The 213,062-nt window shown below is 41.5% G+C and overlaps 9 protein-coding genes and 3 long non-coding RNA genes across 12 annotated transcripts; 6 read left to right on the top strand and 6 right to left on the bottom strand.

The window, feature by feature from the left end:
* Positions 1-23: 23 nt before the first annotated feature.
* On the bottom strand, positions 24-15,065 carry LOC135072191 (uncharacterized). Its single transcript, XR_010257360.1, has 3 exons — positions 15,017-15,065; positions 595-716; positions 24-70 (listed from the first exon to the last, which is right to left on the bottom strand). It is a non-coding gene; the product is annotated as an uncharacterized LOC135072191 (long non-coding RNA).
* A 42,850-nt stretch (positions 15,066-57,915) lies between these two features.
* LOC135072190 (U11/U12 small nuclear ribonucleoprotein 48 kDa protein-like) lies at positions 57,916-60,492 on the bottom strand. Its single transcript, XM_063966147.1, has 6 exons — positions 60,323-60,492; positions 60,037-60,202; positions 59,865-59,927; positions 59,466-59,607; positions 59,026-59,179; positions 57,916-58,710 (listed from the first exon to the last, which is right to left on the bottom strand). The coding sequence occupies exons 1-6, from the start codon at positions 60,434-60,436 to the stop codon at positions 57,967-57,969; spliced, it is 1,383 nt and encodes a 460-aa protein (XP_063822217.1). The 5' UTR covers positions 60,437-60,492; the 3' UTR covers positions 57,916-57,966.
* A 185-nt stretch (positions 60,493-60,677) lies between these two features.
* Positions 60,678-117,273, top strand: LOC135072096 (stalled ribosome sensor GCN1). Its single transcript, XM_063966047.1, is given in 53 exon segments — positions 60,678-60,779; positions 60,857-60,959; positions 61,473-61,668; positions 61,915-62,098; positions 62,483-62,647; positions 62,967-63,219; positions 64,692-64,870; positions 65,520-65,717; positions 66,601-66,762; positions 67,340-67,496; positions 68,076-68,408; positions 68,492-68,685; positions 68,923-69,101; positions 69,387-69,597; positions 70,166-70,389; positions 70,735-70,928; positions 70,963-71,103; positions 71,139-71,279; positions 71,314-71,454; positions 71,490-71,630; positions 71,665-71,805; positions 71,840-71,980; positions 72,015-72,155; positions 72,190-72,330; positions 72,973-73,131; positions 73,620-73,750; positions 83,085-83,221; positions 84,019-84,241; positions 84,952-85,185; positions 87,861-88,055; positions 88,831-88,959; positions 89,204-89,327; positions 90,398-90,634; positions 91,357-91,536; positions 92,132-92,421; positions 93,051-93,246; positions 95,285-95,469; positions 96,113-96,216; positions 97,337-97,562; positions 97,723-97,860; positions 98,218-98,370; positions 104,076-104,621; positions 105,129-105,400; positions 106,453-106,774; positions 107,444-107,674; positions 112,510-112,716; positions 113,226-113,471; positions 114,308-114,376; positions 114,711-115,040; positions 115,042-115,191; positions 115,518-115,634; positions 115,970-116,128; positions 117,079-117,273. Coding segments are annotated over 53 exon segments (9,891 nt in total). The 5' UTR covers positions 60,678-60,764; the 3' UTR covers positions 117,205-117,273.
* LOC135071606 (uncharacterized) lies at positions 80,327-81,100 on the top strand. Its single transcript, XR_010257300.1, has 2 exons — positions 80,327-80,596; positions 80,884-81,100. It is a non-coding gene; the product is annotated as an uncharacterized LOC135071606 (long non-coding RNA).
* Positions 117,274-117,346: 73 nt separating the features above from the next.
* On the bottom strand, positions 117,347-118,176 carry LOC135071604 (selenoprotein M-like). Its single transcript, XM_063965363.1, has 2 exons — positions 118,011-118,176; positions 117,347-117,926 (listed from the first exon to the last, which is right to left on the bottom strand). Exons 1-2 carry the CDS (start codon positions 118,098-118,100, stop codon positions 117,684-117,686), a joined length of 333 nt encoding a protein of 110 aa, XP_063821433.1. The 5' UTR covers positions 118,101-118,176; the 3' UTR covers positions 117,347-117,683.
* Positions 118,177-119,333: 1,157 nt separating this feature from the next.
* On the top strand, positions 119,334-128,212 carry LOC135071598 (caspase Dronc). Its single transcript, XM_063965358.1, has 8 exons — positions 119,334-119,637; positions 119,742-119,919; positions 120,381-120,473; positions 120,676-120,804; positions 125,190-125,371; positions 126,001-126,189; positions 126,925-126,973; positions 127,856-128,212. The coding sequence occupies exons 1-8, from the start codon at positions 119,506-119,508 to the stop codon at positions 128,125-128,127; spliced, it is 1,224 nt and encodes a 407-aa protein (XP_063821428.1). The 5' UTR covers positions 119,334-119,505; the 3' UTR covers positions 128,128-128,212.
* A 2,620-nt stretch (positions 128,213-130,832) lies between these two features.
* LOC135072095 (protein CNPPD1) lies at positions 130,833-132,978 on the bottom strand. The gene is made up of 5 exons (XM_063966045.1): positions 132,773-132,978; positions 132,246-132,342; positions 131,779-131,984; positions 131,566-131,694; positions 130,833-131,489 (listed from the first exon to the last, which is right to left on the bottom strand). Exons 1-5 carry the CDS (start codon positions 132,821-132,823, stop codon positions 130,833-130,835), a joined length of 1,140 nt encoding a protein of 379 aa, XP_063822115.1. The 5' UTR covers positions 132,824-132,978.
* A 191-nt stretch (positions 132,979-133,169) lies between these two features.
* LOC135071595 (uncharacterized) lies at positions 133,170-153,125 on the top strand. Its single transcript, XM_063965357.1, has 5 exons — positions 133,170-133,820; positions 134,661-134,900; positions 136,029-136,142; positions 150,472-150,799; positions 151,074-153,125. The coding sequence occupies exons 1-5, from the start codon at positions 133,683-133,685 to the stop codon at positions 151,328-151,330; spliced, it is 1,077 nt and encodes a 358-aa protein (XP_063821427.1). The 5' UTR covers positions 133,170-133,682; the 3' UTR covers positions 151,331-153,125.
* A 1,435-nt stretch (positions 153,126-154,560) lies between these two features.
* LOC135071593 (uncharacterized) lies at positions 154,561-158,695 on the bottom strand. The gene is made up of 6 exons (XM_063965355.1): positions 158,112-158,695; positions 157,918-158,043; positions 157,670-157,711; positions 157,526-157,593; positions 156,739-156,942; positions 154,561-156,213 (listed from the first exon to the last, which is right to left on the bottom strand). Exons 1-6 carry the CDS (start codon positions 158,446-158,448, stop codon positions 156,100-156,102), a joined length of 891 nt encoding a protein of 296 aa, XP_063821425.1. The 5' UTR covers positions 158,449-158,695; the 3' UTR covers positions 154,561-156,099.
* A 5,755-nt stretch (positions 158,696-164,450) lies between these two features.
* LOC135072094 (intermembrane lipid transfer protein Vps13D) lies at positions 164,451-196,334 on the top strand. Its single transcript, XM_063966044.1, has 27 exons — positions 164,451-164,459; positions 164,579-164,732; positions 165,281-165,462; positions 165,874-166,208; positions 166,467-166,620; positions 166,946-167,088; positions 167,709-167,883; positions 172,247-172,421; positions 173,122-173,263; positions 174,010-174,133; positions 175,574-175,713; positions 176,300-176,450; positions 177,068-177,246; positions 177,903-178,093; positions 178,182-178,496; positions 178,585-178,754; positions 179,230-179,371; positions 179,861-180,064; positions 180,714-180,885; positions 181,351-181,482; positions 182,502-182,664; positions 193,243-193,392; positions 193,483-193,647; positions 193,722-193,881; positions 194,429-194,565; positions 195,608-195,838; positions 196,311-196,334. The coding sequence occupies exons 1-27, from the start codon at positions 164,451-164,453 to the stop codon at positions 196,332-196,334; spliced, it is 4,419 nt and encodes a 1,472-aa protein (XP_063822114.1).
* Positions 190,057-192,222, bottom strand: LOC135071594 (uncharacterized). Its single transcript, XM_063965356.1, has 6 exons — positions 191,996-192,222; positions 191,804-191,913; positions 191,504-191,729; positions 191,265-191,403; positions 191,082-191,175; positions 190,057-190,999 (listed from the first exon to the last, which is right to left on the bottom strand). Exons 1-6 carry the CDS (start codon positions 192,044-192,046, stop codon positions 190,831-190,833), a joined length of 789 nt encoding a protein of 262 aa, XP_063821426.1. The 5' UTR covers positions 192,047-192,222; the 3' UTR covers positions 190,057-190,830.
* Positions 196,335-205,932: 9,598 nt separating the features above from the next.
* Positions 205,933-207,728, top strand: LOC135071596 (uncharacterized). The gene is made up of 3 exons (XR_010257296.1): positions 205,933-206,055; positions 207,120-207,222; positions 207,639-207,728. It is a non-coding gene; the product is annotated as an uncharacterized LOC135071596 (long non-coding RNA).
* The last annotated feature ends 5,334 nt before the right edge of the window (positions 207,729-213,062 follow it).

Below are 213,062 nucleotides of genomic sequence, written 5' to 3'. Positions count from 1 at the left end.
CGCCACCGGCGACGACGCCTGCGCAGCCAGCCGCGCCGCGCTCAGCGACGCGCTTAGTTGCTTCTTGAGGCTGGGGATCAATTTGTATTGCACAAATTACTAATACTCCCGTTAGCCCCTCGTGTTATGCTAAATAAGCTTGTGTTACGAGTGGGCTCACCATAATAGTCGAGCAGCGGTGGGATACGAAACCGCGTTCCTCGGATCTCGAGTCGGCCAGTCCGACCCGTTCACCGTTCGGCTATCGTGGCTATGAATTAACGGATTTTTAAAACTATATGCTATCCACAGCTAAACATAGGTCGCGTACAAAGATTCCCACAACGACATGTCCCTTTCTGCCCGCATCCAGGTCCATTCTACAAATCCCATGATTTCAGATATCTTTTTCATTGACAATTTAAGTTCACTATTTCATAACCTTGGTATTAAGGTTACATGGTACTGATGGCTTTGGAATCACATTTGGAGGGTGACTGAAACACGCAACACCATAGAACTAGGTACTTAGGTAAAATGTTATTTTGTAAGTCTAATGTAGATACATTTGACACGATTATGTAAGTATAATATTGTACAAAGTACAGCTCTTACCTTTGTATGAGCGTGTCTTTGTCACTGAGCGCGGTGCGTAGCGCGTCCAGTTCCCTGGTGACGTCACGTGCGCCCGCGCTTCTCCGCCGGGAACCAGCCAGCGAAACCTCGATGCTGGCCATCTACAAACAAAACATTAATTTAATTCTAGTTTTAGAAGAGTTAAATGATGACTCTTTTAAGAGCGTTTACGCCGTTTGGCGCAAAAACAGTACTTTTTCAACTCGTTACAATCATTAACCAGTAATACTACAAATATGTTATAGGCATAAATAGTTAGGCAATTTCGTCGTCTAAATAGTTAATTAAGAAAATATTGCGATTAGTTTAGCATTTAAGAATTCTATCAAGATAAGTCCACACAGGTTTTGTAAATTTCCACTTTAGCGTCAGTTTACAAGCTGAATTTTTTATAAAAATACTGTGAAAACGATTTAACAAACATTTATATCCTATAGCATAGATCCTTGGGCAAATAGTTATCTGAGAAAATTTTTAGATTTAAGCATTTTACAATAAGAAATCACAAATTAAAAGAACGTGAAATACCCAAAAATCTAAGTGATTTTTTCACCAATATTCTTCCTTTATTCAACACAAAAATAGCTTAATATAATAGAAGAATATCTTATCTAAAATATTTACTTTGAAATTTAAAATAATTCATTGTAATTTTTTTTCTATGAGTATTTGAAAAGTACTATAAAACGCCGCGCACGAATCGTTCAAATTCAGTCCGCCTCGAGGCGTTCCAGAGTGAGGTCACGTCGCTCGGTGCTCTGCTGACATGTGTCACGCATACGTTGATCTTTGACAGGTAGCTGGACTTTTATAGTGTATCCGCAAAATCTTGGTGGTAGATTTTGCGATCACGTGGTAATTAAAATATTTTATTGTTATTTTTCATTACAGTCTATTTTTACTACAAATTCTATTTCAGACGTAATGAAACGAAAACGAATGACGAAAATTTGGAACAGCAATGTATACCTACTAATATTATAAAGAGGAATAATACTAATAATTTATTTGCCATAAATAGGTGGTTACAGAATAGTTAATAGGAATGCTCTGCCAGCAGGGTCCCACCTAGTTGTAGGGGGAACATACACAATATATTACAGTCGGAAAATCTTTGCGGTAGGTACCTCGGATTGTAGTTAGTTGGACAGTGGTCATTTGACGGCCACTTGAATCGTCTCACCCCTAAGCTTTTGGCTACCGCCGGCGCACTAAGCCGGTTGATGCCTAATCTCGGAGGCCCGGCTGCACTGAGTCGCTGACTATACTTTTGCGTCGCGCGTTATATGGTCCTATATGGGGCTCGAGTATGGCACAGTGCTGTGTAGTCGTGGAGCATCCTACTGTTAAAAAAAGCGCAACGCATGATATCACTGAGGCACAGGCTGAGGTAATTCGTGGATACCGCATAGTATCCGCAGTCCGTCTATTCCCGGTTGTGGACACTGTGGATCCTTACTGAGGATAAATGGGAAAAAAAATATTGTCATTAGTGGCGACGTATAATAATCCTACTAATATTATAAATGCGAAAGTTTGGATGTCTGGATGTTTGTTACTCTTTCACTCAAAAACTACTGAACGGATTTTGTTGAAACTTTACAGTATTATTGTTTATAAGCCAGATTAACATAATTATAGGCTATAATTTATGACGATATGTGACAAATAAATTTCAATAAATAAATAAGACGTGTCTAAAAAGCGCAATCTATCGTCATTGGTTAAAATCTACAGCGCTGGACAAACTACTATTTTTGACGTTCGTAAATATTCATGCGGGGGAAGCCGTGAAACGCCATCTATCAACATGATATCAAACAACAGATTTTACGAACTAAGGAGTAAAACGAGGTCCACGCGTACGAATTATAAATAAAATTAATAATATTTGTATTCATCTGGTCTTACTTGACTTTTACTTTACGTATGTCATGCACGATGACATTTGCGTCAATATTTGTGTACGTCCCCACTAGGCATAATTGGGATGTATTTTTCTAATTTGTCATAAGTTGTGAGAAAGCCTGTAGCTACAACTGGGAAAGTATGTGTCACCACTGGTGACAATCGATATTATTTATGCCATTTATCCTCAGTGGCGACAAAGCTAGTGTCGACAACCGAGAATAGACGCCAGTTGCGAGGTGACCATAGGTCCCAAGGGGAAATGTACGTGTACGTGCACCACGAGAGGTGGAAACCAAAAGGTAGAGGCTTGAGGATCTAGGCCCTAGAGTGCTGAAGGGTACGCCTGGCCGTCAGCCAAATTTTACGTCGCACCATAGAGGCAGTTCTGCCTGTATTAGAGGAGTGGGTGCGACGGCATGATCGCCTCACACAAAGGGCGACCCAGGTTCTACCGGGCCATGGGTGCTTCGGGCCATTCCTCCACCGTATAGGCCGAGAGCCTGTAGATGGTTGTCAGTTAACACTGCAGTCTTGGCACGTGAGTCACCGCAGCAGACTGACACGCTCTAACAGTGCCCAGCCTAAGCGAACGAGCGGCGGTTGGAAATAACCTCTCCCTACCAATCGGGAAGAGGCGTGAGATAGATAGATAAATTGTTTATTTGTTGTAACACACTTTTTTAATGCTTTTAACACACACATTATGTATAGTTGCTATTGAAATTCAATTCAATATCAAAATAAAGTTAGTTAGTCAAGAAACACACTAGGTGACACCACTGGTATTTTGTTACACAGGTTAGTAATAATTTCAACAGTTGCAACATAACAAAAGTGACAAAACAACATAAGATAAAGATGACTAGCGTTTCAAATAGTTCCCTGCGTCAGAGTGATGTGTGCCGCAGCGATGCAAAAAGCAAAGAGCTCAGTATAAACACTACCCTCAAAAGGGCAGAACACTGATTTTCAGCTTTTGCTAGAGAACGCATGAAGCGTACAGGTACGGAATGAACCCGCTCGCTTTCGGAAACAATATCTACATTAGTATAAAATATATGATGAGACAAATAATCTTATGGTATAGTGTGCTTACTTTCTGTGAAAGTGTTCTTTCACAGAAAGAAGCAGTGGAAAGGGGGAGCGAGAGGCCTCAGCCGACACTCTGGTTATCCGCCGCCGACACCCTGGGCGCAAGAGGACAGCTAATGATCTCCAACTGTCCCTTCCTAACAGGCCTCGGTCGCTAGACATGGAGGTGTCTGGTGGCGGCTAAGGACGAATGCTACAGGCAACAGCCAATGGCGATGTCCCGCGTTCCCTCAAATCACTGATATGGATCATGGCAGAAACAGTCAGGTTTTTAGTGGGTGTAGCTGGGGCTACCCACCTTCTGGTAGGAAGAACCCCACATAACCCACTAGCTGCCCCCGCAGCTGGTGGGTATGAAATGTTATGCATTTTCCGGATAAAAAAAGAATAGTAAACAGGAAAAGTTTGTTTTGAATAGAACCGATTTAAAAAAATCTCTCACCATTAAAATTCAATTTTTTTTCTGCTGAACATAGGCTGTATAAAATATTCTCAAAATAGTAAAAAACCTTTGATAATTTACTATTTGATAAAGAATTTACGTATTTATTATTGATTAGGACTAATGTATACCATTATTTATAATTATGGAGTCGGTGTTGGAAGATTTGAAGATTTTATAGTTTCCTTGAGCTGTCACTTGACAGCCTGGCACACTTTTACGATGGTGGATCAAAGTATTTTGGTTTGACTATATAGAGCGTGAGAACACGCACACAGTCATAATTATTTTAGTGTGAATAAAACTAGCATCGAAATTACCTAAACTTGACATGCCACGCTAGACGTAAACGCTCTTAAACTACCAGCTCGATTCTAAGTTTTTTTCAAAAAAGTAAAAGTAAGTATTCATAATATGCCTAATTAATTTGTATTGCAGGTACATTTGATTGCTATACTGGGTTTATCTAACTAACTCCTTACTTTAACGTCTGTAAATTACGTTTGCAAAATTCAACTATTATATTACATTCCTCTCATTCATCTGTATAAATAGTTAGAAATGAATGTATCCTAATTAAGTTGCCAAGTAAGTATAAAACAATGGTTCTCAGATATGAAATGGTGGAAGAGTAAAATATAATTGTTTAAAATGACTAAAGTGTCTTGTATCATCCATGCGTGGTAAATTACGTATGTATGTAACCTTTTCGACGATCGACTAGTTAACAAACTTGATTATTATGTTTGATATTCAATACATCTTAAGATTAAAATACACAAATAATTAAATTAGTCAAACTCAAAAAGAATCTAAAACTAGGTCTTTTGCAGCCCACAGGATAAATGATCTGGAGTACCTTCGTAACTAACTCGTTTATCCACAAGATGTTTCGTGACCCGTGTTGTCGGTTGAACTTGTCGCGATTTGCATCTTGTAATTCTACGATTATACAAACATCCTAGTGAAATATACACAGTTCTACGACCGGTTAGGGTTGAGCTCTTTTAATGCTCATTACGAATTGAGTGCAGTTATCAGTCAAGAATTTATCTTAGCAGAAGCTATACTAACTCAATTCCTTTCTAGAGATCCCGCAACAGGTTATTGGTTTATAACTTACTAGCTTTCCGCCCGCGGCTTCGCCCGCGTGGAATTTTGTCTGTCACAGAAAAACTTTATCGCGCGCGTCCCTGTTTCAAAAACCGGGATAAAAACTATCCTATGTTCTTTCCCGGGACTCAAACTATCTTAATGCCAAATTTCATCAAAATCGGTTGCGAGGTTTAAGCGGGAAAGCGTAACAGACAGACAGACAGACAGAGTTACTTTCGCATTTATAATATTAGTTGGGATTAGGTCATACATAATTATGTATGAATAAATTACTTTAAGATCTGATATGTATAATGTGAACCTGATTCTTATAATGCATCGATTGTTTAGTTAAATATGTGGATTAGTGATTTTTGTAGTTTAGTTAAACAAGTGTTTAGTAGTTTAGTTTATCTGTCAATTCGCTGTCAAACTGACAAAGAAGCAATTGCGGTTTGACAGCTCTACTTATTAAAACACGGCTCATCCCTGATAGTAGAGTACAGTACTACAGTGTAGGTGGGCCTGAATTCGAGGAACGTTTTCCGCTCGGTAAGGGCTGGCGCCCACCGCGTAGTCACGATGCGTCTACGCCGGTATCACTGCACTCAGGGCTAATATTACCCATTTCATACGCTCAAATTGCTCAGTGGGCGTTGCAGCTAGACTTCATACAAGTATACATTTCCTTTCCTAGTATTAGTTAATTATGATGTACTTCTTGGTAGTAAAGTAGTAATGTTGATTAAAAATAACAAAGTATCACACATAATCACCTAACCTGATGTTGATGTGGTAAAGATAGAAGAAAAAACGAAAAGCTTATCCTACTTGTTTAACAAAAGTTAAAAACGTGTTAAGTTGAAATTCCAGAAGCAGTCAGGTGATAAGGTTTAAATTGGTTTTTATAGATAAAGTAATAATAAACGGTTAAGGACAACCTGCAAGCGTTGTTTACTGATGACAATCTGAGAATTACTTTAAAAGAATTTTCATAAAACCATTTATGGAGTTAGGTAGGCATACTTGTTAGTAGAAAAGCGGCTCAATTTACAATCCGCGGACAACTTATTTGTGCCGCTAGAGAAGCTCCCACAGTTTCATTTATTCCAAGTATTCCCTTCCGTTAGTTAATTAGTAATTATGATACAGGACGCATAAAACCGCGCATCCACCTGTGGGGTTAAACTTGGATGACCAGTAAGATTCTAGCTAGTTTTTACTGTCATGGTATCGTGAGTACAATTGCTTTAGTAATTTCTGAACGCCCTGTGAAAATGTGAAGGTGTACTCGTCTATCTCTGAAGCTAGTTTTACTATTAAGTAGGTAGGGTGGCAGAGGGTAATAAAGGAACATCTGCAGTAACATACATACAAACATAATTGTTATTCCTCTGACAAATTAGCCTTTTTTCCAAAGGGTTCCATTTGGCAATACGGCCTATTTATTTATTTATTTGACATTCAAACTTGTACCTAATGTTGATCTTGATCCCATTGCTAATTATTTCCTTAACCTACTTCCTTCACACGAGTCTCACTGGATCACTGACCTTAATTAGGTTGTGCGTTAATTAGTCGGCTCGCTATAGAAGCTGTGTTTGTGGCTGTGTCGTTAGCGTCAACCGCTCCACGCGCGGAAGTCGTAGACCTGCGCACGCGCACGCCTGGGTGCGCATCACGGCAGTTAACACTCCGAAATGAGCCACATTGTCGTTAATAACCACCTAGGACTTGAATTGGAAAGATCCAAATGACACTAAACTTTTTGTGTTACATAAACGGTTTAAAAATAGATTGAGCCAATCGCTTAAGTTATTTTTCTAATCATGTGTGTAGTGAGCACATCCGTCGTCCGCGATTATGTCTTTATTATATTCGTATAATTGGGTAGGTAAGCTTAGTAAAATAACTATACAATGGTTGTAGCTGTTTCTAATCTTAGGCTTGGTTGCACCATCTTACTTTAACTTTGACAAACGTCATATATCTGTCAAACTCCATACAAAAAGCACCGTTTATCGTCATAATTACTGTCAAAGTAAGATGGTGCAACCCACCCTAAATGTGTAGGTGCGTGCTCAAGCCGAGTCAAAGCTCATAGGAAATGTACCCGTACAGATGGTATCGGACTACCGCGGCGCGATCGGCGCGCGCGCATCGCGATCGCGCTGCTGCGCTGGCGGTTACGAAACAAATGGTTTACAAGAAAAAGGAGGAAAACTCTCAATACCTTTAAGATAGTTTCCTTTGCTGAAGAAATATCATCAAGGTTGACTTTTAAATGAGATAGGGACTAAATGTAAGAAGAAAAGAAGAGTAAGTAAGTTCTTAGAATTTTTTAACAAGTTTTATTAGCAATGAAAAGACGATTTAAGTCGGCTGAGGTAAAAGATTTTAATTTGTATTAATAATAAAGTATTGCAATGAGAACCACATACGAGTAAAGATATCTTACGTGCTGATAATAAATGCACAATTAAAGTAAAAAAAAGAAAAAATAATTACACGACTTCATTAAAATCAACAAAATGAATACTGTCTTTACTGAATTCAAAAGCAGTTTAACTCTCGTAGAGTCGCATCTACTGACAATAACAAACGGCTCGCCGCTCTACCCATATTATTTTCCGCTGTTCCACTCGAGTTGGTGCATTCGAGTGTTCCCGTTTCGATTGTGCGAGTAGGTACACTACTCGTTTTCCCAGCGATTGTTCTCGCTCCACTCGCCGCCCTTTTCTCACGTGGTGATACCACCAGATCACGCGAGCTGATAATCTGGAGATGATCTTGGATTGTCTCCGAGTGGTAGTTAGACATTTCTTGCGTACCCGTAATTCTTTAGAATGGTGCTATTTAGCCTTTTTAGATCATGTAGCGGTTATGTTAAGACGTAATTTTTTATCCGACTGCGCCAGTAGTAGGGTTATGTTTTTTGTGCAAATATTATTAAATTGCAATGGTATATGGCTGATAATAAAACATATTGGTTTTACAAATAAATACCTCCAAGCTCATCTCACTCACTGGGAAAAGCAGGATTAAGAATTTACTTAGACCTACTCGTATCTCTAGACACACCGGCTTCGTTGATATTTTTTTGTTGCTCTTATCTCACCAACATTATCCGCATTTAATTTAAAATTTATTCGAATTGTAATGAGAGTTCGTTTCAATTTAGATTAGCATAATTTATTCACATCTTGATTGTGTCGTTGATTGTCAACCAATTAGAATATACTAAAAATTAAGAATATTCATAAAATGCGAATTTAAATGTAAATCCACGTACAATTAGTATCCAGTCGAGAGCTCTGGAGCATTTGATAGCGACCAGTTTATTCCTGTAGCCGGGCAGACGCTTGATAGCCTGCGCTTCATAGGCCCAGGCATTCATACGAGCTGATAGTTAACCTTCCACTGGGCAGGGGTGTTGAACACCACTCTCCAAGTAGAGGATATGATATTACATTGAATATTTTTGCTTATATTCATAAGTATTTAAAACTCGGAATGACTTATGAGGTGGGAGTTGATGCATGAGGCAACACAACAGTTTCCTTTAGAGTTAGACCAAGTCTCATACAGATTTTACTTAATGTTTACTAAAATGCTTGGCTTGCAAAAGCTCTCTGCTTGCTCCTCATGGCATACATCAGTCCCACAACCAGCATGTCTCATATTGAGCACAGATTTAAAATCTCGTATGTAGGTATTTAGTTTATAAATGTGCCGACGTCTGAGTAGGGTTAACATTGCTCTCGCGTGTCCAGCCGTCAGCGCTGCGCTCGTCTAATGCGCGCAATTTGTACCCGCATTCGTTTGCAGTCGTGTAGCCGGTACCACTAATAGATATCGCCGCTATCCTGATAATTAAATAGCATTAAACTATTCCAATTATAGTTTTTTATTTGAAAATAATAAAGTTGCAAAAATACTTTGGTCGTTAAGTTAGGTATGTAGTTTGCTTTATTACGATTGAAGATGAAAGAAGTTTCAATGTTTTCGTGTTTTAAATGAAAACGAAATTGAGTCTTAAGATGTTGTTAGTTCAAAACGAGAACAAGGTGTGAATTGGGAAATAGACCTAAAAAACCAGTCCTTAGTTAATGAAAGATACTAGTTACCGACAAAATAAACTTAACTCTTAACTTGACAAACAAGGTTAATAACTTTATCTAATTGCAAATGATATCATAGTAATGAGGTTTTCTAATTTATCGCTTTCACGTCTACTTTGTGGTAGTTTCTTGCCCAAGCATTCCCAGCAGAGGTGCCGAACTGCGGCACCCCGGGTGCCCCGGGCTACGAGCGGCCATAAACTGCGGACATGAGTTATCGCCGCGGCCGCAACCTCGCGCGTAAAGCCACATTGTTGCCGGTGCATGACCCAAGGAATGTTGATTAACGCACAGATAAAATTAAAGGTGCATCTAACAGGGTTGCTCAATAAAACACATCAAGCGTTTCTAAGCGGTGCTTAAGGAACTGAAAGCTGTAACTGAAAACAACGATAAGAAAATTCCCGGCGGATGGCGTGTCTCCCAGACCGCTATGGTCTCCCAGACCGCTATGTGCGGGATGATTGCTTTCACATCACATGCATGTTATCTATAAGAACAAGTCACCTGATTGTAAGTTATTTTCATTGAGTTAACAATTTAAAAACAACTTCGAAATAATTATAAATACTAGGTACTGCGTAACGCGCAACGCGTTTGTTGTTTGCGAAAATAGTTATTAACTAAACTTTCACCTACATTACACGCTAGATAATCGCGATGCAATCGAATGTCGCGGTAAATTTTCAATAAAACAACAAACGCGACCTTGAAATTGAAACATCAACGTCTCGCTGCGCGGGCGCACACAAAAAGTGTCGTGTCGCAAATTGAATGATTGTAATCGACTCCCGCGCCGATCCGGACCGAGTTGACGCAAAAAGCGTCGCTGACGCGAGCGGGTTCGCGGAGTAATTGCACGGCGCTAGGAGACGGTTGTTAATAACTTGTAGAATAAGGTTATTTATGACCGTCATCGGAAATTAATCGCTAATCGTTAGGAATCGGTCATGTCATACGCCAGTGGCATACAGGGTGTAAGTATCTTGTATGGTGATTTTAAAACATCATTACCACTCACGTACTCTACCTAAACCTGTTTTGTGATTTTGTCATCATATTAGTTTCGTAATAAAATTGTTTTATAGAAGGCTTATAGAGAATAAATCGAGTTTAATATATTACTAATTACTTAATTGTTTGTGTAAAGTGTAGTGACATTGAAATTTCATCAAGAATTTTTATCAAGTAAATTATTATGGTGTTCATGAATATGGGACGAATTAATATGAACGAACGCCCTGTATAAATAACACACACGCTGCCTCTACAGTTTGCAATAAATCTACAGCAGATTACGCCCCACGACACATCAGTTCGATAAATCTTACAAGTGGAATAACAAGTAAATTGTCACCATCGGTTGTACGTCCGGCGCGATACGGTCGTAGGTTCGGTGCCCGGCGCGGCAATTTATCGTGGGTGCAGCACTCGGGCCGCGAAACATGGAGCTCGGGTATTTTACTGGTCGCGAGGAGGATAACTCACGCGCACGCGAGCTGTTTATATTATCAGTACCACTAGCATGAACAACTTTCGTCTTCGAATCGTTTGCGTATTCGACAAAATTCGATACTCAACCGTCGAATTACACGATAACGTGACAATTTTGATTCTCAAAATAAGTTTCGTGTAACCATTTCTCATACTAAGTTCACTTTACGACACGTTCACAAGGGCGCTGTTGTAGTTTTCGTACTAAATCTTTTGATGGCGATGCGAATACGCAAACAATTCGAACGCGAAAGTTTTTCGTGCTAGCCGTACAGATGCGTGGTTTCATTTTACTCGACTTCCCAATAAAGTGGGTTGTGTTTTCAAAATGTTCGTGGTATGTAAGAGAAAGCTTTGCTTTGGGTTGCAAATCATTATGTACAATAAGATATTGCAGACAGAACATTATCTATAACAATCACTTGTTGTAATCATGTTGCTTAAACGTAATAACAAATATTTTATTTTTATCCAATTAATCATTATATTTAATTTATATTTATAAAATGTAGTCGTACATCAATCATATCTCCGCGTAGTGTATCTAACGCCCGTATTCACAAACGATACTTGCTTAAATGAAGCAGCAAATCAAACTCACAGCGTTGAGAGCTCTGTGATTGGTTCGTGTGTCACGCTGTGCGTCCACACACACTGTGAGACCTCATAGTAATGTTTGTGAATACGGGCGTAAGTATAAGACATGATAGCATATCTGCATATCTTTACGAAGATAGTTTTTTTTTAACCAACAAAGAAGATGCTTTTCCTTAATTTAGAGAAATCTTGTAGATGCTACTAAGAACCTATGCTACACATATTCATAGATATCTGTTTCAATAAATATAAATATGCTGTTACAAAGTTGTTAACCCTTAACCACTGACGTACGTAACTTACGTACTTAACCGTGGTACGTCGGTCAAACGGTTTTTAGTTCAAAACTTTATTTTATGCAGGAATTTTTGCGTGTCCTTTTTGGTAGTTTCCTAGTGGCCAGAGATGGGTGTGCGACGGGAAAAAATAGATGGGTAGCACGACCCTAAGTAGGAGAGCTAGACCACCCGACGTATGTGGTACGTAACGTCAGTGTTAGTGTAACTTTTTCAACATCGCTTTTGTATGTTGGTCCATAGATAAAATTAATTGTTAGCAGTCTAATTTATTTACTTGGCCGTTTGTATATAAAAAACCTTATTTACGCCAAAAATTATTTCAAATGACGAAGAAATTAGCAAAAAATCCAGTGGATGAAAATTTTTCTATTAGTTGCGGTTTTCGAGGACAATCATCATGATGGTGAAAGAGCTTTAGTTCGTGGCTTTGGATTTGACTTCTTCTGAAGATTGTATACCATATTTTCATATTTCCTAGCTAGTTTGAAGCACGGCAAACTGGTGACCAGGTCATCAAACAAAGAAAGACTATAGAAAATAGCCTTCCTAAATGAACTGTATTAAAAAGTGACTTAATTTGTGAATTACTGCTATTGTGATTTTTTCCTGATTAAAACTATTATTAATCTTTAATATGGCCAAAATTGAAGTTCCTAGTGTTATCGAATATTTTTGAGTTGATTTTTAAAAAATGCCTGTCTAACTTTAATTATATCTGGAGGATTTCACCAATATCATACTATTCTATTAATGTTACTGTGTTTTTTTACTATCTCTGTTTAATATAAATATGTGTAAATAATTTAAATTCAAAATTTCACCAAAGTTACACTCTATTGATACATCAGTGCGCTTACCATGAGTTTACGTTAGGTGTGCTCTCAGATCATAGAAAGAGAATAGATATGAAGTCGCGCGTAACTACAACGAGAACCAGTGTCCCCACATTTCCCCCACCACAGCTCCCACACACACATTCAACTGTGTAAAAACAAAGCGACTGAGAGTCTACGACAACATGTGCAACCGGCTTAAAAGTGCTGTGATTGGCCAGAAGGCGTGCCTTATGGCCAATCAATGGCCGCGTGACGTGACGCACACTTTGAAAAAAGCAATTAGAGAGAAGAAAGATAAAATGGAGTCGATAAGATATCGATACTTTAAATCGCTAGGGGCAAGGCTCGAAACTGGTTTCACAAAATGCTTATGTATGAAAACCTTTTTATTATTATACGTTATTATTAACTACTATCACGCATTTACTTTTTAATTATGGCGATCTGCGTACCGCATATGTTTATCAAAAATAATGCCTATATTACGCTTTCAATTAGCTCTTATAGTAATTACATAGTTGACAGTTACTAATTACTTCTACTGTTATTATTTTTTTTTGTAAAATCTTATAATCGCAAGTAACACATCATTTTTTTATTTAAAATTACAAAATAGAAAATTATAATTTACTTCTATTTATCGATAATAGGAAACCGCATTAGAACACGAGCACAGCACTATGTTACGACCGGCACATGCGGCCGTACTGTGTATTTTCACACGACAGTGGATATCGGAAGAAATTAAATACATTGCGCAGTAGTTGAGCATGACATAAAGTGGTTGCTAACTAAATCGTCAATGTACAAGTGTGTTAGAATTTTTATCACCACTGATTTCGATATCGCAGTAACTGTTACGGCACTGAATTCGTTCGTAAAAATGTTTAGTTTTTTTTATTTATAAGCAAAATACCAATGGATTTGCAATACTTACATGTAGTAAATGACTCCATTGTACCTGTAGTTCTTCGTTTCACTTGTTTTATTGCACGTAACGACGCATTATCCAAAATATCGGAGAACATTTCCTTAGTACGACTGAATCGCGACTAACCTGGCGTCGCGGGCGATGTTCGTTTCTGGGCATATCGCGGAGACACGCGCCACGCCCCCGTTTCACATCTATTCCCTTCTATGATCTGAGGGTGTGCTCGCTAGCGACTGCGTAAAAAAATGACATTAATTGTATGACATATTGTGCAGTGCCCCTAGTGGCTACTTTCAAGAAACAACATCTTCATAGAGATTTTTGACGTACTCGCTAGCGAGCACACCTAACGTAAACTCATGGTAGGTACACAGGAGGTCTTCAAAGTTACGTACGTATGCCGTACGTACGTCAGTGTTAGTGTAACAAAATGACACGTCAGTGGTTAAGGGTTAAGGAGCTGCGATGCTCTCACTAGGAAGCAATGCAAGATTAATTGCAGGGCGGTGAGACGGGTTACCTCCACCATATCGAATAACAAATGATCGAAAATCAAAATATCGAACACGTTTCATCGAACGATCAAAATATCGAATTTACAAATGATAGAACGATAAAAAATATCGAATAATTAAAATATCGTTATTATTTTGATCGTTCGATGAAACGTGTTGGATATTTTGATTTTCGATCATTTGTTATTCGATATGGTGAAGGTAATAAGGTAACCCCGGCGCGACTATTTATTCCCCGCGGGCTCGGTCGCTGCTACAGATTAAGCGGCATTGTGGTCGCTGTCGCGCCGGTCACATTCAGCTGCCTGTAACGCGAACTGCTCGAGCCTTCTACAGAACAGGCACCTAATGATCGGGGATATCGAATCTAGAACACACATTTAGCTAGATAAATTTTTAAATGTTGGATATTTTAGTGTTCATCATCAAACTTGTATGGCTCCATTTGTTATTATAAATTACTTTGAATGACGTAAGTACAAAAATATAACTTCAAACGATGCCGCTTATCTATGTACAGATATAATGTCACCATTTATTGACATGGTCTTATTGCTGTAAAACGGCTTCTTGCAAATAAAGTAGTTAGTCTATTATTGACAGATATTAGGTCTGGTGAACAATGTATGTAACAAAACATTCAATCTAATATGCATAACGTTTCTTTCTTAACGTTTCTTCTTTCGTATAATATTGCGTTGATGTCTTCTAGCGCGTTGATGTCTTCTAGGCCTAGCGCATTGATGTCTTTTGTATCGGCGCTTCATTTGTTTAAGACAAAAACTGATATAATACACTTTATAGGTATTATTATAATTATTATAGACTTCTAGAGGGCCGAAGTTCACCGGGGGCTCTTAAAAAGTGTATTTTTACAAACGTCGGACTACGAAAAACTATGTTTATTGGTTTACCTGTTGCTATGCAATGATTTTTTTGAAATTTTCCCATGATTCTCTTAGTTAAAGTTTTGTGTAACGTTGTAAAATCACTGCGCACAGGCGCAAATGCGAGAGTCAGCGACGTTAGCGTCAGTCGCGCCCGCGCAGCCGCGGCGGCAGCACTCACCTTGGCCTCCAGGCTCTCGAGGTTGACGACCCCGCCCCCGCCCCCGCCCGTCTCCAGCGTTTGCTGAAACAAAACAACATGTTACTAACATCAATAACCCCGGAATAAACTGCAAGCATGCTGCTCAATGAAGCATACATTATTAATCGATTTTTTTTATTATCAAAAACAATTCATCAATGTATTTTCGGCTGGCTCCTTTGTAAAGTTCGACACGGAATTTGTTGTCCCAACATTGTTTTTTTTTCGAGTTTCAAGTGAATTATAATATCATTCGTAATTAGTACTTGTACTTAGTAGCATAATTTATCTGACTATAAAAAAAAACATTAAAGTAAAATTATAACAATGTAATAATGGGACTACTGAATCTATAATTTAAGTTAACAAAAAGCTTGTAAAAAGCTAATGAAAATGATAACAAATCATATCTGTGAATACAGACTTATTAATAACGTTGCTAATCCAACTAATTAAATCTACTCTTTGCAAACTAATTACCTCTACTTTACATAAGTTGTACACTCTGCTTAATACAATTAGCTCCGTTCATTACGTTTTTGTATCTTAGTAAAAGTAATATATCACGGTTTTTATTACACTAATAAAATTATTAACTACTTGCGTAATTAATTATTTTACAAAAAGTAATTATACAAAGTTCATGGACCTGTATTTAAGTTATCTTTTTAATGTTCATGGCAAAAACTCGGGGCTATATGGTGAATAATTACAGTTGAGGCGCTACTTTGAAAATTGATGGCGATATATTCGATTCTATTTGTCTCTGTTACCCATCCTAATATGCTTGAATAAGAGAGAGACGGACAGAGCATATTTTTGAGTCATGTGCGGAGTAGACCCCTGGATAATGACCGGAGACGAGTCGTTAGATTCGGAGGTGTGGCAATGACTGCTTAATTATACGCATATGCATTTAAATTAATAGTCATATTGCATTAAGAATCAAGAAGATCAAAATGTTAATCTGAAAAAAAATATGATCACACTTTAAAAAAGTTTTTTGCATATTGCCTACGATTTTTTTTTGTACGCATGTTGCTAATGCAGCTAAATTAATACCGAAATATTCCATTCTTATATTAATAATTCATAACCGTATGCTATGTATGAATAGGTGTTTGTATTGCAAATCGTTTGGCACAAAATAATTAGCAGGTACACATGAATCGCCAACCTGAATGTTTACACTGAGTAGGTTCAAAACATTTGAAGTGATAATTAGTTGGTGCATCGTCAAATCGGGAGCGTGCGCGCGCGCAATTAAAGCTGTTATCAGCGCGCGCCGCCCGCTACGCGGCCACCAATCTTGATACCGCGAATTTGAGAAAATATAAATTGATATACGCTGCAGCTCATTGTTAGACCATATTATCTTGATGTAGTATTCGGAATACTAATTAATATAATAATTCCTCGTCTTCCCATGCAAGTTACAACATATTTTTAACACACTCAGATCCAAAAGCATCTACGCACTGTGTTAGCTTCCTCGAAGGCAGTAGTAATAACATGCGTGCATGCAGAAAATTGTATATTACGTATTATAATAACTTTCTTTAGCGTGTAGCGGTCTTAATGAAATAATTACATATTAAAGTTGATATCAACCTGTACAAGCTTTTATTTCTGACAGTTCCATATTTCGATAATGGACATATCAGCCGATAATGGCGCGGCGCAGCGAGGCGCGCGCCGATAATTTATGATAATTCCTGATAATTTTATTGCTCGTTGCGCGGTCGGCACGAGTGCCTTACCTTGTTCGTTTTCTGCTAGTGTTCTCCTCATTCAGATAATGTTATCATTATTTTTATCTAAATGTATTTTCATTTATTAAGGAAATGAATTTTGTCAGCAGATACCAGGAAGTAAATTGTTCGATTTTCTTTTTTTGTTAAGTAATCAAACCATATTTAAGTATTAAGACGTAACTTATTAAAATAATATATGTAAGGCAATACAAAAAAGTAAACTTTATTATTGGCGGCTGTAACTCGGAAACTTTTCCCGGACAGGTCAATCCCGTTAATAGCAGACATTCATTTAGGTCGTAATGTTAACACAAAGGTGATTAAATGCACAACTACTTAATATGGCCCGTCCTAGATTGAACCTAATCCTCAGTGGGCCAGCAGTATGAAGGCAAGTGGGGCGCTGGCGTAACATTACGTTGTCAATCCGCGCCTCACGAAGGGACGTGCTTCTGTCCGGTTATTGCGATAAGCTATAATTAGAACAATCGACTGCTTAATGTGTTTTCATTGTTTTGCATTTCCAAAGAAGTCATTCGAAACCTGGTAAACAATCCTTTATGTAGGGCTTTCTATCATCTCTTCATTGCAGCATTGAATGAAAGAAGAAAAAATCCTACTATTGAGAAAATCTATTGTGTCTCTATTTTCTCAACACAGTATAGCGTTATAATAATAAATAAAATTAGGATTTTGTATGTGTTTAATGTAGAAATAGTCTTTTAAATTGGTTGGATGGCCAATGAAAAACCATCGTTGTTCAAATTAGTTAGATAAGACTAAAAGTAGATTACATAGCATCTAGCAGCCCTGTGACAAGGCCGTGCGTGGTGATCCGAAAACCCAGCCGAGCGATCGCTTCTCTAATGTCGGTCGCCAACGAGCGCGCGCAAAAACTGGCTCCGATGCGCAGTCGATGGCGACGGTGAAACCAGGGAAGAGCGGAATTCACATTCTGATCTGCTGGCGAGAGCAGGAACTTCCATCGCAATTTTATTTATTTATTTATTGACAAAGATCTACCAACAACACATCTTTACACAAACAAGTAATGCATAATAATAATTTTGAGTTACAATTTACTAATTTTACAGACGGGAAATGTACTACTACTATACTACGTACTAATGTACTACGACTATATCTTTAAACTAAAACACGCAAGCTAATCTCTAATGATGCCACTATACCGGTTGGATATAGAGAAACTAAATAATCTTGGTTAGCGAGAGCAGACAAATTAAGTATGTTTAAAGTAATGAATAGGTTTGATACTTGATGTCCATAATCAAATCATTATTCAATCGGAAAACTCATGCTTTAGCTTTACTTTGAGAGCAAAGACGTAAGGGAAATTTAATCAGCATAGCCAGGTTTTATTCAAATCTTTATTCTTAGGAAACAAAGCTAAGTCGATGAATATGTCACCGTAAAATTGTGAATTCCGTCAGATTATAATCTGACGTAGTTAAATTACAATCTAACCTAACCTAACCCACTGTTAGTTTACAATCTAACGCGTTATATTATAAACTGACAGAGTTAACAATTTCACGTTGACAAATATAAATGAATACATTCAACGTAAATTACCCATTTGGTGGTGGACAACAATATATAGATCAACCTATTTTATAAAGATTAATTTATAGACCCTCCACTATAGTGGAGGAGGTCATAGTCCAGTAGTGGACGGTAAAGGGCTGTTGATAATGATGAATTATAGATGATTTTTAATAGGTACTACCTCATTCATTGACTTCTTAGCAGTTCAAAGAAGCCGCTAATAAGCTGTTACGAAATATCTGGACGTAGATTTAGATTCAATGCGCGAGCGCTTCGTGTATGTCAAACATCGGACTGAAGTAAACAGCGCAATATTTCACACGTGACTCGCGATCGGATTATACATGTTTTGTCACTGATACTTACATAACTGGACTAGATACTACATTAACCTGTTTTTTTACAAGTCGATGGTGTGATTTCACACCTTTTTTTGTTGCAAGTAGCAAATAGAGTTAAGGAAGCACAATAATATGGAATTCAATTCAGCGAAATAGGGAATGCTTCTCTGCAAGTATTTTTTAACATTCGAGTACGCAGTTAAAAAAAATCATTATAGGTAGGTACATAGTATTTTTATTGAGTTTCGACTTCATAATATAATATTGTAATTTATAGTCGATACACAGAAGCAATAAAAATACGAATTATTTACTTTAATTCGATTGAATTCGATTCTATTGTATGTTTATTACATTGTCACACGCTTATTGTGCATATGTTTATAAACAATGCGTGATCTTGGTCATTGCACCTATCACATCAACCGTAACAATTAAATCACATCATATTGACAAAATAAATAAATGACCCGTCAATATGTGCGTGCTTCATTGCGGGCCGATCACAAAGGCGCGTGCGCGATGCCACAATGGACTCCCGACAACAAATAAACAATGCGGTGTCATAACGGACACTTTGTTATTGGGTCAATCTGACGCCATTGTTGATTTTATGCTTCAGCAACACAGCCTGTAACCTGTGGACTATTTCCGGTGGGCCACGCAACATCGGCCATCGCTTGACACTCTTGTTTTTATCACATTATTTGGTTTTTATGCCAGTAATGTTTCTGAGATCACTGATAAATTTTTGTTCAGTTAAAACCGTATTTTCATTCTATATTGTAGCCATATCACTGTCACAAAAAAAGAAGGAAAGAAAATACTAAACACGAGATAAATAATAGAGTTTCAGTAAATGTTTCACTAATCATATGATTTACTAACTACAGTTGATTTATTAATTTACATAAGGTTTTAGAAACTTCGTACAAATGCTGTTTGCTTGATGTCAAATACCGAATTTTCATTTGCATTGATATGAGTCATTTATTAACACACAATGCAAGTCATCGAAACTATCGCGGCGCCTACGCAGCTACGTAGCGCCGATAACGCTGTTCATTAATAACGTATTGTTCCGTGCAATATGCATAATAATTACAGTGATTAGGGCGTTATTAGTACCTATTTATTCATTTGAGTGGAAGGTAGTAAAATGTAGAGTGGCTGGAATGGAAGGCTCGTGTTCTTCTGTAACTCTTAATTAAAATGGAATTAGTTAAAAACACGCACCTACTCTTACTATGCATAGGGAAGAGTAGTGCCTGAAGCAGATCTTGTATATTTAAATATTATTATTTCGGTATAACTTCATAGATATAATAATGCATTTTATAATGACCGAAATATCTTGTTTGTTCCACGAAATCAATTCAACTGAAACTAATGATAAAATTATCTAAGAAGATACAAGAACAAGTTATAAATTGTAGAAAAATAATTATCTCACTTGGAAACGAATTCATAATCTCTCAATACGTCAAAGTCAAAATTGCTTTATTTGGATGGATTATTTTAGACAGAATAATAATAATAAAAATAGTGCTTACAAATCGTCAACAGCGCAATGTCACGTCTCCAACAATAGGTAGCTGTCGATACGGCCTCCCAACACTTCGCTGCTAAGTTTTATTGCCGTTTATCTAATAGCAGTTCCCTCTGTACACAGATACATTTGCCGTGTGTCGCAATGGGCGTGGAGTTTTCTTACAAAATTAAACCATTACAATTAGAATTCTCATGTTACACTTATGTACGACCTTTTATACTCGAGAGGTAATGTGCAATATTTTTACTGTATAATAGTGCCTTAACTGGAAGTAAACTACTAAAAGAATTGCATATTATCTTTACCCTCACAAGATTATTCTCATAACACTTAACATATGCAGATAAAATTAATAATAGCTCACACTGTTTATCTTAACGCATTTTTAAGCAAACCGGTTTTAGTACATACGTCAACTTGCATTAAAGTCTTATAATTTGCTATTAGCCAATAAATATTGTGATGTACGTATTACAACATTATTTATTATTATAAAAAACATAATGAATAAAACAATAAATAATATTGTCCATGTAAAGGTAAATTAAAATATAATTACAAAAGAAGGCGCATTTTTAAGTAATGCAACATCCGTTGTATGTATACGTAATTCAACAATATATCAATTTACCTTCCGCATCAAACAACCGCACGCAAACTTTATTAGTTACTTTTTTGTTCTTTTACTTTTTTTTGTTGTATTTTTGCCTGAATGGCTGCTCCAAAAGTGATCAATGATTCACAATTCTTAGTTTCGTTTATTAATGAAGCAACTCATAATTATGTTATTGCAATTACAGTATTTATTTTAACAATATTTATCTAAACGAAAAAGAGTTTTAAAGGTAGGTTCCGAGCGTAATTAAATCAATATATTTAAGACTAATTGGGCAAATGAGTCATTACTACGAGTAAAATAAAAAAAAACAAGTTTCAAATTAAAAACAATCTGAAAAATACATAAAACAGTAATTTTACGTTTGAGAGTCAACTTTCGAACCGAATCGGTCTTTTTATCGGCATTTTTTGTTTTAGTGATGATTATCCTCTATATTATTTACAGTTCTATCAATTAAAATATTTATATAAAGACATTATCTGTAAAAATGAAAGTGATTAATTAGGCGTGTTTGCCATTTGTCAAAGAGGTTTCTGCGCGCGCACCGCTCGCTTTGGTCAACTCCTGCTGCGCTAATGGTTCTTTGTTACGCACATGTAATTACTGATAACTATGCCTTGCTGCAATGTTTGTTTTACTGACGCTCTTGTGCTTTGGAAATACTGTTGTTCATAAACATAAATATAATGTTGCGTATGACGTGGATATTAAACGTCAAAGCGTGGCCGTTGCGAGTTATGCGTAATTTATAACAATAATTAAGCAACAGACAAATAAATTAAGCAGTGTATTGTATAGGTATTACGAGGAAATTACGATGTAACCAATGCAATTACATATTCATATAATTTGTATTTTATATGTATAGATATAACATACAACAAAATCACTATTTTGACGACCTGACATGAGACAAACATTTCTGTGCATCTCGTATGAACTCTAATATTGGCACAATTTAATTACTAACACCGCATTTTTCTTTGTTTTAAAAAAGAGGAAAAGATTTATTTACTATTATACAAAGTAGTTAAGTAATGTTACTTATCTTCTCCTCTATTGAACATTTTTGGAATGATAATTTACAGAACGTTTCTAGACAAGCTCATAGCCCGCGGTCCACGAACACGCATATAAATCACGCGAGCATGCGGCCTGAACGTGCGCGAACGAAGAATAAATTCGCGCAGACAGCACCGCGGTAATTACACGTGGTTAGCGCAGAACAGAGCATGTACCATGCGTGAGGGCTTAAGGGCCTCACGCATGATTATAAACTCTACGAGAATAGTGATATTCGCATATTGGGTTTATAGTAAAAGTATTTTTAAATCAATACCTAAAAGTAAAAAAAATACTGAATGATTTCACCACTTTTACACACTCATGAAACAAAATGTGACATTCATGTTCAAAAGCTCTGCTTCGCCTTTGTATTTAATTTAGAATTTAACAACTCATAAATATTAATTTTAAGCGCTGTAAATATTCATCTCTATTTTCTACAAGTTAGCAACTCATAACAGCCCTAACCATCATGGTGCGCCCACGCATCGCTCTGACGCTATCTTACGCGTGTTGAAACTATAATTCCATGGTAGATATCATTTATCGCTCTGAACTAGCTTGTCGGCCAAGAACTATTTTCTGGCAAGGTATGGTATTGGTGGTGTGCCCATTAAAAGACGACGTAAGGCAGTAAATGACTTCGTTGTTTGTGATTTCAAACGCAAACGATTAATTAGTTACGGTAGGCGAATGCGACCGTTAAAACTCGAAACTGATTTGGATGTAACCGACATTTTATGAGTAGAATAGATAGAGTTATAAAGAGACGGAACGAATGTTCCTACCACCGATGTGGTAACCATCTTATGTATTTTTTTATTATTCATACGAAACCACAGTGTTGTAGCATGCACAGTGTCACTTTGAGCAATTTCTTATTACTGTTCTGTATTGTGTGTCAAGAAAGACGAGGCACCAGAGACCGAAGAGGACCAAATAAAAGCCACGCCTAGAACAGATCTAGGGTGACTTATCAATGTATAAAAGGTATAATTAATTTATGTAACTGCCAATTTCTATTGTTGTCTGACAAATTGTATGCTCTTTGAGCGGTACATAGTGATACTACTGTAACATGTCACCTATGATTCTCAATAAGGATTTTGTATTTGTATCTTAGGTTGATTCAGTCGGTAGAAGAAGTATCAGTACTCACCAGGGAGGCGGAGCGCTGCTGCTTGAGCTCGTGCTGCGCACGCGCGCGGTCCTCGCCCGCGTCCGACAGCTGCCCGGACTTGCGCCCGCTGCAACAACCACGTCATCATTATCAACATGAACATCATGAACAGTATACTTAGTTCATCGCAGCTTAAAAAATCATAAAACTCATTTATTTATGCAAACAGGCTTTTAGAAACACTTTTACACCTGCAACCTGCTGGAGGTTGAAATTTCAATCAGCAAAGTATTAAGCCAATATACCTAGTATAGTACCTACTCCTAGTGGTTTACAAAGGTTTATCACGAATCACATTACGATTAAAATAAAAGCTTAGTTTTCTGCCTGAGTTACCTAATTTGAAAATTCAAAACAGAGGAAAAAATGTTCAGAGACAGAATATTATACAAACTTTGATGGGTCATAAACACAATATTATAAGATCTTTACAGTTCGTTTATACGATGAAAGTTATTACTGTTTAGATTATTTTAATCTAGTTTTAACCAGAGCTTTCTCAAGCAGCATACTAAAGAGCATTAAATTACTTTTACTCAGTTTTACTTTCACGGAGATGTAGTGGATGTTAATAGGCGCGTGAGAGGCGCTGTAAATTACTAGGCGCTTACAGCTCGCCCGCGGCTAAACAGCCGCCTAAATATGGAAACTAGCCGCCCGTGCGCCCGCGCCGGTAGCGTAGCGCCGCGGATAATGGCAGTGCGTAATGCTGAAACGAGCCGTCACTTACTGCTTAAGTACTTCTCGTAACTTTGAAAGTTGAGTTATTTATATTTATAACCTAATTCTGTAAAATTGTTAGAAAAAGATTATAAGGGTGTAGGTTATATTTTGGAAAACAAAATATTATAATAAAAAGTTCGATCAATATGAGTTTGTTATGGCGTTACAATCTGTGATTTTTCTTTTGCAATAGGTTTTATCTCTATCTTATTTACAGTTAGCTTTTTTAATCTTAAAATACTTAAATACATATTTAACTTATAACTTCAAGTGAAGTCCACTCGCCGCTGCACACAAAAGGGAGCATTACAATCGCATTTTACGCTGATTGCTTCTAGTGTTTACCTGACACCTGAGTCGAGTCACGGTGCGCTTTCTTCATTACGTTCGCTTGGCTGATTTTACTACTAATGAACCATTTCCCAACCTCACACCTACATTCATTAGTTAATTATAATGTAGTCAATAAATTAGTAACAAAATTAAAGTCTTGTAAAGCACAAGCGCGATTTATTTTGTTTGTTTAGTAACTGATTCAACAGCACATTAATTCACTAGTTATCTTAATAACTCATTTTTGTGGCCTTGCGCCTGACTTAATTGCGCTGATTGCTAGAACAAAGGCTTAATAGCAATATGACTTTACTAACACACTTTATAGGTACTTGTTTAAAGAACAATACCGAAGGATACTGTGTAAATAACCTTGGGCACATTTTGATCAAATCTGCTTCAAATGTAGATGGACTTAGTAGACTCACATTATTATCAGGTAGGTTGTTACGTCTTTTACTTATAAAGGCAAAATAATACCTATTTAAACCAATTATGCACCTAAGATACCTAAGTGATTATTAAAAATTATCTCAAAGTAAATATCAACTCTACAGTATTATATTATCTGTGACTCTACGAAAATTAAATCTTGAAAGAAACAGTCATGCAAACCTACTATAAGTTTTTCTCTTACGTGCTTAATCATCATTAATTAAGTTGTTATAAGTCATTTGAGAATGATTCAGTATTGTATTCATTTTCCTCTAGATTATCAGAAATATCTAAATCTTTATGATCCTCTGTCTTGATACTTGTAGCAATACGATTCAAGCCAAACCTTTGAACGAAATAACGTCATTTATGCAATAACCACTTTTGTAAACATTTGTATCATGATTGTCAAACTCTACAATGCAAAACGCAACTTTTAGGTCCGGTGAAAATCTAAGCAAGTAAGTGAACCGGTAACTATCGAATTGTAAATTCCATGCCACCCACATACCTAGTCGTGTAAAGGATCACAAAAGGCTATAAAGAGTTCCATTCTCCAGAGTGTAATGTGTCCACTCCCACGCACAGATCGCTCGAGTCCGATTCTAAATGGCAATAGATCGCATTCCGATATCCAATCCGTAATTTCTAGTGAATCGGTCAGATAAACTAGAGCTAATGGACCAGTAAATTATGTTATGTATTTTAAAATACTCGTAGCTTGTGCAATTATAGCAGAGCAAGAAAAAATACAATTGATCTGTCTGCGTTCTATTCGCGATATTACTGGCCGATTCGTGCGGACTTCATCTTAAGAATCTATGCTTCTCTAATAAGCCATCTTTTTTAACAGACTTGTAAACTAGTTAAAAAAAACTGAGAAAATTTTATCTTATTTGAACATTAACAGTCACTGTATACAAAAGTTAGTCTTCTACCAAAGACTATCAAAATAATCAGCAGCTATCCCACCCACTCTCGCGATCCACTCTGCTATGGTAATTGTCAGCATTCCTCTCGCCATCGCGTGACAAGGAGAAATTTCGACTGGTCGCTTCACGAAAACAATTATTGATTCCTTTGGCTCACTTTAATTATTAGGAGAATCACAATCGGCACGCAGGGACTGATACAAATAAATATTACACGTACAAGTAGTACACCATCGTTTGTTTCAGCCCAAAGACGTCCTGCTGACTGACTGCCGGACAAAGGCAGGGACCAAGTAGTACAACAATAAGTCTTGATAGATCAAGTACAGTCAATAGCTGACAGCATCAGACAATTTGCAACATATTTCATATCACCAGCTAAATAAGAAATTCATTTGTGATGGTTGATAGGTTTTAAACTAGCTAGACGAGGAGTTGTTGTGTGCTGGCTCACCTGGCGAGCTTGCGGTGCGCGCGGCGCCCGCCGCTGATGATGGAGAGCGTGCTCATCACCGCCGACATGGTGCCGGCGCTCCACCATGGGACCTGCAAGGAAAATAGTGCTTAGTATCTTCACGTAAAGGACCCTTCACCACGATAGTCCATACTGCTGGTTTTAGTGTCACGTGGACCGTCCGGTGCGGACCCCCTCCGCACGGCCAATCTGTATGAACTTCTAGGGAGCGTTTTAGAGTAATGCGGTCCGGAGGAACCGCTCCGCTCCCTAGCAGTTCATACAGATCAGCTGTGCGGAGCGATCCGGACAGACAGTCCGTGTGACACTAAAACCAGCCTAAGGAGTAATTTTTGTTGCAGACTTTTCACCGATTTGTTTTTAAGAAATAACATAACACTACATATTAATCTCATGAGCATGTCCGCAGTGCAATAAGGAGTTAGGTATTTGCTAAAAAATCAACTTAGGTTACTGCCAGGAAGACATTAATCACATCTGGCTAAAGGCAGCTAGATGTAATCTAGCATTGTGTAATTGATCCTAGATTTGTAGATGTGAATGCGACTGCGACAAAAAGGGATGTAAATGACATATTCAAGCGAACACAGACAAATTACAGGCATAACTAGAGCGGGATAAAAACCGCAAGAATTCAGGGCTGACAGTCAGGTCGAATTTTTTTTTAATACAATATTAAAAACGCACAAAGCAGAATGGTAACAAAATGGTAGGTACGAACGAGTATATGTAAAGTCTACGTTTCACAATTTTGTTTATTCATTTTCAAAGCGATTGTAAGTTAACCTCTAAATTGTCTGTTCTAGGTTATCAGACAAAGTTAGACTAAATTATCGTAATCCACAATAGAAGTTGTGTGGCGCACTTTGTATTGTATTTGTCTCTAGGTGGCTATTTTTGTAAAACACAATAACCAAACAAATGTAATAAATAATGCTCTAAACTCAATGATAATTATTGATTTATAGTTCCTATGATTGGCAACCCTACAGCACAGCAAATGCCTTGAAAGGAGCGTGTTGAGTGAGCTGTAGGAAGTAGGGAACGGGCGGGTCTCGGGTGTCGGGCCACTTGATATTGCATCGGAATTGAAACTTATACCTCGCACTATTGAAAGTGTTTGCGAAGGCCTATTTAGATACAAACTGTATCATTTAAGATTTTTGTTTTAACTTGCGAAAGGACCTACTCGTAAAATAAACATTTCGCAATCGAGGTACCTATAGGCAAAATCCTCTTTTTTTTATTTGTAAGTAAAGATCACCGGTTTTATGTTATTGGAAAAAGGCTAATGTGAATATCGTTTACATAAACCAGATATAATATTTTATATCCACATAAACTTACGGCACCTTGCTCGGCTGACTTTTATGATAATTATTCAATTCCATTTAAATGATTTTATTTTTAAGCGCCATTTCGAACTTACCAGGTATAAACTTTCGCATAGGTTTATGTACAATGTATATGAAACAATATCATTTAATTTTTATTAAAAAAACCTACGAGTACTTTGCATGTACGTACATATATTTCATACAAATGCACCCTTAAAAGAAAACGCTAGTTTTCCTTTGCATAACAAACACGCTACGATACACCATAAAGTAATTTTTATTTGAAAAATATTGATAAGAAATGATTTAATATTGATAAGAAAATTCTTTCGTTCTTACAAAATAAACGAAACACCTTGATTTTATGATAGGTAAAAATTAATAATACTTAATATGAGTAGGTCCAGCAGGTTGGAAAGTTTAACAACTACATATTTTACAATTTAATCACCTTAACTATTATCAAAGACTCATCAATGTCATCTCCTATAATCATTATCGTTCACAAAACAGCAATAAAAATGCTAAAGTTATCCGATTGATTTTAACGAGCGCGACACGACGAGCGCGACAACTTAGCCATAATTTATAGTTTAGATCCAACCTACCGAAAAACTTTCGTAACCTAATGAGAAACTTGTTTTTTTTTCTGATGCAACATTTTTATAATAGGCCAACCAATAAAACTTTACCAATATTTAAGCTGAAATTCATAAAACACTTTTTTTCCTGATACTACGAGTATTACACAAAGCTAAACGCATAGAGCAATGATTAAATATCACTCGCTAATTTTAACCCCGGATAATTTACATTTCCAGTGGGATGCACCATCTCCAATCTCCATGTCTATCTCGACCACAATCGCCGCGGGCGCAATGCTATGTTAAATAAATACGGTTCATGCACTGGTCCTTCATTTAAATCGAATTGAAGATGGAATGGTGCAGCCTGCATGTGTTGTTTATCGCTGAAAACGCCCAACGGGGCCATAAACATATGGCAGTGTTAAGGCAGAGTGGTTTGGCATAATCGCGTTGTGCATTCCTCCGTAATCGAGCAGTCTGCGGCCCGGGCAGCCCGCAATCAGCGCCGCACGTGTCATTTCTTGATTCCGTTGAGGACTTGCACTTGGACGCATTTTGGTTATCATTTATCATCATCGATCACATCATCGTATAGTACAGTTATTTAACAACCAGGCAAGCCAATAAAGCCAAGGCAAGCAATGGCGATTAAACAGCATCTCAATGGCGTTTTGTGCAGGTGCGAATTTTTCAGTAGTAAAAGTTCTTCTGCATAAACTTCTTGAGTCATTTACTCGTTGATTTTCTACTCTTCGAGTATATCGTCACAATCCTATAAACAAAAACTACTGTCCAACTTCTTCTCACTACTGTCTTTTCTTACATACTTGTCGTAACAGAATACGCCGCGTGAGAGCAGCCTCTCGCGCATGTTACATTCAATAATGGCGCTCATCTACGCGCGTATAATCCGAGGGACAATTTAATTGAACGCAGTAATTCGCGCGCGCCGGCCACGACGCCCTCTCATGGTCACTTGTGTTTACAGGTGAATAGGGGAAGTAGACGCAGTAGGTTAATTTACAATCATTCCATACGTTTATTAAGCTAGGAAAACTTTCTGCTAAGTGCCTTTCTTAAAATCTGCTCGACTTATTTAGTCAGTATAAAAAAAAATAAAACCGACTCCAAAAAACCTACACTAAAACGTAGAAAAATAATTACTAATTACCTACTTATTTATTAGGACGAATTATTAATATTTATGTAGGTATACCATGATTGATACTTCTGGAGTCGGTGCCAAGATTATGAAACATGTAAAGTTTGCCTGCACCGACTCCAAAAGTATCAATCATGGTATACCTACATAAATATTAATAATTCGTCCTAATAAATAAGTAGGTAATTAGTAATTATATTTCTACGTTTTAGTGTAGGTTTTTTGGAGTCGGTTTTATTTTTTTTTATAAAATTTTACTTATTTCTTGCTTTTTAGTTAACTAATTATTACCTTGATGTTACCACTGAAGGTAGGCAGTACACTGGCACCAAAAAAAATTGGTTCATAATCGGCGGAGATATTGCGTATAAAAAAGTTCATCCCCAATTTTCCACCCTTGGGGGTGAAATATTTTCTTCAAATTCGCATGAAACCACCCTTTTGATAATACCTATTCAACAAAAAAATAATCGTTCAAATTGGTTTATAATCGGCGGAGATATTGCGTATAAAAAAGTTCATCCCCAATTTTCCACCCTTGGGGGTTGTTTTTTTTATTATTAAATTTAAATGGGACCACCCTTGAGGTATTACCTATACGCCGAAAAAAGATTTGTTCAAATCGGTTCATAATTGGCGGAGTTATCGCGTAACAAACATAGAAAAAAAAAAAAAAAAAAAAAAACATACGGGTCGAATTGAGAACCTCCTCCTTTTTTGAAGTCGGTTGAAAAGTACGAACCATAATGTTACACACTTGTTTAACCCGTTTGCATTGTGATCATAGAGGATGCAACTGGATTTACTAATTCTTTAAAAAATCTTCAGGAGTACAGGACTATTTTGACACATGATAAAGCAGCCAGTGGACTTACTTCACCCACGTCCATTGTGCCCCAATTGCGACCGTGTTTGCAGGAGTCTGAAGGTACTACTCACATAGTTCTACTCTAACGGTGTATGAACATGCAATTACAGATAATGTATAAGTGTATGGCAGACGGGGAGGTCTTGGCACGCGACGCACTCAGGACAGTTAAAATTACACGGCTACTTACAGGTCAGCTTGAAGTTGATTTTTAAATACATATTTTACTATTAAGTACCTACTATTTAGCAGTATACGCGAAATATTTCTGCTTTTTCTACGTTATCCAGCAATGGAGATCGAACACTTTGTATTAACCGAGTAGGTAGCATTGCGCAAGTAAAAAACTCCGTTCTTAACAAGATCATTAATTTAATAAGAACCGTTATTTATTTATTGATTTAAAATGCAAATCATCTACAATTCTATCTAATCTACAATTGTATTTAAAACGTCAGATCTTACTCATATATCCGATACACACCTATATCCGATTGTGATAAAAACAACCATAAACAATGTAAACTTGCGCTCGCGCAGCGTACGCCGTAAAACCATTAAATCAAACTGGTTTGTTCACAAAACCAGTCCACTTAACCCATAATTTAAATAGGAAGTGATCGCGATACGAATGGGAGAGCGTGTTGTTATTGTTCGACTTCCCGCCAATAACTGTGCATGAATAGTCCGCATCATTATATTTGGCAATTTCATATGATGTGAAAGATTTAGTCAAAATGGGCTCAATTTTATATCACTTGAAGTGTAAAGGTACCTATGGCAATTGGAACTTTCATCAACATGAAAAGTTTGCCCCTAAGTCCCTTTATCTTCTGGACTCTACCACACCCTACTGACAACAAAACATAGAGGCCAAGCAAAAACTTGTACAGCGCATTTACGCCATGTGTCAGCATCTTTCGGCACTATGGTGTCACAATCTTATCTATCGATTAATGTTTCCACGATGCTTCCAAAACATCCTCCGGGTCGTTTGGAAGCGGCGAGTCACGCGACGACGCGAGCCGCGTCATGTGCGCGAGATTGATGGGCGGGCGTAATTGCGGCCTCTGTCGCCGGCAGGTGGCAGGGCTGCTGCGGTCGGCTGAAGGATCGACCTAATAAGACGGTGCATGGTAGGGTTTAGAGCTCCTTAGACCTTGAAGTTATAGCATTTTGACCAACAAACGTTAACATATTTAATCCACAGCCCATCAAGACTGGAAAAAGAGTAAATAATTTTGATGCCGATTGGCAAAATTTTTATACATATCTCAGAAAAATATACTGAATTATATAATTTTAAAATATCTTAAAAGAGAAATGAATCGGAGGCATTACGTGCGTAATGTATCGAAAATCAAACCGTCATTATTGGCTGGCCAAAAGCTTTTAAAACTGTCACCCCTAATATGTACAATTGGCGGGGTCCAGGAAACCGTACGTTAGATAACAGTTAAGTAATGGGCGTCTGTTTGCAGATCGACAAATGCAGCTTACGCTTACGTGAGCGCCCGCTGTGAGATATCCGCCTCCAAGAGATAAGTGCAGAAGTTTTAAAATTGACCGCAATTTGCGTGGTCTTGAGACTGATGCTATGATTGATGACTGAGTTAAGGCATATTGCGGAGACTAGACTTTTAATATAATTTTTATAGAGTTAGATAGTTTATACCGCGTCCTAATGATATGATGTAGAGCAAGCACCGATACGGTTATTGTAGCGCATTAATGATAACTCTTTATCGACCTAAAACTTTTGTAGAGTCACAACATAAAATGTCAAACTAAAGACAGCATGGACTCATATAAGCAATAAATGAATTAATGATATCAAATAAATATTCTTATTGAATCATGGATGTGTCCTAAACTTCTTGAAATTGCAAAGTTGAAAGTGAAAATTGTGCAGCAGTCCCGTCTATCTGTACTCGCTGCTCGCTCTTCCGCGTTGCTCTCGGATTGACGTGTATTATTTTGAAACGCATTGTTTTGAAATACTGCGCCATAAACAACTCAAGCTAGTTACTTCTTACCTAAGCGCTGACAGACCCCAGAATATATGAGAGGTTTATCTTAGTGGCCTAATTATGAAAATTAACTAGTACCTGTTTACATGAAAAAAAAAAAACTTATATTTTTACATTGAAACATTAAATTAATTAATAAATCTACCGTTTTGAATAAATAACTACATTTGCGAAAGAATTGGCAGTATCAAATCTTTAATTACCTAGGTGGAGTTTACCGTCGTAGATCTGTAACCCTAGATATCTAGTGATCTTAGTACAAATTGGAATTAAATATAAAGTTAACGGGTTTTCTTTTACGATAAGCTTTTAGTAATATACACTTAACAATAACAAATCATCATTTATCATATCGATCGTATCATTGTATGCTCTTATCCAACAGAATGTCTCTGCAATGTTTAATCAGAGGCAATTTCCTGGATCGTCCCTCGCGGGGCCTCGCGGAGTCCTCCTCCGATGCTGGAGATAGCCGTCCAACAAATTGCTTCTGAGAACTACACGCCAGAATTAACAATGTTAAATTATAACTTGTTACGACGAGCATCTCATTACTGAATTAAGTAAATTGTATGCACATTGATTGAAACTTGAACATGGAACTTTTGCTGTCCACAAAAGTAAAATCTTAAAACGAGCAATGATATCCTGGCACTGTCATAGTATTAAGGATACTTCTTCACGCCCGTATTCACAAATATTACTACGAGGTCTCACAGTGCGCGTGGACGCACAGGGTGACACACGAACCAATCACAGAACTGTATTCAACGTTGTGCGTTCGATTTTCTGCTTCACATAAGCAAGTATCGTTTGTGAATACGGGCGTGAGTCTCTTTAAAAACGCAACTTGACCAAAGTATAAAATAGTTTTCTCGCTAGCAAAGTCGTTATGTTGTATCTAACTTGTTAGGTGATTGAAAAAGAAACTCGTTTACATTTTATTTTCATTCGAAGTCGATGCAAAGTTTAAATTAGTTTATAAGCAGCAAGAAATCGATTTACGATTACGAAATTATCTCTTAATCAGCAGTTTTATTAGTGGATTGCTCACACGACAGTTGGTAGAGCGAGGATTCCATGGACCATGCACGTTGTATCATTTTCTATGGCAAAACGTAACGCCTCATTTGCTCATAGATAAGTATTTATATCGTGTCAGCACTACACACTAGAAACAATATTTCTTAATTTATTTCACGTAGGCTGTTGAGAATATGCAATTAAAATGCTTATTCAAAAATCCAATCAACAATTTTCGAAACAGCTCTTCGAATACGGTTCCCTTGTCTCGTTTTCCTTTTCTCAGTTGTTAAATAAAGCCAAGTCCATAGAGAAGCTCCATTTGTTTATGCAAATGACTGGCTTGAATCCTAAACTGAGCGCCCGACCCTTATCTCTAGTTAATTGATTACGAAGATAACATCAAAGCCGTCGTTTCTCCTTCTACGACTGAAAATATTTATTGTCTTCAATAATATTCAATTATATCAAATGAAAGATTATTCACATGTTTCATACATTCATCAACTTCGCGACCATCACAACTGCCGCTCTAGCAACAATTAGTTCCGCCACTGATTAACGAAGTCTCTTACAACATAATATTATTAATGACCATTGTGAGCATTTTGCCACAATAATTGCGACACCACTGTGGTCTCGTGGAGAACCCATAAAGTCTTGAGGAGTGACCGCATTTTCCGTTAAGATTATACGCCTGGGACCAACTCTCCGTGCGACTAGACAGCGCGGGCGCATATTACGTCACACTGTGCTATGATAAAGTATATTCTTTGACATTGGTGAGACGATTTCTCTTTAGCTTTGATACTCTTACTCAATGTTATCCGATCACACCTACTGGGCTGTACTCATGAACTAAAAGAGACTAAGAGCTGAAAAGTTACGAATTCCAATATTGTTTATTCATTAATTTCTGCCACAGCTGCTTATTTTTGGTGTTTTCAAAATGATGTTACTTTTTCTTTGGTATCACCATATTTTCAAAAGTTACCAAATGCAACTAAAACGTTTAAGTTAAGATGGTATTAACGGAATTTTAACTGAGGCAAGGGATCGCTCGAGAACCGGTCTGCTGCGGCTTTTTACTCTTTTCTCACCATAACAAACCGCGCCTGCGCCGGCGCAGTTGGTGAGATTCGCCCGCAGTTCGTTGGAATTTGGTAATTCAACCTTCGAAGTTATACTACGAGTATAGTCACTTCTGTAAGTGAACTAAGTACTTAAGGAAGTAGTCTTTATAAGATCGTTGCTTCTAATACATACGTTACTTGTATTATGTAGTAACATTTTGTACAGCTTCATGGTACCGTTATCTTAAACTACTCGTATAAATTGTGAATACTAACTATGATTTCCTGCAATTACCTGCAATATAATTTCAAAGAACAACTTAAGTGCTTAATGTGTACCTATGTAACTTCCTAGTTTAATGTGTATTTCATGAACATTTTACTTTTATAGAAGAGAGGAGTAAACGTGCTCCCAGTAACACGGTCACCCATTGGGTAATCAAACTAATAATCAATCAATATGTCAAGAAAATACCCTACTCAAAAAAAACTATGCGATTGGTTGAAATTCAGATTTTTTTCCAATCAAGTTTGCATCTTGAATCATCATCGTCAAAAAATATCTTAAACAAAAAAAAATAGATCTAAGACTCTACTTCATAACTTTTGCGTCATAAAAAACAAATGAAACATATGATTCATCGATTACAGGAGATGCTGACAGATATATTAAAGAATATCATATACTCCTGAAAGCGGTTAAATTGATCTAATGATTGAAACCGCTATTAATATTATGTTAGAATCTACCTAATTTGAACCATTCGCTCAAATTAGTGACGTTTATGCGTTATTCATGAGCTCGATCGATTGCGCTAGGAGATAGTAATTGAGGAAAATTGATATTACGGTATATTTAATTCGCCGATTCATACAAGAGGCGCCGAGATTATTCATCTAAAGACATGAATTACAAAATAGCGGAAGATTGAAAAGTTTGTTTGAAAACAAAGATTGTTTTCAATGTTGAAATACATTATGTTTTGTAAAGGAAAGATAACAAAACATCAAACTTAACAAAAGATGGCTGATTATTACGTTATGATAACCCGTTACGGGAGCTCTAAGACACCGAAAATACCTACTACCTTAAGGGCTGATTTTTCAATCGTCAGTTAACTTTTAATTGAAGAATAAACTTGTCATCTTGACATATTTTCCATACTGAAACTGTCAATATGCCAAACTTATTCTTCAGATAAAAGTTATCTGGCTTTTAAAATATCAGGCCTAATATGTTTGCAGATTTGCAGTAAGTTAAAATAAAAAAATATCAAATAGTAGTTTATTCTGTACTTTGGTCCTTTCCAGGGCGCTTATACCTACGTCCCCAAGCTTATTTCCCTACCACCACTTCGGGACAACACATGAGCTGATACTGAGAAGTGGCGGAAGAAACTCAGTCCAGTCACCTTTGTCAAGCATTGGACATCACGTGATGGCCTAAGATTCGAGAGCCGGAAACAAACCCGAAAACAAATAATAATTATCTATACGAGTATACTGTGTGCTCGTAATGAATACAATAAATGTAAACTGTACAATATTTTGTTTCGAGAGCACTAATTATTGTGAAATCAATGGTACAATCGACTTGATTGAAGTTGATTGATTATTTAGTTCCAAATGGATCGCATGTTGTGATTGAGCTTGCACCGTTGTATCTGCTAACAAGTGATCACGCGTCGTGCTCTATTTAGGTTAGTTATTTCGACTTTCGACTCGGACTTGGGTTCGTTACCCTGGGGAACACAGCACTAAGTGGTAAAGAAATTAATTTGTGATGTTTAAAAAAAGGTCATTTTTTGTGACAGCTAAAGCATAGCTCTATTTATCGAGAATACTTTCGTACAATGTTCTATGCAGTCAAGCACCGTTTTCGTCACGGATGCGATGCGTCTACGCATTCGGTAGTTCCTGTGGCAGTTCTCAATAGTCCTCATCAGTATACTTTTCCGGTAGGAAGGACAGTTGTATTGCAACTTTGCAACTCTACATTTTTGTGAAAGAATCTTTGGTTCCGTATTGCGAGCCTTATGAAAATTTAATTGCGCACTTTCGTGGAAAACATTGTTAACTTAGGTAATTTGGAACTATTCGAACATAATGTAATGAAGTGTCAAAGGATGGAATGGAATTATTGGAATATTAAAAGATAACCATGACAAAAATAGCACAACCATACGCACTTAAGATTCTTGTTCAATCGAATCATATAAAGAAATGACTGGAAAATAGAAAAAGTATCTGGTTGCGATGGGAATAATGACACATGAGGCAACATTGTTGCGCTAGTTATTGAACAGCGACCTCTTCCTCTGTCGTTTGCATTTAGATCACCTCCTAGCACAGCCATTCTATTGAGATTGAGATCCAAACTTGATCTATAAGCTTTATGACTGGGCAATATTCTCTACAATTGATTGGATGAACGGACAATTTTAAGACTTGGAGATCCAATACTCATGTATAACAACGTTGTCAGGTATTCATGTAAGTCTATTTAAAATCCCTTGACTTAAAATAGACTACACTGCCTATTTTAATACCTACCTACTTAAAACAGGTAAGTATGTAAGTAATATGCGATTTTGAAATGAAGATGAAAAATAAACATTATAACATTCATTTATCTGAAAGAAATTAAAAAGTTGATGGATGAGGTATCATTGGAATTGGAGAAAAATTGGCGGAAGCGTAATTTTACAGAACCATTTAAGATGTTAGCTTCATAACTAAGTAGTAATTTTTAATCATCGCAACCACTACTTTCTAGATGGAAGACGTAAGAAAAATACAGGGCGGAGACGTAATGTAATGAAAACGTTTAAAAAGCAGATAAGAACGCAGCGGGCGGCGGGCCCTTTCGCCGCGGATCGCTGACTTATTACATGAAGCAATGGCGATTCCAGTAGTCAGCAAGTTCACCCAAGTGGATGAAATGTAAGTCATGTGCCGTGATAAGTTATGGTATTTGAAAGGTTTATCATCATCGATATAAACGGATATTGCACTATCTACTTACATAGTAAGAAGATTAATATTTGCTAAAGTCAAACTGATAAACAATTTTGAAGTTGAACTTAATTTCAGACTGACAATAGTGACTGAGTTTCTTATGCTGTATCTTCTCAGCACTGGCACATTTGTTATCCCGAAGCAGTGGTAGCGGGTTAAAAACTTTTTATGAGCTTACTTGCAAAATAATAAATGAACTTGAATTTGAACTTCATCGATACTCAAGTTACACAAAGGCGATGCCTTTACGCGATACCACCGCGACCGTTATGCGGTGATAACGCGGTGCACTGATACCAGAACAGTTCCAATTCACCGGTGCGGGTGAATCTTAATGTCCAAAATAAATATCAGATTACAGAGTCCGGTGCTTTAATCTTGTCCTACAACTGCCCGAAACGGGGTATTCGGTAATTGTTTATTTTAATGTATTAAATAATACTGCTTTTATTTCATTATGTTTGCTTCGTTTAATAGGATTGAGAAGTGTTTTTGTCAGTAAGTTTGCTGAGACCGGTAACAAACCAAATTGCTATGCCTTGAGGCTGTTATTATAGAAACTTGATTCTATAGGCCAAAATTATGGCCTACCACCTGCAGAAAAGTGGTGAATGTGATTGATTTCAAATAATGATCTACTAGAAATCAGTTTATTTTATCGCGGCTTCGTTTGTATAAAGTTCAATCTGTATAATCACAAACTTTGGCTGTTATAATTATCAGTAGCTAGAAGGAATAACATGAATATTGGAACTACAACAAGTACGCTTTAGTATTATTATATCTAGGTCTAGCATCGGACGTCATTTGGCAGAAACGAACGAAAGAAACACTTATAAATAATTAATATCATATTACAAATTGATACAGACTGTTTACATATTTTTTAATACAATGTAAGCCAAGTCCTGTCGGCCGGAGAAGCCTCTCCTCGGCAGTAACGAGGTGATTTAATACAAGTTATCAATTACACCCGGTATGAGAGCCGTTTATCCTGGCTCCAGCACCATGCAGCCGTTAACATTATTTACGCTAATCGATTAGTTACTGTCTTTAAGAGCTTGAAAAATATTGCATTTTTATGGCTAATTAATTTAATTTATTATACGTATACAATAAAATAAAGTTTCACGTCAGAATATTACTAACAGTTATAGTTCTCTGTAACAGGATTTTTTCTGAGTTGTTTAAACATTTGCATTACATTCATTTAATACAATATTTATTTTGGCAATTTTAGGTATTGGACGTTTTTAGGTAGCGGCAAACCCTCGTTACCTCAACAATAAATAACAGGTTCAACGCTTCAACGTGCAATATTTCTTGCCATTAACCCGCAGATATCCAACCAAAGTTTATATTCTAACAAAACATACAGCGAGACGTTGAAACCGCTCTTGTGGCTAAAGTGGTGGTCGGTCAAGCGCACGCGCTGACCCGTGAAACTCTAGCTCTACGATGGGAAGCGGGATAGCTCGCGCGCGCGGGGCAAAGGGCGCAGGGCTGTAATGTACGGGAAATAAGCTAAAGGGCGCATTTATTGTAAAGAGTACCGAGGGTAGAGACTTTGTGGCCTTCACAATGAATAAGAATCATTTTGTTGGAGAGGATCCTTGAAAGTCGATAAGTTCTCCTATTTTAATCAAATTACCAATGATTGGAAACATTTTCTTGCATATAATACGAGTAAAAGCTTTTGGAAAAAGCTTTATCGAAAGATAAAACTTTTAACTGCTTATAAATTCCGTCTCGACTCTCGAATTTAGGTACTATCGTTATGTTAAAAAATAATAGTTTTATTTCGTCCCATACAAGGAGGCGATGTCATCTTTTTCTACCCTTTTTCTACCCTTATTTTTCTAGACTTGCCTTGCCCCTCATTGAAGAAATGTGTAAAGTTCAAGTAAAGTGACTGGTAGTCGGGAAGTGCAGATAAGTCAAGTGCGCGCGGCGAGCCGTGACCGCAGGTGCAGGGCGGCCGGGAGCATTGTGCGCCCGCGCCGCTCCCACGACGGTACACGAACTAGCTTCGACATGTCTTATGGCTTTAAAAGCCAAGAATTGGTACCAAAATAATCCTAATCAGGTTCAAGAGATCAGGCATATCCTCCTGACTTTTCGATTGTAGAATTTATTCCAATCTTTTAGCCAATCAAAGCTTGAATTCAATCTCAACATTAGTCTGCCCTTTTCATAGGTTTCCAGGATTCTGAACAGCATGTTTTCCTCTTGATCGAGTACTTGAGACACTCAACTGGTTTCAGCAAGCAAACTGCATAACAACAAACCTCTTTTCAAAATTGGGAGTCCATAGTTGATTTGTACCACAAATTGCGTTATAATTTGAGGGCATCCCGGCGTTGATCTATGTGACATGCTTCAGTTTCTTCTTTTTTTCAAAGTCCATTCGATCATTGACCACTTGTAGGTAAGTTACCCCTGTCTATGGCCTGTGTCCCAATTACGGGCAAACCGATTTCACTTGACCAAATTGCGGTCAGTGAAAGGGTTAAATAAAATAGCCGGACAATACTGGACGTTGAATAATCTTAATATTGAAACCGCGGCCCTCTGCACCGTGAATAATCTCTAATAACAGCGGCGGGTACATAAATTAAGATCGGTAACCCTAATCCCACGATATGTGATGGAAGATGAAACCGTGAAATGTGAGGTTGGAAGAATGCAATGTTTCAAGCTAACGTTTACGTAACAAGAACATTGTTTTCTGTAGAAATCTCATTTTGCTCACTCTGGTGAAGGTAAGATTTAATAATACGCTTTAAACAAATGATCACTTTAGAGTCATTCCGTGACAGTTGTACACAAATCCTCACCTTCCATTGTTTTATTTTTACAATGCGTTTCTGAAGATCTGCAAAAACTTGATAAAGTATGCTTAACTAAGATTCAGTTCCATATTTTACTCTGGAAATAACTCTAAAACCTTATAGCAAAGAACATTCTGCATCGGCGCATCGAAGATTTAATTACACGTAACTATTTGATAATTCGCGTGAGACCGCTGCGAGGCGGCGTCCTAGTCTGTGCCTATTTCTAGAATAACTAGACAATTTAAATCTATAAGCGCACTTCTCGGAACGGGTAAACAGTAATGTCGGACGAATGCTCGCGTGATGTGGAGATTACACCGCGGGGGCAGATGCGGTAGCTCACTTGACCTTACCAAAAAAAGGATGCTCACGAGTTCACGACCTCACGATCTCTGTACGCTTATGATCCTAAATACCGTACAAATTCTTTAATAGAACTATGCATTTATCAATGTAATAATACATAGTGTGTTTGTAACAAAACATTACCTAAAACTCATAAGAGATGATAGTTTAAACTCTATTAAAGGGATTTTCATAAGACAACAAGTGATAAGATACATTTTGGACGTGATTTCTTTTATTAAAATTGCATCTGCGTAAACAGTCATACATGACTACTTAACCCGGTACTCCTGAACATTACCTGCACCAAGTTTTTTTAAGCTGTACGATAGCCGTCAATTACGTATCACTGTTTGTCAGCACTGTACAGGCGGTATCGCATCGCAAAAAGCCGAAGAACGCCATTATCCGCTCCCGATCAGACGTGACAGGCTAGCTAATGCCTCTGCGCATACGCACCCCTATTAGGTTTCGATTCAACATGGAACTACAAGAAAATAAAATGGAAACATAAAATAAAAAAAGTTTCTAACGCTCTATGATCATCTAGTGCAGTGGTTCTTAACCTTTAAGTCACGAGGGACCGTTTTACCAAATTACTGTCTTGTCAGGGACCACTTTTTTTTTCAAAATCCTATGAAAGGGGAGGTCAATTTCTCGCCCACTGTGCGCCGTTTGCATTGTGTTGACTCGACTCATCACGTCACTTGATTATTACGATGTCTTCGTGGACCACTTGGAATGCCTCCAGGGACCACCAGTGGTCCGCGGACCACCGGTTAAGAACCACTGACTAGTGACTACTACTTTTAAAAACGACTACTGCTGCGAAAATGACTACTGCTTCCCATGTTTTATACATCACCGATGTTCAGTCGCTTTGTTGCTATCACACTTATTACTAAGTATCAACTGAAATAATCAACTAGACATATTGCATAGCACCTAGAATGGTTATGTAAACAGGTTAAAGAAACTTTACGTTTTTGTTGTTACATACACAGCCGTTAATGCAGTCATTAGCACATCAATCATATTACGTATTAGTTGAGTAAATAATAGAGAAGCTTTTCTTTTCTGAAACAAAAAAGCCTAATTAATAGTATTACCCATCGATGTCTGTAGCTGGTTCTCAGATGAATTTTTCTTCAATATTTAGAGGATTGACAAAAACTACTTTTTATTTCGTTAATTATTAGATTATGCCTTACTTATACTAATACTGTGTACAACTGATATGCTTAATTTTATGTAGAGAAATAGTTTATGTCTTGTACAAAATCGGTAAAACCGAGATTTTACTAAGGGTACCGTTCACCTACATCTTACTAGAGATACCGTACGTGAATTTATTAATCTTATCCGGCATACTTTTATGAATAAAATCCGTTATAAATAAACAAGCCATGAATATTTTAAATAGGCTATTTATCGAGACCGCATCTCGTCACCGGAGTAGGAAGCTCACGGCATTAAGCCCGCCTACTTACTTTAATCAGGAGTTTTCTAGCCGTTTAAAAGTATCCGATACGCACACAAACCAATTTTATTCATGAGAACTCGCGTCGTGTCAGTGCCCACAGGCTATGATGATAAAGTATTGACCCCAAAAGCTAGTTACATTACAAAATAGAAATAATAACGAAAGAGGTGTTATACAGAGTCCTATTTCGTTAGTTCACTTACTTCAATGGCGATTCTACTGTTACAATATAGAAAATTCATTCAGCAATAAGAAAAAAGTGTCTTAAGAAAATACCTAACAATTTTACATGAATCCCTACTAATCCCTACTAATATTATAAATGCGAAAGTAACTCTGTCTGTCTGTCTGTCTGTTACGCTTTCACGCCTAAACCACTGAACTAATTTTGATGAAATTTGGCATAGAGATAGTTTTTATCCCGGTTTTTGAAACAGGGACGCGCGCGATAAAGTTTTTCTGTGACAGACAAAATTCCACGCGGGCGAAGCCGCGGGCGGTAAGCTAGTATTAAATATTATTGACTTGCTCTTGATCCGAACGACACCGTGGGAAGTAAGTGGTGCTGTGGACGGACACCACAAGGTGGGATAAATATTTTATTCACGTTCTAGAATCACCCTAAGAAGGAAGTAAACTAATACCTATAGATTATTCTGTGCCTATAGTAGAAACATGGACATGTTTTAAATAAAATTATCCAATCGTCGAGAAAAGACTAAAGCAGTTTTGTCGATCAATTAACTAGATAAATCTGTAGGTAGGTACGTGACGATTACATAACGCTTCGAGTATCACAACATAACGTAGGAAATTCATCAGCTATTCCGTTGGTAAACTGTTTTCCGCGACACGTATCCATCGCATAACATATTTGTAATTAATTGTTTATTACAACACTTTACATGGTGCAGTTTATACATCCGCCATCTAATGAGTCGGTATCCAGTTTCCATCGATTAGAGGGCGCTAGTGAGCCCTGGCGTCTAATGACGCGAGCAGCCCTAATGATGCCGCGCGTTTATGATGATGAGTTCAGCTTTAATTGTCGGCTTTAAAAGCTGTGAAATATAACGGATTTTTAAAATGGCACTCGAAGATTTGAAGCAACAACTTAATGAACACTTTCTTTAAAACGAGTTTGTAATTCCCTGTCCAAAAACATTTTAGAAACAAGAAACAAACGAGAAGTTAATTCTTAAAAGGCCTCAAAGTTTTTGTCTCTAAACAGATTGCCTGTGAAATTTATAAGAGCCTTGGTCTAGATTTTAGTGCTGAATATCGATATAAGATTTATTTCAAGAAACAAACAGAAACAGGGCAAGTGAATTTCGCACAGTATTTTAAATTTCTTCACAAAGTTATTCCTACTTTGCATAAGAATAATAAAAACTGCACCTGGCCTAACATGTCAGAGCAGTGACGCGCTCCCATGCTTTTGCTTACAAAAAGATTTGTTGCAAACAAATTACCGACATCAAAGTATCGCGTTACCGTGACGACGCTCATTAAAATGTTTCGAGTATTATAATATTTTTGAGTGGCCAAACATTTATTTGTCGAGTCCCTCGAGTTCACTCCCCTCGGGCTTTTGTTTGGCGCGAGTTAGATAAATGAGTCCCATGGATGCGGAGACCGGTAGCGCCGGAACGCATCTATTGTGATGGAACTGGTTTGGGAAATGTAAGCAAATAATTCTTATATTCTTTCATTCTAATGGACTCGTCTTTGGTGATAATTCTATAGAGCCCCTGATGACGTTATTCAAGCGAATAGGATTATGCAATAATCTGACGGGGACTGTTGCTCTTTGGATTGAGCTTTACTTTGATTAAAACTTTACAAAAGACAAGTAGTTAGGCTCTTTTATGCTTTTGTACGATATTTAAACATGTAAGCTGTCTAATGAATCTAGAAGCCAAGTTCCAGCCAAGAGATACCTATTTATCACCTACTTGTAGAGCCGCGCTTCCGGCTGTTTAATTAAGTATTTTATCCTACGAGATCATATTAATTTTATAAGTGACTGATAAAAGTCAAAAAACTAACCAAACCCAAAAAAAGATTTCAATTTTTACATTCATGTGAAAAAGTGACAACTTATTTTAACGCAAAAAATAGTAAAAAGACATTTCACCGTTTGACAAATAGTTCCATTATCAACTGTCGATAATATATTTTTTGCATCACAACAGATGTCATCGAGTCGATAGATTTTTCAATCTGTATGGAGTCAATTATATGGCCGCTTCCGTAGAACCCGGGATTACGCCGGGTTAAGGGGATCGGGACGTGACGGGCGCTTTGTGCGACTACCCCCGTAACGGCTGTCACCTGCGCCTGTGACATAACTGTAGCGTCACTGGGGCTTTTGTGACGCAAGTCATAAGCAAACTGAGTCATAAATAAATCATGGAATCAAATTGGATAAAAAGGTCAAGAAATTATTGAGTTAGTTAACAAGAAAAAGAAATCCAATCCATTGCTTAATTTGTGCCTGAATTTAAAGGTTCAAAGTTTTAGGAAGTATCTAAATGTGTGTAACTAGAAGTCTTGCAACAACGAACTGTATCTATGGAAAAATGATGGCAATGATTTTTTCGATTCTATTCTGTTGATCTGTTACACTTTCTCCGCTTTCTGTTGCGTAACATCAATCACACTGGGCGTCCGCTAACTCACGTGCTTCACACCACGCGCTCCGTTATAACGGATGCGCGCAACAATAGTTTGTTACAGTTTATTTATATCGCGACGTAAACGTCACTCACGCTGCGCGGGGGCACTCGCTTTGTGATGTGATGTACAATAACAATATCAAACATAACTGCACCGGCTTTATGATACGCAATAACTCGAGACATTAAGTTGATCGAACGCGCTATTCATTGACGAATGGGGCTTTATGATGGTGTACCGGTAATCGTAAATTCGCTACGTATTTGATCGTCAAAAAGTTTATGACTCTTACTTTTAGGAGAGGTTGTAGTGCTATAGATTATTATGTAAGCGATAAACTTTTAATTAACGACCATTGATACATACTTGCAGTTGCAGAAGTAAACATGCTGAGTATTAATTAATTAATCCAACGTAACACTTGTAGAACCACACGACAATGCCTATACGTTGAGATATTTTTTGAAAAGAATTACGTACCTACCAATGTTCTTGTGACAAGGCAGTCTATAAATTTACTCAGTTGACAGATAACCCGTTTAAAGTTTTTATTTTCTTGGAATGCGTCAAATTAAAATCTGATTTATCATCTCATGACTTATTATTATTCTGTGCTCATGGTTAATTGTGCGCACAAAACAGCCAGAGTCACGGCAGATCCAATTTCACCATTGTTTACTATTGTTTGCCAAAACAAACAAGCATAAAGCGGGCGAAACACGCAAACGTAATCGGATCTTGCGAAACGAACGCGTGCGCCGATCCGGTAATTTGTGCACCTTTCCGATGCAGAATGAATTGTTCTGCTCCTCCGTAAGAGAGCTTTTGCTTATTTTTAATATTTTCCTTCTCAAATAAGATTCAAATTGAATTAGCCTTGCCCTGGACTACTGCTTGCTGTCGCCGAACTTCCGTACAATTAAACCTAACATTATTTAGGTATGTGAACACGAACAAAACGCGAGCCCTCCTGCTACGCTATTCGGCTTATAGCAACCCACCTGTTAATCCTTACGATTTAGCAGTTTACAAAATTAAGCCCTGCACAACACTGTTACAGCTTACTTTCATTTGCAATATATACAAAGCAGAAATATGAAAATAATTATAGCGCCCTGTGTTGATAATAACAGCGGTTATTTCCTGCCCGAGGGGTGCGTCGGAAGCGCGAGGGCAGGGGGTTGTTATGAATGGGACTCGCGAGTTAATTAAGGCAAGGGTTCTAAATACCGATTATCAAGAGCTCTACTTTGAAGGGGCGGTTGTGATAGCTTATTGTGTTATATTATTTGATATTATCGAACCGATTTCAATTGATTAATTTGGTCAATAAAAAAAAAATCTTACCAAGTGCAACAGATAATGGTAAAAGTATCTAGTTAAAATGTATTAAATTAATTGTGTAATTAAATATGTAATTGCTCAGACCTCGTAAATTGTATATTGAATAATTGCATCAATAATATTTACATAATAACACATATTTGTTCGAGTTATTTTACTCCAACTGCGTAAATGTTTGTTTCGCGTCGCGACGCGTCTGACGCGTTGATATCTTTTGTTCGGCCAGAGTTCTGCGAACATTTAACAGCATGTAAATAAGTGTTTATTTATCTCAAGTGCATGTGCTTTAGCAATAAGATTATACAAGAGTGCTTACAAGATCAAAATATATTAAAAAAAGATAAACATTCATATCGCTATTTAATTGAATAAGCACTTTAATTCGTTTTCATACAAAAGTCGTCCCACTTACATACATAATTATTACCAAAAATGGGAATGTTAATGAAAGATCGTAAACGACATAATCTCTATTAATTTCGCAGTTAACTTTCTCCCAAAACGAAGTAATTAAATGTGTCCGGTTAATGAACACGAGCACAATCGAAACGAAAGCCGTAAGTTTGTTTGTTCGTTTGTAATTACGCGTTCATTTTCAATACAATTGCGGGTATCCAGACAGAGGAACAAGAACTCTAGCCATAGACAATGGGAGGCTATTGAACGGAGCCGCAATAAAAAGGTGGAATGTATGACTGAGCCGCTTTGATCTTCATTAGGTGAGTAGTCAAAGATTTTACTGATAAGTTCATTATTGAATTCTGATTTGTTTTTTCTGCAAGAATATTTCAGGGCAAGCAAAAACTATTTGATTCTAAACAAGCTGAAGCCGAAGCTAGCGATGAATCGGCATAATATGACTTTATTAATTTATTACTAAAACATACGTAGGTAAATGAAAGAATATGAAAAGAAATGAATATATTATTATTTTCAGTATTAGACATTTAGACCCTCAAAATAAATAGACCTATGCCCCTTTTCACCATCAATCCCTAATTTTAAGTGACCCCTATGTAAACAAAATTCCTGTTATTTGTTACCATAGTGGTCACTTAAAAATTAGGGATTGATGATGAAAACGGGCACTACTCTCATATCTATTAATGGTACTGTTTCACTGATTTCTTATTTGTTATTATTGCGCTAACAAACGGCGCCTAATGTAGTCTCATTCAGAAGCTAATACTGTTAATTAATATCAGTGATCAAGCTTTTCCGACTTCCGACCCTCACAAAAACAAGCAGTTTCTATGGTGTTATTGACGAGCCCAGTGTCGTACAAGCTGACACGTTATCGGCTCTTACGCATTAGGAAGACGAGCGCAAAAACTGGGAGCGATCTTGAAAAACAATACTCGCGTCGCGTGCGCCGCGCAGGCTTTCACAGATCGCACGGGATGTCTAGTGATGTGCGATGGTGTAACAAATAACGACATAAATTGTATAGATTACATTGTACTTCATATTCTTATTTGTGACTATTGCAAGAGAACAAACTTTTGTCTTGTCGATTATTAAAAATCTAAATAATTCACACTGCACTGCAATGGAAAAATAAGAACGTGGCATTAATTATTGATTTACATAAATATTTTATTATTACAAAATATTATAGTAAATCCAAACAATCATTGATTTTAATATTCCGAGAGAAACCTGGAAGTGGGAGACATTTTCCCATATCATGAAAAAAATCCTAATAAATAGTGAACTGTGTAAAATATTTGATACTACAGAGTTCAGACCACAGGTTCATACTGACTCCTGCTATAAATAAGTGCCAATATTTTATTTACGGCATAATAAACTTTGTTAAGAATGTTTTACCCAAACTAAATAAATGTTTATATAAATCATTGGAATCGATATCGATAAACATGCGAGCTAAGCTAGTTGTTAGCTCGGTTCGTGAGATGGCGGGGCCATGGGAGAAGCCGCGCTCATTGCGCCCACACACGCTAGCCCAACCAGCGCAAGCTAGTAAAACCACAGAATAAATACTGTAAAACTTAGCGTATTAACGTTATAGGATGCAATAAAGTTATTGAGTAAGTATTCATAGTATTTTATCTGATTTATTATAACAAAAAGATATTTGCTATACCTTCCCAAGTTCTCACCTTTTACCAGTTATGTCGTGTTGTGATACTATAAAACGTTAAACAACATATTTTTACTATTTATTCGTAGCGTTCGTAGCATTTATTAGTAGCCCCCTGCCTACTGTCTCTTAATACCACCTGTGTTTTTACTAACGATTTTTATATCTTTTTATAAATCGATAGAAACCTATGTTATTCTATTATCTCATACTGAAATGCATCACGTGGCTCATTATATGACTATCCACCTACAACAAACATTTATCTGAAAACTGGTTGACTCTGGGACTAGCTGCTGGTAATAGGCTACTATCATGTCATGAAAGGTCTGGCAATCACTGAGTGTCAGGCTTATACTGAATTACGAGCAGTAAATTGCCTCATTAGCCTGTCCGAAGCTGCGTCAGTCCAGCGCACAGCCACGCTGCGCGCGCGCCGCACTTTCCCTCCTCGTGCAAGTTATCTTGCATCTATTCTAAATTATACCTAGCAGGAAACAGTTTTATTGATTCGTTACATATATACTTAAAAGGTATATTACTTTGATAATTATCCAATATAACTACTTCGGAAAGTATGACTTGAAAATTGAGCAAAGCATCTATGACTCACGAACGATCAAATTTCTATTAGTTAGAAGGCAATCTTTATTAGGGCAGTTTTTAATACGAGATAATGTGATTTTGAAATCACAAACATAATGTTGTTCAAATTCATTTCAGGCACGTATGTATACAATGGTCGTCGTTACACAATGTAACATACACTTAAAACAAAATTACTACTTTATTTTCATAAACGATAGCTTGACAATGGTTTATTATGTGTCAACTTTACTGTTATGTGATTTTTATTTGGAGTCTCACAATCTGTACACAAAAGTATGTATGTATGTATGTACCTAATATCTTTATTACTTGCGCATTTTTTAGAATAATAATGAAATTCGCATGAAAAAACTCGACGAATTATTGTACATCATTTGTTATTTTATAAAAACATCCACTTATAATTACTTTTGATGTAGTTAGACGATCTTTACTAATAAATCTTACATTTTACTAGAGATAAAATAACATGAATGAATTTAAATTCTTTCACAATGTTCGGGATTCGGGAAGACACTGTCAAGAAAGTACTAAGTATAGGACAAAAATTCATGTTGAAATTATAATGGTAATATCTGTCCTTGAAGTTAAACAAAACCGGTCTGAACGTGGTTTTGGAAGAGTTATGTACGCGTGCGCAGAAATCTTGTTTGTACCTACCTACATACTGAACTACTTCTCTTATCAACTGATTTGCTAATAGGTGCAAATAAGCAGCCATCCCTACTCTTGGCTTAAAGTTAATATCAAGGAATATTCTTATGATTTTTCAGTTGCAAATAATGTAGTCATAAACTATTGATTATATTTAGTTATAATAATGAATGAGGCATACGATATACTTAGGAAAATAGGAACACAAAAAGAAGAAGGTAAGTCTCCTATAATTTTTATCGCTATTCTACAATTACGAATATCCAGTTTTTTTTCTTAGTTCTGTTGTACTGTAAACTAGTAATTGTACTATTTATCAGTAATTGCTAGTAACGGCGGTAGTCCGCGGAGCAAAGGTTAGGAAAATGTTATTACGGGCCCGGCGCAGGCGCAGTCATTATAAAAATACTCCATTTGGGATCAAGGATGGCGAATGAAACTATCAGAAGCAAAAGTAATTAATTAAAATGACTATTAAAATCTATTTCAATATTCAATAGTCATTTTAATTAACCCTCTAGGGTACTAGATGAATTGATTTACCTATTTTTTTGGGGTAGTACCTACTAGATGAATTGATGCTTTCAATCAAATAGCTAGGTATAAGAATAAGATATACAAAATTGACTGCTTATAAATACAGGCAATAGAGTCAATAAGATTTATGGTTATCAACTTAACAGTCACGCACGTAAACTGGTGATCATTAAGCAGTTAAAAAGATAAACAACGCTTATTTATGCACTCATTACTTACTAGTAAAAGAACAAGTACCTAATTATTTACTTATCGTTTAATTAGAATTTAATATGAACAGTATTAGACTAAAGCATTTTAGATTGCCAACCCTGAATATTTAAAGTAAAACTGTCATTATAATACCGTATCAGTACGAGTAATCTTCACGCCAGACTCCGGCGCACGCAGCGCGATAGAAACTCATCAAACAAAATTAATAGTAACCACCAGGTTTATTGTCTATGCGCAGTTAGTTCCACACAATGCGGGTAGCTGTGGATTCACGAAATTGGCTGTGACTGGGAGAAGAGGTGAATCATACGGTCACGCTTCGTAATATGCACAAAACACCTACCTACTTAATAGTCTAAGATCCCGCTATACAACGACCTTCACCGAGATGCTTATTTGATGAAACATATTTTATATTTAATTTAACATGTCAATAATTATAATGCTTAAGGGTTGCCTAATAAATTTCAGTCCAGGATATGATTAATTAATCATTAAAAATAGATATTTTTTTTAATATTTCATCGGTTTGACTATTAAACAAACTCCATACCAATCGAAAGTATGAAGCCCATAGAATATGCAAACGTTAGGTTGCCTATTCTTTTTCAGTCATAACTCTCGGGTTGCCAGGTATAAACAGGTAAATTGATAGAGCATTTTGCACCGGTCTGATAATTTAATAAAATGTTAATGAAAATAAAGATTATTTCATTATGAACACGGTGGTATAGGGTTGCCTGCGAAAAATCAGTCCTCAATGACGGTTGTCGAATTTTGTAAAGTGAAATTAAAACTGAAAGGTGACATTTTTCGAGTAGTTGGCAACATTTGGGAAAGACGAGTTATATGAGGCGTTTGTGTGTCTTGTCAAGAGGTATCGCTTGGGTGAAGAAATTTCTCCAGTGTTGCCATGCTTTGGGAGATTTGGTCCAAAAATGTCGAAAGTGGAAATAACGACTTCCGGTCAAAGATTTGGATGACGCCTCCTGCAAAAGGGTCGTGCAAATGATATTTGACCATTTTCATCTCGATCACCTGGCAACACTGGCAGCTACGGGGAAAAGTATTTTTTTTCGACATGGTTGTCTTTAAAGTTAAGGACGGACAGAAGGAGATATGGCAGAAAAAATCCAACAATGGGGTTTGGTCAGTTAATTTGGGTCGTAATTATGGGAAAAATCCGAAAATTCAGAAAATCAAGATGGCGACCGAGTGAGCGGCCATTTTGTAAAAAGTTTCAGATTTCTGATTTTTCAAATGCATTTTTTGGGCAGTTGGCAACATTTGGGAAAGTCGAGTTGTACAGAGCGATTACGTAGTTTGCTGAGGAGTATCGTTTGGAAAAACAACATTTTCCAGTGTTGCCATACTTATTGCATTTTTCGCTTAATCTAGACCATTTTCCGCGCCGAAACCCATTTTTACTTTTTTTCTAACTTAAACCAATCCCGTGAAACAATTCCTTAAAACCACCCAAGTCCCAAAATTTTGTTGCCCCGTAACTGCCAGTGTTGCCAGGTAATCGAGATAAAAATAGTCAAATGTCATAGCTCTATACAACTCGACTTTCCCAAATGTTGCCAACTGCCCAAAAAATGCATTTGAAAAATCAGAAATCTGAAACTTTTTACAAAATGACCGCTCACTCGGTCGCCATCTTGATTTTCTGAATTTTCGGATTTTTCCCATAATCTGGGTCGTATAACCGACCAAACCCCATTTTTGGATTTTTTCTGCCATATCTCCTTCTGTCCGTCCTCAACTTTAAAGACACCTATGTCGAAAAAAAATACTTTTCCCCGTAGCTGCCAGTGTTGCCAGGTGATCGAGATGAAAATGGTCAAATATCATTTGCACGACCCTTTTGCAGGAGGCGTCATCCAAAATTTTGACCGGAAGTCGTTATTTCCACTTTCGACATTTTTGGACCAAATCTCCCAAAGCATGGCAACACTGGAGAAATTTCTTCACCCAAGCGATACCTCTTGACAAGACACACAAACGCCTCATACAACTCGTCTTTCCCAAATGTTGCCAACTACTCGAAAAATGTCACCTTTCAGTTTTAATTTCACTTTACAAAATTCGACAACCGTCATTCAGGACTGATTTTTCGCAGGCAACCCTATACCACCGTGTTCATAATGAAATAATCTTTATTTTCATTTAAATTTGATTAAATTATCAGACCGGTGCAAAATGCTCTATCAATTTACCTGTTTATACCTGGCAACCCGAGAGTTATGACTGGAAAAGAATAGGCAACCTAACGTTTGCATATTCTATGGGCTTCATACTTTCGATTGGTATGGAGTTTGTTTAATAGTCAAACCGATGAAATATTAAAAAAAATATCTATTTTTAATTATTAATTAATCATATCCTGGACTGAAATTTATTAGGCAACCCTTAAGCAATATAATTATTGACATGTTAAATTGAATATAAAATATGTTTCATCAAATAAGCATCTCGGTGAAGGTCGTTGTATAGCGGGATCTTATACTATAACTTTCTTGTTGTATATGATATTCATACAAATATTGGAGGTAGTTCAGAAACAACTGTTGATAATTTGCGTAGGTACACACCTAACGATAATGTGACAAAAGTTAATACAAAAAAAAATTACGTTAATGATAAAAAAAAATTATAGGAACTCACAACTACCTGCAAGTTTAAATTAATAATTATGAAATTGAGTAGGTATGGGTCGTTAACGTGATCTAAAAAAAACTCCATAAAAAACTTTTAATAAAATAAATTACTTACGACAAAAACAAATAACAATAAATCCTTCCACCGCTGAACTCAAATACACATCACATCGTCACAAACACTATGTTATTGCACAAATATCCGACTGCACTTATTCAAAGGTTAACGTCTGTCTCGGCGCGAACGAAGCGCGGGGAAGCGCTCTAAAGCGACCGACCGCGACGGGGCTTGGCGCCAGACTGGACTGCGCTTAGCTGAGCGGGAGCGGCGACGGCGATGCCGCTGCTCGGTCGGTGCTACGCGCTACGAGCGAGCTCCTGCGAGGGCAAGGAGGCGGGAACTCGTGGCCGTTGGCTTTATTGCACTTTACAGTGTAGTTCAGGAGAGAGGGTGCAAATCAATAACTCCGAACTTAACGCGTGGGTAAATGAAAAACTACAGTCCACTCTGGAAATGAAAAAAATACTAAAGTATGTTGTTCCAATACAGATGGTAAAATCTTACAGTTGCAAAGATTTCAATATTGAAGAATGAACTACTCACACGGAAAATAAATGCAGACACTTGCACTTAAGTTGCTACATGCCACAGATTTCCACAATTTTATATCACAAGGAGAGCCTACATAAAAATAAAGAATCTTTTATGATTTTAGTGCATCCCCTAAGCTAAAGGTGACCCCGCGAGCGCGTGCGCCTTGTTATTTTTTCGTGAGTTGCGCCCGCGCTCATCGAGTGCTTCGGCGCTTTTTCTTCCCTTTCGCTCTCTTCAGAGTTAGGCCACAACAATGCCGAGCCGGTTTCATTCTCGTAAATTGTCACGATAATCTGGCAGATATTCGCCACGCTATGCAATGCTAAAAATACAATACCTTAGGTCTATTGAATGAAAATATTTTTTGCTACCGTCGTTATGCGTAACTAATTTTGCGCCTAGCGTTCCACAAAAATACGTAAAATAGAAACGGAGATCGAGACTACAAAAATGGTATTTGAAAAGTATTTTATATTTTTTCATTAAAAAAGTATTAGGATTTGAATCGTTTCCTTTTTTGTAATTGCAAAATGTTTATTCTCAAAATGTAGACTGGTACCTATTTCGGGGACAGTAACAAGAATCATCGATATGACGGCTATAAGTAGGTATCGCTGGTCTGTAAAATAAAATAAAAGTGGTGGCCACTGGCCGTGAAATTGGACCACGACTCATTGTTGCCTTTGAATCACACTTGCGGATGTTGGGGTAAGAACTCGCTGGCTAACAAACACCTACTTACTATTACTGGCTAGAGCTAGTAACCTTGATATAACGCGGAAATTTCGTATAATACGAATACGAAATTTTCTTTTTCTTTCGGACATAATATGTATGTAGCCATCACTTAAACCACATGAATTCGCAGTGTGCAGTTGAACGTGTGATGTTCATGGAAATATTTCATACACTCGCGTATCGTAACGTACGCCATTATCAGATGCTGCCGGAGAAATTATGGCTTCATTAGTTTCTTTTTTACGCATGGCTAAACTATGCGTTGTCTGCGTTGAGACTTGAGAACGATCTCAATCATATTAATTTTTAGATTCGAATCCATAATGGTGCTTAAAAATTAAGAATATTTAGGAAGCATGATATCAAGACGTGAGTGTGTATTTTGAAAAATGTGAGAGAATACGACTTTACAAATTAAACAATGACTCTATAATCTTATCATAAAATTGGAAGAAATTGGACGAACTTTTTGAAAACTCAATTTTAGTTATCTAGATTAAAAGCAACATTTAATCCTACGTAGATTTGGAAAACCTTATCATTAGCATTTTTATAGAAAGTCAAAATCATAATCACATCATCATACTCGTAGCTCGTAGGTAGTTAAATGTCTAACCTTGTTCGCAGAAGAAACTGCATGGATCTTCATTTCATCCACCCGTAACAGAACACGTTCGGGATACACACGTAATCGTTGCAAACTAATATTTTTTCATACATTAACATCTGTAATAGCAAATCAAACCGACGTTGGGTGTCATTCATTCCGACTTCTGCAATTACAATTGCAGGATTAGCATTAGAAAACGCTTTGTCAAAACAACGACAGCCGGACGTTCTCATCCGACGGAATCAACGATATTACTATGTAAATGCGCTACATTATGTATTGATTACATCTTTACATTAAGTGCGCTACCTATATGATACAAAGGTAATACTTACTGAGTTTAAGCTAATGGCGTTTCAGCCAAATGACGTCCACAAGTCCACAGCTGGACAAAGGCCTCCCTCAAGGACTTGCTATTAATATAAAATACGAAGTACCTAGAGTAGAGGTACTCCGAAATGTTGTTTTAGTGTTGTCTATTCCGCAAAACGCTGACTTTTTATGAATTCTGCTTTGATAGAGACAGATAAAAAGGTAATTAAGATATAAAGTTAGCGGAACAGGCACAAGCTCGACGCGGGCAGTGGGGTGCTCAAGTCGGTTTCCAGCGCACACGCATTTTAACAAGTGCTCATTTTTTAATTAGCAACACTTATTTCTGCTAGGTAAACACGTGGCGTCTACTGGAAACCTACTTTTGTTGTAACTATGGAAGACTGTAAGTTGATTTAGAAAAGAAAAAATGGCCGAAATATAAATTGCTATCGTTTTTCTCGGAAAAGAAAGTGAAAACAATTTGATAGTTAGGCTATTATTATTATTCTGTGCTTAGGCGTCTTACTTATTCGTAGGCTGCAGAGGAATGTAGTTTTTACTAAGTTAATTAGTTTTTTTAATACAGCTATTCTACCAGGCTTTTCTAACAATATAGCAAAATTTTTCTATAAGTAAATAAAGATCGTAGTAATAACACTGGGGAACAGTCATTTTGCGGCATGGTAGTTTAGAGTCAATTCTGTATGCGACTAGTGTGCTGAATACTAGAAAAATATTAGATTTGTCAAATTGACTCTAGATCTTGAGATAAATACTATTAACTATTTTTATGAAAAAAACCAAAATAAAAATACCAATCTGTATAAAAAAAAATATTTACACTAAGATCCTATTTAAGAACGATATAAAAATTAAAAATATATTTGCTTTTCGTCAAATAATAGAAAAAAAACTACAAAAAGCTTTTTCTGTAAGCTTTTATGTTATGGTTTTGGTCAGGAAAATTCCATAATTATGGCAACAGTAATCAGCCATCATCTGGCGGTCCCATTGACCGTAGATATCATTCTTCCACTATCCTGATGTTCTGGTAGAACCGTTCTGCTTATTCCTCACTGTAATCACCCAGATTATGGGAGAACGTGTCCAAATGGCTATTGTTAAAAAAAAAAAATACTCAAATTAGATCCTTATGTGTTAAATTTTTCAAACAACCAATTTTGAAAAGTCTGGTGCTCTATGACTCCCCAAATATTGTTTGATTACTAAGACAAAGCTTAGCCATGCTTCAGATTCAATTTGTGTTATGTGGTTTACAAATACAGTGTCTTAATAAGAGTACGGATTTGCGGTCAATCGAATTTATTTTTTCCGTATTCAAACGGACGTTTCAGGACGTAAATGACTTTAATTTGGCTGACTTTTGATCATTTTAGTGATTAGAAAGCTCAGTTCATATCTTTGGCTTTCCAAATTGAAGTCTTTTACGTCCAGCTTGACTCCAGTATGGCAAAGAGTCTTCAGGAGTCTTGCAGACGATATTGGACCCCCAATATTTATTATTTTATGGAAGTTTTATAAGACAGTGTGCTTGGTAGGTTTTTATCACTACCTCCGTGATCTTATTTCTTTGCTTTTGTAAGTTTAGAAGCCACAGATTAACAAAAACTGTTGGGATTGTAAACGCAAGGTTTTCATAATGAACTCATATTTTTGAGACAAAAAAGCTCTTTAAAAATTAATTTAAAAGACACAAACTGTTAATTTCAAGGTCTAGTAGCTGATTACTAAATTGTTGTAACTACAACTACACTAATACATGAGTAGAAAATAAAACTTAGTGGGTATAATCAAATTAATATAAGTTTAGGGAGGGTCGTTTAATTTTTTTCATTGATTTCTTGTGTCTCGTTTATCTCAAGAACCAGAGTCAATCCAAAGAAAGTAAATGCACACCATTTATGTCTAATACAAGTATTTACAAAATCCATTAACAAAATAGATGCCGCAGATTTTTTTATTTTTTTTGTTCCGCAGTGTAATAGACAATAGGTACCTACTATGTAGGTATTTAGAGAGTAAGTACCGGGGTAATAAACTTCATGTCATAATGTCTCATTTATCGAACAATCACCCCATGATGGCTCGGAAGAGCTCTTCAGTAAGAAAAACCATAAAAACGCAACTTTCCTTAGATCGTGTAGATAAGTCGTTTTCCATTTCTAGCTGCGCGGGCGCATAGACTGATGGTAGCGGTGATCGCTACTGTAACTTTCGCGGCGATGTCAGCGCAAGATGTTTTAGTATACCGTGTCTATTGAAAAATTAATCACTTGTAAATTACATTCACTTCTGCCTGTCTGTTCAGTCCATCGGCTTTTTACTGAGTAGTGTTGTAGCTACAACATGTGTACTGGACATGAAATAGGCTAGACTTACTATCAAGTTAAGAGGGACATTAACATTATAGAAAGAATCACTATTGAAACGAGCACCGCCTACTACTTCTGTTTGATCTTTTTGTAATAAGAAGTGACGAGCTATAAATTGATTTAATAATAGATACCTACCTATACTCAAGTGTTAAACAAATATAAATAATAATTTATTTTGTTCAATATATTAGAGTTACATTGAAGCTTATACTGGTAAATAACAATAGAGTATGAATATTATTACGAGTATTTTGATACCAGTTAATATGACGAAGCACAATGAAATAGGTATGTATATCAAGTACACCATCATAAATTATAGCGTAAGATGTTAATCTTCACAGCGCCCGCGCACATTCTGCGCGTTATGGCTTCGCAGAATACAACTGAACCGTTGCGTGAATTTAGAATTTGTTCAAAATAGTAGTGTATTCACCTGGGAATGAATACAACAAGCCAACGACCGCTACTCACAAAAAATACGCTGCTAAAAGTACATAACTAATACTAATTTCTACTTCAAATTATTTATTGTGTAAGTAGGCAAACATTTTTATATTAAACTTTCTCTTTGTAGCATTTTTTTATAATAAAATCATGTTTAATACAAAATACGAGACCACAAACTCAACTTCGTCTGATATAGGTAAATAAATTACAAAAGGAAAGGATTTTAAATTAAACGAAGATTAAATAAAAAAAAACTTTATTATAAAATAATAAATATGTTTATTACCCAGTTATTTTCTGTGTTCAGAATACTTTTTCTTATCTTTCACAGATTCATATTCGTAACTTGCATAATAGCTCTTCAATTCGTATTGTTCTTCTTTTAGTTCTCTATTAGAAGACTGTCGTTCACTTCTGTGTCTCTTTTTTTCTTCTTTTTGGTCTCTACTAGAATAATAACGGTCACTTCTGTGATTATATTGCTTTTCTTCCCTGTGTTCTCTACTAGGAGAACGTCTGCCGCTTCTGTGACTATGGCGTTCCTTCTTGTGCTCTCTACTTGAAGAATATTGTTCACTTCTGTATTTATCTGTACTACTTTTTTTATACTCGTTCTTCGAAGTATCTGCAGACCTTTCACTATCTTCATGATATCTTTTACGACTTCGATTTTCCCTTTGGTCTTCAACTTTTATATCGTATCGGTCGTCGTACCTGCTTCGATCTTTATTTAAATATCTATCTCTTTCTTCCATACCATCATTATACTTTCTATCACTATGACTTCTGTATTTACTAATAGAATCTACTTCATCATATTCAGTCTTTTTCGAAGTAGAAGGTCTATCTTCATTATATCTGCTTCGAGATTGTTCTCTGTTATGCTTTTTATGATCATTTTTATTTTGCTCACTAGCTCTGACTGAGTCCATTCTAAAAGACCTGTTTTGTTCATTTCTTTTATCATCTCGCGGCTTTTCATTTGAGGAAATTGCATCCGGTTTTTCCACCTTTACATGTGAATACACTTCCATCTGGAAAAATTTTTTTACTAATTTTAAAACAAACATATCAGCAGATGCCACTCACTGAACGCAACGTTTAGCAAGATCTATCAAAAAGCATTTCAGGTTGCCAAAAAAAGAGGCATTTACCGTATTTTATTTTAAATGAATAGCCATTTGTATTGCATAAATTAATTTTAAGCGTTAAGAGTTACATTTCAATAAATTAATTTCATGTGATCATTTAAAGGTTGAAATTTTTAGACAAACAATTACAAAATTATGTGTTAATTCAATTTGGATCCGGATGTTTCAACAGCTATTAAAACCCTTGTAGCAACGTACCTGCGTCTTGATGACGTCGCGGAGCACGTCGGAGTAGTTGGTGGTCTTGGCGGCCACGCGGTACTTGGTGCGCCGGCGCTTCATGTCGCGCAGCTCGGCCAGGATCTCCACTCGGGACTTCTGCTTCTTGCTTGTATCTTCTGCGCCTGGCTCACTGAAATCAAGTTACCCATGGAAGTTTTTGGAGACCCTGACCAGTATTAATTAATTAAAACCAAACTTAAACTTGTCATAAACGGTCTTGTCTTGTCAAAAACTGTGATTGTAAATATTTATGTTACAAGCAAGACAATATAAAGCTGTAATTAAAAATAAAACTATGAAAATTAAATGCAACATGCAAAACTGTTAAAGGTTCGAAAATAGGACTTCATAATTTGCAAGCTCATCTTACACATGCAAAAATTCTGATTGGACTAATATTACTTTACTTTGTTTACCTGAGTAAGGCCAAATCAGAAAGGTCATGGCAGAATGGGGCCGCTTGCACCACAGCATCGTTGATAGCTCGCCGCTCATCACCCATGTACGTGGACTGCAGTCGGTCCAGTGTCTGAGGCTCTATTTCTACATTGTCTGTTCCTTGGGTTAAGGAAAATTATTGTATTATTTGTAAAAGCAAAGATCATATCAGTGAAATTACTAATGTGAGACTCCAACCCCACTTTTTACCATTTAAGTTTAAATAATTTGGGCTAACAATAGTGTGTGAGGGATTAAATTATTAAAAGGATACCGGCTGCTTGCATCAAATGTAACAACAACGTAAGCTGCAAAATGAAGAAGAATTAAAACCAATCTCCAATAATATTCAGCTTTGCTGCAGGAACTTTTATTACCTTTTTTGAATGATGGGTCCGTATTTACTGCTTGGTTAATAATTTGTTGGATATTATAGTTATCTGAAAAAAGAAACATTCACATGACAGATGAAATCAATGTAAAGTTTGCTAAGGGGAAGATAAGATTTTTGATAAAACAGGTAACTAAATCACAGAGCTAGGTACTTACTTAATCGAACAAGTGTTTTGGCATTTTGATCAAGTGGGTCTGGAAGCATTTTATCTTCTTTTGAGTAACCATTATGAGCTAGACGACATTGCGCTTCGTGGCTTTCCTTACTTTCTTGTGGTATTTTATGATTGACATTATATTTACAAACAACCTTCGGACAGTCCTGCAATTTATAAAAATACAAAATAACAAAAAGAGAAGTCTATCAAATATTTATATACCTCAATTTTATTTATAAAGCTTTAAACAATAATTTTATATAAATACAAAAACAAAATATAACCTCAACCAAATTCTTTCTATCCCACTGCAAATGCTGCAATATCTCAGTAAGTTCTGTATCAAACTCGGCGATATGTGACTGTAACTGTAATAATTCCGCTTTTCTAGTTTCCATTTTATAAAATTACATTAAAATAATTCGAATTGAAATTCCGAAAAAGTAAGTAAACAAATATTATATTTTGACACTGACAGTGACCATGCAACAGTGAGTGAATGAATGAACGAATGTATTCGTAAATAGTGTTGTACGAGCATAGTATTTTAAAAGTCACATATAAATACTGAGTGATAATATTTTATAGCACTGGCAACACAACCAACAAAAAGAACTTGATTTTTGACATATATTTTTTTTAATCTGTAAAAGACGTGTTGGATGGACGTGTGGTAGAAGTGCATTTTGTAAAATCGTAAATTCTTTGAATGCATAAAACTGAAAAATGGCAGATTCTGAGGTAATAAAGGTCTTAATTTCTGTTGGAATGACCATTTATTGACTGGGCGCTCTATAACTCTCTTAAATTCTTTTCAGATACTGAAGAAATTGAAAGATATACCGTTTAGAATACAGACCGCAAGTTTGAAAGAAAGGCGTGCAGTTATTGAAGAAATACAGGATGTTTTATCAACACCAGGTAGCTGAAGTTATTAGCTGAAATGTTATTATGCTATTATTCTAAATATTTTCATATGTTTGTGCGTAAAAGCTGATATATTGGTACCGAAGGGGAGGGGGGTGTTGTCTAGCTTTATTGATCCATTACCTAGATATAACAGATTTCTAGATGCACTAGCTGTAACGATCGCTCATAGGAGCATCGAGTTCTTACTAAGGTGAGGCTATAACTTGAACCAGCTAGTACATTACAATAAAATATCAACTGCATGAAAAAGCAATTCTAACCTATAAACAGGTGTAAATATTTCGCAATATTATGTTAATATGATTAGAGCAAAATAGCATTGAGATTCATTAAACCACACACTCCATTTACATGTAGAAAAAATATTTTTAAATCTTTGTATTAAGTAAATTATTCTTAGTACACAGCAATATTATTACATACTACAGAACATAAACTAAAATATTTTTGTGTTAAAAAGTGTAAATAAGTACATACATTTACTATAATAACATCGTTACACAGGAATCACAGAGCCAGCAGTGCGTTTTGTGTGCCGCGTAGTGGTCTCGACCCTGCACCGGTATCGGGACTCTACATCCCAGTCATATGTAAAGGGCCTGCTGGCATACCTTGCTGTAAACCACCGTGAGTGGGTGCTGCGAAATTTGCTGCCACTCCTGCTCGATACATCTGAGCAGCTTCGCAATACTGCAACATCGTAAGTACAGTCAATCAGTAAATAATAAATTTTAATTTCCAAAATTCTAATATCTTAATATTTTCTGCTTAATCAGCTTAAATTCAAATATTTATTTGCATAATTAGGGATAATTTAGTACTGTGAATGAATTATTTGTACATATTATTGAGACACAATTAGCATGAAAATATATTTTGTTTGTATTTAATTAAATAAAAAAAATTGCCTGAACCAAGCATGAATATATTGAGCATATTTTTACAGTAAGAACATATGTCAGAGTGGGCTCTATGCACTGCGATGGTCAACCATAATAGTGGACGGTGCTCTGAAGGGCACTGAAGAAGATGGAGTGGACTACACCTCCCTTGTGCTGACACAAGCCAACCTGCTGGCTGTGGTCACTGCATATGGGGACAGCAAAAGGAATGACAAAGCCTATTCTATGGTAGGTTCTCTATTAGAAAATAAATTATAGCTTTTCTGTTGTATGGATGAAATCATTTTCTAGGAATTAAAATCACTGTCATTAGATTTACTTATTACTCTCACATTTTATTGACTCCACCTTGTGTGAGACACTTGTAATACAGTTCACCAGTGCTCTACCTCCCAAGTTGATTATAGAATGTTTAGTTTAGATGTGAAGATAAACTATTCAACATTAAATATTTAATAGCAAGGCAAAATCTTTCTACCTGCTATTATTTTAGAATAAGCGGGGGAGTGCAGCAATTACTTGTTTGAATGGAATGGAGTGTAGTTATTTCTACTATCACTAGACCACTATGTTTCCTAAGCAAATAGAGCACAAAATAAAACTTGTCTACAGTTGCACGCGTCATGGACCGCCATCGGCCCGGAGAAGCTGTCCAAGTGGACGGACGTGCTGATCGCGCAGCCGGCAGACGCGGGCGCGCACGTGTGCGTGGCGCTGGCTGCGCTGTGCCGCCATGCTGCAGATGAAGGCCACGAGGAAGATATCGCGAAACACAAGGTTTGTAAAGAAAATATTATTGTTAGCACACTCATAGAGCTGTGGCAAAAAAGTTTTTAAGTGGCAACCATAGACTGCAGATAAAATGCAGTGTGGATAGGCCTCTTACTTGTTGGACCCACGATTTAGTGAAGGTCGCGAGAAGAACCTAGATACAGGCAGAATAGAACCGGTCATTGTGTAAGTCCTTAAGGGAGGCCTTTGACAAGCAATGGACATCCTTTGTCTGAAACGACGATATTTGTATTGCAGATTTTTTGTTTGTTTGCATATTATGGCTTTTTATCTTCACCAATAAGACCAGTTTTTCTTGTTGCAGCCAAAAATGCTAGAGTGCTTCACAAAGAGCCTGATCAGCGTCAAAACCCGGCCGAACGCCAACTACATCCGCGGCTGCGGCGCGTTACTCCAACTCCTGGACCGGACGGAGGTGCACGAGGCGCTGCTGCCGGCTCTGCAGAAGGCCATGCTGCGGAGCCCCGAGACCATCGTGCAGGCCGTTGGCGAAGTACTGGATAACCTGCAGATATCCTTGGATGGCCCAGCTGTGGATATTGCTAAGAGCTTGATTGGTGAGCGAATAACTCAGTTATTCACACACGCGTCAATATGAGAAGGACGTGTTCTAGAGATTAGGATTTGGGATTGATGAATTTCAATAATCCGTGAGAAGATTGATCTAATGGCAGAAGATTTTGTGGGATTAAGTTCCTTGATAATACCAATTAATAGTTGCTGAGATTAATAGTCATGCCATTTGCAAACAAGAATCTGACTGCAGTTGCTCCTCAATTTATGTGAGGATGCAGTGTAGGTATTGCCTAGTAAGCTTTCAAGAAACCTATATCTTTAGAACAGACATTTGCGACATTAGCAATGACAAGCAAGCAGTTCTAGGCCTCTATTTGGGTCATTCCATAAAAATCTGTATATTTTCGACGTCATTTTGTCCGTAACTTTTTTAAGATGCTTTTGAATACTTTATTAGTGTAAATTATAGTTTATTAATTAATTATGTTATGTCTAAAAGGGCCAGTCACTTTATGCTTTATTTTAGGAGAAATTATAATTTTCAATTTTTTCATACTACATTACTCCTATTATGACTTCTAATAAAGTATAAAACTTATAACCTTAACATTTATAGATAAGTTAATATACATAATGTAGTTGTTTTGTTATTATCACTATATAAAAAACATCATTCCCTAACTAATAATTTAGTCCCAAGTGCCGTTTAAAGCTAGGGCCTGACGCTCTAGGGACTGACGATTTGGAGTAAAACTTAACACAAATGCAGATTAACTTTATATTATAAGATGCTTAATACGATGTGCCGAAAATAGCCAAAAAACCACACGTAAACACTAATTAAATTATATACAATTTCTTATTGTAATCAATAAAGCTACACAACTAGGGACTGACGAAGTGACTGGATTAACACATTTTTCCGCAACAACTGGCACGTTTGCACTAATTCAAAAAACGGCTACCGCAAAGCCAGTATGGTCTGAGGATAACTTCGTATCGTACTTTAAACTCAACTAAATGTCATTCACTCTAAATACATATTAAAGCGCAAAATTATAAAATCAGTGCGTGGCGAGGGAATGACGCTAAAAGCTGTAGACTCTTTTTCAACTAAAGAAAATCAAATTATTGTTTATTGAAACCGCAACATGTTAATAGAATTTGGTGTAATATACATTTAAATAGATTATTCGTTAATTAAAACAAAGGATAAAGTTGATGTTTTTATAAATGTGGGTCCCAAAACACAAACTTTTAGAGTACGGACATGCCTAGGGAATGACGTTTTGGGTCATTCAAAAGGAATTTAAGATGTTTTAAAAACAGTTTCAAAAAATATAAATGGGTGATGAATAAAGCACATTGCGAGCTGTTATTTAACAATTTTGGAATAAAATATTAACAAATATTTCATGTGAAATGTGGCGCGGACTAAGAGTTGACATATTTTTGTGGAATGACCCATTTATTTATTTTATTGTCTCTGAATATGACGTATGTTTCTCGGCAGCGAACCTGTGCTCAAAAGACGAGTGGGTGCGCTTGTCAGCGCAAGAAGCGCTGCGGCGGCTGGCGCGGCGCTGCGGACAGCGGGCGGCGGCGCGCGCGGCGCTGGCTCACGCCTTCGCCGAGTACCACGGCGCCGGCGGCAAGCGCGCTTCCAGCGAGGACAAGATCGCGCTGCTCAACGTGAGCCCACCCATCACTAGCTAGACTTGTAGGCGCTGCAAGCGCTGCGGCGGCTGGCGCGGCGCTGCGGACAGCGGGCGGTCGCCGAGTACCACGGCGCCGGCGGCAAGCGCGCCTCCAGCGAGGACAAGATCGCGCTGCTCAACGTGAGCCCACCCATCACTAGCTAGACTATCTTGTTTTCAGCTCCCATTGAGGCTGACTGAAGTGATAGAAATTTGCACTCACTAGGATAGTGCCACTGAAAAGTAAGGTATTGTCAATTGCGCAGTGGTGCCAACCGTTAAGTATCAAAATGATAGCCTTCAATATTTTGGAAATGAGGAGATCCGTAGGAGAACCAGAGTGACTGACATAGCCCGCAGAATCGCTAAAATCAAGTGGCAGTGGGCGGGGCACATAGCTCGAAGAGCAGATGGCCGCTGGGGCAGGAAAGTTCTTGAGTGGCGACCACGAGCCGGAAGACGTAGCGTGGGCAGGCCTCCCACCTTGTGAAGGTCGCGGGAGGTGTCTGGATGCGAGCGGCGCAGGACCGGTCTTTGTGGAAATCCTTGGGGGAGGCCTTTGTCCAGCAGTGGACGTCTTTCGGCTGAAACGACGACAATATTTTGTACTTACTTATTTTATTATTAAGATCCCTCTTTTGTAGGGCGTGGCCATCCTCAGCTCGCTGAACGTGTCGGCCGAAGACCGCGCGGCGCTGTTCGCGGAGGTGCTGGCGCAGACGGCGCGCGTGCTGGAGGGCGAGTCGCACGAGCGCACGCTGCTGGGCGCGCTGCACGCGCTGCGCGCCTGGCTGCCCGCGCTCGACGCCACGCTGCCCGACAAGCTGCTCGACATGTTCAAGGTACGCTCGGGGAGACTGGCTGGATGAAGGTCGTGATGTTTGACGCTCTTTGGGAAAGTAAGGCCTCAGCCTCGAACTTAGCGGGCAGCGGCGCGGGAGCGGCGGCGGGGCGGGAGCGGCAGGATCTTATGCGTAAAATCAAATAGACCGGTTCTCGAAAACAGCGGCGCCGGAGCGGGCAACGAGCGGGCAGCGGCGAGGGAGCAGGCAACGAGCGGGCAGCGCACTCCTTCTTTTGCCCACAATAAATCGAGCGTTAGGAATAAATTTGAATCGAAATAAAATTGTCGCCGTTGTTCAGACATTTCGTTTGCGAATAAAAACAAATATCTCGACAACACAACCCCGAACACAACACTTCGCCGCTAAAGCGCCGCGCGAGCTGCCCGCTTGTTTCGAGAACTGGTCTGCGTTGCCCGCCCCGCTCCCGCGCCGCCGCCGCTCCCGCCCCGCTGCCCGCTAAACTCGAGGCTGAGGCCTAAGGCTTGTGTGAAATTTTTCGCTCGGGAACACGGACGTAGGTAAGGAATTCCATGCATACTTAGGCCCTTTCCAGGATGCTTATACACGTCCCAAATATAGCTGGCCCTACCACCACTTCGACCATTTTGTTGACCATGTAAATTGTAAGGCCTCCCCCGCACTAGGATTTTTCGAACGTCGTCGTATCGCCAGCGCCTGCGCAGCGTCGATGCGGTACGCGCAGCGGCGCCACGACGCAAACGCTGAGCATAGCGGGATGCGTGACTTTTGAAAAAAGAAATGTGTTAACCCTGCGCCGCGGCGCCCTTGCTGCGTCGATGTTAGTGTGGGGAGGATTACTCGAATGTATCAAAAATTGGTTTTAAAAAAATGTTCTGACGTATTTAATTTCCTTTCACAGAAGAACTTATCAGCCAAGAACACGACGCAGACGGTGCGCATCGCGTACATGTCGCTGGTAGCCGCGGGCGTGCGAGCATGCGGCGTGTCGCAGCCGCAGCGCGACGGCCTGCTGCCCGCGCTGGCGCAAGCTGTCGAACGAGCTGCCCAGCAGCCATTGCAGGTGGGGATTCATTCGTTTCAGCCAAATGACGTCCACTGCTAGACAAAGGATTTCTACTAAGTCCTAGCGCCGCCCGCATCCAGGCACCTCCCGCACTCCTCACCAGATCGTCAGTGGGAGGCCTGCTTCCATTACGTCTTCCCGGCTATGGTCACTATTCGAGAACTTTTCAGTGGTAGTGGGCGGAGCACATGGCACAAGGTTTAAAAAAAGCTATGTACGAACAGGAAAGGGGCGGTTCGGCTCAATCACAAAAGCTTTTGAGCGGGAATCAATGTCGTAATCTCATAAAATTAATTCACTTCTTCATACAAAGTACCGATCAATCAATGAGGACTCTTGCCTCGCACACAAGCGCCTGCGCAGCCGCGCGCTGAAATTTCACTTAACGAAATAGACTATTTCAAGGCTACCCCTCAAAAGCGTCCTAGTGATGAAGAACGACGTGAACATTATTTTACAATAAAAAAAATTACGTATAGTAAACAGTATAACATAAAAACAACCCTCCTTCTGGCGCAGTCGGGTAAAAAGTCGCGTGAACATTTTTAAATTTGACAATGTTCTTCCTCCCCAGCACCTAGTAGTATGCGAAGGCATCGCGGCCATGCTGGCTCTAGTCTTACTGGACACGGCGCGCACGCTGCCGGGCGCGAGCACGTGGGCGGCGCTGGCGCACGCGTCCAAGCACGTGCTGCTGCACGAGCGCGCGCTGGCCGCCGCGCCCGACGACGGTAACCACCTACTCGCTTCAAACTTAGATCATTGTCACGCGATGTTTGTTCCGTTTATGTTCATCTCCCCCTTTTTCACTTGTTATTTAGGATGTCAGTTTGCAATCGCTTTCTTAAATTTTTATAGCGTAAAATTCGACGCTAATCAACATTATCCACCATCTGTTAAAAAAACAGAGCTACGGAGCTATAAATCAAATCAAATATAAAGTTTTAAACAGTTTTTTTTTATTCTAATCATCTACATCATGAGTTTATAGATTCGATTCTAATATTCCACAACTATATGGCATAAATCTTTCACGAATGCACTTGATCAAATTGTAGTTATTCTCTTCCTACGAATTAGTGATCTCAATGTCTACATAATTTATTTTTCTTCGTCGATACTTGTCTTTTGTTACGGTATTAACATCTGTGTAAATTAACTGTATTATTTTAATATACTTATTTGCCTGAATGTTATTGATGCAATCCGAATGAATGCACGATGTAGGTAATACCGCTTACTGTCGTAGCCCATTCATTATTTTTTTGTTTACACTGCCGGGTTGCACTATAACATTTACCCCTTTATAGTCCTAATACAGGTGGTGTTGCTATGCAGAACAGTATTGGAAAAGTACTCAGTAGTGGCAGAAGAGAAGAATTCTCCTGTGTATAGAGCATTTATACTAGTCTTACTATCGCCAATCAAGTCAGTCCGCGACGCGGCCTTAGAACAAGCCAGATCATTACTAGCAAATCAAGAAAGAGCCCTATTGGCTAGGTATTTAGTGTTAAAATTAAATGAAATTTTGGAGGAAGGAAAGATATTCGTTTCCAAAGAGAAATCACCCCCAGAAGAGAAGGGAACAGATGTTACAGGGAAGATGATATTAGATTGTGTTCAAGCGTTGTGTTCATATAAAGGTAAGGACTGTTTGAACCTTTTTATGTGAGATATGAATCACTTGTCTACAATCAGTTTGACTAAAGTGAACATTTCTTTTCAGATTACTCAAAGGAAGACACGGAAAGTCTGGCTCTCGACATTCTACCGTCCTGCCACCACCCTCTAGTCGTGGCGATAAGCAAACGGGCGTGGCAAAAAGTTTGCGTGTATCTACGCCTGGATCCCGAAGTACTAGTTGACACACATTCTAAGAAATTGATCAATTTATATGTGACTGGATATACTCCTACCGAGGTAAGCTACCTAGATTGTGGACTTTCTTAGTTACGTTCAACCATTTGCTTTACGAGACATGGATGTCAATGACCTTTCATACCTAGGTATGATTTCGAGATGTACCAGGAGCTCAGAAATATTTACGGTACCTAGTTTGTGCAATGCAAATACATACAATCACCAAGTTTTAACCATAAGTGTTACTTTTTTATTCCAATGATCGAACTCAAAGTACAATAAGCTTTATTTTTGCAGACGATGTCAAATCTGGTGACCACGCTAGTACGCACAAACGCGGAGGCTATAGCTGGCGACGCGCTACAGGTGGCGCTAGACGCGCTAGTGGATCCGGAACTACTGCGCGTCACGAGGGTAGAGTACTTTACCTACCTCACGCCCGACGGGGAGCTCTACGACAAGAGCTCCGTGCCTGGGTAAGTAATGTTTTTTCGGGGACTGGGAAGTCTTTAGTCTTGTCCGACCTCCCGCGTTTTCGGTTATTTGGGGGACTTTGTACGGGGTACTTTTAGTTCTCTGTATGCGTTATTCGATACAGTTTGATCAATATTGATGGACATAAAAGTACCTCGTAGATACTTCCTCGTCTGCGCAGATCTTTATTCCACACTTTCTAATAAAATATCTGTCACATGACATGTTTTTTGTAAATCTCAGATGTCACAAAACAGAGCAAAGTTGATTGTTACTTCATATTTCAGTAATGACGACAACAAAGAGATGAACCTAAAGCGCGAAAGCAAAGCGTATAGCTACAAGGAGCAGTTAGAAGAATTACAGCTGCGGCGCGAACTTGAAGAGAAGATGCGCAAGCAGGGCAAGACCAAGGAGGCGCCGCTCACCGCTAAGCAGAAGGAAGCCATCAAGGCGCAGCTCGCCAAGGAGAGCGTCATCCGACAGAAGCTCAGCGCGGTAAGATGATGTCCACATCACTTGTACAGCTACAAGGAGCAGTTACAGGAGCTGTAGCTGCAACAAGTTCTGTATTTTTAGGGAGAAATATAGGTGATGCAACGCGCCAATCATAACATCAAAACTATGATGGAGCTGGAAACATAGATTTTTTGGATAGATCTAGTTTATTCTGTAACCTATTATTTATACCGTCTGATATGGACCTCGTGAAACACTTTTAACATTAGGATCAATAACCAGTTTTTCGATATCTAGTTTAGAAACAATCAAGTGAGATCACTTATTGTTTCTACCCTGTATAATAAATTGAGTGTCATATCAATGCCATAGGCTGGTTTTAGTGTCACGCGGACTGTTAGTGCGGATCGCTCCGCACAGCCGATCTGTATGAACTGCTAGGGAGCGGAGCGGTTCCTCCGGACCGCATTACTTTCAAACGCCCCCCAGAAGTTCATACAGATTGGCCGTGCGGAGCGGGTCCGCACCGGACGGTCCGCGTGACACTAAAACCAGCCTTAGTTCTTTCATAAAATAAAATTAAAATTGACTTTCGTCTCTTTTGCAGCTAAACGCACGCGTGGTGGTAGCGGCGGAGCTGTTAGAAGCAGTGCGCGCAGGCAGCGCTTTGGCACTGGCCGCGCGCGCGCGACTTTTGGTGTGGGCTCTGATAGGCGCACTGCGCTCGCCGCTGGCTGCGCCGCGCCTGCTGTCTGCGTTGTGTGCGCTGCGCCCCGCGTTGCTGCCAAGGCATACCGTTGTGGGAGACACGGTCGCCAGGTTCACTATCAGGTATGTTAAAACACGATAACGGTGATAGGAAGTTACTGTCACCATTGCGGTCTTCAGTCATGCGTGTCTTGAAGAGTGGACGCGTCGTGGGCTGGTGGTTTCGTCGTGATAGTAGACACCAAGTTGATTACTTATGTATTGTATTCATCATAGCGTATAAAAGAGTATGAAGTCTTATCAAGTGTTCGCTAAAGAAAGTAAATTGAAAAACACCCAACTTGTTGACAAACCAGAAAGAATACAATACAGATTCATAAATCTTAATTCTTGACAAAATGAGAAAACTATCTGGTTGAATACATGAATTGCTGACCTTTAAGTCTAAAATACTCGTTTGTTTTTCAGACTACACAATCCTCAATGCGACTTAGACCCGAGCTGGGAGGAGGAGGACCTAGACAAGGGCACCATCCGCGCCATCAACCTAGTCCACTCAGTGACGGCGGGCGTCAAGGTGTCGGACGATGAGGATGCGCCGCCGCCCGAAAACTACTTCACCGCGCCCGGCTTCTGCTATGTGTTCCCGTTGCTCAAGCAAGGTACGTGGTCTACACGACCTCCGATATGACTTAGACAAGGGCACCATCCGCGCCATCAACCTAGTCCACTCAGTGACGGCGGGCGTCAAGGTGTCGGACGACGAGGACGCGCCGCCGCCAGACAACTACTTCACCGCGCCTGGCTTCTGCTATGTGTTCCCGTTGCTCAAGCAAGGTACGTGGAGTACACATCCCCCCAACGTGACTTAGACAAGGGCACCATCCGCGCCATCAACCTAGTCCACTCAGTGACGGCGGGCGTCAAGGTGTCGGACGACGAGGACGCGCCGCCGCCAGACAACTACTTCACCGCGCCTGGCTTCTGCTACGTGTTCCCGTTGCTCAAGCAAGGTACGTGGTCTACACGACCTCCGATATGACTTAGACAAGGGCACCATCCGCGCCATCAACCTAGTCCACTCAGTGACGGCGGGCGTCAAGGTGTCGGACGACGAGGACGCGCCGCCGCCAGACAACTACTTCACCGCGCCTGGCTTCTGCTATGTGTTCCCGTTGCTCAAGCAAGGTACGTGGAGTACACATCCCCCCAACGTGACTTAGACAAGGGCACCATCCGCGCCATCAACCTAGTCCACTCAGTGACGGCGGGCGTCAAGGTGTCGGACGACGAGGACGCGCCGCCGCCAGACAACTACTTCACCGCGCCTGGCTTCTGCTACGTGTTCCCGTTGCTCAAGCAAGGTACGTGGTCTACACGACCTCCAGTATGACTTAGACACGGGCACCATCCGCGCCATCAACCTGGTGCACTCGGTGACGGCGGGCGTTAAGGTGTCTGACGACGAGGACGCGCCGCCGCCCGAAAACTACTTCACCGCGCCTGGCTTCTGCTACGTGTTCCCGTTGCTTAAGCAAGGTACGTAGTCTACACGACCTCCAGTATGACTTAGACAAGGGCACCATCCGCGCCATCAACCTAGTCCACTCAGTGACGGCGGGCGTCAAGGTGTCGGACGACGAGGACGCGCCGCCGCCAGACAACTACTTCACCGCGCCCGGCTTCTGCTATGTGTTCCCGTTGCTCAAGCAAGGTACGTGGTTTACACGACCTCCAGTGTGACTTAGACAAGGGCACCATCCGCGCCATCAACCTGGTGCACTCGGTGACGGCGGGCGTTAAGGTGTCTGACGACGAGGACGCGCCGCCGCCCGAAAACTACTTCACCGCGCCTGGCTTCTGCTACGTGTTCCCGTTGCTTAAGCAAGGTACGTAGTCTACACGACCTCCAGTATGACTTAGACAAGGGCACCATCCGCGCCATCAACCTAGTCCACTCAGTGACGGCGGGCGTCAAGGTGTCGGACGACGAGGACGCGCCGCCGCCAGACAACTACTTCACCGCGCCTGGCTTCTGCTACGTGTTCCCGTTGCTTAAGCAAGGTACGTGGTCTACACGACCTCCAGTATGACTTAGACAAGGGCATAATCCGCGCCTTAATCTCTTGCATTCAGTACGGACGGGCATCAAGGCAGTTTTTAGGGTTCCGTAGCCAAATGGCAAAAAACGGAACCCTTATTAAATTTTACAGTTGGCACCACTGGCGAGTGACAGGACCTTACACTACAATGCTAACGGGTGATCGATAAAACGATAGACCCTCATTGGCTTTTCGGAGTCAATTAAATTAAATCTGCATCATTTGTCTATTTTTCATTTAATCTTATCCGGATCATGCACTGGACCTGTTGATTTCAGAAATAAAAGTTTCGTATTAGTGGCAATTTTTTTAAAAGTTATTTTGAGGATCGGTAGCTTATTTCGTACAATGAGGGCTATCGTTTTAGCGCTCACCAGTTAGCGGCACTGTAGAGTAAGGTCCTGTCACTTGCTAGTAGCGAAGACAGTGGCACCAACTGGTGAGCGCTAAAGTGGTAGGAGGACTATCGCATTTGCACTCATCAAGATGGCGCCACTGTAGAGTAAGGTCCTGTCAATCGCCAGGGGTACCAACTGTTAAGTATAAAAACGATAGCCCTCATTAACACTACGCGCTTCGTAATATAGCTGTAACTTGCTTGCAGGGCTAACGCGCACGGCGACGCGCGCCGACGAGGCCGCCATGATCAGCGGGCTGGGCGTGATCGCGCACCACGCCGCGCTGCGCGAGAGCGCCGACCCCATGCTGAGGCCCGAGCTCTTCCCCATCGACCACATGTTCCGGCTGCTGATCGACCTTATCAGTAAGTGTTTTTTTCTGACTATTTTATGGCAATTTTTTTAATTATATCACGTCAAATATCAAAGTTGCATACATTTCTCAAAGATTCAAAGATTATTTATTCACCGAGATAATGTGGGACAATAAAATATGTGGTCTTAAATTAAAAAGAGATGCAGCTTATCTCACCAGCGTAGCTGGCATGTGAATTTGTGCATAAAAAATCATTATTATAAATTACAATTATAATTTCAATTCTCAATTATTTCTTTTTGACTGCCGTATACATTGCATGGGAATCAAAACAGGCTATATGACACATTACAAATCACAGTTTTCTTGTGGCTTTAGATATTGTTTCTTCATAATCACTACCTCAGTTTACTGACGTCTACCGATAGTCTCGCTACCAGAACATTCCTCGGTAACATTTGAATGCCTTCCATCCAAAGTTCTGCTTCATTTAGGACCAAATGGTGTAGTGTATATTAATTGATGAACTTTATGTAGGTAACAGCACCGGGCGCGTGCAGACAGCGTGTACGGTGGCGCTGTTAGAGACAGCGCGTTGTGCGGCGCGTGGCGGCCTCACCACCGATGATGTGTCTTGCCTGTTGGCTGGCTTACAGAACCCGCTTGATGTAAGTGCGCGCCACTTGTCAAATTATTTCCAAATAGGGCTTTATGTATTTATTTCACTTAAATTACTTTCGCTGCAAATGAAAAATCGTCAGTTCAAAATGGAATCTGACCCACAGAAAATAAGTTTATTTTATTATTACTACTGACACGATTTTATCTTATAGACTTGCAGATTTATAGATATACTAGCGGCCGCCCGAGACTTCGTACGCGTGGATCCCGTTTTACCCCCTTAGGGACGGAATTTCGTAAAATCCTTTCTTAGCGGATGCCTACGTCATAACATCTCCCTGCATGCCAAAGGACAGTGCCAATCCATGTATGGAAGTTGGACCAAGTGCTGCCCAGAATGAAACTATAGTGCATTTTGTTCCTCAGGCCAATACTAATTTGTAAACCGGAGCGCACTGAAATCTATCCCTGGAGTTAAGAGAAAAAAAGAGTTTTGTTTGGAATTATTTACATACAAAATATCATCGATGTATACCTACTACGCATAAGATTTCGCGATTTTGGCATTAAATAACACTCGTTATGTTGAACTTAACCATACTGCATCCGTACACCTTACTTTAGTACGACTTTGACATTATTTATAAGCGATCAAGCGCTGTTGCAGTAGTTTGGTTAGTTGACCGAAATTAATTATTTCTAAAATAGAGCAAGAAGTTTTAGCTTACAATAACTTCAATAATCGATTGTAATACACCAATAAATTGATTTTTCGCAAGGATAGAGAACTAAAACTTCTTGATTCATTTTGGAAATAATGATTTCTGTCAAGTAACCAAACTATTGCAACAGCGCTAGATCGCTTATAAAGAATGTCTAAGTCGCACTAAAGTAAGGTGTACGGATGCAGTATGGTTAAGTTCAACATAGCGAGTGTTATTTAATGCCAAAATCGCGAAATCTTATGCGTAGTACGTATACATCGATGATATTTTGTATGTAAATATTTCAAAACAAAACTCTTTTTTTTCTCTTAACTCCAGTAGGCCTAAGATGCGCGCATCGACAATGACATGATATGATAAGACAATTTTCGATCACGTAGATAATTTTATCATTTTCCCTAACATGGGACCATCGATAGAAAAGTCTATCGACCGCTATCGCGTGATAACCCAATTGTTGCCATATTAAGAAAAATTTGCGTTATTATAATAATAATAATAATAATAATAATAATAATAATAATAATAAGCCCCCCATAGTCCAACCTTTCGTCCGAGCTCGACCAACTGTAGCCACGTGGGGGGCGGACACTCGCAATGAAATTACCATGCGAGTGACCAACAAGGCAAGGGCAAACCCATTAATATGGAGCTACGTTCACGTAAATTACTGAGAATGCCGCTTCCCGGGGGCGAGCGCCGGGGCGCACCTGGAGCCGACGCTGGGTGCTACAGCATGCGAACCGTCGGTGGCGAGGAGTTGAGCAGGCGGGCTCTCGCTGGGAATCAACCCGAAGTTACTACAGCCGATACAATAGACCAGCAATCTGAATGTTCATCATCTTTATCCAATACCCCATTTCAATCAGTTGCAACTAGTCCATCAGACAAATTTGCATCATATAGAAGTTCCCCAACAGATTCAACAACTAGTAGTATGCTACTGGAGGATGTTGTGCAGAAGACATCTTTAGTCGCCAATTCTGCATCCACTTCCAGAAGCTTAACAGTGCGCAGGAGATGGAATAATAATATGAACGAGTACATCCTACGCACCTATTTGCAGATTACACGATTAGAAACAGATACAAAAGGATATCTACCGACATTGCATACCCTATTTATTACTAAATTCCCTGAAATGTTTGACGTCAGTAGACAGAGAGTAGGAGATCAACGGAGGGCTATTGTGCTTAAAAAACTATTATCACAAACAAGTATCAACAAAATTTATGAAGAAGTTAGGAAAGAACTTGAAGTATCACAGACTACACAAGATTATAATGTTCAAGCAGCAAATAATAAAACAATAAGCAGTGAAACATACGCATCAATTACCAGAAGAAATACTCAAACTACTGATAACACATCACGGACTCGTATGAGATGGACAACGGAGTATAACGAGGCAATTATACGGGCATATTATAAAATCACAAAACTGGAGACAAACCAAACAGCGTATAGACAGTTACTTCACCAAAGCTTTATCGAGAAATTCCCACACCTTGCGCATCTGTCGGAGCAGAGAATTTCTGACCAAAAGCGACTTATATTAGCTAATAACTACATACAAAAACATAGACTAAACATCATAAAACAAGAAGTTGCGAAAGAACTAGAAGAGTCTGAAAATCAAACGAATGAATTTCAATCTCTATCAATAGATTACAGTCATGAAAATATCAACGCTACAGGCCTACACACACAAAGTCCAGTAACAACATCATACACTATTGATAATTCATTAAATCTCTGTCTTTCTTCACCAAATACACAGCAACAAACATACACATCACAGTCAAACCTTAATAATAGCAATATACAATTACAAACAGAAGATCAGCCTATTAATCAAAATGAAAATTCCTTAGAAACTCAATTAGTAAATCAATTACAAGAAACTTGGACAGAATATGCGCAAATGGATCCCGAAACACGACCAAAAATACCAAAACTTAAAGAAAGTAAAGAACTATACCGGCTAGTAAATTTTTTTAATACTAACATTCTGAAAAATTTTTTCGACATTGATTCTGATATTACACACATACATACACTTATATACTGTAGTGCAATAGTTATCAGCCGGCAACTAGGTTATAAAATAGACGTTAATCCACCAACTTACAAAAAAAAGTTTGATAAGCCGACGTGGCAAATTAGACTAGAAAAAGACATTGCAGTTTTGAGACAAGATATAGGTAGATTATCGCAGTACATTAATGGCAATCGATCTCGGAAGTTAGTAACAAAGGTAGAAAAAATATTAAAGAATAATTCAAAACACTCAACACACGAAAACAATAACCGCACACCACAAGATACCTTAGATACCTTAAAACAAAAACTGGCACTGAAATCACAGAGACTGGCACGATATTTAAAAGCATTGAAGAGGAAAAATGACAATAGATTATTTACAAACAACGAAAAAGGCTTTTACAGATCACTCAGTCATAACAGCTACAATATAACAGAAGATAATGCTTTACCAGCTGAAGAAGAACTTACACATTATTGGAAGGATTTATGGGAGAAGTATCAAGATCATAATGAAGATGCACAATGGGTGAAAGAAGAAGAGAAAAGATGGGATGGTATAAATGAAATGGAGTTTTTAGAGATAACTAGAGAAGACATAGAGATAATAACTGGAAAAACAAAAAATTGGAAAGCTGCTGGGCTAGACGGAATCCAAAACTTTTGGTACAAAAAAATGTTTGCTCTACACGAAGTTTTAGCAAAGCGAGTCACAAATTTGATTAAAAGCGAAGAAGAACTACCGCTGTTTGTAACTAAAGGAATCACACACCTCCTGCCAAAAGGTTCGGATACGTCTAACCCTTCACAATACAGACCCATAACATGCCTTACTACGTTGTACAAGTTAATCACGTCATGCATAACATCTAAAATCAATAGACATATCGAAGAACACAACATTCTAGCTGAAGAACAGAAAGGCTGCCGTCAAAACCACAAAGGATGTAAAGAACAATTAACAATCGACCAAGCAATACTTAAACATGCACATAAATACAATAAAGATTTACATGTAACATATATTGATTATAAAAAAGCTTTTGACAGTGTCCCTCATTCTTGGCTGATTCGTGTGCTACAAATTTATAAAATTAATCCTACAATAATAACCTTCCTGGAAGATGCCATGACTAAATGGAAAACTATGTTATCTTTATCTACAAAAAATACTAAAATTAGTACTGGTGAAATACAAATTCGTAATGGCATTTTCCAGGGAGACTCATTGAGTCCTTTGTGGTTTTGTTTGGCGTTAAACCCACTATCTGCATTATTAAATAATTCTGAGAGAGGCTATAACCTAACCAAGCAAACAAAAATAACACACTTAATGTACGTCGATGATATAAAACTATTTTCAAATTCAAATGAAGACATGAGACACCTAGTAGAATTGACAGCTAATTTTAGTGATGATATACATATGACGTTTGGGGTAGAAAAATGCAAAACGTTACACATTCAAAAAGGTAAAATAATAGCGGGAGACTATAATATACAGGAAGACTTAAATATAACAGCAATGACTACGGAGGATACCTATAAGTACTTAGGGATTAAACAAAATAGATATATTAACCATACACAAATAAAAAAAGATCTTACTGGTGAATACATACGTCGAGTTGAACTAATATGTAGGAAGCAACTTAATTCCAAAAATCTTTTCAAAGCACTAAATACATACGCGATACCGATCTTAACTTACTCGTTCGGAGTTATCAAATGGACAGCTACAGATATAACAAACTTACAAATCAAAACTAGAACAACATTAACTAAAAACAAATATTTGCACCCAAAATCAGCAATAGAACGAATGTCAATTAAAAGATACAAAGGTGGAAGAGGATTAGTAGACCTAAAAATACTGTGGCAAAGTCAAATAAACAGTCTTAGAGATTTCTTTTATACAAAATCAAATAGTCCCATTCACAAGGCAGTTATAGAATCAGACGAAAACTTGACCCCACTTAACCTCTTGGATACAGATAAGATCTATCAGACATCACAGCAAGCAGAGCAGGAAAAAATAGAGACATGGCGAAGAAAACAATTACATGGCAGACACATACACGATCTAGAGCAACCTCATGTAGACACTGAGGCTTCTAACAAATGGCTTAAAATTGGTTATTTGTTCCCTGAGACTGAAGGTTTTTTAATAAGCATTCAAGATCAGGTTATAAATACCAAAAATTACAGGAAGCACATAATAAAAGACCCCAATTCACAGGATGACCGCTGTCGAAAATGCCATAGATACCCGGAAACCATTCAACACATCATAAATGCATGCCCATTACTAACCCAAAATGATTATACACACCGGCATAACCAAATCGCTCACTATGTTCACCAGAAATTAGCTATTAAACATAAACTGATTTCCGAAAAATCTAAACCATATTACCAATATGAACCGAAGTCTGTGCTGGAGAGTCCCAGTTACAGAATGTACTTTGACCGAGCCATCTTGACAGACCGCACCATTCATTGCAATAGACCCGACATCACCTTGGTAGACAAAGTTAATAAGATTGCATTTCTAATAGATGTAGCAGTACCTAACACCCATAACATCAAAAATACTATTTCGGAAAAAATACATAAATATTCAGAATTAAAAGAAGAGATAATCAGAATTTGGAAGCTTAACAAAGTGTACATTGTGCCACTGGTGCTCTCCAGCACTGGAGTCATACCTAATCATCTGCTTAATAGCCTTAAAGTTATAGATCTCCACGAAAATTGTTATATCACGATGCAGAAAGCGGCAATACTGAACACCTGCCGTATAGTGAGGCGGTTCCTACAGGATGAACCAACTATTAATGTAACAGGTGGTATTTCATAAATCTATGGATCAGATACTTGGCTTGGCCCGTATCTGGTCTAACTCTTACCAGCATTAATGCTGAGATAAAATATATTTACATATAATAATAATTATGTTGGCCAACCTTGAAATATTTTAGCTCATTCGTTCAATCTCGTTCATTTCTGCTATTAATTCGGCTAAAACACATATCCTAAAGCAGTGAGAACGTCATTAAAAAAAAGTTATGTCAAATTTGTTGACATTACATGACTGCTTGATTGTATTGATTGTTTATTGTATCATTGTATTTGTGTTTTTAAAAGGACATTGGGAACTTTAATATGAGAAATTGCCCCACGGCGGACAAAGATGAAACGTATTTTATTTCAAAGCTTTATACTTATAGGTATATTCACTTAAAGCGCTATGTTGTGAGATATGGGAATTCTGAGATATGACGAGTCTAAGTTGAAAATATATTTGTCTAAAATGATTTGACATTTTTACATGTTATGTTGTTTGGCATTGCAGAGTAACCAATAAAAGTAAATAAAATAATATAAATAAATAAAAAATATAAATAAAATAATATAAATAAATAAAATAGTATAAATACTTAAATTAATATTAGACAACATCTCATATATTACTCCAACCCAAAATAAGTAGCTAAGGCATTTGTGTTATGGAAATCGGGAACGACGAACCACAACACACCTAAACCAGAGACAATGTGAAAAGATCGTTTTCTATATTGTCCCGGCCGGGAATCGAACCCGGGACCTCAGGGTTGGCTAGCACACCTTGAAAACCGGTGTGTGCGCCTCTCCGCCACGGAGGTCGTCAAAAATGTTACCTAAATGTAAAATAAAATAAAATATTAAAACTTCATTTTCTCAATATTCCCATATAAGAGAGAAAAAAAAATGCACGGAAATTCATTGGATATTAGTATGTATCATCTGTGATAGGTTTCGTTTGTGTCCGCTACTTTTCGAAAAGTGGGGCAAAAAGTTCCCAATGTCATTTGTTTTTTTATGTTTCCAGTCTTATTTTTAATATTTCTAAAGTACGGAAAATATCAAACGAAGAGATAACCAAGTTAAAGAAAAACAATGAAGAATTCCTAATCATACCGATAGTATTAAAGAATGAAGTCTTCAAAATTAACAGAATAACCGAAGTCCGAACTCCACTACCTATCCCATAATGCGAGGTTTACAGTAATTATTCAACGTACATGAAGCAGTCAGAAAGTTTATTGAGATTTGAGAAATAAAGTTACACACATAAGTAGCAAAGTAAGTACCTAAAGTCTAAAATATTAGCTATACTCCGCACATCTTGATTTTCATAAGTAATAACACCTAATAAAAGGAAAAATATCTTTATTCCTACAAATAAGCTTTCACCTTCTTTCCTATATTTATTTCACATAGTTCTTTCACTGTGTAATAATATTGATGATCAACATTTTGTATGTAAACTTAAAATACAAATAGGATTAAGTAAATGTTTCTATTTATGAACTGTTTATGTAATTGTAATAATATAATTGTGTTTAAATATTATTCTTTTTTTTTTTCAGACAGTGGATGAAGAAGTGTGGGATTATGAGTGATTATTTCATTCTAAAGCAGACATAAGCAAGTCTCGCTCACTGTCATGAAAATTCACAATAACAATCAGCAAAAAACTTCAAGGATACTGGCTAGGCTAACCAATTCATGGAATTCTGTTAGTGTTTGAAATTATCAATAGCTATTGTAAAACAAAAGTTTTCCAAATAAAGATTTTGTAAATAATGGTTGAATTATTTTGAAATTACACTGCAATAATGAATTTATTGCCTGGTTGGTAGCGGCCTGCGTGATGTTGTCGGTCCACCTTGTGGGTGGACGTGCCACGCTGCGTATTCCAGTACCCGGCCTCCACTCCAGAACCTTGCTGCCCCATCGGGCAACATGGAAAGCATTACAGCAGTGGACGTCCTATGGCTGAGATGATGATGAATGAATTTATTATAATGGAATAAATTGTACAAGATTATCATCCTGTCACATTAAAGCCCTTAAAAAAGTCCAAACGGAGGAATTAGATTTATAGTAATGTGGAATGTATGTATGGTATCACCGTCAAGTTATAAAATTAGTAAAATTCATTTATTCTCATTGTTATTATAGCATTTTTTTATTGATTACATATCCCACCCAATGCTAATTTCTGACAATGACCTTGCCACTGTTTGAAAATAATGTAGACATAAGAAGCTCGGTCACCACATTCCGCCCCATTTTCAATAATTTTTACAAGATTATGTACAGATGACAGTAGGTAGGTACTTAAATCAAGCTAAACACTATGAGGTATCTCACGTCATTTGCAACTTAATATTTGTCTGATGTACTGTTGTTGACTGCCTACCTAAGTAGGTAAGTAAGTAATGGTTATTTTACAAGGTAGGTAATGTAATAATTAAATGTGGGTGGGACTGTGGGAGCACTTAGATTTTGCAGTTAATGATTATAAACTGTCGCAAGATTCGCCTCACATCCATTGCAATAATTACAAAATGCTGCTTCTGATAAACTCTTGAACTAAAACTCAATCTCCACCTAGAAGTAAAAGTATCACAAAGGTTCTAGATTCCTTTCTTTGAATTTTTCTAGCCTCAAATTAATCGTAAAATGTCATTTACCATTGTAAATGATAAATAAATAGAGTTAAAGTAGCTTGCAAAAAAGTTAATCTCCTATCGTCTTGCTATCGTGGGCAAGGATCGAGGACGATAAAAACACCAAATCCTATCCTATCGTGATGTCAAAATATGATATAGTTAGCGCTTCATGTTAGGGCTTGCCAGGTTTATCACAAAAAAAAAAACAAATCTATCACTATCACATTTTGACAGATGACATGATAATTTTCGGGGTGCCATGTTAGCGCCGGTAGATAAAACGATATAGTGACGTCAAAATCGATATAACGCCGCGATAGCAGTTTATCACGGCGCGCATCTTAGCCCTACAGGGATAGATTGCAGTGCGCTTCGGTTAATACATTAGTATTGGTCTGAGGAACAAAATGCACTATGGGTTGATTCTGGGCAGCACTTGGTCCAGACCCTGGCACTATCCTTTCAGCACGATCCGTCTAGTGGTTTGGGCTATGCGTTGATAGATCACTATGTCAGTCAGTCACCTTTGAGTTTATTTAGATTTACATTTTCGCGAAACTGTACTAAGTGCGTATAATTTGTATAAAAGTTTGCCACTTGACGCATACGTCTGCGCACGGGTCTATCGTCTACCTTGTTTGCGCGTTATCAAAATCTAAAATATTTATTCAGTTTAGACCACAAGTGGCACTTATGAACATCGAAATATAGTAAATAATAAAAAAAGAAAGAAAAGGTAGCCCTTATGGGGCACTTTACGTGTCTCCTTATCTTTTTTGTTGGTTGTAATTATTGTGCGGTGAGATAGTGGCGCCCTCTTTGTCAATGTTTTGTATAATGTTATTTTTTTTTAAATTTAAATGTTGGTTGGAGAGGCACCCGCTGAAAACCAGCGATGGCTCGATTAATGCTGAGCGAGCGCCTTTTTGACACAAAAATATGCGTGTATAGTTTTAAGTCCCTTTGTTCTATTTTTTATTTTTTCTTTTTGTGTCAAATAAAGTTTTTCTTATCTTATCTTTTGGGCCCTACCATATTTTTTACACACTCCGCTTCACGCGAGTTGAGGCCCTAAGAAAGACTCGCTGTGAACATTTACTTGACTCGCGCAGGTGGTGCGCGACGCGGCGCTTCGAGCGCTGATGTGCGTCCAGGACCGGCTGCCGGGCATGCTGGCGGACGAGGCGTACGCGCTGCCGCTCACCAAGCGCCTGCTCATCGCCACCTTCGATGTCGCGCCCGACAACAAGTCAGTCTACATGCTATTGTTATTTATTCTAAGGCCCGGTCTGTGAGCACGTAGAATTTTGTCCAATGACCCCTAGCTACCCATAGTACCCATCCTTATCGCTCGCGCGTAATTATATTACTGTCGCGACTGTGCGACGGGCACCCGCAGTGAGTGTGCAAGCGTGATAGCAACATAATTACGCGCGAGCGATAAGGATGGGTAGCTTGGGGTCTTTGGACAAAATTGTACGTGCTCACAGACCAGACTATAGACATCTCCACAATTTCATACATATGTCGCACGCTGCATAGTAATTTGAATCTAGGAATATTCACCACTGAGCCTCGGACGAATGTCCAATTTAGTACAATCTGCGGCTCCGTTTCATTGGCCCTAGAGAACACCGTCGGGTTTTAGTGGGTAAGCTCCGCCCTTCTGATGGGGAAATTCCTACATATGCCTGAGTGTGAGTATTCACTATTGAGTCGAATATACCTTTATTGAAATGTTTTATTTTAATAAAGGTATATTCGACTCAACAGTGAATACACAATAGTAAAATTTTTTCGTTTCTAACTGAATAGTCCATATTACAATAATATAGACTTTTCAGCGAAAGCCCGGTCTGTGAGCACGTAGAATTTTGTCCAATGACCCCAAGCTACCCATCCTTATCGCTCGCGCGTAAGTATGTTGCTGTCGCGCTCGCACACTCACTGCGGGCGCCCGTCGCACAGTCGGACAAAATTCTACGTGCTCACAGACCAGACTATAGAAGCGAAAAATTGTGCACTTATTCAACTTATTGTATACAGAAAACTAGCCGAAGAGCTCTGGGAGAGACTACCCCTCGCGCAGCAGTGGAGCCAGGAGCCGGAGCTGGTGGAGCTGGTGCTGGATGACGTCACGCACCCCGCGGAGCCGGTGCAGCGCGCGGCGGCGCTGGCGCTGGCGCACCTCGTGGAGAGGGACCCCGACCCCGCCGCCGGCGACCTGGTGCTGCAGAAACTCATGGACCTGTACAAGGAGAAGCTGCCGGTGAGTAGACTGAGCTCTGGGAGAGACTACCCCTCGCGCAGCAGTGGAGCCAGGAGCCAAAGCTAGTGGAGCTCGTGCTGGATGACGTCACGCACCCCGCGGAGCCGGTGCAGCGCGCGGCGACCTGGTGCTGCAGAAGCTCATGGACCTGTACAAGGAGAAGCTGCCTGTGAGTACTTTCTTATTTAGAACGAGAAAGAATGGAAAAATATTTGTTTGGTACCAAAAATAAAACGAAACTTGCGACATAAAAGCAAAAAGAGTTGTACCAAAATTTTATTATTGAAACTGCAAGATGCAAGTAATCGTCAATGAAGAAGTTTCGTGATGTTGAAAACATTAGATTTCACTGAATGGGATTAAAATAAAGACCAAAACTAAAAAGCCGGTGAATTTATTTTTGAAATCCATCAAGAAATGGCTGAGAAATTAATTATTTAAATTACCTCCATATTTTCGTTAGTACTCCGAATTACTGTCGTGACTACACCGATCAAAATGGCGCGAATATTTGTTATGCGCAACTTTAGGGCCCTGTAACTTTTGTATTTGTAGAGATATTTTCATGATTCTTTCAAATTATTATTAGTTTTACTTATATTTTCAAGATTTATTAAAAAAAAATTGGAAACTTCTCCATTGACGATAGCGCGTGTGAAGTGCGGTGTATTTGGACAGTAGGCCTTACTTTAATGACAATAATTCCCCAGCTGATCCCGGCCAAGCTCGACCAGTTTGGGCACGTGGTGGAGGCAGCAGTTGACGAGTGGGGCGCGCGACGCGGCGCGGGCGTGGCGCTGGGCGCGCTGGCGCCCCGCCTCACCGCGCACGCCGCGCCCGCCGCGATCACCTTCTTCGTGCACGACGCGCTCGGCGACCGCCACGAGGCCGTGCGCTCCGTCATGTTGGACGCCGCCATGGCTGTGGTTGATCTGTACGGGAAGGTAAGCACGATGACTCATCACCTTCTTCGTGCACGACGCGCTCGGCGACCGCCACGAGGCCGTGCGTGCTGTCATGCTCGACGCCGCCATGGCTGTGGTTGATCTGTACGGGAAGGTAAGCACGATGACTCATCACCTTCTTCGTGCACGACGCGCTCGGCGACCGCCACGAGGCCGTGCGTGCTGTCATGTTGGACGCCGCCATGGCTGTGGTTGATCTGTACGGGAAGGTAAGCACGATGACTCATCACCTTCTTCGTGCACGATGCGCTCGGCGACCGCCACGAGGCCGTGCGTGCTGTCATGCTCGACGCTGCTATAGCTGTGGTTGATCTGTACGGGAAGGTAAGCACGATGACTCATCACCTTCTTCGTGCACGACGCGCTCGGCGACCGCCACGAGGCCGTGCGTGCTGTCATGTTGGACGCTGCCATGGCTGTGGTTGATCTGTACGGGAAGGTAAGCACGATGACTCATCACCTTCTTCGTGCACGACTCGCTCGGCGACCGCCACGAGGCCGTGCGTGCTGTCATGTTGGACGCTGCCATGGCTGTGGTTGATCTGTACGGGAAGGTAAGCACGATGACTCATCACCTTCTTCGTGCACGACGCGCTCGGCGACCGCCACGAGGCCGTGCGTGCTGTCATGCTCGACGCTGCTATGGCTGTGGTTGATCTGTACGGGAAGGTAAGCACGATGACTCATCACCTTCTTCGTGCACGACGCGCTCGGCGACCGCCACGAGGCCGTGCGTGCTGTCATGTTGGACGCTGCCATGGCTGTGGTTGATCTGTACGGGAAGGTAAGCACGATGACTCATCACCTTCTTCGTGCACGACGCGCTCGGCGACCGCCACGAGGCCGTGCGCGCCGTCATGCTCGACGCTGCCATGGCTGTGGTTGATCTGTACGGGAAGGTAAGCACGATGACTCATCACCTTCTTCGTGCACGACGCGCTCGGCGACCGCCACGAGGCCGTGCGTGCTGTCATGTTGGACGCTGCCATGGCTGTGGTTGATCTGTACGGGAAGGTAAGCACGATGACTCATCACCTTCTTCGTGCACGACGCGCTCGGCGACCGCCACGAGGCCGTGCGTGCTGTCATGCTCGACGCTGCTATGGCTGTGGTTGATCTGTACGGGAAGGTAAGCACGATGACTCATCACCTTCTTCGTGCACGACGCGCTCGGCGACCGCCACGAGGCCGTGCGCGCCGTCATGCTCGACGCTGCCATGGCTGTGGTTGATCTGTACGGGAAGGTAAGCACGATGACTCATCACCTTCTTCGTGCACGACGCGCTCGGCGACCGCCACGAGGCCGTGCGTGCTGTCATGTTGGACGCTGCCATGGCTGTGGTTGATCTGTACGGGAAGGTAAGCACGATGACTCATCACCTTCTTCGTGCACGACGCGCTCGGCGACCGCCACGAGGCCGTGCGCGCCGTCATGCTCGACGCTGCCATGGCTGTGGTTGATCTGTACGGGAAGGTAAGCACGATGACTCATCACCTTCTTCGTGCACGACGCGCTCGGCGACCGCCACGAGGCCGTGCGTGCCGTCATGTTCGACGCTGCCATGGCTGTGGTTGATCTGTACGGGAAGGTAAGCACGATGAAAGAAAGAAAGAAAGAAAAATATATATGTATATTTTTTTTATTTATTTATTAGGTCTACCAACATTGTTACATAACAACATGTACACTTAAAAATAACAATTATGAACAAAGTTACAATGCAACAACAATTATAGGCTGACACAACATGCAATATAGATTCAATGCAGTTTGTTCCGTTATTTAGTCCAAACATCCTTAGACTACTTACAACAATGTAATTACTTACTTATGTAGTTAAATTTGAACTAAAATGGCAGCCACTCAGCATGTGCTATGCCCTAGGTCAAGACCTAGAGTATAACGCTGGTATTCTGTGGCAGCCATATCAAGTGGGTAGACAACTAGACATTAATATTTAAGTTTTACACAAAACAAAAAATAAATAACACAATGCTCTTTAAGTTTGTGTTGCGTATGTAATGTATATGTGCATGTGTGTGTTAGTATTATTAATCCTACCTAGGTCATGTAAAAACAGCCAGATTAACCACGACGATGACTTATTTTGTTACGTTTAACTTTCCCCCTTGACAAACATGACCTTCACTAAAGCCCAGTCGCCGAGCACGTAGAATTTCGTCCAATGATCCCAAGCTACCCATCCTTATCGCTCGCGCTCGCACACTCACTGCGGCCGCCCGTCGCACAGTCACGACAGCAATGTAATTACGCGCAAACGATAAGGATAGGTAGCTTGGGGTCATTGGACGAAATTCTACGTGCTCGGCGACCGGACTATAGTCGGGTTTTTATTGGGGTCAAGTTGTAGATCCTACACAGCAGCCCTACCTCTCGTTCTTTTGTTACGATTCTTTTTGTTCTGAAATGTTCATTGGTGTAGTTAACACCGTTAACCGATGATTAAAAGACGCAACATCTTTAAATCACATCGAGAATTCAAAGTCGAATTCATTTTAACATTACACTCCTCAGATCGAATGTCGTTTTACATTTTTTAAATAAAGGTCTCCCGCTCACGTTTGTTGCGTGACGTGCGCGCGCAGCGGGTCTCCTCGCTCGTCCTCTGTCTGACACGAGTTCTTGTCTACAGGAAACCGTGAGCAGCCAGCTGCCGGTGTTCGAGAACTTCCTGGACAAGGCGCCGAAGTCGGGCCACTACGACTGCGTGCGCCAGAGCGTGGTGCTGCTGATGGGCTCGCTGGCGCGCCACCTGTCGCACAACGACGAGCGCGTGCGCCCCATCACGCTGCGCCTCATCGCCGCGCTGTCCACGCCCAGCCAGCAGGTACCGCTGCTGTGGACAATGAGGGCTATCGTTTTAGCGCTCACCAGTTAGCGCCACTGTAGAGTAAGCTCCTGTCACTTGCTAGTAGCGAAGACAGTGGCACCAACTGGTGAGCGCTAAAGTGGTAGGAGGACTATCGCATTTGCACTCATCAAGATGGCGCCACTGTAGAGTAAGGGGCTGTCAATCGCCAGGGGTGCCAACTGTTAAGTATAAAAACGATAGCCCTCATTCCTAAGTTTCGAGCATCTCTCTCACTCTCACACAATACAATCTCTTTCACGCAAAGTGAGATGCCAGCATGAGCGGCAGTGACAGGACTCGAAACTACGAAAATAGCGTCATGTTTTAATCCTGCAGACGATACGCATGCCAATTGCCAAGCCTCAACATACAGTCGACGCATGCTTAACAACACCAAACGAGCACTACTGATGCCAGTTATTCTATTACATTTGATCGATTGTCTCGTGCAAATTGAATTTCTTTATTCACGTAATCACATTTCGAAAGTCACGATAGCCGAACGGTGAAGATGTCGGACTGGCCGATTCGTGATCCGGGGAACGCGGGTTCGGTTCACGGCGCCGCTCGACTATTGTGGTGAGCACACTCGTGATACAAACATATTTAGCTTAGTACGAGGGGCTAACGGGAGTAATATAATAATCTTTAAAAAAAAGTGTAGAGAATGTATTCCAATTAGAAGTAGTCCATTGTTCTCCAACTCACAACACAACTAGGAATTTGTCATAAACCAAGTCCCACCTGGCAGGTGCAAGAGGCGGTGAGCAACTGTCTGCCGCACCTGGTGAACTCCAAGGCGCTGGAACACGAGATCAACGGCATCATGGCGCGCCTCGTCAAGCAACTGCTCACGGCAGAAAAGTACGGCGACCGGAAGGTGAGCACGCGATAACGGCTCTTATAGACAGTACACTAAAGTCTACTTCTATACAACAACAGTGAAAATATTCCGGATTATCCGTCTCGCATACACACACCGAACATTCTTCACTGTTTATCTTACCGTGGTAACTGTGAAGACGCCCCTGTCAGTTCGCCTTCAAATCGAATGTGACGTTTACGTGCATAATTTCATCTCACATTTATGTTGCTGTTAAATTACAAAGTTTATTATTTATCAGGGTGCAGCGTACGGTATCGCTGGTCTTATCAAAGGGCTTGGCATTTTGTCACTAAAATCGATGGACGTTATGGGAAAACTCACGGACGCGGTACAAGAGAAGAAAAACTACAGGTACCGTGAAGGTAAGGAAAATTACACTTCAGTTCAGATATTTTTAATGATATTGCATTTCTTGGTCTTATTAAACCAAAAAGAGGTGGAGGCGCGTCTTCGTGGATGAATCGATCTATAAATGGCAGAGAATGCCTTATAACCTTCAAAGCCTTATGTACTAAAAGTTCTGACATTAAAGACTAAAAAAATAAATATAAAATAAATACATTTCCAAGGTCGATACATTTTGTTTTTGTGTCGGAGTGTCTTTTTTAGTCCCGTAATAATACCTCACATTGCATCAGGTACATATTAGGCCCAATCTCGGTTTGTGGGGGACACTTATTTATTAATTTATTTTGCTTCAATATCATCGCACCGGCACCTCCCTCGAGCTCTTTCCCTTCATTTCCTTCGATCGCCTCACGATAACCAAATCGCGTTGATAATGTCTTTAAGCGAACAAAACAAAATGCGTACGCGGTCCGTCAATACATTTTGACACTATTCCCCAAGACACTTCAATCTGGCATTAAAAACTGAATCAATTACAAATTACCTGTAATATAAGAATTTTGGTTGCTTTGTAATTGAAAAGAGTAGTTAAATTGAGTTGACAAAATAATGACGTCATTGGCTTGTATTGTTGCCTGCCATACAAAATTTATAATTGTCGTTTTGACAGTTTTAAAAACTATAGATGAACTACACTGAACTGTCCCACCAAACTCATTGACAGGGAGGCGCCACCATCGTTCAACTTTACAGTTTCCAACATGGCAAAAATCGGAACCAGGAACCCGGTAATGACGGTGGCGCCCCCCTGTCAATGGCTGGTTTCAGATTCACACTGACGCACGCTGACCGTCAGCGCTGACAGCCGAAATGTATGAAGCGTCGGCGCCGAGCGATCAGCGTCACTCAGGAAGGTTCCCTTCAATTACATACATATTGATCTGTCAGCGCCGATGATCAGCGAGCGGTCAGCGCGATTCTAAAACCCGCCAATGTCACTGATGGGACGGTTCGTTGTAGTTGGACAATACGTCAATTATTTGGTGGTGTCGAATACCGTATTGTGAATCGTGGGGCGTTGCAGGCGCGCTGTTCGGGTTCGAGATGCTGTGCCACAAGCTGGGCCGGCTGTTCGAGCCGTACGTGGTGCACGTGCTGCCGCACCTGCTCAACTGCTTCGGCGACACGTCGCAGTACGTGCGCGCCGCCGCCGACGACACCGCCAAGCTCATCATGTCGCGGCTCAGCGCGCACGGCGTCAAGCTCGTGCTGCCCGCGCTGCTCGAGGCGCTCAACGACGACAACTGGCGCACCAAGGCCGGTGCGTATGCGCATATGCAATCATAATCATTTCAGGATCTTTTCGTGTCGACAACAAACCTACAGTGTTTGCCCAAAACTCCGCCACAAAAGTGGTGTTGTCAGCAGCACTCATCAAATCCTCCTGAGTGCAGTTGCTCGGGCACTCAGGGCACGACATCAGGTACTTCATCGACTGGGGAACAAAACCGCACCTGCACTCCCGCATTTCAGGATGATCACTGCTGAACATAGGTTCCCCCAATGGTTTCCAGATTGACCGGTTGGTAGTCCCTGACTACAAATGCATACTTTAAATTTTTGTGACTGATATGATCAGGGTGCAGATCATATCAGTCACAAAAATTTAAAACGAGACGTCTAGTGGTTTTGTGTAGAACTTTTCTCACGAAACTCATCCCTTGTGGGACAAGTTTTACCCACTAAAACGAGGAGCGACAAAATCAGGGCGTTTTCTGAATCGTGTTAATTATTGAGCGCCTCCACTCTATTAATCTACGCATTTATCTTTTGACAGATGTTACGATCATCTACAAAATTGTACTATCTATCCATTTTCAACGAGGATATTGACCAGCACTTCACCACTCTTGTGGCGGAGTTTTGGGCTGACGCTGCGTAAATTTGTTGTCGACGCGACAAGAAGAAGCATTTCACCTGTCAGGTTGAAAATTGATGATGAGGCCGAAGGTGGCAGTTATTAAGAAGACATTCTTATCACAGGTTCGATCGAGCTCCTCGGCGCGATGGCATACTGCGCGCCGAAGCAGCTGTCGTCGTGCCTGCCGTCCATCGTGCCCAAGCTCATCGAAGTGCTGAGCGACTCGCACATGCGGGTCCAGGAGGCCGGCGTGGAGGCGCTCGGCGTCATCGGCTCCGTCATCCGCAACCCTGAGATTCAGGGTGAGTGACGGATGGTTGGCTGATGTAGTGTTTGTATCTACGTACTAGATACATACAATACGCTGTCTCACGTACACAAGTGATAGGCAGTCACGTGACGTCGTTACGAGTGGGACGAGTCAGTCGTACGGCAGACGCCGGCGAGTACGGACGTGCCGCAGAGAGACGCTCGGTGTGACGGTGTGACAGAAGCACATTAAGGTATACTACAGCTGACATTAAAGCATTAAGGTGTATCTAAATCACCCCTATGTATGTTTTACGATTTTGCTTAGCTTAGGAGATAGAGTTAATTTTGTGGTTTATCCTTATCTATCACATATGGTAGGTTTCTAATTTTTTTCTCACTCTGAAAGCTTCTCTAGCGAAAGTAAGTAAAAACAAACACAAGTGCTTGCCAGATGTAAGGAATTTAAATTTTAGCTTTGAACGTCAACTCCCTGGCCACCCTGTATATTGTATCGAATAATGCACACAGGACTAAAAGTACCTTTTACAAAAGTATCCTTTGCAAATGAACGTCTTTCATCTGCGCAGGCCTATAATATATGCTCCGATACGCGACATTATTATTGATTTGCATAATTTCCTTTAGCAATCGTGCCCGTCCTCCTGCAAGCCCTTCAAGACCCGTCGAACAAGACATCGGCCTGCCTCCAGACGCTCTTAGACACGAAGTTCGTGCACTTCATCGACGCGCCGTCGCTGGCGCTAATCATGCCGGTCGTGCAGCGCGCCTTCCTGGACCGCAGCACGGAGACTCGCAAGATGGCCGCGCAGATCATCGGCAACATGTACTCGCTCACCGACCAGAAGGACCTCATGCCATACCTGCCCAGCATCATCCCCGGCCTCAAGAGCTCGCTGCTCGACCCCGTGCCCGAGGTCAGTGTCAGTCAAAATATAGTTCCACAATACTTGACTGTCCTATCGATGACATTGACATGTCCTATCGATGACATTGACAGTGGGGCGCCACCGTCAATACCGGATCGCTGGTTCCTATTTTTGCCATGTTGGAAACCATATAGTTGAACGATAGTAGCGCCCCCCTGTCATTGAGTTTGGTGGGACAGTTCAGCGTGGGTCATCTATAGCATTCGAAATACGAAAACGAGGGTCGCTCCAATAAGTTTTTTTTACATTGTAAACTTCGAAATAGCTTGCACAAACAAGCAGACTTCATGTAACCATACAAGCAATATTTTAACCATAACTATACATGGACAGAATCTAATTCTTTGCAATAGTGAGTCATGAGTGATACGTATAAACGCAATTCATTTTACCGCGATATTTTGTTCGTTTCAACTATAAAGTTAATATACCTAGCGGAATAGAGCAACAAAGGACTGAGCGAGCTACACTGTATGATAAAAAGAGCTGCGTGATGCGTGGGAATATTAACTTTATGGTTTCAACCTAATGCCGTTCACTGCAAGACAAAGGCCTTCCCCACGGATTTCCACAACGACTTAGTATTATTGTCGTAACTTGTGATTTGTCCCCCCCAGGTGCGGTCGGTGTCTGCGCGCGCGCTGGGCGCCATGGTGCGCGGCATGGGCGAGCAGAGCTTCGAGGAGCTGCTGCCGTGGCTCATGAGCACGCTCACGTCGGAGAGCAGCAGCGTGGACCGCTCGGGCGCCGCGCAGGGCCTGTCCGAGGTCGTGGCCGGCCTGGGCGTGCACAAGCTGCACACCATCATGCCGGGTACGCTCCGCTCACTAGCTAGCTGCTGCGGCGGAGAGCAGCAGCGTGGACCGCTCGGGCGCCGCGCAGGGCCTGTCCGAGGTCGTGGCCGGCCTGGGCGTGCACAAGCTGCACACCATCATGCCGGGTACGCTCCGCTCACTAGCTAGCTGCTGCGGCGGAGAGCAGCAGCGTGGACCGCTCGGGCGCCGCGCAGGGCCTGTCCGAGGTCGTGGCCGGCCTGGGCGTGCACAAGCTGCACACCATCATGCCGGGTACGCTCCGCTCACTAGCTAGCTGCTGCGGCGGAGAGCAGCAGCGTGGACCGCTCGGGCGCCGCGCAGGGCCTGTCCGAGGTCGTGGCCGGCCTGGGCGTGCACAAGCTGCACACCATCATGCCGGGTACGCTCCGCTCACTAGCTAGCTGCTGCGGCGGAGAGCAGCAGCGTGGACCGCTCACTAGCTAGCTGCTGCGGCGGAGAGCAGCAGCGTGGACCGCTCGGGCGCCGCGCAGGGCCTGTCCGAGGTCGTGGCCGGCCTGGGCGTGCACAAGCTGCACACCATCATGCCGGGTACGCTCCGCTCACTAGCTAGCTGCTGCGGCGGAGAGCAGCAGCGTGGACCGCTCACTAGCTAGCTGCTGCGGCGGAGAGCAGCAGCGTGGACCGCTCGGGCGCCGCGCAGGGCCTGTCCGAGGTCGTGGCCGGCCTGGGCGTGCACAAGCTGCACACCATCATGCCGGGTACGCTCCGCTCACTAGCTAGCTGCTGCGGCGGAGAGCAGCAGCGTGGACCGCTCACTAGCTAGCTGCTGCGGCGGAGAGCAGCAGCGTGGACCGCTCGGGCGCCGCGCAGGGCCTGTCCGAGGTCGTGGCCGGCCTGGGCGTGCACAAGCTGCACACCATCATGCCGGGTCGCTCCGCTCACTAGCTAGCTGCTGCGGCGGAGAGCAGCAGCGTGGACCGCTCGGGCGCCGCGCAGGGCCTGTCCGAGGTCGTGGCCGGCCTGGGCGTGCACAAGCTGCACACCATCATGCCGGGTCGCTCCGCTCACTAGCTAGCTGCTGCGGCGGAGAGCAGCAGCGTGGACCGCTCGGGCGCCGCGCAGGGCCTGTCCGAGGTCGTGGCCGGCCTGGGCGTGCACAAGCTGCACACCATCATGCCGGGTCGCTCCGCTCACTAGCTAGCTGCTGACGGCCTGTAGACTTATTCACGTAACAAAACTTCAACGACAAAAAATCGCCGAGTTGCGATCCTATCGAGTAATCGTTCTATCGTAATGACCCTTGTGAATACGGATTTAGAACTGTTTTTCAATGAGACGAGTTCTGAAAGTCAGCGAGATTTTGACAGTGTAAATACGTGAATTAGGCCACTGGGCGTGCACAAACTGCACACCATCATGCCGGGTACGCTAGTCATGTAAAGGCAGCAGAGGGAAGAGTTGCAACACTAGTAGATCAGTAATAAACAACTGACGAACGAATTCAATACGTCGTTTTTTGGTGATGAAACTGATTTTACTTCACGTAAATTCATAGAAGCTCATTGTAAATTATGAAATGGTCTGTATATCGTTTCAGTATTCGCCATAGGCATCGTTCCTCTTTTCAGCCAAATGAAGTCCACTGCGGGACAAAGGCCTCCCCCAATAATATGCACAACGACCGGTCTTGCGCTGCCCGCATCTAGACATCTTCCGCAAACTTCACCAGATCTTCGGTCTATCTAGTCTTCTACCCCAGCGGCCATCAGCTCTGCGAGTCTTGTACCCCGCCCACTGCCACTTGATTTTAGCAATTCTGCGGGCTATGCCATAGACACCAATGAGGGCTATCGTTTTTATACTTAACAGTTGGCACCCCTGGCGATTGACAGGACCTTACTCTACAGTGGCGCCATCTTGATGAGTGCAAATGCGATAGTCCTCCTACCACTTTAGCGCTCACAAGTTGGCGCCACTGTCTTCGCTACTAGCAAGTGACAGGACCTTACTCTACAGTGGCGCTATCTGGTGAGCGCTAAAACGATAGCCCTCATTAATTGTAACTTTCGCCGCAGATATAATCGCGACGGCCGAGCGCACGGACATCGCGCCGCACGTGAAGGACGGCTACATCATGATGTTCATCTACATGCCGGGCGCCTTCACGGACGAGTTCACGCCCTACATCGGCCAGATCATCAACCCAATCCTCAAGGCGCTCGCCGACGAGAACGAATACGTGCGCGAGACTGCGCTCAAGGTAACAACATACTACGTACAGGGTGTCCCAGAATGGGTGAATCAAACTGATAGTGGAGGTAGCTCTACAATGTACTATCCCTAAAAAATATTTAAAAAAAATTTCGAGTTCGGATTTTTTTTTTCAAATAAAGTGCTCTAAACTCGAAATCTAGTCATTATTTTCAAAAGATTGTTTATAGATAAACGAAGCGATCATGTACAATTAATATTAGTAAGAAAAAAGTACAAATAAACTCCAAACGCAGCAATTATAGCCATATACTTTTGCAAAGCTGATTTATTTTCACTTTTTCAAAAAAAAATTTTTTTTGTTTCCTTGGGCGCTTTAATTTTTTTTTCATATTTTTTTGGGTTAGTACATTAGTAGAGCTACCTCCCCTAGCAGTTTGATTCACCCATTCTGGGACACCCTGTATATTCGCATTGCCCCGCACATTCGTTCTTACTCTCTTTCCTTCTTATTAGTCATCTTCAAAGGATTAAGCCGCGTTCACACTGCTCTTGAGTGGGCAGGATGTCGAGCATGACTCGCGAGGACATGCGCCCGGTGTGGACGCAGCTTTACAAACGTTTGTAATACGAGACATGCGCAAATGAAAGGTCATAGTCACAGTGTATGTAAAATATTTGTTTAATTCCAGGCCGGTCAGCGCATCGTCACATTGTACGCAGAATCTGCGATCACATTGCTCCTACCGGAGTTGGAACGCGGGTTGTTTGATGACAACTGGCGTATCCGATACAGGTATGTCGCCGCTCATATAATTGAGAATGTTACTAGGTATGCAAAATCACTTGAAACCTATGTTACAGTTAAGCTTTTACATTTACAAATACATTAGTTTTTATTTCATTCAAAAATACCCAGTAGTTATGATTTTATAGGCATTCAAAGTTCGCTTAAATATTGAGTCCCGCCGACGGTCACGTGACCCCGTGTGACGTACATTCACAGCGTCCGCTCACTAGAAAACGGATATAAACATACTTAAATATTTTTTTTTTGTAAATACAAACTTATTATACATATTAAAACCCAGACCCATCACAGAAATTAAAATTGAACCAAACCCAAACTTGACGCGATTGTGTCGTTTTATTGCGAATTACCTTCCAGCTCCATCATTAGACCCCGATTACTATATAGAATTAAAATACTCATCAATACGAAACGAACGAGCCCAAACTCGATGCATTTAAGTCGTTTTATTATAGAGTTCCTATGGCCACCTTCCAGCTCCATCATCAGATCAGCTCCATGTCATCATAATATTGCATGGTCATCCAAATCACATGTGTTTGCGAAATTTCAGCTTAATCGGTTGCCTGGAAGTGGGTCTTAATTCAGTTTGCAAGATTCCACCCATACAAATATGAGCCAGTCGTTGTAATATGACGTCACGCGCATAAAATGGCGGGCCGGCCGCCGCCCGCACTTTTAAAATTCAATATCTTGGAAACTAATTGACGTATCGAAATAATTCTTTCACGTGTATTTTTTATTTTTAACAGAGAACACAGAAAGCTAAAAAACAAAATCAGTGAACATTCTTCATTGTCACTTAATATTCAAGCGTATTAAATGGGCAATGACCATATAATGTTTTGTTTTTTGTTTTGTTTAATGTTATTTTTTTTTTAATTTATAATGTTGGTTGGAGAGGCGCCCGCTGAAAACCAGCGTCGGGGCACGCGTGCATGCACGCGTGGCTCGATTAATGCTGAGCGGGCGCCTTTTTGGCACAAAAATAATATGCGTGTATAGTTTTAAGTCCCTTTGTACTGTTTTTTATTTTTTCCTTTTTGTGTCAAATAAAGTTTTTCTTATTCTTATTCTCTTATTCTTATATAATTTTTGTTTTCAGTTCGGTCCAACTTCTCGGAGACTTGCTTTACCGTATATCTGGAGTGTCAGGAAAGATGAGCACGGAAACAGCGTCAGAGGACGACAACTTCGGCACAGAACATTCTCACAAGGCGATCATGCGAGCGCTAGGCCCCGAGCGTAGGAACCGCGTGTTAGCTGGGCTTTATATGGGCCGCAGCGACGTGGCGCTCATGGTGCGTCAGGCCGCGCTGCACGTCTGGAAGGTACTGTACTCTATTACAGCATTACGCTGGCCTCAGAGCCACTAAAACTCGCGTTTTCATCGATGGAGAGTGAGCTATCTATACAAATCGAGTGTAGAAAACTTTTTTTTTTACTTTATTACACTATTCCTCGACTTATGCAAGCGTGTTTTTCTCGCAGGTGGTGGTGACAAACACGCCGAAGACGCTGCGCGAGATCCTGCCGACGCTGTTCAGCCTGCTGCTGGGCTGCCTGGCCTCCACCAGCTACGACAAGCGCCAGGTGGCCGCGCGCACGCTCGGCGACCTCGTGCGCAAGGTAAAGCCGGGCTTACACGAGCTACCGAAAATATAATTTCTGCAATAAGATGAAAAAAAATCTACTAAAACCCGGTCCGTGAGTACGTAGAATTTTGTCCAATGACCCCTAGCTACCCATCCTTATCGCTCGCGCGTGATTATATTGCTGTCCCGCTCACTGCGGGTGTCAGTCGCACAGTCGCGACAGCAATATAATTACGCGCGAGCGATAAGGATGGGTAGCTAGGGGTCATTGGACAAAATTCTACGTGCTCACGGACCAGACTATACAACATCCACTGGACCTTTATACTTTGTGTGTGGGCTCTTATTGACGTCATGTACGTCATGTCTTACTACTTTCGTGCCGTTTCAGCTTGGCGAGCGCGTGCTGCCCGAGATAGTACCGATCCTGGAGCGCGGGCTGAAGTCGGAGCGCGCGGACCAGCGCCAGGGCGTGTGTATTGGCCTGGGAGAGATCCTGGCTTCCACCTCGCGGGAAGCGGTCATGAGCTTCGCCGATGGCCTGGTAAGTAGACGCCACAGTAGATAAATCAAACAGTACGGAAGCTTCATACAAACGCTCGAAATCAGACTCACGCACACAGACGCACGCTTTACACGAGCTCTAAGCGAACCTCGCAGTCCATCCGTCGCGAGTGTCGCGCGCGTTGTGTTTTTAATAATAATTTTATTGCATGCGCTGTCCGCTGTATTTTTAAAAACATGCCACGAGTGTATTGCGTAGTATACGGCTGCTTGAACTCAGCATCTACAAAACCAGAACTTTCATTTTTTAAACTTCGTAATAATTCTGAATTGTAATAATTATTAAATATTACTTTTTAAATAAAGTGCTTACATCTGATTTTGTAATAGTTCTTTTTAAATTACGTAATTACGCTTTTTAAAAATTGATGTGTTCTATTTGATAAAGTAATTTGCTCCGCGCGCTTTTGTACTAAGTGATGAACTGTATTTAAAATGAGGCAATAGGTATGTGAAAGTAAGTATCCGGTATTTTATTTTATGAGAATAGATCTTCTACCGGCCTCTAATAAAGTACTTAATCAATTTATTCGATTATGTATTGGATCATTATAGAACCTAATTAACGTTTTATTTTTTTGTTAACTACTTAGTCAGTTAATTTATTCCATTAGGTATTTGATAATTAAATAACCTAAATAAACGTTTTAATAAATAAGTAAGTAAGAACCTTATTAATTTTATAAAGATTAAGAGTGCCAACCCTAACACTCAGTTGAAGTGTAGGTATTTAACTCGCCGAAAGGGCTAAGTTTCCGTACTGCTTTAGCTCATATACAGGGTGACTGGAACTGAACCCGCCATAGCTAATACGCGTATAGAGGAGGTCATTTGCTAATTATTGAACCCTACTTTCTATGACTAAAGTTTTATAGTTTAGGAGATATGTCAATTTTTATACTTTTTTCAGATTTTTCCGAAATTTGACCTAAAAACTGCTTAAATTTTTTTTCTCGCATGATTTTAACCGATTTTTTTATTTGATACTAATATCGAATAAACCTTTAGTCAAATAAAATAAATTTCAGATTTAGATAATGATTCAATAACTAGTTACGAACCGTCAAAGTTCAACAAAAGTACAAACCACGATAAAAATTCAAGTTCGATTTCGATTTAAAAAAAAACTAATGGTGATAATGGATTGCCAATGATCTTAAAAATATCTCTACCTTCTCTTCTTTCCAATGATATATCACACGTAGAAATTAGATAGTAAAATTGATTAAAAATTCAAAGTTTATGGAAGAAAATGGAGTAATAATACGAAAATTATCCATACAAAGTTTCTTCAAACATCTCATATTTTCTGCTATACTCCTTTTCATAACTATTTATGTGTGTTTTTTGAAAAATGAATTATAAAACAATAATCAAATTATGATGAAAAGAATTTAAAAAAATTCAAAGTAAATTTTGTATGGATAATTTTTGTATTATTACTCCATTTTCTTCCATAAACTTTGAATTTTTGACAAATTTCAATATCTAATTACAACGTGTGATATATCATTGGAAAGAAGAGAAGCTAGAGATATTTTTAAGATCATTGGCAATCCATTATCACCATTAATTTTTGTTTCATTCGAATTCGAAGTTTAATTTTTTATAGTGGTTTGTACTTTTGTTAGACTTTGGCGGCTCGTAACTAGCTATTAAATCATTATTTGGATCGGAAATTTATTTTATTTGAATAAAGACATACTCGATATTAATATCAAATAAAAAAAACTGTTGAAATCACGCGAGAAAAAAAGTTGAAGCAGTTTTTAGGTCAAATTTCGGAAAAATCTGAAAAAAGTATAAAAATTGACATATCTCCTAAACTATAAAACTTTAGCTATAGAAAGTAAGGTTCAATAATTAGCAAATGACCTTCTCTATACGCGTATTAGCTATGGCGGGTTCAGTTCCAGTCACCCTGTATATACTGTGTAGACGCTCTATATAGTGCCATTGTTGAGACCATATTGTGTTTATTAGAAAAATGCTAGTTGAGTCTTTGAATACATTTATTGAAGTATCTCACTTCAATAAATGTATTAATAAAATAAAAGACAAATACAATAGTTCAAATCTTAAGAGCCATTTCACAAAAATATTCCGCGCGAATTTAGGTAAAAGCTGTCAACGCAACGTCAAAAGAGTAAAAAGAACGCTGAAATGGACAAAAAAATCTTGAGCCGTGACCGTATTAAGACTTGATTTAAGTTATTAATTTTAAGGTAGAATGAGGTATTCAAACTTGATTAATTAATTTAAATTTTTAATAGAGTTTATTAAGTCTTTTATATTTCGATTTATAATGAAACACGAATAGGTATAATATGTAAAATATATATTAAGTACAAAATAAAGACAGTCACATAGTGAAAAATAAATCTGCCCCCTTACAGCTCCATCATCGGACCCTGGATAAGAAATATTCGTCAAGGCGAATCACACAAGCCCAAACTCCATATGGTTCTATTGTTTTGTTACGGAGGTGGCCATTGCATCTCCTCCAGATCCATTATCAGACAGAGCTAAGAAATAAATAAATAAATATTATTATAAGTAAACAAATAACTAAAATAATTCATCTTACTATCTTACTTTTTACTAGTCTTACTAATATTATAAATACGAAAGTTTGTGTGGATGTCTGGATGTTTGTTACACTTTCACGCAAAAACTACTGAACAGATTTTGATGAAACTTTACAGTACAGTACAGCAGTACTAGGCAGTCTGTGTTCAACTATCTCTCGGGTCGGACGTTCCTATCGCAAGACCTTTGGTTCACTCAGTTCCGATACGACTCTAGTGCTGTGTGTAATTATTTTCGTTAATACACTGAGTTTATTAATTTGTACGAGTGGATTTCATTTTGCCTGAGACCTACGCCATGAACCCTGAACCAGAAGACCCTGTCGCCAGCGACAGCGACGCTCATCCATCCCTGGCGTCGACCAGAATAACAATGTACAGGCTATAATTTATGACGATCTGTGACAAACTAAATTTCAAGCGGGTGAAGCCGCGGGCAATACTACATATTTCATACTAGCTTTTTGCCCGCGACTTCTTCTGCGATGAAGTGGAAAATGGTTCTAATAGAATTAAAATATTCTAAGAAAATTAATTTTGTTAAATGATTATATTTTTTGATATAAAATCTACACATCATTATGTTTAAATATTTGAATACTTACAAAATTATGAGATCTTTCTAAAACAAAATTAAAACACTACACCTGCCGCAGATTTCTTTGTAAACAATGTTTTTTTGTTTTTCCTTCAGGTGCTAAAATCACCAGGCTATTGTGTGCGCATACTCTGGAGTATTCCACATACAACTGGTCGTCGGAAAAGCATAGATTTCCATTAAGTCTACTCCCGCTACCATATGGAACTCCGCTAAAACTCGTGAGGGCGCCAACACTTGCTTTTGTATCGAAAATTAGTATGAGCAGCTGCGCACGCGGTTGCCCGTTGCAGGCTCTATGCAACCACACTATTTTAAACCGTGGTCCCTAAGCATGAGATGGGAAACTGCACTCTCTTGAATTCTCTTGAATTTGATGGTGTTAGGGGAATCCTAGGAATGAATACAGACTTTTCAATGGAATCTCCTCATCAATATTGCGAAATTGCGAGTTGCAATGCAATGTTACGTTTTCACTTGTTATTTTATTGTAATCTGACCTTGATTTTTCAAACACGTGTCAAAAAAAAAATTAAAATCAAAAGTACTAAGGAATATTTCATTGATATCAACTTAGAAACAAGCACAGATCACAGAAACTAAAGGGAAATGGTGACAAGGGACAAATTGGAACATATTGCTTGTGAAAGCAATGATGACAGTAGCGACGTCATTATGTAAACAGTTTATATTGCTTGCATAGTACTAAAGATTATTCGAACGTTGAATACTGATACCGCAATGGATAATGAGCAAATAATTTGATTTCTTGGTGTGTGTGAATTTCTAATACGACACTGAGTTTGGAACTCAGCGCATTACTTAGCATCTCTCTATATTTCTATCAACCAAGTTATCTCCAAAATAACATTCCACACCTTTTTAACCTAGTCAGGTAATAATTTAATTAAAATACGAAGCACGTCATCTATCAATAGGATATATGTATATTTTAGAAGTTAATAAATTATGCATAAAATATAAACACTTTAGAAGTTTAGTTAAATCGTAGAATTTCTGGAAAACAGGTACCTACTAAAATCGTACTGAAAAAAAAAAGTATTAACATGTTATCTAATTTATTTATTAAACGTCGAATTTTATCAAAGATTTTGGACTAAAGTTTTTGAAAATATTTTATAGCCTACATAGAAAAAAATTAGGATTCTAAATCGTGAAAGAAATTTTTTTCGGAGCCTATTGCCTCCAAACAAACAAACAAACAATTAAATCTTTCCTCTTTTATTAGTATAGATTTAACAACAAAACAAAACGCTTCTTTTTCTTCTTCACGAAACAAAACTCAAAGCGGATAAATAAATAAACAAATCTTTGGACAATTTCACAGCGCCATCTAGTCCAAAAGTAGGCAACCAATATGCTTGTGTTAAGGGTGCTATCATAATGGATATACTTTTTTTATAATTTATTTATTAAATTAAATACATGATACCTACATATTATACATAGTTACACCCAGATCCGTCAAAGAAATTAAAATTCATCATTTCAATTTCTGCTCGGCCGGCCGACTCGAAACAGCCTCTCGGCATAGTATCAAATGTATTTGGTCGCCGTACAAATCACCGCTTTACGACACGAACGCACGTAAACGTCACGGCGGGAAAAATGACACAGGTCCTGCCTTGACGGGCGCTCGCGCCATACTAATCGATGTCGGCTTGCGCATTGTAATTTATACTGATATTCACATCAATATTTTGACAAAGTGGTTACTAATATTTAAACAATAACTGTAGAAATTAATTCTACAATGAATATTCTTTATTTTGGGATACTTTTATTGCAGTTTATACTGTGTTTTTAAACCAAAAACCACGATCAAAATGTGACGTTAATCTTCAAATTTGCCAAATTATTTTTAGATTTTACTCAATAATGGTAATGAAATTCAAGAATCTATTTCATTAATGGACTACAAGAATATATGTCCGATGATTACTATATATTTTTAAGCTTATTATATGAGCATAAATAATAGATACAGGACTTTGAAAATGAGTCTGCGGCAATTTTTTCGTAAAATGGTTGTGGGAGATGGGGCACTGTGAATTAAGCAAAAGAGTTTTAGTAAATCCGTTTCATTAATGGTCAACAACAAGGATTGACCTATCTTTCGCAGTTATTAAATAATCTCTGGGTGTTGCTTAAGATAGTAATTCATGCTTCCAAAATCTTAGAAATTCGCACGAAAATGTAAAATGGCTCTTAACGGTAGGGGTAGCAGCGCGTTAATTTGTTTCCTGGATATCACGCGATCGTAGGTCTATTCTGATTGGCTGTCACACAGATCACGCCACAAGACGGTAGCCATCAATTCTAGTGTACGGCGCGGATAACGCGAGACAGAAGGGTGACAATGGGTTTGGTCGGCTCCAACACTAAGCACATTTATTTAACCGTTGTAGGTTTTAGTTTTGAATACGCCATCTGCTTTTTACTTCATATGGATTGATTGTGTAACTTATTGTTTTTTAGGTGCCGACGGTCCGCACGGCGCTGTGCGACCCGCTGCCCGAGGTGCGGCTGGCGGCGGCGCGCGCGTTCGACAGCCTGCACGCCACCATCGGCAACAAGGCGCTGGACGACATCCTGCCGCACATGCTGCGCTCGCTGCACGACCCCGACAAGCAGCTCGCCGACGCCACGCTCGACGGGCTCAAGCAGGTACGTGCCACGCCACCGTCGGCAACAAGGCGCTGGACGACATCCTGCCGCACATGCTGCGCTCGCTGCACGACCCCGACAAGCAGCTCGCCGACGCCACGCTCGACGGGCTCAAGCAGGTACGTGCCACGCCACCGTCGGCAACAAGGCGCTGGACGACATCCTGCCGCACATGCTGCGCTCGCTGCACGACCCCGACAAGCAGCTCGCCGACGCCACGCTCGACGGGCTCAAGCAGGTACGTGCCACGCCACCGTCGGCAACAAGGCGCTGGACGACATCCTGCCGCACATGCTGCGCTCGCTGCACGACCCCGACAAGCAGCTCGCCGACGCCACGCTCGACGGGCTCAAGCAGGTGCGTGCCACGCCACCGTCGGCAACAACGGAAGCTAGCAGATAGTGTTTTTTTCTCAGGAAATGCATGAAATTGCATATCTACTGGTTCCTCCGGGCCAGTAGGTATGTAAGCAGGGAGCTGTTAGATGGGCAGGGTCTGCTCATTATAATCTCACGACGGAACTGCGAGTTATCGTTCGGACTAAACACCCTAGACATTCTTTTACGACTCTGCTCCAGACTGTGGCTTTAAGCAAGTGACGACTGGCTTCAGGGGACCTGTTCTTCCTTCCTTCCTTCACATGCGTGTGCTGCCGCCACGGGTCCTTCTTTACCGGTCACCATACATCCCCGTGTCTAGTGGCCGAGGACCCTTATACTAGAATCACTAAGTTATTGATACTGCCTTCCACAATGACCCGATCTAAATGATATGTTACTGTTTGTTTAAAGCGTATGTTTTAAACAGTAATTCTTACATGTATGCTGTTTGTTGTCCATGCAAAATAAATCCTGCCTTTTGTAGGTGATGGCGATCAAGTCCCGCGCAGTGCTGCCATACTTGGTCCCAGTGCTAACCGGCTCGGGCTCGGGCCCGGGCGGCAACGCGGTGGACACGCGCGCTCTGTCGGCGCTGGCGGCGGCGGCGGGCGGCGCGCTGGGCCGGCACCTGCCGCGCGTGCTGCCCGCGCTGCTGACGGCGCTGGTGGCGGCGCGAGGCCGGCCTGACGAGGCCAGGGAGCTGGAGAACTGCCGCGACGCGCTGCTGCCTGTCACTGATGCTGCTGGAGTCAGGAGGTAACGTCATCAGTGCTCCCGTACTTAGTCCCAGTGCTGACGGGCTCGGGCTCGGGCCCGGGCGGCAACGCGGTGGACACGCGCGCTCTGTCGGCGCTGGCGGCGGCGGCGGGCGGCGCGCTGGGCCGGCACCTGCCGCGCGTGCTGCCCGCGCTGCTGACGGCGCTGGTGGCGGCGCGGGGCCGGCCTGACGAGGCCAGGGAGCTGGAGAACTGCCGCGACGCGCTGCTGCCTGTCACTGATGCTGCTGGAGTCAGGAGGTAACGTCATCAGTGCTCCCGTACTTAGTCCCAGTGCTGACGGGCTCGGGCCCGGGCGGCAACGCGGTGGACACTCGCGCTCTGTCGGCGCTGGCGGCGGCGGCGGGCGGCGCGCTGGGCCGGCACCTGCCGCGCGTGCTGCCCGCGCTGCTGACGGCGCTGGTGGCGGCGCGGGGCCGGCCTGACGAGGCCAGGGAGCTGGAGAACTGCCGCGACGCGCTGCTGCCTGTCACCGACGCAGCTGGAGTTAGAAGGTATAAAAATAGTGTATTGCTTTTTTACAAAGGAATTACAAAAAAACTTCTAATAAAAAGGCAGAAGGTAATGGATGGAATCAACTCGTGCTGCCTAAGGGACGATATCTACTGACCGACGCGCATCGGAGCCCACTTACACGTCCGTAAAATAAAGTATTTTCTTAACAGTTCTTGATAGTCGTAATTGTTTACAACTGATTAACTGACATTTCAATCCGGACGGATGCACGAGCATGCGTCGGCGCGAGATACGCGCGCATTCCACCGCATTTTTGCTACCTATTACTTGAGATACAAACGGGACTATTTCCACTTCTCATTCCCACCGCTTCAACATCTGTGTAGTCAGGATCTACAGCTTGACCGCCAATAAAAACTCAACCAGGAAAAGCAAAGAAAATTAAACTGTCTTGGACCCATAACGAAATTTAAAAAAAAACTAGGAGTTCAACTCCCTGTGATGCAAGTGTTTGTTTTCAAATAATTAAAAAAAGGTTTTTTATCTACAAGGAATAATGAACCTCACTTTAAACAGCATCATCGACACACTGCTAGAAACGATCCGCACGAGCGAGGAGCCGCGACGGCGCGCGGCGGCAGCCCTGCTATGCGCATTCGTGGCGCACACGCGCGCCGAGCTGGCGCCTCACGTGGCGGCGCTCCTGCGTGGACTGTTGGCGCTGTACGCCGACAAGGAGCGCGAGCTGCTGTGCATGGCGTATGAAGCGATGGCAGCGCTGACGCGTACGCTGGACGCCGAGCGTATGATCCAGCACGTGCCTGACGTGCGAACGGCTCTACGCCTAGCCGCTGCGGATCTCAAGGGCGATCTCTTGCCTGGATTCTGCATGCCCAAGGTACGATCGACTCCTGTAGGCCTAGCATGCGCGCCGTGATAAGCTTTTGTCGTGCTATTTTAGCCCATAGATTTTATCACGGCGTGTATCCTAGCCCGGCTAGCTCATATTATATCTCTTATGTAAATATTTTGGCTCATAATATTAAGACTTGTGTAAATAGTTAGAGTAGAAATAATAACGAAAAAAAGGGGGAATGTTATTGAGCTGCTTCTTACACGATCCGGCGTCAGCCCGGCAATGTACTGACCTGCCACCGGACCGGGTAGAAACCGGCGCGTCAACACATACCCCCAAAAACTAGCAATATTTAGTCGGCCGTTTGGTGTAATGGTTCGAAACGGACTACTATTCCGGAGGTAGCGGGTTCGATTCCCGCACAGTACAAACATTTGTGTGCATGAACATATTTGTTTGTATTGAACTGGGTGTTTTCTATGTATAATATGTATGTATTTACAAAAAAAAGTATTTAAGTGCCTATGTTTATATCCGTTGTCTAGTACCCATAGTACAAGCTTTGCTTAGTTTGAGACTAGAAGCGCAGTGTAAAATGTCCAAGGATATTATTATATATTTATTTAATATGGTTCAAACATCAACAAGTCGTCTATCAAGCAGACCCTACTTTCCATACAATAATTACATTAAAACTTTTCTTCCCACCAGGGCATATCCCCCCTCCTGCCGTTATTCCGCGAGTCGATCCTGAACGGGCTGCCGGAGGACAAGGAGAACGCCGCGCTCATGCTGGGCGAGATCATCAAGCTCACCTCCGCCGCCGCCATCCAGCCGTCCGTCGTTCACATCACGGGACCGCTCATCCGTATCCTGGGAGACCGGTTCAATTCCAGTGTGAAGGCCGCGGTCTTGGAGACTCTGGCTTCCTTATTATCCAAGGTAAAACATGTTCCATTATGAAGAGGAGAACGCCGCGCTCATGCTGGGCGAGATCATCAAGCTCACCTCCGCCGCCGCCATCCAGCCGTCCGTCGTTCACATCACGGGACCGCTCATCCGTATCCTGGGAGACCGGTTCAATTCCAGTGTGAAGGCCGCGGTCTTGGAGACTCTGGCTTCCTTATTATCCAAGGTAAAACATGTTCCATTATGAAGAGGAGAACGCCGCGCTCATGCTGGGCGAGATCATCAAGCTCACCTCCGCCGCCGCCATCCAGCCCTCCGTCGTTCACATCACTGGACCTCTCATCCGTATCCTGGGAGACCGGTTCAACTCCAGTGTCAAGGCCGCGGTCTTGGAGACTCTGGCTTCATTATTGTCCAAGGTAAAACATGTTCCATTATGAAGAGGAGAACGCCGCGCTCATGCTGGGCGAGATCATCAAGCTCACCTCCGCCGCCGCCATCCAGCCGTCCGTCGTTCACATCACTGGCCCGCTCATCCGTATCCTGGGAGACCGGTTCAATTCCAGTGTGAAGGCCGCGGTCTTGGAGACTCTGGCTTCCCTATTGTCCAAGGTAAAACATGTTCCATTATGAAGAGGAGAACGCCGCGCTCATGCTGGGCGAGATCATCAAGCTCACCTCCGCCGCCGCCATCCAGCCGTCCGTCGTTCACATCACTGGCCCGCTCATCCGTATCCTGGGAGACCGGTTCAATTCCAGTGTGAAGGCCGCGGTCTTGGAGACTCTGGCTTCCCTATTGTCCAAGGTAAAACATGTTCCATTATGAAGAGGAGAACGCCGCGCTCATGCTGGGCGAGATCATCAAGCTCACCTCCGCCGCCGCCATCCAGCCGTCCGTCGTGCACATCACGGGACCGCTCATCCGTATTCTTGGGGACCGGTTCAACTTCAGTGTGAAGGCCGCGGTCTTGGAGACTCTGGCTTCCCTATTGTCCAAGGTAAAACATGTTCCATTATGAAGTAAGCTTGAGATTTTTAGCTTATTTTTTTTTTTGTTGTGTTTATTAGTGTATCTTATTTTGATATCTCAATACAAACAAAAGTTACTCGGTGTAGTGATGTCCCAACATTGCGGAACACTCTCCCCTGGGCTACATATTTACGTAGCCAAGTATCCGTGTAAACTTCGGTGCTTTTTAAGGTTCCGTAGCCAAATGGCAAAAAAACGGAACCTTTATAGATTCGTCATGTCTGTCTGTCCGTCCGTATGTCACAGCCATTTTTTTCCGAAACTATAAGAGCTATACTGTTGAAACTTGGTAAGTAGATGTATTCTGTTAACCGCATTAGGATTTTGATGCAAAAATAAAAAAATAATAATAAATATTGGGGGCTCCCCATACTTAGACCTGAAACTCAAAAATTTTTTTTTCATCAAACACATACGTGTGGGGTATCCATGAATAGGTCTTCAAAAATGATATCGAGGTTTCTAAAATATTTTTTTTCTAAACCGAATAGTTTGCGTGACAGACGCTTCCAAAGTGGAAAAAAGTTGGCCCCACCCCCCTCTAACTTCTAAAAATAAGAAAATGAAAAATCTAAAAAGAACATATGATGTACTATCGGGGACTCTTCCGCCTGACCACTTTGTAGAAATTTTAACGTAAGCGCATCGCTCCGGTCACGTGCTCACCCCGTCTCTAATTGGTTACGCATTTTACTATACAGTGTGAGTCACGTTAAAGTGTACATATGAAAATAGATGAAACTAGACCTATTTTTATCGACAAAAAATAGGTCAAAAAATTTTTGAGATTTTTTTTTATTTTTTCATAGAATTTTTTTTCTTCCAATTACTTATTGTAAAGAAAACGTAATAACTTTTAAACTAAGCGGTATATCCTGATAAAATAAAAACAGTAATAATGCTAAATAACAGGCAATACTAAAACAATACATAAAATACACAAAAAATGCCAACAAATAATAAAAAATTACACTTTTTGAAAAAAATCTGCTTAAAAATTCGTATTTTTTTGGTTATTTGATAAATTTCTCCAAAAAATGCCCCTATAACAGATGGTTTTTATTACTTTTTATTATTATCTATCGTATTACTTTTGTAAAACTAAAAATCGCATGTCTCTATCCCTATCACAACATTTGCTATGATCGTTTGAACAAAGGCCTGCCACCACATTTTTCTCCGCTACAGGTAGAGACAATTTTAATTTTAACTAAAATGCTTATTTTACTTCGAAATCTTTTGTTTTTAATTGAAATCTAACTTGTCTTTATCAAAATTACAAATCGAGAGTCACTTTCAGTTTCTTTGTTAACGAAGCGTTGAATGGCGCGCCCGGAGAGGCTTAGTTCAAACGATCATTGCAAACGTTGTGATAGGGATAGAGACATGCGATTTTGGGTTTTACAAAAGTAATACGATAGAAAATAATAAAAAGTAATAAAAACCACCTGTTATAGGGGCATTTTTTGGAGAAATTTATCAAATACCCAAAAAAATACGAATTTTTAAGCAGATTTTTTTCAAAAAGTATATTTTTTTATTATTTGTTGGCATTTTCTGGGTATTTCATGTATTTTTTTTGTATCGCGTGTTATTTAGCATTATTACTGTTTTTCTTTTATCAGGATATACCGCTTAGTTTAAAAGTTATTACGTTTTCTTTACAATAAGTAATTGGAAGAAAAAAAATTCTATAAAAATTAAAAAAAAAATCTCAAAAATTTTTTGACCTCTTTTTTATCGATAAAAATAGGTCTAGTTTCATCTATTTTCATATGTACACTTTAACGTGACTCACACTGTATTTTTACTACGACCAATAAGAGACAATCAGGGCTTAGGTTGCAATACGAAATACCATTGTGCACTTTATTGTCATACGGTTAAGGTTTAAAACGAAATGTTTCTTTTTCTTCAATCTTTCTTAGTTTTAGGCTGAGTTGCACCACCTAACTTTGACCGTAACTATAAACGGTAAACGGTGCTTTTTGTATGGAGATTGACAGATTTTTGACGTTTGTCAAAGTTAAAGTAAGATGGTGCAACTCAGCCTTAGAATTTTAATAATAGAATTTGGTTACAAACTAATAGATATGTATTTTTTTAATATTGTGTTTTTATACGAGGTCTGTCTGCTTTTTGCTTTGGCGAACTGTCGACATATTCTCTCCTTTGTTTTTTTGTGAAGTTTTGTGATCAATAACCGATTGATTTTGTTTTGTGTTGACCCGTGCTAGTAATTGGACTGTTTGATTGCCTTTTTATTGACCTCCGCGCGATTACTGAACCATGCCTCTCAAAATAATTCTTAATTCTTATATTTACTTACAAACTTATCTATACATTGTTAACTGTTTAAGTATTATTTAGTTTGAAGTTTAATTGTTATTGATTTAAGACCTTGTGTAAAGACACTTAATGTGCAATAAAAAAATGAATTTGAAATAAAACTAACTTAATATTATAATATTTACGATAACCAATTACCTGGATCATTGCTACCTAGTGCAATATTTGTATTAAATTGTAATAACGTTGATTAAGTGTTTCTTTAAAACGGAAAACAAAAGTTGCTAATGTATTAAAAATAAATAGAAACCTATTAAGGTTTTATTTACATTCAAGGATTTAAGAAAGTTATTATGTAGCCAGATCTTACAAAATTGTTTTTAAGGCACAAATATTTTTTAATTCTTTACTAATTAATTCAATAACATATTGTAATAAGTAAAATCCGAAAGTAACTGTATGATTTTGTATTACTCGCCTTAACTAGCTAAACTAATATCATGAGATTTACACTCTTAATATCAAGAATAATTATAGAAAAGGCTACTTTTTTCTCGGGAAATTGCACAGTTACCTCGGAATGTGCGATACCAATTTTGTGACCCGAGCGGGCAATCGCTAGTTCAAATTTTACACGAAGCCTCATATAATATTTTGTAGCGATTCTTTATTGGGTTTCAAATTCACTAAAATGCGACGTTGCCAAACGAGCGCTACGGATGCGGGTAATAAGCAATACTCAATCCTAAACGCTTTACATAGAGCTTGGTTTGCTAGGGCAAACATCTACAGTGGTGCGCCGACGCTGCTTAGACCCGAAACATGAATGAACGGGGGCGGAGCATAATCGAGCGTGTGTGTGCAAACAATTTAGGCCCTTAAGGTGTCAAGGCGTCCGAGTCCCCGATAGTACATTACTATAAAAACTACCAACGAAAATTGTTTTGAACGAGATCTAGTAAGTAGTTTTTTTTTTAATACCTCGTAAATCGTAAACCGCTTATTACCGCGTAATCTTTCATACAAATAACTTAAATTAAAAAAATAATTAATTTCATAAATCAATGGTACGGAACCCTTTGTGCGTGAGTCCGACACGCACTTGGCCGGTTTTTTGTATACCCAGAAGTGTTAGAAGAAGTTCACTTCGCTGTCTCCCGAATGATATTGTGATGTACTATGAGCCACACTTACAGCTACCCATTTCCGGTCATGTTCTATCGCAAAGAATCGTTTATTGATGAGAGCGAGAAAAAAAATGGAAATGGGTAGCTGAAACTGTGGCCCAAAGTACTATAGTGGTTTTTTCTTTTGTTGGTAATAAACTAGGCCACGAGCCGGAAGACGTAACGTGGGCAGGCCTCCCACTAGGTGGTCCGACGATCTGGTGAAGGTCGCGGGAGGTGCCTGGATGCGAGCGGCGTAGGACCGGTCTTTGTGGAAATCCTTGGGGGAGGCCTTTGTCTAGTAGTGGACGTCTTTCGGCTGAAACGAACGAAGAAACTAGAATTTCGGCCAGACCTCAGACTTAATCGTGTTTGTGTTGCAGGTGGGGTCGATGCTGAAGCAGTTCCTGCCGCAGCTGCAGACGACGTTCCTGAAGGCGCTGCACGACGGCGCGCGCGGCGTGCGCATCAAGGCGGGCCAGGCGCTGGCGCAGCTCGTGCTCATCCACACGCGCGCCGACCCGCTCTTCGTCGAGCTACACAACGGCGTGCGTCTCGACGACGCCGCCGTGCGCGACACCATGCTGCAGGCTAGTCTACAATGTTACTAAACTCACTGAATTTCACTGACTGACTGACTGTCATCATCATCATTATTTCTGCCATAGGACGTCACTTCACTGCTGAATGTAGAATTATAGACTGATTTCTGTTGGTAGCGACCTGCATCCAGCGCTTTCCTGCTACCTTTATGAGTTGTTATTTACGGTCAAATTGGTCAAAAGCAGTCAGAAATGGTCATTTTCAGTTATTGTAACTTCAGTAACATTTTGTACTTTCTAAGAAATTTCTTAGTTTTTGTGATTGAAAAGTCTACAACTTCTAAATTGAAACAAAAAAGTTATTTACAATGTTTCATTGTGCTATATTTCTATCCTCACACGCGTGCGTTAAAGGCAAAATGGCAACGTAGCATCGCTGCGCACATCGACTTCGATAAAATTTGATGCCTTCTTATCCTTTCATGATTTCAAAATAAAACTTCACTTCATTTAAACTTGCATAAATGGGTAAATAACTTGTCATGCCCACCGCGCAGGCGCTGCGAGGCGCGCTCGTCGGCGGCGGCGACAAGATGTCGGAGCCGCTCGCACTCGCCGTGCTCACCACCCTCAGCGGGCCGGCGCTGCTGGCGCACCCCGACGACCCGCCGCGCCAGGCCGTGGGCGGCTGCCTGGGCGCGCTGCTGCCGCGCCTGCCGCCCGCGCACCGCGACGCCGCGCTGCTGCACCACGTGCTGGCCGCGCAGCAGCAGCCGCACCACCACCACCACCAGCCCGCGCAGGTTCGTTCGTTTCAGCCGAAAGACGTCCACTGCTGGACAAAGGCCTCCCCCAAGGATTTCCTCGAAGACCGATCTTGCGCCGCTCGCATCCAGACACCTCCCGCGACCTTCACAAGGTGGGAGGCCTGCCCACGCTACGTCTTCTGGCTCGTGGTCGCCACTCAAGAACTTTCCTGCCCCAGCGGCCATCAGCTCTTCGAGCTATGTGCCCCGCCCACTGCCACTTGATTTTAGCGATTCTGCGGGCTATGTCAATCACTCTGGTTCTTCTACGGATCTCCTCATTTCTGATTCGATCACGCAGAGAAACTCCGAGCATAGCACACTCCATCGCTCTTTGAGTGACCTTGAGCCTTCTTATGAGGCCCATAGTAAGCGACCACGTCTCAGGTACGAGGCGTCTAATACTTCGTCACCCACAAAGTAGCTAAAAAGTTCGCAACACATTTTTTTTTTACAATTGGAAAAAGGTTGTGTTGTTAAGTTTTTGGTCATTTTGAGTGTCACGAACTATTTGACGCTGATTATAGACACTAAAGCCTGGTCGCCGAGCACGTAGAAATTCGTCCAATGACCCCAAGCTATCCATCCTTATCGTTCCCGCGTAATTGTTGCTGTCGCGCTCGCACACTCACTGCGGCCGCTCGTCGCACAGTCGCGACAGCAATATAATTTCGCGCGAGCAATAGGGATGGGTAGCTTCGAGGTCTTGGACGAAATTTTACGTGCTCAACAACCGGACTATACACACTTCTCTTCTGCCGGGGCGGCGTGATGGTAAATTGAACATGAAAAAAGTACAAATATATCAAACTCATTTTTGATTGTTGTTCCAGGACGACTGGCTTCTGACGCACGGCCGTTCTGCTGCGCTGTTCGTCGCGCTCAAGGAATCACCTGCTGAGGTAAGTGACGTGACTGTTTCTCAATGTAGTTAGGATTACGGGTACCACAACTTTTTGACTTTTTATTGACACTACGCAAATAACAACGAACGCGCCTATTCTTTGTTTTGAGTAAGTTAACCAACTCTCTAATGGTGCGTCTACACTGGGCGAATATGCTCGCGCGGCAAACTCGACATCCTGCTCACCCTGCTCTTGAGTGAGCAAGATGTCGAGTTTGCCGCGCGAGCATATTCGCCCAGTGTGGACGCACCATATTAATATTTATTTATTTATATATTTTCCTTTCCATAATTTTCGATGTCCGTCATGGCTAACACTCGTGTGTTCCCAGATCTACCGCGACCACTTCGAGGAGAAGATCGAGAAGACGCTGCTGTCGTACCTGGCCAGCGAGCGCGTGCCCACCGCCTGCAACGGGCTGCGCGGCGCCGCCTACCTGCTGCGCCACCTGCTGGCCGCGCGCCGGCCCGCGCCGCCCGCGCTGCTGCAGCAGTTCGTGAGGGTAGGACCGCACTCGTACACAGCACACTACTCCCTGCGTGGCTCGCCAGGCGTGCCACCGCCTGCAACGGGCTGCGCGGCGCCGCCTACCTGCTGCGCCACCTGCTGGCCGCGCGCCGCCCCGCGCCGCCCGCGCTGCTGCAGCAGTTCGTGAGGGTAGGACCGCACTCGTACACAGCACACTACTCCCTGCGTGGCTCGCCAGGCGTGCCACCGCCTGCAACGGGCTGCGCGGCGCCGCCTACCTGCTGCGCCACCTGCTGGCCGCGCGCCGCCCCGCGCCGCCCGCGCTGCTGCAGCAGTTCGTGAGGGTAGGACCGCACTCGTACACAGCACACTACTCCCTGCGTGGCTCGCCAGGCGTGCCACCGCCTGCAACGGGCTGCGCCACCTGCTGGCCGCGCGCCACCCGCGCTGCTGCAGCAGTTCGTGAGGGTAGGCGGAGTGGCGCCACATGTAGCATAAACGCTCACTAATATAGTCTACATTAACATTGCTACAGTAGACAGTAAACGGAAAGCGAGCGATTGTTGCGATGATTGAACTGAACGTGTTATTTTTCTAAGGGTCTTGTACCTTTAGGTTTAACAAAATTGTTAGTTTTGATCCTATTAATAATGTTGTATTATAATTTCAGAGCATGAACCACCAGAGCAATGAGGTGAAACAGTTAATGGCGACCGCAGGCGCGCTCGTGGGCCGCGCCGCCGCCGCCGAGTGGTGCGGCGAGACGCCCGACGCCGCCGACCAACAGGTACGCTGCACCACACTAAAGCCTGGTCCGTGAGCACTTAGAATCCCGTCCAATGACCCCAAGCTACCCATCCTTGTCGCTCGCGCGTAATTATATTGCTGTCGCGACTGTGCGACGCGCGCCCGCAGTGAGTGTGCGAGCGCGACAGCAACATAATTACGTGCGAGCGACAAGGATGGGCAGCTTGGGGTCATTGGACGGGATTCTACGTGCTCACGGACCAGGCTTTACTAACAAAATCCTGAGCAGACATGATGACAAGCTACAACTTGTCAAATTGAGCAAGGTAATGTGGACTGTACAACCCCGTAATAAACACGAGTTTGTTTTGGCAGGAACCGCGAGCGGGCTGGGAAGGTGGCGCGGATGTACTGCGCGCGCTGCTGCCAGCGCTGGTCAACGGCACCAAGGAGAAGAACACCTACGTACGCGCCAACTCCGAGCTCGCTCTCAAAGCCGTGCTGCGACTGCCGGCTGACGACGCCTTCCACCAGGTCAGTACATCATTTTTAGTCTTTGTGGATTTTCCCTCACGTAATAAGCTCTGTTGGCACAAGTATAGTCTGGTCCGGGAGCACGTAGAATTTTGTCCAATGACCCCAAGCTACCCATCCTTATCGCTCGCGCGTAATTATATTGCTGTCGCGACTGTGTGACAGGCGCTCGCAGTGAGTGTGCGAGTATACACTATACGGGAAATTGGCCATGACGTAATAGTGTGAACACTATCTCGGTTACTTTCTCCTACCCCCACCCGTGCGTCGCCCATTCTTCAGTGTGCGATCTAGGGCTCCGTCTCGGTTAATTTTCCACAGTGTACTTGCGCCAAACACCTTGTTTATTACGTCAGTCGAAGTCTTCCATCTAAATAAATTGGTGGCTTTAGTTGATGACATGTCTGATAGGGCTGTGTTCACTACACATACGCATTTACTAAGGTCTGTTTAGTATTTAACTATGTATTATTATCTTATCAGGTAATATGTAATTTAGATGCAATGTTCAAGGTTAACGATGTTTTTATATCGCGGTTATTATTGTCACGGTTCTAACAACGAATTATGCCATCAATATGATGAAACAAGTGTCTACCATCATGACTATCAATTTTTTTATCTGCGTTATCAGTGTAACGAGAGCTATTGTGGGCGTTCACAATTTCTGAGAGGAATGTTGTGTCACTCTTGATAATTTTATCAGCAGTACTTATGCGACATGTATTAGACAATGCTTTATATCTTGTTAGTCTCATCAATATTATGTAATGTAATGCAATTTAATATCATTTAAAGTATACTTTATGTAACTAAATTCATCCATATTTAATCAGCACATCTAACTGAAAAATATGATATCAACCCGCGTTCCCCGGATCACGAGTCGGCCAGTCCGACCCCTTCACCGTTCGGCTATCGTGGCTTCATTGTATTATTATTGTTGTCAGAAATGCGTGAGCCTGCTGGACGAGGGCGCGCGCGAGGCGCTGGCCGACGTGGTGGCGCGCGTGCTGCGGCGCGCGCACTCCGAGCACGCGCGCGACGAGGAGCTCGACTGCACGCTGCTCACCTGAGCCTCTGCCGCCGGCCCCGAGCGCACATGTTATTCATATTCATATTATATTTAACTCTCTTTACCAATACCATGTCTTTTATTTTTTAAATCCTTTAAACTTCTAAGTTATTCAATAAAATGAGGTGACAATAAACCAAATCTGAATTCCAAAAACAGCTTTATTACATTCCTACATCACAATATTAAACTGTACACTATTACTAAATGCATTTCAAAATTATTTTTATCTTGTAAAATATGGAATACATACTTATTTCTATAAATTTACATACAGTCGACAACACTGGATCTAAAATATGTGATACCAGAGTTTATCAGAGTTGCGATGTGACGTCGTCTGCACATTATCATACACAGGACGATGTATTCTAAATATTGTTGCTTTACGTATGTCAAGTATGTTACTACACTGGAAGCTTATAAATCAATCTTGGAATGTGGGCGAAATACCATGTTAAAACCTAGGTATTGCGCTATTTAGAGGTCGGACTTTTTAGATTTTTTCACAAAGCCCTTCTCCTGGACGAGATCGTTACATTCCTGACGGTTGAGCTGCGACAGCGGCAGGCGCTCGAGCTCGCGGTCGCCCTCGCCCAGCAGCACCAGCTCGGGGGGCGCGCCCGTGATGAACTTCACTTCCAGTCGCTCGTAGAACGGCGCGTCATCCATTATGAACTTCTTCACCTCCGGTAACCTGTTCAGCGAACATCCTCGACAACTCTGAAAGGATTTAAAACTTTATTACCTACGGTCGCCAATAACCATGAAGTGGCTTGCACACACGGTCACGTTTTTATACAATACCTCGATTCTAGCCGACACTATATCGGATATTTCATAAGCGGTCAAGGTAGTTAATAATACACTGAATATAACTGCTGCAAATAACTTCATTTTTGTGAATTTTATACAAACAAACAACACAACTGCCTCCTGACTTGCTTGCTGAATGAATGATTGATTTCTAAACGTCAGAAGTGAGTGACTTTTGTGAACGAACGATAGGCAATGTTCTCTTTGGAGACATGAACTATTTCATGTCATGTGAAAAATCACAGTGATTTCACAGAACATCATCATAACCATACATTTCCAATGCCGTAAAACTACTATTAAAAAAAAAACATCCATTCATTCGTTCATACTTCATTCATATGATATGAAATCATCATTCATTCTCAGCACAGATAAGGATAGATGCAGCATGTGTCAAAATTTGTATGAAGCCGAGCGTGCCACTTTTTAAACGTCATTAGTGTCATTTTAGCGAATTTTAGTGATTGCCGCAACGTAAAAGTAATCGTATCATCGTACTGCATTCGCAAAGTCATCGAATGATATCGTGTGACTCGATTCAAAAATTAATTAATTCCGATAAAACTGATATTTTGTTAAATTTATAGCTAGTTTGACTGTGAATTAAAATAATTATGTAGCGGTAGACGTTATTCTACAATTCTACATTATTAATTTGCAAATAATATTTTTGTTGTAGGTACCTAATGTTTATGAAAGTAATGATCGTTATTCCATTATGTTAAATAGTACTACTAGTAATTCATACTTAATTCCATACTTTTAAATATCCTAGTAAGTAAATGACCTACTTTCATAAAATAAAGACGATTTTACTCAAGCTTTTTATTTTTAATAAATGTAAAAATGCGTAGTTTTGCCAATACGTTTTTTTTTCATAAAGCTAAGTCAGGTACCTAGTTTTGAAGATATTTCTAAACGACAAAATCTCGGGCGTCGTATACATAGTAGTAATAGTGTATACTACGATCACTGACCTAACTTCTTGATTTGTATATTTCGACGTTATACAGTGCACTCTGTCTTCCGCGATCACTGATCTAACTTGTTTTATAATTCTTCTTCTGCTACTTTATTCTAATTAATTACATATTTGTTACTCGTTGCTGTTAATTACAATTCTCAATCCGTAAATAATTTCTTCTCTCTACCGTGTTCGTACTACTGTCCTCGTAAAATCATCGTATCCGATTGTTGTAATCGGATTACATGAACATCACTCGACCATGTATGTCCATTTGGACATATCGGAATGGCACGCTTTGACTAGCAACTTGCTGTATCTACTCTGTGATTCTCAGACAGTGTCAAAAACAGTGTTTTTGTTTGTTGTGGAATTTGCTCATTTATAATTTTAATTTAATAATTTGCCAAGTTAAATACTAAGTAATTAGCAAAATACTAGAAGTAAATAAATACATTGTTGACAAAACAAGTCGCAGTTTTTAAATGTGGCGGTGTTTTATAAAGATACTTTGAAGAAATGGAAGACGTTCACAGAGGAGCCATACAAAGCAATTATGTTTCTCTCGTGGAACAGACCGACCTGGATCTCATGGTATCAGCTCTATACGAGAAGGGTGTTTTTTCTGAGCAAATGATCGAGCGGTATAAGGTAAGTTCTAGACAAGAATGATGAAAAAAATAAACATGATGCAATTCACATTAGGCGTTTGCTTATCCTCAAAATATACTATAGCCTTAGTATACATGTGGCAGGACACGCAGAAGGACGCCCGGCAGCGCAAGCGGCAGCTGTACCTGGACGTGATGACGCGGGGCCCGCGCGCCTTCGCGCACCTGGTGGACGCGCTGACCGAGGCCGGCTACTGGAACCTGGTGCGCGACCTCGACCCCGACAGCCAGCTGCACTCCGCGCAGGACAGGCCGAGTCCAAGCAAGTATTCACTTCTATCAAACTAAAGAATCTAATGCCCGTATTCACAAACAATGCTTGCTTAACTGAAGCAGCAAATCGAACACACAGTTCAAAGTTCAAACATTCATTTGCCAAAAAGCGTTGAATAGAGCTCTGTGATTGGTTGGTGTGTCACCCTGTGAGTCCACGCGCACTGTGAGACCTCATAGTAATGTTTGTGAATATGGGTATAAATCGAAATCCTGACATTCATGAAAATTCTATACATATGGCTCAAAAAAGATCCCAATCATCTAATAATGCAGTGACATCTAAATTATGTAGTTAGTACCTTTACTCTATTTGCTTTTTATTCTCATTTATTTTATACTCAATCATTACTTGCCACACCAGCCATTATTAGCTAACTATTGGACCTAAACCAAATACCTAGTTACAATCTTTAATTTTCTTAATAAATTTTGGATTTATGTTTGTAGGACCACTACCACCAAGAACCCGAGAAGAAAAGCCATTCATCAGCATTAGTAATGGGAGGACTAAACCTGTAACTGGTATTGATCCACAAAAAAGTAAGTAACAGACGTAAGTTGCCCACAACCACTCAAAAAATATATTAAATATATTAAAATGTATAACTGTTTGTCATGTCTGTACCTTGGGATTAATGTTTTAAATATTTGTAAGTATGCTGTATTTTTTGCTATATCAAAAAATCTGCTACATTTTTTGTGCTTGCTTCATTTAAAATATTGTTGTATTTTTTTCTTATAGCTAATGAAGAGAAGGTCAACCAAAAACCAACAGAATCTGAAATGAACTATTCACATGAAGATTTTAAGATCCCACACTTTGATGTGACTAAAAGTACGAAATACTACGACGACGATGATGAAGTCTCAGGTAATAAGCTCTAAAATAAAGTTTCTCAAAAAATTTAAATCATTAAGAGCCATTTTACATTTTCGTGCGAATTTCTAAGATTTTGGAAGCATGAATTACTATCTTAAGCAACACCCAGATATTATTGAATAACTGCGAAAGATAGGTCAATCCTTAGTGTTGACCATTAATGAAACGGATTTACTAAAACTCTTTTGCTTAATTCTCAGTGCCCCATCTCCCACAACCATTTTACGGAAAAATTGCCGCAGACTCAATTTCAAAGTCCTGTATCTATTATTTATGCTCATATAATAAGCTTACAAATATATAGTAATCATCGGACATATATTCTTGTTGTCCATTAATGAAATGGATTCTTGAATTTCACTACCATTATTGAGTAAAATTTAAAAATAATTTGGCAAATTTGAAGATTAACGTCACATTTTGATCGTGGTTTTTGGTTTAAAAACACAGCAATAACTGCAATAAAAGTATCCCAAAATAAAGAATATGCATTGTAGAATAGATTTCTACAGTTATTGTTTAAATATTAGTAACCACTTTGTCAAAATATTGATGTGAATATCAGTATAAATTACAATACGCAAGCCGACATCGATTAGTATGGCGCGAGCGCCCGTCAAGGCAGGACCTGTGTCACTTTTCCCGCCATGACGTTTACGTGCGTTCGTGTCGTGAAACGGTGATTTATACGGCGACCAAATACATTTGATACTATGCCGAGAGGTCCCTGTTTCAAGTCGGCCGTTTGGTGTAGTGGTTCGAAACGGACTAATATGCCGAGAGGTCCCGGGTTCGATTCCCGGCCGAGCAGAAACTGAAAGGATGAATTTTTTTGACGGGTCTGGGTGTAACTATGTATATTATGTATGTATTTATTATAATAAATAAATTATTAAAAAAAGTATGTAAGTGGTAAACTTATCTGTTACGGTTAATGTGATAAATTGAAAATTATGAATAATCGCTGGTTATTATGAATAATTTCCGACAGGCGAGGTAAAAGTGATAAATTAATCACATTTATCAGTGATTATTTTATCATGTAATCTTAATACTAACAAATATCATAAAAGAGAACACCGGCTCGTGTACAGCGCTCATGTACAGCCTCACATTTTGAACGTTTTGATATCATTTATTAATATAATTTGGCATAGTGAGTTTGGACTGTTTTTTGCGTTACGTTACTTTCCCATAATGCCTATAAAACATTGTTTTTATTTAAAGTTAAAAATAAGTTAAGGTCAAAGTCAAAGTCAAAATTTCTTTATTTGTTTAGACTAATAAATAGTTCTTACAAATCGTCATTTTGCTCTTAAGGAGCCTCTACATGTCTCATAATCTTTTTACCCTACCAGCGCTTCGAGACCAACATTTGGCAAGTGCTGAGAAGAAGCGCCGCAACAAACTCAGTCACCACTGTCTGCCGGTTAATATAAATAAATAGAAATAGCAGTAGTAGGTACATTCGATTCAGGAGCAGTTCACTGAATTTACCATGCATTCTTGTATAGTGTATCTTATAATGGGTATACAAAATTGCGTGGTATATTAAACAAGGTAGTGACGTGCTAATATCTAGACTTACAGATTACATACCTAAATACTAGTAGAAATGACTCGCATACATAAATTGGAATAACTTGGATTGACCAGTCCCCGAAAGCAGCGCCTGTTCACAGACATGACGAGTGAACCAGCCATCGCTTCACTCGACCATATTAGAGGGAATGTAACAACCCGCCTCACTACGCCACCACTCCAGAGACATTTTAGTGAGAATGACAATACCAAGTTATCTCTTAGAGAAAAAAAAAAACCGAAAGGAGCGGCGGGGGTGGCCCTTTTTAGATTTATACACACATAAAATTAAATGATCTCATATTAATCACATTTACCAAATCATGAGGTAATTATTCATAATAACCGGCGATTTTTCATAATTTTCACATTTATCATATTTACCGTAACATTTATATTTTATGCATAATTAATTTATTAACTTCTAAAATATATTTTATATCCTATTAATAGATAAAGTGCTTCGTATTTTAATAAAATTATTACCTGACTAGGTTAAAAAGGTGTAGAATGTTAATTTGGAGATAACTTGCTTCCATAGAGAGAGATGCTAGCTAAGTAATGCGCTGAGTTCGAAACTCAGTGTCGCAGTAGAAATTCACACACACAAAGAAATCAAAATATGTGCTCATTATACACTCTGGTATTAGTATTTAACGTTCGAATAATCTTTAGTACTATGCAAGCAATGTAAACTGTTTACATTATGACGTCGCTGCTGTCATCATTGCTTTCACAAGCAATAATGTTCTGTTTTTGGGCATATTGTTGCGACACCAGCTCAAGGCTCAAGGGGGCGGCTCTTGTCACATCTCCCTTAAGTTTCTGTGATCTGTGCTTGCTTTGAAATTGGTGTCAATTAAATATTCCTTAGAGCTTTTGATTTAAATTATTTTTTTATTTTGACACGTGTTTGAAAAATCAAGGTCAGATTGCAAGAAAACGTAACATTGCAACTCGCAATGTCTCAACATTGATGAGGAGATTCCATTGTAAAGTCTGTATTCGTTCCTAGGATTCCCCTAATACCATCAAATTAAAGAGAATTCAAGAGAGTGCAGTTTCCCATCTCATGCTTAGGGACCACGGTTTAAAATAGCGTGGTTGCATAGAGCCTACAACGGGCAACCACGTGCGCTGCTCATACTAATTTTCGATACAAAAGCAAGTGTTGGCGCCCTCACGAGTTTTAGCGGAGTGCCATATGGTAGCGGGAGTAGACTTAAGGGAAATCTATGCTTCTCCGACGGCCAGTTGTATGTAGCATGCTCCAGAGTATGCGCACAATTCTGGTCAACGCTAGGGATGGATAAATGTCGCTGTCGCTGGCGACAGGGTCTTCTTGTTCAGGGTTCATGGCGTAGGTCTCAGGCAAAATGAAATCCACTCGTAGAAATTAATAAACTCAGTGTATTCACGAGAATAATTACACACAGCACTAGAGTCGTATCGGAACTGAGTGAACCAACGGTTTTGCGATAGGAACGTCCGACCCGAGTGATAGTTGAACACAGACTGCCTAGTACTGCTGTGCTGTACTGTAAAGTTTCATCAAAATCTGTTCAGTAGTTTTTGCGTGAAAGAGTAACAAACATCCAGACATCCATTCAAACTTTCGTATTTATGTTACGGTCAAAGTGATAAATGTGAAAATTATGAATAATCGCCGGTTATTATGAATAATTACCGCATGATTTGGTAAATGTGATTAATATGAGGTCATTTATGTGTGTATAAAACTAAATAGGCGGCTTAGGGGTGGCCCAAGGGCCACCCCCGCCGCACCTTAACCTATTTTTAACTTTAAATCAAAACATTATGTTATAGGCATCATGGAAAAGTAATATTATGCAAGAAACCTGCCAAACTCATTATGCCAAATTATATTAATATATTATGATATCAAAACGTTCAAAAGTTTGGCTGTACATGAGCACGTACACAAGATGTTGTTCTCTTTTATGAAATTTGTTAGTCCTAAGGTTGAATTATTAAATAATCACTGTTAAATGTGATTAATTTATCACTTTTACCGCGACTGTCGGTAATTATTCATAATGACCGGTTATTATTAATAATTTTCAATTTATCACATTAACCGTAACATTTATACTATTAGTAAGACTAGTAAGAAGTAAGATAGTTAGATGAAATATTTTAGTTATTTGTTTAATAATAATAAATATTTATTTATTTATTTCTTAGCTCTGTCTGATAATGGATCTGGAGGAGTTGCAATGGCCACCTCCATTGCAACTCCGTAACAAAACAATAGAAACCCATGGAGTTTGGGCTTGTGTGATTCGCCTTGATGAATACTTCGTCCCTAAATGATATCCAGGGTCCGATGATAGAGCTGTAAGAGGGCATTTTTTTTCACTATGTGACTGTCTTTATTTTGTACTTAATATATATTTTACATATTATACCTATTCGTGTTTCATTATTATTAATCGAAATATAAAAATTTTTGAAAGATTACATAAACTCTATTAAAATTTTAAATTAATTTATCAAGTTTTAATACCTTATTCTACCTTAATATTAATAACTTATATCAAGTCTTAATCACGGCTCAAGATTTTTTTGTCCATTTCGGCGTTCTTTTTACTCTTTTTACGTTGCTTTGACAGTTTGTACCTAAATTCGCGCGGAACTTTTTTGTGAAATGGCTCTTAAAAGTCTGGTCGCCGAGCAATAAGAAAGGGGTAGCTTGGGGTCATTGTAAGAAATTCTATCTGCTCGGCGACCGGACTTTAGTAACAGGGCTTTGATAGTTGTTTATGTAACGACAGGCATCAAGGCGTACCGCACGCGCGACCGCGGGCGCGGCGCCCTGATGGTGTTCAACTACACGGAGTTCGCGAACCGCGTGGAGGAGCCGCGGCTCGGCGCCGACGTCGACTGCGTCAAGCTCAAGTACCTGTTCGACGAGATGGGCTTCACCGTGCGCTCCTACCCCAACTACACCAAGAAGGTCAGCTCCGGCTCCTTTGACTTTGACTAGATTTAACTGGCTTGCTCAATGGCCATGAATTTAGACAGTATCCCAAAAATTTTTGAATTTATTTTTCTGATACTTCTTGAATAATGTAAAAAAATACAAGTTAACCACAAACCAAACTGCATATAAATCAACCACAAACCAATTGCTATCAGTGTTCATAAAATGTGTCAAGGATACCACATGGAAGTGGGTCACTCGGACCCGACGTCAAGTTGTGGAGACTTAGAGGATGAGGTCAGGAGTAGTACAGTTTGCGAGATATAAGCTGATATTTGCTGGTGTGAGTGATCACCAAAAGTAGACTTAGATAAAAAACTTAAAAATTGCAAAAATGTTTGTAGTGTAGTCTGGTCCGGGAGTACGTAGAATTTTGTCCAATGACCTCAAGCTACCCATCCTTATCGCTCGCGCATAATTATGTTGCTGTCGCGCTCGCACACTCACTGCGGGCGCCCGTCGCACAGTCACGACAGCAATACAATTACGCGCGAGCGATAAGGATGGGTAGCTTGGGGTCATTGGACAAAATTCTACGTGCTCCCGGACCAGACTATAGTCGTAGTCGTATTTAAGCTGACATCCCAATATTTATATTCCAGGAGACAGTGGAAGTGCTGGAGTCGCTGAAGACGAACTCGGTGATCGTGGAGGCGGGCTGCGTGTTCGTGGTGGTGTCGTCGCACGGCTACGCGCGCGCGCACAGCTCGGACAACGACTTCCGCTGCCACGACGGCACGCTCATGTCCACCAAGGACTTCCTGCAGTACTTCAACAACCTGCACCTGCCCGCGCTCGAGGGCGTGCCCAAGGTCTTCATCTTCCAGATCTGCAGGTCACTTTCGTTTTACTGTTCGCATTCAATGTTTGCGTTCTTGATACATTATCTTTTGTTTGCGTGAAAGAGTGGACAGGCTTCTGAGCGATCCATCGATAAACACCTGCATATACTTATTGAGATTATTATCAAGAGGGTCCCAACAGTACACGGACACGCGTCAGACGCTGTATTTGAATTTACTTTCAAGTGTCCTGAAAAGGGCACGTTCGTTCGTTCGTTTCAGCCTAATGACATCCACTGCTGGACAAAGGCCTCCGCCAAGGTTTTCCACAATGAACAGTCCTGCGCTGCCCGCATCCAGGCTCTTCCCGCGACCTTCACCAGATCGTCGGTCCACGTAGTAGAAGGCCTGCCCACGCTACGTCTTCCAGCCCGTGGTCCCCACTCATGACCTTTTCTGCCCCAACGGCCATCGTCTCTACGAGCTATGTGCCCCGCCCACTGCCACTTGATTTTAGCGATTCTGCAAGCTATGTCGGTCACTTTGGTTCTCCTGCGGATCTCCTCATTTCTGATCCGAGCACAGAATAAAAAGGCACTGAATAAGGTATATAATTTGTCCCGCAGGGGCTCGGAGGTGGACTGGACGACGCTGCAGATGCCGTGCAGCACGGCCAGCGACGGCGCGCCCTACGGCAGCGCGCCCGCGCCGCGCCCCGCGCCGCCGCCCACGCCCCGCGACCAGCGCGCGCGCGTCTACTCCGACATCCTCATCGCGCACTCCACCGTGCCGGGTACGAAGCGCTCACTTGCAATGAGGGCTATCGTTTTTATACTTAACAGTTGGCACCCCTGGCGATTGACAGGACCTTACTCTACAGTGGCGCCATCTTGATGAGTGCAAATGCGATAGTCCTCCTACCACTTTAGCGCTCGCCAGTTGGTGCCATTGTCTTCGCTACTAGCAAGTGACAGGACCTTACTCTACAGTGGCGCTAACTGGTGAGCGCTAAAACGATAGCCCTCATTCGAGAGTGGTAGTTCGTTAGCTATTCAAAATTAGACAAGCCGAGCCAAAATTCGTGTAGTGTGGATCGACTTATGAGCCTCGAACGAGCGCGTTTCTAACCTTTGGCTCATGTTCGACTGTGCTTCAACTATTGTCAGTTTTTTTGAAGAAGGTACAATACCCGGCGATAAATATTGCACATCGACCTTTAGAAAGAGACAATCGGCTAATTTCGGTTTCGTAGAGCGTTATCACTGTCGCACTTGAACAACGACTGACAATAACGTTTTGTCAAAGTGTAAACAAACTTTATTTTAAATGTGTGCAATTGATTTTGTGAATTTAATTGCTAAAAACTTTTTATAGCCGTGAAAGAAAAGTGGTTCACAATGTGTGTATTTTCATTGAATAATGTTTTATCAATGACGTTTTGTCAATCGTATAGTTAGTGTGCGACAGAGATAACGCTCTACGAGCCGAAATAAACCGATTCTCTTTCCAAAGGTCGATGTGCATTATTTAATGCCGGGTACTGTAGGGATTTCGAGGCGCATTGAGGAGTGATTATTTTAGGCTAATCGTATGTCACTTGACACCGCGAGCGGCTCGGCTTGCGCTCAACTAGTCTAGCATAGATCTACCTTAACGTGTTGGCGGCCGTTCGCAGGCAACGTGTCGTACCGCGACAGCAAGGACGGCTCGTGGTACATCCAGGTGCTGTGCGAGGTGTTCGCGCGCTATGCGCACGAGCGCGACGTGGTGGAGCTGTTCACGCTCGTGGACCAGCAGCTGGAGGAGCGCTTCCGCATCCAGACGTCCAGCATCGAACGCTGGGGCTTCAACCGCCGCCTCTACCTGCACCCCGGCCTGCCGCGCCCGCCGCGCGACCGGCCCGCCGACGCCACCCGGCCTGCCCAGCCCGCCCAGCCCGCCGTATGAACTATCGAAACACGGGCAAAGGTGAACACGTGTTGTGTAACTCTCGGGTAGCTGTTTTTATACAGGATGTCCCAGAATGGGTGAATCAAACTGATAGGGGAGGTAGCTCTACTAATGTACTATCCCAAAAAAATATGAAAAAAAAATATTTGAGTTCGGAATTATTTTTTTTTCAAGTAAAGTGCTCCAAATTCGAAATCTAGTCATTATTTTCAAAAGTTTGTTTACAGATAAACGAAGCGATCATGTACAATTAATATTAGTAAGAAAAAAGTACAAATAAACTCCTCTCAACTTAGGCAAAGCTGATTTATTTTCACTTTTTCAAAAAAATTTTTTTTGTTTCCTTATGCGCTTTATTTTTTTTTCATATTTTTTTGGGATAGTACATTAGTAGAGCTACCTCCCCCTATCAGTTTGATTCACCCATTCTGAGACACCCTGTATATTTTACGGTATATTTATTACGTATATTACGGGCTCCACTAATGTTAATGTATGTCTAAATGAAGATACGACGCATAACACATCGGTAATAACGTTTTAAATTGTTTATCCCTATATACTTACTCGGTATTACCTATACGTATTATGAATGTTAATCATTTATTGAACTTAGATCTAAGAAATTACAAACTAACATATTTATAGGAAAGTTTTATGATAGGACCATTACTAATATTATGTTCGTAAGAATTAGATGATGGACGTTTACTGTGATAATAGGAATGAATTGTTGTAACGACGATAGTGCGTGACGTACCACTGCCCTTGTAAGTGTACCATATAATCTGTAAGATTTGTAAATGCATTTACTTATTTTTGATTATTGTAATCATGTTACATATTTTGCTCATAAGTAGCTCACTGTGTACTTATAAAATATGTTGTTTAATTTATACTTATGGATTATAATTTATGTCTCCACTTGGCCAAATAGTTTGAAGAATATAAGTAGGATGACAAGCAATATTCAATACTGTTATAAGCACTGTTTCTCTAATAGTATTGCACCCTTCCATATTCAACATTCTGTAATGCATTATTATTGTATTCCGTCGTTGACTTATTAAATCAAGAAAGAACACTTTTCAATAACTTTATATTCTATGCATTTTTATATTTATGAATTAAAGGGGGCTTTAAGGTTATACATATTTTTTATAATGTAGTGGAAAGATTCTTAGTTTCAAATAGTATCTCTTTAGTTATCGAGCATTTCTAAATCTACAATAAATTATATTTTTTTTACACAATAACTTTTACAATAATTTTATTTTACCAAGAACTGAAAATAAATAAATATTATTATAGGACAAGCTTTTGCTTTTGCTCACGGCTTCGCCCGCGTGAAAAATTTGTCACATCATTATACATTATAACCTAACTAGCTTTCCGCCCGCGGCTTCGCCCGCGTGGAATTTTGTCTGTCACAGAAAAACTTTATCGCGCGCGTCCCTGTTTCAAAAACCGGTATAAAAACTATCCTATGTTCTTTCCCGGGACTCAAACTATCTCTATGCCAAATTTCATCAAAATCGGTTGCGAGGTTTAAGCGGGAAAGCGTAACAGACAGACAGACAGAGTTACTTTCGCATTTATAATATTAGTTGGGATGTATTAACAATAATAATACTGTAGTTTCATCAAATTCCGTTCAGTATTATTGCGTGAAAGAGTAACAAACATACAACCTTACAAACTTTTTCATTTATTATATTACTAGGAATCATTACTTTTATAGTTTTAACTTTGTGTCTCATACATCTCACCATTAGGTATGTACCGAGATATATTGTTGCGGACTTGCAGGCCCGTTACGCTGCACAGAGCAAATAATCACTAGTGCTGGCTGTTACTTTAAACGGCATTGATCCGTTAATACCTATTCGCTATCTATAGTTATTCTTTCACACAGGATCTTGTATACCTTATACTTTTATGTGGCTGTGTTTAAAAAAAACTAGTTCATTTAATAGATATTAGTCTGTTTATTCAGTTCAATGAAAGTGAGACCATACAAAAATACACAACAACTCTATACAAGTTACTCAAATGATATATGCCTTGTTCCTGTAGATCGCCTAATCGAATTGCATTCATTTTGTTCGCGTGATTTATGTGTACAGATTTTAACTACAAATTTATACGTTCTTATCACATATACGCGGGTTAAATCTAATTAAATGTACAACACCTTAGTAATGCAATTCGATTTTGACAACTACTTAATTAATATAGAGGCGTACTGTGGAGGGATCTTTAGACGATAATGAGATAGATAGTATCCATAGCGTTAATAGTTAACAAAATTGAGCAAGAGAAATTAAGCAAATTAAACGTTACAGTCTTTGAGTTGTAATAAATAATATGGAAATAGAATGGTACAGTTGATAAACTAATTTCACTTATTTTTAGAAAATGATGGGATACACTTTGTATCTAATAATCAACATTTTTACTTCACATGAGATCTCGTTAAACGTTATTCCCTTACACGGAAGACGATAAATAAATCGTTACGATCGAACTTTAAAATATTGTGCCAGAAAAACATCCGAGCGTTCTTTCGGCTCGTTTCCTAAATCGATCGCCGCTAAACAAATAATTATTTTTTCTGCGTTTTTTTTTTCGGATTCACAACGAGCTCACTAAAGATTCAAAGAGTCCGGGTCGTCGCCAAGGTCGTCGGTCGGCGCGCGGCCCTACCGGTCCGACACCGCCGCCGCCAGCGCGCCCAGCCGGCTCAGGTTCAGCCACTGGCAGTGCGGCTGCGGGCCCCACGAGCGCGCCGCCCACTCGCGCCGCGCCGCGCGCCCCAGCCAGCGCCGCACCAGCCCCACCAGCGAGTTCTGGTGCAGCCAGCTGACCGCCGGCGACCACCACGCCTCGGGAGCGCGGCGCTCCGCGGCCGGCGGCGGCGCGCCCCGGCGGGCCCAGGCGCCGCAGCACGCGGGCCGCTCGGGCTCGCGCAGCGCGTCGTCCAGCACGCGCGTGGCCAGCTCCACGGTGTCGTTGTCGGGCGCGGGCCGCGCGGGCGCCGCCTCGCTCGCGATCACGTTCGCCTCGAAGGTCGCGACGGGGCGGGCGGCGGCCGCGGTCCCGGAGTGCGCGGCGAGCGCGGCGCGGGCCAGCAGCGCGGCGCCGGCGAGCGCCAGCAGGACGGCGGCGGCGGCGGCGAGCAGGGCGGCGGCGGCGGCGGCGGCGCGCGCGAGGGCGGCCAGCATGGCGGCGTCGCAGGCGGCGGCGAGGTCGGCGTACGTGAAGTATCCGCGCGCCGCCGCCTGCCGCAGGGCGACCGCGCGCTCGAGCCATTGCAGTCTCGATTCGAACGACTTTTCGCTGACGAACACGTTCCAGTCCTGAAAAAAGCGACGATGTGAGTCGCATCGCTTCGAATCGATCGCACTCGTTTTCACTTTTAGGATCGATTCTTACTATCGCACTGAGGAACTCCACTTCCAATTTCTTCAACGTTTTGAGATCGATGCCGCCGGAGGCCGCCCATTCCGAACATATCACCTCGTCATCTTCGCCGTCATCTTGCAAGAATTTGTTTCCTACCATCTGTTGACAATATTTTAACTCAGTGAATCACCAGTACTCCGTATCTGCATTCATACGCCAGTAATTGTACCGCTAGGGACGCACCAGTGAGACTAGAAAGAGGTCGGCGGGCGGGGTGGCGGCGAGGTAGTGCGGGTTGGCGGCGCGCAGGCGCTCGAGGTACAGCAGCGCCAGCACGAGCGCGCAGGGCGACACGCAGGCGCCGCGCGCCAGCCGCGCCGCCGCGTCCGCGTGCAGCCGCCGCAGCGAGCGCCCGCGCTGCGACACCGACCACAGCTCGCACGATATCTCTGAAGGCAGGTAGGCACAATGCTGTGTAAACGTATGCAGAAGCATAGAAACACAAGATAAGTTTTACAGAAAGAGTTGAGGTCAAAATTTTTGCACATGCAAGCAAATGATACCATGCAGTATGCTGTAAAGTACCAATGTGACAAATCGAGGAGACCATTATGTAGGAAATGGTTTTATTATTGTAGTTTACAGGAAGTACTATTAGTTTTTCAAGGTTACTTGTACAATATGTAAATAGTTAATATAGTTGCACACACCAGTAACAGGCAGGCTCAAGCAGGGCAGCACCGGCAGCTGCCCGTAGTACAGGGTCTTAGTGATGCGCTTCAGGAACTCTTTGTGATCGCCCATGCTCTGTGTTCATAAGTACAAAACTGTTTTCAATTTACACAATAAAAATTAACTAGAAGAAGTTCAATCACTGAATTATGTGGCACAATTAATTAATGTTACTGTAAGTGTTACTGCACAATTATTGCATTACTAATGCAAATTGTATCTTACAAATATTTCATTCCTAACTTCTTTCCTAATTAGTTGATTTAACCAAAATCAAAATGTGAGCAAGTTTATTGGTTTTTTTAGGTTCAAAACATAACACTTGTTTAACAAAGTTTAAATGTATCGGTTGACGTGAAGTATTGTTCTTGCTCACAGGTCGTGATTTTATTATACCATCTAATTAACACCAAACGTAGTTAATAATGTACAGCGTACTCGGCCACATTTTCACGACGTGCTACAGTGATCACGAATCGGCCACGATGTGACCTCCTTACAATACCTTGATCTTGGCCCTAGAGCCTTCCTTTCTTCTCTTAGATACACTAGACATTTATAACGTTTGCTGTATATTGGTCCCAAAGAGAAATATTTTAAGTAAAACTCCAATTTATTTTAAATAAATATTACAAAGGAGTGACCGAATTATCCCAAATATTCGGTGAGTAAATAAATGTCAATGTCAAACAAACAAACGTCATCAAGTAAAAATGTTCATCATTCATTCGTTCGTTAAGGTTTACTAGTATCGCGCGTTAACAACTTGATCGTATATCTCACAATATATCTCCTATCGTGGGTCCCAGAAAGCATTTTTTATCCTCTCCTCCTCTCAAATCTTCTCTCTTTCTTAGATGTGCATGAACGTCCACGCTCTCTCTCTTTTCTCCAACTTTGCATTTTGATTTGTGCCTTCATGAAGAGAAATCAAAGATATTCACGAAAGGATGAACTAGTACGCATATACCCGTAATAATATTTAATTTGTGGGAAAGTCTTAATATACCTTACACCTTGCCATTGTTATCTCTAAAAAAGTAATGAGTCAAAGTCAATATTCTGTCAAAAGTGTCAAATTCTAGCAGTGGATGGACGGAAAATTGGTTTTTTCGAGTCCTCCACAAAGGCATTTTAATTTTATTTCTTTCTGTGCAATTTATTTACGTATTATCTAGAAAGCTATTTAATGTACCTAAAGATTTAAAACATTTATTGTTGTGATAAGTAGCATTAATAGAAAAGTAAAAGTATAATTTCTATCATTTGTGTGGGTCTCTGTCAGTGTTATTGATTTCTTTTTAATCTAAAGAGTTTGAAAATTATGTAGACATGACTAAATATTACAAGACCAAGTGAATCCTGAACGAACGATGATAATATTTGGATGGAGTTTACAATAATGTACTCTCAACATGAAAACTAAAAGCTTTCTTCTATTTTCGACCTCTGTTTTTGCTATTAGTATTTTTCTGATAGTGTTCCACTCACAACCGCCGCAGTCGATCCAGAGTATTGTGACCCAAACACACCAACACATCAAAGACTTTCAGGTATCTTGATATCCATATTACTTATGTTTTTATTTATCACTCAGTAAATCCTCCTTTGGACTCCATTCGCGTCTCAATGTCGGGGACCATTTTTTGTTTTAATTTTTATCTCGATTATACAACAAAGAAAGACCAAACAATGTGGATTCCTAAGTATAATTCTGTATAAATATAATATGGCTATAAACGGTTTAGTCCACAAAAATAATGAACTACTGGTCTTTTTCTGTAAAAATAAAATTATAGTTTAGTTTATTTTAACCTTTGATTCATAAATCTTATACTATGAATAATATGTTTTAAAGAAACGGTGTGTGATTATTCCTTGATATTTGAATAGGTTTTGTTATGATTCTTATTTAAATATAATAGGTGAAGTTAATTCAAATAAGGAATCAATGGTTGGTGTTTTAATACAGTACTGCCTCCGTAGACAAGTTGCATTTTTTGGTCGGATCAAAAATCAAATCCATCTAAACTCCATAAAAAAGAATCCCATATAAAGCTTACAACCATTTTTCGACTGGTTTGCGATTATAATTTGCACTTTTTCTAGACCCACTGTACTTTAAAACCATCCATATTGTTATTATTTATTTATGTCCATATACATTTTCATTGTCTTCTGTTTGAATTAATTAGTAACAATGAAACTTTTTCACAATGCAGACACTAAAATATATCCTTGTTTGTATTAAAATGATTCTGTTCCAACTTTGTTCAGAATGGAGGTAGACAGGAAATAAAAAAAAGAGATTTCCTTGTTTGCAAATGAGAATATGAAGTCACTAGAACTCTTGGAAGTGTACATTTGTCGGGCAACATGTATAATGAGAGCAGGTGTCGGTGTCGCCACAGGAGAGCCTGCGCGATGTGGAGGGCAGCCACCTGGTGCAGGAGGAGCGCTACCTGCGCGCCGCCGGGCTGCGCGCGCGCGCCCCCGCCGCCGCCGCGCCCGCGCTCGTCACCTACGCGCGCCAGGACCACGCGCTCGCCGTCAGCTTCGTGCGCCACGCCGCCGCGCTGCCCTACCCCGTGCTGGTCTACAACCTGGGCCTCAAGCCCTACTCTCTGGCCGTGGTGAGTCTACGCTTCATTTTAAACTTTCAAGCTATACCAGCTAGAAAAAGCGATGCACACACTAGTGCCGGCCGACTGGACGATGCTCGTGCTCAGAAGCACAAATCGCCAGCTCCATCACATGCCTCTTTGCTCCACTGCAACTTTGTGTACAAAGAATGAAGTTGTTAAAAGAGGTGTGAATTGGATTAACATGATTTTTATGCTGTCATGATAGCTGTTTGGTCAAGCCAAACTGTCCATCAATCAATGATGTTAGATTCCTTTGTTATCAATGATGCATGTCTTGAATGATTTAGCACATTTGAAGCCATGTCCGAGGCCCTCAATGGCGCCGCTCCCGCGGCTGGTGGCTCGTGTCGTGCGAGACACCGCGCAGGGTGAGGCCTCGCGGTCGTAATTTTGTGAGTCGCATTTTTGTGTCGCGTGATTCGAGTATCATTAACCTTGAATCAATTCACTTAGTTTTTGGTGTCCGTACCTTTTGGCCTCATTAATTTGCAGTAAGAATTTCTGTTCTAATTAGATATTCCATTTGATGTGTGGACTTATATGAACCGCATAATATTATTTGATGTTGATTGTAACGTTTCATTTCGTCATAGCTGCTGGTATCGAACACTCACATTGAGCTAATGAATGTAACTCTATACGGGTAGGTACAGGATTGAACTCATTAGCAAATTCGTATGTTAATGCATCCGCGTTGGCAGCGTGACGGGAAACGTAACTTTTAATAACATTCTGTGGGAAATAAATTTTCTTTTATCGATCTCAAACACGACAAATTAATAAGACTCAACTTCAAAGACTCGAGATTGGATTCCCTGAATCGCAATAGCAGAGCATGGCTTACTTACTTAGGGGTGCAAAGACACAATTTATGCTGATACTGAATATCTTTCGTCCACAAGTTGTTCTTGTTTGTTGTCGCACAGGAACAGTCAGTCGCTGCGGTTCACCGACAAGCTTGGTTGAGGCTAGAGAGAGTTAGCAAGTAACACGAGCCGTAATCAAAACGTAAAAGCCGTTGACATAATAATATGTCTGCGGCTTAGTGTAATCTGAAACGTGTTTGTTATTTTTAAATGCAATAATAACTTTGTAACATCCTGCGCGTCCCCCCAGCTGTCGAGCTTCTGCAACTCGTCGAAGTGCTCCGTCGTGGACTTCGACCTGGCCGCCTTCCCCTCGCACGTCAGCGACGAGAGCATCCACGCCTTCCGCCCGCTCATCATACAGGTGAGGACGTCACATTTTTTTTCCGGGGAACCAGGCGCAGGTTAGCGTACCATCCCTATACTGTTGACATTCCACCAGCTCGCACTAAGCGTTTCGACGACTCTTTTATAATGCGAACAGTTAGGGACTGGAATCCGTTGCCTGCTGCTGTCTTTCCCGAAGACTATAATCCGGGCCTTTTCAAGGCGAGCGTGAATAGCCACTTACAGGGCAGATATGTATCATCCTAGACTGCATCTCACTTAACACCAGGTGCGATTGTGGTCAAATACCTGCCTTTTGTATGCATAAAAAAAACCTGAGAGATTCAACTGCTTTACAATTTTACTGGTGTCTAAAAAAGTTTCAGGTAGATATGTGTATTTAACGCTATCTATAACAAATGTAGGTTTCTAGCGATGTCTTATATTGTCTAATATTTTTAGCAGATATTTTACTAGACTCTCTATCTAACATGTAAATTAGGCTATCGTGGAATTATCAGCAAATGTTGAAAGGGCCATAAGTTCATTTAACTTCATTTATGGTAGGTACATTGTTTTTTTATTCTTGACTTTAACAATAAAGGTAGCATTCAGTATTTCATATTGAGATAGGGATTGTATGTAGAAATATGTAAGGTGTTCCATAGTTTAAAAGCATGGCACTGCGTGTTAAGTACCCGAAAGTTAAGCGGCCGTGATGACACGTGATTTAATTAAGAACTCGCGGTAATTGCGGTCAACGCGAGCCCTCGGCATCGATGCCTCGCTTCCATCCAGTGACCTCACTGCGCGGCGCGTGTATCATGCAGGTGCATGGCGTATGAGCTTCAGGTAGATAACGGGCTGTTTGATAATGAGTGTTTACTCAGTTGGATCGCTGTGCCTATACTGATAAGATTAACTTGAAACTGATTTCGCTGTTAATATACATACACCACCAACTCAATGCCTACTTTATTATAAATATTATATTACGTTAATACTAAGCCTTGTAGAGATGAGAGTCTTAAGTTTTGCAGAAATCTGATATAGTGTCTTTTATGTACCCTCCTTGTCGATAGCCTACCCTAAACGCAATGAAAAACTCCATTTTAAAGTAAGAATTCCAATTTTATAGTGAAGTTTCTGAAAACAGATGACTCATAAATTGTAATACAGTAAGTAATACACTTATGCGATTCGATGAACAATGCGTTAAGATAAGGATGTGGAAATTATGAAAACTTTATGTTCACGCTTAAACATTTGACGGCAAAACCTGGCTAGCCGCTTTGTATGTTGTGTGTTTCCCCACTATCGCCTGTTGCCAGAACCTATTGTTATTTATTATTACATGTAATCAGCGAATGTTTCATTCCCGCTCGCAACTAGCCTTATCGGAACACATTGCTATCCTTTTACCACTAATTCGCATCAAAACCACGGGCGCGAAGTGGTGATTGCGTGCACGTGTTCTTACCAGGCGTGTAGGCTAGGGTATTTTGTCGGAATTTTATTTTATTTATTTTATTTTATTCGGATAACCAACAGCAATACAATACAAATAATGGGACCTTAAATTATGTATCTGCTTAGCCATTTATAGGTAATCGCAAATGGATATAATAGAGAGTTTTACCAAAAAATAAAACTTACCTATTATTTTTTATTCAATATCCGGAATCCATCATTGAGTTAGCACCTGTTTTTCTTACCTAAAGTCAGCGTTTTCGGTTCCTTTCCGATAGTGGCGCCCTCTGTAGTGTCGGTTTGGTACTACTTACTAGGCGCGCGAGCACCAGGTTGAGACTCGTCATTATGGCACTCATGATGCACCAGGTAGACCTTACCTGGATTCCGGATATTGAATAAAAAATAATAGGTAAGTTTTATTTTTTGGTAAAACTCTCTATTATTTGTTTAGTATCAATATCCGGAATCCATCATTGAGTGATGTGTTTGTTATCACCTGGTGCCAATAACAAAGTTATTGACGCTATAAATGTGTAAGAATAGAATGAGATTAGTTGTAGTAATAAACTTTTATTTTATACTATTTTGATTTTCATAAATCAGAAAAGAATAATAGAACACAACATAAAAAAAAATAATTACTCATTGACTGCCTCAAAATAATTCGATAAAGATACTGATTCGATAGCACTTGGATTTTGATTAATTAACTCTCTTTGATAATAATTTTGGAATGTATGTACAGTTTTCCAATTACCCGTAGCAAGGATTTTATCTATAGGAAAATTTTCTAACCAATTTAAAGAGGCTACTGCCGAACGTACCGAACCGGGAGTAGCTTCAATATTTGCATCTTTTAACAGAGACTTTACCCAGCCACCGATTATTGTTCTAGTAGCTGGCTTAGTCTCACCCCGGGTTGTTATAAACAAGTTATTTATATTTTGCCTACGATTTAAAGACAACTCCAATTTTCTAATCCAAAAAATAACATTTAGATTTTTATCAGGATGTTTTCTGAGCCTCCAGCCTGACTGACGATGATTTGAATTGTCAGTTTTGGACCCAAAAGCTGGCCACATAACAATACTATTTTGTTTATCAATTAAACTGTCGCTATCGATGCGTAATAGGGTAAGGTCGTGAACTCTTCGACCAGAGGCTAGTAATAATAAGGTAGCAGTGTGTTTAGAAACTTGGTAAAGATTGTTTTCGTCTGGGTTATATGTACATAAATACTGCAATAACGATTTAGGATTCCAAATGGGTGGCTTTTGAGGTTTAGTGCGAGCCACTGATATTGCCTTCAACATATGTTTTATGAAGAAATTTGAAGAAAGATCTACGTTAGAATTTAAATGAGTAAAAGTCGCAATTACAGATTTATGCACTAATATAGTTTTATAAGCTAGACCTACGTCACAATGTAAATATGCAAGGTAACGAGCAACTTGATCTGCATTAGGGTATCGAAAATCTATGGAATTTGAGCTGCACCACTTCTTCCATCTTGCCCATGCTGGTTTATAAGTGTTAAGCGTAGAAGCCCGCCAGCCTGACATCAGTAGATTTTGCTCTTGATCAGTCCACTCTGTCAACATGTCTTTCCACCCGAAATCAACCATGCTTCTAAGTGTAGATCTTGAATCTTCGGCGGGTGCATTCCTGTTCGCGTGTCTATTAGGGCTCGAGCTAGGTCTGGAATTCGATAAGCCGGCCGTAGAGCTCGAGAGTGTACATCGACTTGCCAAAATACTTTGTTCCATTTCGGTGCGATTAGAATGTACTTCCCGCTGGCTTGATTTAGATGACTTAGAACTCTCGGAATCAGATTTGGGGGCGGAAAGAGCCATGCGAGATTGTAATGCCACTGGTGACAGAACGCGTTGTGATGTTGTGCTTGGTGATCGTGCACGTCCATCGAGACGTATCTCGGTATCACATGAGCCGTCTTTGACGCAAACAGATCTATCTCTGGTACGCCCCACATTTGAAATATTTTTTCCGTCGCTGATGCAGTGAGATGCCACTCGGGACAAGCTTTCTGGCGTGAGAGAGCATCCACCTCTACGTTGAATCTTCCGGGAAAGTACTGAGCACGAAGATGCACGCTTAGTTTGTCCAAAAGTGCTAGAAGTTGGCGAATTTGTTCGAGAAGTTTCTTTGATTTCGTGCCGCCTTCTTTGTTGATGTACGACATTACTGTTCGGTTGTCTGTCTGAAGAAGAATTTGCGTGTTTTGCAGGTGATGTTGTTTGTGCTGAATTGCTGCGTATACGGCGAACATTTCTTTTCTGTTTGCATGCCATGACATTTGCGGTTTTGTCCATGTACCCGTAATGAAGTGGTCGTTGATCTGAGCACCCCAACCGATGTCGGACGCGTCTGTCGTCAATAGATGGGTCACAGCGCTCATATGTATCGGCATGGTTGCTCCAATCGCATTGTGCCACCACTCTATCTCTGCTTGAACTGGCTGCGGAATGCTCACTCGTCGGTGAGGATGAGCCTTTGACAACTGACGACTGTAGCATTGTAGCGTTCTGCAGTGAAGACGCCCTCTTTTGGTTACGAAAGTGGCAAAGTTTAGTCTCCCCATTAGCGTTTGATACTGTTTTAGGGACCACTTGCCTGTTTTGAGCTGTTCGTGAAGTGCTTTGCGAAGCGATAGGCACTTCGACTCCGACAGGGACTTTGCGTTGCGTTTTGTGTCCCATGTTATGCCGAGAAACTCGAGGCATTGAGTCGGAGTCAGAACAGACTTTTCGTAATTTACTTTCCAGCCCAGCAATTGCATGATATGTATCGTTGTTGCAATGTTGTCGTGTAATTTCTGTTGCGATTGGTTTGCCAACAGAAAATCGTCTAAGTACACTACGCACCTGATGCCGTGACTTCTCAGTAGCTCGGCGACCCAATTGGTTACGGTAGCGAATGTTCTTGGGGCCGATGCTAGTCCGAACGGCAAACACGTCATCTGAAGCAGTTGGTGGCGATTCAGATCGTGATGATAATTTAGGTTGATATTTCTAACTACAGACCTATTACATTGATCTCTGTGTTCTCAAAAATTTTTGAAAAGATTATGCATGGTCACATCTCATCTTTCTTCAATACTTTCAGGGTCATAAATAGTAACCAATATGGTTTTCAAAAGCAAAAATCCACAACTCAGGCAACTTACCAATTAGTTGATGACGTTCTAAGAAATGTAAATAGCGGTAAGTTTACGTCAGTATTACTTCTAGATTTATCAAAGGCTTTTGACCTGGTCTCACATGACAAACTTTTGAAAAAATTAGAAACTAATGGAATCAGAGGTCCTGCCTTAGAATGGTTAAAATCATACCTAAAAAATCGACAACAGTGCGTGGAAATAAAACAGGTCGATGAAAAACTTAATGTACAATCATACAACTCCAACTATAAAACAAATGGCGCTGGAGTTCCACAAGGAAGCGTTCTTGGACCACTCCTATTTCTATTGTACATAAACGACCTTCCAAACGTGATAAACCATAAAATGATATTATTTGCTGATGATGTTTCAGTGATAATAACAACTGACAAATGCCATACTTTAGAAAAACACAAAAAAGATATCACTGAAACTCTGACATTAATAGCGAAGTGGTTATCTAAAAACGATTTAAAACTAAATTTAAATAAAACAAAATTAAAGAATTTTAATAATTTCAAGAATAATTCAGTTGACATAACCTTTAATAATCAAATAATTAAACATGACATAAATATGACTTTCTTAGGAATCATAATTGAACCATGCCTTAACTGGAAAGGGCAAATTGAAAAAGTTTGCAATAGAGTTAATGGGTTTGCATTCGCACTATACAAACTTAGCAAAATTGCTAATAAAGCTACAGCGGTGACAGCTTACTTTGCCTATGTAGAATCACTACTGAGGTATGGGCTCTTGATCTGGGGAAATGGAACAGATATACAAAAGGTTTTTATATCGCAAAAACGTTGCATACGTGCTATATGTGATATTGCACCGGACGTCTCCTGTAAACCTTACTTTAAGAAATTAAATATATTACCGCTTCCATGTTTATATATAATGGAGATAGCAACATTTGTTAAACAAAATTATCATAAGTTTACAAAAGCCAAAGATGTAACAAAGAGAAGTGTACGATTCCCTAATAAGTTATTATTGGAAACCCTTCCAAAAACAACTCGCTTTCTTTCAAATGCACCAACAATGACTATTAAAATTTTTAATAAGATACCGGACGAAATTAAACAATTGCCTTATAATAATTTCAAAGCAACTATTAGAAAATGGCTTTTGGTGAATGCTTTTTACACTATTGACGAATTTATGAAGTATAACAAATGAGTGCACTGCTTGATAGGACACAGATTGACTGACTTTGAATTTATGTACCTATTATAGTATAAGTGACGACCATCTGGGATTTAATCATTGTGTTCTGTTTTATTATAATTTATCTTGAATGCTGACATTAATTATGAATGAAACAATTAATCGAAATGTAATTTAATTTAATGTAATTTATTAAAAACTGGTATTATCAATATTTGCATGCTATGACTTATGGCTGAACAGGCACTGACACTTCGAAACATGAAAATGTAAAAGACCCATTGTAACCCTGTTTTATGCAAATAAATAAATTTGAATTTGAATTTGAATTAGTCTCAGGAAGGGCCGATGTTGTGGCGCAATGGGAATGTGGAAGTACGCCTGGCTCAGGTCTATTTTCGCCATCCAATCTTGGGGGTGTAAAAAAGTTGGTACACGAAAATGGCTGAATAATTGGAATGGTTTCGTTACAACGAATTTGTTCAACTGTTTTAAGTTGAAGATCGGGCGATGGCTGCCGTCTGGCTTGGGTACCAGGAAAAAGGTTGAAAGATAACTGGGGCTTTGTTCTGCCGGTTCGAGAATTTCTGATTCTAACATGTTTTGTATCTGGGTAGTCATATCGTGCGAAGTTTTGGTTCTGTACTTTTGCATTGCAATGGAATTTGGAAATATTAGAGGTGGTTTTAGAATGAACGGAATGCGTACCCCATTTAGTAATTTGCATATTTGCTCTGGTGCACCCAAGTTGCTCCAGACAGTTTGAAATTGTTTTAGACAGCCGCCTTGAAATACCCGATAGTCATTCGCGACGTTTATTTTTATAGGAAGTGTGAGATCGCGACTTTTTACCCTTATGGCTATTGTTTTCCTGCTTATCTTGGCGTTTTCGATTTGGTTGTCGAGGTGCGTGTTTTTTCGAGGAATTAGTTCGACGAAAAGTAGCGTCATCTGTTTGTTTACTTGTTGATGGCTTCTGATTCTGATAGAAATTATCCTTTGATTGCACTCGAGCTGTCGGTTGCAGTGAAGTAAACAATTTATCCGCCCCTCCAATTTTTTGGAGGTAGTTTTGAACTAACTCATCATTAAATAATGTTTCCTCACTGGGTGGAATCTTGTACAAAACATCCCTATGATAATCCTCTGGTATTTGACGCAGCAATGTATCTCTTCTCGAAGTAATGAAATCTGCACGCCTACCGCATACTATTTGTAATACACTCGACATCAAATAAATCGCACCTCCCGCGACAAGCATTTTCAAGCGTATGCTTCCCCACTTCCCATCAATATTGGCACCATTTGAAAGCCTAGTTCTAACCTTCATTTCATTAAAGGAAAGGTTTTTACCCCTAAAATGTGTCTTTAGAAGGATCCAGAGTCACTTCTTCAAAAAATAGGTAGTTACGCTAGAGCCAACTTTTATGGCTATAAAACTGTTAAGTTGGGATTAATCGCTATACATCTGCTAAAGAGGACACGTGAGATCATTATTTGGTTTTATAACCATAAAAATTGGTCTAATTGATCCCATAGGTGGGCCCAAAGTGAGGTATTTTTTCAAGTCACATTTATGGTATATGTTAATCATTTATTAAGAAATTAAATGTGTTTTTCTTTAAGGATATTTATTGGGCTTTCAAATAACACCAATATTGTTGGGGCACCATGATTGTGTCAGAAGAAAATAGTTAAAGTTCGCGTCGCGGAAGGTGCGGTTTATTTGATGTTGAGTATATATCATCGGTTACTTTACTGTACGACGAGTCTTTCGAAAAAGATGATTCTATTTTATCGAACAATGCATTAGGAGTCAATGTCTCCTTGCACTCGTTGGCCCAATCAACTACCGCTTGTAACGTCTTATGCAATTCTTCTATTTGTAAAAGCAACGCGTGCGTCAACCCGGCAAAAGAGCGTTCGTACAAATATGAACGAGGATCTTCACGTAACATAGCCGACTCAAACCGTTTTAGAGAATCGTTAACGCTTAACTCCACAAAGCCGGGGGTGGCCAGATATTTTTTCTGAGTATCCGCGAATCGAACTGCATACCAATCATCACTCGCGAATCGTTGCAAATCCCTCAATTTTTTAACGTATTTTTCGTGTGCTCGTGCATAAAGCGGATCCTTAACCATAGTACACGGTTCAGACAGGTTAAGTTTTGTATTTTGGGATGCACTCTCGCAAGGTCGGCGTAAGTTAAAGTCCAAATTTGAATCAACAGCCGCCGATTGATGATCGTCTTTTATAGCATTCAAAACGTCGGTACTTTTAGAAATCATATTTGTTAAAAAAGCAACTTGTTGTGATAAGAATTCAAAATGTGCATAACTCACAGTTTGGTCTTCTTTCCTTGCCTTTGCTCTCCTCGGTGATGTGATATTAAAATGAAAGATGTAACTTCTATAATTATAACTGTATTTTCACTTCTTCAGACACACAATAGTTGCTACGATTAGCGACCACACAGGAAGGAGTAAAGAAAAATTACAAGCGTACCAACATAATGGCCATGACTGCCAACCTAATAAATGTATGAAGGTTGCCATATATAAAAAATCACCAACACCCCCTCTCAACATTCATACATTTATTGATCTACGCTGTTACTTACATTACATTACACAGTTTTAAAAAAAGTTCAATTAATTCTCTACTCAGAGCTTTAGTTAACATATCAGCTGGCTGTTTAGTAGTACTAATATATTTTACTGAAATTCTATTATCTTTTATTAAGTCCTTTACAAAATGATATCGAATATCTACATGTTTTAAGCGCTTCACTGAATCTGTACTAGCATTGGCAATTGCTGATTGATTATCACAATATAACTCTACTGGACAAACATTTGGGAAGTTAAAATCAAGCAAAAGATTTACAAGCCAACATGCCTCGCTAGCAGCCATACTTAATGAAATATATTCGGATTCTGTCGAAGAAAGACTGACTGATGTCTGTTTCTTTGAACTCCAGACAATTAAACAGTTTGAAAAAGTAAATAAATACCCTGAGGTAGACTTCCTATCTTGTTGGTCACCTCCCCAGTCTGCATCACAGAAACCTTTCAACATTTCATCATTACATTTAAAAACCAACTTGTAATCTAAAGTATGTTTCACATAACGCAATACTCTTTTGAGTGAATTTAATATTACACTATTTCCACATTTTTGATATCTACTTAACATGCTGACAGCAAAACAAAGATCAGGCCTCGTTCCGGAAACTGCGTACATAAGGCAACCAATAATTTGTCTACAAATTCCTTCAATACTTTCATCATATTTATCAGCGGAATTAAATATCTTTGAATTAAAATTTTGGTCCATAGGGGTTGACATTGGTTTACAACTTTCCATGTTAAATCTCATAAGTACATTTTCTAGATAATTTCTTTGTGATAGTTCAGTGGTACCATTAAGCAAATCTTGCTTTACATGAATTCCTAAGAAATCAGAAATCAAACCTAGGTCCTTCATCTTGAACTTTCTATTTAATACATCTTTTAGTTTTGAAATGTCATTTTCATTTGAACCAAATATCAACAGATCATCGACATATAATAGAACAAAAGTACTATCTGTGCCATTACACTTCTTGTATAAACAAGAATCACACTTTGATTTTACAAAACCCTCTTCAGTTAATACAGAAGTAAATTTAATATTCCAATTTTTGGGTGAACTTTTCAGTCCATATAATGACTTATTTAACTTCACTGTGTTAATACCCCCTGAAAAAGCCCCCTCTGGCAAGGTAACATACACATCCTCTTTTATCTCCCCATACAGGAAAGCCCCTGTCACATCCATTTGGTATATAGGTAAGTTAAGTTTTGTTGCTACTGCGACAAACAATCTAAAGGTAGACAATTGTGCAACTGGTGCATAAATGTTATTTAAATCTAATATATCTTGTTGCTCAAAACCTCTTGCAACCAACCTAGCTTTATATTGTTTTACATTATTAACCATTTTACTTTTGAAAACCCACTTACTACTAACTGTTTTCACATTCTCAGGTACATCGCAAAAATCCCATGTATCATTAGCTTTTAGTGTCTGTAATTCCCTCTCAATAGCTTCAATCCACTTACCAGAATCACCTCTTTCCATGGCTTCACTATAGGTACCTGGGTCACACTCACTCTCCACTGAGTGCACATTGTTGCATTTATAGAAGGATGTTTGTTTTCTCACGCGCCTGCTTTTCACATCTCTGGGAGGAGTATTCTCCAACACACATTCCTCATCACTACTTGGTAGGTACTCACTATCACTGTTACACTCTGAAAAAACTTCATCCACATCGGTAGACGGTGTCACATCTGTAATTTGTTCTGCCCCTTCTGGCCTAGTAGGAGACTCACTCACATCTGTGATTATGTTGCTATCTTGAATACACTCCTTTTCCAAGTTATCACACTCCTCTTCCAGATTTATTGACACTTTAGATTCCATTTCTTTCTCTTCCTCATGTAGACTTTCCTCCTTACCATATTTCAGGAAAACCACATCTCTCTTAGTCTCCACTGTGTTCTTTTGTGAATAATAAATCCTGTATCCTTTAACATCATCACCATAGCCAACCATTAACCCTTTTTCACCTTTTCTATCCCATTTTCTCCTTCTTTCCTTCGGGATGTGAACATAGACTTCAGTGCCGAAGGTTTTTAACTGGTGAATGTCAAACCTTTTATTTGTCCACACTTCAAATGGTGACCTTCCATCTTCATGGCTTTTTCCTGTTCTGTTCAAAACAAACACAGCTGTATTAATTGCTTCAGCCCACAATTTCTTTGGTAAGCCCTTTTCATGTAACATTGTACGTGCTGCCTCTACTAAAGTTCTATTTTCTCTTTCTGCTTTACCATTCTGTTCCGGGGTATAGGTTACTGTAGTTTGATGTGTTATTCCTCGCTTTGAGAACATCTCCTTCAATTCCTTGTTTACAAACTCTAACCCATTATCGCTTCTAAAGATCTTTACTCTGTTTCCAGTTAAAGTCTCTGCCTTATTAATGAAATTCTCAATGCATTGTTTTATTTCATGTTTTTTCTTGACGAAGTAAACACACCTGAAGTTAGAATAGTCATCTTTTAGTATAACAAAATATCTCGAGCCACCAATAGACTCTTCTTCCATTGGCCCACAGGTATCAGCATGTATCAATTCACAGGTTTTTGAGCTCTTATCTTCGCTTCTACTAAAAGGTAATCGATGTATCTTACCAATCAAACAGCTCTCGCACTCAGGTGCAGAGATTTGTTTCACAACAACATTGTTATTCTGTAGAATATCTTTCACGTAGGTAAAGTTCTGATGCGCCAATCTCTTATGCCACTCATTCAAGTCATTCTGTACCAGGCCAGCAACATTTGCAGTCTCACATTTATAACGTAAGTCCAAATAATATGAGTTTTCAACACGTTTTGCCAGAGCACACACCACGCCGGATTTGTAGAATTTGCAACAACTGTCATCTGTCAAAGTGACGTAACCCTTGTCAGTGGCGCGATTGACCGAAAATAGATTGGTTTTTAACTCTGGAACGTACAGTACGTTGTCTATGACCGTGTCTATCCATTCATTCCCATTTGACACTTGTGCCGCCACCTGCCCGCAACCCATGACACTAATCATTGCGCCATTACCGATGATCACGTACTTCTGCGATGCAACTGAGAATGATGTAAACAATGCCCGATCCCTACACATATGATCACTAGCACCAGAGTCTACCAACCACTGCGATTTATGCACTTCGTATTTTAAGTTTGACACTAAAAAGGCATTACTCTTCGTTTTGTTATTGGTAATATTGGCCTTTTGCTTTTTGAACCGACACTGCGCTTTATAATGTCCGAACTTTCCACAATAAAAACAGTTATTGTTCATTACGTTCTCTTCACTGTTCCTATTACCACTATTACTTTTGCAATCACTTTGATAATGTCCATTTTTCCCGCACTTAAAACACTTTACAGGTCTTCTGTTTTTCACGATGAACGCAGATGATGATGCTTGTTGAGTTTCTACGTCTTTCTCCTTCACTCTTTCCTCTTCCACCAATAATCTGGCTACCAGGTTATCGAATGTCTGCTTATCATCTGGTGCAGATTCCCATGCAGAAATGAAATGTCTGTATTCATCTGGTAACGACATGAGAACTTTGGTAATTACAAACTTGTCAGATATTTCTTCACCCATTTGCTTCAGTTGATTTTGGAGTTCCTGTATCTTAGATAGGAACACTGACATTTCCATTCCCTTTTCATACTTAAACTGGAAAAATCTCTGTTGGACAATGTGAACACTGGTCTCAGTTTTTTGCTCGAAGACACTTTGTAATTTTTTCCACATTTGAGCTGATGTCTCACAGGTTATTAGGTGTATCATGACCTCCTCTGTCATTCGTGTGACCAGAATCGTTTGAGCCTTCGCATCATTTGATTCCCAAATGATTCTTTCTTCGTGTTTTTGCGGTTTGACACTCCTTCCCTCCACTATATCCATATAGCCTTTCCCGCGCAACAAAACCGTTGTTTGGAACTTCCATATGTTCCAGTTCTTGGAACCCTCCAGTTTGATTGTGCTGAATTTATCATCTTCCATCTTGCCTTCCTGCAGCAGTTCTTCCTTCGAGGTAGTTTGCCGACCACGCTAGGCGTGTATTTTCTAACCTCTCTTTTCGCCGATTGCAGTACTTACTGACGAGAGTTATAATCAGTCCGGTATATGTGCCTGGGCCCATAACCTGATGTGATATTAAAATGAAAGATGTAACTTCTATAATTATAACTGTATTTTCACTTCTTCAGACACACAATAGTTGCTACGATTAGCGACCACACAGGAAGGAGTAAAGAAAAATTACAAGCGTACCAACATAATGGCCATGACTGCCAACCTAATAAATGTATGAAGGTTGCCATATATAAAAAATCACCAACACTCGGGTACTCGCTGCTGCCGCTGGATAAGTCGCTGCTGTCTGAACTCCGTGATGGCGATCGATCACGTTTCTGCGATCGAGTACTTTCTTCATCGGCATTCACTCCCGTTGGAGAAGAGTTCTCCATATTTTCGGAAAGGAACTTATAATTTGCAAAAATATAGTAGGTAATTTAACTAATTTGAAAAATGTTTTTTGCAAGTGAAACTAAACTGACTTGTGAACGGCGCGAAAAACAACGCTATAATAACGAGTCTCAACCTGGTGCTCGCGCGCCTAGTAAGTAGTACCAAACCGACACTACAGAGGGCGCCACTATCGGAAAGGAACCGAAAACGCTGACTTTAGGTAAGAAAAACAGGTGCTAACTCAATGATGGATTCCGGATATTGATACTAAACAAATAATACTAATTTGTGTTGGCTATAATACTATTTAGCGTTATGTCAGAAATATTTACATTTTCTCTGCGATTTTTTATCTTGACAACCATAAAAAGTTGCTACTGTCTAGGCCGTACCTACGCCAGGTAGTATTAAGAATATGCGAATCTCTGGACGCGGAATTGAGGTAACAGGGATTTAAATAAAGCCCGTGGATCTGGCTCGGCTTCCTAACTTTAAATATTTATAGGATAGGGTTGTCGACTGGGCTGGAAAGGCCACTATTATGTCATCCTTCCTATGGACATAAGTCATATAAGTAGATGTAGTTTGATACAAAGAATCTGTTGAGTGAATTCGGTGTAAGATCTTGGCGGGCAAGCGGTAATCACTGCCGGGGAGCACGCCATCGCGCCGGACGCCGCGCCTCTGTGCGACATTCATTTACACGTTCGCGTTGACTCACAAACAATGCTTAGAGGGCTGTGTCAAGGTCTTCTACGTTTCGATAACAATACGAAAAACCAAATTGTATAAAACATGTTCTAGATGATGATAAAATCCACTTAGTTATAATATTTTTTTATTTTTTGTGTGAACACATCAAAAGCGTGGGTTTTAATGTCTAGACTTATCCTGTTATTGATATTTTGGCACGGTGTGATATTTATCAAGGACTGATTGAGGTCATTCAAACGTTTCCAGCATTGATAAAAACAGGGAACATAAATTCCTTATTGTTGTTCAGGGTCGAGTCTATTTTAGGCAGATATTTTTTGAGTGTTTGAAGTTTTGGGCTTGGCACGGTTGGTACTGCAAAAAATATATCGATCGCTTCACGATTAGTCGTACGGGGTACGTAGTAGCAGTACGGGGAAACCAAAATAGATAGATAACAAAGTTTTGTTTAATTTAATTCTGTAGTTTGAGTCAATACGGTAGCCTTTTCACAGTCACAGTCAGTACAGATTTCACCAAGTGACCGCGCGAGGCACCCACTACAATAAGTGTACCTTCACCGTCATACCTTTAGCTGACGTCATATAATTCGTAATGTGCGATTGTTCTATGTGACTTTAGAACATTTTTTGTGCATTAATCTTTAAGACATTTAAAATAATATTACTTTTTCTAATCGCATTGGACTCAATATAACGAATGCGGAATGAAAGCAGCTCGTGTCGTCTCATTCCAGCACGCGCTGAGCCGCACGGGCGGCGTGGTGTTCAGCGACAGCGGGCTGGAGTGGGCGGGCGACGCGGCCGCGCTGGCGGCGCTGTGGGCGCGCGCGGCGGGCGGGGCGGGCGCGGGCGGCGGGCTGCTGGCGTGGCCGCGGCGCGCCGCCGTGACGTCACTCACGCACCCGCGCATGTTCCGCTACCTGCGCGCGCGCCCCGACGACTTCCTGTTCGTGCAGATGGTGGAGGCCGAGCGGCTCGTGCTGGCCGCGCGCCCGCCCGTGCCCGACGTCATGCGCCTGTGGGTGCAGTGCGCGCTCACGCTCGACTGCATCATGCCCATAGGTCAGCAACTCAGCACGACGAGAGCCGAGCTCGTTCTTTAATTATCTTTATCCGTCTGCTTAAAATATAATAAAATTAAACAGATTATCAAAAGACTCGTTCGATCCGCATATCGGATCGTATCAGTCGTTATCGACACATTTAATATGAGAAGTCATTAATATTATTACCGATCAAGTTATCGGTTATCGACATAATTTATTATTACAATGAACAGATTTTTTTCTGTCAAGAAAAAAGAGCATTCAAAACTGAACTAATTTTGAATTCGCAGGCGCTCAATCGGGCGGATGCCGGTTCGACAAGAAGCCGCAGTACCGGTACTCGGGCTGCCACGGGCAGGACGCGTCGGCGCTCAGCATCATCCTCGGGCTGCAGTACGGCTTCGAGGAGGCCGCGTACGCCGTGCGCGCGCGCTCGCCGTGGCGCCGCGTGACGTCGGCCGCCGCGCACGCCGCGCTGGCCGCGCTGCAGGCCAACCTCACCGCGTCCACGCCGCCGCCCACCGAGCGCCCCGCCACAGAGCCCTAGCCCCCGCCCCGCCCCGCCCCGCCCCGGCGACGCTTAGAGTCGCGAGGGCACCCGTTGTATTAAAAAAACCTCGCCCGCCTCGATGAGGTGGGCGATCGCCGTGATCGTTTGACGCGTTTCGCTTCCTCCATCGCGAAGTATTAAAAAAATACCTCCCGCGCTTGAGTTTTTGACGCGGTGATCGAACGTTTTAAGTTCCGAGAGTTGTAATCTTTTTCGAAACCCAGTTTGCGCGTCGGCCGAATGTTATGTCGCGGGGAAATGAACCGCTTTAAATCGCGGGAGGACCGAACCGACGCATCGGAGACGATCGATACGATTGTCGCGTGCGTTCGTCGCGTCTTGGCGTAAGAAAGGAAATGTTTTCGGAGTGTAGGTTAACTGCAGTTAGCTATATTTTATTAACTCGAGTTAACATTTTAAGGCTAGTGCGATTATGTGAACTAGGCAGCTCTAAAGACGATCGGATCAATACGTAATGTTACATCTTAGAAATATGATTGTATTTCGGGCACATTATCGTACCCGTCGAGACGTAAGACGAGTTCTCGTATCTGCAGATATTTGAGCATGGTCTAAAATTATCCTACTTATCCGCTATGAGCGGAGTTTATTTATTATCTATTTATTGATTGGAATTAAATTAATTAATTTGCTTTATAATATTGCTGGGACGCATTGTTCTAAAGTCGCTGGGAATGTTTTTATACTTCAGCAAGTGCTCACTGACCGGGTGAATGATTCAACATTGCACTCGATGCACTTGTTTTCCCTTTCAAATGATAATACTTTTCTGTTTGTTTCTGTTGTGATAGTTTTCACTTTAATAATTATTAAAAACTCCACAATTTTGGTGTAAAATGTTGTGTCGCATTAGAACCAATTTACATCAATATTTATTATTTTAACGCCCCCACTCTTGGGTTGCAAGTTATACTACCTAACTGTTCAGTTAGGTCATCACATTATTTATGACCGCATCCACATCGGATACTGGCGCGAAGCGACGCACGCGCGGTCTTGGGATAATGTCAATTGAGAGACGCGGCGCGCGCGCAGTGTGGCGCGTGGCTGCTCCGTCGACTGTGTACTAGATTTATTGTGTATTTTCTAATTATTGTTTACGCTACGAATTTTTTCCATGCGGAATTTCGTAATCTTGTATTTTATTGATAGTTTTTCGGCAGGCCGTTAAACAGTGATACTCGATGGTATTTTATAATTTAAGTCGATCACAAAGTACGTACGGATGTGATTCATTTTGCCTTTAAGGTTCGCTTTTTGTGATTTTCGAATTATGTCGAATGATACAATTGAAACAAATAGATCCAGTGTCCATAATAATTAATTTATAATAATGTAAGTATGCACAATGCGACGTGCATCACGAGCTTGCGTTTGTACATAGGCACCGTTGCTGGCATGCGCATGCGTCAACCTTTAGTTTGTGCAGCCACGACTGCGAGGTTGTGAATTTGATATCAAAAGGAATAACAATTCGTGTAATTAGTTTGTGAAGTACAATGTGATATACTTAAGACTTAGCGTTAGTTTGTGTGTTACGTGCGACCATATCAGTTTCTTCACTTGGTAAAAAAATCCACGCATTTTATCGTTTACTGTAAAGGAGTGATTTGTTGTGTCGGATTCGCCCCTTATGAGATAAAAAAATAATTTTAAAAACTTTAAAAAGCAATAATTTACAAGCACAATACCTATTATCTCGTAGATAGGGGAATCCATCATCAAAGCACATTTCGAATTGTAATCGGTCGCACGCCGCAGTATCCACAATAATCTATATATATAAAAGAAAGTCGTGTTAGTTACTCCACTTATAACTCAAGAACGGCTGAACCGATTTAGCTGAAAATTGTCAGGGAGGTAGTTTAGAGCCAGGAGAAGGACATAGGATATTTTTTATCCCGTTCGAAATAAAAAAAAAAGTCTGCTTATTTATTGCCATTAAGGCGGAACAAAGTTCGCCGGGTCAGCTAGTTACAATTAAAAAATTAAAGATCTCATTGTTACTTAACACGAGTACTACGTATAAATAATTAATAATAACCAGTTTTGTAAATATTTAATTTTTATAGTCAGTTTGCGACTGCGAGGCCCGCTTGCGACCGGAGCGCTCGCCATTTCCAAGTTAGTATCTACATATACTTACTCGTAGTGTTAGCAGTAAGCGGTGAGGGCACGCGGGGTGTGCTGTGCGTCCGTGTCAGATCGGATGAATTCATGACCACGGTCTCATCTGGCAGTGTGTTTTTATTTTGAAGCATATCATCGACTTGGAAATCTGCATCGGTCCGCAGAAAAAGTGAAGTTCGTCCCGTGCGTGGCTCACCCGCACCCCCCGCGCGTCCGCGGCCGACCAGAATGAACCGTTCGCTAGCTACAAGCCGCGTTCTTCTAGGAAATCCTTATTAACCTGTCCCTTTTGAAATAGCCGTGTTTATCTGAGCAAGTTGAGCTTGTCCGGTATCTACTTAATTTTTACCTTAAGATAATAAATATAAAGTAATATGTAATTGGATACATAACTGCTACGTTGCCCAATTATTACTCGGTGAACTAACAAAGCCTCCAGGATACCGAATTACTGATCGAAGCGGGTAAATTAACTTTAGGTAAATCCACATCATCGATTCAACTCAAAGAATTATGACGGAATAAGCATTTTTTGATTCAAGCGGCAACTTGCATCATCTGGCTAATCTCTGCATGCTGTCACGTCGCGGTAGATAGTCCTAAAATTATGTAATTTTTCTAGTCTCACTTATGGATATGGGGCACCACTATCCTGTCTTACTTGTACTAGAATTACGAACGTTAATTAAGCGAAACTGACATTTTGTAAAACTGTACCTATTAGTGAAATATACGGCATGATAAGAAAATATACTCTTGTTCAGTGCAATTAAGACATTTATTTTAATATTAGTTAATTGTTTATAAAATTATTTGACTATACATAAGAATGTTTTGTAAACTGACTTGTAATATTTTATTACCCCCAGATAGTTGTAACAAATTTCCATTAGTGGCGAAGCAATACCGACGACGCAGGCGCCGCACACGGCCGCGTGGCGGCTCCTTGAGACACTGACTAAATTAAAGCGGTAATATTTATGACAATCTGCATGTTTTATTTTATTTTTATTATGTTATTTTAAATTATACGCCTGTCTCATTATTCGATTAATAATTAAAAATAAAACATAGGATCGATTCTAAAGTATATAATCATTCTAAAGTCATAAAAATCATATAAAACACAAATAGTATATCAACAATCGTAAATAGGTGTGCCATTTAAATCATACATTCTCTCTGTAACCCTATAGTTAGTACATGTAATTAATTCATGTTGCTGTTCGCAGCAATAACATCTACAAACGAATTGTGATTATAAACGTGCATTACAACGTAAAATATTGTTACTCATATTTTCCATAACGTAGGTATTTATTAACTTTTAACATGTACCACATGCCATTCTGTGCGCAAATAACAAATGCAAAATATAGTAGCCCTATGATTTTCAAATATTAGCTAGACATTGAACTCTATAGCTTTAATGTAATGCACTATGGAAAACGGGAACAATATTTTCTATTACCAACTATTATATTTGTCACCAAAATATATCATGTAATTAAATATCTTTGATACCTACCATGTTTAATTTGCAAATAAATTATGATTATTATCAGTTAATATTGTTGTTAGTAATAATTATCAGGAGTATTCAGGTGATTTTATTCTGGTGACAAAAATCATACTCTTGATTTTATTTTTATTTTATTATTTAGGAACATTTATTAAATTTGTAAGATTTAGCGAACGTATTTTGTACTAAAATGTACCACTTCACTGTTACTGACTAGAGTCACCTGTTGGGCTTGCGTAAATGCTAATACATAATACAACACTTAATACGAAAATCGGCAGTAAAGAACCCATTTGAAAGTAAAACAGGCTGAAGTCAAATAACTCCAATGAAATCAAGCACATGACACAATAATAAACAATTCATAAAATTGCAAAGATAACACTTAATTTATAACTATCTACTTTGGATATTGTTACATTGCTTCCTCTAATAATAGAAAATGTTAGCAGCAAAAATATTGTATCATAAGAATATAATATCATGATACCTATACTATATCATAAAAAGTGAGTACTAAGTTTTTCAGCTAACTTGGTGCATGTATTTATTTTTTGGTGCCAAAGAGAGCTGCCAGTGGCAAGTAAGAGTATAAAATATATAATTAATTATCACATTTTAATTGAAACATCCCCTTTTCAGAATTCATACTAAGCATATTTATCTATCTACAACTACATATACAACAAAAATTGTCCTATATCATTGAGAATTCGAGTGTGTGTTCTCTGCAATAATAGTATTCATGCACAAGTCTGACAGGAAATAATTCATCAATCATTACACTTATCACAAGATATTAAACTTTTACAATCAAAATATCATCTCATTATCCTTAAATTCAAGCAAAGAACTTTAATAGTATACTTATATGACATCTGATTTATTACAATTTGTTAAACTTAAAGACAATAAGTACTACACGCACATTGTGCATAACAATAGCTGAGAGGTGACTATAGACACCAGTGACTTCAGAATCTTTCAATTTACATCTTATTTACATAGATATAATACAGAGTTATTATATTAGATAATAGAAACTTCGCTAAATCTGAAAGAATGTATGCTACTGTGGTGAACAGGGAAACATTCACTTTGATTCTGGCTTGTCGGGTTTGCTAGGCTCCGCCTTCTTTTCGTCGTCCTTGAACAGGAGCGGCGTCATGCCCAGGAAGCAGCCGATCGTAATGCCTATCACTCGGCCCTGTAGGGGAGATAAATTGCAGTATGAAAATTAAGTTTGGTGGCGTGTGGTAGATTTGTAGTCAGTAGTATAGATTGTAGATTATTAGTTACTGGGTGGAACAGTATTATCGTTAATCATCTCAATGATCTGAGTAGGTAGTAACTATAAAATTATCACTGTCACGGGATTTTGCAACCTGACTGTACCACTGATGAAAATATTGTGCAAATGCGGGTGAGTGAAGAAAATTCATCGCGCCCGAGCAGACGACGCCGCATCTCTTCAGTCTGCCCGCGACCAGACTGGTGCAACCGAGTTGAAACGTCGGGCGGGAGTATCGGCGGCGGGTAAATATCTGTTTACCATTATTAAAGTGTTTTTGTCGCAAAATCCCATGATAGTGATAATTTTATAGTATAAAAATGCAACATAATAGTTTAAAATATTAGGTAGAGTAACTATTTGCTATCTGTGACACAAGAATATGTCATAGCCCACGGGAGCAGCGTTTGAGGTGGTGTCTGTAGTGGGAGCGGCACTGACCATGTTGCTGAAGCGGCGCGTGACGGGCATGTCGAGCTGCACGGGCGACAGCGCGGGCGCGCCCAGCCCGATGAGCGCGGCGGCGCGCTCCACGTAGTACGAGGAGCCGATGCCGATGACGTCGCTGAACGTGTTGCCCAGCGCCGCCGCCGCCATCGTCGACAGCGTGATGTACGCGCTCATGCTGCTCTCTATGCTGTCGCCCTGCACAACACGATACAAAGTTTAATGAATTGAGCTTCAGCATTGAACTGTTCAAATTGACTTGTCACATCAGTGAGGTAGATATGGAAATAATTAACTACTTTTAAAACAAATTTTAACTACATCTAACATCTGTAATCACATTGTATTTGAGATATTAGATTGCCCATTTACTTAATATTTTAGACATTTTTTTTTATGCTACACAAGGCATTTGACCGCAATTTGACATATTGAAACCAAACCTGTGGATTTTTACAGGTGATAAAATTGTTCATGATTTCAAATGAGTCATATAAAGAAAATTGTAGACTTAAATAATATTACCATGAGGCCCATGAGTAAATCAGTCTCTGACAACATTATACAAAACATTATGATGTAATGTTGACTCATAATTAATGGAATCTGATTCATTCACATTTCACACATAGCTATCTGTGTAATTATTGACTTGTTGTATACTAAACAAATATCTATTTCTGAAGTAATTCTTTTCAAACTCAATAATATAATTTATTACATCCATAATGTTGCACGAGGTGTTAATCATTTACTAACTTAATTTAAAAGAAACACTCACCGCAATAATCATAATAAAGTTGTCCAAAAACCCAAAGCCAATGAATGGTATAGAATTGGATAATGATACTGAAAAAATAATATGTCGTTTTAGATATGTTATTGTATTATTCCAAACTAATCTAATAAACATCTGTTTACTTACAGTGCAACAGCTCCTTGGTACTGGGTTTGGGTATAGTAGAAGCTGAAATACAAAAAATGGTATTTATAATAAAGTTAAGTCATTTCCAAATGAACATTAAGAATCATTGAATTCTCAAAGAAGTCATTTATTAGCATGAAGTATGCCAGTGATAACACTGCAAATTGTAAAGTCAACATAATTAACTGGGGCATTAGATAACACAAACTGTAGCTTGTAGTTTTTGATCTAAAACTTTGTCAACCAACCATATTTCTTCTTCAACCAGTCTTCAGGCACAGGGCAATAGGTTCCCGTTGGATCGACGTCTCCCAAAGAAGGGACTTTGCTAGGTCTCCCTAGCTTACTTCTCCAGCGTAGACCAGCCAATTTGTCTACAAAAAACATTATTCAATAAGTACATCTCCGAATAGTTTGGAACTCTAGGAATAAATCAACCTGCCTTCAAATTCTTCCTTGATTCTATTGGACTCGTATTCTTGTAATGCAGAAAATAACACTTTCCGCTCTTCATCTTTTAAATGCAGCACAAGTTCAGTGGCGTGCACTTTTGTTAAGGGCCCTGTTAGTTGGGTTTGTTCGTCGAAGTCTTTAGATGTAGGACCTAAGCCTAATTTACGAATTTTCATTGCTATTGGGACAAATATTTGGGACTTTGAATACACCACTGTAGCACTATGTCGCACTTGTAAGTTTGATGAAGGATTTTTGTGGCAACATGAATTGAATCGAATTAATGGCCGAGTACATAATCGTTTGATTACACGTGCTGCCGGCATATTGCAACTAAATACTTTAATTTAGCACAACAAAATACAAATAAAATTCTATTTCCGACGTTCAACTCATTTGATGTAAGAAAGAACACGTTCCGTTCCGATCCACGATGTTAACTGTCACTCAAATCTGTCAATGAAGGAACAAGGAAGATGATTTTGTGAATAAATGAATTCAGTCAGAACGCAAAATTACATAAATAATTATATGAACATTTAAAAAACAAGATTTGAAAAGGGCACATTTGTAAATCAGCGCCCTTTTAATACACAGTAAAGTTGGATTTTTGTACATAAAATTCGTTGAATGAAACGTTTTTTCCAGGAATCGTCAATTAGTGATGTAACCACTGAGCAAGTAATCACTTCATTGATGTAGCATCCGATTACTTTACTCTTGATCTTGTCTGTCGTTAAAATGTAAAAATATTGTGGACCTTGAGTATGAGTATTCTTTGGTTGTGGACTTTTGAAATAAAGCATGTCTGTCTACATTTATTTGTGAGAATGACAATTTAACTGTCTTCTTCTTTTCGTGTCGACAACAAACCTACACAGTGTCAGCCCAAAACTCCGCCATAGGTTGAGGTCGCGTAACGAGAGGCTATCAACTCCAGCAAAGATCAGTCACTTCACTCTGATGCCTTGCGATCGAAAACTGTCTTTATTGGCATTTTGTCTAGAGGGGTATTCAAATATTACATCAGTAGGAGTACTGTGTTCACCTCCTCATTTTTTGCTGCGCGACCTATACCAAGTAGCCGCGCGCAGACAGTTGTCCGATGAAATCGAATCTTGCGCTCGCCAAGTTCATAGATGCAACGATTGATAACATAGATCAATCGTTTCATCCAAATGACGTCCATTGCTGGACATCACTTCAAATGTCTGTAATGTCAATTGTCATGTCACTGTCATTTTCATTCAATGACTTGTCAAATGTTCGATACGGTGCCAATTTTCCTCTGTTTTTCATAAAATCAAAACAGAAATAAATATTACCGACTTGTTAGTAAGTGAATTGCGCAATTAATTACCGTAACGACATAATACCCTACTATTTTGATTGTAATAAATATGTTTCAAGATGTTGTATTTTGTGTACATGGGGTTATTTACCTTTATTTTGTGATGATTTTCAGGTGTTTTGGATGCGTTTAGGAACTAAAAGCAACGATTGCAAGTAGTGTAAAGCATCATGCACGATGTTGGAGGGCTTGGTGGCTTGGGTTTTGAACAACTACCTCGGGAAGTATGTAGAGAACTTGAACACAGATCAGCTGAGTGTCGCTCTGCTGTCTGGTGAGTACTGAGTATCCAATTAAGACATGTACGACTTCCATACATTCTAAAGTAGTCCTAGCTGCAACCGTTTATGGTTTAATTTATCTTGCGACATGTTTTCCGACATTTGTTTATAGATGTTAAAATCAAATTAAAATGATTTCTTGGTTTCAGTTAAAAATAGATTGGTTTACTGGTTGTAGTTATCAATAAATTACCTAAATAACTTAAGGTTACGTTTCGATTTCTTTTAGGCAAGGTAGAGTTAGAGAATTTACCTCTAAAAAAAGATGCGCTGCGCCACCTGGGCCTGCCGGTGGAAGTGCGCTCGGGCTTCATCGGCAAGGTGCAGCTGCAGGTGCCGGTGCGCCAGATCCGCTCTGCGCCCTGGATCATAGTCATTGAGAGGCTGTATGTGGTGGCGGCACCAGTTAATCTAGATGAGGCAAGTCATTGACACATGTTTAGATTACATATAATGTATCTAGTTGCAGCTATTCATTTTTACTGTTACTAATAATAACAGAGTTAATGGTAATCTTAATAATTAATTTTATTCATTGTGTATAGGCATTGAGTATTTTGTACACTTTGTTATATGATAAAGATATCATCATTTAAAATCCCTCATAATGAAAAATAAACTTGAGTTATATTTACTATTATATTGGTCGGTTCTCAGACAAACCTTAACCTTTAGATTGTTGGATGATGTAATGCAATGGATCAACACTGATGACATTGAAAGATATGATAAGACTGTCTAATGTCTAATGCGTACTATACATACTTCATGACATACATTTGTTGTGCTTAGGTATACATTTATAGTAATACATTCACATTTTTATTTACATTCAATATGTACTCACAAAGATAAGATTATTTTTTTGTGTATTGAAAATAAGACATCAAAGAAGGATAAAACTTTAAGACATAGATATTATATTCTTCATTGAATACTCCATTACACAATCACAAACATACAAAATGTTGACAGGAAACATTTATTTTTATAGTTTTTTCCATAAGCAGTTTATTTATGGCTGCAAACATATTGAGAGGAAAAATTACCTCAATAGGGATGTTTCCTGGGTCAAAAAGCAAGAGTTTTAATTAGTCCGTCAGTTAACTTATCAAAAAATACTCTACACGTATTTTTCACTTTTTCAAACTAATGAAAATTTAAAGAGATGCGCGCCAAAGTTCATAAGAAGAGGCCCGTGACGTCAATGCTTGCATAAAAGTGCCGCACGTTGTTTCAACTTCAACGCACCATAACTATGTAATTATTTGTTAGATTGACAAATAAAAATATATGTGTCCAATATTTTCTGAGGAAACTAGCCTATATGAATGAATTTTGGATCTAGAGCTTTATTAAAATATAGGTACTTATTATATTTTGAAACATTACTATTTGATCCAGCACAAAATAGAACAAAAGTGCTTTTGTATTTTTTTTGTTTGGTGTGCAATAAGGGAGCAGCACACTAAAAAAAAATTATAGTGTCTTTCGAGCGTTTTCGTCACGCCAGCGCAGCGTCACCATAATGCGAATGCTGAGTGGCTGCCAAATAAGTAATGCAACAGCGAGGTATGGGGGTTGCTTTACTTGTTCGATTGTTCGAAAAAACGTTGGTGTCGCGGTGACGCTGAGTCAAGGCCGCGGCGCGGGCACTGGCAAGACGACGACAATCGAAAGATGCTAGTGGTATAGACCTGTGACTGTACCTTTACGATGATGGTATGAGCGTGTGTTGCGCGCAGTGGGACAGCGAGGCGGAGGCGCAGACGGCGCACGAGCGCAAGCTGGCGCTGCTGGACGCTCTGGAGGCGCAGTGGCGCGCCGAGCACGAGGCGCGCGACGCCGGCTACTACGCCGCCTCCTACTCCTCCTGGCTCTCCTACGGCACCGGCCTGCTGCACAACATCGTCGAGAACCTGCAGGTGCGTCGGTGGACAGAACTCATCGCCCTCTGGCGAAGTCGGAAACACGTTCTAGAAAGATGTGTCGTTATGGGTTTTAGAAATAACGAAACGCGACGGTTTTCGAATCACGAATAACGTTTTCAAAACTAGTTTTTTTAAACGAAGTTATTTCCACAACGCTCAAGCAAGAGTGATAATAATAACGTTAGGTGTTTGGTTAGCTGCAAGGCCTTTAGGAAATTATGACCTTCAAAATAAGACTCAAATTCGATTGAATATCTAACGTACGACGAAGATTATACCTATTTCATCCACACTTATGTTAACGTCCTATGGCTTCCTCACTCGCACACGCACTCGATTCGTTGCGATCCTTATTATTTGGACATCATACATTACTCGCTTTACTCCTTTAGGTTACAAAAAATATGTTTAAGAATCGTTAATGTACGGACGACGGCACGTCCAACGTAACCACTGCGGGTTCTTGTGCAGTTGTAATAGGGGCGAGTATGCAACAAAAATGGGTAGCTTGATGTGCTGTCGTGTGTACGACGTTGTCTTCAAATATGTCATAACGAAGCGGGAAACACGTTATTTTTTGTGTCAACCAAACATCTACCTTATGTAGTTTGCTTAAGAGTGAATTCAGTTTAGCTTTAGAGCGTTGTGGAAACAATCGTGTTGAATAACGAAGAGATTCTAACGTTGTATGACGTTCAAAAAAACTAGTTTAGGCGTTTTTGGATAACGAGTGATCACTGGTCAGGCTAATCACTCGTTTAATAACCAGTGATAACGAATAACGCCCATCGCTAGTCACACACACAAGTTGGCGATGGTTGATATCATCGGCTTGTATAGTCTACAAAATGTCTCGAGAGAGAATCTGATGATAGTTTTAAATGAAAGAAAGAAAGAAAACATTTTCGTTCGTATATCGTTTATTCGTTCATCATTTATTCAGTATCACATCATCTACAAAATAGAAAAATACTTATATTTAAATGCACATACGCAAGATACTGAAATGACCTATTGTGCACTGTGATTGCAGTTGAAGCTGTACGACGTGCACATCCGCTACGAGGACGCGCTCACGTGCGCGCCGCGCGCGTTCGCGTGCGGGCTGACGCTGGAGGCGCTGACGGCGGAGTCGTGCGACGCGGGCTGGGCGCGCGGCTTCGCGCCGGCGGCGGCCGACGGCTGCTCCTACAAGCTGCTGGAGCTGGCGGCGCTGGCCGTGTACTGGGACCCCGTGGCCGTGCCCGCCGGCATGCTGGCGCAGTGCCCGCTGTCCGAGCTCACGGTGAGTTATGGGATTTTTTTAGCAATTTTCTTTTACCTTTGCCGTGTGCTGCGATCTTTTTATAGACAGAACAGATACATGATCATTTTGAAACTCGTTTTTGCCTTAACCATTTATGTGAACAATAACGACTAAAGCCCGGTTTGTGAGCATGTAGAATTTTGTCCAATGACCCCAAGCTACCCATCCTTATCGATCGCGCGTAAATGTATTGCTGTCACGACTGTGCGACGGGCGCCCGCAGTGAGTGTGCGAGCGCGACAGCAACATAATTACGCGCGAGCGATAAAGATGGGTAGCTTGGGGTCATTGGACAAAATTCTACGTGCTCACAGACCAGACTTTAATAACAATCTTTTTTCAGACACTTACTTATGATAAAACTATTTATGTCCCTTGACAAACACGGCCTATCGTATATTCCAAAATACTGGTCACAATTGAATAAATATTTTTGATTTGATTTGTCAATTACATAATTTACCTTGGCTTTAATCTTTACCCGATGTTCATTTACCAAAGAATATTCTTTTAAAACGTGAAATATTGTTTGTTTCCAAAATATGTTAAATAAATAAATCATTCCAGGAGCGCATGTCGGGCGCGGGGCAGGGCGCGCACCGCTACGTGCTGCGGCCGGCGTCGGCGCGCGCGCGCGTGCGGCGGGAGCGCACGGAGCAGCCGCTGCGCTCGCGCGCGCGCCCGCGTCTCGCCTGCCACCTCACGCTCGACAGCGTCACGCTCGACCTCACCGCGGTAAAGGCCTATTCAAACCTGAGCGATATTCGCTGCCGCTGTGGGTAGAGGTACATACCGCGCGGATTTCGCTCAGGTATTTAGTATCAAGTACCGCGGCTAGAGCGTTTTCTCTGCCGCAGACGGTAGCGAATACCGCTTAGGTCTGAACAGTATTATTACCGCATACCCACTGGGTTTTCTCTGCCGCAGACGGTAGCGAATACCGCTTAAGTCTGAATAGGCCTAAACTATTCACCTTTACGCTCCGGCGCAGACGGCCGTCCGGAAGAAGGAGGAACCTTCGCCTGACGCCTCCTTCCCCCTTCCTAGGCGAGACCAGTGAGTGTTAGGCCGGGAGGACCCCCCATCATCCACATGGACTCCGGTCTAGACAAAAATACAACGGGCGTTTTACTGAGTAGACCCTGCCCTTTTAGCGGGGATAGTTCCAAAGTCCTACAATTCCATATAATCCACTGGTCGTCGGAGCGCAAAGCATTTCCCGACTTAAGAAAAGGCCAAGGCCATAAGCTCCGTCCTTAAAATAAATAAATAAAATATTGCCTTCGTAGAACCTTAATTACACATACAGGAAGTTGAGTTAAAAAGGCCATTTCCATCGAAAATATATAAAAGGAGAAACTGACTGACTACATACCAACGCACAGCCTAAACGGTTAAATGTAGGCACTTGTTTGGAAGGGACGTAGCTCAGGTAAAAAATCTAAACTGCGTAAGATAGATGCAGGGGGTAAAACGGGATCCACGCGTACGAAGTCGCGGGCGGCCGCTAGTAGAAAATATAAATTACAGCAGCATTAATTTTTTTTTGTTCCATATTATGTATTTTCAGTCGTGTGTGCCCCCCAGGTGCAGTACCAGGGCGCGGTGGGCTGCGCGCTGGGGCTGGAGCGCATCGCGCGCGTGCGCGAGTTCCGCGCGCTGCGCCCGCACGCGCCCGTCGCACAGCACGCGCGCCTCTGGTGGCTCTACGCGCTCTCCTGCCACATCCCCGACCACCCCTGTGAGCTACCATACATCTTACGATGCACAGTGTGTTATGAGACTGTATAATCGGACATTCTCATTTATTTGATGAACCGTATAGAGCTTAGTTATACAAACATGACAGTAAAACTCCTGTTTGAAAATTCCACGTAGTTTTCGCAGTATAAAAATTCAAAGTTGCCTATTTTTTTACTTCAAATATTCTTACTCGTTAACTAATAACATTTAATTCAGAAATGTTACAATACTTCATAGAGCTCTTAAAACTACACGTAATAAGCGTATTAGCGTAGTGCGCTGTTTTAGCTATCCACCTGACCTCTGTTATTCCACAATATATTTTTTGTACCTACTCATAGGTTCTAATGTTTTGACCTCTTCGTTTGAACCTAATGATAGAAGCAGTAGTATAGGTCGAGCGCATAACTCAATCAGTTACGTCAAATGTCAGTAAGACTAAATTTATATGCTCTGTCATGTCAAAATTATCCCTCCAGTACCGCTCCCATAACTTAGGCACTTACTGAGTTAAGTGCTCGACTTATAACTGCATCTTTTGTCCAGGGACGGATCCGAAGCCAACGTGGGAGTCTTGCCTGGAGCAGGCCCGCAAGACGAAGCAGTACGTGGACATCTGCCTGTTCATCCTCAGCAACCCGGCCGCCGCGCTGCCGCCCGACAAGAAACAGCTCAAGGACGACTTCGAGTGGGCCACGCCGCTGCACATCCTCAAGCCCTTGAGGGAGGTCAGTGAACGACAAGTAGTCGGTGGTCATCCGACCATGACCATTAACAAAAGTTCATTATCATCATCATTTCAGCCATAGGACGTCCACTGCTGAACATAGGCCTCTCCCAATGATTTCCACGATGTCCGGTCCGGACCTTACATGAACTAAAGTCACTGACATAGCCCGACGGATTAACAAGCTGAAGTGGCAACGAGCAGGGCATATTAGCATGCAGAACTGACAGAACTGATGGGGCAGCAAGGTTCTGGAGCGGAGGCTACGTACCGGAAAGCGCAGCGTAGGACGCCCATTCACAAGTTGGACCGACGACCTCATAACAAAAGTTTGACTGACATATTTACAGGAAAAAATGAGACTATTACATGTATGGTGAATGTCCTGAATATGGGTGTGGGCATCTTTCAGGTTGCCATGCGAAAAGTACCAAAATCGACGCCGGCGTCGACGCCGGACCAGCCGGGCGCGTCGGGGCGCAGCATGCTGGTGCACTGGTTCCCGCAGTGGTGGGGCTGGTACGGCGCGCCCGCCGACCCCGCGCCCGCGCCCGCGCCCGCGCCCGCGCCCGCGCCCGCCCCCGCCCCCGCCGCGCCCGTGCCCGAGCTCGAGGAGGAGATCCTCGACGTGCTGGCCGACTCCATCGAGAACAACACGCTGCTCAAGCGGGACACGGTCTTCGCGCAGTTTGAGTTCGAGCTCAACAAGGGCAGCCTCAATTTGAGGGAAACTGACGAGGAAGACAGGTGAGTTGCAATAAAAAATATCTTATTTGTGTTGTGATTCGTTTTCAGTGTATGTGTTACAGTCAAAACTCATAATCGGGTCTCGGTCAAAACCACTTTTGACTGGAAAAATTGACCAAGGGCATCAGTCAAAACCACTAACTGATTTTTGCAGTCAAAAATGGGTTTGCCCGATTATGAGTTTTGACTGTCACATATGCTCTTTCATGAATTTGTATTGCTAGTTTCCCCTGCCTAAATAATACGTTCGATCGCCAGCCTCGGGCTGGAGCTGCAGTGCAGCCTGGTGCGCGTGTGCGTGGAGTCGCGGCCGCGCGGCGGCGCGCTGGCGCTGCAGCTGCGGCTGGGCGCGCTGTGCCTGCGCGAGCGCGTCACGCCCGGCACGCTGTTCCCCGTGCTCATAGCGCCGCAGGTGAGCTCTGCCTGGCATGCCCTAGGGTAGACGCCGTAAGACCCTCCCCACAATAACGTATTTCAAATGTCGTCGTCTCGCCAGCGCCTGCGCATCATTGATTGACACACGCTGGCGCAGGAGCATCGCGACGCCTACGCTGAGCATTGCGGTGTGATGGAGTTGCGTTGCTTGTCTGAAGACACCGTTACGTTGGCGCTGCGATAACCCAGCTTTACATAGCGCCGCGTAGACGCCGCGCAAGCGCTTACAAGATCCACAATAGTGCCTTTCTGCTTCATTCCGTGTCTTTTTTGCACGATATGATAGGCATCTCATCCCACAGGGCATGATCCGCGAGGGACTGAGCGCGATGAGCGCGGGCGGGGCTGCCAGCTGGCGCGCGCAGCCGGCCGCGCAGCCCGCGCAGGAGCCGCTGTTCCAGCTCAGCTACGAAAAGAAACCTTTCGGCGTCAACGCCGACTACAAGTGAGTTGTCCGTGTGTATAATAATATGTCTGTTTCTTTAGTTATCGAAATACAGCATTAAATATTAGCCATCACGCCTTTTACTATGAGTTTACATGAAATCATCATCGCTATCAAAAGCGTCAAAAAAAATCTATGTAGTTTTTAGTTCTTGAAGTAACCGCTAGGGGCGCTGTACAATCTGTCATTCATTTCATGTCATTTTTTTAAACAGTTGCTAGCGAGCACACCTAATGTAAACTCACGGCAACACACACAGGTGACATCCTGTTGCAATTTATTTAGCTGATATAAATAAATAAATATCTTTGGATAATTTCACACAGCGCCATCTAGCCCCAAAGTAAGCAACTAATATGCTTGTGTTATAGGTGCTAAAGCCCGGTCCGTGAGCACGTAGAATTTTGTCCAATGACCCCTGGCTACCCATGCTTATCGCTCGCGCGTAATTATATTGCTGTCGCGACTGTGCGACTGGCACCTGCAGTGAGTGTGCGAGCGCGATAGCAACATAATTACACGCGAGCGACAAGGATGGGCAGCTCGGGGTCATTGGACAAAATTCTACGTGCTCACAGACCAGACTATAGCTTAATATGTTATGTTGTGTTTGGTGTCAGGCTGTGGGTGAAGTCGGCGTCGCTGGAGGTGGTGTACTGCGCGGCGGCGGCGCGGTGGGCGCGCGGCTTCGTGCGCGCGGCGTGGGCGGGCGCGCGCTCGCCCTACGCGCACGTGCGCCAGCACACGCGCGCCACGCTCTCGCGACACTGGGCGCACATGATGCGCGCGTACCCGGTAACTTAGTACTCTTTATTTTTATGCCAATAATGTGTTTAACTTTTTAAACAAACTTTACGGTATCTTCTTCTTCTTTTCGTGTCGACAACAAACCTACACAGTTTCAGCCCAAAACTCCGCCACAAGAGTGGCGTTATCATTACTAGACAGTTTACAGGACAGGTACACAAAATAAATTTTATAAAATCCAATTTGTATGAAAATTTAAATAATTAAAATGAAGATATAAATTTTCTGACTTCACCATACCATTTATATGACCATGTTAACATGGGCTAGTGTCGGCTCATATACCCATTTACCTAACACCCTGTAGATATAGCTTAACGAAAGTTGAAGCGAACACTTACCATCAGGTGATCCGTCTGCTCGTTTGCCTCCTATCACATAAAAAAAAAAAAAAAAAAGAACACGTATTCACACTGAAGTAATATTGGAACAGAACACAACACATTACATATTCAAGTTCAAAATATTGAATACACTATAGTTTGGTCTGTGAGCACTTAAAAAATTTTCCAATGACCCCAAGCTACCCATCCTTATCGCTCGCGCGTAATTATGTTGCTATCGCGCTCGCACACTCACTGGGGGCGCCCGTCGCACAGTCGCGACAGCAGTATAATTACGCGCGAGTGATAAGGATGGGTAGCTAGGGGTCATTGGACAAAATTCTACGTGCTCACAGACCAGACTATACGTATAACTATATTATACAGGGTGTTACTTTGCATTCTTGCCATATTTACAGAGGTTACTATATTACTGATACTGAACACAAATCCGTAAAAAAATAATGCCCGAAAAAAAATTTTTTTAATCTTGAGTATTTTATTTTATCGACAATCTGTTAAACACACCACTAATTATCGTAACGCATGCACATCACTTGTTGGCGATGGCGATAGAGACTTTTTTACTTTTTATTGTATTTTTAAATATCTATTGCAATCTACCCCCCTAGACAAAACGCACTTTTTGATCGAATCGAAAATCGAATCCGTCAAAACTCCATACAAAAAAGGGGCTTTTCGACCACTTTTCGACTGGTTTGCGATTATAATTTGCACTTTGTTTAGACCAACTATTGTCTTTAAAATGTCTTTTTGACACTTGTAAAAAACTGAGAAATCCATCAAACACAAATCACGTTATAAATAATACAAAAATGACTGAAGTGTATTCAAACAACGAATAATTTAATCAAAATGGTGCTTGGAGTGTCTGCAAGACGTCTTAGACGAAATGCTTGATGACGTACCCTTAGCGTTACACCAAATGCTCTACTACCAGCAGGATGGTGCTCCCCCACAATAAGGACGTCAAGTGCGCGAATAATACGTTTGGTGATCAGTGGATTGGACGAGGGGTCCAGTAGCTTGGCCACCACGATCCTCGGACCTGACACCAATGGATTTTTGGAGTGACTTGAAACGACTGGTCCTATGCGCAGAAGAGATAAACAGTGTAAACGCGTTACATGAAAGGATTGTTTTAGTGAAACTGTGAATGTGATACAAAACGTTTATGTGTTGCGAAAACTAAAGCGAAAAACCTACGCTTCGCCGTGCTAGACTGTGCCTTCATCAGAACGGAGGACACTTTGAACACTTGCTTCGCAGTACTTAAACTTTGTAAGTAGGAACTTATGAATAAATAATTAATTGCGAATAAGGTGATTTCATTTCATACTTAATTTATTAATTTGTAAAAATAGGGTACAATGTTGTAAATTAATTGAAACCTTATTAATTATTACGTATTTTTGACGGTCCTAAGCCCGTAAAGTAGAAAGGAAAATCTGAAATCAACTGAAGAGTATTTTAAAATAGTTATTATGACTGGATAAAAAGGCTGGTACCCAAAGCCATAAAATTAAGAACTAGGCCACGCCCACTAGGTTTATTCCACTTGCACCTGTAGAACGTGCGAGACAAAATTGGTTTATTCCAATTTGTACTGAAGAACCAAATTTACTAAAATCTTAGTGTACTTTCTTTATGGGAGTCTCTTGTTTATCTTAAATAAAAGGTATTGTTACCTACTTTTATCTCTGTGAATATGGCAAGAATGCAAAGTAACACGGTGTATATTTATTTCTTTATTTTATAGAAACCAACAGCGATACATTGAAAATGTTATATACAGGGTGTTTCTTGTAAGGTGTCAAGCCGAAGGCAGGTGATAGGTGAGGACTAGACCTATCGATTTCACCCCCATGTATGTTCTACGATTTTTCATAGTTTAGAAGTTATCGTTAATTTTGTGATTTTTTCAAATTGTATGACCCAGTAGGCTTTAAATTTTTTTATCTTTTTTTTGGGTCGACTTTTCTCAGATTTCTTTTTTTTTGACAGATTCCCTATTAATTGCAGATTTTTGAAAAAAATAATCAACTTCCTATCTTTGATGCAAGATACAAAATTTTTGCTAGAAACATAAAAAATATGCTTTTAGCGGAACATTCTAAAATTTTCAACTTAAAAGTTAAAAAAAAAAAAAGAAATTCCATAGGTCGAAAATAATTTTAAAAACTGCGCAGTTTTCTGAACTTTCATAATAACACAAAAAAACATGTACTTAATAGGCCATTATTTTCTGTAATCGCTCCACTAAAGTGGTAAGTCGGAGATTCCGTTACGTTTTTGACTTTCTTAGGACTAACTAATGTTTGCAATTCTCTAAGTTTACGTTACGTAGAACACATTTAAAGACAATAACTGAACAGAACATTTTTTTATCCACAACGAGGAATCTCTTGCCCTTCATCTGACCTAATGGAAACTGATGGATGATCAGCGAGCTTCACTCGGAATCCTAAACCACAGAGGAATTGGCTGTCCTAAATAGGTGGCCTTACCACTAGACCACAGGGGTGGTTGTTACTTTACGATTAAATTCGATATACCTACATATTAGAGTGTGAAAGAAAGGGAAAGAGTTGTGGTGTGTGTGTGTGTGTGTGTGTGTGTGTGTGTGTGTGTGTGTGTGAGAGAGAGAGAGAGCAAAAATGGGTGTAATAATTTAATTTAAAGTAAATGTTCAAAATGTCCGCCGTTGACCTGAATGCACATTCGACAACGACGCAAAAAAATTCTTTGTAAAACCTTCTTCTTCATTTTAATTTGGTTTTGTGCTTCAGTCAGCTTTGTCCGCAGTTCATCAATATTTTCATATTCCCTATTGTTATACCAGATGAAGGGCAAGAGCTTCCTCGTTGTGGATAAAAAATGTTCTTTTCAGATATTGTCTCTAAATGTGTTCTACATAACGTAAACTTAAGGGATTGCAAACATTACTTAGTCCTAAGAAAGTCAAAAACATGTAACGGAATCTCCAACTTGCCACTAGAGTGGTGCGATTACAGAAAATAATGGCCTATTAAGTACATGTTTTTTTGTCTTATTATGAAAGTTCAGAAAACTGCGCAGTTTTTAAAATTATTTTCGACCTATGGAAGTTCTTTTTTTTTTCAAACTTTTAAGTTGAAAATTTTAGAATGTTCCGCTAAAAGCATATTTTTTATGTTTCTAGCAAAAATGTTGTATCTTGCATCAAAGATAGGAAGTTGATTATTATTTTCAAAAATCTGCAATTAATAGGAAATCTGTCAAAAAAAAGAAATCTGAGAAAAGTCGACCCAAAAAAAGATAAAAAAATTTAAAGCCTACTAGGTCATAGAATTTGAAAAAATCACAAAATTAACGATAACTTCTAAACTATGAAAAATCGTAAAACATACATGGGGGTGAAATCGATAGGTCTAGTCCTCACCTATCACCTGCCTTCGGCTTGACACCTTACAAGAAACACCCTGTATAACTATACTATATACAGGGTGTTAGGTAAATGGGTATATGAGCCGACACTAGCCCATGTTAACATGGCCATATAAATGGTATGGCGAAGTCAGAAATTTGATATCATCATTTTATTTTTTTTAATTTTCATACAAAATAAATTTTATAAAATCCGATTTGTATGAAAATTAAAATAATTAAAATGAAGATATCAATTTTCTGACTTCACCATACCATTTATATCACCATGTTAACATGGGCTAGTGTCGGCTCATATACCCATTTACCTAACACCCTGTATATAACTATACTAACACGGACCGGGCTTTAGCTACCTCACTCTTGTTAAATGTCTGCAAGTGAGACAGTATTCAGTACAGTACAGTTTGTATACAGATACAAATCTTTAGAATAGAATAATTGTTTATTTGCATAAAACGAGGTATACGTTGTTAAAAGCTAGAATAAGTTCACATGTTTTGCTACATAAAATACTTTGCTTTTATTGATGGTTTCAACTCTCGTTGCGTGACTTATGAGCTGGTTTTTATGCTTCCCAGGGCGAGCGGCGGTCGTGGCACGTGGAGCTGGACATCTCCGCGCCGCAGATCCTGTTCGTGGAGGCGCTGTGCTCGCGCGAGGCGCGCGTGCTGGTGGTGGACTTCGGCCGCCTGCGCCTCGCCAACCACGCCGACTCCTTCGCCGCACCCGCGCCGGTGCCAGACACGCTCGACGGTAAACTTGCACGAGTCAACAATACTTTCTCATAGTTTTAACATGCGATTCACTCTACATGTAGATACTCGTCGCCACTGTAGAGTAAGGTTACTGCCATTTGTTAGTGACGAAGACAGTGGCGCCAACTGGTGAGCACTGAAGTGTTAAGAGGACTATCGCATTTGCACTCTTCAGGATAACGCCAGTGTAAAGTAGGGTTATTTCAATCACCAGTGATGCCAACTGTTAAGCTTCAACCACACCAACGCGTGCAGATCGCCATCGCCGACGCGGTGACGACACGATGACAGTTCACGCGACCTGTCATTGGCCTTTGATCGCGCTGTGATCGCGCCAGCGCTGGTGATCTGCACACGTTGGTGTAGGTACACTCATCTAAAAACAGTTCAACTTTCTTACAAAATGAATTTTCTCTTCTCTAATTTAATTTTGCTTTATGTGTTTTATCTTGCTGTATTTTATCTTTTCTGAATATGTTTTGAACTTTGCAATAACGTCTGCTGTTTAGTTTTTTGATGTAGTATGTACATACTAAGGGTAACAACCTAGTCCATAAAATCGCAGTGTATTAAAATTTGTAAATCATATTTTGGCTGTAACCTGTTTTGTACGTCTTAAATAAATAAATAAATAAATAAATTGAATTAAACACGCGACGTGCCATATTCTCCAAACACCCAATCGTATTGTTGTCCAGGCGACGTGACTCCGACGGAGATGTTCATGACGCCGTGCTCGACGCCGCCGGGCAGCCTGCTGTCGCCGGGCTCGCCGCCCGAGGCGCAGCCCCACCACGCGCCGCTCGACGCCGCGCACCTGCACACCAGGCTGTACGACAGGTGAGTGACGTCAGGGGGCGTGGCTTAGACGATGACGTGCCGAGACAAGACGTGAGTGTGAGAGTGTAAAAGGGAGCTGTAGCTAAAGCCTGACCCGTGAGCACGTAGAATCCCGTCCAATGACCCCAAGCTGCCCATCCTTGTTGCTCGCACGTAATTATGTTGCTGTCGCGCTCGCACACTCACTGCGGGCGCGCGTCGCACTGTCGCGACAGCAATATAATTACGCGCGAGCGATAAGGATGGGTAGCTTGGGGTCATTGGACGGGATTCTACGTGCTCACGGACCAGGCTTTACCTCTCGGGGTGTCTCGTTATTGCTCGCTCGCTCTCGCTCCTGTGTTCGCACATGGGGCTGTTTTGCGAAACATAATTAACTAGCTTTTGCCCGCGGCTTCACCCGCGTGAAATTTAGTTTGTCACAAATCGTCATAAATTATAGTCTATTCTGGGTTATAAACAATAATACTGTAAAGTTTCATCAAAATCCGTTCAGTAGTTTTTGCGTGAAAGAGTAACAAACGTCCATTCAGACATCCAGACATACAGAATACAGACATCCAAACTTTCGCATTTATAATATCATTAGGATTAGAATATTAGGATGTATGAACTGTATTTATGTGACTGTTGGTGTTCCTAATAAATAAATAAACATTCGGATGAGTCTGGGTGAGAGCTCTCGGACGAGACTGACGAGAGTGTACAACTGACATAAAATGTTGATTACGTAAATGATCATGCAGGTATAACATCGAGCTGAGCGACCTGCAGATCCTGGTGGGGCGCGCGCGCGACAACTGGAAGTATGCGCACACCAAGCCCACTTCCACGCTGCATCTGCTGGACCGGTTCAGCATATCGCTTCAGGTAATGAACTGACGTTTGTGTAATTTGAGTCTTAGATCTACTCATCTCTTGCTGTTAACTGCGCGTGCCCGTTAAAGGCATGGCAGGACCTGCTCCCTTAGACAAAACGCACTTTTTGATCGAATCGAAAATCGAATCCGTTAAAACTCCATACAAAAAAGGGGCTTTTCGACTGGTTTGCGATTATAATTTGCACTTTGTCTATAGTACGAGAGCCCACGACCAAAATTTTTGTCTCATAGCAATACGGCCAAAACCGCATCAAATCGATAGATACGATTATCCTGAATTCGAAAACACCAAAATCAGACATTTTCCGCGTAGCGTTTGATCTGACCGAATTTTCAAAATTGTCAAAGAATTTTACCGAACTGCATCATAGCAATATGTCTGATTTGCAGACTGTAGTTGAATGATAGTTCTGAGATACCGGAAACATTATTTTCAGACGTTAGTGGTGTAGCGCAAATCCGTAAAATCACTTAAAAAAATTAAAAATGAGACAAAAAAAATGTCTCATAGCAATACGTCTGAAAATCTTTTTTATTAGTAAATTTTGGTTATTTGATGCGAACAAAACAATTTTCAGACGGAAATGTGAACGCATTAAATTTTGAGACCGTTTTGAAAATGTTAACAAATTTTACCGATCGGTATCATAGCAATATGTCTGAAAATTGTTGGACATGATAAAATAAGTTGTCCACATGTGCAAAAAATTTATATCAGACAAATTAAGTGTAGCACCTTCTCTATCATACAACTTTTTGATACACTTAAAGTGTCTGAAAACAGGTTTTTGGTAATCATGGCAGCAATACAAAAAGTTGAAAAAAAAATTATCCGTATTGCTATGATACAGGTCGGTTAAATTTGTTGACATTTTCAAAAATGCGCACAGGCTATATGCTACGTGCAAAATGTCTGAAAACAAACTTTTTCGTAATACAATTATAAAATCTATGTACATTTTCACTATCAGACGTATTGCTATAATACCGACTGTCTTTTTTTTTTGACACAGCAGAAATGGCCTCCCACGCAGTTGCTACACTTTCGACCGTTACTACACATCTAGTCGGGTTCAGAATCATACAATCTAACGATTTTATAGGGTTTTTGCCGTATTGCTATGAGACATGGTTTTGGTCGTGGGCTCTCGTACTACTAGACCCACTGGGGCCTAATTCACGTATTTTGACAGTCAAGATCTCGCTGACGTTCAGAAGTGGTCCCATTGAAAAACAATTTTTAATCCGTATTCATAAGGGTCATTTCGGTAGAACGATTACTCGACAGGATCGCATTCAACGATTTGTTGTCGTTGAAGTTTTGTTACGTGAATAAGGCTACTGAGCTTGCTTTGTAACGTGAGTATTTTGGGAAGAACATGATGATGATGAGACGTTGATTATTGTAATTCAAAGAAGTTTCTCGCAGGCGGAACGGCGAGTGGTGGCCACGAACGATCCGCAGTACCCGACGGCGACGCTGTGCGGCTCGCTGCCCGCGCTGCAGGTGCACCTCAGCGAGCACAAGCTGGCCGCCGTGCGCGCCGTGCTCAACGCGCCCGTCGCGCCGTACGTACCACACAAGGCACCTTAAATAAAACATCGACGTCATCAGTTCACACTCATTTACTGCGGGATATCTGAAAACGTGTCAAGTCAAGTCAAAATTTCTTTATTTGTTTAGACTAATAAATAGTTCTTACAAATCGTCATTTTGCTCTTAAGGAGCCTCTACGTGTCTCATAATCTTTTTACCCTACCAGCGCTTCGAGACCAACATTTGGCAAGTGCTGAGAAGAAGCGCCGCAACAAACTCAGTCACCACTGTCTGCCGGTTAATATAAATAAATAGAAATATTGGTAGTAGGTACATTCGATTCAGGAGCAGTTCACTGAATTTACCATGCATTCTTGTAGGTATACAAAATTGCGTGGTATATTAAACAAGGTAGTGACGTGCTAATATCTAGACTTGCATATTAAAATACTAGTAGAAATGACTCGCATACATAAATTTGAATAACTTGGATTGACCAGTCCCCGAAAGCAGCGCCTGTTTACAGACATGACGAGTGAACCAGCCATCGCTTCACTCGACCATATTAGAGGGAATGTAACGTGTGTTTTATATTTATAACTTTGTTCGTGATAATAGGTATCGTGAGAGCAGCGAAAAACCACGCACTGAAACGACGGAGGAAGAAGATTGTAGTGAAGCGTCAGAAGCTGAGCTGTCGTCGGCGTCCGCGCAGCAAAGCTCTTCTCTCTTCATGCTGCAGTTCGCCATCGAGCAAATGTCGCTGGAGGTACAACCTGTTTATTCATGAGAAGTGGGTGGGGCTTACGCGGGGAAATGAATGCTAAAACATTACCGACTTAGTGAAGTATCATTACACCTTTCCATAGCCGTACCTTTCGGTTCACCTAGTGGGAGGCCTGCCCACGCTACGTCTTCCGACTCGTGATCGCCACTCAAGAACTTTCCTGCCCCAGTGGCCGTCAACTCTACGAGCTATGTGCCCCGCCCACTGACGATCTGGTGAAGGTCGTGGGAGGTGCCTGGATGCGAGAGGCGCAGGATCGGTCTTCGTGGAAATCCTTGGGGGAGGCCTTTGTCCAGCAGTGGACGACTTTCGGCTGAAACGAACGAACTTTTCGGTTATCAACATGGAAACCTTTTGATTATACCTGGCCGACGGGAGGTCGGGCGTCTACCTTGGCAGGTTGCTCGACCGCACAACACTTCGCCCCCTACATATTCTTTACTCTTTGTCTGCGTCCCTACGGTGTGACTGGAACTCCTTCTGGGACTGCGACGATCACATAGTGGCACCTGATGCTTGGCTATTCGAGCTGGTTCTCCTCCTATGCGAAGTTAGCCGGCTAAAGTTCAGTCAGTGAGGTATCGTGTGTTTGTGCGCAGGTGCAGTCGCGCGGGCGCAGCATCGCGGAGGTGCAGGTGTGCGGCGTGCGCGCGGCGCTGGCGGCGCGGCCGGCCGACGTGTCGCTGGCGCTGTCCGTGCACTCGCTGCTGCTCGTCGACGCGCTGCAGACCTACGGGCCCGACTTCGAGCTGCTGCTCGCCAGCCACAAGCACCTGGGGTAACTAACGTCTATTGCTGGATGAAGATTCCCGGCAAAAAAGCCAAAAATTAAAAAAAAAAATTTTTTCATAAAAAAATTTCTAAGTCTCGTGCCCCATAGCGCCCCGTTTCCTATACTCCAACCGATATGACTGACTACTGCTGGCGCTACATTACTCGCGAATTTTTTTGAAATAGTGTAGACACGCGTTTCACGTGGTTTCGCCTCGCCTAACTTCAGAAAATTGTTGGTAATTGCGCCCGAGTCAAAGGGCTCAAATTGCTCAAAAGTTGAACACGAAGCATCTGACTACACTCTCGGTTAACTTCGGTTCACGTCGAGATATTCGTCCTTAGGAATTTGAACTTTGTTATAATTATCAAGGGTGCAAATTGCAATGACCGTAATGTACCGCTGGCATACAAATTAATGAGGGTTTTCGCGTATGAAAGATCCGCTAGATGGCGGTACGTGGATGTGGGGTCTGACTGCTGCGTGATTGGTGGATTTTGACATATCTGTCAATGTCATGTCAAAAATAACTAATCATGCATCATTTGGACCTCGCGTCTACGTATTGCCATCTGGCGGATTTTTCAATCGCGAAAACCCTCATTGCAGAAAGGTCTCGTGCGTGTTGTTTTACTTTAGACTAAAGTATATTTTTCATCCAGCATGGACGGCGCATCTGGCAGCATCCTGGGCTCAGAGCCGACGTCACCCACATCGCCTACATCGCCCGCGTCTCCAGACCCACGCCTTATGCCCCCGCGCCCGCACCCGCCGCCGCACGCGCTGCGCAACGCGCTCGACTCGCTGCACCGCGCCACCAGCTCCAGCTGTATGGCTGGTACCACGGCATACCGTAAGTGCAAACCAGCCAGTAAAAGTTACAGACGTTGTTGTTGATATCCATTGTTTTTTACGATGATTTGAACATTTTGTTTCTGCAGCGTATCCCGACATTGAGCGCACTAGCCCGCTGCCAAACTGGTCGTCCGGCAGCACGTGGAGCATCGGCTCCCCGCCGGGCTCGGCCGCGGACCCAACTGCTACCTCCGGTCCCGCAGCGCCCGCGTGGGGCGCAGCGCCCACCGGCAGGGGCTCCACGGGCCCCGGGTGGGGCTCCAGCGGGCCCGGCTGGGCCGCCCCGGGAATCGTCGACTCCGAAGCACTGATCGCAGTCGAGCTGTGCTTTGTGAAGGGCGAGGGCGACTCCGAAGATCTCCACATTGCCAATATACTTTTTAACAATTTAGATATTATCGGTGAGCGTCTTTATGTTTACTAATTATGGATTTACTGACTTTAAATGCAAACTTGATACATCTACTTTAAAATATTATTTTCTTACAGCAAACCAAGAAACGATAGTAGAGCTGATAGGGTTCGCGCAGCGCGTGATGGGCCCGGCGAGCGCGAAGAAGACGTCGGACGCCGGGCTGGCGCCGCCGCCCGCCGACACCGACGCCGCCGACGGCCTGCCCACGCCCACTGATGACCAGGAGCCGGAGGAGGAGGTCAAGGTTAGTGTACTGAAGAAAAAATAATCATTTCAGCTCGCTTCGATGTGGCACACTACTCGGCTAACATCGTCGAAGCGCCGAAGCAAAACGTAGTCAGATAATTCGTATTCAAACTTCAAAATGCTTCGGGCCCTTGAACCGGGTGCAACACTGCCAACAATTAGAAGTCGGGCGAGGAGAGGTTGCTCGAAGCTAAGTGGTGTCCGTGTTAAGTCCACGCCATCTTACTTCGATAAACTCTGCTAATTTTGCGAGTAGTGTAGTGTCAAAAATTATAAAAGTGCGTACGGATTGCGCGTACTCAGTTTACGCGTATCCGGAACGCCTAGTCCATACATACATGGACTGGTCCATACATACATTGACTGGTCCATACATAAATGGACTAGGCGTTCCGGATACGCGTAAACTGAGTACGCGTACCAGGGTACGTCCAATCCGTATGTACCTTAAGAAGAATGGTGTTTGTCATCAGAAGTCGGTGCGCACGGAGATCACGTTCGACTTCCACCGGCTGGGCGTGCTGCTGCTGCGGGCCGCCGTGCTGGACGGCGCGCTGGTGGCGCGCAAGATCGCCACCGCCACCGTCGCCGAGGCCAAGATACAGGCCACGCTGGGTACGCATTGCATAATCTTCTTTACGATGTTTAAAACATATAAACCATCATTTTTCAGACGAAGGACACCGCTGTCGTCGTCCAAAATTGCACCAACGAAAGATTTGACAATGCATTGTAATCATAGTGTTAAATGTTTATTGCATCATGTATATTATAGGTTTCGCAAAATTACAGTTATTGTAAACATTTTTTGCACACATTACTGCTTGGTTAGGTTAGGTTAGCTCGCACACTCACTGCGGGCGCCCGTCGCACAGTCGCGACAGTAACATAATTACGCGCGAGCGATAGGGATGGGTAGCTTGGGGTCATTGGACGGGATTCTACGTGTTCACGGACCAGGCTTTAGAAAGAAGATAATTGTAACAAGACACAAAGAAGTTTATTTTAAATCCAGTTGCAAGTGTCAAATATTAAATTTTGACAAGTGGCAAATGTGCATCTCGCTTGCGGCGTAAAGAAAATTGACATTATTTTGTTTGTCAGACGCTGCGAGCATCGAGGTGGGCGGGTCGCTGGGCGGCGTGCAGGTGGTGTCGCTGTGCGAGGCGGGCCTGCACGCGCGCGTGGTGTCGGCGGGCCGCCTGCCGCCGCCGGGCCGCGCGCCCGCGCCGCCGCTTGACGATGAGAAGGCGCTCTTCTTTACCATCGCGCGCAAGCTGCAGCCCGCCGCTGGTGATGACGCGCCCGGTAAGACAACGCACTACTCGCCAAGTTTTGATTGATGATGTAACTAAGCGAGACTTTTACATACAATACGCCGCCGGGAATAAATGCCATAAAAATATAAGTAATCAGACAAACAATTTACTTGCGAAAAGTAGTAGTGGTCGACTCGCAAACGCCGCATGGCAAAATAATTGCAGCATCACCTTCTACCACAATAGGTGGACCGATGATCTGTTGAAGGTCGCGGAAGACACCTGGATGCGGGCGGCACAGGACCGGTCATTGTGGAAATCCTTGGGGGAGACTTTTGTCCAGCTGTGTTACATTATTTGACTGAAACGAACTAACTTCTAGCACAATGTGTCACAATGTTGTGTTCCTTTTCTTTCTGTTCTGTTATTTGGTGTGCAATAAAAAGTATTTATTATTAGTATTTATTTTTCGCATCTTTCCTCCACCTTTTTAAGATGGGTTATGCGGGCCTCAGCCAAGCATAACAGCGTTAAATGACGATATGTCCGAGGATAAAAACTTACGGGTGAGACGGCAAGTGTTTAAAATTACGGCCTTTTGTAGTAGATATGTTATTATTATTTGTTGTCCCAAATAAAGAGAAAAAAAAAATATAATGTTGTTGAAACGCTTATATCGGTTTGTTGTCGGCTCGCAGTGGTGGAGGCGGTGGTGCGCGTGCGCGTGGCGCGCGTGTGGTACACGCACTCGGGCGCGCTGCTGCGGGAGCTGCGCTCGTGCCTCACGGAGTTCAAGCGCTACCTGGCCGAGCTGGCGCGCTCCATCCGCGCCGCCGCCGCCGACATGGCGCTCGGCCTCGTGCATCCAAGGTACCTTAGCTCTTTAGGCTGGTTTTAGAGTCACGCTGACCGTCAGCGCTGACAGCCGAAATGTATGAAGCGTCGGCGCCGAGCGATCAGCGTCACTCAGGAACGTTCCCTTCAAACATACATATTGATCTGTCAGCGCCGACGATCAGCGAGTGGCCAGCGCGATTCTAAAACCCGCCTTAACCTTCCAGGGTTAAAGTAGAATCTAGAGTATGGGACTATTTCCACCTCTCGTTCCCTTCGCTGCAACCCCTGTGTAACCAGGACATACAGCTTGATCGCTAATAAAAACTCAACCAGTGAAGGTCAAGTTTGTCCTAGGGGAAAGTTAAACTGTCATTGTTAAAAAAAATAATTAGAAGAACATATAAAAAGTTCAAAGTTCTAGAATGGAAAGTAGCTATTATGTATGAATTTGATGAATTGACCCACCCACGACCGTAAATATTGTTTGTCAACTTCCAGGGGCGACTCGCTGTACGCGAACCCGAAGCTGTCGCAGTCGATGGAGGGCGTGTCCCCGCGCCGGCGCACCGTCAGCCTGGGCTGCTCGCTGGACGAGCCGCCCGACATCCGCCCCGAGCAGATCGTGCTCAGGTGCGTACATCACCATAACATATTGCTAGAAGAATGCATACAACCCGATCGAGCTAACTGCACACTTTGCTGGAATGGGACTCCCTCGCACATCTCGAGATCGCCCCGTCAATACCGGAGCGTCGATGTGACGTCACGGCTGCCAGGTGCACAGTTAACACGATCAGGTTGTAGATCTTAACAAGCGGGACTACTTCTTGCCTAACATGTTACTAACTTTTAGAAATGATAATTTATTTATTTATTTATTTATTTTATGGAAAACAAACAGCATATATGCATTATTAATAGATGAGGCGGTTAAGATCAAAAATGCCTTACATAGTTTTCACAAAAAGCATATCAAGATACAATCCAAAACAAAACCATTTAGCATGCAGTATAACTACAATATATGAAAAAAGTTAAAACAATACAGAAAATACCTACTAAAGCCATACCAAAATAGCAGAATATTAAGCAGTAAACAGATACTTCAACTTTTCACCGGGAGAGTGCTAAGTAGTGTCGCCAAAGAATTCCTTATTACTTTGATTTTTGAAGTAGTTTGGTCTCACAATATGAAAAAGGTCAACATTTTCAGAATAATTGCTGTTAAAAGTTTTGAAAACTCTGTAATAATACCAGGCAAGTAAAGAAGTGACCCCACTTTGTAGTCTATTTGTCTTTGTAGATCTTGTTTTCATTTATTTTGAGTGAGCAACAGTTGATTGACGACATTATAAAGGTAGTAGGAAGGCACTGGATGCAGGCAGCTACTAACCGAGCGATGTGGAAATCATTGGCCTATGTTCAGCAGTGGACGTCATGTGGCTGAAATGATGATGAATAAAGTTGCTGCACGTAATTATGTTGCTGTCGTGCTCGCACACTCACTGCGGGCGCGCGTCGCACAGTCGCGACAGCAATATAATTACGCGCGAGCGATAAGGATGGGTAGCTTGGGGTCATTGGACGGGATTCTACGTGCTCACGGACCAGGCTTTAGTTGATTTGATACATTGATATTGCGTGTGCAGCGTGAGCGTGGAGCTGGAGTCGCCGGTGGTGGTGCTGCCGCGCGCGGCGCGCAGCTCGGCGGTGCTGGTGGCGCACCTGGGCCGCATGAGCCTGGCCAACCGCGCCGGCCCGCCCGCGCACGCCGCGTATCGCGTGCGCGTGCGCGACATCTCGCTTGCCACGGTAACTATTTATGTATTTCTTCTTGGCTTATTCACTTACTTAGGGCCTACGCTAAAATATTCATGCCTGCCAATCGCCGCGCCGCGTCCGCGCCATTTTACGCTCATAAGGTACTTGATACAAATAAGGCCTACCTAACTTTAAATGCTTATATTTCAATAAATATTAACGCCAGTCAACAAAAACAAGGTTAATTAACTTCTTCCATCCTTTAATTTTAGCAATATTACTAAAAATTTTTTTTTTTTTTTTTTTTTTTAATATATTAAATAATGCAATCTGTCTCCTTTATGGACATTTAGCAATATGTGTAATAAATAGTCATCTTTTGTGGTCCAGGTCCAATGACAAGGCCACGTCAATATAAAAGGACAGATTCGCACATGTCCCTGTCTTGCTTGAAATTTACCGTATTAGGTATTATTGACACAAATCTAGAGGCGTTCTTCTTTTCAGTCTTGAGAATACCACTCTCGGTTTCATCAGCTCCACTGCAAGCTCGTTTACGTGGTTTAGAATACGGTCTCTGTATTTAGGCATAACTTTTAATATCTCTTCCTTTACTGTGGGAATTCCTAAGTCATGGTGTAACCTCTCATTGGTTATGTACCAGGGCGAGCTAGTTATAATTCTCAGAAGCTTCGATTGAAATCTTTGCAATATCTCTAGGTTGGAATTTGCTGCAGTGCCCCACAGCTGGATACCATAGGTCCAAGTCGGCTTCATAATGCACTTATATATGAGAAGTTTGTTTTCTAGAGATAACTTTGAATTTCTGTTTAGCAGCCAGTAGTACTTTCTGAGTTGTACGCCGAGTGCTTTGCGCTTAGTGAATATATGTTTTTTCCATGTAAGTCGTCTATCCAAGTACAGTCCAAGATATTTAGCTTCCTCGGCCTGTGGTACTACAACATTATTTAAGGTAACAGGTGGGCAAGACTCTTTCCTCAGCGTATAGGTGACATGGACCGACTTAGTTTCATTTGCTCGAATTCGCCATTTCCTAAGCCAAGTCGAGATGCTGTCCAGGCTTATTTGCAGAAGATCAGAAGCTTTAGTGGCCACTTTGTCAACGGCGAGAATAGCCGTATCATCAGCAAAGGTACCCACCCTTGCACCCTCTGTCACTGGCAGGTCAGACGTAAACAGTAGGTATAATGTTGGACCCAATACACTGCCCTGAGGGACGCCAGCACAGATCTCCTGAAGATCCGAGGCATCTCCACCATAGCTCACGAAAAAGCGGCGCTCATGTAAGTAAGATTGTAAAAACAGAAAGAAGTTTATTGGTAGATTTTCCTTAATTTTATACAGGAGGCCCTCGTGCCAGACCCGGTCAAACGCCTGAGATATATCCAAAAATGCTGCAGAGCAGTACTCCTTATTTTCAAAGCAGTTGTATATGCCATCAACGAGTCTATGAATCTGCTCCACTGTGCCATGACCATGCCGAAATCCAAATTGATGGTTTGGGATGAGCTTCCTTTCCTTGAGTATTGGGTTTAATCTGCTTAGGAACAGTTTCTCCAGCACCTTTGAGGTTATCGGCAGAAGACTTATTGGGCGATAAGATTTCGGCTCCTCAGCACTCTTTCCTGGCTTCAGGATCATAATAATCTTGGCGATCTTCCACTGGGGTGGAACGTAATTTCTACGCAATATTGCATTGTATATCTGCGTTAATACGACGGTGCCCTCCTTAGGTAGCTCTCTTAAAACCTTAGCCGTTATTAGATCGTAGCCAGGTGCTTTATGTTGATTTAATTTTAATATAGCATCACGTACCTCAGCCCTGGTAAATCCATCCAAGGGTGGGTCCAGCTGGTAAGGTGTATCCAACGCTCTAGAAATCTCATCAACTGTGTCCAAAGTACCCTCGATGTCATTTGGCTTGAAAACCTCCCTCAGGTGTGAAGCAAATGTTTTAGCCTTCTCTATGTCACTATTGGCCCATGAGTTGTCTGACCTACGTATAGGAGGTGAGTATAGCTTGGGTTGTTTTAATTTCTTGGTGGCTTTCCAAAGAGAATAATCCGTTGCCCGCGTAGCATCTAGATTTATAAGGTATTTTTCAACGCCTGAGTTTTTATATTCTAGGAGTATCCGTTTCAGTTTTGAGGTAATATAATTTAGCCTTTTCTTATCTTCGGGATATCTCGTCTGCTGCCAGGTCTTTCTGGCAGTGCGTTTCTCAGCGATCGTATCTCTTATGGTTTGAGGGCAAGAGTTTGGAGTGCAATCCCGTTGTTCAGGAGTCGCCTCCCATGCCGCTGTCTGGACACAGTTATTAAAGTGTTCCACAGCAATCATGATGTCTTCATTTGTTTTAAGCGGCAATCCCATGTTGATCGTGGAGGATACTAGGTTGCGGAATAGTGACCAGTTTGTTTTGAGACTGTGAAGTCTGCACTGTCCCTGCGCCATCTTGGCATCTTTTTTTAGGGTTATTACAACTGGCGTGTGGTCTGATGATAGTTCCAGGCTCGATTTAGCCGATATATGTGTGTCCGCAATGCCTTTTGTCACACAGAAGTCCATAAGGTCAGGGACTCGTTTCCTGTCTGTAGGCCAGTATGTGGGTTCTCGGGATGAAACAACAGCCAATTGCAATTCCTGACTCGCCAAGAGGAGCTGGCGTCCCTTGGGCGTGGTAACGCGCGACCCCCAGTCAGCGTGCTTTGCATTATAGTCTCCACCAGCTATGAATTTATTTCCGAGAGTTCTGAAGTAGGCAGTATAGTCCGCCTTTTTTAGGTTATGTTTAGGTGGACAGTACAATGCGGACACCGTCAGAGGCCCAGTGCAGCTCTCAACCACAATATTTGTTGCTTGGATTTTATCGAAGCAATAGGGCTGTGCTAGATGGTGTTTAATATTCGATTTTATGAGTATTGCAGATCCAGCATGTGCAGAACCGTCGGGATGATTTGCATTGTAGATTTTATATTTCGGGATATTAATATAACTTTTATTGGTGAAATGAGTTTCCGATATCATCAGTATGTCAACATTATTTTCATATAAAAATGTTTTAACTTCTAGAGTATGTTGTAACAGCCCATTGGCATTCCAAATCACTAATTTTAGTTCCGTTTTTGTGTAATTTGATTTGTTAGTGTTAGGAGCAGATTGTTCATAGTTGTAAGTTGGTTCATCATTTGTTTTAGCATCTCCATCATATCCTTGACGAAATTCTGATCCTGAGCATAGTTTGTCTCTGTCTTATTATAATTTGCATTTTCGTTACTGGCTACTACCCGGGCGTAAGTCTTTTTTGGCATGTTTGGTATACTACTTGGATTGGGTGCTGTCTCATCTTTTTGAGGAGCCTTTGGAGGCTTTCTTTCGCGTGGAGGTGGATACTTTATTTTTTGTAGTTCTCTGTATACGTTACAGCCCTTATAATTGGCTGGATGGTTTCCTTCACAAAGAACACACTTGACATTAGACAGCCTCCCTTTCATTGCACAAGCAGACGAAGAGTGGTCCCCAGCACATTTGATGCATTTAGGTTTTCTGCGACAATATTTTCTGGTGTGGCCATATTGCTGGCAGTTAGAACATTGCGGTATTTCACGCTTTGGTCGTGGTGGTTCAAAGTGGATATTACAATTCATAAGCCTTTTAATGTCATAGATTTGTTTGTTATTGGCTTTTGGCTCAAGTTCCACGATAAATATTGGTAAGGGTTTTTTAGTGGATCTCTGTTTTATGTTCCAAATATTTGCAACTACGTGTCCTTGTCCATGTAACTGTATTTTTATCTCGTCTATATCCATTGTAGGGTGCATATTTTTTAGGACTACCTTGAAATTTCTTTCGTTTTTGGGTTTGTAAGTATAGAATTCTGTGTCTTTTTCTTCTAACAGTTTTACTATTTTAGGATAAATTAGTGATGTATGTGGTTGGATCTTAATTTTATCATTTTGTAGCACCTTTAATGTATAATTGTCACATACGTGCGCATTGAGTAGGTTTATTAGGGGCTGTATGTTAGCCACTTTGTCTACAAATATAGGCGGAGGTCTGGGCTCTCTAGGGCTCTCCTTTACTGGTGTTTCCTGGTCGACTTCCAGTTCGGTATAGCGATTTGAAGTTTCTATTGTCTGACTTAGCCAATAAGAGTTCAATTTAGTTTGTTTGCATCTGTTTGATGTTTCAGGACTTGATCTAAGACGCTTTTTATTGGTAATTACCGTCCAATTCTCATGCTGAGTGTTCTCACAGTTGTCATCTATATGGGTGATGTCATGTTGATCTTGTTCTAATGATAGATCGATTTTATCTTTAGTTTGGGGTAAGTTGCCGATAGAGCTTGATCTTTGTCTGTTCGTAAATACGCTCTTGTTAAGTACTTGTTGAATGTAAGCCTTGGGGATTTCCTTTAGCTTAGTACCTGATTCTACCGTCGATGTCGTCAAGCGAAAATCGCCCCCCCCAGAATCCGAGGGGCTGCCCGAACACTGTCCTGTCTTTTGGGCACGACACTGTTCAGGGAGGGATTCTCCGCATGTTACGGTACCCTCCTGGGGTATTCTGTTTTGTCTTTCCGCCATTTCATTGAAGGTTAACTGATCCACAGCTTCGTCTTTTGTATCGGGTAAGATCCCTTAGGCCGTATCTTCCTGGACTCAAGGCACGCCCATGCCTACTGGTTTTGGTTCGCGCTAGGTATTTCATTTCCCTAGTACCACCCATATCTGGGAGGCATTCCCCTATCCACCACCTGGGGACGCGACCGATGGGAGGACCAGCAACTCCACACGGTTTTATTTATTACTAAAAATAACACAATTGTTAACTAAATCTATTCAAAATAAGCAAATTACGAAACCACTGATTTTGGCTTTATTAAATCACCTACACGGAATAAGGCCTATATGATTCAAATGCCTGTAGACCTTAAAATTGAGGTTGTATTAAACAAAATGCGATCTTATAACATTAAACACGTCGATTTGTTTGCGTTATCAAAATTTTACATACCAAGTAAACATAAATATACTGTAATCTCTAGATAAACTTAAATTCCACTTATTAAGAATAATACATAAATAATAGATAAAATTAAATATTCATAGTAACAAAGTAATGATTCCTTACTTAAATTATCAAAAAAAATATCAAAAACAAACAATATTATTTTTTTGTATAGGGCTTATTAAAACACCGTGTTCGAATAAGGCCTACACATAAAACCTTTTAAATAAATCAGTTTAGGAACATCATTTAGTCTTGATTTTTTGTAAACAAAATGAGATCTCAATTTTTGTTAGAACCAGGGCATAAAAAGGCTTCTGAATCATCTTTACGAACTCCTACACAATCTTTATGATACCACCAAAAGCAGTCCTTTATGGTAGCATATCTGCTACATTGTCTTCGAGAAAGGCATGATTATACCAGCTTTAATTCTCCTATCCTTTAGAATTATACATACGGCTTTTTTTTCTTAGTTTTTGTTGGTTTTGTATTTTGTTTCTTTTTTTTACAGGTTTAGTAATTTTTTTTTACTCTGTTTTCTTTTTATTTTCTGTGCTGTTAGTAACATTCTTATTAAATAAATATTTAGTTACTCTTTGACTCATTCCGTCTTATTACAAAACGTAGACTAAGTTTAAAACTGGTTTTAAACCTGGTCCTAACTATGGACTAGAAAAATTCTTATTACAAAACAAGTTTTATCACTAATTCTGGAACTATGTGTGGTACTAAAGATAAAACCGCAAGACCCCTAGTTTAAGCTTGGACCAAATTTTAGTAATCTGTGAACATTTGACTTTGACGTCTTTATCTTATGTCAAATGTCAAATCGCTTTTGTGAATTGGTTAATTTGTGGGTTAATTCGTTTCCAATTTTGATCTAAAATGTCGCCGACGTCGCCGAGCAAATCCGTTTTTACTAGAAGAACCTGACTTCAAAAGTAAATACCGTTTTTCGAAACGTTTTGGGCAAAAATTGGTGGATTTGTTACGAGAGGATTTGGCACACGATCCTCGAGGCTGCCCCTTAAGCCCTGAGCTGCAGGTGGTTTGCGCCTTACGCAACTGGGCTCGCCACGAAGTAAGTGCTATTCAAACTTTAATATTGATAGATATTTTAGTCGAGAAACTTAAATTACAGTCTTGTCTTGTGATTTTGTTCATAGATTCAAGATGATACAGCTGATTTGCATGGTGTATCACAACCAGTTATCAGCAAGACATGCAAAAAGGTGGCAGAATGCCTCTCAAGAATTTCCCGAAGATTTATCAAAATGCCTGCAACATTGATAGATCAAGAAGAGAGTATGAGGAAATTCCGAAGCATAGCTGGCTTTCCTATGGTAATAGGTGCAATAGATTGCACTCATATAAGAATAAAAAAAGTGAGCGCCGATGGGGGTCAATTGTACATCAATAGGAAAGGATACCCTTCAATTAATGTACAGGTAATTAATATTACTACTACAATTTTTCCCATCATTTCCCTTTATACATAGACCTTTTCCTCGTTTGTAAACAGTGTGACATTGCAAGCTAATGTTTACGTTACAATTGCAAGTTGCCAAAATTTTATAACAACCTCTATAGAACAATATAACCTAAGAATAGATTTCATCATTAATTATTATTGGCCGTAATATGTTTTGAAAAATATTAATATTCACTTTATGATGCTTTTGCTGTTAAAAAAAGCTGTGTTACTCCTAACAATATGATAACACTTTGCAATGTCAGCATATTTAGTCTTTTAATATAATTATCGTAAAAATAAACTCTGATTATTATTTATCTATTTAAACAAACAGTAATTTTTACATATTGTTCACTGAAATTAACATAACCTCTTTCTAACTGACAATGATTACCTTATTATGAATATGTTATTGTATTGCAGGTGGTATGTGATGCTGACCTGAAAATCATGGACATTGTTACCAGATGGCGTGGCAGTGTGCATGATTCACGGATTTTTAGGGAATGCAGACTAAAAGAAAGGTTTGAGGCTGGTGCGTTTTCTGGGTTATTACTGGGCGACAGTGGGTATCCTTGTACATCTTATTTATTTACTCCTTTGCTAAATCCCTCAACGCAGGCGGAAGAAAATTATAACCGCTGCCACATCCGCACAAGGAATACTGTGGAGAGGTGTTTTGGACTCTGGAAGCAACGTTTTCGTTGCCTTCTTAGAGGTATGTTTGGTGATATAGAAACTGCCAAAAAAACTATTGTTGCTTGTGCTGTCCTGCACAACCTCGCGATCGACATGAGAGAAGACGTGTTTCCTGAGGAGGAAGATCCCCAAGAACAAACGTCATCGCAAGAGCCAGTGGTGCAGGCAGCTATTCGAAATACTGTAAGAGGAAGTATTAGAAGGAGACAATTTATAGAAACACATTTTAATTGAAATACATAATAAATGTATTTTAATGAATAAATATGCTATATTGTCTCACATAATTCATCACAAGCTTCTGGATTGGACCGGATTTGGAATAAGTATCAACGGCTAGTACATCACCCACCTCCGATTCATGGACGTTATTGCCTCTCAACAATGGTTTTCAAAATTAATATGGACCTGAATTGGCTGGGCAGCATTCTGGAAGCTTCGCGAACATTCACGTCCCAAATACCGCAGTGTCTCATCAAGACGAAAGTTTTGACCACTGTGTGTTGCCAGTGATGACATAAAATATGGAACAGACAATGCATCAGCCTTAACCTCATCAACAGTAGTGCATTAACGGGCTCAAATTCTCCAATCACCAGCTTCACTGCCGGAAGCTTACAGCGGCCTAGACAGGCAGCTCGCTTTTTGGGTTATTTGGAGTAGGAAGATAAACCACAAATTACGCTACCGGAACCAGCTATACTTTTGAATTTCTATAAAGCCTCCTCTTGTTCTATTAATATTGCAGACAATGTGATATTTGTGAGAAAACTTCTGCTACATGTTTGTTCACTACTGGTTGGGAACAGTCATGTTCAGAACAGTATTGTTGTATAAAGTTCGTAATTCATTTGTAGACTAATGTGGTTACCAAGTTTCAAAAGGGCTAAGGGAAGATACTAATTAAAAATTCATGTACAAACTTAAGTTATAGAAAATATTTATTATAATAAAATCTTTAAAACAATCAACAGAATAAGAAAAAATGATGTTAATTTTAAGATAAAAACTTAATTGGTATTTCTCTTGCTTTCTAATAAATCTATTTCCAATTCAAGTTTTTTTATTTTTAACTTTGCTATTTTAATATTATACTCATGTTCAACTTTCATCATTTCCAAGTGTCTTTCTTTAAAATGTACATTGCTGTCTACAATAGACTGGCGCATTCCATCATATCTGTAAGTTAAGTATAAAATGTATAAAAAATACCTAGGTATTACAAAAAATGTTTAATTATATCGAAAGTAGATGCACTTACTTATTTTTTAAGTCTTTTTGCTTTTTAGTTTTAGCCTTTGTGTCATTAGTAATATCAATGTCTGTCTTCTGAGCAAGTTTTTTAGGTTTGTTAACTGAAATTAATTCATAAAGTTCAAAACATTTAGCAAAATTAAGATTATCAATTTTATTAATACCCTGTAGTTAATTCATATTCTTGTACCTTGAACCTCTTCAATGGTGTGTTCTGAATTATTTATGAATATTATGCTGTTTTCATTCCTTTCAATACCAGAACCAGATTGAGTGTCAATTAATATCTCTGCAGTAGTTGCGGTAGCAGTAGGTTTGGTAACTGGAATCTAAATCATAAAAATTACATGTTTTGTTTTTTGCATGATATTATCATCAAGATTATCAGAGTATTTTTATGATATTACAGTTATTTTTTAAATCACTTACCACTGCGTCACTATCATAGTCATTTAATTCAATGACGAAGTCGTGAGGAGCAATAGCCATTATTTCTAAGTCCTCTGGAGAGGGTGATGATGGTTTTGGGCCACCTCCGGTTTTAGTTTGTTCCCTTCTGTGCGAAGATAAATTTAATTTGGCAGACAATTTCATCCTCTTCCAAGCTAATTTCATTTCTGCACATGACCTTAACTTGCCAGTTATTTCATTGAATCTAAAATAGGTAATAAGTGAATGTTTTTTATAAAATTCATACTATCATTGTAACAAAACTTATTCTTAACTTACTTATTTGAAATGTTCTTCCACTCCTTTATCTTTTGAATATTTATTGAAGTTTTTGTAGATTTGTCTTCTATTATATGCGCAGATTGACCAATTAGTTGACGCAATATTTCCTATAATAACCAAATATTTACATTAGTAGAAATAGTAATAGATGGTTAAAATTATAAAAAGTATTTCCAAAATGTTACCTACTTTTTCTTCAGAACTCCAATTTTCACCCCTTTTTTTCTTCTGTTCTGCCATATTGTTTTTATTTAAATAACTTACAAGAATTGAAAAACAACACCGAACCCAACTGCACTTATTTAGGTAGGTATCAATGAAGTTGTTAATCTAGCCAAAATAATTTGATAGCAGCCATCATTTACGCGCCATTCGAACATACTTCATTTCACGCTGCAAATTTGTGAAAAATATAAAAGAACTTCAACAATAAAAAACAGCATTATAACTGTTAATTGTGCTAATACTTATGATATAAGAAAGAAATAAAGAATTTTAAAACTAAATTTAAATAAATTCACGACATACCTGTGTATTATAAACATTTTTTAAAATATGAAATAAAAATACATATTTCGAGAATCGGAACGTTCCACAGAATGAATTGAATGAATGAATGGTATTCATTATTTATTTATTTTTTATCTGTGTAATCATAGAGCAATCCTCGGACTAACTGATCTTCGAATAAACCATGTTTTGTAATAAGACTACGATTTGATACTAGTACTAACTTTAGTTCTAGAACTTGGTAGTACCTGATTTAATACCGTTCTAAACCATTTTTTTGTAATAAGACAGATTTAGTTTAATGAATTTGTCCGTAATCAGCTGTTGACATAAGTATCCAATATGGCCTACCATGCTGAAATAAGGCCTAGGCCTTATTAGATATCTCGCTCTTGTTGTCTTTAAAAATTTACAAATAATGCATCTATAGCCAGTAGTACAAATTAAGGTAATTATTAGCTAGTAAGAAATATTTAGAAACGATTACTAAGAAAAGCTTAATCTAAAACAGCGTTATTTTACCGAAAATTTAAGATGAAATCGCCAGATTTTTATAAGAGAGCACGAAATCACCCACCACCTTAGAAGAACGCGTGCCAATTGGTGCTGGGATCGTGAATCGGGACGCTCTTGCACTCTACCGGGTTGTAGGGCACATGAGTACGTTTCCTTGAAGTATTATCCCGGTTGGATTTATTTATCTGTGTTTTCTGATGTATAGGCCTTATTAGAACGTAGGCCTTATTTGTATCAAGTACCTTACTATTTTTCGATACAGATACGTGTACGTGCGCCCGCGTGAGTTAACGTAAGCCCTTAGCAATCGAGGGACGTAAAAATTCTATTGAAGCCCTGTACAAAATACTATAATATTAATATTTTCTTTTGATCTGAAACTATTAGATACTAATGGTATCTTTCTTCAGGTTGATGTGGGCGAGAAATTGAAGGCGCTCAGTTTGACGGCGGAAAACATGGCCGAGATTTACGACGTGTCCAATGGACAACCGGTTTTGCACAACACGGCGCTGCAGGTGTCTATCAACTACAACGAGGGTGAAGATGGTTTGCATCAGGTACATAACATACATATAAACATTTCTAATTATTTATTCATCGTTCTAACTTATCGAAAGCGTTGTATATTCCCTGGTTTATATTTGTAGTGTGAAGTGAGCGGCGCCGTGGTGGGAGGACTCCACGTGACCGCGCGGCGGGAGCAGTACGAGCAGGTGCTGGACACCGTGAAGTGGATCACCACGGCCCACCACCGCCCGCCCAGCGACGCCCGCGCTGCTGACGTCACCGATGGACATATGACCTACGCGCAGGTAACGAAAAGTTTCATTTGTTTCATTTTGTCTATTTAAAAATATTTGGATATTGAATAAAAATGTATTTACAGGCGGTAGCGGGTGTAGGCGCTTTGTTAGAGCCGGCGGTGCCGACGTTGCAACTAGACCCGGCCCTGCGCGCTGCGGCGCTGGCCGCGCCCGCCGCGCCCGCTCGCAGCACGCTCGCCTCGCCCGCGCCGCACCACGCGCGCCGTTTCACTCACCTTGTAGGTCAGTAGCATGCCTGGAATACTATAGTCTGCTGGATTCATTCACCAGGTGAGATGCTGGCCGAGGATTACCTCGTTGTGGATAAAAAAAAATTAACACTTGCAACTAAGATAATGTACTTTGCCTATGTGCTTTTAGGCTGGTTTTAGTGTCACGCGGACTGTCATGTCAGTGCGGATCGCTCCGCACAGCCGATCTATATGAACTACTATAGTCTGTTCCGTGAGCACGTAGAATTTTGTCCAATGACCCCTAGCTACCCATCCTTATCGCTCGCGCGTAATTATATTGCTGTCGCGACTGTGCGACTGGCACCCGCAGTGAGTGTGCGAGCGCGATAGCAACATAATTACGCGCGAGCGTAATTATGTTGCTATCGCGCTAAAGATGGATAAAGATGGATAGCTAGGGGTCATTGGATAAAATTCTACGTGCTCACGGAACAGACTATAGTAGTTCATATAGATCGGCTGTGCGGAGCGATCCGCACTGACATGACAGTCCGCGTGACACTAAAACCAGACTTAAACGTCTGTTGTTGTGGCAGTGCGGTTCGAGGTGTGCCAGGTGAGCGTGGAGCTGCGCGCCGACCTGGGCCGCGGCGAGCGCAGCCTGGTGGAGCTGGCGGCGCGCGAGTTCGCGCTGCACTACCGCGCCGCGCACGCGCACGAGACCACGCTGCAGGTACACACTCACACCAGGAGACATGCTGCACTACCGCGCCGCGCACGCGCACGAGACCACGCTGCAGGTACACACTCACACTAGGAGACATGCTGCACTACCGCGCCGCGCACGCGCACGAGACCACGCTGCAGGTACACACTCACACTAGGAGACATGCTGCACTACCGCGCCGCGCACGCGCACGAGACCACGCTGCAGGTACACACTCACACTAGGAGACATGCTGCACTACCGCGCCGCGCACGCGCACGAGACCACGCTGCAGGTACACACTCACACTAGGAGACATGCTGCACTACCGCGCCGCGCACGCGCACGAGACCACGCTGCAGGTACACACTCACACTAGGAGACATGCTGCACTACCGCGCCGCGCACGCGCACGAGACCACGCTGCAGGTACACACTCACACTAGGAGACATGCTGCACTACCGCGCCGCGCACGCGCACGAGACCACGCTGCAGGTACACACTCACACTAGGAGACATGCTGCACTACCGCGCCGCGCACGCGCACGAGACCTCGCTGCAGGTACACACTCACACTAGGAGACATGCTGCACTACCGCGCCGCGCACGCGCACGAGACCACGCTGCAGGTACACACTCACACTAGGAGACATGCTGCACTACCGCGCCGCGCACGCGCACGAGACCACGCTGCAGGTACACACTCACACTAGGAGACATGCTGCACTACCGCGCCGCGCACGCGCACGAGACCACGCTGCAGGTGACCAGTAACCACTCATACACAATGGAAATTTTCTATAATGTACTTCATTCTTTAATAGGCTATGATCTTCTTTCAAACGCTAGCAATGCGGCGTACTTCAGCGTCAAATGTTCCAATCGACGTCCATAGTTTCTAATCTATATCATAACGTCAACGTCTGAAGGAGACTACAACAGTCTTCTATAGTAAGCATTGTGACGCGGCTTATGGCGTGTCGTTGTACGTACATGGCCTACGCTGCCTGCTGGTTATAGGAGACCAAAGCCTTAGGGAGCTTTTTTCTTATATCCAAATTTTTCTAGGTGTCACTGCACTCGATAACCATGGAGGACCTGACGAAGGAGCCGGGCTCGAAGCACCGGCTGCTGATGGTGTCGCACCAGCCGCAGCTGCCCAAGGCCGTGTTCGTGTCCAAGTCGTGCCCCGACTTCGTCACGTGCCCGCTGGACGACGGCGCCAGCGCCAGCTCGCTGCTGGCGGCGCGCGCGCACTGCTGCTCGCTGCCCAGCGAACTCAACGTTTTGGACAAATTGGTGAGTGTGACTATACGAGAGATTTTACAACTTTTGCTGCCAAAATAAGATGGCCCATCAAATTAAAGCGTCATACACCTACTTACTTACTTAGGTTTCTGAGAAAAATAACTTTTGTTTTTATTTTATTCATTTAATAATGCAAAACATTTGTAAGCTTACAGAACAGGTCCAAAGCGCTTACAAGTTTTAAAATAACAAAAATTTTGTGAAAATGCATAACGTCCCTGCATTGCGCATGCGCACCGTTTTGAGAGATAGCGAACTCGAGTCGACCTCGAAAAGGATGCGCGATGCCAAAAGCAAGGACGTTCGTGGAAGACCAGCTTCTTGACATGCCCTCACGAGCATGCTGGGCGGGAGCTTATTGGCGAAGTGACTCAGAAATTGTTTTTGGTCTTGTTGTATTGTTTTATGTTTTTGTTTATATGTGTTTACTGTCTCAATAAAGTTTTATTTTATTCTATTCTAGTTAATACATGATATTGCACCTTAAATAATAAATTATGTGTTTTTTCCTCCAGTTGCGGCGTAACAAGCGCGACAGTAAATGCGGCGCCACGCCTCCTTGCTCGCCGGAGTGCGGTGAGGTAGGGAGCGGGGGCACAGAGGGCGAGGGCGAGAGACGCGCGCGCACGTCGCTGGCGCCGGAAGATAACTTAGTATGGGTGTCCGTGCACACCAGGGATCCGCAGCACCCGCTGTTCGAGGAAAAATTCAACAAGGTTAGTGGTACAAAGTTACGCTTGTAGACTATTGTACAATAAAGAGTTTCGCTACACCATTTCCGTTTTTTCTCTCGCTCTTATTGCGAGTCTTTGCGATAGAATGAGACGACATGACCGGAAATGGGTAGCTGGAACTGTGGCCGATAGTACAGTCAGTGTCAAATAGTTCGTGAACTTCGTGACACCCAAAGTGGCCAAAAAGTTGACAGTACAAATCTTATTGTAATTACTTTGGGTGTCAACCATTTGGTGCTGACTGTAAGGTAGTGTTGTAATGACGTTTTGTGAGAAACACGAAAATAGAGGTCTTGCATTGGTGTTTACGTTGTGATGATCGCTTACAGATAACAAAGCTGACGAAAGTGGAGTTCAACTGCCTGAACCTGGTGGTGAGCGCCGACAGCTGGGTGGCCGTGCTGGACTTCTTCGGCGTGGCCGGCGACGACCTGCCCGACGACGAGCCGCCTCCGCCGGAGCCGCCCAAAAATGCCGCCAACGGTACAAGACACACTTTCATTTTCTCATATAAACTAAAGTAAATAACAAAATCATGTGACTGGTTTATTCGAAGAAACTCAACTTTCTAGATCTGTAAATTGTTGTTAATGTTAGTAATCTTTTATGGCAGTGGCATCCAACTCAAGCAGCCAATCGGATGCTTCGACAGAAGTGGGGATAACGCAAACCGAGATCTCTGTGCGCTCGCTCAGCGTGGTGGTGGTGCGCGGCGCCGACGAGTGGTGCCGCGCGCGCGTGTCCCGCGTGTGGGTCGCGTCCACCGCCGCGCCGCCGGGGGCGCCGGGGCCCGGGGGCGCGGGGCCCACGGGGGGCACTCGAGAGCTGCGCGGACGACTGGGCGCGCTGCGGCTCACTGACCTGTCGCCCCGGCATGCGCTGTGGAGAGACAGGTTCAGGACGCACGGCGATGATGCACTAACATTCCATTACCAAAGGTGAGTATTTATTTATCTATTTGGTAGTCACATGCTTAAACGTGGTAAAATAAATAAGGAGTAGTGTTTCTACACTCGCGAGCAAAACTATGGAATCACTTACATGAAGTTGTTTCCACGCGATCTTGTGTACTAACGAATTTGTAAGTAACAAAAAAAGTGGCACCGTTTTAAAGATTAAACTTTTACCTTTAAATTGATACCAAATTCATTTAAATCACACCAGTATTTAAAAAGATATCGCGGCTGATGTGAAGAAGTAAGGAAAAAGACATGTATCAACTGTTTGATACGTCGCGAGTTGCGGCCCATTTACCCCCTATAAAAGCACGAGTTTTCGGATTTTTGCTTTCACACGTTGATCCATACACATCTCAGCTTCTTTTGACACTTTACTTGGGATTCTACACCTTCAGAAGCAGCACAAATCCTTGCACTATTGCAAGCAGGGCTCAGCCAGCGGGCTGTCGCATGTCAGCTCCACATAAGCCAGTCCTGGGTTTCGAAAGTTTTAAGACGCTTTCGGGAGACTAGTGGCTTTATCCCGAGACCAAGTTCTGAACAGCGCCAGTGCACATCGCAGAAGGATGACCGTTTTTTCATGTCAACCTCTCTATGAAATCGTCATTTGATTGGTATCGACGTCCAGCAAGAGCTCAGAAATGTTCGTAGGATAGCTGTTAGCGTGTGGACAGTTCGTCTAAGATATAAGCAATAGAATTTGACTCCAAAAACGCCTGCCACAGGCTCGAAACTGACGGCAGGTCACCGATAAGCAAGCTTTGTATGCTTATCTTTGATAAGCAAGATGTGTATGGATCAACGTGTGAAAGCAAAAATCCGAAAACACGTGTTTTTATAGGGGGTAAGTAGGCCGCAACTCGCGACGTATCAAACAGTTGATACATGTCTTTTTCCTTACTTCTTCACATCAGCCGGGATATCTTTTTAAATACCGGTGTGATTTAAATGAATTTGGTATCAATTAAAAGGTAAAAGTTTAATCTTTAAAATGGTGCCACTTTTTTTGTTACTAACAAATTCGTTAGTACACAAGATCGCGTGGAAACAACTTCATGTAAGTGATTCCATAGTTTTGCTCGCGAGTGTATTATTATTTTGTTCACCGCACGTATTCTAATGGAGAAATAAACTACTCTAATAGTAAAATATTTGTCTCCAGACTGAGCAGCGCGGAGGCTGCGGCGGCGGGGCACGAGTGCAGCGTGCAGGTGGACGTGGGCGCGTGCACGTACGTGCACACCAAGCGCATGCTGCACGAGCTCTACGCCATCGCGCGCGACTTCAGCGCGTTGCGCCGTGTCATCCTTCAGGCGCGACGGAAGGTGACACTTAACTACCTTTTAATTGATGCCAGGTGTAGTTCCTGTGCCTTTCTATTTAATTATAAATAAATTGAAAAAATCGAACTGCCTAAGGCGGGAATCGAATCTACGACCTTTCGTTTGCCGGGTGAATGCTCTTCCATCTGAGCTACTTAGAGATTGGATAAATCAGTTGAAATTTTTAAGTGTAATACGCTGTTGTTCAAGCCAGGTCAATAGTCGGTAACGTTAATATTTGCCATTTATAAGGAAGTTATCTCGTGTGGGAGAAAAATAAGGGCGAAAAATGACCACGAGGTGCCAGGACCTGATCGTAGTGTTCCCTCCCCCCAGGTGTCTTACAGCACGGGCGGGTCGGGGCGCACGGCGCGGCGCGCGCTGCGCGTGCGCGTGGAGGCGCCGGTGATCGTGCTGCCGGTGTCGCCGCGCGCGCGCGCCGCGCTGGCCGTGCAGCTGGCCGAGCTGCGCCTCGACAACCGCTTCGCGCGCGTCGGCGACGTCGGCACCGTCAGCACCGTGCCCGACACCTACACGGGTGAGCCGCGACACATTTTATTTCATTTATTATTTACTTTAATGAAATGCTGCGTATACCTGTAAATGAGGTCATATACGCATCATGTGTTAAACCATGTTAAAATGTATGAACTGTATTATGTATGTGACTTTGTTGGTGTACCTAATAAATAAATAAAATAAAATATATTATTGTAGATCGGTTCATCCACTAAGACGCGCCCCACTATTCTTCTGCTAATGTTTGAGTGTTGTCGGTACACGCTAAATTATCTATGAGTGCACACGCATACTACAATGAGGATCATTTCGATTTTTAGCTGTGAATGCAGATTTATAGGGCTAAGAAATCCTTAATACACAGTCCAAAAATTTTTGTTCTACGACAAAAATTGACGAAGTTATGGCCAAATTACTAAAATAGTTCACTGACCGCCCGGCGCGGGGACGATGACGTCACTATATCCGATCCGAATGCTGCCGGCGTACTGCGTGGATAGAAAATATTTTTTTCTAGCCAAACTATCAGTTTTAGAGAAAAACTTGTAATGACATTTATTCATCAAAATAAAGTAAGCTATCGATAGGTCATTTAAAAAAATAGAAATTGTGAAAAATAACGCAAAAAATCCATACGCTCATACGATTCAATGGAACGCAGAGACGCGATTGGGGTCTCCGCGGTGGTATATTTGGCGATTTATTCAAATTAAGTGTTCATAGGTGTTGTTAGAGTCATTCATTTCATTCCAAGTAAAATATAAAAATGTATAAGTATTAATTTATTTACTTCTAACATTAAGGTATAGCTGAGGCAGATACACTCTGCCTAGGCTACAAGACATTGCTATGAAGATCATTTCAATGTACACGCAATACCTACCTGTTATTTAGTTTTTCTGAGTTAAACCTACGTACCTACCTATCTATTCGCCGTTCCCATGGGCGGGCCAGCTGCTGCAGGAAAGGACAGCTGCTCCCTCCTGGAAATCTATTACCCCCCCCCCCCCCCCAGACTAGGTATGACTTGACCCCTCTCCCTCCCCCCAGGCCATAAGCTGGGTAAGGCTAGCCCCTCCCCCCAGCCCATAAGCATAAGCTGGGTATGACTCCCCCTCGGCCAGAAGCTGGGTATTACATACCCTCCCCCCTCAGGCCAGAAACTGGGTATGACTTGACACAAAAAATATTTTCCATCCCAATAGTACGCCGGCTGCGCTCGATTCGGATATAGTGACGTCACGCGGCCCTGCGTACGTTGACTTTTAGCGGCAAAAACGGCCTATGTTTATTACTTAATATCTTCGTAAGTAATGGTCCGATTTGGATAATTCAAAAAGATATATCTTTCTTATGTCTTAAAGATTAACGTAGATACTAGTTTTATTGAATTTTCTACAACAGTACTGATCCTCATTATGACGCTCGGATTGCTCGGATCAAACTCCTTGTACTCTGCGCTTCCCTCGATCAAAAATTGTTGGGACGCGTCTTCGTGGATGAAACGATCTATACAAAGAGTAGAGCTGACAGCCTTTAATTTATTTACTATTTACTTTAGCCTGAAGAACCACAAAAAGACAAAAATATGAACATTACGATGTAATTTGTTTGAATAGAAGGCAGAAGTGAATCATTAGTGTTAACTATTGTGTAGGCGAGCCAGAAGTGTTAGACGTGCGCAGCGCGCGGCTGGAAGGCGCGTCTCTGTGGTGCGCGACGGCGGGGGCGGGCGCGGGCGCGGGCGCGGGCGCGGGCGGCGGGCGCGGGCTGCGCGTGGTGCGGCGCGGCCCGCCGCTGCTGCAGGCGCCCGCGCACCTCGCCTTCACCATCGAGCACAACGTCACGCAGCGCTCCAAAGCGGGTAAACTTACCTTTTTAATTGCGCCAGGCCTGTTCATCTCCGCGAGTTTACATCTAAAACAAAACAAGCACGATGGCACCCTACAGGATTATTATTCGACAAGGCCTCCTCACATACGAGCGAGCGTTGACTCACGCACGCGTATTCTTGTGTATGATGGAAGAAAATAAAGAAAATGGTGTACTAAATACTGTGCAGTATTTAACTGCCTAAATAATAATAAAATCACAGAATGTACTGTTTTAAGTTGCCTGAAGACACTGAGAGGTAATTATGTGGTTAATATTATTCATGATAATTCATGCATAATCATATATTTCCTCCGCCATTTTCTACAGTTTGGCACCTCACATCACTTTACCGAAGTCAGCCCTATGGCTTCGGCGCAGTATTGATCACTGACGTTTGTCAACAAAATGGTGCTTGACTCTTGAGACAAGCTAAATTATAAACAACACCATATTGTTAATGACATTGAGCATACATTTTTTTAAATACCTTCGCGAAGTAAACCTTCTGTACGTAGTACTTATTATTATTCTGTGATTGCGCTTACAGCGGCGGTGGTGGTCTTATATTCAAGTATTTATTTGGCGCATGAAACCAGTTACATTTTGGATTTGAATATTTGGAATTAATGTGCTGTTAGGGCCTATTTTCATCTTCTATTTCGTTTTCGTACTACTTCCAGTGGCCGATATGACAGTGCAGGGCACACTGACGACGCTGCAGTGCGCGCTGGACGCGGCGCAGTACCGGCTGGTGCGCGGCGTGCTGGCGCACAACCTGGGCGAGCCGCTCGACGACCTCGAGCTGCCGCCCGCGCCCCAGGCCGGCGACCAGCCCGCCGACCAGGTCTGTATAGTACAGACACGCTGACGACGCTGTAGTGGCTCAAAACAACTAATGTGAAAGAGTCCTTAGTTGTTTGACAATCGATGTAGTGTAAGGCCCGGTTTCTACCAAGGCGGAGCAGATCGGAGCGGAGCGGAGCAGAGAAGTGTTTTGATTACTAATCAGATTTCATTATTTCCACTTCTCTTCGCTCCGCACCGCGCCGCCGCTGCTCTCAAATTCTATAGAAAAAATTTACAGCCCTACACTTCTCCGCTTCGCTTTGCCTTGGTGGAAACCGGGCCTTATGTGTATGTTTCTTTGACCTTTACGTGCGATGTCGCGCAGGTGTGGGTGACGAGCTCGCTGAAGCTGGACCTGCACGACGTGTCGCTGCGGCTGGCGCCGGCGGGCGCGGCGGCGCTGGCGTGCGTCAACTTCATCAAGTCGCGCCTGCTCGTCGAGACCTACTCCGACCTCAGCCAGGACATCGACCTCGTCTCGCAGGTCAGCCTCCTAAATACTTGGGCGTTACTCATTCATTTGTTTTGAGATGATAATTATAATGTTTGGGCGCGATTGTAGGAAATCCTGGTGAGCGACACGCGATACGCGCGCGAGCCGGCCAACCGGCGCGGCAACGTGTTCAGCCACATCGTGCAGCCCATGGCCGAGCAGCGCCACAGCGTGCAGGCTGAAGTACACGCTAGGTGAGTCGACACACTTACACTGTTCACCACAGGAACTAAGCACGATTAAGTAATTGACACCGTTGATCAATAATCTACACAACCTTCTATAAAATATCACTGTATTCTAGTTCTAAAACACAGTTTACACTTACTTACTTAGTTAATTTTACAGCGGTTAAAACTATTTTAGTAGCTTTAAAATCAATAAATAGTCTTTGCCCTGCAAATAGGGAAACTGCACGGCACGGTAACACTCTACCACTATCCAAGAGCTTAAAGTAATCATATTTGATTCAGGAAACGCGGCGACTCGTCGGCGTACACGATCCTGGTGAACAACATGCGTCTGATGGCGATCCTGGACTGGTGGGAGGCCGTCAACCAGTTCATCATGCAGCCGCCCGCGCCCAGCGCCGACCCTGACCAGGCGCGATTGTAAGTTCATTTAGATAAAGTTCACCTCATATTGACGTGTTTGTTGACAGTATGGCTTAGTATATTTTGGAGGTATACAATTTTCTGTCGCGTAGTATTTAAGCACCTATTTATGTAAATCGTGTATTATGTACTTCTGTCACTGATCGACGTTTTGGGTAAAACTGTAAGTTCACAGTGAATTATATAAATAAATAAAAGTTAATTTAGCGGTGATTTAAGAAGATATCATGGCATAAGCCAGCTATTCTTTAGTAATAAAAATATACTAAACACATCTAATTATAGTCTGGCGATTGATTGCAGAAAAATACCCCAAAATTGATTAGATATTTCTTTTTACCTTACTGGATATGTAATTTTGCAATGATGCAGAATTAAATATCGTCTTCTTCGAAATATGCACACGTCTACTGCTTTTAATTTGATATCACGGTTCTACGTCATGTTATTTGCACCTATGGCTTTGCTTAACCAGAGGAAAGAAGATACACGTTTTGGTTAATGTTCTTGTAGTGACGAGGCCGCCAACGCGTCTCGGCAGCCGAGCGCGCCGCACACGCCGGGCGCGCGGGGGGCGGGGGCGGCGGGCGCGGGGGAGGCGCAGATGGAGCTGAAGCTCAACGTCACCGACTCGCAGCTCGTGCTCGTGGAGGACGCCTCCGTGTGGGACACCAACGCCGTCATACTCAGGGTAAGTTCGCACGACACTTGTTTATAGTTTTATTTTATTTTATTTAGCGGTGCGATTGTGTAAGGTTGTTCATGGATGGAAAATGAATACAATTGATCATCAATCATTTACCTAAATTCGACCGAAAAGTGACCGGTCGTATAAAAACGTTTCATGGATTTGCGTTTCACTATCGAAAAACATTGGCTTGGCTAAAACTCATTTTTTATAACAAATAATAAATCAAATTCATGTTTAAATGCAGTTTATGACATAATTTTTAAATTGTCACTATTAATATTTTTTACTGAATAACCTGTAAAAGTTAATTCTACAATTTCTGAAAAATCACCTAAAAGTAACCAATGCAGTTCAAAAGTAACCTTCTGGCAACACTGCGGCTATCTGAATGCGTGATTCTCGATGTATCGGGGAATCCCCGAACATTGGGTGGGACGGCGCGGCAGAATGGAACGTTTGTGAATCGTTTAGTTTTGTAAGTCATCCTTTTCACTCTTGTCGAACGATGAATTTTCTATCTATCTCTCGCACGCTAGTGCGTCAGTAACGCCGCACGTAGTTAATGAATAAAATCAAAGATAAAGGGAGGACCAATGAATGTGGCTGACAGCAATGACAGCGTAACGTGAACTATATGTAGGTACATCTCCTCAGCTAGATTGACAGATTTGCTTAGAACTTCTAAGTTGGAAGTGGCGCCCTCCAAATGAATATAGACAGAAATTGTCTCATAGTTACGGTATAGGTACTTTTGTTTGTGTATGTAATATTGCGAGCAAGACAAGGTGGATTTATATTTATCTGATGTGTATCGGTTCCATACATAAGCCATCACAACACAACACGTTACGCACTAGTGTGAACGTTACCATCCTACTAATATTATAAACGGGAAAGTTTGTATGGATGATGGATGGATGTTTGTTACTCTTTCACGCAAAAATTACTAAATGGATTTTAATGAAACTTTACAATAATATAGCTTATACATCAGAATAACACATAGGCTACAATTTATTTATTTAAGTCGCGGGCACCAGCTAGTACTAAATGTATGAAACCGATACCGTTCTGACGCGTCGTCACGTCACGACACATCAAACAAATATAAAACCACCTTTACAAGTGTTGTTGTTTCAAGATCGCTTGAAAAATGCCATATAGATATAGATAGTACAGAGGGCGCGTCTACACCATATTCGCAATAAAACAAAATGTACCTACTAACTACCATGCATGAAACAAAACTAGATACTGGTCGGGTCATTTCTGCGCCCCTCCAGGGTCTGCGCCCTGTGCCTGGGCACCGCTGGCACCGCCCTAGTTACGGCACTGCACGGATACCTCTATTCATTCCCACAAATCATTTAAATTGGAATTTTCCAAGTGAACAGAGTTATTTATATAAACAGTCAGAATATTTGTTTGTTGAAAAATTTGGATACCATTCATTAATAGGTTAGTTGACATACTAATCGATTAAGCAACCATTGGCGTATCTAAGGTCATTTTCAAGGGGGCCTGGCCCCTGGTGAGTACCATCAACTTTCATCTTCGAATCGACAAAATTCTGGGGGGAACACTAGATCATTTTAGTGTGGTCACGGCCCCATCGCTATTATACGCGCATGTAAGCAAAATTTTTTAAGTTGTTTAAACGTGACTTCCATAATTAAATAATTGTCCAAATGTATGATGTTACATTTTCGCTAAAATAATGTGGTTTCTTTGAAAAACTGTACCTTGAAATTATTGGTACCCGTCAACAGTCATTCAACGAGTGTGTTTGTCACCAGAGTACAACGGTGATCACGTACCGGCTGTCGGACCCGCTGAAGCCGGTGTCGTGCGAGCTGAACGAGCTGGAGGTGTTCTCGTGCGTGCTGGGGCTGGAGGAGGAGACGGCGCTGTCCATCGTCGACCCCGCCGCGCTGCACGTCGCGCTGCACGCCGACCGCGTGCTGCACGTCAGTATTGTTGCTAGAGCACCACGGTGATCACGTGCCGGCTGTCGGACCCGCTGGAGCCGGTGTCGTGCGAGCTGAACGAGCTGGAGGTGTTCTCGTGCGTGCTGGGGCTGGAGGAGGAGACGGCGCTGTCCATCGTCGACCCCGCCGCGCTGCACGTCGCGCTGCACGCCGACCGCGTGCTGCACGTCAGTATTGTTGCTAGAGCACCACGGTGATCACGTGCCGGCTGTCGGACCCGCTGGAGCAAATACGTGCCTTTTTCCCTAAATTACTATTTCCCCAGACACACTATAAACGATAGTTTCTCCCACCTATAAGCCTTGATCACACATACCGAGTAATCGGGCGAGACAGTGCTCTCGGCCGAGTACTCGGTGCGTATGAACATAGCGCCGAGTGAGCGGCCGAGTGCTCGGACGAGCAAAACGGCGAGACAGTAGCTCGACTCCCGTTCAGCTTACTAGGCCGAGTATCCACCCTCCCGCTGTCCCGCACTGACTCGCTCGTTCACTCGGCAGGTCTGAACGTGCACTGTCTCGCCACTCGCCACTCGGCCAAATGATTGACGTCACATCCACAGATTAGAGAAAAAGAAGTCTCAATAGAACTGAACTGACTGTGCTAATTTCACAACACGTGTGAACAGCTACTCGTTTACATCACTGTCTCAACCGAAAAAACATTTTACTGTCTCGCCCGTTTACTCGGTACGTATGATCAAGGCTATATATATGTTACGGTCAAAGTGATAAATGTGAAAATTATGAATAATCGCCGGTTATTATGAATAATTACCGCATGATTTGGTAAATGTGATTAATATGAGGTCATTTTTGTGTGTATAAAACTAAATAGGCGGCTTAGGGGTGGCCCAAGGGCCACCCCCGCCGCACCTTAACCTATTTTTCACTTTAAATCAAAACATTATGTTATAGGCATCATGGAAAAGTAATATTATGCAAAAAACCTTCCAAACTTATTATGCCAAATTATATTAATATATGATATCAAAACGTTCAAAAGTTTGGCTGTACAGGAGCATGTACACAAGATGTTGTTCTCTTTTATGAAATTTGTTAGTACTAAGGTTGAATTATTAAATAATCACTGTTAAATGTGATTAATTTATCACTTTTACCGCGACTGTCGGTAATTATTCATAATAACCGGTTATTATTAATAATTTTCAATTTATCACATTAACCGTAACATATACATCTTGTGGTTTTCTGACACGGTTATTTTGCAGGTGGCGATGGGCACGCTGAACCTGCGGCTGTCGTACCACGACATGCGTATGTTCGCTGCTATGCTGCAGTCGCTGCCGGCACAGGCGAGGGCGGCACTGTCAGGTCAGTAGGTTACGTCGTGTTGTCTATAGTCTGATCCATAGTTTATGGTAATTTGATAGCTGATTAACATTGACATCAAATTATACGGCCTTGATAACTTGAGGAAACGTTAATACCCTTCACCTTCGATTGAATAGCGAATACGATAATAATGATCACAAAATGAGGGCTATCGTTTTAGCGCTCACCAGTTGGCGCCACTGTAGAGTAAGGTCCTGTCACTTGCTAGTCGCGAAGACAGTGGCGCCAGCTTGTGAGCGCTAAAGTGGTGGGAGGACTATCGCATTTGCACTCATCAAGATGATGCCACTGTAGAGTAAGGTCCTGTCAATCGCCAGGGGTGCCAACTGTTAAGTATAAAAACGATAGCCCTCATTGACATGATATCAAATGTTTCTTTCTAATTTCCACGACAGGCAAGGTGGTCCCGAGCGCGTCGGAGGAGGACGCGCCGGCCAACAGCGTGCACATGCGCGCGGGCGCCAACCCCGTGCTGGGCGGCGGCGCCTGGGCCGTGTACGCGCCGCGCTGGCTGCGCGCGCCCGAGCCCGCGCCGCCGCCGCCGCCGCCGCCCGCCAGCTCCTCCATATGGCCGCTACGCGCCATACAGGTATGATGTACGGTGGATAAAATTACGCCGTCTAAAGCCTGGTCCGTGAATACGTAGAATTTTGTCCAATGACCCCAAGCTAACCATCCTTATCGCTCGCGCGTAATTATATTGCTGTCGCGACTGTGCGACGGGCGCCCGCAGTGAGTGTGCGAGCGCGACAGCAACATAATTACGCGGGAGCGATAAGGATGGGTAGCTTGGGGTCATTGGACAAAATTCTACGTGCTCACGGACCAGGCTTTACAATTATACTTTGCATTATTTTATATTTGGCATTTGTATTCACAGAGTTCTCTGAATAATGTGTGTGATTATTCCAGGTTAACGCTGAATGTATAACATTGTGCGTCATCGACGATTGCTTGGACTCGGATGTGCCGCTACTCGAAGTTTCCCTAGCCGAATTAAAAGTTGAGCAGGTGAGCTATTAACTTTACATTGTAGTAATATGTCGGAATATCTTCAGACGATCAACCCACCACCACCACCAACCTCGCGGTTATACTGGCCGAATCGCGGGAGGTGTGCGCGGAATTGCGGCTGCCTAGGGCAAATTGCACTCCACCGCGCCACACTTCTTGACTCCCTATAAGTTATTTTATCTACGTCCTTGTCCCTATTTGCAGTTCTTCAGACGATCAATAAATATCTCTTGTAACGCAGGATCTCCGCAAAGAGGAGGAGGGCCTGGAGGACCCGCTGCTGGTGTCGACGCCGGCGGGCCCCGCGCCCGCGCCGCCGGGGGCGCCGGGCCGGGGGCGGGGCGCGGGCGGGGGCCGCCTGGCCGCGCTGCTGGCCGCCGACTACTACAACCGCCTGCTGTCCGGCTGGGAGCCCGTCATCGAGCCCTGGAGGTAACGTAGCGGGTATACTGGCTGCTAAGCTACGTAATGTGTCGATGTCATTTGTTTCTGTAATCAGTTACACTAAACTGATGACACAAGCTGTCGGTGGGTGCATCGCTTACATTCATCATCATCATTTCAGCCATAGGACGTCCACTGCTGAACGTAGGCCTCCCCCAATGCTTTTCACGTTGATCGATTGGTAACGGCCTGCGTCGAGCGCTTCCCTGCTACCGTCGGTCCACCTTGTAGGTGGACGTCCCACGCTGCGTTTTCCGGTACGCGGCCTCCATTCCAGAACCTTGCTGCCCCATCGGCCGTCAGTTCTGCGTACTATGTGCCTTGCCCATTGCTACTCCAGCTTGCTAATCTGTCGGGCTGTGCCAGCGACGAACTAAAGTCGCTTACATTATCAGTATGCAATCGTCGTTTCAGATTTGAGACAACATGGGAGAATACACTCACTAGTGAGCTGTCGCCGGGACGCGTGCAGGTGCAGCTACGCTCGGGCGACACGCTGCACGCCAACGTCACCACCGCGCTCATGGAGCTGGCGCAGCTCGTGCGCGCCAACTGGACCGCCGACTACTACGCGCCGCAGGTGACGTCACACAGCACTGTCGCCCAGTATACCAGCGAGCTGAGCCAACGTCACCACCGCGCTCATGGAGCTGGCGCAGCTCGTGCGCGCCAACTGGACCGCCGACTACTACGCGCCGCAGGTGACGTCACACAGCACTGTCGCCCAGTATACCAGCGAGCTGAGCCAACGTCACCACCGCGCTCATGGAGCTGGCGCAGCTCGTGCGCGCCAACTGGACCGCCGACTACTACGCGCCGCAGGTGACGTCACACAGCACTGTCGCCCAGTATACCAGCGAGCTGAGCCAACGTCACCACCGCGCTCATGGAGCTGGCGCAGCTCGTGCGCGCCAACTGGACCGCCGACTACTACGCGCCGCAGGTGACGTCACACAGCACTGTCGCCCAGTATACCAGCGAGCTGAGCCAACGTCACCACCGCGCTCATGGAGCTGGCGCAGCTCGTGCGCGCCAACTGGACCGCCGACTACTACGCGCCGCAGGTGACGTCACACAGCACTGTCGCCCAGTATACCAGCGAGCTGAGCCAACGTCACCACCGCGCTCATGGAGCTGGCGCAGCTCGTGCGCGCCAACTGGACCGCCGACTACTACGCGCCGCAGGTGACGTCACACAGCACTGTCGCCCAGTATACCAGCGAGCTGAGCCAACGTCACCACCGCGCTCATGGAGCTGGCGCAGCTCGTGCGCGCCAACTGGACCGCCGACTACTACGCGCCGCAGGTGACGTCACACAGCACTGTCGCCCAGTATACCAGCGAGCTGAGCCAACGTCACCACCGCGCTCATGGAGCTGGCGCAGCTCGTGCGCGCCAACTGGACCGCCGACTACTACGCGCCGCAGGTGACGTCACACAGCACTGTCGCCCAGTATACCAGCGAGCTGAGCCAACGTCACCACCGCGCTCATGGAGCTGGCGCAGCTCGTGCGCGCCAACTGGACCGCCGACTACTACGCGCCGCAGGTGACGTCACACAGCACTGTCGCCCAGTATACCAGCGAGCTGAGCCAACGTCACCACCGCGCTCATGGAGCTGGCGCAGCTCGTGCGCGCCAACTGGACCGCCGACTACTACGCGCCGCAGGTGACGTCACACAGCACTGTCGCCCAGTATACCAGCGAGCTGAGCCAACGTCACCACCGCGCTCATGGAGCTGGCGCAGCTCGTGCGCGCCAACTGGACCGCCGACTACTACGCGCCGCAGGTGACGTCACACAGCACTGTCGCCCAGTATACCAGCGAGCTGAGCCAACGTCACCACCGCGCTCATGGAGCTGGCGCAGCTCGTGCGCGCCAACTGGACCGCCGACTACTACGCGCCGCAGGTGACGTCACACAGCACTGTCGCCCAGTATACCAGCGAGCTGAGCCAACGTCACCACCGCGCTCATGGAGCTGGCGCAGCTCGTGCGCGCCAACTGGACCGCCGACTACTACGCGCCGCAGGTGACGTCACACAGCACTGTCGCCCAGTATACCAGCGAGCTGAGCCAACGTCACCACCGCGCTCATGGAGCTGGCGCAGCTCGTGCGCGCCAACTGGACCGCCGACTACTACGCGCCGCAGGTGACGTCACACAGCACTGTCGCCCAGTATACCAGCGAGCTGAGCCAACGTCACCACCGCGCTCATGGAGCTGGCGCAGCTCGTGCGCGCCAACTGGACCGCCGACTACTACGCGCCGCAGGTGACGTCACACAGCACTGTCGCCCAGTATACCAGCGAGCTGAGCCAACGTCACCACCGCGCTCATGGAGCTGGCGCAGCTCGTGCGCGCCAACTGGACCGCCGACTACTACGCGCCGCAGGTGACGTCACACAGCACTGTCGCCCAGTATACCAGCGAGCTGAGCCAACGTCACCACCGCGCTCATGGAGCTGGCGCAGCTCGTGCGCGCCAACTGGACCGCCGACTACTACGCGCCGCAGGTGACGTCACACAGCACTGTCGCCCAGTATACCAGCGAGCTGAGCCAACGTCACCACCGCGCTCATGGAGCTGGCGCAGCTCGTGCGCGCCAACTGGACCGCCGACTACTACGCGCCGCAGGTGACGTCACACAGCACTGTCGCCCAGTATACCAGCGAGCTGAGCCAACGTCACCACCGCGCTCATGGAGCTGGCGCAGCTCGTGCGCGCCAACTGGACCGCCGACTACTACGCGCCGCAGGTGACGTCACACAGCACTGTCGCCCAGTATACCAGCGAGCTGAGCCAACGTCACCACCGCGCTCATGGAGCTGGCGCAGCTCGTGCGCGCCAACTGGACCGCCGACTACTACGCGCCGCAGGTGACGTCACACAGCACTGTCGCCCAGTATACCAGCGAGCTGAGCCAACGTCACCACCGCGCTCATGGAGCTGGCGCAGCTCGTGCGCGCCAACTGGACCGCCGACTACTACGCGCCGCAGGTGACGTCACACAGCACTGTCGCCCAGTATACCAGCGAGCTGAGCCAACGTCACCACCGCGCTCATGGAGCTGGCGCAGCTCGTGCGCGCCAACTGGACCGCCGACTACTACGCGCCGCAGGTGACGTCACACAGCACTGTCGCCCAGTATACCAGCGAGCTGAGCCAACGTCACCACCGCGCTCATGGAGCTGGCGCAGCTCGTGCGCGCCAACTGGACCGCCGACTACTACGCGCCGCAGGTGACGTCACACAGCACTGTCGCCCAGTATACCAGCGAGCTGAGCCAACGTCACCACCGCGCTCATGGAGCTGGCGCAGCTCGTGCGCGCCAACTGGACCGCCGACTACTACGCGCCGCAGGTGACGTCACACAGCACTGTCGCCCAGTATACCAGCGAGCTGAGCCAACGTCACCACCGCGCTCATACGATGCGAGAATGTTTAGCTTTATGTATCCTAGGTGTTTAATAAGACTTGTGTGGTTCAGGCGGTGAACACGTCGGAGCAGTCGCCGAAGGGCAGCCCGGCGGGGCACCGGCGCCGCTCGCCCTTCGTGCCCTACGCGCTACGCAACCACACCGGACACCGCCTGTGGTTCACCACCCTCTTGACTACAGCTGACGAGTAAACCTTTTTGCATAATTATTTTTCTTGCGTAAATTATTGTAAAGAGCTGTTTTAAATAAATTTGATTAATCCTGGCTTATATTACATGAGTAGTATAATAGATGAATATTCATCTATTATAAATAAATAATAATAAATTATTCAATTCAAACTTTTTCGACTCCCACTCCAGCGGCGCTTAAAAATTACTGTTGACTGTTAAGTTTTCATTTGTAAATTCTATAAATGTCTGCTATGGCATATGGTCTATTTGCATCTTAACTTCCATTTGCGATTACCTATAAATGGCTAAGCAGATACATAATTTAAGGTCCCATTATTTGTATTGTATTGCTGTTGGTTTTCCGAATAAAATAAATAAAATAATAAATAATAAAATAGGTACAAAACGCTTAACTGAGTCAGTGCCTGAGGTATGGGAGAGGCATAGGAGAGATAACTGACATTGACGTATTATGACGTGATGGAGCATACAAATCTGAAGGTGCTCTAAAGTTTGACCGTCATAAAAACACCTTCCCGTGCCGCTTCCCTACCTAGGAACTGACTCAGTTAAACGCTAGACATTTAGTTTATAATTATTTTAAAGTTGTTAACAATGTTCTGAATGCGTTTTCCATTCATGCTATTTACGAGCGCTTTCACATTTAGGCGATTTAGCAGTGTGCCAAAAATTCATACTACTTATGTGCTGCTTCCGCGCTGCTGCGCGTCTAACGCCCTAATGTGAA

This window comes from Ostrinia nubilalis, chromosome 5 (assembly GCF_963855985.1).
Source record: "Ostrinia nubilalis chromosome 5, ilOstNubi1.1, whole genome shotgun sequence".
Classification (NCBI taxonomy): domain Eukaryota; kingdom Metazoa; phylum Arthropoda; class Insecta; order Lepidoptera; family Crambidae; genus Ostrinia; species Ostrinia nubilalis.
The sequence above is the reverse complement of the archived record's forward strand: the minus strand, read 5'-3'. Positions and strand labels throughout refer to the sequence as shown.

Bases quoted from the DNA above. Each gene is read 5' to 3' on its own strand.
- LOC135072190 (XM_063966147.1), bottom strand. From the start codon at position 60,436: ATGGAAACTAGAAAAGCGGAATTATTACAGTTACAGTCACATATCGCC. The intron at 60,203-60,322 runs GTTATATTTTGT...TATAAATTGCAG, and splicing joins ATAGAAAGAATTTGGTTGAG to GACTGTCCGAAGGTTGTTTG. The intron at 59,180-59,465 runs GTAAACAAAGTA...ACTTGATTTCAG, and splicing joins TCTGATTTGGCCTTACTCAG to TGAGCCAGGCGCAGAAGATA.
- LOC135071604 (XM_063965363.1), bottom strand. From the start codon at position 118,100: ATGAAGTTATTTGCAGCAGTTATATTCAGTGTATTATTAACTACCTTG. The intron at 117,927-118,010 runs GTATTGTATAAA...AAATCCTTTCAG, and splicing joins TAGTGTCGGCTAGAATCGAG to AGTTGTCGAGGATGTTCGCT.
- LOC135071598 (XM_063965358.1), top strand. From the start codon at position 119,506: ATGGAAGACGTTCACAGAGGAGCCATACAAAGCAATTATGTTTCTCTC. The intron at 119,638-119,741 runs GTAAGTTCTAGA...TACATGTGGCAG, and splicing joins AAATGATCGAGCGGTATAAG to GACACGCAGAAGGACGCCCG. The intron at 120,805-125,189 runs GTAATAAGCTCT...ATGTAACGACAG, and splicing joins CGACGATGATGAAGTCTCAG to GCATCAAGGCGTACCGCACG.
- LOC135072095 (XM_063966045.1), bottom strand. From the start codon at position 132,823: ATGTCTAGTGTATCTAAGAGAAGAAAGGAAGGCTCTAGGGCCAAGATC. The intron at 132,343-132,772 runs GTATTGTAAGGA...TTATGAACACAG, and splicing joins GCTCTAGGGCCAAGATCAAG to AGCATGGGCGATCACAAAGA. The intron at 131,695-131,778 runs GTGCGTCCCTAG...TATTGTCAACAG, and splicing joins ACCTCTTTCTAGTCTCACTG to ATGGTAGGAAACAAATTCTT.
- LOC135071595 (XM_063965357.1), top strand. From the start codon at position 133,683: ATGAAAACTAAAAGCTTTCTTCTATTTTCGACCTCTGTTTTTGCTATT. The intron at 134,901-136,028 runs GTGAGTCTACGC...GCGTCCCCCCAG, and splicing joins AGCCCTACTCTCTGGCCGTG to CTGTCGAGCTTCTGCAACTC. The intron at 150,800-151,073 runs GTCAGCAACTCA...TTGAATTCGCAG, and splicing joins CGACTGCATCATGCCCATAG to GCGCTCAATCGGGCGGATGC.
- LOC135071593 (XM_063965355.1), bottom strand. From the start codon at position 158,448: ATGCCGGCAGCACGTGTAATCAAACGATTATGTACTCGGCCATTAATT. The intron at 157,712-157,917 runs GTTGGTTGACAA...TTTGTATTTCAG, and splicing joins CTGGTTGAAGAAGAAATATG to CTTCTACTATACCCAAACCC. The intron at 156,943-157,525 runs GTGAGTGTTTCT...CGTGTTGTGCAG, and splicing joins ACTTTATTATGATTATTGCG to GGCGACAGCATAGAGAGCAG.
- LOC135072094 (XM_063966044.1), top strand. The intron at 166,209-166,466 runs GTGAGTTGCAAT...TTCGATCGCCAG, and splicing joins GAAACTGACGAGGAAGACAG to CCTCGGGCTGGAGCTGCAGT. The intron at 193,393-193,482 runs GTACATAACATA...TTATATTTGTAG, and splicing joins GTGAAGATGGTTTGCATCAG to TGTGAAGTGAGCGGCGCCGT.
- LOC135071594 (XM_063965356.1), bottom strand. From the start codon at position 192,046: ATGGCAGAACAGAAGAAAAAAAGGGGTGAAAATTGGAGTTCTGAAGAA. The intron at 191,404-191,503 runs GTAAGTGATTTA...TTTATGATTTAG, and splicing joins ACTATGATAGTGACGCAGTG to ATTCCAGTTACCAAACCTAC. The intron at 191,176-191,264 runs GTACAAGAATAT...AATTAATTTCAG, and splicing joins CACCATTGAAGAGGTTCAAG to TTAACAAACCTAAAAAACTT.